The sequence below is a fragment of the Perca flavescens genome, chromosome 17 (genome assembly GCF_004354835.1).
Source record: "Perca flavescens isolate YP-PL-M2 chromosome 17, PFLA_1.0, whole genome shotgun sequence".
Lineage (NCBI taxonomy): Eukaryota > Metazoa > Chordata > Actinopteri > Perciformes > Percidae > Perca > Perca flavescens.
Window position 1 is genome coordinate 16031527 of NC_041347.1, and position 267318 is coordinate 16298844.

The window sequence follows — 267318 nt, forward strand, 5'->3', positions numbered from 1 at the left end:
CTCGCACATCCTGCACATCCAAGTCTGCTCAGCTTTTAAAGTCGCTACTGTGTCCTGCTGGACTGTGGACTTGGAGGACGAATGACGGGCGACTTCGCTGCTGGTGGACGGCTTGGCATAGATGACGGTGGCGAGCTCCTCAGGCACTTCCTGCTCAGTGAAGTAGGTGTGTCCGCTGTGAGCTTCTGACACGTGAGACAGGATATCTTCATACCGAGGCATTTCTACGTTGCACTTGCGGCAGTAGAAGAGGTAGTTGGATAGATGAGCTCCCCCATGAAAGCGACTCATATGCAGGCGCGTAATTGAGGACTCTCCCATGTGTTTGCCACACATGCCACACTGATGGAAAATTTGGTTTACAGCCAGGAGATGCTTACTGGCTGTAGACTCTTCCGAGAACTGTATACCACACTCGCAGAACCATGCTGTTACTGAGTTTCTGCTAGCGCTGCTAGTCGGTCTCCTCTGTTTGGCTGGAATTTCTTCATAATCCCTCCTCTTCTTGTTTCTTTTTTTAAAAGGTTCTTCAAGGCCAGTGGATTGTCTTGTCCTCTTTGCCTCTCTAGCATTCTGGGCGTGTTGAATTTCACTAAACCTGCAGTACTGAAGGAGGGCTTTCTCCATTGTTTGGTTGACCTCCACGTCATGCTGGGTCGATTCTTTGTGTCTCTCAATTTCAGCTTGGCTGTGGAAGATTTTACAGCAGAGGGAGCACTGCCCTTGCACTTGCAGCTGTTTCATTACCTGCACTACAGTTTTATCAGCCTTGGCCACCGCGCAACCCTGTCTGCAGTGAACACTTAAAATAAAAAAAATAAAAAAGGAAAAATCAGTTCCACAAAACATCTGAACAAAATCAGTGTCTGCTATATAACATGTAATACCAAAATATATTAATACATGCACAGGTACTGAATAAATCACAATTAAACTTACTTAAAGTGAGCTTGAGCTGCCTGATGTGAGATCAGTACTTTGTGACATAAAGAGCATCGGACATTGAACGTCACATCCTTGCATAAAGTGATGAGGCGATTCTTAACATATTGTGAGACAGGAACTGGCAGTGGTCCTCCTCTGGTTTCTTTCACAATAGGAGAAAAGTAAAAGGGACACGTAATCTTGCTTATATAATACCTCCGAAGTGTTTGTGAAATAGGCCTAAAATAACGACAGAGCTTTGACATTTGGATGTGAGGTTTGTAATGATGTATAGAAAATAAAAATGTTTAATGAACCTTACCATTCATGGCGAGTGACTCTGTGAAGTGGTTTTTGGCTGACATGTGCTGAAGACACTCATCTCGGAGGTTGAAGAGCATGTAGCAGGCAGGACAGGCAAAACACACAATCCGCTGAAAGGTCTGAGTGATGCTGTGACCATCAGCAGAAGATGAGGACACCTAGTGATCAAAATAACTATTATTCTACTGTAGATCAATAGTTATTAACTACTTATTCCACACACTAATTAATGAATCTTTCAAAGAGCATGAGTTTTTCATAGCAGTCAGAAAAGTAATTAAACCTTGGACTCGAGATGTTTTCTCCATGCTTCTTCAGTCTGAAAATATCGACCACAAGCAACACAGGCAAAGAGCTCAGATGGAAATCCTTTAAGATTGATGGTTGGGTCACAAGTGGAGTGATCAAACCTACACAACAGATATTTTATTGCAAAATATGCCATATTTGTACTCAGGGAAATGGTTCAAAAGGTATTACATCTACACTGAAATGAACAGAAAAGGATTACCTTTTTAAGTGGCCATCAAGAAGGGCCGTATTGTCAAAAACCCGACCGCAGTTGATCACTGGGCAAGTGTGTCTAGTTGAACTATTTCCAGGGAAAGAAACAGCTTTGTGTCTTCTTCCAAAACCACCACTGATCATTCCAGGTCGAACACCTAAATAAACACAAAAGGTAGAATATGATAAGTTGACAACTTCTCCAAGATGTAGTATCATCATGAAAAAGGGTGGTCTGTCATTGGCATGCCTCTATATCTTAAGACAAAATTACATTTCAAATCATCCCTGTGAAGTGGATCATTGCAGCAGCACAAAATAGTATACTGGTAGGAACATCAAACTGTACATGACAGAAGCATGCTTTTAAAGATGTTCTACTGGCCTGAATCAACTTCAACACTGACAGATTTAAAAGTGACAATGTCACTGATTATGCAACAGATTTCTGATCCAGATTAAAAATGTACCTGGCATCTTTAACCACATGTCCACGCAGTGCTTTGCTTCCTGATTAAATCCATTTGTAGAACTATAAGCCAGCCCCTGCTTTCCATGAGCTTTTTGTAAGTTTTGCTTCTCCTGAAAAAGAGACATAAAGAGATGAACGATAACAGAACATATTCTGCATCTTTGTAACACTTGCCTTATATGACAAATGTCAGTAAAAATCTACAGTACCGCTGTTGTTCAATCTAGTTGCCAGTTATTTGTTTTCTATGCATTCCGGCCACAAGGTGGCACTGTTGCTGCTGAAAGTGACCTTAATTGACCCCATATCAATTTCTACCCAGCATTTAATATTTAATTTACTCTTTCAATGAAAAAACAGTTTGGCTATAGAGTTGTTAATGAGTTTTTACCAGCACTGAATCTACATTCTATCTAAGGAAACAAGCACTTGTATTTGTTTTATAAATACAATATTGTTTATTGATAATATTGCAGCAGTAGCTCAGTCCGTGGGGGAACCGGAGGGAAACCAGTTCAAGTCCACATACGGACCAAGTACAGACTGGAGTGTGGACTGGTAGCTGGAGCAAGGCACCGAACCCCCAACTGCTCGGGGCACCTTTAATGGGCAGCCCCCTCAATCTGACATCTCTCCATTAGTGCATGTGTGTGTATTTCGGGCCTGTGTGTGTTGTGTAAAACACCAGAGTGAAGAAATATGATTTCCGCCTTGGGGATCAATAAAGTATGTCTTCTTCTTGTTCTTCTTCACTCTTTATGTATTTTTTGTAGTTGTAATGTGATCATATAATTTTGATTCAAGGTAGGGTAAGTAAGGTAAGTATGCATTACAACCTGTTTTGCCTGTTTATACCATTTTGTAATTTTGCTTTTGAATGCAAGATGAAGAAACCAACTGAAGACAATGGTCTGATATAGATAATAGCTTAATTACAATCTAACAAGCATAAAATGATAGCGGCTCACTTTATTTTGAAGCAAACTCACCTTGAACGCTCTACATTTATCGGATTTTTCCTTTTTCTCAAGGGCCACCTGGTGCGCTAGTCTTTCCAGTGTAGATGTAACACGCGCTTTGTGGCGGGTGATTTTATCTTCAATCTACATGAGAATAAAAGGCACAACAACTTTAGAAAACTTTAGACAGACACTATCTAATAATAATAATAAAAAAAAGGTCTATTCAGTAACTCACCATGTCTGTCAATGATGAACATCCCTCATCCTCACTTTCACTCAGCAGATCAATACATTCTGATACTGGTCTGACAGGGCCCTCCTGAAGCAAGTGCAAGACACCTTGTCATTTAATGTTATAAAACACACCTACATGTATAAGACTCAAAGAAGTCTGCAAACCCTGTACAATGTAAAAAGGGCTGTTTATTAATTTTTAACATGCCCATTAAAAAAAAGATGTGATCTACTATGTCTGAATCATGGATACAGTTATACAATATATGGAGCAGCAGCCTATATTGTTCAGTGAATATATTTATGAATTAAATAAAAGTGCAGTCTGGTTATCAGGCTAGATAAAGATGTTATTGCACAATTAGTCTTGTCAATGTCAAGAGACAGAATGTAAGCAAATGCTAGTTTTTAATCTTATCTTTGAACATACTGATTTTTTTTGTTAAAGTAAAGTGTGACTTACTGATACAAACTCCACTTCTTCCACGTCATCGTCCTCTGCTTGAGTTGGAGAAGACATTTATCTGAGGAAAAACTAAACATTTTTGACTTTTGAAGCTGCAGCTCGAACTTTGAACATGCACCTACGTGTCAGTAGGCACCAGTGGTGGAGTGTAACGAAGTACAAATACTTTGTTACTGTACTTAAGTACATTTTTCACATATCTGTACTTTACTTAAGTAGAATCAATAGTGCATACTTTTGAATTTTACTTTGTTACATTTTGCAGCAATGATAAGCACACTTTAATTAACCTAAAACTAACTTAATTAAAATGCCACAGCCCATACGGTTTTTTTTATTTATTGTTTGTTATTTCTTTATTATTGGAATATAGACATTGAGAGAATAAATCGTTATGCAAGTACTTTTAATACTTAAAGTACATTTAAAATGAGGTACTTTTTACTTTTACTTAAGTAGGGTTGTCATTGTGGTACTTAAAGTGAATATAGGTCTCTGGTTATTTGTACTTTTACTTAAGGACTGAGATTTAGTACTTCCTCCACCACTGGTAGGCACACCTCCAACTGTAGCTTTAACGTTAGACCTGATGACTTGAGACAAATCAAAATTAGGACATTAATCCATAAATTTACAGTTAAAAAAATAATAATACGCATATCAATTTACCGGTAAATTATGGTTTAATTAACCACGCACAACAGCATGAAATACGCCATTATCTTTAAGTTACTTACAACAGCATCGGGTCAACTGCTACTTAAGTACAGTTCTCATAACAGACATATGTTGCTAGTATTAGTAAGGTAAGGTTGCTCAATGAGCAAATATTAAAATCTTGTAAAAATACATCGTAGGCAAGTTGTTCTACTTGGCAACCGTTTAGGTGAGCACCACGTCGGTGAGGCTAGCGTGAAGTAACACGACTTACTCAGGTATACTTAAAGTCGACCATTGAGCGTGATTTCTTCCTTGCCCACCCACCACAGTGCTTTAGTGCTGCCACTGCTGGGTGAATACTACATTTCTACGGGCTATCTGCACCATGGATGTATTATGCACTTAAATCACAGTGTTGTTGCACTACAGCTCTCGGCCACCATTTGGCAGCACTGAGTGCCAAGCTGCTGAACAGCATCACTACAACCGTTGAGCGAGGAAGAAGTTACGCGCCAAAGCTAGCTGCACTCCATCGATTTAAGTCGTATTTCTGCAACTTACACACAGTTGACGTCGATGTGAAGTATACTAATCTGTCACTAAGAAGTTCGCCTGCCTTCTGATGTGTTTGCATTATCAACCATCTTCTGTTCAGCAACTTTATTAGCAGCGAAATCTTGAAATGGGTGCTTCCCTCTGACGTCAATCCAGGACAGTGCCAAACGTCCAGGCTCTGGGTAAGCTAACGTTAGCCATCTGACGTTTGCACTTAGCTAGCTAACTAATGCAAGGTAAACATGCTAAAGTTCGACTGTGGTTGGCGTTAGTGAAATATGGTTGAAATCAACAGATGAATGAAGCTGAGCACCACATTACCTACTGCTTTTTCGGTTTGCTCCTCAGTTGACAGAGTATTTGCTAGCTACTAACGTTCGCAAGCTAACGCTACAGCATCCCAAATCACAGAACGCAGCTACACAGTCTGCAACGTCACGTGTAACTGAAGCCCTCCTTTTCTACGCGGAGTGTGCCATACTGACGGGGTTACTGGTTGTTGAGACACAACCAACGCGAAAACAAACTCCGCCCGTCTGTTCTTACCTTGTCCGGGCCGAAATGTAACGCTGTCGCCAACTGTCCCTCTATTATTATTATTAGTTCTCAATAGCTAACTGTACTTAGGTTGTAACTATTCACAGTATACTGTATGTAAATTCTATGCAACAAAGATATGTGAACATGCTGGAGTAATAACTGTATGTGCACAAAAATAATGTTTTAATATATATTTTTATATAAATGCATTGTGATTATGTGGACATAAGGTTTATGTGGGTCAAAGACGTGGCATGTCAATTATGGTGTCCAAAGCATATTCATAATGCAAAAGATAAATATACATTTTAAAAAACTAAATTATACTACTCAACTCTCCCCTCTTTACTCACTTTTATAAGTATTTATTGCAAAAAAAAATGTGTCAAAAATAATAATAGGCGCATTAATTATCTACTTTGGCATAATTGTGTCGATGTTTGCAGTGATACCTACAAATATAGTAACAATCCTACCCATATTTAAAATGTTACTCAAGAAATACTTTTGTCCTTACTTTTGGATTTTCCTAATGTCCTTCCTGGGTAACAGACCTTAAAATCCATAAATTACCCATAATGCAATTGCATAGTCATGAAATATGATATTACATCATAAAGAAGATTTTGGAGGACCCCAAAACATCTGGAGAGTTTAGGAATTCTCTCTTAAAAAAGTTTTTATTTTGCTTTTTCGGTCGCTGGTGCACTGTCCAAAAATCATGTCTTTCTGGATAACGCTAATAAAACATATTTGATGTTTTGATATTTTAAAAATGCCTATTTCATGTGAAATATGTCATTAATGTTTTAAAGGCTAAGATATATTTTAGCTGAGTATGGAATGTTTGACAGAGTTTTGGTGGGAAAATCATGTTTTTGTCCTTCCTGGATACAGTTTGTCCTTCCTGGATAACGAAGATCTTCTGTTACCCAGGACATGTCCTCTGTTATCCAGATTGGACATGTTAATGAAAACAGTTTTTTTTTTATTAGTATTTATCACTTTTCAAGCATTGTGTTGATAATGTTAGATTATTTTAATACAATAATATGTATTTCTTTAATCTTTTATGCCATTTTTGCATTATGTCATTCCTGGTACGGTATGTCATCCTGAGTAACAATGACACAGTCAAGTAATTTAACACAGATTTTCATGGTATTACACGGTCATGTTTTCCTTTTTGTTGAGTATACAATAAAAATCTGATAACCTTTAATTTTTTTCATTTTGTTTTTTTGAACAGTGCATGTTTGGTTAGCTGTAACTATGGATATGCCTAAAAATGTATATGGTAAAAAGGTAGATATTTAAATATTACCCAGGAAGGACATTTTTCATGGAATAAATCACGATTCATCACAAAAAAATTAAACTGCATTTCTAAATTAAATTCCTGTTGTTGATGTATATAGAACACTCCAATAAAAATAGAAAGTGCTTCAGTTGGCATTTTTTGACACTTTCATTTATTTTCAAATTTGAAATCCTTATTTGTCTTTGACCCATGTAACGATAGACCTTAAACACAACATTCATGTCTATGAGTAAATATGTCTTCTTGGACTATGGGTGAAACTCTTATGAACATGGGAAGAACAACTCACAGAAATGACCAGGGTTCAAACCAGGACCTCTACAAGAAGCAATGCAGGCGAACAACAATGCTGCAGCCCCATGCAGGTCTCTAACTGCTTATGAAAAGGTGAGTACACCATAGCATTTATGCAAGCTTATATTTACATGTATTACAATACATATGATACTGTACGATTTCTTCAACAGAAGACATATACAATAAAATGTGTAAATGTGTTGCAAATAATAACAAATGTTAACATACTCAAAACTCACCGCACAGGGCAATTCATTGTGCAGGCATATAAGGTTACAAGGTTCATGTAGTTGCCATTTTACAACACAGGGTTGCACAATGAAATGTAAGTTGTAGCCCCTTAATGCTACACACCCACAGAACATGACACAAATTGAACATATACTCTATGTTGTCATGTATGATACTACCACATATTTACCACATATAAGTACACATGCTGACAAACCGAATCATTCATATTTTGTTGTACCCAATGTATCTTATGGGATTACCATACATTCATTATACTTAATAATGCATAAGTCAGCTTTAACTAATGTATGTGTATAGCAACATATGTTTTTTTTTTCGTCATGTATATATTGGCACACACAATGGTATTGTGGTATTTTTTTGTATGTGTGGCCATATGGCATATGACATACAGAAACAATATGGCTGTTGCATATTCTATAAACACATGTTAACTAATCATGCCAGTGTCTGGGCTTTTGGTTTTGTTTTAAAATTGTAAATAAAACTATTTTTTTCTCCCCTCACACTTTGCTTGCCCGAGTCTTTAATTGACTAATGAAACAACGCTGTAAATGATATCAGTTCATCCAAAAATTACATAACCCACCATTGTTGGATTATGATGAGAGTTAGTTCCAATTTTTCTGTCTAATCCTGATAGCACCTGCCTCATTTTAGGACCCATCACACAGGGTACATTTCAGTAAGCCTTTATGGCGAACTATACTTGAACTATATCAGACAGACATGTTGTATTACCAATAGAATATTGTAGTAACATTGTAGGTAGCCTATATCATAGGATAAAAATGCTAAATATGTTCCCTATAAACTATCACAGGACAGACAAGTCTGTATTAGTCTTTAATACTATATTGTTATTGGTATGACAGCATTATCCTGGCCAGTCGACTCTGCAGCAGATTACTGCGATGCTCAGCTGAATCTGCTGACTCTCCCTGCCCCTGTTAGAAAATAAATAAATAAAACTTACGTCTCTGCTGAGTCATTCATTGTACCTCACAATAATGATATGATATCAATAGTCTGGGCTGTGTACTGTGAACCTGTACGCTATACGCAGTTTGCTCTGCGATGCTTCACGTGTGTCAGTCAGTGTCTTTATTCCCATCTTAAGCTTCCAGCGACATATCGGCAGGAGAGGAGCCTGCTGTCTGAGAGGCTGCGGGATCTGTCCTACATCTCGCCTTATGATGATTGCTGCGGCGTTTTTGGTCCTGTTAAGGCCGTACAGCATTCAATGTGTGCTGCTGTTATTGTTGCTTTTACTTGGGACTATAGCGACAATTTTGTTTTTCTGCTGCTGGCATCGCAGGCTTCGTAATGGAAAACATCCAATAAAATCAGTGCTCTCCGGACGCACCAAGAGCCGCGGTGAGTAGCGCAGGCCAGCCGCATCTCCTCATCCTGACAGCTCATGTCTGTACACTGCATGTTCCTGATGTATTTAATAGTCTGTTTTATCTCTGTTAGCAAGCTGCAAACTCATATCTGCGGTATGGGTTGTATGAGAAACACACTAGCCTACTTTATTCGGCGTTAAAAAGTGTGAAGACACATAGGGTGTTATTAGTTTGTAGCCTAAACTATCTGGAATTATTGTTAATTAGAGAAATGTATATAGTTGATATCTGACGTGTCATACTTTTTTTTGTAAATGTTCATAATGTCTCTTAACATCTGTTCTCTGTCCTGTAGTTGGCCTCCGAACACATCATTTTCGATCAGAGGTAGGATGAACTTTTTAAATTATGGGGCTGATTCAGACCTCTGTAATATCTAACAGCTATGAGACATTACATGTGTGAAAGCCCTATATAACCAATGCTTCATTAGCTCTTCGAGAATAACATGACAAATGATTCACCCAAAAGCCCGTTTCTTTAGACTTTTGACAGAGCTGCATGACTATTTTAAGGACCATGATGTGCGCAATGCGCATGTGTTCTCAATAAATAATGAAGGTGATTGAGCTGTTTCATTCTTTAAGGAGGGTTGAAACTATGTAGCCTACAGTGTATTCTCAGGATAGGTTAAAACTGAGGTGTAATTGAGCCGATAAAACCCAGTCTGTTTTATGGTACATAGTATGTCATCGTGTTTGATTCCTAATGCGATCAAGTAGCTTCAGTCGCTCGGTTTCCGTTTTACGCACTTTGCTGTCAAAATAAAACTACGAACATTGCAGTCACCAAAATGCATTAAAACAACCTCAAATCACTGCCACCGCTAGCTTGCCATCTTAAAATAAAAATGTTACCTTATGTCAAAAGCTGTCTTATATAATTCCCGGGTTTCAGTAATTGATCATCCTGGCTTGAATTCAAAATAAAACTACAAAAAGGGTTTTCATTTCCTAGACTGATGCCTAAAAATAAACCTTTTAGATGGTTATGATTCTCTGTGGTTTTGAAAGTTGCAAAAGCTTCAAAAGCTTGCCTTCCTTTGCAGGTTATGTTATTGAGCTACAGGACACTGAATCCCCACTGGCTCAGTACTGTAGCTGGTAGGGATTCAGTATCATGTTCAAGGACAATTGCTGAACCATAATGTTGAAGAACAGTCTCCCTGATCATTTCCTTTAAAAAGTATGAATTCAAACAATAAACCCCTCCTAAAGAAAAACTAAGGGTCTATCGAAGAAGACAAAAGATACAAATTTCAAACGGATCCACTGAATGGTTTGCATTTTCCTTCTCCCTAAGGAATAGAAGTTGCTGAGTCATCTGTCTCTAACACTTCTGACTCTGAAATCTAGGTCATATACCACAACAGAGCCTCCCTATCTTAAGAAACCTGAATGGAATTACAATTATTATTCATATTATGATGAGAGCTTTTAATTTCTCTTGCTATGTCTGATGGAAATATAATCTGTTGCCAGCTTGACATTTTCTCATGTTTCCCAGGGCTTCAGGCACAGTCCACGTCATGCAAGAAGGAGCATACATGCTCGAGTGACAGAGGAAAAACCCAATCTGGTCGAGATTCCTGAGAGCGAACCCGATTCGTCGTCGACTCTAAGAAAACGCAAAGTGAAGAAGAGAGTCCTGCCAGAATTTTACCAGTCTGTACAAGTCACCCCCACACGCAAACCTGTAGGTACCCCCGCTTTAACTGTAACCATGATTAATACTGATACTGTTTTTTTGCTTGCTCCCCTTCACAGGGACATCGGTGTGCCTTTGAACCTGGTTTCATGGATTCAGTAGGGACACAGAGCAAGTGTTTGTCTTCAGGGTGCAAACCTTGCTCTTATAGGTCCTATGTCTTTTGTTATTGTGTTGTCACCTTGTATCCCTGTGTGTATATTTTAGTTATTGATCATAAGATTACAAATCTGGATCAAAGAACACATTGTCTGTAGTTGTAATAATAGCCAATCTCTTCCAACATGTGAAACCTACAGGGTTAACAAAAAAAGAAAATGGGGATCTCTAAAGTAATTTTAAGGGCCTGCATAAACGATTTAACGTTTCTCCAATAGTTTCTCCAAGGAAATACAAGTTTTGTGTTAAAGAATTTGTTGACCACCAAATTAAAATAAAACCTTAAATTAAAGGTGCCGTAGGTAGGATTGTGAAGTCCAGGACTTAGCCAAAAAATTTGAACATCGACAACTTCTCAGTCCCTCCCCCCTTTCCGCTTAGCCCAAAATGGTCTCCTAAGCCCCTCCCCCCACAAGGGAGAATTAATGTGTGCGCATGAGCAGTGATTGACACACAGTTAGACACCCCCCTGGCCCTGATTGGTGTATCTGAACAGGGAGCTGTGGGTTTTTGCAAATCACACTACAGGCTGTAGGTGGTGCCAGAGGAGCCAGATTTTTTTTATTTTAAATTAACTGCTTCATGTAGTTCTACTGGAACATAGGGTCAGTTTCATCAAATATGACAGAAAGTTAGTTTTATAAGGCTTACCTACTGCACCTTTAAGCCACCATACTCTAGAGTTTACATTAGCATATCATTTCTAAAGGTGTGGCAGCTTTCCGTTAAAAAAAGATGCGATAAATATCTCACATTAATAGATCACAGAGCATTAAAATCATTTAAAACTCATTAATATGCATTACTAGTTGGCCATTTGGTATTTACCTGAGTGAGTGTGCAAACATGTTATTGAATCAGCTCTGTATAAGATGTATTTTTACTGATTTTCAACTTATATTTTACATGATAATCCTCCATTTTAACAGATTCTATGATATCTGTTTATTTGCACTAGTTTGTAGTCATCTAAGGGACCAATCCATCGTCTGTTAACAAGTTACTATGTGGACATGGGTCCATAATGTGCTCTTGTATGGATCAACAGCTCAGCTCTTTGTTAACTTGCCACCATTTTATTTCTGCATCTTTATGTTTCCCTGTGAATATCTTCACTGCTTCCAAACAAGAGTGTGCTCATCATCCTTCAATACTTTTAGCAGTTTTAGAAAATGTAAGGTGAGGAGGGAGACAGTATAGCACCTGACCCACATTGATCCATTGCTTCCTGGAAGGGAACCTACAGCTATAGGAACAGAGAGCTAAAGAAACACAGGGCCTCAGCTGGAAACGTAAGGTTTAACCAAGTTGAACCCCTTTGGTCTGTTGGGCTTCCTTTATGCGCTGCTGCTCTAATCTGAGAATATTTTTCTGTATACAATTCTAATTTACTGTAGTACAAGACTTGACATGTCAATGATGTTTGAACTATGTTCATAGAAACGTATTGATCTGTCTGAAGCAGTTGCAACTCCTAGCTTCCGTTGTGTTACAATACTGTAGATACCTTTTTCCTATTGTCATTGTCAGAAAACAATACATACACTTGATTGACTTGAGTTATGTCAATATGTTACAGTTGCCTGTGATGCCTCTGAATCAAGCATTTTGTTGCCATGGGTAAAACAAAATCCACTTTTATTGATACATTTGGCATAAACAATCCTATGTTTGTCAGTATTGTTATTCAAATAATTAGTTTAACCACATTATTCAACACATATTAGTTCAACCAAAACAAGAATAGAAATTTGGAGGTTTAAGGAATCACGAGAGCACCAAGATGTGCTATAAGTCAGCAGACTTTAATATGTAATAGTCCTTCATAAACTAATGCAGGCCTAGATCAGCCCACATTAGCATGGGTAGCATACACTAAACTGCAAAATGAATAATCCACAATGTTTGCCTTGCCTTGATGGAACCATATTTGTGTTTTTAACTGAATGACCCTGACCAGTGTTAAAGAACTGCTGACAATTCTTCACATATTCTATTCACAGCAGGTCAACCGGTTGCAGTCCTGTTTTTATGTTATGTACACCACTAAAACAGAGTGTGCAACACTAATGAATCAGGTCATGAATGGAATATTTTATGAATGCGTCTGGATGTGTTATTTTAAATGTGACTTATTGAATAAGAACTGCACAAACAGAGAGAGAATGACTTTTGTACATTTCCTAATGGAGACGATAAGCCTAGTATGGAGTGATGGGAGGGAGTGCCTCTAATCTTACAACTATTCTTATCCCTGTATAGTTTGGCTCCTTATATGAAAAACAGACTCAGGACAACATACACTTATTCCTATAGCAGCCTAACTAATAATTATTTAATAATAGAGAGCATTAACTTTCTTCGAATCATGTCTTTTTTTCCCCTTTTAGTGGTAGGGATTATGAATAAGTAGAAAGCTGATAAAAAAATGGCAACACTAAGCTGCCTTTATAGCATTAACTTGTATCCTGATATAAAGTGATGCAACGATGAAAAGGCTGCTAATATTAACAGCGTGTTGCTTTTATCAGCTCTGACCCAGCACTGAGAACAGATTGTCACTACTACTGCTGTTTAAAAATAGAAATTATTTTCTGTACCCCTGTAGATACTGTCAGAAGATTTGAAGTTTATCATCCACATTTACATTTCATGTGCTAGCTCCAAGTTTAATTTTGAATAACACCAAGACAGTCCTGGCTGCAGGGTCATTTCTCAATGTTCACAAGTCATTACTGAATTCTTCAGCATCACAGCAGTCTGTGTTAGGTTGCATTTCCCCTTTACATCCTGTTGTATCATTAAACAAATGAAGTGTCATCATACAGGTATTTTGCGCCCCACCCATCTCCTCCATTAGGTTGTTTTTTTCTTTCATTTGTTCTGTTGCTCAATCTCAGGTGTGTCAGGGTGCAGCAGGACATTGCAACAGAAAGTCATTCATTTATAATTTTCTATATGAGAATAATGTTGCAGTCCTAGTCAGAATTAAAAGCCTGCAAAAATTCAAGGAAGAATAGCACACCATAGATGAGATGTACCAGATAATCCCTGCAATGAGGATGCATTTAAATGGTATAAAGAACTTTTTCTTTTAATTAGATTTTGGTTGAATTGGTTTAAATTTAAACCCGGTTAAACCTACTTAAACCAAGTCTAATCCTTTTTTGTGCTCCCATGGTCCTCTCCATCCTCTCAGGTAATTAGCTCAACATATTTGAACGCTTTCAGTGCACCCTCAGTGGTTAACGCCCTATCTACAGTGCAGGCAGTTATGTAAATGTATCCAAAGTCATTTCAGCACTCTACTTTCTGTGGATCTGTAGTGAAGCCCTTTTGCCATGAGAAACTGTGGTAGCCCTTGCCCTCTTATTACCCCCGATTTTGATGCAGCCTATTTGTAGCCACCCAGCACCTTTGTGCAGGGATGGCGCTCTAACACTACCGTCGCTCTTGGAGCTGCTACTGCTGTTTGATACCGGGTATGACGCGGAGACACATGCAGTCTGCTCTCCCATCACGGTCCAGCTCTGTCTCGACAGCACACAGCGCACCATCCGCTCAGCCCTCTGGAGATCTGACATCACCTCACATCCTTAAATGCGTAGATAAGGGACGAACTCGTGGCCGGAGCATCATTCAAAGGGCGTGGCACCTATTTGGAATTGACGAACAAAATGTGTGACAAGGGTGGAAAGCTAATAACGCGCAAATAGGATTGTTATTTTTTCCTTCCAGCTGACAGCTCTCCATGTATACAGTGGTAAGTCTTATTGTTGACCTGGCGGGGGAGCCAGATACTATTGATTTCACATTGCCTTTATTTGGCTCAATCTTTTATGGTTATGGGTTATTGCAAGCTGGTGGCGTCTTCACACTTAAGCCTACATTACGCACTTTGACCCGCGATGGTGAGAAATAATGTGATTTGTGGTGTTAGTCCTGTGCTGTGTTTTTTGGCTGTGTGTGTGTGTGTGTGTGTGTGTGTATGTGTGAAATCAAGACTAGCATTGTTCTTTTTCTTTATCCCCGTTTTCTTTTGTCTCAGAGCTCCAGTTCGGGGAACCCTTCCCTGCACTGCTCCATGTCATCCTCGGCGGATTTCTCAGACGAGGATGATTACAGTGTTAAATCTGGGTCGGCATCACCTGCACCCGGGGACACTTTACCCTGGAACCTGCCTCGACATGAGCGATCCAAGAGGAAAATTCAGGGAGGATCCGTGCTGGATCCGGCTGAGAGAGCCGTGCTCAGGATCGCAGGTGAGTGGCAGTTTCCTTGTTGTTATCAGTAATGTAACGAGAAAAACAATGAGCGAATGCTGCAATATAGCCAACGGTGCCTATGGGGCTGCATGAGCTTAGCGACTTGTTAAGGTGTAGCCTAGCTTCTCTTTAGCCTGCCTCTAGTTTTATTTATTTTATTTATTTATTAAGGTCTGGCTTTGGGGTACATGTATAGGTATTTTTTGGTTGGCTCCTATTCTGGATATGATGCTTTAAAATGAATCGTATGGGTGGTGCAATTTTTAAAAAGCGGCTATTTTTCTTTGATTTTCACAATTGGTATATATATATATATATATATATATATATATATATATATATATATATATATATATATATATATATATAATAAATTGGCCATATCTATCCTATAGCCTACTATTTTAATATGAAATAGGCCTATTTCAACAAAAGTTGATAACCTAATTAATAAAAATCACGTTGGAAGATAGACAGAAGAAATAGGTTATTCTGACGTAGACTTATGTTAGTTTCATGCTTGGGGGACTAAAGTTTTATAGCACTTACTTATTTTATAAATACTTTGATTGTCGCTGTAAAATCCCTGTTAGATATAGTCTACAGTGAATCACATTTCTGCTGTGGGTGAAGTTGGCACCTTACAGTGACATCGGTGACAGCTATAGCTGTATATAGGGCTATTGGCATCAAAGACACAAATATAGATTACTTTCTAAATCCGTCAATGTTTGGAGTCTTTGGCACCTTGGCAGGTGGACAACTATGAAAAGGATTGTGGTACAGACTACATGTTACGAGCCGGGTACAGTAGCCTAGGCTACGCCTGACTAGGAAAAGTGTCAATTGCCACACTGTAAAACATTAACAATTAATTCAGTCTGGTTTTGGCATCTTATTTTACCCAATGATGCCACTTCCTGTATATTGGGTTGGACTGGGGGAGATTTAGCCTACTGTGTTAAGAAAATACGATTTAAGTTTTATTCTAGTGTAGCCTACATTTAAGTTAAGACTCAGTTGCTCAATTTACATTTTAAGACAGATATTTTTTGCAGTGGAGCACGTCCGGCAGTCCTTCCTATCAATCTAGTGAACTCCGGAGAGGAAGTGTCGCCTATTGGTCAGAGCGCAGACAAGGGAGGGATGTAGGGCGTTTCCTTCAGCGCAACAACAGCGCCGGTCACTCTTGAGCACATACACACGCACACAAACACACACACACACACACACACACATACATACACATACATACACGCGCTGTGTCCCTGTCCGCCGCTGGTGTGTGTCCAGTTTGTGGAGCCTGGGTTATGGCTCAGTACGGACCGCAGGCTTATGGTCTCTCGGACGAACAGGAATACCTCCAAGCGTATGAGGATGTTTTGGGAAAATACAAAGGTAGGATCAATGCTGATTGGATCTTGTTCAGACTTTGGGACGATGAACATATTGCCTGATTGCTGCTTGACAGTTCAATGAATGTCAGCCTGCCCCCTCTCTCTCTCTCTGGTGACTGGCTGGTCTTAGTGTCTTTATCCCTGCAGTGGAAAAGTGGGAATATTTCCTGCATGACATCACAATTAGGTTGCATTTTAGTAGCTAAGACAAAGGATTTATTATGAGGGTTTTTTATGATCTCAGTTGATCATTAGATTAGAGGATTTTTTTTCTCTTGTTTAGCTGTTATATGGAAGTGTTTAGCTTGAAATAGCCTATGTCTGTCAAGCCAGATGATTACAGTATCTGCATCGTTTATTGTCAAATTGAAAGCTCAAAACAGACAAATCAGGTCTGTTGTTTGAGTAAATCCTACTTTCACAATGTAAATGATTTATTTTTTTAGGGTGAATATCATTGACTGAATATTGCTCAGCTGACCTATGTGGTGTCTCAAGGCAGACAGGACAATGACATAGCAGGGTGAGGCGTTAGCTCGTAGCTCATGTCACTCCATGTAGCTGCTCCTTTTTGGTCTATATATTTCATTAATTAGAGCGAATCCATCACACATCAGAGGTCTATGCTCTTCACTGTCTCTTTGACAGCTAAAGCTCGCTAACAAAATCACATGCACTCTGAGGCCAGGCCTTTGGAGATGTGGTGGAGCTGAATTCAAACTGACAGCAGTGGTTTTAACCCTTGTGTTTCCTCTCCACAAAAGAAACCCAAGTAAAACAATAAATAGCATATACAGTGCACTTTTGTACTGAATGCTCGCCCTCAGCGTGTTCTCTCTCTCAGCTGTTGAATATTTTAGCCAGCAGGGCCAGTCAGCTGTGGTATAAGGCTTACACTGACTGGACTCTAATATGATCATATGATGATGATGATGATGATGATGATGATGATGATGATGATGATCATTAGGAATCTGTGGCTGTTGTCTTTAGGCAGAGGAGTTGTGACACACTATGAGCTTCTATCACTAATTCTGCAAATAGGTTTTACATATTATATACTGATTATTGGGGGATATTTGACTCCCCTCCAGTTGTTGCATGAACGATGGACTTTTTAAAGAAGGGTAAGGCGTTTTTCGGTATTTTCTTGCTCATTTTACTAACGATTTATGGATGCGTTGTATAGCTTCACAAAGATGCTTATAATTTTTGTTTGTTGTCTCAATTTTATCATTTAGTCACATTTAAAACTGACTGAACTCATTTTCTTATCAATATTATTCTGCACATAAGCGTGTGGCTATTGAGTGATCCTGGCACAAACGTAAAATAAGCTGTTGGGCTAAGCTTTACTTCTAGCAAACTCATCTAAGACCCTGTTTCCTTCAGCTTTGTTCCTATCAGTCTCCTTTTAGCAGAAAAAAAAACATTCCAGCTTTGACTGCTGAAGCAGAAATAATTTATCAACATTAATTTATTAGTAGATCAGTTAGGGAGAGGGGATTCCAAATTCATAATTTCTTATAAATAAAGTTGTGGGCTGTCTGACAATGGTGGAGAGTGATGATTCACACGTTACAATTTTCAAAAATAAAATGTAATTTGTGAGAGGAAAGCTTTAGAAGGTTAGATCTTAGTTTGGAAAAGTTATTGTATGCAATACTGTAGTAAGCAGTGTATTTGAGTTTACAAGACTGATAAGGCCGTGTCAACAACTTTTACCTTCCTAAAACAATTTACTATCCAATGTTAATGTGTCTTTCCAGTCATGAAATTGGCTTAGAACTGTATTTATTGTTTTCATAAACAAGTTGGATTGCTTCTGCAAAATGGAGATATTTTTCTATATGGGCACTAGCTAAGTGCTGGAAAAATCACTGTTTTTACTGTGGCTTTAGTTTCATTTAGAGTTGTTGGGATCACCCAGAGCCCCGAGCTTCTGTCCATGTGATGCATAAAGAATTGCAGGAAGACATTTTCATAACAAAATCATCAACAGTAACCAAACAAACAACCAAACAAGCCAAACAGACCAGTAAACAGCCAGTGGGCCTGCTTTTAAAAAGGAAACAGAATCGTCTTTGTCTCACCAAATGAAGATGTTAGATTGGATATTTTTCATATTTAACTGTTGATGTTTTGGCAAATGTACTGTAACTTATTGTTATTATGTGCGCTGTTGAGTTTATCTTTATGTGGGTGCTTGTCACCTCTTGTTTGCCAGAGTCAACAAACACCTCTATCAGTTTCAGATAAAATGTAATAACTGGAGGAAAAAGATGTACAGGCTTCATAGTAGGGAGTGAGTGTGCTATGTGGTGTGTTATGGTGTGTGCCCTTGTTCATTACCAGTGGGGCCTTTGGTAAGCTCTTACTAATATAAATCAATTAAGAAAATCAAAGAAACGCTGTACAAAGTTCTGTACTGTGTTTGAAAGAAATGCGAGTTCAGAAATTTTGGTGACTAAGCATAATAATTACCATTGACTGGGAGCATGTATTTAGTTCTTATGACTCCAGCTGTAAGAATGCCACACTAATTAGGTATTAGAGTTAATAGTACACTTAACGGAGGATTTGCTGTGGATCGGGCTGAAATGCAAGCTTTACAAAAGACCATAAACTTGAGGAATGAGTTAAGGACTCTGTTTCTTGAACACATACAACAGTTAATGGCAGTGGCTGTGTGGGATCACACTGTTCCTGCCGAGCAGGCTCGGCAGGCCGTCAGCATGAAGTGGCCATAGAGTTTCCCAACAGTTGATCATTCTCTGACATCAGGGAAGATTTAATGGATTAGAAATTTGGTGGTTCAGTCAGCTCTTGTTGCAGTTCATTTTGTTTTTAAGTTGCCATATGGCGTAAATTGTTTAATCAGATTGAAAGTACGGTATATTTATAGAGTTAAATTCAAATAAGCATGGCTTGTTAATTGAGAACCCTGCAGATTTAAATTCAAGCTGGAGAAACTTTTTATTTACAGAAATTGTGACCGGCTTTTCCGTTGTCATGCACAGATGTTTTTCAAATCCTTGCCAAATAATTGTTTTCTCCACTTGTCTTAAAAAAGACACTATTTTAAAATAAAATAGACTAAATAGGGTAGGCTACTAGTTTAAGAATCAACTGTCAGATGACAGCCATATACAGCACAGAGTTGGTCTTTAGTAGCCCGGCTCTGTAAGTTGTGTGATATAGGAGGGTGTGGTCTGTCTCTGAATCATTGCAGTCTGCATTATGTCTCAATTTCTCATTACAAGAAGGATTTTTTGTAGATACATTAAAGAAACGTATGTTTATTAAAATCAACCTTCTTACACTTTTTACACATTATTTTGCCTTATCAAACACAGCGACGAGTGAGAGAGCATTGTGATTTTTTGCACAGTCACTGCCTTTGTCCATCCTCCTGGGCCTTGCCCAGCCCAACCCCTCTGCTCTATGTCGACAGCCCACTCATCACATTCAAATGGCCTAGTGGCCCACACACAGCAGGCTGCTACCATACAAAAGACACTTTGTTTTTATGGGAGCAGTATCCAAGTTCCAGAGACTTGTTCATGTGTCAAGTTGATGGTTTTGATGCTCCTTTTTTTGGCTTTTCATTGAACGTCAAGGAGCCACACTTTTTGAAAGTGTGACCCATCTAACTCAGCCCACAGATTAACATTCTGTACTGAATAATGGGAATGCACAGTTAGCCACTGTAGCCTCCAAAAACAGAGCACTAATCTACTAATTTATATTGTTCACAAACAATAGAAACATGCTTCATAGGTTTAAATTAAACTTAGTTTTAAAATCAGTTAATCATAGTCAAAAGAAAGAATACCCCAACATATTACATGTAGCACATACATTAAATGACTGCCAACCATAGATATAAAATTAGTGGATCATCACATCACAGATAGTAGCATCTGTGATGTCACCTATTGGTTTGTGAACTTCTGTTTAGAATTTTTACGATACGGGTTGTTTTTTTTTGTCATCCAGAGTTTTACCTGCTGATAAACGCGGACCTCTGGATACTGCTACCATTCATCTGCATGTAGGGTGGAACAGGAAATCAGCAAACATTCCTTAAGTTACCAGCTAATGCTAGCGGTAGCGCTAGCTAGCTAGCTAGCTTAGTTAGCTAGCTTAGTTAGCAGAACGCTGAATAAGGCATTTACAGGCGACCAAAATGTCCCAATTAACTGAAGTGAAAACACACGGTGAGAAGGTCAAAGTTCAAGATTAAAACACGGACAACACCCAAAAACAATTTCAAAGCCATTTTAATGTACACATATGCATTGCTAAGCCTCTGTCATGATTGACAGGTTGCCATGTAGCCACGCCCCTAAAGCATCCCCAAGTTTATCATCTATTTTAAAATAAATGGGACCATAATTTAGAAAATGAACATCATGCTGTATTGAAGAAGACTTGAAACTAGCGATTGAGGCCATAAACTTATTATGAAAATGTTTATCAAGTTAATAAATCAAGTGAGAAGTAGGGTCATTTTGCCATAGACCTCTATAGAAACTGACTCGTTTTTGTAACCGTGCGAGTCGCCCTCTAATGGAAATGAGATAGAATTCAGGTTTAAGGCACTTCCGCATTGGCTTCACTTTTCAAGCCCGGAAGCTTCGTCCATTATTATTATGTAGTCTATGCTGCTAACCAATTATTTTCTACTGTAATGAAACAATTTCTTAGTTAAAGCCAGTAGCATTTTATTTTTTTATTTCCATATTAGGAGATAAAAGGAGTAAAGGATTTGGCTTGGCTTATTATGTATTCCATAGCTGGACAATTGGAACTAACCTATTTAAACAAAAATACAGTAGTTCTGGTTTAGCTAAAATGTGAACAGATATGATTTAGATAGTATAATTGATCTCATTATCAAGGGTCATTTCACAGCTACTGCAGCCAGAACCCTTGTGCTAAGTGCTAATGGCTAATTAAGGGTATTCGATTTTTGGATCAGTGTCCAACTCCAGCTCAACTTGGTACTTCATCATTTCACATTAACATATAGCAGCTGCTTGTGGTTTCATTTTACAGGTTTCACCCACAGTAGATGTTTTCTCAGATCAGTATATCCGTTTAAATATCTGAAATGTATCTGGTTGTTTTGCTGTTATTGTCCATCAACTTGACAAGGTTTTATTTGGAAAACAAAATGTTAAAAAATAAAAACATTCTCCAGTAAATACACAGTACAATATATACTTATACTAAATCATATTTTTGTTGTGGCCAAGCCCCTCATTGATCTAATCAATAGACTTTATTTAAAATGGGCAGTGTAATCCGAAACAGCAGAGCTCTCAGAAAGCTTTTTACTGCTCCATCAGTTTTTAGCTACAGAAATATGTCTATGTTTATTTAATCTTTAATCCTGTATTAGTCCTAGATTTATCATTTAGAAATATACATGCACTGTCCTTCTGGAATACGTTTGATTTATATCCTTCACGTATTGTAATGAAATATAACTTAAATGCAGTCACATGCAGTTGCATTATATTTGTGTCTGAGTGCTCACTGTTGTATTTCTAAATGTTGTATTTATATGCTGTCATGGTGATGGGAAAACCAGCATGACTGAACCTCATTCCACAGCTTTGCCTAGCTCCTCTTACATGAGATCATCTTGTGTGTCTCTGTCCCAGCCATGACTCATACTCTGTAGCCTCTCCTCTCTCACTCCAGCAGCATCAGCCTTCTTTCCTGAATTCAGCAGATGCTGGGAAGCAATCCCATAGTCGCAGTAGGAAACAGATTTCTCCACTGTTTCATAAATGGCCAGGAAATAAGTACTTACATCTGTTTTTGTGTTGACTCTAAAATCTACCATTTTAAAACCATTGCTATACTCTCATGAATTGTCTTATATCAGTCGTGACTTGTAAAAAGAGATATAAGAGAGAGAGTGCAGTGTGAAGATGCAGGCCGCTGACAAAATTAATGGAAAAACCTGAATAAATGAGATTGCAAATGCTTCCATCACATACTATGGCCTTCATCGTCACCAATTCTAAACCCAGTTAACACCTATTGTAGATTTTGGACGGCTGTATTAAGACAGCGTTCTCCACTAATTTCATCAAAATACACACAATATCTTTCAGGCAAGTTGTTGATGTTGAATCACAGATTTTTTCCAATCCAAAATTTAATTTACACAGGATTACCTTTAAAGTGCCCATATTATGAAAAAATCACTTTTTCTGGGATTTGGGGTGTTCTTTTGTGTCTCTGGTGCTTCCACACACATACAAACTTTGAAAAAAATCCATCCATGCTGTTTTGAGTGAGATACGGTTTCTGAATGTGTCCTGCCTTCAGTCTCCTAGTGAGCTGTTCAAAATCGGCTCGGACTGTGACGTCACAGTCTGAAATGAGCTGGCTAACCACAACCGTTAGTTAGCGTTAGCATGCTAATGCTAGCGTTAGCATGCTAACGCTAGCATGATACGTCGTTCAATACAATGCCCTGCTGGCTAAAATATTCAATACAATAGCAAAGCACTGCTACAATACACACAAGTTCACCATAATCTACAAAAGAACTACTTACATGTGCGCCCTCATTTAGAAGTCTCCCAGCTAATCCTGCTTTGTAACTGACCAAAGTTGGAGAAACAGGCTTTCTTTTACTGTCTCTAGAGTTAGCTAGCTGACATGCTCTACATCTGAGCTACTGAGCATGTGCGAGTGCAATCAAAGATAGTACAGAAGAAGAAGATGAAAAGAGGTTTCACTCTGTAGCTAAAACAGAAACCAGGTGAAAAGAGGATCTGCAGCAGTGAGAGAGAGCTGTGTAGTACAACAAAAATATGGTGTTTTTTGAAAATTAAACCATGTAAACCTATTCTGGTACAACCTTAAAATACAGTTATGAACCTGAAAATGAGCATAATATGGGCGCTTTAAACATACAATATATAATTTTCTGCTGCTAAGGTTCTCTTAATCAAAACTGTGAATGTGAACACAGACTTTTGATGACATTGTGAAGTTGCTTGGGATCCATCTACGATGGATTAGCAAACTTTCTGTTATTGTTGTTAGCACCCAGTGCTGGGGTTTGTGCTGGCAGGGTTCGGGTTGCTGTCACTGGTACTGTTGTCTGCTCTCATCCCGACTGAAGTCTCTTAGCGCCGGGGAGTCAGGCAGATGATAGGGCTAGCTGGCTAATTTAGCACTAGATTAGTTGACTATCCAGACAGCAACCGTTACGTGGGAAATTTTAAATTGCTCATATTATGCTCATTTTCAGGCTCATTTCAGTTTACATGGTAACATTTTTGTTTTACTGCACATTGCTGCAGCTCCTCTTTTCACCCTATGTGTTGAGCTCTCTGTTTTACAGAGTGAGACATCTCACTTCTGTTCCTATCTTTGTTGGGAGTCGCACATGCGCAGTAGCTAGGTAAGTACTGCTAGCTTGTCAGTTGCAGAGCATAAGGTCGTGCCATGCTAGCAGCTAGGCGAGTATTATAACAAGTGTTACAAAGTGACGCACGTTCGTCAAGTAAGTAAAGGCTGGACTACAATAGAGCTGTTTGGAGCAGTTTGTGAGCAGTGTTTTCTCTGGAAGATGGTACAAAATAATTTTCATAATCATGATGCACACCCATATTGATAGCTGACTATGCAATTTGCTAAGATAGGGATAAAGGTTACAAGTACCTCTTGCTGATGTGAAATTAACTCTGCTGTTTGTCCCTCATCATGATCAGTCACGTCTAATGATGTAGGCCTACTCTTCTTCCTCAGTTTTTTTTTTACACGTAACATATAAGTGTATTAGCGCCCCCTGCTGTTGGCTGTTAATATTGCTTTATTAGACTTTTTTTGTGCCGACAGTTGGACGGTTCTGGACTTTTCCCGAACACACAGATTGTCAATCCGTCCCTGTTGCAAAGTGGCATGTAATTAATTAAAAAAGTATGCAGTGTGGCAGAAAAAATTATGTTTTACTGTTACTAAGTATAATTATTTTACATTGTATGATTTCCAATTTCTCTCGAACGTATAATCTGGTATTTCCTGTGTTTTGAAGGACGTTAGAGCAACTATTTTTTTTTTGTATTCAAGCTTTATTGAAAGACGTGGCTATACAGTAGGAAACAACATCTTCTGTACATCTTAAGAGTCTACGTTCATAAACGAGCCAGGGGGTTACTAAGTTAGAGCAACTAGAGGCGTTATTATGGAACCCACGCAACTTCGAGGCAAGGCCCGCCCTTCAATAGCATTCACACGCTACGATTGGCCAGGCGTCCATCTTCTTCGTAGGTCGGGACTTGCCTAGAAGTTATGTGGGATCCATAATAACGGCAACTAGAGGGGTCAAAGGTTATATGACGCCTTTGACAGGCGACCAAGCCATATGATCCGTGTCTTAATTAAAATGATAGATTTCTGGACATTGTTTGAAACATTTATGAAAATGTAAGTACACAACTAAAAATATATATAACATGATCATAGTTGTTTTTAGACATTTTAATGCAAAAATAGTACATATATCTTTAAGTCTTGATAAGGATTCTACATAATCTGAGAGTCTGGGGAGGAAAACATTTCCTCACATGCACAAATATTCACTCATATGTGGCACTTGCAGCTGTTGCACATATGCAGGCTTGTATCGGAGTGTTAGCGTGTATGTGTGGGTGTGTGTGTGAGTGTGGGGGGTGTGTGTGCTTGTAAGTTTTGTCCGTCCCATTAGCTGTCATTAATGTTTCCTCCTCTCCTTGACTTTGCTGAGTGCATTTGTAGTGATAGCTCTTGCATGAGGGCACTTTGCCAGCTTCACCTTCATGCTCCATTTGCTTTTTTATCAAGGGTGATACAATATTTCAACTTCATAAGTGAGGAAATTGAGTATTACATCTTAACAACCTGAAACCTAATGTTACAGATGTTATTGATTAAGAAGACTTTTTCTTAGTTTCTTCTTTGCTTTGTCTTAAGTCCAGAGACAAAAGACCGACTGGAAGGGCTGCTTAGAAGGTTTAGCAAGCTTTTTCGATTACTGAGCTGTTGTACTCACATATTTCAGATGCTGCCCTGCCCTTCTTGAGAAGACTGACTGTAGTATTCTCACTTTGAAAGAATGACAAAAATGCACCTGCAATTCTCTCCCCCTTATCATCCCACTAGTATTTTTGCTTACCACCTATCTGGATACTCTGTTCACAACATGCCTATTAAAAGGAAATGAAAGAATGTAGCCAGATTGAGCTGAGTCATCATTTCAGTGGGCCTCTGTGCATTTCAAACCCCTAATGTGTCATTTGACAAACGGTTGAATAATAACATTTTAGGTTGTTGTAAGTTGCAACAGACCATTTTAGCCATGATACCGACATTTTCATACCTCCTAAACATCTTAGCATTGTCCCTGCTGTGAGCATGTTAGCATGCTGATGTTAGCATATAGCTCCCGAACCTCACAGAGCTGCAGGCATGGCTGTAGGATTTAGTCGTATTTTATAAAATAATAAATAATGTGACTAAAGGGCTTATGACACAACAGAGCTTAGATAGAGACCTACTGAACAAATTACATTACTTTACATTACATAGCATTACATACATACTTTATGTTAGCAAAGAATGTGTTTTGTATGTTGTTTGTCTTATTGAAGCATTACGTGGGTCTTGAGTAACCTTGGGGTTGCGGCAAACCTTTGCTTTTTATATTGTCTCAATATAATATCAATTTAAGACTCACTTAAATGATGGTTTCAGTGATTCATGTCCTGTCAATGTATGCAATATCAGAACTTATTGTTATGTGTTGACTTCGATCAATGTAGACCTGCATTTCAAAATCCCCACTGCTATGCAACAGACAGCCTTGTACTCAAAACAAAGCCAAGGTACATATGCCTATGCTTTCTGTCTTGGTTGTAACATGAGACGCCCTATTTTAACGATCTAAGCGCACGGCGGGAAGCGCCAGGCGCAGGTGCAGTTAAGGCGTGTACAAATCCACTTTTGTTAGTTTAACGGTGGAAAAAAGGGTCCGTGCGTCAGGCGCATGGTTCAAAAGGGTTGTACTTAATGTCTTAATTAATCATAAGTGTGTTTTGGGCATAACATGCAATAAACCAATCAGAGTGTCATCTCCCATTCCCTTTAAAAGCCAGGCGTGTTTGTACCTTGGTGCATTGCTAATATGATGGCGGATTTGCTAAGCAGGAAGGAGAGATTTTCAGGAGAAGAAACTGATCTGCTTGTGCGTGAAGTGAAAGCGCGCAAGCAGATCATATATGGCAACAAGCATAGTGTGCGCACGCTGTGCACGAGCCTAGGCTCAAGATAGCAATACGCCAAGAATGCACCTGAACACACCTCCCTGTAAGATCAGCACGCCCATGGGCGCACAGATCGGCGCAGGTGCATTTGCTATTTAAACAACGTGGGCGCTGGATGGGAAATTGACAACTGCATCGTTCTTAAACTAGCAAAGACACTTGCGTCGGGCTTTGCGCCGAGCCGGGTGCAAGATAGGGAGATTTGAAATACAAGCTGTTTAGCAAGAATGTTTAACAAGTCCATGTCATAGGCTGGAAGGTCGAGGGCTTTTCAGTTTAGTCTTTAGGTCTGTTTTGATTTCCCTCCCATACGAGGTCAAGAGGATTACAGAGGCTGGATTTTGATTGCGAGGACTTTTTGACTCTGCTCAGCTCAGAATGTGGGGATATTTTAGGCATCCTGACGTAACAAGATGCCAAAGGGTGTCACCGGCCCCCTGTGCCAGGCAGTTTATCCGTTTTCCTGTTCAAAGAAGCTTGAGAAAATATAGTAATGAAAGTGTGAAATGCTGTAGACTGTTCTGCTGATGATTGCATGCATTTCCATCAGTCTGGTAGTGTGTAGTTGGAAGCAGTTTGGTAAATATCAGTCATACAGACCAGTGTCATGTCCTAAATCGCTGGTTTTAGAGAACGTAAAAATCAATACTGGCCAAACATATCCTCACACCTAAAACACTTTCCTTTTAGGATGGATAAATTACATTCACAAACCAGAAAATAAGACTCCAACCCCTTTCCAGGATTACATAAGAATCAACTGTACTACAAATTCAACTCTACTACAAGCATTTACTTCATCAGTCATATTTGTTGTATGTAAGGAAATGAAGGACGTCACCTAAGTGGCACAGATTATGTGGTCTGCAGTTGCATGGGCAGCATGGTTTAGGGTTGTTGCTATTTATAGCCATGCACATGTGCTGAGTTCTACAAATAAGTGTCTCGGAGCTCTATGCTGTTTGAATGCTGGGTTGGACTGTTGGCTAGCACTGTGTTCAGACTGTAGACAAAGTAGGCTACACACAGACCACAAAAACCTTAACCTTTATACAAAACTGGCTACTGTGTGTCAAGATTTCAGTGTTTGTTATGTCATTGTTAAAAGAAGCAATGCACTTGAGTGTGCTCATATACAGTTCTCTGTTAATTACAGAAAGACTGTACAGTAAATAACAATGACTACTTAAATACTACCAGTTTAACTTCCTATCATGGGGTACATTTTAAAGGCTTCAATTCAATTCAAAATTTTAGGCAGCCTCAAGGTTTTAAATGTCAAGAACTTCAAATGTAATATGAGAGAGACGTGGTTAGTCAGGCTTTCGTGACCCTTCAGAAGTCCCAAGCTGTTGGTTTACACATTTTTAAACTGTAATCTGAATTAAAAGTAAGATGCTGAATTTAAAGTAAGGATGTTAAAACATCATAAGAAAATGTGAGCATTATTCCTAAATACTTAAAGCATTATTGTGAAGTGCTCTCATGTATTGTATGTAGTTCTAGTTGTTGTCAGTTGTCACAATTTGGAGGCTCTTCCCGGTATAAGCAAACGTTTGCAATGAAATAAACATAATACATTTAGTGATGATGATGGGTTAATTTTAGAATTAGAAAAAAGTCACTGAGTATCAAACCAGAGCCAAACAAATTGGTGTTTAGTGACCATGTCTTTGCTCCAAGCTTTTTCAGAGACTTCTTGATACAGCAGCTTTAATATTGTATAAAAAACGTACCTTCAAACCGCGACTGATATAGCTGATAAAGTGTATGATCATATTGATCTGACATTATGTCATTGATATTATTACGGGGACAAGCTGCCTGATATCTGATCTTTACTCATATTTACTACTGCTTTCATGTTATGACCAAATAACTTTAACCCTTGTGTTGACTTTGGGTCAAATTGACCCATTTTCAATTTCTGTTTTATATCCGATACAAAATAAAATATGGGACATAGAAATAAGCGCTGAAAATGTGTAGAAGAAAAATTTTACAATTTCGAATGTTGGAAAAAGCAAAAACAAACTTTGAAAAAAAGGCGTCAAAAAAATAAGTGTTCTTTTCAAGGTTGACGGGAAGACAACACAAGTGTTTTAAAGTGTAATTTATTTTGGGCTGATATCAAACCAGAATTCATTGTCACTTTTTATTCTCATTAGATCCTCAAGGGGGCACCATACTATTAAACACACCCTCATTTTTTAGGAAGCACAGGTTAAGACATTACTTGTCTCATAGCATATTCAAACCTGCTCCCAAGTTCTGCTTCACAGTTTTCACACCACCTGACAGTGGCGGATGTTGTTCTGAGTCTATTAAGTGTGCGGGTTATCTGTAATCTGTGCAATATGTCAAGTACAGAAGTCTATTGCTGCTGACCACGTCTGATAGCTGGCTGATGATACTCTCATTCAGCTCCCGTCCTTTGCTTTCGGCTGGAGAGTTTCCTGGAATTCTCAGCCAATCTATATTAATGAGTTTCTCAGGACAGGTTCATATATTATTCAGCAAAGCTTAGATATGGGCATTTCAAACGAAATTAGTGTCCTATTGTAGGTCACACTGCTTTATTACTCTGTGATTTAGCTGTGACACAGAAAAAAACATCAGCAATGACAAAGCAGTACTGTCAGATTACTTTACTTTTTTGGATTCTTTTTTGATAAATGTTTTGTCAGACTCGGATGTGATATGTTGATGTGTTGCTTCCTTAATTTAATGTTTGGCTTTGTGTTAGGCCTTGATCTAGATGTGTAGACCATCATACAGAGTAATTGTCAGAGCAACCCATTTTCCAATTCTCAGCAGCTTTTACACATGCACTATTTTTAGATGAACTAAATGCAAGAATCTGTAGAGAGTACAGTCACAGGGTTCTTAAAATACCCCCCCTCCCTTTATTCTGGTAACTCTAAATCCTGCTATATTTTCTTCACACAGATTTTTGCTTCACTGGAATCCCACAACTTAAGACAGGACAGCTTTCTTTTCTATAACTTTCTTATGTTACTGGTATGCTCCGTATAATATATTTATTATTATTATTAATTTTTTTCAATTTGTCTGAAAGTTGAATATCTTCCATGGAGATTGCCTGTTGGTATTTTTGTGTTGTGTCATGAAGCGTGTTGATTGTTACTTGCCTGGATGTGTTCTAAGTTGTTTCTGCTGAGGTAAACATTGTGGTGAGTTTTGGCAGATGCTCAATAGATAGATGATTACTCGAAAACTTTTGCAAACTTGAAAATCGAGGTATATAGGTGTACATATTTCTCAAGATATATTGATATGAATTACTGAAGTATTTTCATGAATGAAATGATGGTACATTGCTCTTAAATTGCAGCTTGAATAAACTGTATCTTGCCACAGTAAGTTGGAACCATCCAGAAACCTTTTTTTCCCAACTTTCTTTAAAAGAAGCACAGTTCTTTTTCTGTGGTTTTGAGTCTCTGCTGCTAGATAAACACTCAGCTGGGTGGAAACTCAAAATAGTGAGTAGCCATGGAAAACCTGACAGGACTCGTTCTTGATGCTTGATGATAGAGGGAGTTGCGGCTTCCCTAGAGGCTGGTAGGCAGGCAGGCAGGAAGAAGGAGACTGTTACTGCTTCCTCAGACGCTTATCCACATGGCATCCGTCTACCTGAACCACGATCCTCTCGACAGCCCTCAGGAGCTAGTGCAGAGCATGAAGTACCTGCTGAAGGCTGAGAGGGAGCATAGAGCTCACCTGGTAACTCTAATGTGCTGCATGGGTCAGTATTTATCTTGCTGCTGCTTCTTCTTCTTGTCATTTCCTTGACAGGTTAGTCATGTCTGAGCTTGCTCATTACTTAGTTATTTATTAGTAGGTAAGCCTTGAGCAAAACTTCCTCTGTATTTGAGGATTATTAAAGGGAGGAGGTCATCAGTGTTGTTTGTCCTGTGGCCAATGTTCAGAAAAATACTTATCTTCCAGAGTGTTGCTGTCATTAGCAGCATAGTAAATGTGACTTAGCCGACAGATTGTAATGTAATTGATTGTACATGTGAGTTTTTTGGTGTGCACTGAGGTTGATTTAAAGGAGTTGTGTCAGGCAGCCGTGGAATAAGTCACAACTGTGGTCACTGGTGTGAATCTTGCTCTGCTATGACACTGGATAGAGGCCAATCTCAAGGAATAGTCCAGCATTAAAAATGCAAGTTCATAATGTTGACGCAAAAACATAAAAATGCAAATGTAGTTTTTATTTTTCTAATCCAAGCATAGTTTTTTTTTTTACCATTAGTATACTGTTAGAAATGTATTGATCTTGAGAAAATGTATATAACCCGTTTCCTTTTCCTTTTTAATTGCTTCCATTTGCGTCCTGGTTTCAGTTATGTCACTGGCTGCAGGAAGTCTGGTTGCTATGGTAATGGGAAGCAAAAAAACAATGTGGTCAATAGCATGCAGGAGAGTGATGTCATTTCAGCCTCTGGGAAATGACATCTTCTTAATAGCCACTTCTGGGACCTGCGGTCTTTAGATGTCCTTACTTTTCTGCATCACTTTCATTAAAACTATAAATCCAAAAATAACATTGCACATGAGTCTGTACAGCAGGAAGCACTTCAAAAATGAACTGCTAAATGCTTTAAAACGTAAGTAAAGAGAGTTAAAGTGCTGACCCACTAGTAAAGAACTGCTGTTTCCCCATATCTCTCTGTTCGTAGTTAACACTAAACATGAGAGGCCACATAACAGGCTTTTACAAAGCAAAATTGGCCTTGTCTAATGACAACCTTCTTCAAAAGAGATTTGTGTTGCCCCAACACCTCTATGGTGATTGCTGTAAAATGTCAAAATAATTCACAGGATGCATTTTTTTCTTTTTTCTTTCTCCAGATGAAAGAGACAGAGTGCAGAAGAAGACGTTTACAAAATGGATTAACCAGCATCTGCTGAAGGTAAGAACACATTTGTGATAGCGTCCTTTTTTTCTGTTACCATGTCATATTCAGAATTTCTGTATGTGAAAACTGATCTCATCCATTTGTGTCCCATGTTTTCCTATGGAAACTATATTCATTAATACAGAGGTGAAACCTAAATAATAGTTCAAATTCCAACTTTTCTTCCACCATGCGACAATCAGCAAACCATTTTCCTCTAACATAAACAATCCATTAGGGAAGAATTGGCAGTGATAACAATTACCACTCTCCATGTTGGGTTCCAACATGCTAACATTCCTGCCCAGATATTATTAAAGCTTGTTAAAAGTAATTTAGCATGGCATATGCTGTTGTTCTGCTGCAGCAACAGGTTGTCTTTTGTTGTTTGTCGCTTACTGTGGTGCTTCATGTGTGTGTGGAATTTAATAAAACACTTTAGCAGACAGACAAGCACTGGCAAGTCTCCTCTAATAGACCTTTGTACAAAATGCATCACTACCTGGTAATCATGCGTAATGTTATACTTTATAAAATCCATGTATCAGTGGTGCATTAATCACTGCTATTACCACAAATTACTTTGTCTGTGATGTAAAAGGCATAAACATGTAGTTATGTGATATATAAATTAAGGGGATTTCATTTATTAATTTACTTCACTATTATTGTGAGTGCATGAAAGTGCATGAAAAGCAATCCCACAGCGTGAACTGCTCAATGGTACTGATATACAGTAGATGCGTTAGTTGAGGCCATGAGTCCTGTAAATGGGATATCTTCCAGGGAGGGGGTAGCTTGCCAGATGGAAATGAGAAGCAGCAAATATGGCTAAGTAATAGAAACATTTTAAGACTCAGGAATTCCCAAACATAAATAAATCAGTCACCAAATGAGCAACGAAAGCAATGATAGAAGTTCGGTTATTTTTGTATAAGCTGACTCAGCAGAGACAGTTTTCAGAAAGTCCATTCTTGCAACTGCGTCACCACGTTTGTTGTAAAATGTGTTTTATGAAATGTGCTTAAACTGAAACTGAACCCCAAGTTGATTGAGTGGTTCTAAGAAAGAAACATCAGTGGTTGATCTGTAGTTAAGAATGTGAGAGACTTTCATGGTTGCTGGTATAACCCTCAAAGATCTCTTCTGCGGTCAGATATTTAAAAACGCCATGTACAGTAGTTGTATAGGTATATATTTGTTATAATGAACAGTCATCAATGAACAGTTGTGTTAATAACAATATTTATAAGAGTCATTATAGTATTTTATTTAGATTTTGTATCTCAAGCAAGGCTTGTATCTTCAAGTCTATGCAAGGTGACTTTCATATAATTTTGATATAAATAGAAGGTAGGAAATCAATCAAAGACTAATTGTATGCTTTGGAAAACAGGTGGCAGTCGCATGAAGCATATGAAACGTTTAGCCACGCTAGCAGTGTGTGTCCACCACTTTGGTCCTGACTGAAATATCTCAACAACTAACTGCTGCCTCTGGTGATGCCTATAGCCTCCAGACTTATATTACATGACACGATGCTGAAGGGTCAATTTAAGGGTCAATCCTTACTTGATGGGGATGGGGCTTCCTGTGAATCAGTGCTGATGATTGTCATGTGATGTTTTCAAACAGGAAGGGATTTATTATTTCCAATAAGAGAAATATTAGAAGGATGAACGCTGCATGCATACCAGCTGCTGGTCCTTAAGGAAATACCTGCAACAGCTCACACTGTTTAATGCAGGGCCGCATTATGTAAACTTTGTCACAACCGAAAGAAAAAGGAAATAATATATTATGTTTATGGTACTGCAGTAACACAGGACACATGCAGAGAGAAACACAAACGTGAGTATAAAAACAATATGCTCTGTACTGCAATTGTTTGAACCCGTTGAACTTGAGTTGATCGTTTAATTTGAATATTTGCATTTTACTTCAGGTTTGACAGTCAGATTCAGAAATCAGAGGTGCTGAGTAATAGTTGGGGACCTGCTTTGTTGACCCAATAACATAAGGGTGCAAGTCTATTTTGGCTCCACAGCTGTGGCTGCTATCTGGGATTACAGTGCTGAAAGCCCTGTGTGAAAGCAGGTCAGCGGGCAGCAGGGTGATTACAGAGGTGCGGTATTTAGGGCAGGAAGGAGAGATGGGCCTACAGGACGGAGAAAGACTCGCACCAGAGTTGTTAAGTGCCTCGCTCAAGTATTTAGATATGGTGTCACAATGATATCCTGTGTGTTTTTATTCTACATTTGTTTCAGTTTAGAGGGAACTGTTGTAATATGTGTAAAACAGGTTTCTTCTAAAACTAGGCTTAAACTGAAACTGAACCCCACTTTGATTGAGTGGTACGAGAAAGAAACATAAGAAGTGGTGTTTGATTTGTTGTTACGCCAGTTGTAAGAATGTGAGAGACTTTCATGGTTCCTGGTATAATCTTGTAGAAAAGATCTTCATCTTTTCTTTAGAAATTGAGATTATCATGGTTCAATAACTGCGCTCAGAGATTTTGAAAACACCATGTACAGTAGTTGTATAGCTATATTTGTTACAATAAACAGTCAATGAAAAATTGTGTTAATAACAATATTTGCTCACGTTTTTCTTTCTTTCTTATGTCGGTAGGTACGAAAGCATATAAATGACCTGTATGAAGACTTACGAGATGGACATAACCTGATCTCACTGCTGGAGGTTTTGTCTGGAGACACATTGGTAAGTTAACGTTTTTCTGTTGTTTTAATTTCCGTGGTCAGTGTTTCTAATATATATAGAGAGAAACAGAACTAAAAGAAACAAGGTTTGTCAGAATCACTGATCATCTTTTGGTATATGTGGACATGATCCTATTGAGTTGTTAGAACAATGTCCTTTGAGATCAGTCTTATGAAATCACAAAACATTCAGATTGTCATTAGACAATGAAAGTGAGCAATGTATTCCTCTTCCCGTAGAGCAATCTATCACACCTTTCCCTCCCTCCATCTGACTTACGTAACTGATGGTAGGAGGGAATCCTGGGATTTGAGGGTCTGTAATCAGATCAGCTGTGATTTTTACATCCACCGAAACTCACTCAATAAAGTAACTTTTTTTTTTAACTGTATGCAGGTTTTGAACATTTTACAACACTATTTTGTTTCCTTTTTTGTTTCTTTTTCCTTATCCATTCTGGGATATATATGAAACTGACTGATGTTGTGTTGTTCTATCAGATGTAAGATGTGGTACAGTATGCCTTGCTTTAAATATGTTTTCTTGGATACGCTGAGGGATGGGCAGCTTTGTGCCACAGTAGTAGTGTTCAAGTAGCAACATACTTGAGTGGGATATTAAATACGGTGATTACCAGCAAAAGTTGTTGTCTTTCAGTCAACAAAATGTTAGCAAGGAAAAGCTAGCAAGAAGGAAAACTAGCTCGGACTAACTAGGAAAACTAGTTCTTGGCCAAAGATAATCATCGTTATTAACAAAGTTTAACTTGCTAACTAGCCTTTCTAACGCACTAACTGCCAAAGTCTACCTTAATTCTTTATTTGGACCCTCCCCCCCATTCCCCAAGCAGGAGCTAACCATAACAATTAGGCTTGGCTGTAGGAATATTATGGTCAGTGACCTTAAAAGCTGCAGTAAAATCCAAGAGCACAGCCCTGAGCCGTTTTCTGTCATCTACTGTATATTAGAATAAGTAACATAAACTGCAAGCGTGGAATATCCCATCCAGGCTACATGGATACAGTATGTAGAAACGGCACCAATGTATCGGTCTGTACAAGAAATTAAAAGCAAATTCCTACAGACATTCCTGTGACATTCCTTTATTTAAATACCACAATTACATGAGCAGTTATTTAAACCTCTGTATGTAAAATCCCTGTTGGTTCTCTGCTGGTTGTGACTGTGTCCTGAACTCTTTGTACTCTTGACCTTTAGGGGACCAACATTGCTGCACTTCTGTGCATAAAAATTCACGTCCGGTCTTACTTAAAATGCCCTTTTGCAAATATTAATGCACAATAACTGCACCTCTCAGTAATAAAGTAATATTACAATGAGCAGTGTTTCTTTTGAGTGCAGGAAGCTGTGCAGTTATGGTGATTAAAACACAGCTGGAATGATTGTTCTGTCAAAACTTGAAGTTGATCGTCTCTAGGTGTGGAACACTTTTCAAATGCTAAGTAACCAAAACTTTTCACAAATATGAAAGTGTACTTGTACTGTGTTAATCCAGGTGCCCAATAGGTTACTTTGCATCTGTTAAAAAAAAGGATTGTGGAAAGTGTCATATATTTTATTTGTAGAAATAAACTAAATTGAAAGTACATTTTTATACACTGAAATACAACAATAGGTTCTTGATGGACCACATTGTTTTGCAAACTGTAATGCAAAATTGTCAGGTATACACTGTAATATTGTTAGCAATCAATGTCCATATTACATGTTATTTTAACCAAAAAAATAGTCATAATGTTCAGTCTTTGGTTTGTTGCCTTGTTCTATCAGTATGGGGTCTTTTTTTACTTTGTTCATGAGAAATCATAAGGGCATGAATTCTAAATAGTTCAGTATTATGTATGAGTCTAATCCCTCACATACAGAGCACATAGCTGCACAGTGTATGTAGCTGTAGTACTCTAGCCTAAGACGGGAGCTACTGCATGTTAACCAGCAGGCTATTTGCAGTATTATTTCATTTCTATGTTAACATGTCATTTTTTCATCTTATATTAAATTATGTTAATACAGTCTCTGTGCAGTCCTGAGCTCCATAATGTTATCATGCTGTGATTTCCCTTACTGTATATAAACTGCATGTATTCCTATGCAAGGAGCCCCAGCAGTTACTCCCTCCTTCACTGTGACTAACTTTCATCCTCTATAAGCTATCTATTTTCTGTTTACATCCTGTTTTCCTTCTACTTTCCCCCTCTTCTGTTCTCCACTCTATGATTGGTTTCTGTCCATTGTCTAACTTCCTTTTTATTTGGCCGCCGTGTGTGTCCATGTCTTCCTTTCTTTCCCATGTGTTGCCTTTTCGGTGATAAGCCAAGGGAGCGTGATTTTCTGAAGACATTGCGGTTGGTGAGTGGGACAGAAGCATGTGCAGTTGAGCAGCATGGAGACACGGTGGATGATGATGATAAGGGGGTACGTGTGGCTTGCCCCTCCACCCCTTTTTAACAAACTAATTCAGAGTTGTGTTGTGGCCAGTTAACAGGAGTGTAGAAACAATCCCACTGTATGATTTGTCTTTTTGTAGTCTTGCATAATTGCGCTAGGAGATATTGTAGTTCTTCTATATGCTTTCAGAGTATTGTTTCCTTTTCCCCAATTTAGCTAAATTTGTGATTTCTATGTTTCCTAATGCCACTTCTTCTGATCAGGAAATAATGTCAGAATCCTTGTATACATGACCAGATGATACTGATGATGCAGATAAATGTGCACATGATCTAAAGACCCAGGCATCGTCATGCTCAAATTTTCTTTTTGAGCATGCATCAACAATATATTTGGCACACTGACCTTGCAAAGGCATTAAAGAGATGCAATAAATTATTAAGGAAATTGCCCATAATGCTTGGGTCTTTATATCCATCTCATTAGCTTTGCCCATCATTGAGCCATACAATCAAAGTGCTCCAAACCTTCATGAGCATCAGGACATTTTTCATCTGCATGCTTTTGGGTATCTTAAAGCCTCAAGAGCTCTTCATAAGTGTATGAGATTCACAGAATGAAAGCTGTGGGAGATGGGTTTATTAAATATTGTTTGAGATGAGCGGGATTCCTCTCTCAGCTATCATTAACTTAGAAATATGGCTGAATGCAGCACTGGTCTTTTGCTGCTGCTGTTGCTGCTGCATCCTGGCTTCAATGCATTTTCCATTTCATTACCTCATGCTGTGGCCCTTTACTGTCAGCGTGTATTTGCCACAAGACATTGGATACTTGTTCGAACAATGCAGCATTCTGCTATCATTTTAAAGATTTACATTTAGTGTCTACAGCACAGCGAACCAAATGTATTACTGTGTTTTTTGTACACTTTAGCTGTGAGAGTGTGTTAACTAGCAGGCTTACTTGGTTTGTTATTACACGTTAACAGCAAAATTTCTAGAGATGCAAATGGTGGAATATGTTCTGTACATGCACAGATTTTGAGTGGGGCTGCAGAAATGTCTGCTCTTTTTTTTTGGGTAGAGCTTATTGTGCGTTCTTTGAAGTCTTTACCTCACCAGATCAGCGGGTAAGAACCTGGAAGCATGTCCTGTGTCCACCATGTTACTAATCATTGTTTAAATGTGTCCTCTGATATTGAGAAGAAGCTGATTGCCATGCATGGCCCCTCGTCCCTCTTTATGTCCACAGCCTCGGGAGAGAGGGAGGATGCGCTTCCACAGACTCCAGAATGTACAAATAGCACTGGATTATTTGAAGAGGCGGCAGGTAAGGATCAATCCAAGCTCTGAAACTCTTGTTCTGTCACACTTTCGATTGGAATACATTTGAGCCAACATTTTCATAAACCTTTAAAAGTTTAGACTGCAGGTCAAATAAATGTGTCTGCCTTTCCTGTCCTCAACAATTCATAGCAGTATTCAACTGAAAGTCCACATAATTAAATAGGAATTTTCATACTTTGAGGAAGCAATTATACAAAAGGTTACAGCTGAATAGCACACTAAAATAGAATAAAAGTAACTGTATTAGTTCATAGTGTATATTAGGAGTTGCATCATATTATGAGAGATTTGTTTACACGTTAACCCCTAAGGCAGGCAAATGCAAACAAAGGTACACGTCATTGAACTGGGAATGCAAGTGGCACACTGTGTCTGAATATCTGTGCTGAGACACAGTGCCACATTGTGTGGGACAGCCCCATTCAGTGGTGAATACCTAGACACTGCCTATTCTCCAACACTGTTGGACTCGTGGCATTTTCCATGTTCCTTGATGAAAATTCAGTTTCCACAAATAGTCATGGCAGCATTTAAGGAGCGCTGACTACAAATCCCATCAGTGGGGTTTTGAGAGCTTTGATTGCCCTCCCCTCCCCCACCACTCAGGATGTGATGAAGAACACAGCCTGGCTGAGCTGTAGCCAGATGTGACGTAAGGCTTGAGACAAAGGAATCATAGATGGTCACAAATGAGTTGTTCTGTTGTTTTAGCTGCTGTACATATCAGACACATTCATGCACCTTCTGTAATAAGTAAATGTTTATGGATCTAACTGTTCCAACTTCCTTAAATCTCCTCCTGCAGTTTATTGATTGCAATTATTACAGATGATCAGGCTGGCACTTGAGGGATAAATGAACTGCTCCATTAAAACAAGAATGTGGTTAGACTCTGATTTTCTCTATTAAGTTTTTTGCGAATTCATTAAATGCACATACTTTTTCACTCCGACATGATAAAACAGTCCTAGCAGGTTTATAGCATTTAATTAGTAGCAAGCATTCATTCTCTCTGTCATCTCAGACCCACAGTGTTCCCTGACATAATATAATGACTGTTGTGCCACCTTGTGGTGCTTGATAAAAGACAGACATATGAGTCAAAATAGAAAGAACGCAGTTACACTCATACTTTGTAATAATACACAAATAAATGTAAAGACCATAATGCCATATTGTAAAAATTCAAGAGCAGGGTTTGCACACTTTTGTAAATATGTGATATGTGAATGATGATGCGTTTCCTGCAATCAGGTCAAACTTGTAAACATCAGGAATGACGACATCACAGACGGCAACCCAAAACTGACCCTGGGATTGATATGGACCATTATTCTGCACTTTCAGGTCAGTGTTGTCATCTCATGGTTTGGTAATTATGATTTTGAATAGCCAAGAAAGTATGATTATTTATTACTCAGATACTGGATAATTACTTACTTTCATTTCCTTGTATTATACAGTATGTAAGTGATGAGTTCATACTACTAACAAGGTGTTAATTTAACACATGAACTTCAAAATAGCAATATTTCTTTCTCTGAAACATCTGATTTGACAGAAACTACCATGCAGATACTTTTGGTTTTACAGTAGGGCTATTTTTTATTTATTTATTTTTTTACAAAAAAGCCTATCTGAGATACCTTTGTCTTAGAGATTTACAGATATTTAAGTGCAACATGAATGCTGGCATGCTTTGGGATTGAGTTGCATAATAGCATGTCAAATGCCCTCCAGATTAATGCATTTAAAATGATTCTACTTTTGACCACAAGGTGTCGAAGCTGTGCAGCATAGATTATGCTGAATGATATTATTGCTGTCTTACTCACTGAGGATTACAGTGTAATATATGTTAGTGTTTACCTGGCTTACTTTAATTCATATTTGATTTAGCTTGAGTTGTAACAAGTCTATGTTTGAATGCAGCAGGAAATGGCTTGGAAATTTAAAACAATAGAAAAGTATTGTACTCTGTGTAGTTCGTTATTTCCCAGAGTCTACTTGGTTTACTGTTTTTGCAAGAAATCTGTGGCATTACTCTGTGAACATCTGTACACAAATCAGTACAACCAAGCTTTGCAGTTTGGAGAGTTGCGATGGTTTTCAAGATTGTGCTCTAGGCTGAGTTTATATTTCTCCCTGAATGTTCTGAAAAATGTTGAATGCCAAGAGAATCCAGGTGTCCACCGAAGTGTCTATCCAAACTCCAATAGCATGCAGAAATTCCATACTTTAACTACTTCTCACTCGCACTCTCGCTTCCCTTCTCTCCCTCTCTCGGACTGTCTTGCATTGGATTACTAATATCTTTGGCACATGCCACATTGACTGTGGCATGTTGGTTGGCATGTGGTTGGTTAGGGACAGTAATATTGTACTAGTCGTTCAAACTTGCAGCTTTGATCGAGATGGCATTCAGTTAGTATATTATGTTAGAACCAGAATGCATCTACCTGACCAACGCCCTCAATGAAATAATGGGGGATAAAGTAGGTAATATAATTTTGCCTGGACTTGCTGACAGGTTGCGTCGGAGATGATGCCAACACCTGCTGCTGTCAGTCTCACGCAAGCCCTTGAGCAGCAATGGGCCTGTTTCTTCTTGATTTAGGGGATAGCAGGGCAGAGAAAACGTTACACTTCAGTCACAGTATCCACCTTTGGCTTTATTATATAATCACAGCTGACAGCAGATTGGCATGTATGAACTGTTTTTATATTACATGCTTTTATATGACAGGCTCTGCCTGAAGTTCAGGGGTTGTTTTGCGGACATATTTTATGAGCTTTTCTTAGTGCTGCAGGCTAATTCTTTTATATATTAACTTATATAAACTAAGAGTACTGACAGGGTGTGTGCCATGTAATGTTTGACCTCAATCCTCTACCTTGCAGGTTCACTGTTTCAGTGCTGCAAGTTTTGTTATGGTGTTTCAGACTCTATTGTTTGATCATGTCTGTACAGATAAGTTGATTTCATCACACAACGCTGCCGCTATTCTTCACAGTGGTGACCACGTGGCATTTTGACCTGGGACATGGTGTTGAGTAAAATGTTTATTTTAGTATAGCTGGTGACATTGCACTGTAGTAAGGTATTTCTATGCCTGTTTATCTCCTTTGTTTGTCACCGTCTCTATGATGTCTACTGATCTGTACGCAAACAGAGTCATGATTCATTTATTTCATTCATTCACTGATGGGGGAAAAGAAGCCTGTACCAAGCAAGTATATAAATAATATTAAATGCTATAAACCATCATTTAAAAAAAAAAATTTTTTATTATCTGTTTATTTAACAGGGACCATACAAGCAAACATAGTTACAATACAAAGCCCATAACTGATGCGCAGCATATAGAGTTTATAGCTAGAGCTAATTCTCAACTCTTGTCCCTAGTTTTTAACATTTACAAACATAATCTATGTCAGGTGTAGCAGGGAGGAGTAGGGAATGGCGGACCCAAAATGCAGGGAGCAGGCAGGCATGCAGGAGAACGTTTGAAGAGGAGGATTTATTAATATAACACATACAAACCAAGGGAGTCCTGTTAACGGCAGTAGGAAAAAACCGATTCCAAAAACAAAGACAAAAGGTATCAAAAAACCAAGGGAATCCAAAAACAGGAATAACTGGGAGCGCTGACACTGGGGGACACAAAACACACAAAATGATCTGACACTGGACAAGGGGAACACAAAGACTAAATACAGAGGGTAATGAGATAACACAAGACAGGTGACACAAGGCTGGGAAACAGGTGAAACACATTAGGCTGGGCAAAGCAATCAAAAAGGAGGGAAACACAAGACAGGAAGTAAAGTGGACAAGACAGAAAACCAGAGACTTCAAAATAAAACAGGAAACTGAACAAAAGACAACACAGAAAACAGACTACCAAACTAAGACAACACCAAAACCATAACAATTTAATGCTGCAGTAATACCAGTATTTGGTGGTTTTACCATAAGCTGCCCATAAGTAGCAGTGTGAGTAATCAGTACACTGTAGTTTGAACTGTGTTTGCTGTCAGGTGACTTTGACCTTCAGGGTCCAAATATTGTAAGCTGACAGTAGCACCGTGTTATTTTTAGTTGAGCTGTGTGGTGGCATTATATTTATTTACCCTTTCACACACTACTTACTTCTCTTTTTGCCATTTCATAAAAGTATTGATTGATTCCCCTACAGTGAACCTTTCCCTCATGCTGTCAGGCAATGTTGTGCTGCAATGGTTTTTATGTGTTGAATCACTTCCTGGTCAGAGCATTTGCCCCCCTGTGAACTGCGGTGGTGGTGATCTGTTCAGATAATAGTGTTTGTTTAAACCATTGGATTTAAGCCCCACCTCTGGCTCCGCTATTGTACGTAGCTTGATTAATAGACAAAGTGAAAGCACTTTGTTGTCCAGCTCGGATTTGACTCTGCTTCTGCTGCTCTCTATGCTCTTCTGTTTTTCAAAGCCTTTCTGACTGGCTGGGACTCTGGTTCATGCTGCCAAACTTGCTGAGCCAAAATTTCTCACAGCATAATAGGTGGCCATCAGCTGGCATCCACTTGCAGTTTAAACCTTGTCCCCATCCGTCATTACAGACGCAAATATTAGGAAACCTAAGAGGCGTCTGTGACGTGCATGTTTACTGTGTAGACAAAGCAGACTAGTCGGCACAAAACAGGTCTGTCCACAAGTCTTCCATTCTTGCTCAGCTGAGAACTATAAGCACATGAGCCATGTCTGCGTATGCATTTATGGTGTTTGTGCTGGATTAGTGAAGCCCGATAAATGTTTCAAAGGTCAGAAAGGATTCCAGTGTCAGAGGAGAGACTCAAGAGTGAGCACGCAGGCAAGACAGAAATGCAGTGAGAGTGAGTGAAAGAGACAGAGAGAGAGAGAGAGAGAGAGAGAGAGAGAGACAGGCTGACCAGTTCTCAGCTGTGAGTCAACAAAAGGAAAAGTCAACTCTACTTTGAGTGAAGGGAGCTTTGTGTCGGGCTGCCGGCTTGTCTCTCACTGTTTATTGTGTGCTAGTTGCACAGCGTGAACTTGGCTTTCTGTCAATGGGATAGTGGCTCTTCAGATCAAGCGGAGCTCACCGGATACTTTGCCTGAAAACAGCTCACTGTCAATGGGTAAGAGACTGTATACGTGTCAGCCATGGGAAACATCTGTGGCTGTGTTCGAGGCCCTAAAGAGGAATGCTATGTGGATCCCAAGAAAGCTCCACTGAGCTTAGAATCTAAAGAACGCAAAGGGCGCCGCTATTTTCAGAGGAAGAAGAGGAAATCGGAAGACTTTCAGCCTGCTGGATCTCTCAGGAGTCCTGGAAGTGAGGCAACTGAGGCCATCTGCAGTAGTGCAGAGGCTCAAGATGGCCCAGATGGGAATGCAGAGGAGTCCCAAGCAGAGCTGGATAAACCATCCGAGGTGGAGACACATCTATCCAGGCAGGATAGCATCAGCACAGGCATCTATGTTGGAGAGGTACCAGTTTTCATCCTTAGAGATCCCTGTAATCAATCAACTACGAGGTTAGTTTACAGGTCGGGAAGGTTTTGCACAGAGCAGACAGATGATGAAAGAAGCAGGTCCATTGTAAAAGGAAAGCTTCGCTGTATTAACACAACATCCAGAGGCGTCTCAGCTAAGGATGGTCTGCTAGTGAAGAAGCTGCTGCAGCGCCAGTTAAGGAGGGCTGTTAGCTTTGGAGCAGTGGAGCACATGCTACGGACTCTGAGGGGTAATGACAGACCTGGGAGTGAGGAAACGTTTGCCAAGATTATATGGGGCTCTCAAGCACACAGGAGGAGGAGACGGAGGGCCTACACCTGCTCTGGTTACGTAGAACATCTTCCAGCTCCTGCCAAATGTATTTCCACCCAACACGAGGTAAACTTAGAGGGTGTTATATAAAACCATTATTGGTGTGATTAATAATAGATTAATAAGGGGTTTGATTGGAGTATAATGTAATGTTAAAATTGCAAGGCTTGTGTTGAAATCATGGAAGTTAAGCATTGCGGTGAAAATATATGCTTAATAATACACTTCTTTAGAGTATCACCAGTTCACTGTTAAACAAATGTTCTCATCATTACATCATTTTATAAGCCATCAGCATGGTCCATTGTGCAGGTAGAGCATTATGTCATCACTGTGGTGTCTTTTCTGTCTGTGTTCCCAGTCATTCTCATGAATCATACGTTATAGAATGTATTTACACCACAGGCACCACCTGTGCAGAAGATTATGCACTTTGGCTGCATAATTTTGCATAAGTTACCTGAAACCTGTGTTCAAATATTTATGCTGCGCATCTATATGTAGAGACAGGAGCAGTATGTTGACATAGATTTTTTGTTTGTTAAAGCCCAACCAATAGTTGACAGGTGTTATACAGCATCAAAAAATAGTAACTTAGATTTTAGAGCTTACTGTAAGATCCGTCAATCACTTTTGGAGTGATAGCAGGCTGTGTTTTTGTGTGTGTTTATTGGTGGGGCTTTGATTTTGTTGACTACATTCAGAACAAAAATTATGTCTTATTGTATTCATTATATTAATTAGTGCTCTCACTAGAACAGTTAGTTTTGTACAGTATATTAAAGTGATTACTGTTGTTAATAAGGAGGCTGAAGTGTGGCAACCCTGCTATTTGTCCCCTCTTCTTTATATTTTGAACAACAATGTCTGCCAGAGTTTGTATGAAAATTGGCACATTATAAAATCTGATGCAGTGATAGTGATAGTGAGAAGTCAGTCTTTTGCAGGATAACGAACAGGGTCATGGTGCTATTGTTTATTAGTTTGTATCATGGTGTCATTCTTTCATATGTATGTTAACAAAACAAAGGACATTATTGTTGATTTTAGGCAATCTCTCTCCCTCGTTCAAAATCAACTGTTATACAGCACTGTGAAATCACCCTGGTAGATAATTACAAATGTCCTGGGACAGTTATCGTTATTTTCTTGGAAAAATTAATTATTTTGATGCTTGTGGATCCTTGATGACTGTTGCAGTCTGAATCTGTTTTATCCTTTTGCATCATGGTGTGCTATGGAAACCACAGCATGTCCAGTAGAAAGAGACTCAACAGTCAGTAAAATTCAGCTCTTTGATATTTATTCTTAACACATTCTTAGGAAGACTGAGGCTATCCTGGCTTGTCCATATCATACTTTGTTCAGGAAGTTTGACTACAGACTAAAAAGACTAGATTAACCTTTGTTTCGGTGGCCGCAGGCCTGTTAAACTCCTGTCATACGCTTTCTTAAGTAGACTGTACACATGTTTCAGGCTTTGGAAGTTATAGCATCTGGATAGTCTTGTCTGTGGGGATTCTTCCATTTTTTCTTCAGGATGGTGCTATTTTGTGAATCTTGGTTTGGCTGTAGTATGTCACTACTGTTTCAGTCACCTGGCTGCAAATTCTCCCCTTGTGGAACAATGGTTGATTGATTGATTGATTGATTGAATCTACTTTGTGTTTCTCTGCTTGTTTTTTTTGTTTAAAGCATGTGTTGTGACATAACACTGTCTAGAAAATAGAAACAAACTTTTCGATATGTATCCCATGTGGCTTCCATAGCAAAAGGAATTACAGTATTGCTGACACATGGTGTTTCCATAAGTTTGGTTGTTTGGGATGCGTGTTACAGGAAAACAAAGTCTTCAAAGGCTTGAATCAACATTACTAAATGTGGTGTGAACTGTAGGTAGAAACTCTTGTTCAAATGTCATAAATGTGCTTTAAACCCAGTGCCAGCAACACTGTGGAACTCGACCTGTGAAGTGGCACTGTTTGTTTGAGGTCATCTTAATCTTCAGTACAACACCTTGTAAAACTATTAGGTAATTTATTCATATTTTTAACTTTATTTCACACTGACCTGCTGACATTTTCCATGTTTCAAGTACGAACAGAAACTATTATCTCATTTACACGTAATTCACACTTGTACAATAAGTACTATCTTTGTGAAGGTTAAAATGTTCAGTCTTTGTTGTCCTTGCTTAAGACCCATTACCATGCATTGGCTTTCAATTCAAGTTGAGCTTTGACACTTTGACCCTTTTCAACTGTTGATTATTTTGTATTGTGTATTGTTTGTATATACTATCTATTTAAATTTTTTTTTGTCCTTGTTAAGCACTTTGGTCAACTATGGTTGTCTTTTTAAATGTGATATATAAATAAAACTGAACTGAACTGAACATAAAGTTGTTAATTTAATGCAGTAGTATTTTTAAGGCTGTCGCTTGTGTTATCACATTTGATTGCATCATATGTCAAGGTGCTGCTCTGATTGTTGCCACTTGGTAATGGGGAACTAATCTCACAGGTTTATTATTCACAGGTTTGTGGATTAGATTTTCTGTGTGTGTGTGTGTTTCTGCACATTTAACGTCCTGGCATCCTGACAGATATCGGAGATCCATGTGACAGGAGAGTCCGAAGACATGACCGCCAAGGAGAGGCTACTGTTCTGGTCCAGGCAGATAACAGATGGCTATGTAGGTGTACGATGTGACAACTTCACAACCTCCTGGAGGGATGGGAGACTATTTAATGCCATCATTCATAAATACAGGTACTGTAACACTGAAGAAACTGCAGGCTATATAATGCATTTAGTGGGTTTAGTGGTCTTCTGTTCGCGTCCTCTTTCTTTTACTTGGTATACCTTGATTTTCTATGATTGTCTATCCTTCTCCCTATTGCAGGCCAGATCTGGTTGACATGAGCCGTGTGTCGACACAGGCCAACCGATCAAATTTAGAGCACGCATTTTGTGTAGCTGAACAGCTGGGGGTGGCCAGACTGCTGGACCCCGAGGGTGAGATCCATACCCACTGTCATGTTTGTTTAGATTTAGGAAACATTTTTACACCTTTTGTGCTATAAATCTCGTGAAGTGAAGCTTGGAGATTTTGGCTTGGGGAATAAGTCCTCTGAGCAAAGCTCATTGACATGTGTTACATTTGTGACCTTTTGGTTTCGACTTCCCTCATCAGACGTAGACGTTCAGTCACCCGATGAAAAATCTGTCATCACATACGTCTCGACACTGTATGATGCTTTCCCGAAAGTACCCGATGGTGTTGATGGAATCAGTCCTAATGTAAGTTGATGGCATCAGTTCACAAGTAACTCCACCCAAATCCAAGTGAAAGTGATAAAAAGTGCTTTATTTCTGATGATCCGTTTTCTTTGAATAGGATGTTGATATCAAATGGGTGGAGTACCAGAACATGATCAAATACCTCAGCCAGTGGATCAAACACAATGTGGCCATAATGTCAGATAGATCATTCCCCAACAACCCTGTGGAAATCAAGGTATTCAATATTTGAATCTTTATTAGCTTTATTTGCATACGTTGAGCTTTAGCTGTCTCATTTTACAGAGTGCTTAGATCCTGCATGTGCAGTAGGTGAAGGATAATTGTCTTCTTCAAATAGCCCACATGCAACGTCTTCCTGCTGTAACTGAGACTTAAAGTGATATTGATGGATATGAGAGAGCAGCGGCATCCATTTGCCGCAAGAAGTCGATACCTTTTAACAGTAAAGGCACTTTTATGCAGTTGTTTCAAAGACAAGGGGAGAGTACGGACAACTGCTTAGAGATCTATGTATAAACATTTTTAATATGATCTTTGCTTTCTTTTACAGGCACTTTATACACAGTATTTGCAGTTTAAAGAACACGAAATCCCGCTGAAAGAGAACGAGAAGACAAAAATCAAGAATCTCTATAAAATGCTTGAGGTATAGGCTACAAATCCAAAATAGAGGAACATTGCGTTGCTTTGATCACACATTGCAGTGTTTGTAGTGATGCGCACTGTAGTAATACCATATCTGTGTCTGTCCCTGACAGATGTGGATCGAGTTTGGACGTATTCAGTTACCCCAGGGTCATCACCCAAATGATGTGGAGAAGGAATGGGGTAAATTAATCGTTGCCATGCTAGAAAGGGAGAAGAGCCTGAGGCCTGAGGTGGAAAGGTATGTGCAGGCACTGAGCGTATTAATACTTCATGTCTCCTGGCTCAACATAATGTGATTTAAAGGTCTCTTCTTTATAACCTAATAGTTTGGGTTACTTGTCAGCCAAAGGTCACCACCATTTAACCAAGACACACAAAATGTGTGACTGTTTTAAGCAAAATACAAGTCCTACAAGCAAGGTAGATATAGATAGATAGATAGATAGATAGATAGATAGATAGATAGATAGATAGATAGATAGATAGATAGATAGATAGATAGATAGATAGATAGATAGATAGATAGATAGATAGATAGATAGATGGATGGATGGATGCTTTTTTAAATGAAAAGCTTTCCAAACACTGTATAGATGAAAGAGCAAATATGCTACATGAGTCAGCATAACATTTTCTGAGTTTGGTGTATTTGGTGCTATAGCATTATATTGAAAGCCTAATATAGGATTTATATCAACATATTCATGAGCTGTTATACACAATATATCTTGATCAGATTTACTGCAGCCAAAGTACACTGTTTGCATATGATAAGGTTGAGTTTTGTACCACTTTTAACAAAATAAGCACCAAACATAATAATCTTGTGTAATAGAATAGTCGTAAAAAAATGTCAGTCCAGGAACAAATTCATGACTGAGCTAGTACGTAGTTACATTAAAAAAGCAGAAACTTGCAAATTCTAAGAACACAAAGAGTTACTTCTTCCTTATGGCATGCTCAGTCAGGTTTCTGAGCTCTATCTGGTGTTCTGTTTCCATCAATGTTTGTTTGCAGAGTAGATCTTATTTCTATGGAAACAAAGACTTGGAAGTTCTCCATTGATAATAGTTTAAACAAGTTTACATCTCCATCCCTGCCTTCATTATCTGTAAACACAACATATTTACAGCATTAATTTTGGGTGTGGGGAAAACTAGCAGAAACAGCAATCACAGCAGTTTGGCAGGACTTTACAGTCGCAGTTCAAATAAAGGCGTACTGCCTCAACCTGCTCTTTAATATTTAGCCCCTGAGGGATGCGCAGTATTTCAGTGTGGGAGTCCCTTTACACGCTCAGCACCTGGCTGTGGGACTATAAATATGAGCACGTTGAAAGCCGCTCCGTCAGTTGGGTGTGTCATGGCTAGGTCGCGGCTGGGTTCCTTTCAGAGGGATGATTAGGATGAGAAATGTTACGGTAATTGTTTGATTGGCTGCAGTGATTTGCCATGTAAAGTAAGATGGCCTATTTTAGTGGGATCTCGTCTGTTAGCAACAGTAGCTTCACCAGTTTCGGCTCTGATGACACCACTCTTACTGAACCACTACAAATTAACAGCTCTGTCTTTCTCAATAACAACATTGTCTATGGATCCAGGTGAGATTACAGCTGTGCACTGTGAATATTTTTGTTTGTTTGTATTAAAGCGATAATAACTGTTGATCTTTTTGTTTTTGTAGGCTTGAGATGTTGCAGCAGATTGCCAACAGGGTCCAGCGGGACTGTGTTAACGGAGAGGACAAGCTGGCGTTGGCAAGAATTGCCCTGCAGTCTGTAAGTTATGTGCAATCTCTGTTTGGATCTGTTTGTAAGTTGTGATAAAATAGCACTGTGTGTACAGTCTTGAGTTTTGAGTCTCTTTTTTTCCTCTGCTCAGGATGCAAAACGCCTTGAGTCTGGTATTCAGTTCCTACATGAAGCTGAGATTGCTGGCTACCTTTTAGAGTGTGAGAATATCCTCAGACAACAAGTGGTGGACATCCAAATTCTTCTGGATGGGAAATTCCCCTTTGCAGATCAACTTGTCCAAAGGTACAGTGTATATCCTCCTGCAAAAATAACACACTGAATATTCTTATACATGAATACATCTCATATTGTTGTTCCTTTTTAAATACAGGGTGTCAAAACTCCGGGATGACCTTCTAGCCCTGAGAGCAGAGTGTTCTTCTGTGTACAGCAAAGGTCGTACCCTGACGACAGAACAAACCAAAATGATGATCTCGGGCATCACACAAAGCCTGAACTCTGGCTACTCTCAGAACTTCAACACAAGCCTCACACCAGCCCTTACTCCTGCACTCCCCCCAGGGGGGTTAGGTACCCCTGGGTCCACATTCACCTCTAGCCTTACACCGTGCCTGACCCCGTCCTTTACCCCTGCCTTGACCCCCGGTCTGCAGCCTGCTTCAGTCCACAGCTACATGGGTGGTGGCGGCATGGACCCAGGCAGCCTCAGGCATTTGAAACACATGCAGATCCGCAAACCCTTACTGAAATCCTCACTGGCAGACCCCAACATGACAGAAGAGGAGGTCAACATGAAATTTGTTCAGGACCTCCTGAGCTGGGTGGAGGAGATGCAGGTGAGTAGTCACCATGTTCAATTCAGTTTATTTATGAAAAGGGGACAGTGCAAATTAATAAAACACATTATTTTACATACAAAAATGCCAGAATTAGCCAAAATGCTATTTTTCATCTGTAGTCCCCTCTTCCTCGATGTTAAAAAAACATCAAGGTTTTTTCAGTTTGTTTATAATGTACTGTAGCTTTAACCGTTAAATAAGATACTGATTATTTGATTTTCTTTCTTTCTTTTCTGTATTAAAGTTGCAGCTGGATCGGTCGGAGTGGGGATCTGATTTGCCAAGTGTGGAAATGCATTTAGAGAACCACAAAAGTGTACACAGAGCCATTGAAGAATTTCAAATGAGTCTTAAAGATGCCAAACTGAGTGAGGTAAGCGTTTTGGTGCTTCTCTCTGTCTTGCTTATAATCTTAATAGGAACATCAGCACTCCTACATAAGCTGTAACCTAAATGTTAGTCAGAAATTGTTCTGCTGTTGCCTGCCATAACTCTTAGTGTCTGCAGAGGAAACTAAAAGAAACCAAAACATGTTTTTCTTTCTCAGATTCAGATGACAATCCCCCTGAAACTAACTTATTCAGACAAACTGAACAAACTAGAAAAGCAGTATGAAACGCTATTGGTAAGTGATCTGTTGAGATCAACAGCCATAAACTAAAATCTGTGCTGCTATAAATTGTGTATGTGCTTTTTTTGTAGTCTGAATTAATGGATGCCTGTTCCTTTCAGAGCTGTTCAAGAGAGAGACAAAGCCATCTGGAAAGCCTGCATGACTTTGTGTCAAAGGCAACTCAGGAGCTCATCTGGCTGAATGAGAAGGAGGAGGAGGAAGTTGCCTTTGACTGGAGTGATCGCAACGACAACATCTCCAAGAAAAGAGACTACCATGCTGTATGTTTTTTTTTTGTTTAAACAGTCTTTTAAATTAACTGAAATTTAATCTGTGAAATTTTATATGCAGAGAGAATAACATGGGCTTGTTCAGACAGTTCTTTTGGGTGTATAGGTTTGTCTACATTACAGCTGCTTTCATTAAATAGAACAATAATCTCAGTGGAGGGCTTTGTGTATTGTGGCCTGAATGGTCTGTGAGACTGGATATGGGAGTGTGTAAGAGGATGGAGTGACTGGGTCTTTGCCGCGGCTGGATGCCCGAGATACTCAGCTTAATGTCTTCATACAGGACCTAATGAGGGAGCTGGATGAAAAGGAGGAAGTGATCAAGTCTGTGCAGGACAAGGCAGAACGCCTTATGCTCAAAAACCACCCCGCCAGGCTCACTATTGAAGTAAGTCCCGTGTGGTTTTTCTTTTCTGCATACTCAGCTCTGCGGTCAGAATGGCAGTAGCGTCTCCACCCTGCATACTGCTCCCACAGTGATTAAAAGATTGTAAAGTATTTGTGTCTTGTAATTTTCTACCTATTATACCTGGATATATATCTTATTTCCAAGTTGTTTCTCTTCCAGGCTTACAGGGCTGCCATGCAGACGCAGTGGAGCTGGATTTTACAGCTCTGCTCATGTGTAGAACAGCATCTCAAGGAGAATGCTGTTTATTTTGAGGTATGCTGCCTTTTTTTTTTTTTTGGTCAGTACAGCAAAGTGCATGTCTTTGTCACATCTAATTTCTCGTTCTTTTCCCTCTTGCAGTTTTTCAGTGATGCCAAAGAGTCCATGGACTACCTTAAGAGCCTGCAAGATGCCATTCAAAGAAAATACAGCTGTGATCGAACAAGCAGCCTACACAGAATGGAGGATCTCATTCAGGAGTCCATGGTAAACTGATGAAAGATGTGTGAAGTGTGTGCTCATGCTGAGATAGTTGCAAGTAAAAAATAATGTAAACTTTTTTTTGTTATGGTGTGTCCATAGGATGAGAAAGAGCAGCTTCTTCAGTACCGCAGCTCTGTAGCTGGGTTAGTGGGCAGGGCCAAGAATATTGTGCAGCTCAGGCCCAGGAACCCTGAAAGCCCTGTGAGATCCTCCATCCCTGTCAAAGCCATCTGTGATTATCGTCAGATTGAGGTATACAGTGGTTCTCTACACCATATTACACCACTTTTAATCTTTATTACAAAGTAAGTATTTAGTAAATATATGTATGCTGTGTCTTTATCACAACTCTTTCAGATTACCATTTATAAAGAGGATGAGTGCGTATTGGCCAGTAACTCTCACCGGGCCAAGTGGAAAGTCATCAACCCAGCAGGGAATGAGGCCATGGTGCCCTCTGTGTGTTTCACTGTGCCTCCACCTAACAAAGAGGCTGTTGATATGGCTACCAGGTGAGACTCTAGGATGCTAGGCTTCGTTTTGTGTCGGAATTATGCTATATTTTAAAATAAAGTTTCTGAATGCATAAATGTTGGTGACCTGACTTTGGTGGGATAAATAATTTGTCTCTTGCTTTTCCTGCAGAATTGAGCAGATATACCAGAACGTCCTGGCACTGTGGCACCACTCCCACATCAACATGAAGAGTGTGGTGTCTTGGCATTATCTAATGGCTGATATACGAGCCATCCGCAACTGGAATGTTGCCTCAGTATGTTTGAATGATTATGTTTTATACATCCCAATTTTCAACACCAGCTGATGACCATTTATGATAATCAGGCTCAGTTTTGATGATCATTCTAGGAAATATGCAAAGTGCATGTTTGTCTCACTCCCACTTTTATTTCTCTGCAGATAAAGACCATGTTACAAGGTGAGCATCAGCAGGTCTTGAGCAACCTGCAGTCCCACTTCGACGAGTTCCTGGAGGACAGCGAGGAGTCCGAGGTATTCACAGTGGCAGACTGTGCTCAGCTAGAGAGAGACGTTGCGGCCTGCAAGGAGTACTACCAGGAGCTACTCAGATCTGCAGAAAGAGGTAAGGCCCAGATTCCCTTCTTGTCCCTCCCAACAAGGAGTTGGTGGTGTACATTGAACTCAACATGCGAGGGAAATACGTGGCTCTTTAAGCCTTTTAAGCCTTAAGTTAATGACTTTTGTTTTTTTACTGAATTAAGAAGAGTTTCTAAAGAGATGGTTAGCTTTGCTGTTAATCAAAAGCAAACACTGGTATGTTGGTAATGTGCAGTTATGGTTTGTGGAATTCCTGGAGAAAAAAATATATACAAAATAGCTATGTTATGTTGTGATGTTACATAGGAGACAAATATACGTTTATACAAAATTACACAAAAGCCCCCTCCCCTTTTTAAATAATAAGTTTTCATCTTATTAAAGCCATTTTCCTAATTTGTGTATGACTTCACCTTAGCAGTGTACAACATGTCATTGATTTAGCTGAATTGCAACAGGTCCTACCCAACCTTACACTGTGATAATGATGCCACCTAGAGGTGCTTTTGTGTCCTATCGCTTGATGTGTGTGAGACTTTATGCAGATTTAACATTTCCTTTGTTTTATCGTGGTATTGTGAACTTTTACAATTACTTTTTTTTTTTAAATACAACAAAACTGTCCTGTCACAGTTTAAAACTCAAAACATATTTTATGCTCTTACGTGATTATTTATTCTTCCCGGTAAACAGAGGAACACGAGGAGTCGGTGTACAATCATTACATCTCAGAAATCCGCAACTTCCGGATGCATCTGGAGGCCCACGAAGAACACCTGATCAGGCAACTCCGCACACCGCTGGAGAGAGACGACCTGGAGCAGAGTCTGCAGCGCATCACAGATCATGAGGTACACGTCTAGGTACCAATAATCATTCAACACATTCAAAAACTTACTTCTTTTTGAGTCCTGATTTTCTACCTGCCACTTTGTAGAAGAAGACAGCGGAGCTGAATAGACTGAAGGAGGACCTTGACGTGATGAAGGAGAAGTGTGAGCTGTTCCTCAGACAGGCTGCAGGTTCTCCTTCTGTGCCAACGCTTTCCTCTGAACTCACCGTCATCGTTCAAAGCATGAGCCAAGTGTACTCCATGTCTTCCATTTATATGGACAAGTAAGACACTCCCTTCATTGTCTAGAAGTAATCATGGTTTCAATATTTTACCCAGATAGATATTTGCCTTAAAAGTAGTTTAATGGAAGGCATGCTCCCTTTGTGTCGCAGACTGAAAACAGTGAGCTTAGTGGTGAGGCACAGCCAGAGTGCAGAGGCGCTAGTTAAGGCCTACGAATCCAAACTCTACGAGGAAGACGCTATGAACTCTGACGTCAAGTCCATTGAGACAGTCATTTCAACACTGAAGGTAATACAATTTTGAAATTTTATATTTCACCAACATTGGCAGCGTTTTTAGTTCATTTTGAGTAACCATTCCTCTTTTTGATTACAGCAATGGCGGACAGAGATTGACGAGAAGCAGGGGGTGTTCCATGACATGGAGGATGAGCTGCAGAAAGCCCGAGTCATCAGCGACCGCATGTTTAAGGCACACAACGAGCGTGACTTTGATCTGGACTGGCACAAGGAGAAAGCTGATCAGCTGAGCGAGAGATGGCAGAACATTCACTCCCAGATTGATAACAGGTTAGTGTTAATATTTCTTATAGTTTTTTTGTTGTTGCATTGCATCATAAGAAGTCTTTCACAACATTTCTGTGCAAGTATTATAAGTGTAAGTATTGCTCATTCACGTTAACTGTTCAATTTCAGGCTGCGGGACCTGGATGGTATTAGCAAATCTCTGAAACACTACAGAGACTCCTACAGCTGTCTGGATGAATGGGTTAGAGAAATGGAAGCAGCACAGCTAAAGGCCCAAGAAAACAAACCTGAAGATAGCAAGGCACTGGCTGAGCTGTTGAACAAACACAAGGTAGGACAAGAGTTAACGTCTTCTTCACTATAAGATAAATACAGTATGGATGTACTGTATATATGTATATATTTTAAATGGAATGTCTTTCAGGTCCTTGTTGCTGAAATTGAACAAAAACAGAGCAGAATTGATGAGTGTCAGAAGTACTCAGAGCAGTACTCATCTGCCATTAAGGTCAGCTAATGTATCTTACATTTTCTCATTGTCTCTCTGATATGAAATTAGCAGTTTGTGACATTCCCATTTCAGCTTTGTTGGGCAACGACCAAGATGTGATCCACACGTTGTAAACTTACACCTAAATCTCTTTTTAGGATTATGAACTTCAGCTGATGACTTTCAGAGCGATGGTTGACTCCCAACACAAATCCCCTCTCAAGAAACGGAGGATGCAGAGCTCTTCTGATGCCATTCAGCAGGAGGTAAAACTATTATTTAACTTTGGCAGGACAGGAACGGTGTGCTCTGTGTACATCTCAGTGACATACTTGTTTTTCTTAATTTTGCACAGTTTATGGATCTTCGAACCCGCTACACTGCTCTTGTGACTCTCATGACACAGTATGTGAAGTTTGCCAGTGAAACGCTGAAGAGAACTGAAGACGAGGAGGTGAGAGATCCATATTTTCAATACCTCCTGGCTTTCTACATTTGCAGTAGCTTATGCAGCATATTTTAGACTTTTTGGGGCTATTTGGACGCTTACACTTATAATGCCCGTTTAGCTTTACCTTCTTATCATTGCATGATTCCTAGGTCTTCTGTTTTGCATCAACATATTTCGCTGCCTCAGTAAGTAGGTAGCGAACCGTAAAATATTGCAGCAAACTGTATCACCTTCCTCCGAGGGTTGTTGTATTATCATATATATTCAGTTCATCACTAGTGAAGACATTTGCCTCATTGTGCAAAAGAAGCAAAGGAAATGTGGTGCATGTCTGCTTGTACAGTAACTCCTTATTGCTGGTGATGGTGACTTGCTAGGAGGAAAGAGCTTTTTCATTTTTTCTTATATCGCCTTTCTGTGGGAAAATAAAGCCTCTCCAGGAGTTTGTGTGGGTTTGTTGCATAGTTGCTTAGTTTTGTAAGTATTGGTAATGACAAAGATGCAGTGATCAAATCAGTAACGCTAGTAAGAATATCTTAAATAAATCTAACATCTTGTTGTTAAATATGATTTCTAACCCTCCACAATATTTCTGGCTAACTAAAAACCTATGCAAATTGCAAATTCCTGGAGAGAGTGTTTAATATGGCTGCAGCACTCTGGTAAGAAGATAAACTATCATGCAAGTTTTTTTACAATTTCTAAATAAACATGAAACAGTGGATGACTTATTTTGTTTGCATTATAGAACAGAAGGGCTTTTGAGAGAGCAGAGAATACAAAAAGGACAGAGAGCGTGGAGCACCAAAAAGCTGCAGGGGAAATAGAGATTAGTCAACTTAAGCAACGGGTCCAGAAACAGGAGGCTTTGCTGGTTGAAAGACAAGTACAGCTGGAAAAGTTGGAAGGAGAAGTAGCCACACAGCAGAAGACAATTGATGATCTAAGCTTTCAGAAATCACAGCTGGAGCATGACGTTAATCAGTATTGCACCAAGTTAGAAATAGCGGTAAAAGACAAAGCTGCCAGTGAGCAAGAATTAAGTAACACAAAACAGTTAATTGAGCAGTCAGAGGCCAAATGGTCTTTGGCTCAGAAGAACCTAGAGGACCTCTTAAAGAAACGTAATAATGGCCAAGATCTTAAGAAACAGAGCCCCAAACTTCAGAGGAAAATAAACATGGAGGAAAGTACTGAGGAACAGGTGCAAAGTCAAGTAAAGGGTAAAGAAAATGATCTGGCTCAGCAGCCTTTGTCATCTGACAGTCAGTCGACAGTCGAAAGTGAGCCTGAATCATCTGCAGTCAGACAAAATGACACAATGATGGGGGATGTCCTGGAGCAGAAGGTAGAGGAACTAGTCCTGATCCAGAAAAGAGCAGAAATGGCTGAGGAGAAAGCACAAAGTTATAAAAAGCTGTTGGATGACAGCAATAACCGACTGAAGAAACTTAAGATGGACATGGAAACTGAAAGGATCAACATGAGACAAAAATCAGAGGATCTCCAACAGGAAGCACAGAAGATGAAGAAATCAATCAATGGACTTCAAGAGGAAATCAGATCTCTCCAAAGAGCAAAATCCTCATTGGAACAGAACGCGTTTTTCCAAAGCACTGAAGTTGAAGGCCTTAAAGAGCAGTTGAAGATCACCCAAGCAGAACTGCATAAGAAAGGCTCCATGGAGCAGGAAAATATTCACAAGATTAACAACTTAGAAGAAGAGGTAGCTTCCAAGCAGGCAGTAGTAGATCAGCTGAAGTTTAAATGCAATGAGCTGACACGTATGAATGTCTCATCTGACAGTGATATTAGAGGTCTTCAGATCCAAACAGAGTCATTGGAAAAAGACAGATCATTTTCTGAACAGAAGATCAAGTCTTTAAAGAGTGAGATAGAGAGCTGGAAACAGCAGCTTCAAACAGCTAAGGAAGAAAACAACTTAATGAAGAGATCTGAGCAGGCGTCGCAGCTCAAATGTAAAAACCTCGAATCAGAACTTAAAAAAAGTTTATTAGTTGCTTCTCAGTTGCAGCAAAAGGTAGATGAGTTAAAACAGATAAATATGGAGATGGAAAAGAATCTGAAGAACTTGAGAGCTAAACTCGATCAGGTGACAATGGAACTTGAGAGCAAGGATCAGCAAATAAAAATATTCAAGTCTCAGGTGGAGGGCACCAAATCACAGGTTAGAATTATTGAGGAGGAACTAAATAAGAAATCTCAGACCTCCCATGAGCTTCAAATGAAACTTCAAGATTACAGTGAGGAGGTGAGGCAAATGACTGAACTGCAACAGAAAATCCAAACACTTAATTCAAAAAATGCCAAATGTGAGAAAGAAATAACAACTCTGAAATCAGAGCTGGAGTCAGTGTTTGCTGAGAAGAATTCTGCTAATCAAAAGATCCACCAGCAAAATGTTGAAATCAGTGATTTGGACGTGATGCTAAAGAACAGAAATGCAGAACTGCAAAAACAATCTGCAGAGTGTCAGAAACATCTCAATAAAGTCAAGGCATTAGAAGACGAGCTTTTCAAACATAAGCACAGTACTAAAGGGTTAACTAGCAGCTCAGAGAAAATGACAGAAAACCTAAAGCAGGAGATGTATGCTCTTCAAAACGACAAGAGAGCATCAGACAGAAATGTAGAGAACTTGAATTTTAAACTCTTAGAGCTCAGCTCTTCCCTACAAAGAACTAAAGATGAATTGATGAAAGAGACCAGAGAAAGAAAAGTCAAAGAATCCAAAATATTGCAGATGGAGAGCGAGCTTCAGAAAAATAAAGTGACAATGAAAGAAGTAATGTTGAGTTCTGACAAATCTCAGTTAAATCTACAACATGAAAACACTATCCTTAAGAAGGAGAAAGCTGAGGCGCTAAAGAAAAGCATTTCATTGGGATCTGAAGTCCGAATGCTGAAAGAAAAGCTGCAGCGCACCCAAACAGAGGTTGAACAAAAGCAAAATGAAAACTCTGTCCTTCAGCTGAGGTCCCAGAAGATGGAAGAACAACTTGAAAAGTGCAAGAAAATGCTAGAGGACTTGAAAAGTAAACTAGAACTTCAGAAAGAGGGCTATGAGAGGCAGTTGTTGCTAGTGCAGACTGAAATAGAGAAAAAACTTACTTTACTTCAAACTGAATTCTCAAGTGAAAGCGGGAGTTCAAAACAGCAGTCACATAGCGCAGAATTAGCAGAGATGCTAAACAAGTATTTCAAACAGGATGTCAGTCAGATAAAAACAGTGCATCAAACCACTGCACAAACAAAGCAACAATCGGACCAACAGCTGCAACTGCAGATCAAAATAGACAAACTGCAGCAAGAAAGAACACAGCTCGGACAAGACCTCTCAAATGCAAAATCACAAATAGCCCAACTTGAGGAAGACAGACTTAAACTGAACGCAAAAGTAAACGCTTTACAAAGCCTTTGCAATGAACAGTCAAATGAGTCAGCTAAGATAACAGACAGTGAGTGGAAACTGACACAGAAGGAAAATGAAGCGAGATCTCTTCAGGAACAAATAGAGTCGTACGTCAAAGAGGTGAAAAGTCTACAGGAAAAGCTGTTGACGCTCGGGGTCAGGACGAAGACTGATAACCAGAGGATAAACAAACAGGACATCATTGAAGCCAGTTACTATGCCAAAGACAACAAGGCTGCTTTGTTGAAGACCGAACATACAGTGAAGCAGAAGATGGTGCCCTCGTCTGAAAGTGCAAAATGCAACCTGGAGGACGAGATTCTCAAAATAAAAGTGTCCTCAGAGGTATGGATGAAGTTAGTTTAGCAATACTGCAGCACAATATTATTGATATAAGAATATATAAATGCAATACAGTTTCACGAATTGTTTATTTCTTGCTATTTATTACAGTATTTATTTAGCAATTGTAGTTATGTGTAACAGTGAACTGTAGTCCTCTGTAACTTAAAAGTTCTTCCAATGTCACATCTACAGATGGCAACAATGGAGAAAGAAAATATTCTTGAAGGACTGACACAAGTCAAACAAGATAAAATGGAGGTCACTCACAGCCAAAGCCTTTATGATTCACCAACAAAGAAAACCTTAAATCGCTCTACTTATCAAACTCTGACTCTCCCACAAAAGCACAGCACGCAAGATGTGACCTACAAGAGCCAAATCAAGCCTGATGAGCCCATGACTGTGACAACACATGGATACATGGCTCTGTGTGGACTAACAGACAAACGCCCAAATGAAACACATAGCATCGCTAAGACAAGCATGTATCAGATCAAAGAAACATGTGAAAGTGTAAACACATCAGACAGTGAGGAGAAACTGAGTGTGATATATTCAACTTCCCAAAAGCTCCCGGAACTCAAAGGCAGCCCAAGTATTCAAAACTTAATCAAGTTTAAACTCTTGGATGAAGAGGTTTTGCGTAGGTTTGAGATGGGTCTCATCACAATGGAAGAGGTGCAAGCATCGCTCGCTAAGTACACTGCTAAACCAACTGCTATTGCTGGAGTTTATGTGGAGTCAAGTAAGAAAAAGATATCCTTCCTAGAAGCGGCTGAGAAGGGCTTCTTAGCAAAGACGTACGCTCTTGAGTTCCTGGAGGCTCAGGCTGCAACAGGAAGCCTCACAGATCTGGCCACAGGGCAAACACACTCAGTTGTTGAGGCTTTAGAGAGAGGTATTATAGAGACAGGGCTGAAAGATAAACTGATGGAGGCTCAGAAAGCTGTTAGTGGCTACATCCATGCTGGCAAAAAGCTGTCTGTGTTTCAGGCAATGGAGGAAAGGATTCTCGATAGATACAAAGGCAAGAAGATCCTTGAGGTCCAGGTATCTACTGGAGGACTGGTCAACCCAGAGATTGGTGTCAGGGTGCCGGCTAGCATTGCTGTTGATCAGGGTCTTTTAAACAAGGAGACTCTACAGAGTCTGCATGATCCAGTCAGTAACCCCAAAGGTTTCCACAACCCTGACAGTGGACAGAAAGCATACTACTCTGAAATACTGAAGACATGCCTTTATGACACCGATGGTGGTGTGTTTCTCTTCCCATTTGGTGAGAAACATCTAACAAACACCTCTCCCACGAGTTCTCATAGAGTGTCTGTTGTCAGCACCAGCTGCGGCATCGAAATGTCCGCTTACGAAGCATTCAAGGGGAGACACATTGATAAGAGGATGTATCTGTTTCTGTCACAGCAGGAAAGTGAATGGCAGGAAAAGTCCATAGTTGACCCCAATGGAAGCCCTCTTCACATCATAACTGATGTCAAAAGTGGCCGACAACTTTGTCTAGAGTCCGCTCTAAGTCAGAGGTTTCTTGAAATATCTGAGCTTGAAAGCTATCGCATTGGGCTTCTTAGCATCTATGAGATTGCGGATATCATATTTTCAAGAATGGTTGTTGTGGAAGATGTTAACAGCCCCATTGCTGGTCTCTGGGACATCACTCAGAGTAAGAGGCTGTCAGTTCTTCAGGGTTTTCAACAGGGCTTTACTGATAGAACCACTGCTTTAAGGCTGTTGGAGGCCCAGGCCTGCACCGGAGGTATTTGCGACCCCTGTTCAGGGGAGAAAGTTACTCTCTCGGAGGCCCTCAAAAGAGGCCTTTTAGATGAGGCATTGAATCAGCAGCTCCAACAGTTTGAGCAGGCGTTTAATGGCATTGTTCACCCCAAGACCTTAAAGACTTTGTCCATCACCCAGGCTGTACAGGAAAATCTCATCCCAAAGGATGCCGGTTTTCGCTTTATCGAATTCCAGCTCCTGACTGGAGGATTGATAAACTCTGACACTCGTGATAGAGTCTCACTTGAAGAAGTCATTCAGAGTGGTCTTGTTGACAAAGTTACAGCCGCTGTACTCAAAGATGAGAGGTTCCACACTAAAAGCCTCACCTGTCCAAAGACCAAGAGAAGAATAACGTTCAGGGAGGCACTGGAAAGAAGTGTGTACGACTGCCACACGGGGTTAAGGTTACTGGATGCTACAAAAATTCATGGTTTTGGTGCCAAATCAACATTTCATTATGTTTGGGCGTATAAGTAATAAACATTTGTAAATATATGCTTGTCCATTGCATAAAAGCAGTATGCAAAAGTTACAAATAAGGTTTCTTTTGTGTTTGACTGTGAAGTTAGCTTGACTTCACTGTTGAATGTTCTTTTTTTGGTTTACACACACATTTAAATCCAGTGGTTGATACTACTGACAATGGTTCTTAAGCTTCGGTGTTTTTAGTCTGACTATGCATGTATTTTGAAAATGCCCCTCCCTTTTAGGATTCCCTCCTCTAGTGTTTTTTGTTTTTTGTAACAAAGTTAACAATCTTGTCAAAAACCAATTTGTTTCAATTGTAGAGATCTGTTGATGAGGAGAAGAGAGAGCATGGTGATAAAGTTAGCAAACTATTGCACTGGATGTCCAATGTGAAACAGACCCCGAACAATGATGGAAATGCCCTGAAAGATAGCAATGCCAACACAGATGCTTCTAGCACGCCCCAGGTAAATAATGTGTATTGTTTTTGGTGTTTTCTGGCGTGTCCTTTTTTAATATCCTGCCACATATTTGTTGTACATGAGAGAATGCTTTGCTTTAACGGGGAAGAGTATTTTTCTAATCAAAATGATATTGCAGCCTTTTTTGCTGTCACAGTGTATGATTTCAAATAAAAACACACTGTTTACTTTCTGATTCATGTAATCCATATGTTTTACACTATAGGTAGTGGTTGTAATTACTTTATCATATCCTCTGTACACAAAAGGATGGTTAATATTATGGATTTCCTAATATATTCGATTATTTCAATCACCCCCAACTGATATAATAACAACAAAAGTTGCACAAGCACTCACATTTCAGAACAACCTCAGTGACTAATAAATGACATCAGTCCAACAGGATATTGAAATATATAAACACCTTTCAGAGTTTTATCCCTGTGTTACAGGAAAAATGCATTATACACACGATCCAAAGCTGACATTATTCAAATGAAATTTAAAATAGGTAAATTTATTAGTTTGGTTTTGTGATCCTGAAGAGATGGGTTGTCTTTGATCGTTTGACAGAATTTATTCTATCCATATAATATAATAGAAATAGAATAGATAGATTCATTATTCGACTAGCATTGCAGTAATGTAAAATGTAGTAATATTAATGAAATGTTTGATTCTTATTATTAATTGGTTTTAGGATTTTAGTAGACAAAAATATGTCATTAAGGTTAATTAAATGAGAAATATTATTATTATTTAAATTGTTTTGTACATTATGTACACATAAATATAAATACAATTACAATGTAATAATGACAGCTTTGGACTTCCTGTTTTATTTTTTATTTTATTTTGTCAAGGGATGAAACAGTTCCTAAGAAACAGTTTCTGATATTCTGTCCCACCAAAAAAAAAAATGACCTCGAAAATAAATCTACTCCTTTTTTACACATTCTGAACATTTTAAATTTAACGTATATTTAACATATTTATTGCATAGCTGTTCAATTGAATTGCATTATTTTGTGCAGGCGTTAATATTTAATCTAGTCACCGGGGTGTACAGTATGTCTTCATTAATTATTTTTATTTTTATATAAGAATTGAAAAATGTAATTCAGTATTTTAAACAACTCCAGTGTGGGAGTATTTGTGTGCTTTGTGTCCCTAGGATCACCATATTGGTGACTGCAATAATATTTGAAAAGAGTAGTCCTACAAAAGTAAAGAGGAGCCATTGTACTGCATATAAAGCATTAATACGCCACTGTTTGATGTTCTAGGTGTCAGTCGAGGAAATGGTCACTAAGAAGGAACAAATTGCAGAAGCACTAAGGGCCACACAGATGATGCTGATCAAACACAGTGACAAGTAGGTCGAGCGACTGTGACCCAACTGCACAATACTTAGTCCACCGTTTACACTCTCAGCCTCATTCTTTGTGTTTTGTTTTACAGAATGACCGAAGAGGAAAGAGAAAAGGCCCAGGAGCAGCTGAAGGCGCTCAATCAGGCCTACAGTGAACTCTCCCAACATTGTTCAGATCAGACAACCTCTGCAGAAGAGGTTGGACACAAGGCTGTTTCTTCTATTTAGTGGTTTGGCTGTGTGTCTTATAATGTATTAGAAAACAGTGCCACCTGATGTTCAGCTGCATGACTAACCTTCTTCCTCTTCTCCCTAGTGTGAGCAGTTGTCTTTTGCATCTTTCTCTCTTTTTATTCTCTTAAATTAGGAACAGAAAACAAGATTTATTCAGTTGAAGCCCAAAAAAATCTGAGTATGCTGTGAACATGCTTAGTTGCGCCCGGCTTTGGTCTGACATTTCACCTTTATTAATGTGCTTGACTTAAGAAGTCAACAGGATAACAGATATGACACATAACCCTTTACCTACAGTATGTGATGTGACTAACAACCCTCTTTTTGCAAGATGGTGGATACTGCATTCCCAGATGCATGATAGCTTTAAATGTATTATCCATCGCTCTCCTGTTGCAACCCTGATGCAGTCTTGCACTTGTGCATATGGTGTTTTAACATGCCCATATTTGTCTGGTGGTGAGTATACATTTTGTCTTGCTTTTGAATACTTGAATTGCAAATTTGACTCATAATAGATAATACAGATTTTGATACTGAAAGCAGTTCTGTAATGTGTTAAATTTTCAATTTCTTTAGGATTTAAAACCCAGTGATGCAGGGTTTGGGACCAGATCCAGTAGTGGCCCAATCAATCGGATAACTGGGGTCACCCTCCCAGAGGCCCAAGCGGTAAACTCCAACCTTTTTCAGTCTGAGCCGCATGTTTGTCTAGACCCGGACGATGCTTTCAAACAAGATCTCGTTTATAAATCCACCCTGAACCACTTGCCAAAGTTCAACGAAGCAAGCAAGTGCATACATAGTTCACATGTTTCTTCTGTGTCACTCTCTGACATAGCAGCAGCTAGGGAAGGGGCCAAGTGTGAAGACCCGATCATCAAGATGATAGAGGTGAAGGAAGTCAGTGATGGATTGAAGGTGTGCTACACGGGGGACACACTGACCCTGGAGAGGGCTTTTCATTGTGGTTTGATACCTGCTTCTGTCTATGTAGAAATTCTGCAGAGGCAAAAGACCTGTCAGGATATAATGAATCCCAGAGCTGCTGAAGATGTGCCACTCTTAGAGCCTGTGCAGGAGGTTGAACCTTGTGAGGTCAGTAGACTGATATTGAAGTGCCTCAGCAGAAATAAATCACTGACTTCAGGGAGGGATATTAACACTTTGAGGTATTTTTGTGATGGTGTAAGTGATCAGGAGACCATGTCAGAGGATGGTATGGGTGATGGGCTAAAAGTGGATGCAGCCGTTCAGTGTGATTTGATGAGATCTAGCAGCACACTCATTGTGCTTGACAATCAGCAGCAGTTTATGGGACTTGTGTTGCCTTCTCATGGGGAAATCCAAACCGTGTCTACCTCATTCCAGTATGACCATCAAATCACCACTGATGAGTTTACCAGCACACTCTTAAGTAATCGGGAGAAAATAGCAGCTTTTTACATTCCAGAAAATTCAGAGGTGGTCGACATCGCCGCCGCCATTCAGAATGGTTTCATTGACATTTATACAGCAGAGGTTTTAAAATCCGTAGGGATTCCTGATGTGTTTCCTGATGTTGATCACCTTAATGAAAAGTTTTCATCTTGGCTTATGTACAGAAAACTCACGGTTGATGGATGCTATCATGCTGCAGATTGCTTAAAAGTTGATAACATCCCTACTCAAACAGAGGCAAAGCAGCTATTCATCTCCTACCTAATGTTGAACAGTTACATAGAGCCCGAATCCGGGCAGCGGGTCCTAATACTCGATAGACAGCTTAGTAAAATGGTCAACATTTTTCTTGACGATTCAATATTTTCTGAGAAAAATGTGACTTCTCTGACTTTAAATGTTGGTGATCTTCCAGAACAGATAGATTCAGACATACCACTGCACATAAATGAGGAAACGGAGGAGTTAATTAAAAACACACCACACACATTTGATCCTGGTGATTTCGTTTCCTCAGCCAATGGAAGAATTAGCTTTGATAAAAAAACATACGCAGATGAAGACGCTCTAAAACAGGAATTGTTAGTAGATGATGATGACACTGACATGGATACCACAGAGCCTGGTGTAGCGGAGGAAACCGTGTGTCAAAACAACACAAATTGGACCAAGTCAGACCAATTTCCAGATTGTGGAAATAGTTTCCAAATTGATGATGGAGGTGCTGACAGTGAAGGTCTTGATATTCCAGGGACCTCAGTTCTTCAAACGTTATGCTTTGTAAACAGAACAAATGTTGGCTCGCCGTCAAGGATGTTTGACTCTGAGGGTTTAGTAGAATCGTGCCGTCAGACACTACCATACTACGATGCTGAGTCACTTTGTAGTGATTCAGAAGGTGCGGATATTATCCAAGATGAGTTTTTATGCTCTCAGGACGTATTAGTTGACAAAGAGCAAGACTGTGCTACTCATCTCCTGAAAGCACAAATGGAGGAAGGAGACATTTTACATGTCACCTCTGGGAGGCGTTATGACCAGGAGGCAGCTCTCAGTCAGGGCCTAGTTGACCAGACGACAGTTTTGAAACTGCTTGACCTACGGTCAGATGAAAAAGCAAGTGTCGTAGGAGATGAGGATGACACAATGTCTGTTTTAAAACAGCCAGTGTCAGATGGATCCATATCCTCAAATACTGCTCTTCGTAATATGGAACAGCAGAGCCTGTCGAGGTCTGGTTGCACCGTTAGTATCAGTGAGTCTGGATTAGTTAAAGATGACTGTGTTGACTTCTACCCCGAAGACAGCAGTTACCCAGAGGAAAACTGCACTCACTCCATCCCTGATGATCATAATCGGCATTTAAATAATAATAACGAAGCTGGAAACACGCAGACTGAGAGGAAGGTTGCTGTCATGATGCTTGATCTGACTAATTACGAGGCTGATAACAAAGAGATAGAGAGTGAAAAAGGAGGTGCAGAGGTAGATTGTGAGACAACAGGAAATGTAGGAGAGCTGAGTAATTATCTCCATCATTCCCCTCTCTCAGTTAGTGGTCACGGGTCTCCGATGATCTCACCCGCCTCATGGAGTCAGGTTTCTTCAGAGTGTATTCATCACTTTGACAAATCGCCTTTACCGGCTGAAGGCAGTGACTCACAGGGTGTAATCAATAACCAACTGACAGATACGGCTGTTGTGATAGAAAAAGCTGCTCCAACTACCCAGTCACGTTCATCTAGTCTGAGTGACAGAACTGAAGAGCTCAGCACTGATCCAGAAAGCCAGACTCAATATGCCACTTATATTGATCCCTCTAAATTGGACAGCTCACCCATTGATAATGTTTTTTTCATCGCGGGATATGATGCCCAGGTGGAAAATAATACCGTTAGCGAGAGTGTATTATACATGTCTTCATCACACTGCAATGTGTTGTCTGAGGAAAGTAGAACGGAGAATGACACAAGCGCAGTTCAGTCACCTTTGGACGGCGAGCCAGCTCCGAGTATAGATTACTCATCGCCCAGAGATTTGGTTGAAAGTGCAGTCATCTCAGAGTCAAGGGGTAATGGTAACTATGACAACAACATCACAGAAGATGGCAGCAGAATCACATTACATCAGCAAGCAGCATTTCGTTCAGAAAGCGATTTTAGTGTTGGATCTGAGCCCAGCTGCTCTCAAACTGGTCAGAGTGTGCTTGTCGGGGAGAGATCTCCACAGTCACCCATTGTTTCCGATGAAGTCACCGCAGCAAATGCTATCAATCTTAAGTGTTTTGATGCAGAAGATTCAGAGCACTATACTCCAGCTGTTGAAACAGGACTGGCTGATGAAGATTTGTCAGGTTCACAGCACAGTGATGCAGAAGATGTTGAGTTGAGCACAGGCAGTCTTTCCCCAGAGAGGCAACATGAGGACATTTTCACAGGCATTGATATGGAACAGATCTCTGTGTCGAGAAATGTACAGACAGGAGAGACAAGTGATAAAGAAAACGCAGGTTTTTGTGGAAATGCTTCAGAACTTAACTTAGGACAGTCTGAAGCTGTAATGGGAGTAGGGTTAGGATTGTATATTCTACCAGAGGAAAAAAGGTTAGATGTGTGTTCTTCTGAGCATCCCCAGGTAGATACAGATTTCCTGTCAGACAGCTGTGTTACATCTGATGCTTCCTCTTCAGCTCCGTCAGTGTTTTCTAATGCTGTAAGGGCACATGTAGATGTAGAGGAGGAAATTATTACAAAGGGTGATTCGCAAAAGGCACAACCTCGAGACACTGAAAGCACTGTAGTTCAGAATGCTCCACAACCTTTAGACGAAGGTGGTTTTCACAAGAAAGACCCACCTCATGGACTTTTAGAGAGCAGTCATCCAGACCTTCTCATGGATTTACTGAAACAAAACGCCCTCAGATTTAACAACAAAGAAATAGAAAACTCAGAACAGATACTGCAGGAAGAGAAAGTCGGTGAAAAGACACAGCAGCCTGATGCTCCAAATATCCAGCTGCAACTGCTGCAGGTTCTCAAGACTGTTTCCTCAAGCCAAGACCTTTCAGTGCTTCAGGAAGTGATGGACACTCTAAACAGTGCCCTGGGGGGTGACTCCCTGCAGGGTGACTTTCTGGAGGAACGGCGCCACACACTGGAGAGCATCAAGGAGGAGAGCTCAGAGGGAGAAGATGAGGGCTCAGCAGAAGATGACTCGGGTGTCTGCCGCTCTGCTGCAGCCAGTCACCAACCGTCTCCTCAGTCGTGTGGCAGCTCAGACGCCTGCAAAGTTGAGAAGGTTAAAAATAAGGTACATTTCATGTTGTTTCAGTGATAAGCTTAACCCCTGCCTTCGTTTTTTGACCTAAGTACATCTGCTTCTCTTTTGTTTTGTGTTTTTTTTTCCTCAGTTGTTCACCATCCAGGATTATTTGGAGTGTGTTGGGAGACTGCAGGATCACGCTGATGTTTTGGAAGATGTCAGAAAAGACCTTTTAATCCAGGCACCCGTGGGGAACAACATGGAAGAACTGCAGATTCAAATAGAGGATTTTCAGGTTAGAAATTACCAATATCAAACAATATTATATGTTCATAAATGTTCACTTATGTATATAGATTTATGCATTAGCTCCTGACCAAATGTCCCTTTTTATCCAGTCTCTGGACTCCCAATTTTCTAGGCTGGCTAGTGTTTTAAAGGCAGATATGGAGAAAGCCAAACACCTCGTGAATTCTGCTGATGAGGATATTCCCATACAAATCCACCACGATTTAGCCTCGACATATCAGGATTTAGAGCCAAATTTTACTGCTGTTTCCCAAATGTGTGCAGAAAGGAGTCACTCCCTAATTCAAGCAATGGAAACTGGAAAGGTCAGTGTTCATTGCTAGTGATTAAAATACAATGATGTAACAGTTGCATCAACTATTGACTACGTATGTTTGATTTTAGGTACACTTGGAAATAACGTACCAGAAACATCTAGGTGATCTTGATGAACTCACGGGCCTCATCCGAAACAACTCAAAAATGTGTGACGTGGATCTTAACCCATGTGATGTGGACACACTGAAACATTTGATCAAACAGAACAGGGTATCTTTAAATATATGTAATTCAAAACATCCAATATTCACAGTAACTACAGAAACATACTCTGCATATTTCCATCTTTTCTTCCAGGACACGGAGAGCAGTCTGCTAAAAGAAGCCAGGATCAAGTTAGAGGATGTCACATTTGATATCCAGTGCTTTATTTCTGAGCACGCTCAGTTTCTGAGTCCAACTCAGAGCAGCTTCCTCCTCAAGTTCCTCAGCACCACTCAACGTGCGTTCAGGGATCAGACAGAGAGGCTTGGTACCCAGAGGAGTGCCTTAGATGTCCTACTGGACACCAGGGAGAGGGAGAACCAGGACAAGGTCTGCCTGTAGCTATACTACAAAATATCACAGATGTTTACCTAAAAAACAACAACTGTACATTTTTGGTGTACTTGATAATGAATGCTTACCTTGCATGTAGATTGGGCTGTATAAGCCATGTTACTGGTCAGATTTAAGCATAGGAATATATAGGTCAACTCTAACACATTGAATGAGCACATGCACAACTGTGAGAGCTAACAACAATGACGTGTTATTCAGACATTAAGAATTTCACATATGTGTTTTACATTATTGGTACACAATTTTTGATATTGGAATGAGATGCCTGAACCTCAGACTTCAGAACAAAAATGATTAATCAGTTCAAAAAACTATGTACAGATATTTAACTTTTTTTTTACTTTTTCCAAGTAATGAGTAACACACAATATCCCAGGGTTTTATGTGTTTACCATAGTATTTGACTGTTTTGTTGATAATTGTATTCTGAAGTGAATTATTGGCTTTTGTTTCCAGAATTCAGATTTGGGCGGTTCTACTGTGAATGCCTTAATTGTTTAGAAAATGTAACAACATTGCATGCTCACATGCTTGATCGCTCCTGCAGACTAACTCTGTGTGCTGGTTGTATCTTACAGGCCTTCAAGACACCAGTGAACAATTAACAGAAGACACAATGCACCTTCTCTGTTGGAACACTTTCACCCACAACAAACCCATTAACACACCGGACATAATGTGCTTATTACCATTGCAAGACCAAAGTGGCGAATGGCGAAATAGCATGTTTACAGCATACTAGATTTTTACACTATTATGATGAAGGAAAAGATTTGCATGTTAAATTTAAGTGCTTGAATATTTTCTCCTCTCTTGTTTTGCCATTTGTGTTCCCAGACCATAGGAACAAGCCTTTATGTGAACACTGTCGGGTTTTGGGGTTTGTTTTATATGAATGTTTTTGAATGTGGATATGTTTAATGGAAGCCTTTTGATGTCAAAGTAAGATATTTACTTGGTGTCTTTTTATTCTCGTTTGACAGTCTTTGTTGGAGAAACACAAGGAGTTTACAGAGAAGTTGGAGGAAGTGTGTGCTAATCTCACCCTGACAGAAAACCATCTGATCGGTCATCAGCAACAGGCTGAAAATGCTGAGTGTGTCACAGACCTGCAGCAGTACCAGCAGGAGCACCAGGTTTGAAATATGCTCTCTTTGCTTTTTGAGAAGCACAGTATGTGTCCAAGTTTTCATAAGTTATAATCGGTTTATTCCGTAACCCCACTATTCCTCCTTTCTGATCTCAAGGCCCTGCAAAAAGATGTATTGACAAACGCCAGTGCTTTGAATGAGGTCATCACAAGTACTAAAAAGTTTCTGGAGGAAAACCGGAGCAAGCTAATGCCAGATCAAATCGCCGTAATTGAGAGCAAGTTGGAAGAGGCCAAAAGCAGAGCCAAGCTCATCAACCAGCGGGCTGAGGAGTCCAGGAAAGATTTGGAGAAGGTTGTTACCACAGCCATAAAACAGGAGAGTGAAAAGGTCAGAGTTCAGATTACCTCCACATGTGTGCGTGTTAAATTATTACTTAACTAAATGGCAACGTATTCTATTGATTTTTCACTATTCAGTATTTTGTTAAATCCATTTGTCTTTTCAGGCAGCAGCTGTTGAGCGTCTTGAAGAAAGTAAGAACAAAATCGAAGGTCTCCTGGACTGGATATCCAACATAGGGAATGAAAACGAGAGCCGTCTGGATCAAACTGACCATATAAGTAAAGAGAATGGAAACCTGCCTAAAGAAACCTCGGCCACAGGACTGATAGGAGAGGATGACGATGCCAATGGAAACACTTTACAGACCACTGAAAAGGATTTTGGCACAGAGACCAGCGGCAAGAACAACGGCTCCTTTGACCTGGATAAGCAGTATGACAGGGTCAAGGTACAATTTGTTTGTTGCAAAAATGTAGAGAAAGAATTTTCTAAAGTTTGTTCCACAGCAGTTCATACTTACACGTGGGAGTGTTTACAGGCACAGACTTTGTTTCTCAACAGTGCACAAGTTAATTAAGATCCCAGGGCATTACTTGAGGCAGATGATCATGCTTATGCATCTGAAGTTGAAAGACACAAGTAGCAAAGACATTTTCAAAGTTCAGTGTTATAATCAATTTCTAAGTATGGTGAAATGGAAATTAAAATGGCAACAATTATAAAAGCTCCAAAATTTAATTTTATTAGAAAATTAAAGAGTTAACTACATCTTGGTTTTCTGAAAATAGTTTCTAATTAGAATATGATTTGCCATTAGAAAAGATGAAGGTGATAAGATGGGTTACATGGGTGAAAAAATAGATAAAAATTTAGTTTAATAGTATTTAACAGACTTGAAGTTTTAGATGAAGAGAAACAGCTGAAGCCAATAAAGCCAAAAAGTATGAAATATTAAAGAATTTCTTTTTTAGTATGAATCATGTTATATTGTTTAAGAAATGTAAATAAAGATATAATTGCAGCTGTATGTATTGGTATGGTGTCCTCAAGGCTTTATTGTTCTCACAGGCCCGTCATCAGGAGATTCTGTCCCAGCAGCAGGATCTGATCATGGCCACCCAGTCAGCTCAGGCTCTGCTCGACAAGCAGGCCAACGTGCTGTCTCCGGAGGAGAAGGAGAAGCTGCAGAAGAACATCCAGGAGCTGAAGGGGCGCTACCAGGCCTCGCTGACACAGGCTGAACAGCAGATGAAGCAGGTGCAGTGTGTCCAGGAGGAGCTGAAGAAGTTCCAGGGTGACTGTGAGGAGTTTGAGGGCTGGTTAGACCAGGCGGAGGGAGAGATAGAGGAGCTGGGCGCTCCTGCAAGCTCCCTCAATATCCTGAGCGATAAACACCAGCGACAGAAAAGCTTCTCAGAAGATGTGATTTCCCACAAAGGGGACCTTCGCTTCATCACCATGTCAGGACAGAAAGTGCTGGATGTGGCTAACGCCTGTGGACTGGCTAACTCTGCGGCTAAGAACGCTCTGCTGGATGTGGATACTTCAGGAACTTGTTCTGCTGTCAAGGACAAGTTGGCTTCAGCAGCCAGCAGATACAAAACACTACATTCACAGGTACTATGTCTGCAGTTGATCAAATGGATCTTGAGAGGTTGCATTGACTTATTCTTGCCACTAGGTGGGAGCATTTGTCTTCATTAAAAACTAAGGCGTCACACTATCTTCTGTAAGCACTGTGAAAAGGTCAGATGGAAAACTGCAACTTTCTCTGACACACACTGAACATTGTTCATTGTTATCTTCATGTTTTGAGCCTGTGTACTTAATTATGTGTTTATAATTAATTAATATCTTATCACACATACCGTATCATTTCATTTCCTTGGTTTCAGTGTAATCAGCTTGGCAACAACCTGAAAGATGTGGTTGACAAATACAAGAAATATGACGACTCGAGCGCCGGTCTTTTGAAGTGGCTGAACAGCTCAGAGGAGGAAGCGAGAAAGCAGCAATCAGAGGCCATAGCAGCTGACCCACAAACACTACAGAAACAGCTGGAGGAGACCAAGGCAAGAAAACGTGCAAGCCAGGGCTGTCAAGCTTTGGCCTCGTCTTGGTATCGAGTTCAAAGCTCAGATTTATCTCCAATTGTGGTCTTTTTTTTAACTTGTTATACATTTCTTTCATATTTCTGTGAGGCCTCTCTAATTTTTGAGGCTAACACAAGAGTCATAAGAAAAAAAAACTTTTGATCTTTCCTCCCATGTGATTTCATTTTGGTGAGTTGGAATTTTAACAGTTACAGTTCAAAAAGGCTGCAAAAAGATGTCTTTAAGATAAGATAAGATGAATCTAAGTGATCTTTAATGGATATTAGGATGTGAATAATCCAAGTAAAGAAATAAAGAATTCCTTTGTTAAGAAGTAACATGTGCAGAACTTGGAGCATTGGCAGGGTCATAAGGTCATGGCTCAGTAGACCTGCCTTACCATATACAGTGTTTCCACTGACTTTAGTGCAACATAGTTATTTTTAGCTCTGTGTTCAAATTCAAACCCACATGTGAATAGTTTAACTCTGGTTATTCAAAGCCTACATACTCCTACAGGAGGATAAGAAACGATGCTGTCTCTGTCAAAGCTTTTGGCAGCAGTTAGCTTGAACATTTCTCTGTAGGGAGGTAGTGGCTTACAGCATAGATATGCCCAGATAAGAGGCGCCTGTGGGCCAACCAAGGAACACTGTACTTTTGGCTTTGGTTACAAATCACTGCAAAGAATCCTAAGCCTTTCTGTATTGTAACAGCCAAGGCAGACAGGTACATCCAACCATATCTGTGGAATGACTCAATATTTATTATCCAGACGTGCTTGCACATCATTACTTTTTTATCTTTAATCCACCACACGGGTTAAATGCATAATCTGTACAGTACAGTACAAAAGTAAAAAAGGACATTTATTTTATGAGGATACAGTTTTATTTTCTCTGACCTCGTCTTACTTATTGATCCACAGGCCCTACAAAGTCAGATGTCAGGACATCAGACTGCTATTGATACACTACGCAAAGCAGCTGAGTCTTTGATAACATCTGAAGGAGACCTGCTGAGCAACTCGGACGATATCCAGGAGACAGTAGGTGAGGGAAAAATCCAAGTAGGGATCCAAATGTTGCACCCTCTACAGAATACAGAATATGAGACTTTATATGATTGTATGTGTTATCATTGACACTTAAATAGTGGAATTAGGATTCCAACCTTTAAATGTGCAAATTGAAAGATGCCAGATATTGAAATTACTCTGAAATGCTTGAGAAAAGTTCCAAATAAAGTATTTCAAGTACATAAATTTCATTGCCCTGCAACATGTTGCCTTGCAACTTGTTACTTGTAAGTAGGTAGGTTGTTAATCAAACAGACTCTCCAAAAATGTCATCATACCCCAAAGTGTCCACCCCTTTTCTAAAATTTCCAAAAGTTATGAGTTTGAAATATGGCTCTTGGAGTGTCTAATTTGTATTCCTTCTCTCCAATCATTAGGTTCTTGGCATACACTTAAAAAATGCTTTTACTCTACCAAAATCTTAGTGAATGTTATCCCTTGCCACACTTAACGCCTTAAGAAATTCATAAATTCCAAATACGTTTCTGCGTCCCTAACAATGAGAAACTGTTCAGTTTTAAACATAACCTGATTTGTTGACCTGCATTGTAGATGACATAGTTGAACGCTACGACAACCTGTCCAAGTCTGTGAGTGATCGAAATGAGAAACTGCAGATCACCCTGACTCGCTCAATGAGTGTGCAGGACGGTTTGGATGAGATGATGGGATGGATGGAGGGAGTGGAGGCCAGTGTAAAAGAGAAAGGACAAATTCCCCTGGATTCTGCATCCATTGGAGATATCCTCAGCAAAGAAGTAGTATGTATTCTTGTCATCATTTCAGCAGTCCAATAACTAGATATTGTATTATGTTGTGCTGTCAATGGTTAATTTTTTGTTTTTTTCCCAGCTATATTAACTTTATTTAGCCATTAAAACTGTTCCGTCCTGTATTTTTTAAGGCGTTAGAGCAGGACATAGCAAGTCGCCAGAGCAGCATCTCAACCATGAAAGCCAAGGTGAAGAAGTTTGTGGAGACGGCAGATCCCTCTGCTGCTGCACTTCTGCAATCTAAGATGGATGCTCTCTCCCAGCGTTTCTCTAACGCCTGTGACAAGCATAAGCAAAAGGTTTCCCAGCTGGAGCAGCTGAAGGAAAAGGTGGAACAGTTTGAGGAGGTCGCAGATAAAGTTCAGCAGTTTGTTGTGAAACGTTCACAAGATTTACACGACACAGACGGGCCAGGAAAAACCTTCAATGAACTTTACCAGCTAATGCAGGTAACTATACCGCTGACGCTGTTCATGACCATAAATGGATAACTTTTTTGTACACTTTCAGTAATGTTACATCTTCATCAAGACATTAGTTTATACGGCAAAGAATTACATTTATAATTTCACTGTAGAACACCAACGCTGAGATGGCTGAACATGCCAGTGATTTGGAGAAGCTGCAGACTCTGTCCATGGAGCTGTCTGAAATAAGCCCTGATGGAAACAAAGCCCAGATCCAGAGCAAGATGGACAATCTCTCAAATATTTTCAGCACCTTCAAAGACACTGTCAAAGAAAAGTAAGATGGGACAGGGGAGGGGAAAAATGTCTTTGTCTTTACACTTTTAACAAAAATAACATCCTTTTATATTGTTTGTATAATGTACAGATGGATGCGCGATATGACTGATTCTTGTCTATTACAGGGAAGAGGAGGTATCATCCTGTCAGGACCAGCTGGGAGAGTTCAGATCTGCAGCTAGCGCTCTCACCAAGTGGCTGGAGCAGACAAATGAGAAAGTACCTGCGGTTCAGCTAAGCAGCAGTGTGGAAAGTCTAGAGAAGGATCTGCAGATAGTCACTGTGAGTCAGAAAATAAATAAAAAGTCTACTATAGAGACAAGAGTTATTCCTGTATATATTTTGTCTAACTGAACTTTAAGTGCTGGAACAGAAGCAATTCATGTATCACTTTGCATCTGGCACAGTAGAAGAGTGTGTTTTGCAATAGATATATGTTAAGTGTGTTTTAATAGATTATAGTCCTGTCCTCCCTGTACTCTCCACCATCCTATTCTGCTTTCTCTGCCAACTAATGACAGATGGATGGTATGTGTTTACACAGGATAGATCTGTGAGTGAAACACCATGTTGTCCAGCAGAGAGACTATTTGATTCACAAGATGTTACAGAAAAGATCACAAAAGTAGATCCTGAAATAGCACAAAAAATAAAAAACCCACAGATGCGAAATCATCCATTGTTTTTGTTTATCCCGTTTCTCACTTGCATTTTGAAACATCAGCTTTTGCTTTTATGTGATATGATAACATGTATCTGTCTGATTAATCAGGGATTGTTAGATGAGTGGACATCCAAAGACCTTGCTGTCCAAGACCTGAACAGTAAAGGATCAGCACTATGCAGCCTCATGACTTTCCTCACATCTCCCGCCAAGACAAAGGCCCCTAACAAGTCAGGTAATCGTCAGCACACTTAACCTCACATGTTTGAATCAATCAGTGGAATGGGAAGCATGGTGTTTGGGTGCACTTCTGAGTACTGTATACTCCCTAACCATTAGAGACCATGGAAAGATCTTGTGCCAACAATCCTAGATAGTCTGCCTGCCCTTTACACAAGCTTTGTCTTATGTCTTTGCATCAGCTCTTACTAATGGTGGTGGTCCAGCGAGCCATTCCTACCTAACCAATAAAGGTAATCAAGTGTGTACAGTATGTGGATGCTGCTGTGTAAATACATTGTTTGTGGTGTGCTGTGTAGGTATTATGGCTGGTTTTCAAAACACTGCTATGGCTGTGGGGGCTCTATGTCAAACAAATAGCAACTTTTGAAGATCACTGTAACATTATGTTCAAATTATGAGTAATAAAGTTAAAGTAACTTAGACAGAGGGAGTTTGTTGCTTTTTTAATGTCCCAATTGAGCAATTAAGCCTCAGCCAAACTTCATAGGGAGTGAGTTATTTCATCATTTTTCATCAGTTCAGTTCATCAGTTGATAGCAAGTTAATCGACATTTAAGGGCCCAAACATTAATTTACACACAGAGGGAGGACAATTGATAAGATAAGAGCTACATTTATTGGTCCTCATGCAGTAACATGTTTGTATTCTTATCTATGACGCTCTTACTGTTTTCTGTGAGGCTAGTTGTCAAGCCAAAATACATAGCAATAAAATATAAACAAAAGGAAAAGGTCTTTATGCACATTATTATTTAAACTCCAGATTCATTCAAATTAGGCATTATAATTCTTAAGTCAAACATGCGGAGAAAATCAGACTGTGCGTGACTCATACGACTCGTATTGGTAAATGCACAAGTTCTCTTAAATCACTCGAATGTGCCACTCCAGAACAAACCTGTTTATATTAGTGGAATTCATCATTTATTGGGATAAGAGCCACTGATTTCCAAAAATGCTTCAATTCAATTTGCTGTGAGTGGGTGTTACTTAATTAACTCATATTCTGAACATACTGTACCATAAGGCTACTATATTAATGGTATCTCACTGGTATCATAACCTCATGATGATGATACTTTGCCTATAAACTCCTGGTAAGGAAACTTGATAGAATTCTTTTTGACGTCCACAGAGCTGATGTTAATTCAGCAGAACATGTCATTCGTCAAAGAAGGATACACAAGCCTCGGGGAAACGCTGGAGAGTCGGGCAGCAGAGCTGAGTAGTTTGGTGCAGGAACTGAAAGAGGCCCAAAAGGAGACAGACAACATGATGACATGGCTGAAGGACATGAAAAAGACTGCAGCATCCTGGAACAAAGCAACTACAGAGAAAGATTCAGTGAAAACACAGCTTGAACAGCAGAAGGTACAGAGAGTCTTGTTGTCGCTCAGCAAATGGTTTAATTATGTTCTCAAACTGCACACAGTCCTCACTGTTTGTTTTGCTTTGAATGAGATCACAGGATTCAAGCAGTTATGCATTGTTTTATTATCTCAGGCATTTGAGGATGACATGAAGCAAAAGCAGGAGCAGCTCCAGAAGCTAAGAGAGACGCTTCTCAACTTGATTAAGACTCATCCGAACTCCCCCGAGGCAGCAAAATGGAAGCAGATGTTGGCAGAAATAGGTATGCACCAAGGTGTTGTCTCCAGATGGCCCTAGGTAATTTATGTCACTGAAACTGTCAGAGGTTTGTTGGATCCCACTGATCTCATTACAGCACTGGTCTTTGAATAAAGGCTTTAACAAAATGACATATACATGTATGAGATGTTAGACCTGCTATATTACTAGTATTCATCTAGTCACATGCATACAGAAAGTGTCTCACTACCTGCTCTCTGCCACAGCAGTTAACTTAACACATTTGTAGTGCCAAGTCCTGCGCAGTGGGAGGATTGCTACGAGAACAGTGGGTAGAAAGGTGATGTTATGCTGACTAATGCAGACTGGTGTGAATGTTCTGCCCTCCTGCTCAGACGCTGCTTGGGCAGATATCAGCAGCTCTGTGGAGGAGAGGAAGCAGCACCTGGAGCAATCCAACAAAAACCTGGACATCTTCCAAACAACTGAGCTGCAGCTTGGTCAGTGGCTTTCAGAGAAAGAGCTGATGATGAGTGTCCTCGGACCCCTCTCGATAGACCCGAACATGCTTAAAATGCAGAAGCAACAAGTTCAGGTAAGCATGGTGCATGTTGTTGGGAATAACTTGAGGCTTATGCATCTCTAAAGAACCAGAATGTTATGTGGTTTTCTGAAGGAATGTTCATCTTGACTCATTTTTGCCAACCAGATCCTCCAGAATGAATTTAAGAGCCGAAAACCTCAATATGAGCAACTGGAGGAAGCTGCCTCTGCCATCCTGAGCTCCTCAAGCAACCAGGACCCCTCAAGTGGGAAGCTGGTGAGGGAGCAGCTCGCTGGCGTCACCCAGAAGTGGCAAGGCCTCACAGGAAAGCTGGACCAGCGAGACAGCCTCATCGACCAGGCCGTGGTAAAGACGGGGCAGTTTCAGAATTTACTGAGGAGTGTCAGTCAGACTGCCACTCAGCTGGAGAATCAACTCACCAACCATCAGGGCCACAGCACCCAGCCCGATGCTGTGAAGAAGCAATTGGAGGATGTCCATAACATCTCAGCACAGCTCAGAGATGAGAAGAAGAAGCTGAAGGAGGCTGAGGCCATCAACGCAGAGCTCACAGCGATGGTGACTGAGGACTATCTCAAAGCAGACTTGGTCAGGCAGCTGGAGAGTGTCAGCAAGCCTTTCAAACAGCTGGAAGAGAAAGCAGGTCTGCCTTTTAACCTAACCTAATAATGTAATTTTGTAATGTTTGGAAAGAAAGACAGATTCTATTTGTGTTAAGTCACACTAAAATATATATAGTCTATGACAACAACTTCCCAACAGGCTAAATTGTAGTAATCACAATCGCTCTTGTAAAGTATTCAAACTCTGGCTTTTTGTCAACAGTTTTTACTATCAATTTTATATTTGGCTTGTATCGTTTACCATGACTGTCCACTAAAGTATATCAGAAATGTGGAATAAAAAAGTCATATGCAACAATATTCCTAGCTACTTTTTGGTTCCAATTTTTGCACAAGAGGTGTTGCAGCCTTTAACTCACTAATTGCCACATTTCTCTGTTGTAGCAAAACGGATCGAGCAGCTCAACTCAACCTTTGCCAGCTCTCAGCAGTTCCATCAGACCTCCAAAGACTTCCAGTCATGGCTGGGTGAGAAGCTCCAGGAACAGTCTAAGCCCCAGCCCATCTCTGCCAAAGTGGACATCCTGCAGCAAACCCTTGAGGAGCACAGTAAACTCCAAAAGGCTCTCAGTGAACATGAGAAAGCTTATAACACAATCACCGGTGAAGGGGAGATGCTTCTGCAGAACACTGACGGTGCAGAAAAGTTGGCACTACAAGGGCAGCTGACTACGCTTTCTTCCAACTGGGAGGAGATGAAGAAGAGCTGTGTAGAGCACGCTGACAAACTTCAGACTGCTCTGCAAAAATCTCTGAAGTATCAGGAGCATGCAGAGAAGCTCAGCTCTTGGATCCAAGAGTGTGAAGCTAGTGAGGGCCGAGTTAAACTCACTGTTGATCCGATCGCTGTGGAGAGCTCAATTTCTCAGGTTAAAGCTCTCCAGAAGGATGTCGACAAGCACAGAGGGATGGTGGAGCAGCTCAACACGGCTGCAGATGGCCTTCTTGAGGTGGCCAACACAGACACTGAATCTATCAAAGAGGAGAAAGCTAGCATTGGCAAAAGAGTGGACAATATAGTGGAAAGTCTGCAGAGCAAAAGGGAGTCTCTGGAGAAGGTTTCACACACAGTTAAGGAATTTAATGATGCCTATAAAGAGGCAAAGGGTCAGCTTGAGGGGGCTAAGAAGCAGGTGGATGCCTATGAGTCACAGGGAGTGCAGGCACACAGCAACAAGAACCTGACCAACATGAAAGCCCAGCAGAAGAGTTTAGAGGGAGTGCAGAACCAAGTAGAGCACCTAAAGAACTTGGCCAAGGAGCTTGTGGTTGATGTCCCTGATGCTGATGGAGTGACAGACCTCTTACTGCAGGCTGACAGCGTGGAAAAAGACTATAGCACCCTTAACAAGAAACTAGAGAAGACGTGCCAAGTCATGGAGGGTAAACTGCAGGGTATTGGGCAGTTCCAAAACCGTATCCGTGAGATGTTTACCCGTTTCACAGACCTGGATGATGAACTGGACAGCATGGCTCCTGTGGATCTTGACTTGGGCACTCTTAAAGAACAGCAGGACAGCATTCAGAGCTTTGTGGCTAAACTGCAAGAGCTGATGGCCAACACAGCCAACGCTGGAGACAGCTGTAAGAAGATGCTAGAGAGTGAAACCTCACCCGACCTGTTAGGCCTGAAGAGAGATCTGGATGCTCTGAGTAAGCAGTGTGGAAAACTGTTGGACAGGGCTAAAGGCAGAGAGCTGCAGGTGCACAGCACTCTCACCAAACTGGAGGAGTTGTATGGTAAACTCCGCCAAGTGGAAGATAAACTTTGCAGTGCTGTGGGCAAGGAGGCATCGCAGGAGGCAGTCGGCATGGAGACAGATATCATCAACCAACAGCTGGAGGCCTTTAAGGTATGGTATCCTCAATTTAGCATGTATTTTGTTATTTAGGCTTAAACATGGAATTTCATTTAATTCAATAGGTTAAATAATGATAAGTGATTGTGTTGGATGATGGAATATTTGGTAATTCACAGCAGCAGTTACCCTTGTTTTTGTCTTTTTTGCCTAAACTTTATTTCCGATATAGATTAGGGCTGCAACTAATGATTATTTTAAACCAGGGTTCTTCAATGTTATTTAAGCCAAGGACCCCTTAACTGAAAGAGGGGTCCCCTACTACTAATATTGTAAAAAATGAAGTTGCATATTAAACTGGGCCTACAATGTGTACACACAAAGTGTAGGGCGGTCTAAAGCCTTTACATACCTTTTTAGTGCATAGTATACTACGCTATTGAAGTAATTGTCAACATGATTTTATAAATCATCTTTTAATGTTAACCATACGTGTGGCACAGTGAATCCTTGTTAGCTGTGGATGGATACTGTATCTAAGTGACTACCTGACCCATAGGCCAGTAAGCCTATCATCAGTGGGGATTTATATTTGCTAATAATATGTTCATGATTCATGTTAAGACATTTTGATTTTTGAAAAAACTTTCAAATTTTAACAATAATTTGGAGGCCCCCCTACTAGGGCTGCTGTCTCTTAGTCGATTAATCGACTAATCGGTCGTACAATTTTGAATGAGTGTTAATCGACTAAGAATTTCTTTAATCGAGCACAGCCCTACCCCCTACAGTAACTCTGAGGACCCCCTGTTGAAGATCTCTGTTTTAAACAATTGATAAATCTGCTGTTTATTTTCACAATTATCTTATTGGTCTTAGTCAACTTAGATTTCTTTAGTCGATTAGTGTCATGTTTAATGCTTTTTTCAAAAGTGTCATTGTGACCACGTAGTGTCGCTGACTCACTGCCACATAGCAATGATACACTCTTCTTAAAGTGAAACATGAAACTTCTGTGGGATAGTTGCTATACAGGTATGTACACATATCTTTGCTGTCAGGCGATTATGTTTTCCCACAGGTTGTTGCTTCTAGCAAAAGCGTATATTTGCTAATTTTCGTAGCAAACTGAATATCTTTTGGTCAGACAAAACAAGCTATTTAAATATGTCAAGCTGACATATGTCACTTTTTTTCAGGTAAAATGATTAACTGATTAATAAAGAAAATAATTAGCACATTATGGGACAGGGGGGAAAAAAGGGACTTGCAGCAGCCAGAAAAAAGCCTGAATATTTAAAAAGTATGCAGGTTTCAGTGGCTGAACATCCTTTTTAAAATCCTACTAGATCCTAACTGCTTATTTATCTCTCTATATCTCTTTCCATCTCCTCTCATGCATGCATATCAGGACAAAGAAGTTGGGATTGTTCAGCTCCTTACCGAGCCACTGTGGTGTAGACAATCCAGGAAACAAAAATAAATTCCTTTCATTATCTCCCCTATTCTCCTTTCTTCTCCTACCCCGGTCACTGGACATAAAAAGCACCTTCATGCACTTGGCAGAGCCGTCAGTGTTAAATTACCTGGGACCTGTGCCTCCCTCAGCATGGTTTTATGTTCAGTGGATCACTTGGTTGGCAATGCTTTATTGCTCTTCAAACTGAGAAAGACAAGCTTGGGACCTGCAGACATTAGTTTTTGAAAGAGATGCCACAGTAATTAAGAATATCTGCAGGGTCCACAGCAACCGTCCACAAGAAGAAAACAGAGGGCAAAGAGAGAAAAAAAAGGAAAAGTGTGTATCTATTTCAGAATAGTGTGATGTCATCAGAGTGGGAGCTGCCTGCTGGTCTAGGTTTTGTGAAGTAGAAAAGCTGGTGCGTATCACTTCCCCTCTCCATTCCCTTAGTCTGAAATAAAAGGAAAAAAAATGGAAAGTGAGTGATTGTGTCAGGATGCATAAGATGGCTTAGAAGTGAAGTCATATGGGCCATGCTGACATAAGGGAGAATTAGAAAAGGGGGGGGGGTCATGTGTCCACCAATCAACATGTGCCGGAGCGGCTCTCAGCACAAATGGAGTTGTGGCAGATGTTGTCTGAATAATGAGCGGGGGCGGGGCATGAAACCCTCTGCCAGGAGGGTGTCTGTCATTGCAAGGGAGCGATGAGAGAGAAAGGGCAGGCTTTTTTGTTTATCCAGGAGTACCAGCTCTCCTCAGAACTGCCCACAGCTTTTGGTAGAGCCTGCTGGATTTGCCTGTGGATATTTTCACTTTGCACTGAAGATTTTCCTTTAACTCGCATGGATGCTGCGAGGATTTCAGGGGAAAAGAAGCACTTTGGACCAGAGGAATAGGGATTAAGTTTTGGCAACGCACAGAGAAGAGCCTAGAGGAATATTTTTGGGATAGGTGACTGTATTGAATGACTGGATTTTCATTCCTACTACAGAATATGAAGCTGTTATACAGTCCTAGCATTTGTTTGAGATTTTTATATTGTTTGCCATATCTGTATTTCTAAAGCCTTTATTTTTTTTTAACAAGTTCAACTTAGTCCATTATATGTCCATCATTTTTAAAAGACATTTTAAATTGTGGATTTTATTAATATAGTATTTATTTGTTAACTCCTCATTTTAAAGAGGAGAAAAATGTTGATTTTGCACACAATTGCCCCTCATGTCAAGGGTTCAAATTGTGCTCCTTTTTAAATTACTCAGCGTGCACTAAAGCAACATATACCTCAAAGGATTTCACTACATCCTTAATGTTTGCTTTGTAGTGAGTATTGACAATTGTTTTAGCATGGGCAAACCGCTGAGCAGACCAGATTGCCTCAGACAAAACCCTTCCTGTGTGGGGAAGGGGGAGGAGGAGGACTTGAACATTGATGACTGCTATGTGCCCCAGAGGTCCATTTATGACACCGTCCGGCTCAATGAGCAGATAGACTCAGGCTCTAAAGGCAGCCTTTCATCCCGGCACTTCACAGGCACCTTACCTTACACTCACCGCACGTTAGACCTCAGCAGCATGTGTGGAAATGGAGCTCTCTCAACTTCCAGTTCATTTGAGTTCCGAACCCGCAAACCTGCCATGCTGGACGAACGTGTCGTCTTTGATAGGCTTAAGCTCAACGGGCACATAATCAGGGCTACTGATACAGTGCTGCCCAAGTCACGTCTCCAGGGAGGAGAGAAGAAGGATCATCCACATCATCGTCGTTCATGGCGGACTTTTGCCCCAACTAACATGGGCGAGTATGCGAGCCGCAGTGGGACCTTATGTTCTGGGAGTGTGGAGCGGCCGGGGTTGATCAATGGCAGGAAAGGGCAGAGTATGACTAGCTCACTGACATCTGAAGAGGACTCGGGTCTGTACAGCCCGACTGTGGAGAAGGAGCGACATGCTCATAGATCCCACAAAAGAGCAGGCCCCGGTACAAGGAGCCTTTCGTCTTCAGAGGCAATGCATATGTCCGGGGACCTGAGAACTGGGCGGTCGCTCAGCTCAGGGCAGGAGGAGTTCCCCTTCTCACCTGCGAGGGACAGCCGGTCTCTTTACCACAGCAGCAGCTTGGTCCAGGAGCTGCGACAAACAGAATCGGGTGTGGTGGATCTAAATGAAAAGGATACCCTCAGCAATGGAGAATACAAATACTCCACTGGGAGGTTCTCCTCAGGGTCAGCCTCCAGGTCTCAAAACGAAAAATCGGGATGGCGTTCCAGGACTTTAACAGACTATGATGAGCTTTCCACTGCTGAGCTGTTAGAGGATGTGTCATCTCAGGACGACTGTGAGTTGGTCAGTGTGGTGGTGACACAGCCTGAGACATATGGAAACTCTGTAACTCTACCCATAGACAGCCGCCAGCAAACCGAAGCGTGTACTGTGCAACAAAGGGCGTCCAAGTACAACATGGAGGAGCTGGAGGAGTTTCTGCAATCAGTGGAGGCCTGTCTGCCGAAAAGTTTAGAGACGTTCCAGCATGCAGGAGAGCAGGAGATAGAGGCCTTACTGAATGCCATCGCTGCATGTCCTGAAATGAACCCTATGGGTTATTTCTCCCCACAGGTACCCTACAAAAGCCTCTTCCTTCATTTCTGAGTTTTGTTCATAGCTGGTCCAGCAAATGTTTCACTATCATACGTCTCTTTGGATGAGTTTTTCCCAGTTGCTGGCTTGGTGTTTTACTTAAGTCTGATTACATGATGAGTGAAATAGGTTTTGCCCACTAGCTCAGCCTGTGACTGTGCACAGCTGTGTGTTAAATGTTAACTATGCTTTACTAGAAGCTGCTGCCTGGTTAGAGAGTTGTTTATGTCAGCTGGATTTTTAACACCAAACCTGAGGTGATGTCGTGGCAATCGTGTCTCTGGATTCGGGATGACTTCCTGGCATCATTTTGGACTTTTTGTCCCATAAAAACTAGATCTTTATCATCCTATTTCATTTATTCATGTATTATGGTTACATTTTTTATATGTTTCAGATTTACAGATGTTATGTGTTTGTGTGAAGCTCAGTAACACAAAATTATTTGAAGACAGTCGTGACAGGGAGCAACATTGTAATCAAACTCTTACTGTCAAAGAGGAATTATTTAGAATTGATTACAATTTTAATTTGGTCTAGGTTCCGAACAATGTAGTAAAAAAATGAATGCATTGTGAAATCTCTGGTCTTTACAATTGGAACAGAAATCCAGTCTGTTAAATGAACCTCCAAATAAAACCTATGGCATTGTAATGTGAGCACTTATGAAATATTTATTCTGATTTGTCTTTAGGCTTTCCAGAAAGAGGACATTGATCCGTTGCAGACTCAGCTTCAAGACATCAGCTCCCTTGGCCATGGTCTGATCCAAAACGCTGCCAAAGGTACCAGCACCAAGAAGCTTGAGGATGACCTGGAGGAAGTCAACACAAAGTGGAATACCCTCAATAAAAAGGTTTTGTTTTATACTACTGGTCCGACTGGTTGATCTTTGCTTTTGAATATTGGTGAAAGTATAAAGAGATATTGTCAGTGTAATGAGTCATCCGTTCTTACTATCTGTTATAGTCCTTTGATGAGTTACTGGGTGCAGTTTGAAGTTGGCTTTAAAACAGGTGACATCTATATTTACCATGTGGTCTGCAGATTGCTGAGCGTTCAGCCCAGCTGCACGAAGCCCTGTTGCATTGTGGGAGGTTTCAGGATGCTCTGGAGTCACTGCTCAGCTGGTTGACTGACACAGAAGAACTCGTGGCCAATCAAAAACCTCCATCTGCAGAGTTCAAAGTGGTCAAGGCACAGATACAAGAGCAGAAAGTAAGCCGGTTATCACGTGGTACCAACATATTAAAACACACTAACTGTTTAATCTTTCCACTTCAAGACACCATTTGTTTTATTTAATTGACATCCATTGTTAAACACGAGTGCGGTACACAAAGCTTTTAGTTTAATGGACACTTTATTTGTCCCTGTTAGATTTACTGTTTTTCACCATCAAGCAATGCTCACGGTCAGAACATGTTAAAGGCGCCTAATAACTCTCCTCCTTTGTTTGCCTTTGACAGCTCTTACAGAGACTGCTGGATGACAGAAAGCCAACAGTGGAGCTGATAAAAAAAGAGGGAGAGAAGGTTGCAGAACGGGCAGAGTCTGTGGATAAAGAGAAGCTCGCAAAAGAGATCGGATGCCTGGGGCAGAGGTGGGACACTCTGCTCAAGAAGGCTGAAAACAGGTCTGTATAAATCTGTAATGTTAAAAGTCCCTCTAAATGCAGTGCTTCAGTGTGCTTCAGAGTTAAAACTTGCTAATGAAAAGTTTTCCTGCGATATAAAGTGTTGTGATTTTTTATCCCTTAACTGAATTGGTGTTTTTGCCTGGATTTGGATCTGGGAATATTCAAAACCTATGAAGAATGTCAAACTCCTAAATTCTCATTTCCTTTCCTCCTACTGAAGCTTAAAGCAATAGTTCAATATTTCAGAAAAATGCACTTATTTGCCTTCTTGCAAAGAGTTAGATGAGAAGATTGTTACCACTCTGAGACATAAGAGTGGTATCGATCTACTCATCTGACTCTCAGCAAGAAATGAATAACTGTATGTCTAGAAATGTCCATACATTTGTCACTTTGAGTTTGTCCATTACTGTACTTTGCTCATAATCCACTGTTGTTACTATCTACGTCAGGCACAAGCAATTGGAGAGCATCTTAGTGATCACTCAGCAGTTCCACGAGACCCTAGAGCCCCTGAGCGAATGGCTGGCCGGTACAGAGAAACACCTAACCAACTCTGAACCCATCGGCACTGAGACGTCTAAACTGGAAGATCAGATCTCTCAGCATAAGGTAATATCCATAATTTTACTTAATAACCATATGTTTTGGGATTTGTATGACCCAATCAATTATGTTCATCTGAATTGAGTTTCATTTATTTTGCTTGTTACTTTTAAGTTTGTGCATTTCATTATTTCCCATTCCGTTTGTCATTCATTTCAGTTTTTATATTTTTGTTTTATGTGTGTGTTGTTTGTGTCACATGTCCTTGGTTTTATTTCCCATTCCCTGTGGTCAGGCCTTAGAGGAGGAGATTATGAATCACAGTAAAGACCTGTTACAGGCCGTCAGTCTGGGTCACATGCTCAAAACTGTGAGCTCAGTCGAGGAAAAGGAGTTTGTTCAATCCAAACTGGACGCCACCCAGGCCAGTTACATAGAGCTCCAGGAGCGATGCAGGAGAAAAGCTGAGATGCTGCAACAGGCTCTGGCTAACGCCCAGGTGTTTGGAGAGGACGAAGTGGCCCTCATGAACTGGCTCAACGAGGTACACGCGAGGCTGAGCGAAGTGTCTGTGGAGGACTACAAAATAGATGTTCTTGAAAAGCAGCTGGCAGAACAACGGGTATACACTCCTCCTCAGGCCACACATTATGTTGTCCTTTCATTTCAGTTGCATTATTCACGTTTCAGTTGATTTAAGTGATTTGTGGGCCATGCATTGTTTACAGTGGGAAGTTTGTTTTCACTCTCAATGACTTTCTAAGGTTGTGGTTTCCTTTTAGGCACTACAAAGTGATATTGAGTTGAGGAAGAAGAATGTTGACCAAGCCATCTCTAATGGGATGGAGCTTCTGAAGCAAACAACAGGCATGTCTGACTTTATGACTTTCCTATCACAGTTCATACAGTTAAGCAAACAATTCTGTCTCTGTAATACAGATCAGATAAGGTTTCTGGTCTTATTTTCGGAGCAGTTTAACAGTAGACAAAGTGGTTTTTTTTAGGAATCGTAAATGACAAAATTAGTTAAAATCTAATTTTCGGAAAGCACTGGTAGTGTCGTCTCTGCCAGCTTATTTTAAGAAATATTTCAACATTTTATGAAGTTATTTGCTTTTTTGCTACGAATTAGAAAGAAGATATCACCACCAGTCTTCTCTTATCCAGCATTCCCAAAATGGCAGTGTATTCTTTTACCTATCAGAATTGTGTATGTAATTTGTTTTTAACATGCATTCTTTCTTTGAAATATGTGGCTTTAAACACAATTTTGTTATTAAAACATCAGAATTTGTGCAGGATGCTGCTTACATGACTCTTCTGCTCTCTGTGTTCAGCCAAGCTAGCAGCACACTGTACTTCCTTACACTAAAGCAGAAATATGAAACTCCTTCAATATATAATATTTTACCATCTATTTATAGGTGATGAGGTGGTTGTTATCCAAGGCAAACTGGACGGAATAAAAACAAAGTACGCTGAGATCAACTCTTTGAGTGACAGCGGTTTAAAGACATTGGAGCGGGTTTGGAGTCTCTCTACTAAGCTGCAGCATGCCCATGAGGACCTGAGCTCGTGGCTCGAGAAAGTAGAAGCTGAGGTCAGCGCTTTTGCTGATCAGGATCCAGTGGGCGAGCAGCTCATTCATGCACAAAGCAGGCAGAAGGTAAGAGTTTCTGCAATAAAAGTTTAAGAACGAAATTAATTCCAAATGTGATCTTTAACATACAATACCTCTAACACTCAGGGAGCCGCTTTACAAAAACACATCTGTATATTCACTATGCTTAAGTTGGTGTTCTGTCATGTAATCTTGTCCAGGCGTTGTTGAAGGAAAGTAAAGACCAAAAACCTGTGATGGACAAGCTGAATGAGTTAAGTAGCTCTCTCTTGGATCTGATCCCCTGGCACGCTCGTGAGGGTCTGGACAAGCTGGTGACTGAGGATAATGAGCGGTACAGAGCCGTCTGCGACACCGTCAGCCAGCAGGTCGACCAGATCAACGCTGATATACTCAAGTCACAGCAGGTAAACCAGAGAAACTGATTAACAGCTTTTTTTCATTCGTTTTCTCTTTCAGTTTTTTTGTTTTCATTTAATTGTCATCTTCTACTTTAATTTCCATATTTAATTAGGAGTTGAAACGTTTTCCGCAATGGAAAATGTCAGTGATTTTTTTGTTTCCAGTTTGAACAGGCTGCAGACGCTGAACTCTCCTGGCTGACTGAAGCTGAGAGGAAGTTGCTGTCGATGGGCGAGATCAGGCTGGAGAAGGACCAAACCACAGCCCAGCTCCAAGCACAGAAGGTCAGTGTGCGTGCGTGCGTGCGTGCGTGCGTGCGTGCGTGCGTGCGTGCGTGCGTGCGTGCGTGCGTGTGCGCGTGTGTGTGTGTGTGTGTGTGTGTGTGTGTGTGTATTGACACAGGCCTTCCTTTGAACAAAGTACAGTAAACGCAGCGGTTTTGTTTTGTAAAGCCAAACTCACTCTACCGGTTTTCCAGATCTTCTCCATGGACATTATGAGGCACAAAGATGCTGTGGACGATATTGTGAAAACAGGAAAGGCCATCATGAACACCAAAAACCCAGAAGAGAAAGAAATCTTGGAGGTGAAAAGAATTAATTTATAATTTGAAAGAAGTATTCATTAAGATGATGTACATAAGTTAATGGATGTTCTTGGTTTTCAATCAGGCCAGGACCCAGACACTCTTGGATCAGTACGGCATTGTCAGTCAGCTGAACTCGGAGCGCTATCTGCAGCTGGAACGAGCCCAGTCTCTGGCCAGTCAGTTCTGGGAGACCTGTGAGGAGATGTGGCCGTGGCTTCAGGAAACCTTGGGCGCCTTCAGCCAGCTGCCTCCACCCTCCATCGAGTATGAAACACTCAGGCAGCAGCAAGAGGAGCTGAGGGTAAGAAGCCAAGAGAGGCAGATGTTCAGTACAACACTTTTATTTAAGCAATGAAAAACTTAATGTGTCATATCCTTTTCCAGCAAATGCGTGAGCTGATTGCCGAGCACAAGCCCCACATCGACAAGATGAATAAGACCGGACCTCAGTTACTTGAAATCAGCCCGGTGGAGGGCGTGCCCATCAGAGAGAAGTACACAGCTACAGACCAACTTTACACCAAACTCAAGGCTGATGTCAAGCAGAGAGCTGCTACTCTGGATGAGGCCATCTCCAAATCCACCCAGGTGAGGAGCAGTTGTTCCCATTTTACATATTCAATTTGATGTCATAACAAAGTTTCAAGAAATTGCCGCTCACAGTGTTTCCATGGGCCCTGTCCATCCATCCAACATTTTAAAGAAATTCCATGTTTAAATGTTAACAATCTGCCATTAAACTAACATTTTCTAATGTAATAAAGCCACTTTGCTATGTCTGAAAAATAAATAACTATAATATTGGCTTCAAATAGAGTCCATAAGTAGTTATAACATAGTAGCTTTTTACATGATGACCATGTTTTACCATCTAAAGCTTTATGAATCATGATCATTTTGTATGAGGGCTGCAACAAATTAATATTTTTAATTAATCTCATTCATTGATTACTCATTGCAGTAGTATTTTCTTGATTTATCAATTGATTCTATGAAATTTCAGAAAATAGTGGACAATTTCCATCACAGTTTTCCAAAACTCAGGTTGACGTCCTCAAATATCTTGTTTTGTTAATCCAACGCTCCACTCGTCACACATTTTTTTGTTTTACAAATAATCTCAGTTTTCAATTACAGAGAACTTGTCTTGTTGTTTATAACATACAGTAAAAATACTAAAATGAAATAAACAATAAAGCAAAGTACTGCAACAGTCAAGAACATAAATATATACTAAATAGTACATTAAATATATAAAAGACTATAACAAATATGTACAAATATGTACATATATTGTTTTACAGGATTGTTTCTTGTTATAGTACAGTGTCTTTCTCTAACACGAGCTAAACATGTTCCCAGCTTTCTTTACTGATATTACTATATGAAGTATAAAAACAAACTAAGGTGTTTCCTCTCCTCGTTCTACACCAGTTCCATGATAAAATTGACCCGATGCTGGAATCCCTGGAACGGATCGCTGAACGCCTGCGGCAGCCTCCGTCCATCTCAGTGGAGGTTGACAAGATCAGAGAGCAGATTACTGAAAATAAATCTGTCTCTGTGGATTTGGAGAAGCTTCAGCCCTCTTATGAGACACTGAGGCAGCGAGGCGAGGAGATGATTGCACGATCTGTAGGAGCAGACAAGGACATGTCTGCCAAAGGTATGATACATATTATATTATCTTATTTTTTTAATTTAATTGTATTCCCTTTCTTTTTTATTTAATTGAATCCAGTTAGAAGGATTACACCATAATATGGCTGTGGGATAATTATAAGAGCCAATTAGACAAATAGCATAACAAAGGAAAAATATCAGAGGCATACTAAACAAAATCACTGGCTAAACCTTTAGTTCTTCCCCTATCAAAACATGTGCAATCATTCTTAAAATCCTTGGCCGAAAATCAAAGTTCAGACGTTTTTGTTTGATGGATTCCTAAAGCTTTCCTCCAGGTGTGGCTTTAATGGGAATGCTGTTCTTGTTTTAGGTACAAAGCAAGACCAAGAGACCAAGCAGTTCCTCATTAAAACCTGTGAATGTGCGAGATGTTTTCCCACACAGCTGATGAATACAGCACACACAGCTGATGAATACATGCTGATATTTGTGGTCTTCTGTTTGTATTCCACATTTTACGTTGTTAAATGATTTATTGTATATTAATTTTATTTATTTTTTTACCCCCTCAAGTTGTACAAGACAAACTGGACCAGATGGTGTTTCTCTGGAACGACATCCAGGCCTTACTGGAGGAGCGGGAGGCGAAGCTGCTGGATGTGATGGACCTGGCAGACAAGTTCTGGTGTGACCACTGCGCTCTCATCGTCACCATCAAAGACAGCCAGGACCTGCTAAGAGAGCTGGAGGAGCCCGGAGTCGATCCTTCGGTCGTCAAACAACAGCAGGAGTTTGTCGAGGTAGACAGATGCCCAAAATTAAATTATTAAATCAACCAGTGGGTAATTAAGACTTAAGGAGCCTTTCTTTGTTTTAACGGCGGCCTTTTGTTTCTACAGGGATTTAAGGAGGAGATTGATGGGCTGCAGGAAGAGCTTGATGTGGTTCAAATCCAGGGTGCAGAGCTTATGACTGCCTGCGGGGAACCTGATAAACCTGTGATAAAGAAAAGTATTGATGAGGTAATAGATAACATTTAAAACTATCTTTACAAAGACATAGTTTTTTCTATTTTAATTGCTGGTACTCTGGAGTTTCCATATGGCTTGTGGTGAAGTACTCGTGTTATTTTTTCCAGGTGAATTCAGCATGGGAAAATCTTAATAAGACTTGGAAGGAGAGAGTAGAGAGGCTGGAAGAAGCCATGCAGGCTGCTGTGCAGTTCCAGGATGGCCTGCAGGTACTTTGATCATAGCTTCATTGTATTTGAAAGGAATAATCTGAAGTAATTCTCTGAATGTAGTGTGACACAGCAATATGTTTTCAAAGCTTCTGAAACCTACCCCAAATCCTAATGTTACTGATGCAACAGACTTTTTTCATTAGTTGATTTTTGTTTGTCTTTATTGTATAACTTATTCTAAAATTAAATTGTTCATGGAGACATGTACATGCATTTAAAGTTAAACACAACGTTTAAGGCACTCAAATGAAACCACAGATTGCAGGGCTTTTTTATTGCACACGATTGAAGTGATACAACATTTTATGAGGGACCTATTCATTTGGAAACAATAAACACCAACCACAGTGCTGCACTAAATTCGGCTCAAACTTGAACTAGTGTATAAAGATCTTTTCATGGTAGGAAAGTAGGAGTCCTCTTCACGGCTGATTTCATTTTACCAACTTTAAGGATCACACTTCATAAGATGATAGTATTTAAGTTTAATGCTTGTTTTTCATTTTTTTGTGTTTTTATGTGTTTACCTAATATGTCAATTACATAGACCAACCGTGAGATTTAGTGCATAACATGGCACTAGATGCGAAACATGACTCCCTGTGCACTAAGCTTTGTTTCCTCTGAGTAACAATGGTTACCCACCTTGTACGCAGGGCATGTTTGACTGGGTGGATATTCTGGAGAGCAAACTGGATTCAATGTCACCTGTAGGCACAGACCTGGAAACTGTCAAGCAGCAGATGGTAGAACTCAAGGTAAAGTGTTGTATTTGCAACAGCAGGACTATTCTTATAATTCACTTATGCTCTTATTAATGTACGTCTTTAACTTTACTGCAGTGCTACAAAGGCTCTGTAATATAACAGCTGTGTTTATGTTCAGTGCTTGATTCATATAACCTGTCCCAGTTGGTACAAAAGCTCTGTAAAAGCAGCTTCATAAAGTAGTCACATTGTCTTGGATGTAAAATAAGACAAATCTTGTGCTGAAAAGGCAGAGTCAGTAGGTCCAGATGTATTGCCCACAATGCTTTGTACTTGTGTTGACTGATTGGGTTGTACCACTGTATGTGCTGTATGTATCAGGAGTTCAAAGGAGAGGCGTACCAGCTGCAGATCGAGATGGAGCGCCTGAACCACCAGGCAGGCCTCCTGCTGAAAAAGGTGACGGAGGAGGCCGATCGCAGCGCCATCCAGGAACCAATGTCTGAGCTCAAGATGCTCTGGGAAAACCTGGATGAGAAGATCATCAGCCGACAGGTCAGAAAAGGGAAACATGTAGAGGGAAAGCTTCATTCACACTTTTCAATTTGGCAGTATGCTTTTAAGTATGTAATAACTCTCTATGAATTTAAATAGTTCCTTATGGACTATAAAAAAGACTCAACAATGGATCAAACAGGCTGTGGAATATTATGTGTGCTATGCATGTCAAGTGCTTTCACACGCTGCAATATCTAATGGTTTCATCTGTCCTTAATCCAGCACAAACTGGAGGGAGGCCTTCTGGCACTGGGCCAGTTCCAGCACGCACTGGACGAGGTTCTGGCCTGGATGAGCCACACCGAGGAGCTGCTCAATGACCAGAGGAAGGCTGGAGGAGACCCCAAAGCTGTCGAGATAGAGCTTGCCAAGCATCATGTACGACAAAAGTAGTTTTTTTTTCTCCATGCAAATTCAAATATGTAAGGTACCTTTAAATAACCATGGGTTTAGCAAATGAGCTTTAGAAAAAGAACAAGGAGGCAGTAGATTCATCATCCTGAATTGTTGTACTTTTACCCATGCAGACTTAGTTTTGTGCATCAGATCCATCCACCCAACATCACGCCATTTCTGGCTGCTTTAACTCTACAGGTTCTCCAGAATGATGTGTTGGCTCATAAGGCGACAGTTGAGACGGTCAATAAGGCCGGTAATGATCTGGTGGAGTCCAGCGCTGGTGAGGAAGCTTCCGGTCTGCAGAGCAAACTGGAGAACCTGAACCAGCGGTGGAAAGCCATCCTGGAGAAGTCGGGGCAGAGGAAGCAACAGCTAGAGAGCGCTCTGCTTCAGGTACTGTATGAAAAATTATTTTCATCACAATGTAGAAGGCTCTCCCAGGGGAGCAAGTAAGTTATGTCAAAGTCATAAATTATTTTGGAGGGGTGAGCTCCATCACTGCCCCCCCTCCTCATTCCTTTTCTATTCATAACTCTGACCTTTAGCAGGGTACTATGATGTGAGGGGGGATATGAGGAACAGAAATATGTCCTGGATTTAGATTTTTATTCACATTTCTTTTTGAAAAGTTCCCTTAAAAGACATAATCCATCCCAGGTTTAGAGTATTCATATTTAAAAAAAAAAGTGCCAAAAAAATCCAATCAAAGATTTCATTTGGAACCCAGTTAACTTACAACATTTTAACAGCAACACTTATTTGTGTGATTTGTGATCAACAGCTTTATTTTGTTACATTTCAGGCTTTTTAATTTATACTGCTGAATACCAAAGACACTTTTGGTTACTAAATGAATGAATTAATAACTCTGACATCGTCCTCTCTGAGCAATAGGTTGCTAACAATGAGTGTGTGTGAGACACCTTTTGTCCTGACTCAGGTTGTATTGTGTTGTAGGCCCAAGGTTTCCATGGTGAGATAGAAGATATGCAGCAATGGCTGAAAGACACGGAACGTCAGCTGTTGGCATCAAAGGCTGTGGGAGGCTTACCAGACACGGCCCGGGAGCAGCTTAACACCCATCTGGTATGTATTTAACAATATGAAAGGCTGTATACAGATGGCAGGCTAGTAAGGAGACAGCGATGTCTTTTCTGTGTTTTATCTGAAGTGTGAAAATTAAGTGACATTGCAAAATACACTACTTGCACCCCCCTGCAGAAGAAGACAAAAAGCCTTTTAAAGCGTTTCAAATTGATTCAGCCATGTCTGACTATAATGAATTTAGGAATGTCTCCCTTTTTTGTTTTCCTTTTCTCTAATGGAGAAACCCGAGACATTTTCACAACAAACTCTGCCTGAAGAAGCATTAGTATTGACATTTTATGGAACCAAAAACAGAGGGATCACTCGTGGGAACATGCCTCTGAGAGTCTAATTCTTCACCATTTTTAGAGTGGATTTAAACTAACATAAAAATGAAGTGCACTAACAAATTTATCACACATACTTCAGACTCATATTGTTATTCCAAACTAAAGCAGAGCTGTAATGTGGTCTATTTGACGAAAGCACCGCTCCCCTCATGTCATTGTGTCTTGTTATCTTGCAGGAGTTGTGTTCTGCCTTCGAGGTAAAGGAGGAGCTGTACCAGGAGCTGATGAACAAGGGTCACCAGCTGCTCGCCATAACACCCGAGGGTCCAGACAGCAACACGGAGCAGGACCTCGCCAACCTGAAGGACAAATGGGAAGCCGTGCAGGGGAAGGTTGTGGAGAGAAAGGTATGCAGCTAAGAGTTGTGGTGAGGACGGTAGACTTACACTGCTCTCGGCTTGATGATTCACAACTTCAGCTTTAGGTCCCAGTGAGAGATCGCTGACATACACTTGAGCCATGCCTGTAAGCCTCTAATCCCAGTGCCGATAATGAATGGTGTAAGGACGGCGTGCTGGCAGTGACACACAGGATGTGGTTACACTGTAGATCACAGCAGGTGAGTTACTGTCTGAGTCAGCGTGGAACAACTGCGGTCTTCTCACTGTTGCCACAGTGAACACTTGACAAGTGCATAAAATAAATAAATGAGCTAAGCTAATATGTGAGCCAAAATAGAGACTCATCAATTACTATGTTGTTCTTTCAGAAATCTTATTTATATGTTATTCCGTTGTGACAACATTTTATTCACTTTTGTTGCTACAATAAATAAACATCATCATTTCAACATATCAACATGGCAAAAAAGATCAATCTTCTCTCCCTCACCACTCTCACTCCAGATATGGAGCTTCTCATTCGGGCTGCTTGAGAGTTTGCTGTACCATTTTGCTTTTGCTTCCTATTTACTTTGGTCCTGTTCCCAGGAATTCAAAGTCTGGTAAATCTTAGAGCCGCAGAGAGTTTCAGCTGCTGGCCAAACTCTCTCAAGCAATGTGACACTTAAGAGAAAAGAGTTTATTCAAATAATAGAATAAGTAGTGACTATTAAACCGCAAGTCTTTATTTAACAAGACTCTCAACATGACCCACAGTATATGAGAGAAACACGGTATTACCCATAACTCTCATCAGGTCTGTAATGTCATTAACACAGCATTGATGATGCTGTAGCAAATGGATGTTTTCCAACAATGAAGTCACTGTGGATGTTTCTCTCATTCAATTAAAAGCTCATCATTCCATTTCTGCTTCCCCATCAGCCTCTCCAGAGATGTTAACTTCTTCCGTTTAAACAGAGGTCATGTTCGGCACAATTGAAGTGTAATTGTTTTTTCCCGTTCTCTTGATCTAGTGTTATGGCAACCAAGCGGTTTGTTTTTTCAGCAGCAGGGTCCAGGTTATAATAGTGCTCTGTTTAGAGAGAATTATTTTTTTTAGAGATTATTTCCATCACTGTGCATGATGGAGCCTAATGATGTGTTGTGTCTACAGGTGAAACTAGAAGAAGCCTTGACGCTGGCCACGGATTTCCACAACTCTCTGCAGGACTTCATCAACTGGCTCACCCAAGCAGAGCAGACGCTGAACATGGTTTCCCCTGCCTCCCTCATACTGGACACCATCATGTTTCAGATTGATGAGCATAAGGTAATGTTTGTGCAGAGAGGAGGGTTACACTGCCTCTGAAGTCAAATAAAAGTGCTAATGACATGATTGCTTTTTTTTCTGAAGCTAAGTGGGAGCATTTTTAAGCAGTTCTCGGCTTTTATCCAGCTGCTATGATAGTGCGTCATTTCTTTAGCCAGTGAAAAAGAATAAGTTATATCAGTGTCATATATAAAATAGCACTTATGTTAACTAAATCATCATTCAGCTTTGCCATCAAGCCAACATTGACTTAATGACTCCATCTGTTTCATCATTCAGAACAAAGCTCATTAGCACACATGAATAACATTACCTCCTCTGTTCAACTGCCTTTTGATATTATAACACCTGACCTAAACCTCTCTCCTCTCTGGGCTGTGCAGATGTTTGTGACAGAGGTGAACTCTCACAGGGAACACATCATTGAACTGGACAAGACAGGAACCCATTTGAAGTACTTCAGCCAGAAACAGGATGTGGTCCTGATCAAGAACCTGCTGCTCAGCGTGCAAGGCCGCTGGGAGAAGCTGGTGCAGCGGTCTGTTGAGCGAGGTCGTCTGCTGGATGACGCCAGGAAGAGGGCCAAACAGGTATGGACTAAATGGACTTTGTTTCACTTCTGTAAGGACTTTTTTTTATTGTCATTGGAAAGCTCTGGAAATAGTATATCAAGCATGTTTCTTATTCTGTCTTCAGCTTATTACAGCACATTCGTTAGTGTGGGCCTTTTTCTGTTCCTTGGGCCTGAAAAGCTAATCATCTGAACATGTAACAGGACTCGGCCATAAATCAAGTGAAATCATACCTTTTTCAAAATGCTTTATTTGTTTCTTTATCCTTCATTAGTTCCATGAAACTTGGAATAAACTGATGGAATGGTTGGACGAATCTGAGAAGACTCTGGATTCAGAAGTGGAAATTGCCAACGATCCAGACAAAATCAAGACACAGCTGGCGCAGCACAAGGTGTCTGAGCATTGTCTTGTCACGCTTTACTGGGGAAAAGAATGAAAGTTAAAATAGCCAGGCACCTTTGGCAGCAGAGTGTCATTTATTTAACAGAAACAGCATCTGCATCCAAACCATTTTCTTTTTTTTACAAGTCAGAATAATGAGACCGTTTAAGTGCCATGTTTAATGTGCGATATATGAGTGTTGGAAGCAAACGATTCCAACAGCAAAAGCTATTTATGGGAATCACAGGATCTACAGAATGCGTTAGTAATGCTTGTGTTTGCAATACAGACTACCCAGTCCCCTCTGTTTGTCTCTGCAGTGTTATGTGGGGATATTGTGCTAATCCTATCATAATCCTGGGATGGACCAAATGTAACAGGAGTGATCTTGCTTTTGGATAATCTCTGTGGAGCAGTGGCTCTTGAGTTTTAACCCCTTTTTTTGTTTCCCTCACAGAATACTGTCTCCTTTATCACAAAACACACACAGACATATTAGGATACTATCTGACATGCCAACAGTAGCAGGAAAGACAATGTTCACTCTAACCCTGTGCATCTAAATCATAAGACTTAAAACAATCCACTAAAATTGACTGTTGTCTGCTTGTTCATTTTCTAAATACAGTAAAAAAGAAGAAAAATAAATCCTTAATTGTTTTGGAGGTTGGAGCTTTTTGATGACAGTGTTTCTCATACACAGGAGTTCCAAAAAGCTGTGGGCAGCAAACACTCCGTGTACGATACCACCACTCGAACAGGGCGGGCCTTGAAAGACAAGACCTCCCTTCGGGATGATAATCAGAAATTGGACGACATGCTGAGTGAACTGAGGGACAAATGGGACACCGTTTGTGGCAAATCGGTAGAAAGGTAAGGATACATCTTCCCAAATCTTTTGCTGTATTCGACCCCATCAACTACTAGTCAAACTATTTGCAGTAAGATTTTTCATTTACTATTAATGATTCGTGCTCTCACGCAGACAAAACAAGCTCGAGGAGGCCCTGTTGTTCTCCGGCCAGTTTACAGACGCTCTCCAGGCTCTCATTGACTGGCTGTACAGAGTGGAACCTCAACTGGCTGAGGACCAGCCCGTACACGGAGACATAGACCTGGTTCTCAACCTGATAGACAACCACAAGGTAGGAAACAACACCAGACCACATCTAGGGCTGCTCTAGCCTGACAAGCCAAACCCACATCAAGATGTTGGGTCTGGGAACTCACCATTGGCAGCGCTCAATCCGAGGGGCGGGATAAACGGTTGGCTTTCAAATTCCCTCTGCACGCAATAGGATAGCGCTACAACCAGGCACAGCAACGAAGAAGGTAGCAGAGCTAGTTGATAGATTAAACTTTAAACTTTTGCTGTATCCGGTCGGCAAAACTTCCTTTTTTAAGAATGACTTCAGTGCCGTGTTTTGTTCTTTTCTCAAAGAAAAGCTTAACGCCAAGTCTTCCAGAAGACAGCTGTTCCCAGCAGCAGCAGCCATAAGCCCGCCCACCAACTCTATACAAGATGTGATTGGCCTGACCAGAGTTTGGTTTTTCCAGCTCGCAAGCCAACAGAGAGTGCCTAGACCACCCTGGCTGCAAATTAAATTTGCTGCCTCTAGGGTGCATCAAGATTTCTAGGCTAGGGCTGCTCGGTTATGGAAAAAAACCATAATGACAATTATTTTTGGTCAATATTGAAATCACGATTATTTAACAAGATTACTCATTGACTATTGGAAAGATATTGCATTTATTTACGTTAATCAACAGTGAAAACACCTTGAACTGTGAAATTTCCCTTTAAACTTTTTTTTTTCATTCAGAACACAAGACAAAATAAGAGTTTACATGCAAAAAGTAATTCGCAAAATAATTTCTTTTCTCGACATTGTTTTTGTGATCGCTAGGAGTCGAAATCAAAATAGCGATCAAAGTTTGATTAATTGCACTGCCCTAACCACATCACAGCATGACCCAAAAGCTTGTGTTGATCTGCTGGCTGAACGTCATAAAAAGTCTTCAGTTGCAGCATCGAAACCCAACTTCAAAAGCATAAAGGTTTTCACTGCTGTATTAACACCACCCTTTCCTTTCATCACTGATTGTTTCTCATCACAAAAGACAACAAAGGACACTTAAACCACGCCAGGGTTGGACTTTAAATTCAAACAACAAAAGGGCTAGCATTGCAGTACCTTTTCATTGAGAGTCTCTGTTCTGTAAAGTTTTCTGTCTAGCAAAGATGTCTGGAAAACTGATGTTATGTTTGGACACTCCCAATCTTAGTATTAATAATAACTGCACTACATCAGCAGCAGAAGTCATTCTTTTTCTGTTGCACCAGCAGCTGTGACTCTGTTGAAGTGCAATATTGTAATCCACAATTTCCCTCTGTACTTTTACAATGAAATTATAAATGAAATGAATTACGCAAATCTTGAACTAGTCAGTAAGTTGTATGTGGATTCATGTTGCTTGACTGTGTCCTTCTCTGATTGGTCGCTGCAGGTTTTCCAAAAGGAGTTAGGAAAGAGGACAGTGAGCGTTCAGGCCCTCAAACGTTCAGCCAAGGAGCTGATTGAGAGCAGTCACGATGACTCGTCCTGGGTCAAAGTTCAGATGCAGGAGCTGGGAACTCGCTGGGAGACGGTGTGCAACCTCTCAGTGTCCAAACAGGCCCGTCTGGAGCAGGCCCTGTGTCAGGTTGGTACTGTGGAGCCCCTACTGTCCAGTCGTTAGATACCAGGTAAACTGACTCTATGAGCATGACTGATCTGTATCCTCTGGCTGCAGGCTGAGGAGTTTCACTCGACTGTTCATATCCTGCTGGAGTGGCTGGCTGAGGCAGAGCAGAGTTTGCGTTTCCATGGCAGCCTGCCTGATGATGAGGAGGCTCTGCAGGCGCTTATCGAACAACACAAGGCAAGCAATGCAAATATTTATATAGTTTTATCTGAAGCAGAATTTTAGGTTTATATTAAAATTTTACATTTTGACAGTTTTGGTTGTTTTAATAAATAAATGTAACATGCTGGCATAAATATTTTGTCTTTTGCTTGAGTAAACTTAAAGTCTTAAAGTTAAGACCCTAATTCTGTAATTGGAACAAGAAGATGCCATGTCATCTTTCATGCAAAAAATGCTAAGATATTTATCTTAGTTATGATTCCATTTTAATAAAATAGCTCTGCCTTGCTTGCATTTTAAAACAACTTCATGAGCAGTGCTTCCCTTTTATGTTTGCTGAAGAGAATCCACTTGTAAATCTTCTTCGTTCCCATTTGCTATTTTTAAGGAGTTCATGAAGAAACTGGAGGAAAAGCGAGTGGCTCTAAATAAAGCAACCAGTCTGGGGGAAGCCATTCTGGTCATCTGCCATCCAGACTCTATCACTACCATCAAACACTGGAACACCATCATTAAAGCCCGGCTCGAAGAGGTCAGTTCACAGCTGCATGCATGCCTTTCATACCCACAGGTATGATGGAGCACAATTACACAATCTGGCTGCTTCAAGCAACAATAGACTTCCTCCAGATTTTTGCAAAAAATTACTAAATTCACATTTTGTGGTGTGTGTCTCATCACACAAAAGGAATTGCTCTGTGTCTGTTCAATATGAGTAATGTGTGTAATGTTACTGTTACAGGTGCAGGCTTGGGCAAGGCAGCACCAGCAGCGGCTGGCCACGGCCCTCACTGAGTTGTTAGCCACTCGGGAGCTCCTGGAGAATCTGCTGACTTGGCTACAGTGGGCTGAGACCAACCTCAACGATAAGGACAAAGAGCAGCTGCCGCAGGAGATCGAGGAGGTCAAAAGCCTCATAGCAGAACACCAGGTAAAGTGAAGCTACATATAAAAATAACTAGCATAGTTTTTCAGTTACTTAGATTTTTCACAGTACTGTAGTTGACTGCAAGTGTACATGAACCAAACACTTTTCCCTGCAGGCCTTCATGGAGGAAATGACCAGGAAGCAACCAGATGTTGACAAAATCACTAAGACACACAAAAGGAAGCCTGCTGTGGAGCCCCCAGTCCAGTCTCACATCCCTGTGCTCGACAAAGCAAGAAGTGGAAGTATGTATCCCACAAATACCCCCACATAGAGCATGACCTGAGCCATCTGGCCCAGTGTTTAGTCACTGCAGGGAGATGCAACATCCTTATCATGTCCATTTTAGCACCTGGAATGATGTCATTGATAATGCATTCCTCCTGTTTCCATTGTGAGAGCACAGTCACTATGAAAGTTTATGTCTTTCCCTTGCAGGAAAACGTTCTCCTACACAAACGATGTATGCGTCAGCAACACAACCTCCCATTGAAACCAAGAACCCGCGGGTTAACCTGCTGGTCACTAAGTGGCAGCACGTGTGGCTGCTGGCTTTGGACCGAAGGAGGAAACTCAATGACGCCTTGGACAGACTGGATGAGGTAATCAAGTTCAGGTTTTAAACAGACCCGCGCTCAGTATGATTGCAAGCAGTTTGGTTTCTGCAAAGTTGTGCTCATATCACCCTTTGTCGCTTCTGTGCAGTTGAAGGAATTTGCCAACTTTGACTTTGATGTGTGGCGGAAGCGCTACATGCGCTGGATGAACCATAAAAAGTCCCGTGTCATGGACTTCTTCCGCCGCATTGACAAAGATCAAGATGGCAAGGTGACCCGACAGGAGTTCATAGAGGGCATCCTCTCTTCCAGTAAGTGTCCAATTTACAAACTCACAACTGAACAGCATGTATACCAGCCAGCCAAATGCTCATTTTGTACCACTTTAATGGCTCTTCTATAGAATTCCCCACCAGTCGTCTGGAGATGAGTGCTGTGGCAGACATATTTGACAGAGACGGGGACGGATACATTGACTACTATGAGTTTGTGGCAGCTCTTCATCCAAACAAGGACGCTTACAAACCGCTGACAGACGCTGACAAAATTGAAGATGAGGTGATATGAACTCTCATGCCCAGAATTTCTAAATGTAAACCTAGAGATGTGTTTAGGGACTTACGCTTCAATTAAATGTTCTCTGTTTGTAGGTGACACGACAAGTAGCAAAATGCAAATGTACAAAACGATTCCAAGTGGAGCAAATTGGTGCAAACAAATACCGGGTAAGCAGATTTTAACTAAACATTTTCTCAAGAGCAAATGTTTCAACAAATACAAACAATTATTGTGAAATGTTTTAAATACCAGTAGCTTGGTTTCACCGAAGAGTAAGTGCTGCATTAAAAGGCCAATGCATGGTAAAAACTCTAACCTTTCTACATTTTGTTTTTTATTGTTCCTCACATCACCAGTTCTACCTTGGAAACCAGGTACATATGAAAGTCCTCTTCTGTTTTTTTTCCCCTCTGTTCTGTGCCTTATCAAGCCTTATGTGCTTTTTCATTTACCATGTTTGTTTTCTAATTAACACTCTCAGCCCAGATTCCTGGCTGGTGTTTACAGACTGAAACTCAGAAGTAGAAATAAACATCTATGGCCATAATTTAATCCATAAGGAACACTGGCCTAAAATGTGTTTTCAGTCTAATATAACACTTTTATTTGAAATAACTAATGAATGAAGCATTAAAGGCCCTATGTGTTTTAAGTTTTCGGTGATTAGAGCATTTTTCAGATTATTCTGATGACGTTAGTTTTTGTTTTGTTGAAAAATAAGACAAACCAGGTGAAAATTAGGATAGTAAATATTTATATATCTACTTTTGAGTTTCAGAAAATACAATATTATAAGCCAATACCATTTCAGGCCATATTTTTTATTAGTCCACAGGCATTAATTCATCTGCTGGGCAGTTTGGAAAATAATGCTTTCTGTGTGCTTGCCTTTGGCGCTTCAGTATCATGGGAATGATTTACCTCAACATTGGCTGACATACTTTTGTGCAACTGACACTGTTTATTAATTTATTTTCATAGTTGGGCAACCTTGATGATTTCAATGAATACTATGCTTTTCATTTTACCTCCTGAGTTAATATGTCTTGACAAATTGCATGTTGCAATCTAGGATTACTGATATGTGATCATGTGCCACATGCTTCCTGTAGATTGTTTGGATTAAGATTAATATTTGGGGGGTGTTAGTAAGAGGGGATAGGGCGGGGCATTAGTGTTGGTTTGTGAACTAGTTTGTATTGATGTGTCGCACAACAATGAATTGAAATAATTCTTTCGACAGTTTGGTCTGGTTCACTGCTTACATGACTCCTTAATCGGCGATGAGACAATAGCAAACAGGGAAAATCTAAATCTTACCCCCCACCTACACGTTGCAGTTTTGGAAAGCTGTATTCTGGTAAATAGTTATTTTTAAGATGTTTCTTGTGCCTTTTTTTCCTCCAGATCACCATCACATTTAATGTATTTGATCACTTATATCACCAGTGGCATTTAATCATTATAATAATCATTCAAGTGGAAGATAATTTACTGAAGAGACTTCATGAGATAATAGGCACTTAGCCGAGGCTCATCATTGTTTGCTCATGTCTGCGTGTCACACTGTGGTGGATTAGACTGAAATGATTTGAACCATTCTTCATGTCCTAGCTGCATTGGGTCTGCATCAGTGTCAGTGCATCCTGAGCATTTAAGTCGTAGTTGTAGAAAGCGCAACAAAGTGCTGGATTGCAGGAGATTGCTGTTTGTCCGCTTGATCATGATGTGGAGTGGTTTTTGACAGAAAGCATGCGGCTGTGATTGTCCTGTGTGAATTATGTCTTTGTGCTAATGCTCATGGTCATATCCAACTGGCAGACTTCTGTCTATCACCTCATAAAGCCTGCACCATCACATCCATAATAACGTGCTCAGTGTTCTCATGTTTGTCATGTGTGGTTGGTATGATGAAGGCACAGTATTTTACACTTTAGTGCCTCCTGGTGGTAAAATAATGTGCCTTCAGTTAATGTGTTTTTTTCACAGGCTCCACATGCAGTAACTGCAGCAAACTGAAGCCAGACACTGTCGGACTCAAGTCAGACATTACAACCAGAAACCACACGTTAACTAAAATTATTCAAATTTTATAAATGAATAAAAAGTCCACTGCTGTATCAGTTAAGTGTGCAAAGCTGTAAAGTTTGTGTAACTGCTGTATATAAAATACAGGAGCTCAAATTCAATTTGCTATAAACTGTAACAGATATCGATGTAGAGCCTGACTGATAGTGATTTGGGCTGATTTGGCTATTTTGGATTTGAAAATGATTATATGATAGTGAAATATCAGCCAATTTGTCTAAAAATGTTGAAGTCAACTAAAGGCACCGTTTCTAAGTTACCAGAAGTACTTTTTTTGCCTTTTTTTTATTATAACCCAAAATGATATACACATATACCAATATACAATATCTGTAATAAGCCAGAATTAGCTAATAATTTTACCTCAAATGAGTCCGGCTCAACATCAAATGATTGTACGTGTGAGGAAATGTTAGGTAACTGAACATAACAGTTAGTTAAGCATGAACTCATTTAGAATGAATGGACTCCTATAGTAATTTAGGAACATTACATTTGGATTACACTACCAGAGGAAACCAGTTGGATCAGCCTTTGTGTAATTTGTGTCACTGAGAATGAAAACTGAAAATGTACTTTTTTACATCATAGTCCTGTTTGTGTAAATGTGTGCAACATGGAAATCAGTGCTGAACTGGACAAAAAGCATATTTGGTGGCTGTTTGATTTTTGCATGGAACATTTTGATTGAAGTTGTCTAATTCCACACAAAAAATGAATTGGAATAAATGTGATTATCCGAGCCCGTCTGGTTTCCAGTGTTGCACAGCTTCGCCTGCAGTGAGAGAGTGTTCACAGAGGTCAGTGTTTTCACACATCCCCTCTCTGTTTAACTTCCGTAGTTTGGAGACTCTCAGCAGCTTCGTCTAGTACGTATTTTACGCAGCACTGTGATGGTGCGGGTGGGCGGAGGCTGGATGGCTCTGGATGAGTTCCTGGTGAAGAACGACCCGTGTCGAGGTGAGTTCAAAAGTTCCCCACGAGAAGTCACAAAGCACGGCTGATTGATTAAATACTGAAACGTGTACACATCCAATTCTGTCTAGAATTGCGAACATGTTACACTTTGGGTTATTAATCCTTTTAAAAAAATGTCTTTAGGAAGGTGAACATTGCTAAGGTCTCCAATTGTCCAATTGATGCTTTACAAACACCATTCTATTGCTGTGCGCTACAGCTTTATCGAGCGTTACTATTGATTAAGATTATTATTTTAAAGATTATTTTATGAATATTTTAATAGATACAGAGTAAAACTACAGTTTGAACCATTACAGCCACAATGTGTGGTAAATGATCATGTTAATGTGAACTGATTTGAAATCATTACAACCTGATAAGGGTGAGGATTACATACATATACCGTACATTATTTAGGATTAAAGTCAGATAATCCATTTCTCAGTTAGAAACAGTGATATTCCTTTCACCAAAATGACATGGTGTTTCATTAGTTAATATATTATTTCAGAATAACCAACTGTAAAGGAATTAGTATGTTCTTGGGTTCCAGATCCATCCAAGGCTTTGGAGAGTATAAGAGTCTAAACCATGGTTTGAATATAAGTGAAAGTAACCACTGTGACGGTCTTTTCTTTTTGTACTGATTTATAGTATACTTTGGAATCATGTTAGTAGTTATTTACTTTCTTCTGTTGTCTGTTAACTGAGCTCTAAAAAATTAAAATAACAGGAAAAACTGAGTGAAATAACACAGAAAGACTCAAATTATCTCTTAGAAAATGTATTTTTTTAATTTGTGGGCTGATTTTTTTATTTTTTATTTTGTTAGGCATGAACATTGAAAGTAAGAACAGTTATTTATAGCTACAAATTATAGGGCCAAGTCGCAATACAATTTCTGATTGCCCACCTAAGAGATGTATATCAGTATGAACTCATCCTCTCTGTGCCCACGTCTCGTGCAAAAGCTTTATGTACTCTGCTTGTTTCTGCTGTCTTCTGTATTAATGATGAATCTCTGTATTTCCTGCTGAACCTTCCTCCTGCTGAACATGATATCATTTCTTCTAGTTCATCACCACGGGAGCAAAATGTTGCGCTCGGAATCAAACTCTTCAATTACTCAGTCTCCTATAGGTTGGCAAATCTCACAATATCTCACCTTGTTCCATGAACCCACCAGTGGTATGTGTGTCTGCACATCCGAGTGTGTGCTGCTTGTGTTGGTCTCGGTGTGTTGGTCTACCATAGCTGTGTGTGAGCGCTCATCGTGAATGGCATTCTCACAAACTGTCTCCACTCACTATCAACTGTCATTCAACTCCGGTTGGTTTTCATGCATGCAGTTGTTTTGTGTGCTGTCACTTTCTCTAAAGGCACTATTTTGGGACTTGTTGCACCAGATGAGCTTTTGACTCTCTCAGCATGTAGCGAGCGGTTCTCAGCCGCGCTTCATTTGCAGTTCTCAGGTTTGCTTGACAATCAAACAAACAAAAACCCTGTGAGAGGTTCAAGAGATGCTTAGCTGAATACAGTATATTACCTGTAAATATACAGTAAAACTGAACTAGCATTGTCATTGGGGAGAATGATGAAGATGTCTCGATATAACACACACAACAACAACACTGTAACAGTATTCACCTCACTGTTTACTTTGTTTGACAGTGTGGCTTAGTGATTAAATCTGCTTGTAAGCCGGTTTGTTTTTCACACAACTGGTGCAAGGTCTGCAAGGTTTATTCTGCGTAGTTTATGATTTCTTGGTTTTTGTTATTTTTCTCATTTGGGCTGTTTTGGTGTGGGAGTGTTTGGGCACACTTTGATTTGTTTGAATCCTTTCACCATTTGTTTAGCAGTCCAAGCAAACAAAGAAGTGCTGCTGGTTGAGAAACAAAATGTGTATCCCACTGCTGTTGCAGCAGTATGGATGAGAAGTGAAACAGCATGAGTCTTGTGTTTTCATTGTTTATTCAGTATTCAAATCACAACTTTTATTTATTCATTTTAAATATTCTGCTTTATTTAAAGTCCCATCCTGGTAACACTTTATGTTATATATTTCCCAGTCATTTATTTAGAAGTTTCCTGGAAATAACTATGTGATGTGGTGCTAAATGCGAAAACAGTGACAGTGTTACATTTTTACATTTCCAATTCATTAATAATAATTATTTTTTAGTGTAGCCTACAAAGACTATTAGTTGCAAAATGGAGTTTTGTGAAATTTCTCCACAGCCAAGCAAACAATTCAGCATGTATGAAGTATACAGTGTATAATAATAATAATAATTGATATTTGCTTGGGTGTAAATGGAGCAGTTCTTTCAAAAAAATGTCTAGTTTACCTAAAATTAGTACCAAACTCCATAGTTATTTCTAGGAAATTAGGGACTTAAAGTGGAAAATAAAGTGTTAAGTCACATCATCATAAAACACCAATCAAAGAAATACTAAATAAAATAATCCCAGTTGTATTTATGCAATATGGCTCATTTGGAGTGTGGTTTCTTAGCTAAAGGCAGGACCAACATGGAGCTGCGAGAGAAGTTCATCCTCCCGGAGGGAACCACTCAGGTGATGGCGAGCTTCCGCTACAGAGGTCGGAGATCTCGGCCGTCATCCAGAGGAGCTTCTCCCAACAGATCCACCTCCAGTCAGAGCTGTGCGGTCCCATCGAACCCAGTAGTGACCAGTACACCCAAGGTGAGAGGCTCCACTCTGCTGGGAGAGCCAGTTCTCTGGTTGTCTGTCACTGTCGATTGATCACTCCCCGCCATGATTTTCCTCTCATTTATCGGACTTCATTTATTCAGTTTACATTATTTGATCACATTCTTGTTTATTTTTTGTGTGTTTCTTCCATCTAGTGTTTCTGGTAGTTTGATTTGTGAATCCATATCTGTTTTTTTTTTTCATTTGCCATTGTTCCCCAGACTCCCCAACACATAACCCGCAATTATGATAAGCCCTGGCTTACAAACAGCAAACCCTCCACTCCTCTTAAATCATCAGACTCCTTTGGGAGCCAAGGGTCATCCTCAGAGGTATAGTCATATGGTTTAGTCGTATACAGCACATGATGTGGGACGCTTCAGAGTTATGACCCAACTGAAATCCACTGCATGATTATCAAAACCGAGACAAATATATATATATATATATATATATATATATATATATATATATATATATATATATATATATATACATATATATTATATGTTACCAGTAAGCCTCAATAGAGCTCCTAGTTGGTGTATTTGTTAGTGGTATATATTTCTGATTTAGCTGATTTCCAGTTTTATTCTGCAGACTTTAGTTGGGTCTATAAACTCTAACTTCTTTGATTACTAATGGGCTATATTTCATTCTTGCTTGACAAAAATATCTGTCTCTTTAATGCCACTATACTATGAACTACTTTATATGTAATCTATGCATGTGTTTAATGACTTTCTAACAACAGGTGTAACATATAATCCAAATACTAACTGCTTCCAAAATACATTTCCAAGTTGTTGCAAAAATAAGGATTTTGAAAGGATTTTTTTTTGGTCAAATTTCAAACTAACTCAACAACGATCGTAGTGCTTTCTGATAAAACTTGTTGTGTACTTCAGTTAATATGGACTGCTTTCTAAAACACTGTCATTGTACTGTGCAGTTAACTCCCATTGATTACAAGTATAAGTAATTCAAGTTCTTTCCTTTGCAGAGTACACCAGTTCAAGGCAGTAAATTACGTCTTCCTGGGTACTTGTCAGGCAAGGGATTTCAGTCTGCTGAGGAGGGAACCTTGATCAGCGCTGCTGTACTGAAAGCTCGAGCACAGACGATAGGTGGTGAGTAGAGAGCAACTTCAGTGTCTCTTTTCATCATATTTTAAAGATAATGTTTTTGTCTGTTGTTTGGGGCAGACTCGCAGCTCCTTAAAAGTGTGTGAATTAAAGGAATGAAAACCTGATGAAGAACAAACCATTTTTATATGTTTAAATAAAACATGTTGAGATTGCCAAAAACCTTTTCAGGGGTCTAAGGAGTGATTTCTAGTCTGTACTGTAGAAGATGATGGGTCAAGCATCTGAGATGTCACCCACAGGTCACTGAAGGTGTTGGAAAAATCACAAAACAGTATTGGATAAAAGACTAGAAATTCAATGATAGTGACTGCAAATCCATGTCTTACTTTACCCAGAAGGCAACACATTAGCCTCAGACAGCTAGCATTTGTTTTGATAACTAGCTTGTTAGCAATAAACTGAAATTACTAACGGCAGTTAGAAATTGAGTATATATTGATAGTCATCCATAAAGGGCAGCTAAAAGATGCTAATCTGTACCTGTACTTAGAGCTGTCCACTTGTGATTCGATCACTCGGGTCTTACTTTAACCCTGGAGTTGTCTTTTTGATTTTCTAGGTCAAAATTGAAGTATTTTTGGTCACGTTTTCGTCTGTTGTTTTCTGTGCCTTTTGACACTTTTGTGGGGGTTTTCCCCCACGTTTTTGAAAATTTTTGCACCCTCGCGATGTCTTCTCGTCAACCAAGCAACTTTTTGTTTTTTTGGGTCAAAATTTTAAATTAAAACTTGTTTCCCAACTGTTTTTCGACATTTTTGTCACTTTTTTCAACATTCTTTTATAAAAAAAAAAAACTCTTCAAATGCTATAAATTTGAATAAAAAACTCTTAATTCAAGTAGTGAACTGATCATTTGTTTTACTTGTGAAGAGTAATAGTTGTACGGAACCATCCACATTATTATAATTTTTTCAATTTGGTTGAAAGAAAACCAACATTTCTGATATAGAAGCTTTTTGAAAATGAGTCAAATTTACCCCGAGGACAACAGGAGGGTTTATACCAGGTCAAACGGAGCTAGCAGTTAAACTGCTACTGTGAAAGTAGCAGTTGCTACTAGCTACAGAATGTTCACACTGACACTGACTTTACTGTTGAGGCTCATCCTTAGTAGTTCATTAATCATTATCCTTGATTTGATCTTTCTAGAGCCGAGAAAGAATTCCAGCCGACCTGGAAGTAAAGCTGGAAGCAGAGGGAGCAGTCGCAGAGGAAGTGACGCCTCTGACTTTGACATCTCAGACATCCAGTCTGTGTGCTCAGACGCATCTGAGACAGTCGGTGACTCAAGCCGAGCGACGCCGCGCTCAGCGTCCCGTCAACGCGGAGGAAAACCCTCCAAGATCCCCACTCCTCAGAGAAGAACCACTCCCACAAGCAAACTGGCCAAGGGATCCAAGCGATAGTCAGTGGCCTTGAAAACAAACAACCCAGGAGCTAGTTGCACCCTAAACACGTAACGGACACTGGAGATATCTAACTTAAAAGACTGTGTTGAGTGTTATTTAAATTGTTGCGAAGATGTAAAATATTCTGTTGAGAGGCAATATGGTTTAATATTATGTGAGAATGGAATGTTAATGGCCTTGTGTATTTGTTTTTAATGTATTTTATTTTTGTGAAACATGTCAAATTGTTTTTATCGTATTTTATTTTATTGATGCAAAAAACCTGTAGAGGTTTGACAAACACTAGAAAACCTGGGAATGACTACATTGTAAGGTTAGCTTACCTTTCTAAACACACTAATGAAGAGCAACACGCGGGATAGCGCTCTGAGAGTTACTGAATGTACTGTAATTTGTTTGCTGATGTTTGGAGTAGATGGTGCATTATCGTACCATTTGAGACACTGCAATTATCTATTTAAGTGCTATCATATACTGCCAACATGCATTTAAAGGGCAATGCAATATACTACAATAAACCCCAGTAAGCACTGCAGAAACCTTTGAAAAACACTATTTAAGGCAAGTTGCAAAAACCTCGTAATAATGAAGCTTTTAGGTCCTGTTTGTTTGTGAGCAGCTGCAGTCCCTCTTTTGTTTGACCACTTCACAGCAGTGTGTGTATGTTGACCTTAAAGAGGTGCCTCTCCATGTAGACATTCTCTTATGCATCCATGTCAATGTATGGTTAATTTCGGTAGAGCTGAAATTGTCACTGTAACAATACTTTGTAATAAACCTGCTTGCAGAAAGCCACCCACAACAACTGGTATAGACCACAGAATCCTCTCTGCTTTGCTGGTTGTAGCTCATTTTATTAGCTTAGCTAGCAGCTAGTCTGTCCGTCGGTCAGTCGGTCCATCACCTCGCTTTAGACTGAAATATCTTAACAACTATTGGATGGATTGCCGTGAAATTTCATACAGACATCCATGGCTCCCAAATAATTAATCCTACTGACTTTGATGACCCCCTGATCTTTCCACTAGCGCCACCATGAGGTTGACATTTTGGGATTTTAGTGAAAAATCTCGATTTGGATGGATTACCATGGAAATGCTACAGATATTTAAGTATCCCTTGAGGATGAATCCTAATTGTGATCCCTTGATTTTTCCTCTAGCGCCATCATCAGGTCAAACTCTTAACATCCAGTAAAATATCTCAAATATCTCTACTACTACTAGATTTTACACCCTACTGATCCCAGAACGTTTCATATCATGCCATCAATGGGTCGAAACTTCTACTTTTTCTTCAATGACCAAAAGACCAATTAGCAAATGTGAAGCATGCATGCTGACTAAGATGGTGAATATAGTAAACATATGCTAAACATCAACATGTTTGCATTGTCATTGTGAACATGTTAGCATGCCGAACTCTGGTTTTATTTTCTCCTCATCGCTGTCCCTCGCTCTATGTCTTTGTCTCCCATATCTCTTTCTTTCATGCTGCTGAACTGAAGTAATTTAATGGGTTGCCATGGTGCTTCATACAGGTTTAATTAAATCAGTAGCTCCTGTTTCTTGTGTCCATATATTGAAGCAGTTATCTATTGTATATTTGTGCTATTCCGTAGTCTTTTTTTTTTTCTTCCCACAGTGTCCCTATAGCCTGGTTGTTAGATGCAGCGTGGAGGTTTAGATCGAAGGTGTGGTCTACTCTGGGTGGAATGTTTGCAAAGCATCTTGTGTTTAGCTGTGACATACTACATCGTTCTCTCAGTGAGACTCTGCTGACGGCAAAACACTGTCTTGAATGAACATAAATTTACAACACAAAAGTCTTTTTTTTTCTAACTGTGCCAGTGGATGCGTAAGGAGACGTACAAACGCTCTGCACAGGAAAGTACACAGTACTTGTTTTAGGAGCTGCATTGAACAAAACTTTGCTAAAGTGTAGGCTTCTTCTTCAACTTTACTTATTTTCTTCTTTCAATAGCTACATATAGGCCCTGGTATGTTCACCTACATCTCCTTAATGTGATGATGACTCAGTTTACCGGACTTGTAGTGACTGTAGGTGTAACTGGCCTATGAGAAGAGGCAGATCCCCCGGGGACCAAAGGTGGAGTGGAGCTCAGGGGTCAGGCTCCTCTGAGACCCAGAGCTTCTAGTTTGAATGGTCCTCCTGTTCAGCTCAACACTGGGCCTGGGATGGCACTTTAGAGCGGGATATATCCTCACACCAGGAACTGGAAAAGACCAATCTGCAGGAGCTTTCTTTTCCAGGATAATGTGAGTAATGACAACATTCTCTTTCATTCATTTTTCTTAATTTCTTTAATACATTTATATATAAATTGGGGTTGTATATGATGGTAAATCAAAAAGAAAGACAATGTGGTTTGATCAGCTGTGTATGTTATCTAGTGATTAGTGTAATTGTTCTTTAATTTGGTAAAACTTGAGAATGTTTGCATAGGCAAATCAATTTGGTGAAACAACTTTTGATATTTATTTTTCTAGGAAGTACAAATGCATTACATATTTGATATTTAAAAAGACATGAAACGGACGATTTTACCAGTTTTGATTTGATATACCATTTGTTTAGGCCAAGAAATGTAGCATTACAGTTTGTTTTTTTACTCTTTCTATATCTTTAACATTTATGCATTGAAATGTATAGTTTTGGAACTAATTATAGTGTACCCTTGTATATCGGTTAATCTGATTTATTAAATTACTGATTCATTGAATTCCTCTACTGCAGGCACTTATAGCCCCTGACATCAAACATTTGAAAATGCCATCGTACAAAGAAATGCTGGTGTTTGCAGCACTCTTCGCCTTCCTGGGACTGACCCAATGTCAAAAGCTGCCAAGTAAGTTTTAATTTCTTTTCATACATATTTAATGACTACAGCATATGTATGCACTGCATAAAAATAACACTAACACTGGATCAGCACGCACACAATATGGTTCTGTATAGTTGGACTCGTTATACAGTATGTGCTGTTGCTGTCTTTTCTCTCCTGTAACAGAGGTTTCTAATCTCAGGGAGGCATTTTCCTGTTAAATAAACTTATCATATAACACATTATTGACAATAACCACATTATCTGATGTGGCTATAGTTTTCCAGGTTGAACAGCTGTAGTGCTGCAGCATGACCAGCAGATGTCAGGGTTTGTCAGTTCATAGTCCATTGTTTGCCTTCACAGCAGTCTTTCAGCCCAGTATCGTATTTCCTACTCCCATTGCCTATGTGGACACTAAGAGGTGGGGTTAAGCTGAACATTTGAAACCCCGAGTCTCCACTGAGTCTCCCTGTTACCATAAATAAATTAGTTAGCACAATGTTTTTTTTTCTAACTATGGTGTCCTACCCACAGATACAACAGTCAGAAATAGTATGAGCAAAACTGAGCAATAATAATTCCAGTAGTAATCTATTTTCATTTTCTATTTTGTCTTGCTGGACTGTGATACATGGCAGTGAAATGTGTTCAATGATTTTAGACAGCAGGTGATTTCAACATCAATGGGGAACTTGTTAACAAGTAGCAGGTATCAGGTTTTTGTTTTATAGTAGGGATTTTTCAGTTATTTTCTACATGAGTCATAACATTTGTAATCAGAATCTTTCACCAACTTTCACCCACATGTTTTAGCCTCACAGGAGACACCACAGCCATGCTGATCTCATTCAAACTGCAGTACAAAGCGTCCAGTGTTTAGAATTCAGTAGCCAAATCCAGCCATGAAAGAAAATAAACAGCCTTGTCCTTAATGGGTTTCATAAATTACCTCATTGCACCTGTGAAGAGATTGTAGAGCATTATTAATGACAATGAGTAATGCAACTCTTTAAAAATGAGAAAATCTGTGATATCAGCGCTGATGTAAAATGTAGAAGTTGTCCAGCACCCTTTGATGCTAATTCATCGTGATGTCAAACTAAGCTCAGTGTTTGTGCTGTGAGGTTTCGATCTGCTCGAGGAGTTTCGTGTGCCTGAGTCGAGAGGAGTGAGGAGAGTGGAGGGCTCTCAACCTGAGGCCTTGGCCTACCGCGTCAACCCCTCCATCCATCTACGGAGGACCATGAGGTACAGTACTAGGCTGCCTGAGCCCAGGTCATTTCAATGAAGCTGTAAAACTGATTAAAGAGAAAAAAATTTGTTTCTCTGCAGTAGTTTAACTTCTCACCTGGCTGAAGTGATATAGACGTGTGGTGTGTCAGTACACCGTGACATCGCTGCTGGGTGTGGTTACAGGTGCAACAAAGCACTCCCCACCCTCTGTGCTGCTGTCAGAGGTGAAAAAGACTTGAAACTTTCAAGCAGAGTAGCAGCAAAACAATATTTTTTTTAGCCTGGTGTTAAGTTACTTTATAAAGCTAATATCCACATAGCATTCTGCCGTGCCTCAAAGAGCTGCTGGCATGGCTGTAGACTCTTTTCGTTGTTTTTCTTTGAACTTTTACACCCTTACAATGGATGCAGCAGGTTTGTGGGTTTGTATGAGGTACTTAACCATAGTCAGTGTATTACTACCTACACTAGATGGTGGTCGGCACGCCCCCCATGTTTGGAGAAACAGGCACGGAAGCTAAGCAATGTACTGCTGGACTGGGGCAGCAGCAAAACTAACCGATCGTGGCAGCAGTAGACCAGCAACTCCCGGTTCTGCCAGGTAAAATCAAAGGAGTCTGGTGGCTTTGAAGAAAGCATAGACGGATATAATGGCTTCTGTTCCTTGTAGGAAAGGGCTGTTTGATGGCAAGGAAAAGTGGTGAAAATATTCTAAATATTGCGTACACTTAAACTATTTTTTTTTTTTTTAAGGTAGCTAAAATACATTATGCTTGTTTTAAAATGTGTTTTGCTGTGTGGCTCCATCTACAGCAGTACATTGCTTAGCTTCCGTGCCCCCTCCTGCCTGCTTCTCCAAACTGAGGATGTGCCAACCACCATTTATGTAATACACTGACTATGGATCAGTACCTCATACAACCCCACTTCAAAAAATCCGAACTATCACTTTAAGTGAACACGTGCTTTGTTCAAATTAAGGAAACAAAGATGCTGTCTGCTAAATATTGAAAACAAATTTCAAACAAAGTTTTCAAAGAAATGTGTCATATGCTGAAATGGATTTTAAAATCCAAAAAGCTCTGTTTCAACTTATTCATGTTTTTATAAAATGAAACCCTCATGTTCCTACTAAAAAGCCCTTAATTGTTGTTGTGTGAGGAAAGTCCCCTCTCTCTGATGTTTCCCAGCTCTCTAAACCTCACTCTCTTTCCATAGCGATGTGTATCCAGATGGACTTCCCTCTGACTACTCCGTCATCGCAACGTTTAAGGTGACCAAAGACACGGCCAAGAAATCCTGGGACCTGTGGCAGGTAAGCGACCCCAAGGGACGAGAGCAAGTCGGCCTGCGTTTCCAGGGGGATACACGCTCTTTAGACTTCTTCTACACCAGCCCCCATGGGAGCCAGATGCTGAGGACCTTCCATGGTGTGGAAAAGTTGTTTGATGGAGAGTGGCACAAGTTGGCGCTGAGTGTGAAGGGCAGCCAGGTGAAGCTGCTGATAGACTGTGAAGAGGTCAGTGTGGAGTCCATTGATGAGCCAAGGCCAGTCATCCACCGAGGGTACACCTCCATTGTCAAGCGGGCTGCTGGAGATCGCTCTGTGTCTGTACGTTCACAGCTTGGATTTATATATACATATATATACTATATCTAAAGTAATATTTCAACTTCCTTTGATTTGAGATACAACTTTAATTTCTCATATTATCCCCTGTCTCTTTCAAGGTTGACCTCCAGCAGATGGAGGTGTCCTGTGACCCAGAGCAGGCTTATTCAGAGGGCTGCTGTGAGCTCTCCAGTGTTGTGAGTCAGCTCTCATTCAACATTCAACTCCCCCCTCTGTTGGAGCTGTGTTCAACAAATGTGTTGTTTTAATACCGTTGTCTCGCTTTTCTGTCCATGGCAGTGTGGAGGGTACGCAGAGATCGGCCTAACCGCTGGAAGAGCGTCTTGCAAATGTGTGCACGGACAACCCGGCATTCAGGGATCTCCAGGGCCAAAGGTTAATGTACCTAAAAATTGAACTGAACAGGCTGATAAGACAAGCTGAATCTGTGTTGACATATTTTTTTATTCTTCTGCAGGGTCACAGAGGTCTTCCAGGAGAAGCCGGAGACCAAGGAAGACAAGGAAACTGGGTAAAATATATTTATTATATGTCTCTCAGTCACGCAAATATCAACCCTTTTGTTGGCTGAATGGTGTTTATTTGGTGTATTCTTAGCATTAGCAGCATCCTCTTCCTCTAGCTGTACAATACAGAGTTAAACTGAATTGTGGGTGAGTGACATTGTAAAACTTTTATTCATGAGACAGCAGCGAAGCTGTGGAAAATGGCAATAGAAGTACAACTGAGACTGAAACAGGATGGAAACAGATCTGGAAGCAGGAGCGCTTAGCGATAGTAAACATAGAGGCTCCTTTTATAGTTTTTAAACTCATGTCCGCTTTGCTAAAGATTTAGGAGGAAGCCAAGATAAACACAAACCAATACGGATGTGACAATAAATTTGTTTTTGTCGTTCTGAAATAGTCATTTGCATCTTAAAACACAGGTACTGCCTGTTTAGAATATAGGTTTTAACTCAAACTGGCAAGAGATCACAAGACTGCTAATGGTTTTGCGTTTCCATTTGGAAGACACTGAGCCAAATGTAATGAACCCCCCCCCCACACACACACACACACACACACACACACACACACACACACACACACACACACACACACACACACACACACAGAAAAATCTGTCAGTTGAGCAATAACCATACCCTCCAATTTGTCTCTTAAATGTTTTTTTCTTGTGGATAAGGCTGATTAATTCACCACAGGAAGACCAGATTGTGAAAGGTTTGAGAAAATGATAATGAACACACTGTTCTGGTGCAGGAGTTACACATGTGTCAATGAATGAACAAATACACTCACGTTTGTATTCTTCAGGGAGGCGCAGACGTGATTATTTCCACTTTAATACATTTATGACTTCTTAATCTCTTTCATGCCTAGCAGCCAGTCTAATGTTGGAGCAGATCTGAGAGTCTTTTAAAGAGTCCAGAGAACATGTGTTTCAAGGAGGATTCTTTTTTATACAGTATGTGATTGTTTGGCATTTAACATGCCCGTTGCATTCAAGGAAATCCCCTATGCTGTCTGAGCAAACACATGTATGCCTTCAGAGCACATTTCCAGAGCTGTACATGCTACATATTCACGTCCTGAGTTGCAGCTGTAGCTCATCTGGGAGTAAACATCTGACTCTTGTGTAACTCGTTAGAGTTTTGACCTCCTGCCAACTTGTGAATCACAGCGCCCCAACACGTTTATCTCCTCCCCTGCTGGCATTCAAGGAGGGCATTTCCTGGCACAGCTATATGAACTGTCCATCTCAGGTGGTGGGTGGTCCTTTGCTCGTCTGACCTATACCGCCTTAGAAACTTAGAAACGTCGTAAAGTTCACGGTTGTGCTTCTCGCCAAACTGTCGGCCATCTCTGAGGTTAACCTTCGCCCGGCTGACTCTGCTTGAAGTTAGGTGAAGTGATCAAATAAACTGACAACACAAAGTCATCCTGGAACTTGTTTAATCTGTTTGTTGACTCAGTGAAATACAGCCAATTGGAAAACACTTTTCCTTCTACTGCTGCGGAAATCAGCATCTGTGCAAACAATACTGGTCCTTCTTGTTGTATTTATGACTGATGTTTCCTAAATCCTGCTGAAGATGCTTGTGAATATTTTCCACAAATGTGAGTGTGCCTGAAACCAATAGCATGTTCACGTTTCAAAGATTCTCTCCACTGAAAAATGGGTTTTTCTTATGTTTATGTTGTCTAAAATGTATTACCTTGACTACACTGACCTGTATCTGTGCAAAGTTTGTCACCAGAGAGGTGTACTCACATACATCTACTGAAGGGGGAGATGTCTGTGCGCGTCCCTAAATTCTGAGATACGAAACATACAAGCTAGATTTGGTACATTACAGATTTGAAAGCCAATCGCTGTCTAATGTGTCGGAGAGCTCTGGACTGCGTCCTGTCTGAACAGCCCAGTTGGTTAACATGGGCGTCGAAAAGAAGCAGGCAGCGCTTGGAGGAGCTTCCGCCTCTTTTCTGAACGTGACGTTCAAATATATGGCTGAGTCTCTCCAATGTTTCTAGCCATCATGTTGCTCACTGCACGTTAACGGGTCAACCTAGTGCAAGTAGCATTGGTGGGGAGAAGAGTAGATATGCTTTCAGACCCTTTTCAGAGTTTTGGAAAACCATTGTACACAAAATATTAATCACAGCGTTAAAACATGTCCTCATTTTGTTGAATGGTTTTTTTACGGCTTACGTTAAAAGAAAGGTTTTGGGGAATACGCTCGCCTACTGTAACTCTCGGCAGGAAAAGAGACGATCGATACCACTCTCATATCTGTGCTGGCTACAGCCCGAAGATTATTAGCTTAGCTTAGCATAAAAACTGGAAGCAGAGAGATACAGCTAGCCAGTCATGTTTCACACTCTGGTTTTGTACAGATCAAACAAACACGTTTTTATGACAGCTTTAGAGGTGCTGGCACGCAGATTTTTTTAAAATCTCCGGACAGAGCTAAGCTAGCTGTTTTCCCCTTTTCCCGGCCTTTGAGCTAAGCTATTTTTTTCCTGGCTGGAGCTTTGCATTTAAAGGAATAATGAAAACATTTTAGAAATTGGCTTTCTCATTTTTTTTTGGGAGGATTAGATGAGAAGATTTACACCACTCTCATAACTGTCTGTTGAATATAAAGCTACAGCCAGCAGCTTAGCTTAGCACAGAGACTGTCGACAGGGAATTAGCTAGCCTCTGTACAAACACAAATGCAGCTCTTTCACCAATTTCACCAACTCTGGCCATGTGGCCATTAAAGTAAATTGAAGTAAAAAATAAAATGAATAAAAAAGCCTACCAGCAGCTCTAAAGCTTACAAATTAACACATTATATTTCATTTATTAATTTCATTCAAAAACTGAACTGTATACACAGGTTTACAGGGGTTATGTGCTGAACTGTTTCTTGCCCAGGTATTGAGTTTTTTTTTTTATATATTACACTTCAGTTTTATGCTAAGCTAATCTCTCCTGGTCTGAGCTTCATATTTACCATACACACATAAGAGTGCTTCTCTCATCTCTTTGTTCATAGTCTGTCTTGCCACCGTAACTGCAAAAAGAAAAAAAAACATTACATTTTTGAGTGTTTAACTAAGAAGCAGTTTTTGTCTGATGCATCAAAGTACAGTATGTAACGTTTACATTTACACTCTATTTCTCAAGCTGGTTGATTAATTAACAAATAGCTGCAGACTTGTTGTGATTTGAGTCAAATTTGTCTTGTAGGGGATCCGGGGAAACACAGGAGACTACGGCAACATTGGCGAGACAGGCCCAAAGGTAGGATCTGCCTTAATACGCTCCTTAGGTAACACTTCAGTTTGGCTCGTTCTCTAAACGCATTAATGAAACCACAAACGTATCCTCAGGGTGAAGAAGGAATCAAAGGCGAGAAAGGAATGAGAGGACTCTGGGGCCAAGTGGTAATTTATCACACTCAGAATTATAATTTTGTCTACCCTGAAATGTTACAAATCTGTATTAATGACATGTTGTGTTAACAGGGAGACAGAGGCCCTAAGGGGCTGAAAGGATTAAGAGGGGCAGCAGGCTTCAAGGTAAACCTCTACGCTAGGTTCAGGCTTTATTTGGACCTGTTTAATTAGGCAGCCAGCTAATGAAGTTACATACCTTTCATTAGATTTCTGTGCAGTTTGCTGTTAAAGTTGTACAACTTTATAGATAACCTTTAATGTTGACATTGTGACTAATTAAAGGGAGTACGTGGACCACCTGGAGACATCGGAGAGACTGGGAAATTAGGAGAAGTTGTGAGTTAACCTTTCAGACACAATGATACTTTAAGCCATTTTGCAATGTAATTATTGTATTACTAACATTTTGGCCTCCTTGAAGGGTGCTAAAGGCGAAAAAGGATATGAAGGGATTCCCGGATTTCAAGGAGTAAAGGTATTGATATTTCCTTCCTTTTTCTGTCTTTTTTTAATCTAGATATTGCGATTTAATTCCATCATGCTTTTATTTATTAGGGAGAAAAAGGGACCACTGGTGTTGCAGGGCGTGCTGGGCCCAGAGGAAACCAGGTGGGTTGTTATAGGATAGGATTCCATGTTCCCTAATCCATAATGAGACACTCCTAATTCTTTGTCCGCTACCTTCAAAATCCCTTCATGTGAGCGCTGAGAGCCAGAGAATATTTTTTATGTGGTCAAACACTGGAATATAGCTATGTTTTTGGCTTATGTGCCCTCTCCATAAACAACATTAGTTCATGTTGGCTGGATTTTGGCTGAGGTCTGAACTGTATCAACATAAGCTGGTGAGTCACTGGAAGAAGAGCCTCAACCGCAAAGATAACCTCTTGTTGTATATGAAGGAAGGCTCCCTGGTTCACCATGTTGCTTACTGAAGGAAATCTGTTGCATATGTATAACTTATGCTTCAAATGATGTTTTGACAGGGTATTGTGGGAGATCCTGGAGAGAGGGGAGCTCCTGGAGAGAAGGGGAAACCTGTATGTATCACACATTAATCACAATGACATGAAAATGGTGTGTCCCTTTTGTTCAATAATACAGCAGTATACAACCATCACAAATATTTCAAAATGCTTTATTTTGATAAATGTGTCTGATTTTGTCTGAACTTGTGAAAACTAGGGGATCCATGGACCTGTGGGCAGAGCTGGCACCATCGGACCAAAGGTGATTGACTGCTGATACACCTGAGTGCTCACTAACACAATCCCAAAATCATTTGTCTGTTTTATAATAATGATATTGTTTCCCTAGGGCATTATTGGAGATCCGGGCCTTACAGGCAGAGATGGTGATGTCGGAATAGAGGTATTATATTCTGCTGATAATCTTACTGATGATGAGTTCCAAAGCAGTGCGTTGTTTTATTATAAGTGCTATCTAATCCTCACAGGCTTATCAAGGAGCACAAGGTCTCAGTGGAAAACTCGGACGAAGTGGAGCAAAGGTAACTCGCTGATCTTGTTTGTTTTTGTGAATATATTTACAATTGAGTTGCTGAATTGATTTGTCTTGGTTTGTGTCTTTTACAGGGAGAGAAAGGCACCCTTGGGCCAGCAGGAGAAATGGGTCCCCAAGGCCGAACTGTAAGTCTCTTTTTCAGAAAACAAGCACATCATACATTTTGTAGGTAAAGTAGTTTGCCATTTTAAAGAAAAAGGACAAAGAATAAAGCAGTCCCTTAGGTCGGTTTAATAAATGTTTTATTCCCGAGGGCCCAAGAGGTTACAAGGGTTCTGCGGGGAAGCCAGGAAGACCTGGATTTATCGGACCACCGGGACCTACTGTAAGTGCTCCGGTGAATTTTCTGAACTCTTCCAAACACTAGTTCATTTTCCTCAGGACATTAAACCATGTCATCTCTTGACAGGGACACGTGGGTGTGCCTGGAAAACCAGGCTCCAAGGTAAATACATCCTCCTCCATTACCCATTAGAAATTAAAAATGACAGCATACTCACAATTGAATGCCACAATTAGTTACTGAAAGAATATTTACTGGTTCATCAGCTGATTGTAATCGTACACTTCAGGATCTGTAGCTGTTTTCTGGGAAACAAAGAATCAGACTGTTAAAAGCTGTATGGTGTCCTGACTGGGACCCTAAAATTACTTCAAGAATCACTGTGTTTATTTGGCAGATGCTCTAGTTTACCAGCGAATGAAAGATCTATCTATCAAGCTTCTAAATACTGTTGATTTTTAATTTGCCGTGCGCAGGGTGACACGGGAATACAGGGAATCCAAGGAGTTAAAGGTGCACAGGTACTGCCTTTAATATTTTATCCTCTCTTTTCATCATTACATCCACTTTGTGGTTTTTTTGTGGTGACCCCTAACATTAACATAAACGTTTTTTTTCTTTAAGGGGGAAAAAGGCATTAAGGGCCCAAAAGGAAAGGTGAGCTGTGACTCTGTTGTTAGAGCTTCATTGACAAATATTATTCTTTTTCTAACACATACGAGCACTTAAAAGTCTTGGTACACCCTGTTTACTTGCCCTGAATGAAAAGGTATTGGCCAAGTAATGTATTCATTACAATCCTCTGATTTAATTTAAAAATAATTTGTAACATGGCTGTGATGAGGTGGGTCACTAAATAGGGCAGTCGACATGTAAGTGTGTGTTCCCTAATACTAAGATACTACTGCCAGCCTATCACAATGTTATGCTACATTCATCACATTCTCTGTTCGCAAACTGAATAGTCTGAGAAACCACTGTATAGAGCGTAGACATTCACGTGCATAGCTCAAAATGTGTACAGATAACACGCCATTTGGTTTAAGGAAAGTGGCGTGTATGTTGACGCAAAGTCATTATGCCATGTTGGAAAAATCTTATATCAATCCATCAAATAACATTCCAGACAAATGTTGTGCATCTGTAGAAGTGATGAGTGTAGTCACACCCACAATTGCACCAAAATGAATATTGCACATTTCTCATGTGTTCTCTACCAAATTCGAATTGTTTTACATGGAAATGTACAGATGCATCTCTGTATTTTTCATTTTCTTCTTCCTTTCACATTTTTTAAAATAACTACTACTGATATTTACATTCACCACTGAGATTATGTTAATTGTTTTCCTAACTGTCTATGTGACTCTGTTGGTTTCCATGTTTTATTATTACTATTTCTAACATAATAAGCATTTTAAGCTGTTTTTAAGCTGCTTTCGATAAGTTTCTGTTCATGCAGAACTGATTTCTCATTGTATTGTGATGGATGCACTGGCTCTAGGTTGGAGACAGGGGTGAGCAGGGTCCTCAGGGAGGACGGGGGAAACGCGGTCCGGCTGGCCCACCTGGAAGTTCGGGCCCTGTCGGAGTCAAGGGGGTTCGGGGTGAAGGAGGACCAGATGGTTTTCAGGGGCCCCCGGGTCCACCAGTAAGTAAAATACACGCCTCTGAATTTTTTTGGCTGATACGACAAACATTACAGAGCTACAGTTATAGTAGTACAGCTCTTCGGTCTCTACTATAATTCACACTTCATCTATCTGTGAAAGATGGCACAGAAACAGCAGAGTAATCATTTGCAACAGCAGTTACACTGACTGACACACACACACACACACACACACACACACACACACACACACACACACACACACACACACACACAATGTTTGCTAACAGCTTTGCTGTCAAAAACACATTTAAGGAGTTTCACATTAGCCTGTAGTTTTAAGTGACTTACAGCAAGGGTTTCATTTAGTGTGGCTATAAATCCATAATGAGCCTAAGGAAATATTGTTGGCTTCATTTCTTTATTGCATTTCCTCTGATAGGCAGCCATTGCTTCAGCATGCCCCGTCCTGTAATATTCCTTATTACATGTCCCACAGTTGGGTCCCTTCCAGTGATGGATGTGGTAATGATTTGTTACACAGGGCCCGACCCTGCCTGCTCAGCATGTGATCGAGGTTTGTAAGAAAGTGGTCCTGGAGCAGATGTCCACCTTTGCCAACTCAGTGAAGAGGACGTGTGCTGCAGTGTGTCCTTTGTACGGGGACGTGCCCATGGGTGCCCCTGGTCCCCCTGGACCGAAAGGACCCCCCGGACCTCCTGTGAGTTTTACAGTTTGGGTGTTAATTGTTTATTAAAAGTGAATCAGCCTGCACAGATAGACAAGCATTGCTTTAAGTATCACCTCCTCTTCTTAGGACCTTTAGGTGAGACACACTGCCGGAGGGCAGTGCACTCTCCAGTCATTGTTCACTTTTGTCTTCCTGGCTGAGTAAAATGCAAACACATTGCAAGGGTCTGGACTGGACTAAGAGAGCTGAAGTATTTGGCAGAAAAGCTTGGAATGAAGACATTACGATTTTCCACGTCTCCATGAGGACAAATAAGGAGTCACAGACTAGACATGTCTGTGTTGAATGGTTTTTGGAGAGTGTCAAGGCTGTCGTTGGATTGGAAAGCCTTTTCCACATTATTACACAGTGTAGAACCGGTTGGTGTTCCACAACTTCTTTAATCACTCAGGCTGATGAATGCTCTTGAGGCCATGAGTATACAAAAAAATATTCCACTATATTAGATTGTGGCCTGTAAGCCTCATGTTGTGGTGTTTAATGCCAAACCAAGAACAGTGATGTACTAGTACTGTACAATGTTTTCCCAACAAAGTATTATATAATCAGCCAAACAAATCTCAGTTTTTGAGCTGGTCAGAGGTCAATGGAACCTTCATTTGTGACTTGAAAAGAGCACCTGAGAAGAATAAGACACATTGCAAGGTTTTCACTGAAAACACAAAAGATTAACAATGTATTTTTCTATTGATCATGTTGTCAGGGTGACTCTGGTAATGATGGTGTTGATGGAGAAGTGGGCCAACCGGGATTCTACGGAGAAGCCGGGGAACTGGGCCGAAAAGGAGAAACAGGTGTGAAAAACAAACCTGACAGATTGTATTCATGAATATGATGAACACCAAAACTGTAATTCACCAGTGCTTGTTTTAGGAAGGAAGAACTAGTGTTGGAAAAAGAATTGAGATCCTTTACTTTAACCTGCATTAATTGATTGTTCTGGCTACTTAGGGGCAGGACAACAAGCTGTAAACACATCACTAACATATTATGACCTTATCAAGTTAGGCAAACACTTGCTTCTTTACACATCCAATAGCCATAAACCAACATTACTATTTATTTGGTTGTTTTTCTGGCTACCTTATGAATGTATGTCTAAAATTCACTCTTCACACACCTCAATTTTTGATAAGAGGGCTAGTCAAGTCAGACTCAAGCCCTTTAAAATTTTACGTTAGCATTGTGCATGACTAAATGTACTTCTTCTTTCCACCCCTGGAAAGAACAGACTCGACTTCCTTTCATCATAAACCGCACTGTACGAATCTGCCGAATCAAATACTGTAAAACTGGTGGGCTAACGTGGACATTCTCTGCTCTAATTTATGGTTAGAGGCCTGAGCATGATGTCACACTCATGCTACATTCCCGTGCCAGGCCAATGAAATCGAAGAATATTTACAAGGTGTTTTTAACGTTTATTTAACAATGATCTCAGTAACACATATGGTCTTTAATCAACATGTCGGCCGTGTTCTTGAGTGGAGCTCACTCCTGGGGGAATGGCATTTTGGCCTGTCTGCTGTCAAGACCAATGTGTGTGTGTGTGTGTGTGTGTGTGTGTGTGTGTGTGTGTGTGTGTGTGCGTGCAGGTGACAGAGGAGAGCAAGGGGATAAAGGACCCAAGGGTTATGGTCTACCTGGCTACTTTGGAGACCAAGGAACAAAAGGTAAATTAATCTTCCAATACTTTATATTGTTTGATGACTTGAGTATAATGAGGCATTGATATCTGTCCACATCTGGGCCTGTGCGTCATTTTACAAACTAGATTCAGCTGAGTCTGCACTTCAGATCTCAGGAAAGGGGAGAGGAATTGTGTTCCTGTAAGAAAAGTGTGATATTTATATAAAAGAAAGTTATTTTTCTCTATAAATACTCTGTAACTGGGAATCTGTGAAAAAGTCTTAGTCAGCTAACTGAGCAGACAGAGAGGCCTGAAGACTAAACAACATTTTTGCCTTGATCGCAGGTCAGCGTGGACGTCTTGGTAGAGCCTTTAATGGCCAGCCAGGGAAGCAGGGTGAGAGGGGACATGTGGGCCGGCCTGGACTCAGGGGCCATGCAGGTCTCAGAGGACCTCCAGGTGTTTGTGTCACCTCTGGGTGTGCTCAGCTGAACTCCACCAGCGGGACACCGCGGCCAGCAACAAGGAGGTTGAGGAATCGCCCGTAGAGGGAAAAAAGAGGCTATGTGGACGGTGAATTGAAAATTGAGCTTAAAGGAGGAAAACATGGTACTGGACTGTTTTTGTTAATATGTGTTTGTTCAAATAAATTTAAATTTTCATGTAAATATGCATCCCAACTGAAACGTGAACTGAACTTCTGGGAACATTTTGATCTACAAAGTTACCAAAGACAACATGTGATTTGAAGGAGAGTGGTAACAAAATATTTGTATAAAAAGACCGTCTTCATTTGATAGTTTTATTTAATCTGATTTCACAAGTCTGAGTTGTCTTTAAACATCTGTTCTTTATAATAAAAATCAAAAAATTGATGTCTTTTAGACCATTGTGTGAAAGGATTAGTTTTATCTGTCATGGAATATGAAAGCTATAGTTTTGGAGACAAGGCAGCAAAAACAACAACAACTAAAAACATGGTAATGTTTGAACAACATAAATATAATTTAAGTAATACTCTATATAATGAATAGAGAGAATGTAGCCCTTTTCACACTGCATTCTCTTAACCCAGGGCCTGGGTCTGACCCTGGGTTAAAGCTATGGTGCGTAGTTTCTGTCCCCCATGAGGAATTCTAAGTAATGACAACACCACTGTCAGCAAGTCCACATGACACAAGCCTTCCATAATCGCGCAACACCAGCCCTCCTCCTCACAGTTGCTTGTAGCCAAGGAGGACACGGAGGATTAAAAAAACATGATGGACCCTTCAGAAGACAACTAGAGTTTCTGTGCGCGAAAGTCGCCGGATGACACCATTTTCTGAACATGGCAATACTGGGAAATACAGAGAGAGCTTTGTGGAGCTGATAGTCTATAGAATAGTCTTTAGCTTTGTATCAACACATTTGACAATGGCTTGAATGTAACAGACGTTAATATAAAAAAGTTAATCTTAACATTCTAGAATGTACGTTGTTGCTTGCTGTTAACCATATCAGTCTATGCTGTGAACGTACATGGGGAAACCCCTCAAACTGGGGGCTAACCCGGCTCCACAGCAGGGCCATTAAGCCCTAGGCGAAAATCGGTGTTAGCCCACTTGGAATGTGCCAGGATTGTGCCAGTGTAAACGCTTTCTCAGCCCGGGGCCAGACGCGGCGTCAGCCGATTTTGCCGGGGCTTCAGCCCCGAATGTTTTGAGTGTAGTCCCTAATGTATTTTGAAAAGTTGACTGACAAATATGAAACCGGACAATAGCCTATGTAAACCCCAAAAATCATAAGTTGCCTTATTTCATTGTGCTTTGGCTTTGCACATACTGAAGCAGACCTGTGCGTGGCTTTAGTGTCCACTCTCTCTGTAAAAATAGAGATGAGCAGCATGGCTTCCGTGGTCTGTGCAGCTTCAGGTTTACAAAAGACACGCTCTGCTGTGGGCATTCTGCGGCAGATGTGATGCGTTTGTGCTCTGTGTATTTCTGCTGTAGTTTCAGTTTTCCACCTCTGATGCAAAGCAGCGTACAGCCACTTCCCTAGCTTAACTTTGTCATTCAGAGACAGACCAGAGTCTCAAACGGGGCTCTGAGTCTGTCAGAAGGTCTGACATCTACCATATCAGCAGAGCAATCACGTAATGCACAGCAGACTATGGTGCAGGTAGATTATTTTCTGAAATATAGTGACTGTATTATTGTAATACACTATTATCACTTTATTTTTCTTTAAAATATCACAACTCCTCCAAATCACAGAGAACACATATATTTTGAATGTGCACAAAGTTTTGAACATGAGCAGAAATCTTGCTCAAACACATCTGAAATATTACAGTCCAGGGGTTTATTAATTCATTAAAATTAATGAATGTATCATTGAGGTGAATAATTGTCATGTGCACATTTAAGGAGGTTTCTTCCCCAACAAAGGACGCAAAAGAGGAGGGAAGAGTAAATTATGCCTAGGCTACATGTGTGATGACTCAGATATAATTAGAAAAGTTGATCTACAGGAGAATAAAAAGTTAAAAGCAATACAGAAAACCTGAGAGCCTTACTGCAAAATATCCCATTATCTTTTTATTTTTTGAATTGTCCCCTATATTTCCCTTTACATAAAGATATTTTCAGCATAAATTGATTCAGAAAAAGGTAGAAATGAGTGCATAAAAATTCGCCAGAATGCAGGAAATTAAGTTTTTACGCTAAAATAATTTCTGGGGGAGGACCCCTAGAACACCCCGCATCGCAAGTTGCCACACAGATCTGGAAACAAAACCTTGGCCTTTGGGTTGCCAGGCCAGTTATGATTAGGCCAAATGTTGGTGCTATCTAAATAACATCTACAAACTGGGTAGCTAAAATGAACATACACCAGCTATTAACAAGCTGGGCAAGCCATTTGCTGTTTTGCATTGCATTAAGTTTATTAAAATGGGTCCAGTCTAAGCCCCGAACTTCCTCAAGTCCTAGAAACGCCCCTGCCTGGGGCTAACAGCTCCCTTAGCCTGGGCCAAAGTGTAGTATGAAAAGGGCTTTTGTTTTCCCCCAAGTCATGAGAAGTTAGCTAATAATTTAAAACTCAAGAAGCGTGCAGCTCAGAGTTGACTGTTGCATCCGGCTTCTGCACCGTGAGGCAATTTTACCATATGGTCACATTCTGTATACAGTATCACATGATCATGTGATGTTTCCATTCACAATCATCACCATTGGAATGGCTGTAAAACCCTGAATACATTTTGTCACAAAGCTCCGAAATTACTCTTCGTATTATTAGAATTGAACTCATCTGGTGCAATAAAATGTAAAATGTCTAGAGCAGCTTTGTCGGTACATTTTGTTCATACCATTCATGTGGAAAGCTACATAGCTAGTTAGTCAGCTGGCTTGGTCAGAAAAAAAAGCCTCTAAGGCTCATGTTCTTTAAAAAAAGAAACTCTAACTGAATAGGGTGGTATCTTAGAACACAACATTGAGTTATCCTAATACATTCATGTTTTGGTACTGTAGTAATGTAAGGATACACTCCCCAATTTTTTATAAAACTCACTGTTGTGATCATGGGTATAAATAAGGACTGGTGTCAAAATAGAATCAGGGAATAAGTAAGGGTTAATGCCCGACGAGGTGTCTATTGTCAGGTATTAATGGACGACGGCGAGGCGTGAACTGTCCGACGCGCCTCCCGCTTTTACCATGGTCACTTGCCAAATAACATATTTTTAAAAATGTTGTTCATATTTACATTTGTTTTACAATCGAAATCTAAAGTTTATCCAAGTTACGCCTGAGGGTTACCTGGAACAATCAATCCCATCTTATAAGGTTCTTATGCAATGCAAACATTGTTCACTCCTCCAGGAAATAGAAAAGACCTGCCTCCCTTAGCAACGGGAGATATTTATAGTCTGCTCAGCTCGTAGAACCCTTCAGCTTAGCTACGAGCCAGAAAGCTAACGCTATGCTAGCAAGATCCAAAGTCAATAACATTGTATACAGTTGGCAATCAGTACAAATAATTTGACAGTATGTTGAACAACAATAAAAGCTAGCTATCCAGCCATGTCATTGTCCCCAAAACAATATAACAACTTTTACAAACAATTTTATCCGCGATGTGTAACATTACTGTCGGCTGCAGCCTGAACAGTGAACGGGATGTGAGATAACGTTATTCGCTGTGAAACAAAGTCAGTTCAGAGGGGCAGTATAACTTACTTGTTGAAAATAACAGATCCACATTTCCTTTTTGTTTTAATGTAGCGCATTCATTTAGAACAGTAAACTTTCAGTTTCACCGGAACTCCTTTAATAGGTGTCCTACATCACTTTTTTATGGACACCCTGCAGCCAATCAGAATCTAGTATTCACCCAGACCATGGTATAACAAAGCTGTAATTTCTCTGCATTTCCACAAGTGGAAGGTTTATAAATTCTACCTGTAATGATTTCTGGTCACAATATAAGTGCTTGCAAATCAAAATTTTATGTTTCATTGGACTGAAGGATTACACATGCTGCCAACAGAAAACTTAATGGCCAACAACCTGCGCTTACTCTTTTTTTGAGACATTGGTGTAGCAATGACAACAAACAATGACACAAACAGCAATGTTTCCCACATGGTGGCTCTGCAGACACTGTTGTAGCGCTGTTGCTTCACAGCAAAACCAAGCTGGTTTGATTCCTGCCCTGTGTCGACTTTCCAGCTACAAAACCTGCTCGTCAAGTGGAATGGAGACTAAAATGCTTGAGGTGCCGTGTCTGTCTATCTGTATTAGCCATGTAATGGACTCACGCCCTGTCCTGGGCATTTCCCTGTGTTGTGATCAATGTATGCTGAGAGAAAAAGAACTTGAGGAGAACAACAATGATTGAGTGTTTTCCACAGCTCCAATCTAACGGAGAAACAATTGTAAAGGGAGAAACTCACAGGGAGCTCTGCATGTGGCTCTTCTCAGTGTCTTTCCTGGCTGACATTTGTTTCCTCTGAGAAGTCCATCGACTGCAGATCGTCATCCTCCTCCACTCCCTCTGCGACTGCAGCATCATGTGTGCCATGCTGCTCTGGATGCTATGGCCACCTCTGTCATGGAAACTATTACTAATCCACGATTATCCTCTGATTTTGCTTTCTGGGCTCAACCACTTGCTTCAGACATGCTCACTATTTATCTCTCTGCGGCAAACCATACAAGTGATCAAGATAAATACAGCTTAATGCATGTGAACTGATTAAAACGACCCAGGACGGCTGAGCTTCAAAGTGATGGAACAGAATCAGAGGTTATTAAAGAGAGAGGTTTTATGTTATCCTTAGGCAGTTCTTTAAAAGGTTTCAGAGCAACTGCCAGACCTGTAAATGTTAGTTGATGTAAGCAATAAGCCAAATGTGTTATTGTGTTTTGTAGAAGTGACAGCGAGCAGAGTACTAATGCTATTAGGCCCAACTGCAGATTTCATTAAATATCCTTACCCGTTTTTAACATATTGGCAGAATAAGATGCTGCTCTGTGGGTGGATGACATAAACCTTTTCTGGTTAATTTAATTCTTTATTATTTTAATGTACAATTTTCTCATTTGCACAAACCAATTGCATATTTGTTTCAAGCATTTGATAAATGTATCTTATTAGCAGACTTCAAACTGATTTCTCAGTTATTATGCTGAAGTTTTGTACAAAACTCTTATGATCATGTGGGGGAAAATAGTTAAATGGCCTTTATTCCTTTTGTTTGAGGCTGTGGGGCCGTATCAGTTATCAGTTAGGAGCAGTTATTAACATCTAATGAATAGCCAAATAGAAAAGAGGCTTTTAACTGGTTTCATGCCTCTTTGATCCGTCTTTTTCCCACATGATTAACTAAAGACAAATTTGTTATCAAAAATAAGTTAATATGTTTGTAGTCATCAGTTGTGTGGCAACACCATATCTATGAACAGGGGTCAGTATGTTTTGCGCTGATTTTACTGTACGCACCAACCTTATAAATGTGCTCAATTTACATTGCTTGTAATGCTTTGATTTCCTGTTGTTGTTTTCAGTGTGTCCTGTTCTTCTGGCATGGGCCTAATCTAGCCAAACAAATGTATTATTAAATGTTAGCACTGTCACATTTCATTCCACATATGGCCACAGTCCACAGTCATATTGATCGATGCATAGGCCTCAGAAGACAACTGAAGTGGCTTCTTGTAGGAAAATAAGCTCAGAGACTTTCTGCCCCCGGGGTTTTCTTCATGCTGATTACAAACCAGAGACCAGTACATAGAGACAGAAGATTAGTCAGCATTGGAAAGTCTACTCTCACCAGCAGGTTGGCCACTCCCAGGCTCCAAACACCAACTCAGTATTTGCCTGTGTGATCCACCAGAGTGTGCTGAGGCTCAGGGTCAACAAGGCCGTCATCAGGAAACTATCGCTGCTCAATCTCAGCATGAGATGACATCTGATGACATCTTTGTGTACCCTCTAGGCAGTAGTAGAAAACGATGTTCTCTCTAAGTGAAAGTAGAAATATCCAATTTAAAAACACTGTAAGTAAAATTCCTGCATTTAAAAACAAAAGTATAAACGTATTAGTGACAAAATCGAATTAAAGTATTAAAACAAAAGTGCTTTTTGTGGAGAACGGCCCCCTTCAGCTGTGTTATATTGTTACATATTTTATAGTATTGGATTATTATTATTATTATTATTATTATTATTATTATTATTATTATTATTATTATTATGTAAGGAGCAAGTTAATGCTGTAGCTGGTCAGTATTTTATAACAATGCATGATTTTATAAGATGACGATGTGTATTGTGTATAAAATATTAAAAGTACAAAATCTCCTCATAATAATATTATCAATCATCATATGATAGACAATCATATGAGAACATCAATCTTATATACTCTTCTGTACTGCACTATAGTTAGCAACAAATCTTTCTTTTCATTTAAAACTGAATAAAATGTTGTTGTACAATAGAGAGTTCAGTACAAGATCAGGCTTTTTGGAGCCTTTAAGAGAGCCTGCAAAGACTGAGGCTGCTCTGTGTTGATGCAGAGCAGGCTGACACTGAGTACAAACATGATACGACTTGTTGGATTGGATCAAACCGAGATCTGCCTGCTCTACACATAGCAGATTCACTTCTGCATTTCTAACGACTTCCAGCTGTTTGTGCAGAAAAAGCACTGCAGTAGTTTTTCACACCTTATTCTATGCTGACTTGTAAGAACCTAATTTGCTGTCCATTTGGGTGATGAAGTGGAATTCAAAAAGGAGTAGTATAATGCATTGCTGAGCACTTGAGGCACCATGAACAGTACAGTATACAGTATGTGTCTCAGTATAATAAGACTTGTAGGCTGATCTGGTACTTGTCCCGCATCCAGAAAACTCCATGTTCTCTGGTTATGCCCCTAGCAACACGCGATCCAAACCCTCAACACTTGGAAGGAGGCTGTGCTCATTACTCTTATTTTCCTTTTGGACTGTCAGAGATGGGCTGTCTGCTTCACTATTTCATGCTCTCCTTATCTGCTTCTCTTTCCACCCATGGTAATTGATGGTGGCTGTAGGCCAGTAAAAGTCCGGAGTGAGGATGGGGTGGGTGGGGGGCGGGTGGAGAGGAAGAAGGACAGAAACAGAGGAGACAGAGAGAGCTGCTGGAAAGGGCAGGCGTTCATTCAGCAGAGAAACATGTGCACTTCTCTCTAAATCCAGTTTGTGTAAAACCAGGGCTGTGAACAGTATTGATCACTGGCTCTCAATGAGAGGATTAACAGGAATTCACACAAGGGCTTGGACACTTACCGGTAACTTTGCGCTTACTTTGTGTAATTTTTGTGAGGCAACTTATTGTATTTCTAAGTTTTAGAATTTTCAGTTTTGCAGTTAGAAGTTTATGCAGTGTAGAGTGTTTATGCACAAAGATGCAACTGTCATATTCATTTTACCAGTAGAAAGTAGAGTATTAGAATCTATAGATGCAATTTTGGGTCATTAAAGTGAACCTGTTGGGCGGATTTTAGTGTATTTAATTTATTTTCAGTATGCCGTGTGTTATGATGTGTTCAGAATAGTAACTGTCAACTTTTGCTTTTGTGTCCTCAAGTCTGTGCAGCCGCAGTTGCATATTGAAGACATTAAGCTCAGTTATCAGTCCCTTGTTTGTGCTACTGTCATGCAAAGAATGAATGGAATCAGCTCAATATTTTTTTTTCCTGGCCATTTCACTTCTCGTAAAAAAAGGATTTTTCTTTCATATTCCTTGGATCTGTGCAAGCATAGTGCACGGCGTGTACTGTACAGTTTTTACAGATGGAGAATTGCATGTATATGAAGAACAATAATATTTATGAGAAGAGTAGAAGATATCTGAAAGCATCTGAGAGTGGACAGTGATAACACTCCTATGGGCTGGCATTTTACAAGAAATGATTTCACATTTTGGATTAGTTGAACAGATTCTATGGAGAACAACTGATAGGGCTTGGCTTTCCGTTGTTGCCTGAAGAATTTGGCAGCAATAAATCCCCCTGAAGTTGGCAACTGTTCAGCATGAACAGCAGTTGTTGTTTCTGGAATGGAACAACTTCCTTTTGCCAACTTTACAGCAGATAAGAATAACTTCAGCAGTTTAAGTGGAGTTAAAACATGCAGTTACATGAAGTACAGGTACAAAACATTTATTTTTTTCAGAGTTCAATAATTCAAACATTTTATTATGGGTTCTGCTAAATGAAAGATGTCAAATTTGAAGGGAAGTATAATTTGTTAAGCACACAATTTGTGGTCTGATCGTGTCTTCAAAATCTGTGTGACTCAATGTCGCCCACCCTGAACAAGTGAAATGTTATCTGGTGAGATGGGAGAAAGCATTTGTTCAGCAGCTTCCTGAACAGCATTTCCAGCTGGAACTAAACTGCGAATAACCTAAGTCTCACAGAAATATTTTTAAGTTTGCAAAGTATTGCAACAAACAACTGGCTCAACCTAGAAAGAATTCCATGTGATAGTTATATTTACAGCCATGAAGTTTTTTAAACTTTTTGATTTGCTTAATATGTATACCAGCATTACAATTCTGCCATTCAATCACCAAAACTTGGAGCTAGAAAGTGTCTGCGCTGCCGCAGTAACATCAGAGATAAATGGAGTTTGGTACTAACCTGCAACACAAGTGCACCTGGTAATTCTGCTACATTATGCATGCATTACAACTCTTCGCATTATAGCATAGCACGCGTAATGGTGCGTTTTTATTCCTGGGTGAAGGTTGCTTCCCTTCATCATGACTACATGTGTTTGGTCACAGTCCACAGCTGGAATTTCACTGTCTGTTGGTGTAAATGAATTCCATGTGGCTCAAGCAGAGGTGTAGAAACACTCCGTTTGGGGAAAGTCAGTCGAGGGGAAAGTCATCCTGGCTGGACCCTGCCTATGAGGGGGTTTTCCAACAACCTCCTCCAGCTCTCTAGTGGGGAAAAATTCTGAAGCAAACGGCTTGCACAAGTATGGCAGCTTAACGCCTCCTTCAACTGTATTACTTCAACTCTGAGTTTACATGGTGGAAAAATGCAGTCATGTTAAAGAGTGTGACCCCTCTTTGGCTGGGCAGGAATAAAAGCATTTGGGAGGCCAAGGGTAATGTCCTAGCCACAGTTTTGTTGACCTTTACGTGTCACAATCAGAAATAGCTATGAATAAGGTGAAAAGTCTGGGGCTTCCTATCAAATTCCTTCCACAAGTCCCGCTTCTTCTACAGTATGCACCATATCTGCTCTTCATTTGCAACTGCCTCCTTTAAGGATGTCAGCAGTTTTTTTCTTTCATGGGTTGGAAATGATCATTTGATAGAGCAGCCACAGAAACAACCCATGATAAAATGTCTACCCTCTGCTCACATGCACAATGTAAACAACTCTTTTCATTGTTTCACCGAGTTCTTTATTAATATCCCATTTCATCTCTAATTCCATGAGCATGAACATAACCATCATTATACTCTCCTATAATGCTACATGTTTTTAGTGTTCACCTGTTACTGAAATAAACTTACAAAGTACAGTAAATAGCACGTATTTAAAATGCCATTGTTATGTATCTGACATTAACCAATGTGAAAGGACAAACACTGCATTTTGTCACTTGTTGCACTTGCCTTGACATTCCTTCATTCAAATCTCAGTGGAATTTGTTTGCCATTTCGGAGTTGCTGCCAAGGCATAACCAAGACTGTTGTCACCAGAAACATAACAGATTTGCTTTTTTTTTTAAATGGCTTAAAATGTGAACAGTGAAATGTTAAGGTCAGCATGCTAACATGCTTACAATGACAATGTCAACATGCTGATGTTTAGCAGGCATAATGTTTACCATGTTCACCATTGTAGTTTGGCATATTAGCATGCTAATGTTTGCATTAAATCATGCAATTATTAGCATTTATACATCTGAGGCTGATGGGAATGTTATTAGTTTTGCGGGTATTTGGTCAAAAACAAAAGTATTGGACAAAAAGCTGGCTCTAGATGAAAAATCAGAGGATCACTAAAGACATTGGGATACACAGGGCTCTTCTCATGTTTCTATTTTGTGCCTCATCATGTCCTCTCTCCTTAAGTCACATGAGGGTCTGGTGAGTCCACACAGCAATCCGGGATGGGAGAAAAACATGTTCTCGTTTATTAGCATTTCTTTAAACCAACTATCGTCTTGGGCGGTTCTAAGCGCCAAGCAGAGTCACAGTGCCGCTGCAAAATAGCCTCAGGAAGGAAGCTTCATCCACCTGCCTGTGACCCAAATATTGATCTCAGCATGCCATCTTGAAGTATGTCTCAATTCCTAAAATGCATCTTGAGGAGAGACAAGCAAGGAAAGAGGAGGCTTGCCGGATGAACTGTGAGCGAGGATACACAGGTGTCTTTTTGGCACCAGCGACGTACAAAAGAGGCGTGACACACAGCTGGAATATACAAACTGCGCTACACATCATATTCAAAGCATGGATGTCTAATTTTGTTAAATACCTGTTGCCTCGACTCCTCTCTCCTTGTGCCTCTTCTTTGCCTCCTCTGCTCACATTTCAGCTGGGAGGGACCAACAAGGGAGGAGAGAAGGCAAGGGAAAAAAATTGAAAATGTACAAAGAACTTCTCATTTCACAGAAAAAACATAATCACAATTACCCCAAATCTTAATCTAAAAAAACAAACTGCTAGTGTAGGGTGGTACAGTGGTTAGCACTGAACCCAGTGGCCAGCTTGGGTCTTCTCTGTGGAGTTTGCATGTTCTCCCTGTGGTATCGTGGGAGAAGGGCACAGAGAAGGCCCAAGCCGTGTTAGTGTGGGATTTCCCGGGGTTCTCCAGCTTCTTCCCACAGTCCAAAGACATGCAGGTTAGATTAATCGTCTCAACTTTAAATTTCCCTTGGGTATAATTGTGAGCCCTGTGATAGTCTCCCCCAGCTTGGAAAGTCTCCAGCTCCCTGCAACCCTGTAAGGGATAAGTGGTTACAGATAATGGATAGATGGACTGCTAGTGTATTTCTTTTCTACTGATGGGGGCTCCAGATAAGGAAAACCTTCACATGGGTTATTTTTGAGTGCATTGTTGGGTATGAGAAGTTACTGTTAAGCTATGCTAGATAGATCAGGTACCATCTAGATAGTTTACATGAGGTTCTTTAGAATACCATCATTTTATCTGACAATCACATAACACAGAGGTTATATTGGGACATCAGCTATATTTGGACATCTTTGTTTTGAGTCCCTGGTGTGTAGGAGAAGCATTCCAACAGTCAGCTCTCAGCCGTACAACAAGGATGTTACTGTGCAGGTGTAGAGTTGGGAGCCTTTAGGGCTGGGCTAGTCTCTTATTGTCAGACCTTCCTCCACAGCGCTGCGGAGGAGGGTCTGGCGAGTCCACACAGCAATCCGGAATGGTTTATTGGCATTTCTTTAAACCAATCACAATTGCCTTGGGTTGTGCTAAGCGCTGAGAGGAGCCACGGTGCCGCTGCAAAATAGCATTGGGAAGGAACTTGTTTTGGTAGAACATGTACGTTCAAAGGTTGTTTCAGTTGTGCAACTGAAAATTCAGATTGGACAGATAGTCTAGCTAGCTGTCTGGATTTACCCTGCAGAGATCTGAGGAGCAGTAATAGTCCTCATTAATCGACCGGAGTTTAAAATTACAACACAAAGAAAGTGGAAGGTAACGGGACAACCAAAACCGGACATCCGAAAAGAGTGACATTCGGCGGAATTTCTGGCAGAGAGCAATCCCGGAAGTGGAACGTCGTAGATATTGACTAGGGCTGGGCAAATGCAGCAAGATCATTACAGATTGAGTCAGTAATTCTGACAGTGGCTGTGGCTGAAAGGTAGAGCAGGTCGGCCCTGTGGCTGTCCACTGTTCCTAATGCTTAGGATGGGTTAAATGCAAAGATTAAATTTCACTACATTGTACTGTATGATTTCAATTGTGAAGAAAAATAAAGTTACTTCTTATTCAAGTAAAGAATGGTTGTAGGGCAAAACACCAAGGGGAGGAAGGCTGTTTTAGCAGAGCTGACACAGTGGATAAATTAGGAAAATATAAAAGTAGAGCTGGAGGGAGTTGAAAGGTGTTGAAGCAAACCAAAAGAGATTAATCATATGTACAAATTGTTTCACTAATATCCCAACATGTCTTATGTTCAGACTTGCCAATGTTTTTGAAACATTTTGCCTGGGTTTAAAATAATGTTACTCCAAGAATGACACGCCTAGTGACATAGGCTACTGTGGTTCAACAGAACATGACAGTAACTGGTTAAAATTACTTCATCCACTGATGGGAAGGAAGGTATTACAATTGGTTTTATCCATGAGCGAGGAAAATTCTAGGATTGAAGCTTTTCTGGGCTGGCGTGTTGTATTTAAGCCAAGGGTGGGCAGAAGCTGGCAAATGGCAGCAGATTTGAGGAAACAGCTGATAATCCCACAGGAAACAGTGAGCACTGGTTTAAGGGCAGTTGTGGTCAGAGGTTCAGTGAATTGTTTATTAAGTAAAGCTGACATGTGAGGATGTGGTGGATGAGGCTTGAAAGGAAAATGCTTAGGTGTACTGAGGCTGTGCAGCAGGATTGGAGAGATAAAGTGTGCCGCATGGAGGTTGGATGCAGAGCTTAGAGTACAACTGTGTAGTGCAAGTAAGTGAATTAGGGATTTGTAGGTAGTACAGCAGTGTCTGTGCCAGCAGTGGGAGGTAGGAAGTGATTATAACTTAGGAAAAAGCAAACATGGGTTGATGGGATTTGCACTTGATAGCCCCTGTGACAGCTGCCTGCAGCTGTTTTCAGCAGTAGCTCTGACAAACCCACTGTACACTACATGCCCAGCACCAAACAGCAGACAGTTAGCGACTAGCTGGTGAACATATTGGAGCATTTAGCAGCTAAAGAGCCAGATATTTTTCTCAGGCGTTGGTAGAGACCAAAAACAGAGCTAAAAAGAGAGTGAATATTGGACTAACACTCCCCAGGTAGATAGTAACATGACTCCAAATGAGTACTAATGTTGGATATGTAAATAAGCAACTGTTTGCTAACAAGTTTGCCATATCAACTTTAAAAGGTGGTAATATGTCAATGTTGTTGCACTGCCCCCAAGTGGCCAACGAATCAAAGAATGCAGTTTTGTGTAATAAGAAATACACATATGCTGCTGGACCTGTGGATTAAACCATAAATAGATTATTTTGTTCTGTCTCAGATTATTTGTGGAACATCTTTCTCCATTATTTTGACATTTGGCAGCCATTTCTTCCACTCTGTTATTTTCTACCATTCGTATATAGATTTTAATTACCACAAACAATGAATGGACTGTCCTGTCTATTGTGTGCTTGACTTGGGCCTTGACCTAAGTGTAATGCATACAGTATTGCTTACACCAAGTCAGCTTGTATGTGCATATTCCTCTTGCTTATTCACTTATAAATGCTTATTCTGCAAAATGCACAGCTCAGTTGATGTGAATAAAGACCTGTCCAATTCCTGCTGTAAAACTGTTGAGTCACAAAACCTAACCAATAACAACAAGTAACATTAAAGTAATTGTAGAAAATGTTTGAAAATGTAAGAAATGATTACAGTGTGAATGTGTCTTGATGCCGTGCTTGAGTCATAGACATTCATACAAAGCTAAATCTTCATCCAACCCTTAAAGCTTTAGTGCATAATTTTTTGGATATTAATGAACGTCCGTTTCATTCAAGCCACTGCCAAATCAGTTGACACAAAGCTAATTAAGACTATCAGCTCCACACAACTCTCTGTATTTCTCAGTATGGCTATGTTTAGAAAATGGTGTCATCCGACGACTTTTGCATGCAGAAAATCGAGTGAAGATAATTCAAATTTTTTTAATCCTCCGTGTTCTCCTTTGTTACAAGCAATTGTGTGGAGGAGGGGTGGGGGTGGTGCGTGTTTACGGAAGGCTTGTACCATGTGGATGCGGCGACAGTTTTGTTGTCATTACTTGAAATTCCTGAAGGTTGATGAATTATCCAGAGAGATAACATTGCCTCAATGCACAAATACTGCTAACTTGCATGTGTATACAACGCTTGAATCATTTATTGTTTGAATTAATTAATATTTTGCAGAGCCTGGCAACATCCTTGTCAAGTAACTCAAAGTATCACACAACCTTTATAATCACTCACTGTGAGTGTGCAACTGCAGGTAGTGGGATAGTTTTGTGTTTAAATCTGTGGAGAGAGGGATGAGCCAGAATAAATGGCAGCCAAACATCTCAATAATGGAAAAACAATAATCTGAGACATTATGTCTGTCAAGGCAAGAATAACACAAGGACCACATGTCACAAATGCTTGCATTGTCCTTTTTCTTTTCCCTTCAATACAAAGCATGTTTTCCCTTTCCCTGTAGGTGCAAAATTGGAACTTGATACTGCTGCATAATGGGTTACAAAGCGACATCCATGCATTGTGTCTTAAGATGCCTGTGCTTCATGCTTCTCCATTTGTTTAGTGCAGCTCAAGATGAAGACTTAAGAAGTAAGAGTGCTTCTGTCTTCATTTCCTCACACTTTGTTATGCTTGTTGTCCATACATTAGAAAAAAAATTAATCAAATGCATAAAACTGGAAAAGCTGGTTTCATGTACTGTGATAGATGTTATTTCATGTATTCCATCAAGCTAGATAGGATTTGTTGAAACCATTATTTTACACTGCTGATTGTTCATTTCCTGTCTGCTTCAGGTTGTAGGACCGCACCATGCGATTTGGTCTTTATTCTAGATGGCTCGTGGAGTGTTGAAGATGTCAATTTTGAAATAGTAAAGCGTTGGCTTGTCAACATAACAACAAGCTTCAACATTGGACAGAAGTTTACCCAGGTTGGAGTCGTCCAGTACAGCGATGACCCCGTTTTAGAAATACCTCTGGGGAAGCACTCCTCTACCAAAGACCTCATCAAAGCGATGGAGTCCATTGAGTACATGGGGGGAAACACAAGGACAGGGACAGCCATTAAATTTGCTACAGACAAACTGTTTGGACTGTCTGAGCGCGGCCCATCAGGCGTTTCCAGAATTGCTGTTGTCCTCACAGATGGGAAGTCTCAAGATGAGGTTTTGAAAGCGGCGGAGGCAGCAAGGAAAAAAGGAGTAATTCTGTTTGCAATTGGTGTTGGGTCAGAGACAGAAGCGACCGAGTTGAATGACATTGCAAACAAGCCATTTTCAACATACGTCTTCTCTGTTGAGGACTACAAAGGTATTTCCAGGATCATACAGATCATACGACAGAAACTTTGTGAAGGTAAGCAACTGCTGATCAGTGCTGTTCCATTCAAATATTATCAGGTTACTTTTATAACAGCATTAGTGGTATCTCTTTACCTCAGACTACTCCATTTGTCCCTCTGCCTCTTGTCCTCTCCATTATTCTCTACTTGTCCCTATGTTTGTCTATTTTCCTATTTTACTGTGTTTGTCTGTTGCAGAGACTGTTTGTCCAGCAAGAATTCCCGTAGACTCCCGTGACGAGAAGGGTTTTGATATTCTGTTACATTTAAATTTGGCTAAAAAAGCAAAAAAGACACAAGGGGCATATTACGGCACTAAGGCCTACGAAGTGACACCTCGTGTTGACTTAAGTGAAGCTACACGGTAATCTCCTTGCTTTTATTCTTTCTTCATCACAACCAGTATATTCACAAGTTGACTAACTTTTACATTTGGTCATCTAGGAACCTTTTTCCTGATGGCCTGCCTCCATCATATGTTTTTGTGGCCACACTGAGGTATAAAGGATCAGTGGCAATAGAGGAGTGGGACGTGTGGAGAATACAGACACGTGATGGGAAACCTCAGATGGCGGTGACTCTAAATGGTGTGAAGCGCACCGTCATGTTCACCACAACCAGCGAGTCAGCAAGTGGAACTCAAACGGTCACATTTTCACAACATACAGCAGAGGTATAGCAACACTGTATTATTTCTTTAAAATAGTCCTACTAAAGAGTACTACACAGTTGCATAATGTATTCTGTGGCTGTGTTTGCGCATTCTTATTTTATCTGTCTCTTGTGTGTCCCCCAATGTTTTGAAAACATGCTGATTCTCAGCATGAATGCTTTTAGCTCATACTGTATGATACAGTTAATCAGTGGTATTGAAATTGTATTATTCTGTTCATTATTAAATATTATAAAACAACCCTTTTGAATCAATGCACCTCGAAGGTTTAAACATTTTCTTTCAACCACACACAATACCTGTTATGTAACCAATCAATCCTAATCCTTCTACTGTATTCACACATCCAGACAGCTTGCATAAGCTCGTAGAGCTTCAGAAGCCTATTCAACCTTTACAAAAGTAGAAGCTGTACATTATTAGCAGATTGTGTCCTTAACTTGCCCTTGAGAAAGTAGGACTAATTGAACTCTTTTGTAGACCAAATAACTGTGACGTCAATCTAACACAACAATCAAAGACAAATAGCACTTGATTTGGGTAATAACGTTTTAGATGAATGAGATGAGAGTATATCTAGTTGTTACTTGTCCCCATTTACTCAGCGCTGTTAAATTGTATGTCTGTTCTACCCCAAAGTTATTGTAAACTAACATTGACACCCAATTGACTATCTTTGCTGTAGTTTATTCAAAAGCTGCAAAAGCACACAGTCTTCACTTTAAGATGCCACAATATTTTGAATAAAAGCTTTATAGCCATGACTACTTTGTATTGTTGAGGTTTTAACACATCAAACTGCCCCGTTTAGTGACTGAGCTCCTTCCGCTTCCTGCTCTGGACAACAGTTGTACACACCAATGTACACACTCCCTCCAGGTTTTTGTAATGTCTTTATCAGCACACTGCCAGCCCTGTATTAATGACCTTTTCCTCTTCTTTTTCTATGACAAAAGAAGCTGTTTGATGAGAAATGGCACCAGCTGCGGCTGCTGGTTACAGAGGAGGATGTTACTCTTTACGTTGATGACCTGGAAATTGAAACCCTATCCTTGGAGCCCCCTGTTGGTATTTTCATCAATGGAAAAACCCAAGTTGGAAAATATGTCAGAAAGGAAACAACAGTGCCAGTAAGTTTATTAACATCAACAACCTTGTTTGCATGAAATACATGTTTGGTTCCCAGAAAAGTAATCCGGGAGTACGTCTACTAAAGAGGAAACAAGTTTCTTAATGAGTAGTTGAGCAAACACAGCACTGATATACAGTATATTTTAAGCATCACACAGTTTATTGGTGCCTCCTGAGAGACATGCTTAAGTTTGCGGATAATAAATCTTTGGCAAAATTGAGCCTTTTTCTCCACATGGTCTTATTAATCTGTTTTATTTGTCTCAATTGACACATTTTGTGCCAAAAATGCTGCATTAGTAATAAATCATAATTGTGCTGTGTTGTAATTTACTCAGCAGAAGGCTATATAGTTAGGGCTTTCAATGCAAATACATAATATAATATAACATTTTAATGTCATGATAACGCTATGGAAAAGAAGGATAACTGCACAATATGTCCTTTTATTCTAAATGTTAATATGATGTAACACTTTTTAATGTGAAACAATACAAATGGACCTTTTCAAATACCTCAGACACATATGTGAGCAATTAGGCAGGTTTGACAATATTGCATTTGTGGCCTAAATGAGGGACAATTAAAAAAAATACATGTAATGTAAAATAATGTAAATAATGCAGCCATTGTTTTTATTTACTAAAATCCTCAGTACAACTGTAGATTATAATGTACAGTATATAAAGAAAAATATGACTTAATCATTAACAGGATTACATACAGTACCATAAGAAATAATAGGAGAAAGTGCAGAAAATCCTTTGTTCAAACATAAAAAAGGAAAGAACATATCATTCATTCATTACTTTTACATTTTCTATGCTAGCCAGTATGTTGACACATAACTGTGGATATTAACATGAGCTACAGCTTGGCGGTGTTTGTTGTTGTGTGTACTGATCCATTGTTATATGGATCATGCAGTTTTAAGCCATTTAACAGAGTGAATGCACTAATGTGAGTATCACTTCTGGATAAACAGACTTGTAATTGGAAACAGATGTTTGTAATTGGACCCTTTAAAAGTAGCCTGCCACAATGCAATTTTTAAACAACATTACATTAGCAGGAACCGACAGACCACACAAGACATTCTTATCATGTTTAAACCTTTTATCATAAACAAAATGGAAATGAAATGAATCATATATCAGGATCATCTTTCTGCTCACATGGTAACTGAAGTGAAACTGTCTATGGGACTTTCTGGAGCCATTTTACCACCAACATTAACAAAATACCAAATAATGGAAGGAATAGTGTAACGTCGCTGCAGAATGCTTCCAACACTGGGGGAGGTCTGGCAACATGTAGCTGCTCTGTGCCCAGTAAGGGCAATTCAACAGTTGTACAATAGCAATTTCGATTCATTAGTAGCAAAGCAGTGATAAAACCAAAACTAAACGTCGCAAAATTACCCCCATGTTTGTTTTGTTAGCTTGTTTGGAGTCTCCAGCAGTGGAGGTTGTGTTTTTAACAAGAGTTTTTTCTCTTTTTAAATCTAGTTTGAAATCCAGAAACTTCGCATTTACTGTGACCCCGAGCAGAATAGCCGAGAGACTGCATGTGAAATACCTGGAGTTGTAAGTACAAGAGTCTGATTGGCTCTGAACTTGTTTTTTTTGTCCAAAAGCAACAAAGATAACTTCTTCTCACCTACTTCTCACCTTGTCCAACTACATCTGTTTCTGCTCTGAAACGCACAATTTCCCCATTAGTTAGCTCCACACGTCATACTGCATGGCATAAAATGATTTTATTTGCTTTATAAGTCATCAGCACAGTGTATTATAGTATTGTGTAGTAGTAGTAAGTAGTGTAAACTCAGCTTATTCATTTCAAGACACATCTGTTTATGTATGCATAAAACGATTTGTTGGAGTGGGACCCGTAACTCAGCTTCAAACATTTTTTTTTTTATTGTCTGCTGGCTCTAACTGCGTTTGTGAAGCAGTTGCCCATTGTTATGTTGGCTTCCAAATTGCTATAACCACAAAACCAGAGCCAAATTACTGTTTTTAATGGGAGGATGTGGGTTGAAAACATCAAAAGAGACAGGATGAGTAGCCTAAAATTACAAATTCTTGCCAAGTGTACCAGTGCTTCGCCCCCCTCTCTGTGTGCTTTTTATTTGCTTATTTGCAATGGAATCCCAAAGTTCAGTTATCAATTTCCTTTTGATGGCTGACATTTGATTAAAAAAAAAAGATGGCTTTTGAACACACCAGGTAGGGTAAGCTTTTGTGATGTAAATGGTTAATATACAAAGATTGAATGAATAATGAGTTTTCAGGTTTCAGCCTTGGATTTTGTGACTTTTACAAACATTAGAACATTAATTAGTAGATCACTCATTTTCTAAATATCCAAGCAACAGTCAAAAACTCGTAGATATTCAATTTACAATCGTAAAAGACTAAGGAAACCAACAATTATTCACCTTTAAGAAGCGGGAACCAAATAATTGTGGCATTTCTTATTATAAAAATGACCCCAAATGATTAACTGGTTATTAAAATTGTTGCTGATAATTTTCTGTCTGTCGACAACTTAATTGAGTGACTTATAATTGCAGCTCTAATATGTATAATTCTGTATGTTTGGTTTGGTTCATTACAGTGTGCCAACAGTCCTGATTACACTGAGCCAACTCAAGAACCTTGTGTTTGTCCTCCTGGACCCCCTGGACTTCCAGGAATAAAGGTTGGTTATTTAAAAAAAGGCCTCTTTATATTATCTTTCATTATTTGTCTTGTGTAATTTAGATTTTTTAATATACAGCACATACCGTGCCTGCAGAAATGAATGCAAAAAACATGCACATACAGTACCTCTGTATGCTGCAAGATATCAGAGAACATAGCTCAGCCTTGTCCAGCTCCTCAGTGTTCAGACAGTTGCTTAAATATTTACTTTAAACAGTGGTATTCTGTTCAGATTAAATAAGATAACAATATTTAATCTTTAACAATGTTGGTTTATGTGTAACCTCAGGAGTGACAAAGAGACCTAATGATGGAGCACAAACTTTCTCTTCCTCACAGCTTAGCCTTGAGGGAATGTTTGCTGAATTCCCAGTTGATGTTTAAATGCTGCTCTCTGTGTCGGATAATTACGTGATGAACACATGAGGTTGCACTTTACCAATAGGTCAAATCCAACTACAGTCGTTACAGTCTGCGAACACAGATTTCCTTCTTGCCATTAACAGTGCTGTGTGGGAGGTTTTACCACTTTTATCCTTTACAGTAAACACACAGTTACCTGCTGAAAACAAATTATGGACGCACCAAATAGCCTCTTTTCTCCAGTTAGGCAAATTGCGGCTTGCCATTGTGAGGAAAGTTATGGTTAGCCTTGTAAGATCCTAATGTGCTGTTTGCTTGAAGCAAACCAGACTGCTGTTTAAGATAAACACAGGTTAGAATGGAAAATTACCAAAATAGGAAATAAAACCTACATGTTCCCTTTTATTGATCACGGGGTACCAACCAAATAATAGCAGCCACGGTCATAAAAGCCTTTACACACGGACCTCAGAGAGATATTACATTAGCAACAAGACTCTTGGTTAATAAAACCTACTTGGGTTCAGGCATGTTTGTGTTTATAATGTCACAGCAAAGCTTTTACTACATTTACTAATAGATCCAAAATGCTGGGACCGTTGCAGGCTTGCAGATGTTCCTTATAACCCCACATAGTGTTCAAGAGCATCTTACATTACATAACTAACTCAGCATGGTTTAAAAAGATAAATTAAATCAACGCCAGAGAAAGCATATCGTTACCAGAGATGTTTCCACATGGATTTGTTTATGCTGCTTTAAGGTTGCACGATAGATAAAGACATGCAAAGAATTTGCTTTAGTGCTTTACATTATTAAATGACCGTATTCTTTCTTTAGGGAGAAGTAGGAAACACTGGCAAACCTGGTCTGCCTGGGCCTGCTGGTGCTGATGGTAAGCCTGTGAGTACTACATAGTTCAATATACAAACATACAGATCATAACCACCAACAACACTGTCACAGCAGCATCCACGTCTGAGAAAATACCAAAACCAATTGAGTTAATGTACCCATTAAGGCATGACAGTTTCTGCTTGTTAGTTCTATGTGGTCAGGACTGCTTCAGTAGTAAATATACTTATTTACTTATTATTCCAATGGCTAAATAAAAAAACATCTCTGATTATTATTATTATTATACCACTGGTGGTAGCACAGTGGTGATTTTGTGTGATGAAAGCCATCCAAAAGTTAACCACGTGTTCTACGGCATGCCTAGAATCATGCACACAGTTGAGGTGGGTTCAAATGTTAAACCAAATGTGTGCATCTCTCGTCTTTTTTTTATTTTATTTTTATTTTAAGGGTATCCCTGGCATTAGAGGAAGTCCAGGGCTGCCAGGTCCAACAGGAGTTGAGGTAAAGCAAATCTCACTTAATTTACCGTTAAATCCAGCATCAAGACTAGAGAATTTAAAGCTGCTTTCCTTTGTTTCTGTCAGGGTCCACGTGGGTCAGATGGGTACAAAGGCGAGCAAGGGAGGCCGGGTGTTTCGGTAGGAAGGTCAAAAAGCACATTTGTGGCACAATCGGTTTTATTATCATGCTGTTGCACTAATTTGTGACCACTGAGAACCACTTTTGTAACACAAGTCTGTTCTTTCAGGGTGAGAGGGGTGTGCCTGGATTACCAGGATCGCCTGGACTACCAGGAGAGAAGGTGGAGATGTTAATTATTCAAATGTGGTGATTTCTGCTTGATAACACGCTATCCAGATGTTGTCCAATATTATTTATCTAAAAGATTGTAAAGTGAGTAAAATTGCTGAGAGAAAAAAAAAAGATTTCCGTGGAAAAAACAAGCGACCGTTAAAAAGTACAAAACACACACTACATTTTCAAGGTAAATCTTCTTTTTATAAGATCAAATGTAGGATTAACAGGAAATCCCTGCTAGACACATTAACTTGAAGCGTTTAAACATCGTTGCATCAATCACTCTAGAAACCACATGTTATGAATATAAAGCCAGATCCCCAGGGAGAGTAAAAAGTACAACTTCTATACTGTGGGTCAAGAGCGCTTTGCAGAGATAGTACGAGCGAGGACCATCATAGATGTTTTAAATGAGTTCATATGTCCTGAATTTTGCTCTGCCCTCAGCTTAGAAAGCTCAAACACTTATTTTTAGAGAGACAGTAGACATCAATAGAGAGTAACAAAACAGAGCACACCCCCACAGAGCGGGCTATATGTCTTACATGGCTATCAGTTAAAAGTTAAACCTTGTAATTCAGTGCGACCAACTTTGCTTCAGTGCAATACTTTTACAATATGGCCTTATATTGTACAGGAGAAAGCGTGAATGTGAATGAATCTTCTTTTATCAGATAAAACCTGACAGCTAAACCTCTTTAGCGTTCAAGGATTTAGGGTGGGACTCTCCAAGCCTCAACACCCCTTCAAAGTATCAGGATGTTAAGAAATCAATACACTATCTTCAGGCAGACTAGCCCACAGTGAGTGGTGCCTCAGCTGAATAACTGCCTCTCCCACCGTTCAGTCACACAGATTACAAACCATACATGCAGTTAATGCTGCGTGATACAATAATCCACTCTTCAAAGGAATCTGCCGATAATCTTTGAATAAACACAGCGTCAAACAAAAGCAAGCAGTGCCCAAATGATCCAGCAGTTTGTGTTTATTGGGTGCTATGAAGGCCTCAACTACAGTAGACTCAGCAGACTCGAGCACAAGCCTGACAGTTCTGCAGCTTTATCCAGAACTTGTTTATGTGTATCTAAACAACATTTTGCGTTGAGCATTATTTTCAGGGACAATGAGGTAATGCATCCTCTCTAGATTGCATCACCTCTGTCATTTCATCCTACCTTGTAATCAATGTGACCACAGGGGGTTCCTGCTAGTTGGCTGAACTTAGAGAACAATTCATGCAGTTAATAATATTTCGAAAACTGTCGCAGCTGTCTGCAGACAGACATGTCTGCACCTGGAGCGAAACCTCCCATACCATCTGTCCCATTATTACAGTTTCCCTCACAGATCCAGCACGTATCAAATTAAGTTTTTATAAGTGCTTGGACTGTCTTCTCAGTGTTCTTTGATTAGGTGAAATACTTTGTTGGCCACACACACAAAAAGGAGAACACAATGGGGGACTGCACTGCTTTAGATCAGGTGGATTTACTGTATCTTTTTTATCCTATTTCCAGTAACGCTTACAGGATGAAAGTATCATGACTTTTACTGGTCTGTCAAAGTGCTCTTTTAAAATCCCATAATAAAACATCTAATTAGTGTAATGATCTGAGGCATCATGAATGATGAGATGAGCATCTAAAGGGAGTGCACTGCAGGTGATTTTCCATAATTTCTTACAAAGAAAGACAGAAAAGCTCTTGTCAAATAGATTCTACAAATAGGAAAAAAAATGGGCAGTACTGTAGATAATAAAGTAAATATTTTTCTAACACTATATCTATGTATAAAACAATATACAAAAAGTTTAGATGCCTATCGCTCCTACGAATTTCTGTCAGGGCCGAGTAAAAACGCTCCAAAAGTTTTGGCCTACTAAATACCCTTAATGTCTGGGTCAAGAGGTGTTATTCACTCCAGGAAAGCTAAAGACTCTCCATGCACCACAGAACAAACAATTCTAACCAAGTTAGAAGGGAATCCTCATCTTGTTAAGTAGGCTATAAGATTTATTTTGGATATAAAACACATTTACATATACCTTTCCAAATTGTTCCCATATTGTAAGACCACCCAAGGGTGTAGTCTCATTTTCCTGGCATAGGATCTAGAAAACGGAAACCTAAGATGTCTGCTAAATTAAGTCAGAAGTATATAATTCAAGGACACAAGAGGAGGAAGGATTGTTAGCCATTTTGCCAAAAAGTGGCTGTGTTTGTGTATTCTCAGTCTTGTTCATGACCACAGTCATTCATCACCTTTGAAGGAACATTTTATTGCTAATTATGTGGCCATCCAGTCTGTGCTAATGATCTCTGTAGTTCATTAACACATTCCTTTGGACATACATCTGTGTTCCTAATAGGAAACCCACAGCTCTGCTTGGGGAGGGAGCGAAAGCTCCTTATCGCATCTCTCCTGTACACCTGAGATGCAAACCAGTCACTGTTTACACTACCTATGCTAGCAGCTGCTCATGTTTTATGCTCCATGTTGTCACACAAAGTGTTACTGCCAACACAATCCAACAAAACAGCCAAATGTACTGCCACATAAAGACAAATAAAGCACACACACTACCAGTTGGCTTCCATGATTGCACCTTTACTGCCCTGGCTGCAGCATTTCATAAATACATTTGTCATAGCTTGTTTTGCTTTGACAGAACTGTAGTTATGGCCACACCTGGAGTGATTTTTGATATTTTTTGATACCAATGGAACATGAACACATGTTCCTGGGACCTGTAATTCAGCTCAAACTGAAAGAAAGAAACTGTCAACACTTTGACTCAAATCTATTTTTATGTACAAAATATTTGTGGAAATGAAGCAACAATAAAAATGCTCCCTGATCCTGCCAGTGATATCTATGTATTTTGGTATTTATGCTGTACAGTAATTTGTTCCCCTGTGAGTTGATTAGCATATTATTGAATGATGGAATGCAAAATCGGAGAAAAATAATATGTATTTCCAAATGCTGTTGCTTGTTTTAATTCAGAAAATGTGAAAATGCTGTGACGCATCATTCCAATTTTTGGCACCATTCAACAGATACATGACTAACGTCAAGTTTTAGGTCAGCCAGTGCAATTTTAAAAATGCCACAATGACGCAGTGAAACACGTCACTTCCTTAAGTGACAGGCCAAATAGTTGCTAAATTCATTGTCTATCCCAGAAAAACAAGATCCCTTCTGACTAATGTCAAACACTGACTGCATATTTGTGACCATGTAGAATGGGTCTATAAAGAGCTGCTGTCCCACACTGTTAAACTTGTGCCTCCTGATCTGACTGACGAAGATCTGTTAAAGTGTTTTCCCTCTATTACAAACATGGATGATCCTGTTAAACGAGTGGCAGATTTGTCACCGTCTGAAGGTTTAGATAAACCAGGCCATTTTAGGCCATGGAAGGTTTATTTTTGATTATGTCACGGCTAATGATCATTTCAAATCTTTTAACTTTCCTCAGGGTTCAATAGGATCCACAGGAATTGCAGGGTTACCCGGAAAAGCTGGTCAAGTGGTAAGGGTGCAGACAGTCCTCATGGCTACTGAAAATGATACAGGAAATATAACAATCTTAACTGGATGGCATGATGTTTTCAGGGAGAAAAAGGAAGTGTGGGACCTCCTGGGCCACCGGGTTATCCAGGAGACCCTGTATGTATAAAACAATTCAGAATCGAATCCAGAGCTCATGTGCCATTATAATCGTGTGTAAAAATCCTTTTCTGTGGTTTCAGGGCCTACCTGGGAGAGATGGAAAGGTTGGACTTCCGGGAAGACCTGGTCAAAAGGTCAGTTCGTTTTGACAGTGCAGAACAGTATGTCACAAAGTTCATTCAGGGATTAGGAGAATAATAGAGGCATGAGGTTGGATAAGTGTGCACATTCTTAAAAGACTTTGCTGTTCCCAAGAGTTGTGTTGTTGACGTTTGGCTACCATGGAAATGTAGTCATAGGTGTCTCCCTTCTCTCTTCCCAAACCCCATTTGACAACTTTTGTACACATCAAAGTTTATATAGATACCTATTTAATAAATCCAAAAATAACATGTCAAATTATAAGGCAATGTGTATGATGATGTGTCAATGTAATGTTTGTGTTTCTCCATTATATTAAGGGAGAAGCTGGAGAGGGTGGTATTCCTGGTGTTGATGGAAGAGAAGGCCATCCTGTGAGTTGTAAACAAAGATATTACTCATTATGCATATTTGGTATTTTGTAGGTTGTTTGAGTTCTTGCATCTCTACTCGAACTTCTAGAAGTTGAGGATTTGATGCAAATTGTGCATGAATGAAATGTACAGTCATATTGTGTTAAGATTGCAAGGAATTGAAGGGGAGATTTATGTATGTGGTACTTTACATTACAGTTTACAAATTGTAGCTGACATGAAATTATACTGTGAGTAACGGAAGATTAAAATAAATACTGTACAAGACCTGAGTTTATGGATCACACAGATTTGCATGCATAACATGTTTTACTGTAGTAAGACTGCAGTGTGTTAACATAGTGTCAGCAGTACAGAGAGTACCTCTGCCATTAAATTAGGGGTATTCCCCCTGTAGTTCATCCCAGGATAACCCCTTTATGTAACAAGTGGGCTCAGGCTATAATCAAAGACAGTGAAAGTTACTGAGTGAAGGAATTCTGTGGTGCTCTAGCAAATCTGTTTTAGGAAGAAAGTGTTTCAACTGGGAAGCCACCCCACTGATCATGATTATAAGTGTTGTCCAACAGTTTGTGATTGGTCTACAAAAAATGAGTCAGTTGCTCCACAAGGCTGTAAGCCATTTTCCCCCCACCAGAACAATAGAGTTAGCGATGTATCCAAGAAGACAGGATTTGTGCTGTACTTCCTCAAGTTAAAACAAGATGAAATTAGTGCTTCAGTGTCGGCCCCAAGACGGGGATTTCTCCACCTATAGGTAGAGTGTAAGTGTCTGGGTGGCTCTATTTATATTTCTATCTCTCTGCCTGCCTGTCAAATCTATACACTAAGAACATATGTTACTCAAACTGCAGTCTGAGGCAACCACTAAGCATCTGCAAGCATTTATCTCAGAAGAAAATAACCTTCAAAACAAAAAACTAAAGAGGCATTCCAGGGTAGTTTTGCTGCATGTGTTGAGCCACATACACTTTCAATTTATTTAACCATTTACTTATAAAGCTGGATCAGCGTTCCTTCTTTTTCCTATGTGCAATTTAAATAGCAACTACTTTTTCTATTATTGCATTCATCAGCAAATAAAACATTTGCACAGTTCAATTGTAGCACTTAGGATCCATCTAAAGATTGTACACTTTGTATTAAAACCTCTGACAGTGCTGTGCTACTGCATAGAGCAAGGCAGTTTTAAGAAGAAAATGAAATGAGATATTCTTTCAAAAAGCCAAAAAATACGTTTTTTCCTGTGTATAACTAGCCAACTGTAAAATGGGTAGTGTAACATTTTGGTAGACATTACTTGTCACCATGTCAGTTCAATCAGTTTCTTTTCATTGAGCAATTGGCTAAAATTGTTACTGACCCAATGACGTAATGATTTCACTTTGAAGGATAGCCTGAACCTGTAGCCTTTCATGCTGCCTTTAATATCAGTTCAGAAGCATGCATATGAAAACATGCAGTTTTATTAAAAAAGGATAGACAATTTTTCTTTTTTAGCATATTGAATATATTGATCAGCAATACAGTATAATATGTTTCCTTGTTCCCAGGGTATGCCTGGATTGCCAGGAATTGCAGGCCTGAATGGACAAAAGGTGAGCTCCTGTTCCTAATGTATTTGTATGTGCAAAATAAACAGATCAATGCTTTTGCATCATTCTTTGTGATAATGTTTGACTAACATGATTTTCATTTCAGGGGGAAGCTGGTTTGCCTGGGTCTAGGGGCTTCACAGGACCCACTGGACCACCTGTAAGTTGACAGCTGTTGTACTATATGTGTGTAGGTGCAGTGAACACCAAAGTGTTAATATTGAATCTGAAAAATTACCAAAACACTTTCTTCACTCTCCTGCAGGGTGAGATGGGTTTACCCGGTGCACCTGGTTTAAAAGGACCAATTGGAAACAAGGTAATCATGTATGCCTCAAATCCCCTTTGAGCTTCTGCGAACAGTGTTGTCATGCAAAGCTACAATGAAGCTAGCAGAAATAATCACTGACTTTTATCTTACCGACAGTCAACAAAAATGGTTTAATAAAGTATTTAAAATGGATAAACTGTGCACTAAATAAAATGTGAGTTTATCCCCCTCTGCATCCCTGCGGCTGAAAAGTCAATACTGCAGACCAACCACACAAGCTGGCATTAGCAGGCGACATGCTGCAGGCCAAGCCATGTCGTGATTTAAATTGAGTTCAAGCCTAATGAAGAACAGTTAAACATACATTACAATACCAAGACCTATACAATCCAGCCTATACATCATGCATTGCAGTGCACATAATTTAGATAAGGTTAAATCATTGAAGCTTTCTAACCAACGAGTTCATTGAAATGCATAGAAAGCTGCTTGGGTCAGCAGCATTGCATGTTTTGTTTGGTCACAGTTTTTTTTTAAACTATACTTGCACAAGTAATGATCTCTTGGCCACACCGGCAGTGCTAAATTCAGCGATGATCTGGCCCTACTGCTTTAGTCAGTGGAATTTAAGTGGAAATGTAAGCAGTCTGGGCTTGTCTGGTCTGGACGCTCTGTCTCCTAATCACTTTTCATTAGCTGATCTGCCTTAAACAAGCCAATGTGTATTGGTAAATGGCAAGTGAAAAGCTAGTTTATGGGCAGGCAATACTTTGATTTTATGGCTGAACTTCAGACTGCAATTGCCAAGGCTTGTTCAACTGGAAAAGAAAGCACACAATTAGACATAATTAAACGTCAAGCTGAAAAACGAAACCTTGTTGAAAGTAAGCTATAACTATTGCACACATCAATGAAAATTAATTATGATTATGATAAGGAAGTGAAAATACCAACTGCAGTCCAGTCAGTGATATGATGTGGTTTGGATGTTATTTCATTGTATGTTTTCTGTAATATAAGACATGTTTTATTTCTTAATCAAGGGGAATAAGGGTGAAAATGGAAGTCCAGGTATACAAGGAACACCAGGGCCTGTGGTATGTTCCCATTTAAATAATATAATAGGAACCAGGTGGCTTTATGTCTGATTGAAAATGCTGTAATAATTCAGTGAAGCAATAAAGCTGCTAGTGAATAATCCTGTGTTTATCCACAATAAAAATAAAGGTGTTCAATTTTTAATGATTGGTGTTAAATTTCTTTAAACACTATAAAAGGGGAGTGCAGGAGAAGCAGGAAGACCAGGTGAGCCGGGGCACCAGGGCATTCCAGGCCTGAACGGCAGCAAGGTATTGCTACTACATATTTTTCTGTCATTCACTGTCATTCCTCCCCATTTCATTGAGTTGAAATCTCTTCAGATATATGATTTATGACAATGACAATTCATAATTTGTAGTTGTTTATAGGTCAGGGTTAAAGCTATGGTGCGTAGCCCCCATGAGGAATTCTAAGTAATGACAACAAACCTGTCGGTGTGTCCACATGATACAAGCCTTTTGTGACCGTGCACGCCCCTAGGTCAAACATAAAATGTATTGATTTTTTCCCAGATATATCAGATCACATAACCTCAACAGACTTACATCACAATCAGTTTTTTTTTTGTTTTTCTCTTCTGGACATTTGTACAAAAATAAGCCAGATGTGAGTCTTCACTGTAAAAGGATGTATATTTTTTTTTCTGTAAATCATTTGGAATTTACTTTTACTAAATGTACCATAAAGTTATAATCCATGTCTTTATTTTTTCATCAGGGACAAAGAGGAAATCCAGGTGAAAGAGGAGAGACGGTAAGATACAAGACAAAATTACATTAGTTAAGCAGATTGTACTATGATCGTGTTTACCTCTGTGATACTATGCTAAAATAATAACTCAAATTGAGAGCTTTGAATAAACGTGAGTGTAGCTAATCACCACTGGGTGTCAGATTAAAACTGGTCCAAAATAAATTGATCTGTTATATCAAACTCAGTGTGAAACTTATCCAACAATTGTTGGAAGGTTGTTTTCAACAGTGTAGGCAGTCTACACTGTAAGTAGTGTACGTCTATTAGTTGAGGAATATATAGTCTTTAATTCATTTCACATATACATATATTTCAAGAATCCAGTGGAACTAAAGCCCCATTTATCACATATCGATTACGGGTTTGGAAAACAATCATGTGTCCGGATATTTGCTGTTGTACTGACTTCCAGCATGGTTTTCTCCATTACGCTAAACTGGATCAATTTCATGTCATGACAACAAACTCAACACTGGAAATGAAACAAGGAAGTGTAATCATAGTGTTGCATTTAAAACATATTATCACCCATGATTACTACGACAAAACAATAATTTCAGATGCTTTCGTGACGTTAATCTAATGATTTCCTCACCAGGGAATGAGGGGTGAAAAAGGAGAGCAGGGTCGGACAGGGGAACACGTGAGTTCTTTGATCAGCTTTCTGTGATGCAGACTTTCAACAAATGGACACAAGTAATGCAAAAATGCACAATAAAATCACTAAGATATTTTACTGAATGTATTTAAATTCTTGTATTATATATGTATATAATGTGCAAATTAATATAAAACAACAAAAACTTTTTTATTACTTCCCTCAAGAATGGTCCATGTCTGTTTCTCTTTTACATAGCAAGATAGCTCAGAAACTGTAACTGAGTTTTAAATGTGGATAGCGCCACCATGTGGCCATTTGTTAAGCATTTTAAATCTTTAAAAACTGTGGGGTTCAGCAACATTATTTTTTTCATGGAATTAGGAGTAATAAGAAGTTTGTGCAATACATATTTCATCTATCCATATAGGCCAGACCCACGTTTGTGTACAGTAAGTTTATTTTATAAATTTTTTACCATTCCTTATCCAAACCATGTTTGGTATACATAACATATTTGTATGACCCTGTTAGACTGATCCTTCCTTGTTAAAATCTTGAAGGCATGGCCTAATTTAAATCAATTTCTGAAGGCATGCAGGCAAACTCCAAATTTTAGATGATATCAAAATGATACTGCAGAATGTGATGCTATTTAGCCTATAGGTGGTGCTACGACAGCTTGACACCCACTCAGTGATCCTAAGTCTGACTTGCTTCACATTTTTAAACCAACATTTAAACCATAATATTTAGGCATTCTCCAAATATCCACAAAGTGATTTGGCCTGTCTCCTGAGCATTTTAATGTTAATAGAAGCGGATTTCTGTTATTACAGTATAACACACTTTGAGGATCGTGAGGAGGTTTGTGCTCTCTGAGTGATTTCTAGTTTTAAATGACTTATCCTGACTTTCACTGACAGGGCTCCACTGGTCCAATGGGACTAAAAGGAGAGGTATGTTAAGCTGAATGCTTCAATGACTGTACCTCTATCCAACCTGAATTGTTGTGTGTATTACTAACCCTGGGGTGGTATTTTTGCCAGAAAGGGACAGCAGGGGATTCGGGGCACAGAGGTCAAGAAGGTCAAATGGGACGACCCGGACAGCCGGGTCAGTCAGGCCCACCTGGCCCCCAAGGGCTGCAGGGGGACAGCGGTCCACCTGGACCACCTGGACCTGAAGGAAGATCTGTATGTGTGCTACACATTGTGCTAACTTTACTGTTGATAATGGTTATTATGATGTTGTACTGTATCTGATATTGACTAACATAATAGATTGCACAGATCTATATCATCTATCCCTTTTTATTCCAGGCAAGTCAAATGTCAGACAATCACATTCGCCAAATCTGCAGAGAAATTCTTCAGTGTGAGTATTAATATAGACAGATGATGTGTTTCTGTGTGTTTACATCACACGTCTGACACATTTTTATTGTCAAATATCCTAGCTGAGCTGCCTTTATTGTTGCTGAGCAACCAGCAGAGTAGCTGTACCAGATGTCAAAGCCAGCCTGGATCTCCTGGTCCTCCAGGTCCAACTGGGCTCCAGGGACTCAGGGGACTTCCTGGACTTAGTGGCTCCAGGGGACAGCCAGGCCACCCTGGTCGACCAGGGCACCCTGGTATTGATGGGATGAAAGGTAAAACCTACAGTCTACAGTATGTTATTAAAGCTGTTTTGCAGGATGTTCCAACAGGTACACTTGTGTTTGCAGGAGAACCGGGTTTCAAGGGTGAGAAGGGAAGCCCTGGTCGAACCACCATTGGAGACCAAGGGCCACCAGGGCCTCCAGGTAAAAAATGTGGCTAATTTGGAATGGAAGCTAATTTGCTGGGATACTTAAAAAATATTTAATCCACTGTGTACATTTCCTTTGGACCGATCATGGCTTATCTCCACAGGTCCAATGGGTCCCCAGGGTTACAGTAAGCCAGGTCATCCAGGTAAGCCTGGATCCCCTGGTCTTAACGGAGCAGAGGGTAAAAGTGGTAATCCTGGCATCCCTGGTGAGCCTGGGGTGTGTGATCCATCCATGTGCTACGGTAGCATGATGAGGCGGGATCCTTACAGCAAAGGGCCAAACTATTGATGTAATGCAGCGTCACTGCAGGCACCAGTCTGGAGCTGATGTGGAACAAACCGCCATTCTCAGGAAGATCTCATCTTTACAGTTTCTCTCTGTCGTGGAAACAAAACGGACCTCCTCTTAAACCTTTGATCTCAGACATTCAGCAGAACTAGATCCTATCACATTTTCTCTGTTGGTATTTTGTATTGTTATTCACGTCTTTAACATGCTTTGAGGTTTTAATGGTGTTATAAAAATACTATATTAATTAATAATTTGCTCCATTTTATACCTCTCTTCTGAGCAGCTTGAACTCATGTGCTTCATGTATGTCTAGATCTCATGTCTCTGGATCAGTGTGGCTGGTGCATTTTCTCATTTGCCCCCTGGTGTTGCTTCATTGCATGTCACTCTCTAAATTCTCACTGCACATTGGATGGGTGCTAGATCTTCCATTTAAAAAAACACACAACTTCTAAGATCTATAAATTCCATGTTCAGTGAATTATTTCACTATAAATTATGTGTGAAATTGGCATGTTTCAGCACAAGACTGTGATTCCCTGTAGCTGATTATAAGCTGCTGTAAGCCTGTGTTCCCCAAAGCATTCAGCCTGACTGTTAAGCACTAAACTCTTTATGAAAATCAGCTTTACAGCAGCTAATATTGTGTATCACCCAAGATAAATGAATACTTCCCCCATATCACAATACCCATTAGTTTACATGTCATTTTATTCCAATTATTATTATTCAAAGTTTCACCATCAAAGAGCATGATGACATTTTAATTTCAAATTCGATGTTGTTTATGTTCCTGAGGCTTACCTTTCATTACTGTAGCAGGTATTTTATTGTTATTTATAAAAGAGTCATAACTGTGTATTTCAGCAGTGGCGTGTCCTAAACAGCTTTTGTAATTTTATTATTTTGTGTTAAGGTGACTTTTGTATGAATGTTTGTTTTTTTACTAGAATTAAAACATCTTAATGATTTGTGAACTTAGCTTGGGCCATGCTTTGGCTTTATTCCAGGACTCCATCACATTATGATCTCTAGTTCTCTCAGAATTTACTTTAAACTTTTTTTCTTTTGTTGTGTTTAGTGTATATGTCGGTGGTGTAGTCTATGTGATACGCAGGTATACGCAGTATACCTACTAAGAAATCTCCAGGATTTCCATATACCCACTTAAAGGAACACGCCGACTTATTGGGAATTTAGCTTATTCACCATAACCCCCAGAGTTAGACAAGGCCATACATACCCTTCTCATCTCCGTGCGTGCTGTAACGCTGTCTGACTCCAGCAGCATCAGGCCAGCACAGAACCTGCAGGTGACTGGTTCCAGTAATCCTACTGCTCCGAATAAGTGACAAAATAACTCCAACATGTTCCTATTTACATGTTGTGATTTGTAGAGTCACAGCGTGTACAAAAAACAACGTAACATGAGACACAGCCATCTTCTAATTGTAAACAAACCGGGAACTATATTCTCAGGCGGAAGAATATAGTACTTGGGCGGAGTGATATGCAAGCCTGTCTGAGAATATAGTTCCCGGTTTGTTTACTGTTAGAAGATGGCTGTGTCTCATGTTACGTTGTTTTTTGTACACGCTGTGACTCTACAAATCACAACATGTAAGTAGGAACATGTTGGCGTTATTTTGTTACTTTTGTCACAATTCGGAGCAGTAGGCTAGTTGGAACCAGTTACCTGCAGGATCTGTGCTGGGCTAAGCTAATGCTTGAACCGTCAGACAGCGTTACAGCACTCACGGAGATGAGAAGGGTATGTATGGACTTGTTTAACTCTGGGGGTTACGGTGAATAAGCTAAATTCCCAATAAGTTGGCGTGTTCCTTTAAAAATGTGCAATTATATGCAACAACATAGTTTTATGACAGAACTTTCACTTCAGATATTTGTATTCACAAATACGGGGTAGAGTAATGTGACAGCAAACATCGACACGCTGAGTGCAGTGCGTAATGTGTGCGTAGTGACCGGGCCCAAATGCTCCGCCTACACTAACGTGAGTATCCTCCCTTCACTGCACATTTAAGACAAATATAAGTAGCCTATTTTATTTTGTCCTTGTTGCTTTGGGGTCAACTTTTGTGATCCAGGCTCAGGTCCCTGACGTGAAAGCCCCCTTACTGCTTTATATTCCATTTTATTTTTGATATGTTTTGAAGTTCATCTGTGTTTTCCTTCTCATAGGATAAATAAAGGTTTTTCCACCATAAATTGGTGCATAAAAGTGTATCAGAATGCAGGAAATTAAGTTTTTGACGCTCAAAATAACCCTGGGGGAGGACACCCAGACCCCACACCCAGACCCCACACTTTGATATGCCCTCCCCCCATCCCAAAGGCCCATTCGGAGCCAGGAAAAAATATTTATATATATATATATATATATATATATATATATATATATATATATATATATATATATATATATATATATATATACATGTTGTACAGTATACCCACTACAATATATTAGACTACACCACTGGTGCATGTTTATAATTTTACATCAGCATCAAAAAGGATGAGGTGTGGAACAAAAAAAGAGTCATCACCTGGAACCACCTCTATGGACACACAGGCAATCGGAAACTTGGATACAAGTCCATCTACAAAGCTTCTGGCGGTGTGTGTGTGTGTGTGTGTGTGTGTGTGGAGAGACTTCAGCACTAGATGGCGCTATGTAGTAACATCCCAGCATGTCCAGGAGTTACTTCACCTAAAAGGGGCGCTTCCTTTTTTCATTTTGGATAGCAGCCACCCATCACATGAAAACCTCTGAGTATTTATGTTTTTAATTATCCCAGCAAACTTATTTCAACACGCTGTTTACTTAATGCTCCTCTGAGAACGGAGCTTTCTAGGCTCTTGGCTTTAAATTAATTTTTCTATACTACTCTTTGGGGTAAGATATTTCTTTTCATAATGAAGATAGATATTATGGTAGACTGTAGGACCTGCAGTGAGTCTGAGTTTCTTAATACAATTTGCAGTATAGTTATCAGTCTTTGTGTTATTTTCATCTCTTCCCTGATCTGTTCTATAGACAGTAGCTACAATCATATTTCCCATAGTCTATAGGAACTATGGTTGTACTGTAGTAGAAAGAGTATGCTACAGCACATTACAAGACGAGCCACTTGTTTGTTCATGAATTTAATAGAATAATATTTTACAGCATGTTTTAGCCAATGGCGTATTAAAACAGGATCCTTGTTGTTGGCGGTGCAGCTGGAGCGCTCTCCCATAAACACGCGGACTTCAATAAGTTGAGGTGATTAAAAGGCTCTGTCATTATTCTTTCACTCGTTAACACGGGCTCTCGGATTTCAAGTGTCTCCTTTTACACTCCTGAGCCGCCACATTCATCATGGGACTGGGCTGAAGTTTTATTGCTGCCGCGAGAGGTGGATGCAAAAACAAAAGTTGAGTGTGGGATGGACTCAAAGGGCAACTAGCCCCAATACCCCTCTCAGGGGGGAGGGAAAAAAGAAAAAGAAAAATGCGAGTCGGGGCATGAGTCGAGCTCTTTTCTATTCATTTTTGACACAGTTCAACACATTTCATCCACTGGAAACTCCGGGTTATCCCTAGACGTTATGGGCGTACCTACGTGTTTCTGCATCACAGAGGAGTAAGGTGAGGGACGGGGTCACAGCTCCATAAATACTTGGTGTGGCAGAGGCTTTGGATGGACCCTGGAGGAGTAAATGCTGCTGGAGGAAGCTCGCGTACAGGAGAGGAGCGGCGACTTTTCTGCAAGCTGATACCTCATTTGTAGAAGGGCTGAATGGTAAAAAGCCTCCTCAGTTACCACCGTGAAAGTTGTGGTGCCTCTGCCTAATATGGCAAGTCTATGAGTCCGTATTGGCAGAGATTGTTTTATATTTCTCACAGAGTGCGATGTAGTTCAACTTCACACCCCACAGTGAACTATTTGTCAAGATGACAGCGCTTTCACCTCTGAACCGTGCTGTACTTGGACTTGCATGGAGCTGCTTGAGTTTTCTGTCCTGCGCCCATTGCGGGTTAAGTGACAACCATGTGCACTCCAGTTTTATTTACAGGAGGTTGCGCAATCACGAACGCAGGGAGATCCAGAGAGAGATCCTCTCCATCCTGGGCTTGCCTCACCGTCCGAGGCCCTTCTCTCCCGGGAAGCAGGCGTCCTCGGCGCCGCTGTTCATGCTCGACCTGTACAACGCCATGTCCGTGGAGGAGGAGGAGGGGGTGCAGCCGGGCACAGTGAAGAGCTTCAGTGCCAAGGCTCAAGGGCACTCCAGGAAAGGTTACTACAGCCCCCAGCATGTCGCCGGGTACTCCCGTGTGGCACAGCCTTACCGAGCGGCCCCTCTGTTAGGCCACAGCCCCGCACTCACCACAGCGCACGACACCAACTTTCTCAATGATGCCGACATGGTTATGAGTTTTGTCAATTTAGGTAAGTGGCATTAAAGTGGCTTAATTTCTCATCAGGTTTCCTTAAATCAATATTAAGTAATTAAACGAAATTAGCCTGCAGGGCAAGATCTCCAAGTTTTAAATCATCTCCAACTCACATTTCTCTTTATCTCCTTTCCCTCCACTGTTAATAATAATGATTTTTACCTGGATGCACTTCATCTGTGTACTAAGCGAAAAGCCTGATATTTTGTACATTTAGTGCAATTTCTGTTAAATCCATGCAGACAACGACCTAGAAAATACTGCAGCATTAAAGCCTTCATCCATGTAATGCAAGAGTCTATTTCAATTAATTCATATAATTATTGGCCTGTCTGCTATGTTGTTATCATCACATGCAGTTTTGTCAAAATAATTTGACACGTGTAGATTTTGTTTAAATAATCTGAGATGTTGTACGTTAACTCTATAAAACTCTTATTTAAGTTTTACAGTTGTAGATTTCTTCTCACTCAATATAGTTATAGTAATATAGTTTTTTTTTTTATCTAAATGCAAATAAGTATATTTTCAGACATCAGTCAGTTCGCTTGCTTTAGTCTTGTGTGAAATAGTCAGCATTTAACAGAATTAGGCCCAACATTTTGACCTTTTACCAATTTGTGCTGCTTTGTATTAAAAAGAAGCAGATCTCTATAATGATTGTGTTTGTTCAGTAGCAGTGACCCTTAACCCAGCAGTTCAGAGCACCTTATCAGATGACTGTCTGACACTGAGAAAATTGGTCTAAATGATTTCCTGTTGTTAAAAGGGGAGTGATATTGACTGATGCCTTCATTTCTTGAGCTGCTGTCACTAAGAGAAAGCAGTAGCTCTATTCTTCATATTTGTGTTATTTGGATCATTTATTGTTCTCTAATGTGAATTAAAATATTAAGTATACCGCATGGAAAGTTACTCAAAAATGAAATATGACGCAGCATTGCAGAATCCCAAATGAAAGATAACCATAATTAATATTAAAATAATGTTAAGGATTTTATTTTCTTAAATATAGAGCAAAACATGTACAAGTGAATTTGTAGCGTTACTTGGAAGTATAATCCCTCACCTTGGCCTGAGCCCATCTGTTTCCACTTACCACTATACCAGGGCATGTACACTGTCAGCCTTGAAAGCTCTGCTCTCGTTCTGGGGACTGTCAGTGAAGTGTTCAATGGGGCTCTGTCTTTATTACAGTACACTCAAATATAGCTACTGACCTCAACTGTTTTAGAAACGTCTATGTGACATTTCATGCAGTTTAATATGCTTACTGTATCCATTCGAACTTTCAGTGTATGAATAAGAAGTCAAAAAATCCATACACGGACATGAGATTGTATGCCAGAGGAAGATGAAACACACCAGTCATTTATAAATCTTGTTCTTAAAATATGGATACTGTCCTGGTAGAACAACCTGAATCCAATTAATATGTGACGCATCAACAATGCGCACGGCTCTAACTTACCAGGGAGTGAAGTCAATATTATTTAATCTTTATTTTAAGGTTAAATGCTCCATGCTCTCAGTGGCACCTCTGCTTCAGATTACTGCCTGTGGCTAATATAATGGAACACGCTCACTGGGTAAAAGTCAGACCTGACCTCTGACCTGTTTGTGCAAAGTAACCGCAGGCGTTCCCTCTCAATAAAATATCAGGGAAATGCACTACATGATATCACCAAGGATATCAGAAAATCCACTAATCTCAGCCACATGCCTCTTTTCTGCTACTAGGCAGGGGTGTGAGACCTTTAGCGGACACTTTTTTAGTGGCATCAAAGTATCTTTTGTCAGCATGTTACACTAAGGCTCTTTGATTAACAAAGTCAGTGCATATCTTTTTTTTATTTCCATGCAGCAAAATATAAAAATATTAATACATCATATAAGTTTTTAATTTTCAAAAATGACAAGCCTAAAAAAATATCTTATGTTACTCATTATAGTAGAACTATTTCGTTTTAAAGGTTAAGGGTCATTAAACATTGTATGAAACCTACAGGAGGTCAGTATGAGGTCAGAAATGAGGTCAGAGTAGACGCTCACATGACGTTGAAGAATCCTGTCTGGTCTTTTCTCTCACTTGAGGAGCAGACGAAAGTGTCTTTAATTGAAATCAGCCTGTTTTTCTTAACTGACAGCCCATTCATCATGGCCAGAGAATGCAGTTAGGCACACAGTAGAGGGCCTGTCTGGGAACTGCTACCTGTATTCAGTTGACTGATTTAATGAACTGGAAAGTGCTTTTGTTGCTAGTCAAAATGTTTGGATTGGACCTGGAATGTAAAAGAAGATGTGATAAATTACTCTTTTTCTGTGCGTTACTGCTGGCATATTTTTTCCTTAGAGCAACACATGCGGCGGTTTAGGAGTTAAAGCCATATTTTTTGATCAGTGTGAGCTTTGCTGCCAATAAAAATGAAATTCATCATAAAACATTTGCTTTTCCAGTGGAAAAAGATAAAGATTTCTCTCACCAACGAAGACACTACAAGGAGTTCCGTTTTGATCTGACTCAGATCCCGGACGGAGAGGCGGTGACTGCTGCAGAGTTTCGGATCTATAAGGACCGCAGTCATGCTCGCTACGACAATGTTACTCTGATGGTTACCATATATCAAGTCATCAAGGAATACCAAAACAAGTAAGTACCTAATCAACCAAATACAAACATTAAAGGCAGTGATGGAAGTAGATTTACTTTAGTACTGTACAATGTTGAGCTACTTGCACTTTACTTAAGTATTTACATAATTTACACTTATACCCCAAACAATTATTCATCGTCATATTGTATTTTTTACTACAGTTTATTTAACATTTATGTGACGGTACAGTATATTTTACATACAAAATATATAACCAGCATCCAAAAAATTATGCATTATTATAGATTAAACTACCAACAATATATAAAGTAGTTCAAATTAGCTCTACGTCCACCAGCTAAAACATTAAAAATGCTGCTTTCTAATCAGAGATTATAGTCCATTAACCCTCTGACAGGGCCCTGAGGAGCACTTTTACCCCATGCAGTTATCTTGATTCACAGTTAAAAAGGGAAATAGTCAAACAGCTATTGTCTTGTACTGTTAAAACTTTCCACTCGCACAGAACGCCCTTCTATCTCAACTCTGCTCTCTTTCATTCGCACCATGTCTGCCTTACAAATATAGTTCTCGGATAAAGAGAACTCCATTAGCAAGTTGGCCACTTATGAAGCTTGGAAGGTCCATCAGTTATCACTCGTCTTGTGTTGCCTCCCAAGCTGGCCGCGTCCCAGATGAAACCATGAGGGCCCACAATAGGGGGGGAAGGGGCTCCCTCGGGTGCTCCCGTGGTCACTGTTATGCCCACCACCTGCCTGTCTTAACAATATTCCGGAAGTTTAAACCATGACATAGCTGAATACACAAGGGTGTACTTAAAAGTGGGCCCACATTTGCTTGCCAAAAATGTGTGTGGGTGATTGAAGGGGAGATATGGCCCTCCTGGGCTTTGAAAAGGTCCAAGTCAATGGACTCTGCCATCTTAAAGGGGAAGACTGCTTAGTCTAAGTTTTCACACACGTTTTCATGGGGAATAGTGTGTTTGAGTTAGTTTTCACAAAGAAGAACAATTATTTCCCAGTGCAAGAAATATTAGAAACAATATTAGAGTATGTGATCTTAATGAACATCGGAAGCGATTTATATCATATGTGTAGTTTGTAAGTTTGTTTTCAACATATCAGTCAGAATGTTAATACTGTATACACAAAGTGATCACTGCCAATGGGTTTCGGTTGGTTATTTCTAAAAAAATAAAAATCCACTTGTGTACCAACTTACAGTATGGTTACCGTAAGTTAGTAGTTAGTGGGTTTAGGTACCAAATTAAAACCGCTTTGTTAGAGAATCCTACTGGGTTTTTAATAATAATATAGTGACCATGTACAGTAATAGCAATTTCCCCAGTTTAAATTCAGCCAGGGACCCTCTCCCCTCACTTCCTGTCAACAGTACTTCATCTACTAATCACTTTGTTAGGGTTAAGTAAAGGTTGCAGTAAATGTTAAATACAGTAAACTATTACTCACTACTAGTATGAGATTGAACTTCAGATGATGGGGTTAAAGGTACCCTGTAAAGTTTTTCTTCTAAACAAAGTAATGTGTATATTCACTCTTTCTTGCCTAAACACATCGTGGGGGTCTAATGAACGTGGTGAATGCATTTACTTTCTTTTATAACATTTGCAAAGTCGATTTTTGTTTTTTGAAACAGTTTACATCCATGTTTGCTTGCTAGCAGTTTTCTTCTTCAGTGCCGTTGTTGGCGCATTGCAAAATATTTTGGTACTTTATTGCCACTAACTGTCGATCGGGGGAAACCATCGTCCTTGAGCTCATGAACGAAACAAAACGAGGACCTCTTAAAAACATATTGATTCATATACTAGTAATCAAAACCTCCACAGGGTACCTTTAAAGTCAGTCAACTACGCACCGCGCTGACCTCTTTTCACTCCACTATATCAACGTCACTCTATGTCTTGCACTACTACTACTGCTGCATTTGCTGCACTGAACTTTCCAACTGAACATAAATTGCTGATGGAGAATAGTGGCACATGAATATTATTTGCAGGACAGGCTTTTCTAAAAAAAGAGAAGTTACCTCTATCCCTGATCCATTCACTTTAACTCACTCTCTGTGGAACAGTACATCCAGTAATCACAGATGAAGGGGCAGGATAAGCATTTTCCTCTTGGATATGGCTATGGGAGTAGTGAATACTTAGCTACACAAACTAAATTATCACAGGATATGAGCTTAATACTGTACATTTCAAAGAGGAAGTTCACCAGTATGTCACTCATAAAGATTGACCTTGTGGAATTCCACATGAGGTTTAGTTTTATTACACCTGTAATAAACACATGAATAATTTCTGAACTATTGGGGCCACATGGAAAATCTTGGTTCTCTCCGACCAGCACAATGTAACCACAAAAAACTGAACAGGCGCTGCTTTATCCGATCTGCCACTTGAAAGGAATCTAATGCAAATTGGAAACGGGGCATTTTCAACTTTGGGTTTATGGATGCCTTATGTCAGGCTCATGTTAAAAATAAACGAGGGCTGATATCCATAACTCCTGAAATGTCTTGCCCATCAAATAGCTGAAATCTTGGCACGTTATACCACACAACTCTGCAGTTTATTACAAGCCATAGCTTCTTCGACAATAATAGAGCTGCTTTCTTTTTATCTCCAGTACAAAGCTGGCATACAAAAATGACCAAATTACTCTTACACGCCAAATCTCCAGTTTTTAATATACTGAAAGCCTTTTTTTAGAGAAGAATGTTTGGTTTCAAAAGGATGAAGAAATTAAGAATCTAAAAACAGCCACTCCGATTGTTGGCTTCTGCTACAGTATCTGGGCTAAAGCATCCATTTGTGATCAGTCAGTGATACCTCGTTTATCAGTTTCAGTTTAATAAGACCTCTTGGACCCAGTTTAAATGCTGTCAAAGAAGCATATGGTTTCCTTTTTGTGTGTCATAAAGCTATGCAACATTAAGGTGCACAGACAATTTTTATTTGTTTGAGAGCTTACTCAACTTACTGTAGCAAGTCATTTTTTACAAATTTTGTAATTTGTTTATAATGCAGCAGTAAAGTGACCACATTCTTTTCACTGGCACCTTTCCACAATGCAGAAGTAATAATCTTGAAAACCAACATACCCACAGAGACTAAAAATTAGACAATAAATGATACATTTGAAATAAATAGAAGACATACTGTATGCTGTTTTTGTTGTGTAATAGCAGTTGCTGCTTGCATATTACATACTGTACTGGCTGTTTGTGTGTGCATCATTTTAACTGCTGTTTATTTAATGCAGATGTTCGTTTCATTGTTTTTTATTACCTTCAGAGATGCAGAGACGTTCTTGCTTGACTCCAAAAAGGTCCAGGCATCCGATGGGGGTTGGCTAGTGTTTGACATCACAGCCACCAGTAACCACTGGGTGATGAACCCACAGCAGAACTTGGGCCTGCAGCTCTGTCTGGAGACTATAGATGGCAAGTGAAGTTCAGTTGTTCTTTCTATGAATTTGTTCCTTTACTTTAACACATTCTTGGAAAACGTTCAGGAAGATAAGGAGGTTTAAGACACAATGTCTGCATTTGATTTTTTTTTTTTACTCATTGACCTCAGGACAAATGTGACTTGTTTATTTGACAATATGTGGATTTCCACCAATAAATGGCCCTGAATGCACAAAACAGACCAATGGCTTGACATTTTATTTGTATAGATACTGGATTTACCTTGAAAGCAGTCATAAAATGATACAAAATCCTATCATTCTTTACTTTTGAAAGTTTTATTTACCTCCTGCTTTTTTTAAAGGCCGAAGTATCAACACAAAATCTGCTGGAATCATTGGGAGGAACGGGCCCCAGTCCAAACAGCCTTTCCTGGTTGCTTTCTTCAAGGCCAGTGGGGTGTTGCTTCGCTCTGTCAGAGCTGCTGGTGGGAAGAAAAAGAACCACAATCGCAATAAATCTACTAATCAACAAGAAGCATCTAGGGCACCAAAAACTGGAGGTCTGTGCACTTTTATTATGTAATTAAGATGCTACAGTAGTTTTTATCACTTATCTTATCCTATACACATCTGATCTCTCAATGAGATACATTTAATGAAATCCTTTTGCCCTGCTTCACATCGTTCCATCAGACTGTCCATGCCTTAGTCAGACTAACCAACTTGATTTCCAGCAGCATGATATCCCTATAATTACTGGGCCAGACTGCACAGTGATAACACCTGGAAGTCAAAACTTAATGGAACAACCATTGGTTTTCAATTGTATAACATTAACAGGAAACATTTCCAATTTATCACAAGGGACGATCTTGTGTACTTCCAAAAGTCTACATTCATGGACTGCATTCTAGTGCATTTGTCCAGAAGCTTTATAGACAGTGTTGTGCTAACCTTCCTACAGTAAGAACAGAAAAATATATAAACATTCAATGCTTTCTTTTATGATTATTACCCTTTATTTTTTTCAGATTACAACACAAGTGAACAGAAGCAAGCATGCAAGAAGCATGAACTTTATGTCAGTTTTCGAGATTTGGGCTGGCAGGTAAGACAAAATGATTTCACATCTCAAAACATTTATAAAACTATCAAGTAACACAATGAACAATGCATTTTGATTGTCATAAATAAAGGAAGGTCTTTTTTTGTAAAGGATTGGATCATTGCACCTGAGGGCTATGCTGCTTTTTACTGTGATGGTGAATGCTCTTTTCCACTCAACGCACACATGAATGCAACAAATCATGCAATTGTGCAAACCCTGGTTAGTATTCTTTAGAGTGCATTCCATGTGTGTATTGCAATAAAAATAATAATAATGTTCTCAGCAGGTATAATTCATTTGAAACTCACTGCTGTTGCACCTCTACTTTATGCTCTCATTTATAGGTCCATTTAATGTTTCCTGACAATGTGCCAAAGCCATGCTGTGCCCCGACCAAGCTCAACGCAATATCAGTGCTTTACTTTGATGACAGCTCAAACGTAATCCTCAAGAAATACAGAAATATGGTAGTTAGGTCTTGTGGTTGCCATTAGTGGCCGGGCTAACTTTAATTTATGCTATCTGGTATGGGAATCGCTGGAAAACACATCTGCTGCAGGTGTGACGTGATGTACAGTATTATGTATATAAAGTTGTATTATCTAATTTATTTTCTTTTTTTTTAAAATAGCACTGAATATTGTGATATTTAAATGATTAGGACAAAATGTTGATTTTACTTTACGTCAGTTATCAGTTAACTTTTGTGTCCATTGGCATATACTCCCTCTTAGTAACATCTGTATAACTTTTATGAGTTAACTATTCACTGGAGTCATCATGATACATGAGATCACTTCCCCTTCTACTTGTTTTTCCCCTTTTACAATATGCTTGCCTTGCCTTGCTTTACATGCTCACTGAGCTAGAATTATACATGTTTGTCAGTATATAATGTGCTTTTCTTCAACGCACATTTTTTTCTCTTCGTTTGTCTCCATTATGGACCCACAATTGATGATGCTCTGAGCAATAATATCACAATTCCTACAGGCTGTTGGAAATTGTGTTTATCAAATTGGATCACTTGAAGAAAAAAAATAGTGAGTGTTCTCTAATAAACCCAACTGCACAAAGCTATTTTCAAGCTGCCACTGTCTTTCAGCAATGATACTGTTTCACCCTTCCAAGCCAGCTTTTTTTTCATAAGAGTGTGTGTGTGTTCACAGAAGGGGGTTATGTCAGTCTGGAATGAAATTCTTATAAAGTAATGTTTACTTCTGAATGCTTTACAAATTAGGTCATTTTTCAAACAATGTTTATGTAAATGTCTTCCTCTGTGGACTAGCTGCAAACATCTTGCTCGGGGAAAGTATATCTTATTGTAGAGTGTTGTGTATTTTAATAAATGTAACACTTGAAAACTCTTATTTTTTGCTCGCCCTTTACTTGACCTTGCAGCTTTTCTTGCTCCATTTATCACCCTAAACTATATGCAGAAATGCATCCCCCCCCCCTCCAGCTGCAAGTCTTCCAGCCTTTTCAAATTCAAGTTGTCCTTTTGTATTTCTGTTTAGAGTTCTCCGGATGTTTTACACACTGTTGCCAGACTACCATCTCAGATTTATAAATGTTTGACAAGTATGATATAAACTAGGGGTCCACCCACAGAGCCTTTCGACATGCTTTTGGGGAGTGCTAATGCTAGGGGTACAGCGCTAGCAGTAAAACAGTGCTGTGACCTCCAAAGACAGCCCAAATGGGTATCATGAGGCTGCCAGCAGAGAAAGGTATATCATTTTGTAAGCAATCCCATCCTGATTATGGGGAAAGTTACCATCCATCACATGACTTATGTGATCTGTATGGCACACCTCTGCTTGCTTGCATTTCCTACACTTATGTTTTGGATGTTGCCATCTGCTCAGAGCTAAGATTCACTCCTGAAAAAACAAAGAGGTGACCATAAACTAAACTTAGCAAGTGTTGTGGCATTCACCTCCTCATTCAGGATAAGCATAATTTCCAGAAAAATGCGAGCAAATGTGCTATTTCCAGAGAAGTACTCTGGTTAGGCAGGGATTTTCAATGGTCTTGGAAATCTAGGGATTAGGTTATGGATTAATATTTGTTTACACAACTGTGTTGACCTTCACTGAACACAGGATATGTACTGTTGCACTTTTCTCCCCCTACCCTCCCAATTCTATAAAAAAAAAAATCTCTGACATGGCAGAACATTGAGTGACTGTATTTCACTTAATTAAAAGCAGTGGCTGGCCTGCCCAGATGTTATGTGGGCTCCATCTAAAAGGAGTGTTGACATTCAGTGAATAGAGGAGGCCACCTGCTAACTTAACTCTTGGCTTGAGGGGTGATTTGCATTCCTGCGGCCTGTTGCCTGGCATGATTACTCCTAGCACTTCACAATCCCATCGACTGTTTAATATCATGGATTCTTTCCAATTCAGCTACATTTCTTCCTTTTCTGTAACGCGGGAGCGGCTATGAATGAGCTCCTATTTAAGGTCTCCAAAACTACACAGCCCTCTCGACAGCAAACCTTCTGACCACATTAAAGGAAAGGGTAACAATTGCCATACTCAGTGCAGATTAATACAGTGGCCCCTTCTCCTCTGAGACCCTTGTGGTCCAAAACAGGGTGTAGTGAGTCAGAGGTGCCTTGACATTCATCAGATCAGCACTTCCACTTCTGAAACATGCTGGAAAAAGGTCACAACCCATCACAGTTTACTTTTCATGAAGGGTTTCTTGTGAATTTTTCATAAATCATGCTCTCCAGTTTATAGTATTTGTCACAACAAACTGTTGGCTTGACATAAACACATTTACATCATGCCAAGATGTGTTTTCAGGTGCTGATATTAAGATTTTTTTTCTACCACAAACATGTTTATTCTCTTAACCTGATTGAGAAAACAGACGTGTCTATGTGAGCAGCTGTTAGGAAAATGTTCTTTTGTTCAGCAAATTTGAAATATTTATTGAGGAAAGATCATCTTGAAGCTCTAAGAAAGGTCAGAGCTGTCTGTCTGTCAAAAGTCTCAAATGCTTGATAATTTAGGTAATTTCTTTTTTATGTCGAGGAAATATGTCAACAAATACTGCAGAACAAAAAGCTGATGTTAACAAGCTGCTGATCTTAGACCACCGACAGAGGAGTTCGTGCTAGAGGCATCTCAGAGATGTCCTCACAGATTAAATCACAGAGGCTGCAATATTTTGTAGTCTGTTTTCTTTTTCCAATAACGGTTAGAGCCCACTTTTTGTTGAGTCGTCATTCTAAGATTCTAAGAGAAAGGGGAAAGTATCTTTACCTCATTATGTATGGGAAAACTCAACTTCGTATTTTGAACATAGTGCATTTATCTATGCCAATGGCTCCTAACCCTCTTTAAGGCTTTCCAACCTTGTAAAACACTTCCCATAATGATTTATTTATAGTGTATTTAAAGTGTTTTGAGTAGTTATTCATTTTGTAAACAAGTCTTCTGAATGAGAACATTTGTATTTGAAATGAAAATCAAATGTGGTCAGTAGTCCATGAAAGAAAAGCTGGATTTTACACAAACATTCTCATAAACTAAACATTTGTTCACAGTCTTAATAGAGTTTAATATGCCAGTTACTGTAAAGGCGCACTTCTAGTTAAATGTTATATGTCATTAATGTGCTTGATTAGTGGTACAGTTGGCTCTAATGCAGGCAGGTCAGATGATTGACATGATGCTTATTTTTATCACATTTTGGTCAATCTAATACAACTACAAAACATAATAGTTATTGTTCATTTGGTTTAGTATATCCATGTTTCTTCGATTTACCCTGTGTTAACCAGAGGTCTTTTTCTTTCTGAGGCTCAAAGTTTATTTTGAAAGTGTCATCTTGCAGTCCATCCACAAGGCAAGTGAAATTGTATCTAATAAAAATGTTGTGCAGTTTACCTAATTCATCTCTCCACATATGGTTCTCCTTATTTGTGTTCTGTGGGTGGGCTTTGACTTCCATACAGCTCAATCAGTCGCTCTTGAAAAGGGAGACCATATGGGTCGCATTTTTACATGTTGTTTGGTATGACAAGGCTGCAGAAGGACCAGCAAGGAATGTGTCCTGACAGAGGGCAACGCAGAAACACTGCTATGTTTGCTTGTTATTCACATATGCACATTAGCTTCCCCAGCCAGAGAAGAGAGGGGTTTTGGGATCTCAGAGTTACAACAGACTGTTTGTGAAGTCAACTGTCACTTCCCATTACCACTAGAGGTGGCACCTGTGCATTTAAACCCTTTCAATATTTTGAAATCTTGTATTTTTAGCCTGGAATGCTACTAACACATGCATTAAAATATAAATGTTAATACAGTTTACCAGTGCTTTTCTGATATGATTGCATAAATGAACTAGAATCATGAATTAAAACCCTCTTTCCACTTTGTGTGACTCTATAAAATGTATTTACACCCAGTTTTTAAAGTAAATCTCAGTTGCTTTCCATTTTCTTTTTTTCTATTACATGCAGCTTTTACTGTATGAAACATGTTTTCCTTGTGCATCCAGAAAAAACATGTTAGTCTGTTAAGATTCTTTTGTGGGTTTGTCTCAGTGGAATTAAAAGCTACTGACATGATATGCTAACAATGTCTGCCTTCTTTTTTATGTGCAAGTTAGTTATGTCCTCCTGTCACCCATCTATTGTAAATGTATGGCAGAGAACACATACAATAAAAAAGGTTGAAAGGAGAAACACAAACCAAAGCAGATGCACGGGATATTAACCAGTTTCTGAGGCCAAGGATGTCTATCCTGTACTAATCGTGCTGATTTACTGTATCTCAGAGCTTTCAAACTAATGTTTAAAATGTTGCAAAAACAGGGTACATCAGAAGAACCTGGGCATATCTGGGCACAATTATGAACTAAGGAAAGAAAGAAAGAAAGAAAGAAAGAACCAAAGAAAGACAGAAAAATCATCTATAAATGTAAACCCTTTCTATTAAAACCTGCTGCTCTATGGTTTTCAACAGTAAAAACAATCCAAAAAGCCCATTTTTGACCGAGTCTTTAAATGTAAGAAAATGATTCTGAGTTAATCAGTGTCCCTGTAGTAGCCAAGCAAACTAAAGGTATCTAGTGTTTGTACTGTAGATTGTTGTACTTTGCTTAGCAGCACTGCACTGTCACTTTGTCTTGGTGACCTCTCTGCAGATGATTAAAGTAAGACAATAGCACATCTTCACTATTATATCAGCAAACATCTTTATTCAATAGCTCTTGGACAGTACCTGAAAGCCTCTTAAGTTATGCATGTCTAAACATTCATAAATTCTTTGGTTTTGTAGGGACTTTAATTGGGTACATGTCTCACACAAGTGACTCATGAGTTCAGAATCAAGAATGAATATTTAACCCAAATTTCTTTTAGCTGTTTTCTGTCTTAACTGCATATTACACAACATGGTGCAGGAGAAGGACAGAGAAAGAACAGGGAGGATGACACACACTGTGTTTGGTGTTGTCAGCCATACAAGTTTTCACTCAACATAAAGTCTGGGTGACTTTTTACAGTCAACAGCCTGTTACAGTACAGGGTCAAGTCCTGCCCGGTGTTTGGTGTTTTAAGCCCCCAATGTCGCCTTCCAGGCAGTGCGGCAATGGTCATGTTTAGGATTAAGGTTATGGTTAGCTGCCTGGAAGGCGACGTTGGAGGCTTAAAACACCATCGAGCGCCCTGTCCTTATTATCAGTCTGCTATTTTCTATGGCTATATCAAACCTCTGTATTTTTTTGGCACCAACTAAAATAAATTCATAGCATCAAGTATTGAAAGAGAGTATCAAATGTCTGGTCAGATTCAAAATCTTGTTGACTACAACAATTTTTCAAATCTGACACTATTTTATCTAGACAAATTGTGTTGCTGCTTGTTGACAAGAGAGCAAGATAGAAATTGAAAAAAATTAGTTTTGTAGAAAATATGTTATGCCTCAAAAAAGTAAGGTACAGTATCTAAAAAACATGTAGGTATCTGTACCGAAAGTATAGGTATCATATTGACACTAGTATTACTAGTTAGTATACTAGTAATTCGAACGATCCTCAGCCCTACATCAAGATGCTTGTGACTTTACCAGGTTGATGTTTATCTGTCCTGTCATCGTCTCGCACAATGATAAAAATAATGTACAAAATATGCTACTGTGCCAATTTAGAAAGCAAATAGAGATGTCAACAGCCATCACTTAACCCGGTTCATGTGTATTCTGGCTGTTGTAAATTTTGCTGTGAAATTCAATTTCTCCCACCAAGGATACGGCTACACTGAAGGAAATCTCTGTACTTTATGACCCAGTCGGAGCAGTAATCCAGCCATGAAGTCCTCTGTGGTACAATATAAAAATCTGCACAATAAATATGTGGCTGCTTAGAAACATCCGCTCGAATGTATCTTTGACAAAGTGGTGTGAACTAGTGCCTTTGTGACGAAAAAACTGAAGATTGTAGCATGTCCGAATAAATGAATGATATGGTTAGATTGCAGCCAATTGATTGGTGAGGATTTAAGTTGTTTTGCTCACACTCCTTATTAAATCTTGACTAACGTTTATCATTGTGAACAGGCGGGTCCCACAGCTTTACTTTCAGCTGTATTTTACACATCAATACTTGAAAGTCATGATCATATGTGGACACAACACACAGGTCAGTGGCTTTTGTGACTGAAAGCCACAGGGCGCTCTGTGGTGTGATTACTGTGAGGATAATCTTTAACACACATGCTGTCTCTTAGGGGAGCTGTGGAAAGTTGGCTCAGAGTGGCCAGCCTTCCTGAAGAAACTGTAAGGTAGGCTGCTATTTTTATCAAGGCTTTACATTTTATTTAAAAAAAAAAAGGGTTTGTGGTCATTTTTTCTCTTGGTACATAGTCAAATATAATGGAAATGAGATGGGGTGGGAATGCCTTTCATTCCACAAGAGCAAGATGTTTTATATATGTTCATTCTTTGCTTTTTGTACAGCATTTTTTTTTAATACATGATTCAGGTTTAATAATACACCATCAAGTGGTCTGTTTCTGTAGGACTGGATGTAATTATTCTAACTATATATCCAACAAACCCTTCCATCTTCTCTGGGTATGAAAGACATTTCTATAATTTATATGTCATGACTATTGCTTTCAGGGTGATCATCGTGTGCTATTCGCTCGGCATCAGGACTCTCTTGTTGTTACAGTTCAGTTAAATCCATGATGTAGAAATTGAAGACGGATGGAGGATGAAAATTGATTTAATCTGGTTCCTGTTTTCCTTTTCCCACTTTGTTTTCAGTGTATATCTGAGAGCTTAAAACCTCTTTCATGCCCTGCCGAAACCTGTACTCTATAAAGAACTGTTTTTCACATCTGTTTCTTTCCTAGTACAAAAAAGAGAATAGTCTCTTTCTTTTATAGGCAACTTTTTCCAGTTCAGAAACACGTTGTGACATTTGCACTGTTTGATTTTTATTTAATATTTTGAGGCATTCATCATGTGCTTGGTCTCCAAAATCCTCATGTGTAAAATATATTGTTCTCAGGAGACAGCTTACAAACTAGCGCGGAGACATCCTTTTTCCTGTTAAGGCGTATCTGTTTGCCTAATCTACACAAACGTAAGAGTATTGTCCCTTTACAAAGTTTAACCTAGTAGAAAATAACTTTTTAAGTTTGTGCAGTTGTTTCTATTTGTTAGTAGCTTGATAATTAGACTAAATTGCCATTTATTTCACTTCATTATTCTACTCTATTTTCTCTGAACAAAGCAAGCATGGGGGCAGTGATTTCTGAGATCTGGAACTAGACTAATTTGTTAATGCTGTTGTGATACAAAAATCCTCCATTAGATTTGATTGCCAAATCCTCCACCCTGTTTACACTCTAAAAAATCTAATGCTACAACTCATAGATGATTTTGTGAGTAAGACCCAGTAATTTTGTAAGTAACATGTTATTCTTATACCATATAAATGTATGTATTACAAAAAAAGGTTATAATCGACGTTTCACAAACATATCAGTGTTGAAACTATGCCCAACTTACAGTATATTTCTTATAAAAAGGGTTATTTTTCCTGTTCACAGATGTCATATGTTATATAGTATTTTTCTTAAAATGTTAAATCGTCCTCCACTTACATACCATCTTTGACTTTAAAGTTTCCACTCACCTGCATTACATTGACTCCTAAAAGCAGGAAAGCCCCTGAAGGCCAGTTCTTTAAAGTGACCCTCTGCAGCTGGTATTTGTCAAGATAAACCGTAGCTGCCGAGTTTCCTTGAAAGTAGAAATGTTAAAAGGCCAGTTAGGGTTAATTGGTTGATGCAGTTATCACTGATTGAAAATGAGCCATTGAGAAAGCAACTTTTCTCTGAAAAGTCATAATTTTTCTGAATCGTTACATTATATTTAGCTTAGTTCCCCAACATATTTATTTAAAATTTCCTACATACAGTAGACATACTCAACACTGTGAACTATGGTAGCAGATTTATTATAGAAATAATTTGCACTAACTTTACTTAGTTAAAGGCCAACAAACCACTGAAACCATTGAATTATTTCAAACAAATGAATAATTATTTTCAGGCAAATATAGCTACAAAAGAAACATTTTTTGGCAGAAATAATGACCAGCATTGATTTGGTTTACCTAATGTAAAAAGCTCTAAAAAAATGTTTTAAAAGTTCATGTGTGTGACACTAAGTTTTGTGTTGTTCAAAATTCAACTATGAATGTATACTGCACTGTTTTTCTGTGTCTAAAAGGACCACAAATAAATGATTAGAGGCATTAAGAAAGAAATGTAGGGGGTGGCAACTGATAGACATCAACCTTGAAGTCTGTTACAAAAAAGGCTTTTTCAGGGCTGATCATATGAGTTCCCCCAGAGAGAGAGGTAGAGGTCTCTCATCACAGAGCAGTTTAGCGTCGTGAGATGGTTGAATGCTAGGACTTCATTAAGTCCCTCTATTGTTAACATCTGGGTTTGGAAGAATGGCTCTTTCTCTGGTAAATGTTGCCCTGGCTTAACAAGGGATTTTATTACACCATGCAGTTGACATTGGCAGCAGTGGCATGTCTGGCAATGGAAACCCTTCAACTGTTCAGGTCACAAGAGATCAATCAAAGCAGCCTGTTTCCCTGAAGCCTACAATTCTCAATAGAACAGGTAGTTGAATGTGTATCTAACGTTGTTGAATCAATATTTAAAACAAACTGTAAGACTTTTTAGCAAATACTGGTTAAAATGCTTTAACTATTAAGAAAGCACTCAGGTCTTAGCCCATTTATCATTTGGAGCCGATTTGCAGTTGTACAAACTCTTCTTTCCTTGTTGTATATTTTTTTTATGCCCTGCACCTGCCTTCCCCTTTTTGGACGCACGCATTCTTTCTTCTTCCAAAATCTTTCCTCGAAATGCTTCCACAAGAATTCCCAGTTTAAAGTGCAGCACTAATCTCCCATATCGCTCCATTTGCCACTTTGCTTCACACCATTTCCTCTCTCTCAGTCTCCATCCCGCACCCCCCCATCCCCCTCTGTTTTGATCCCCTCCCTGGTAGGGATGTGGCTGCCATGGCAACTGCTGAATCATCCTTCACCCTCTGCAGCCGTCCTCTAATTCCATCTCCTAATGCAGCTAGGCCCTCTGTTTTCTAGGCTTGCATTAGTATATTGATCTGACGCTTCAATTTGCTATATTAGTTGCAGCAGTCTGTGAAGGTTAGTCTCTGAAGACACGGAGGTGCAGCAGGGCTGAACAGCAGCCATTCGGATGGGTAACGTACCCACTACAGTGAAGCACTGCTTGAGCTATGAGCAAATTATCCAGGACTATCCATGGCTGAAACGCTGGCTGCTCGAGGAGAAGGTGGGCGTTGTTTTTTCTTGTTTCAAATCGGCCGCACATGCTCTGCCACATGACTCTATCATGACAGAGAGGATGCAGAGTAGCAGCCACTGATGACGTGCATGCAGCATGCTGCTTATGTAACGGTCCTCTTCAATGGAAATTTTGCTCTACTACTCTTTATATATTACTGTATTTTTAAGGATGCATCTCTCTAAATAAGAATGGTGAATTGTCTTCATCTCTCTGAATTGACTGTATGTGACAAAAGATGCAGGCTATGCTTCTGTTTCTTATGTGTTGTGTGCCTCAACATTATTATTTCATAACAAGAATAATGTTTGTTTATTTCAAGTAGACAAATAGGCTGCCCATAGTGGTTCTTTACATTCAAATACTACTCACTGATCACATATTAAGCTTTTATTTAATAATAAATAGATTTTATTTTCCATTGAAAAGCACTCAAGAAACATGTAACACATATGTAGTTTAGCTAATTGCTTTGGTTTTATGGCCTGCACATTTATTGAATAACCCCTGTAGGCTTCGTTTTTAGTTACCTTTAAAAATAAGAGTAACGTTAGAAATCCAACAGTTGTAAAAATACTGCATTACAAGTAAAATATTACTCCAAAGCACAAGTAGCCTATTAAATACAGAAGTAAAAGTATTGTATTAATGAGGCTACAGTAAGCAGCATGTACTTTTTATATTTGGTGGAGTTAATTCAAAACTGCAGTATATTGGTAGTTAAATCTATGATGACAATATATCATATCCTCCTGAGACCCAGCCCATTGACTTATGTCCACTGTAGTGGACATTTGAGTTTCATTCCTCTCCTTGGAATCGTTTGTGCAAGTCTCTTAATTCCTGCTGTACTGTACAGAGGACATCCTGGGCTTTTCAGTGATGTGTTATTTGATTGGCTGGGAGGCCGGGAACCGCCTCTTTCTTTCAATCCAAAATGGACAGCATAGGAACAAGTACATTTTATGGAAAGATAAGAGATGAGTCAAATATTATTATTTATTTTATGATAATCATATATTTTCTTGTTCATTAAGGTGTTAGGAATCATATATTGAGTTCTGATAGAAACTACATTATGTATCTTTTGAAAAATTGGCATTTTATGAATGTCAATTATAGTGGACATCAGGACTATCTTCATGTAAATAATGACTCCACATCTACCAAATTTGTCTTTTTTCATACTCAAATGATCCTGTTGTCCACTACAGTGGACATTCTTTAAATAAATAAAAATAAAAAAATTTAAATTGTAAGATATTTTTTTAACCTTAAACAGGTAGGCCTATGGAATCACAAAATAATCTGATTAGGAAAAACAAAATTTTCCTCGGTTCTCAGGAGGTTATTTTATAAATACATGATATTGTGGATTAAAAAGTACACAATTTCCCTTTGAAATTAAGTAAAAGTTTAAGTTGCATACACTGGAACTACTCAAATAACGTTAACAACATCCAAGTAGCCTAATGTTACCTCAACATAGCCAGCTTAGTTAAGTAACGTTACAGTAACGTCAGAGAAAGCTTAACTGTAACGTTACGTGTGAACTAGCTAGCTAGCTTAGCTAGCTCAGCTAACGGCTCAGCACAGTACCTATGTTAGTGGATTACGTTAGCTAGCTAGCTGGCTACTTAGTGAAGACAGTTTAGTGTCTAGCTTAAAACACAGATATTTCTCTCAGAAGTTGGCGGAAATTAAAACGGAGGCACATGAACCGTGAATATTGGACTTACATTTGTCAGGTAGACAGAAAAAAGACTCCAAATGAGTGCTAATGATGCTCCATGTCTGCTGGAATGAACTGTTTGCTAACACGTTAGCCGTTAGCCATAACACCTGAATGAGCTAGCTAACTGCCATATTTTAGTTTGTTTTGTTTCTCTACTCCCCAGTGGACAAAATCCATGACAAAAATCGATTAGATAACGTTAGATAAGCAGTAAATGTCACTCAGTTTAAGAAGATAGCTAAAGCTTTATAAATTCTATAACCTTTAATCTCTGTTTAGAGAACATATATTATATGTTCTATAATATGTACTGTATATAATGTATTATAGTTTACATTTTATATGATATAATATTTAACTAAACAAGGAAATTATGAGGTTCAGACTTCTTTTTAAAGTCACTGGTTCAGACCTATGGTTCAGACCAGAAAAATACCTAGATCCTCAGGATATCTTTTGTGGTTTGTGTGGAGTTACCCTTACCTTCTTTCCCAGTCTTTCTTTTATGAGACATGTCCTGGGTTTGCATATTAATGTCATGAGAGGCTTCTGTTTTGTTTCTTAGGTTTCAGACAGTGGTTCATGTTAGAAATAACATGTCCTGGAGCATCCCATGCCAAAAGGATTACTTACTGCTTGTGTTCAGTGTACTTCTTCTTATTTGCATCTCTCTTTGATATTTTTCCAGACCAATACAGGACATGAGTTTCCAGAGTTTGTTAAAATAGTTGAAGTTGGGCCGAGAGATGGACTTCAAAATGAAAAGGTATTCACTGTTATTTCTGTCATGAATCTCATTTATATTTATAAATAAGCACCGTTGTTTTGTACATGATCACCCCTGGAAACCCCCTTTTTATACATAAAACAATCTATAACATATGGGTTGTGTGCCATAATTGCCAGGAGCATATGTTTCACATTTTCTTTGCAATTGAATAAGAAAGATGACACAGCTTCTGGCTTAGTTTACTGTGCTTAGCATGTCACTGCTTTATCATTTCCTTATTGTTTGCCTGTAGTTTTACAGATTGCCCTGGATGCAGGGATAATTTTATTTACCACAATGTGTTATTATGAGATATTTGTGTATTATGAGAGATCTTAAAAATATTCAGCAAGTGCAAGATTCAGCATGTGAATATAGATGTGATTGGCAAGCAGCGTAGCAAAAGAAAGAAAAACAATCTGCCAGATATCTGCTTGTTTTACCTCCCATATTGAATCATATCCAGAAAGAGCAGTTTCAGTTTCATTGTTCCCCAGGAAATTGTTCCGACAGGGGTGAAAATCCAGCTGATAGACATGCTCTCAGGAACAGGCCTGCCTGTGATCGAGGCCACCAGCTTTGTCTCTTCAAAGTGGGTACCGCAGGTAATAACTCTTCTTTGTGCACAGCAAAAGAGTGCTGAGTGATTTATTAGGCTCTCTTTCTTGTCTGCATACTACTACTGAAGAAAATCTGCTTCTCCAGTATGCTTGTTGGACCCACCGATGCTTTTGGAAAGAATATTTTAAGATATTCTTCATATAGTCACCCTCTCATTCCCTGTCATAAATTGGACCACTATTTACTTCCTGAAAAAGAGCAAACATGAACATGTCCAATTTTATTTACTGAGAGTCCTTTAAGAGATATCTGCTGCCTACAAGCATTTGAAAACATTTGTGCAGGATGATGTATTCGCAGATGATGTTAAAGGTTTATTTTTTTTATTTTTTCCCCCCCACCCCTTTTCATTTAGATGGCTGACCACACTGATGTACTCAGAGGAATCCAGAGAGCACCTCATGTTCGGTACCCTGTTTTGACACCTAACATGCAAGGTTTCCAGGATGCTGTAAGCATTAATTTTCAATTCAGCATTATGATCTATGATACAAACCATGGCTATTTACCCATGCTTCTCAATTAAAGTTAACTGTTGGCACTACATTAGTTTTTCCCCAGATAATTCCTGCACTTGCGTAAGTGTGACTTCTCAAAACAGTTTTACAAGTTCATTTTTCTCTCCTGTTTTAAGGTTGCAGCTGGTGCTACTGAAGTGGCGGTGTTTGGGTCAGCGTCTGAAACCTTCAGTAAAAAAAATATTAACTGCTCTATTGATGAAAGCATGGTGAGGTTTAAGGAAGTCATTAACACTGCCAAAGAGCGACAGATCCCGGTCCGTGGGTTAGTATTCTGGATAATAATTGTCCTTTACAATGAGTGAAAAAACATACTGTATCTAACCTTTTACTCACTTTGTGATTGTTTTTTTTTACTCCACTTGAAAACACAGTTGAAAATACTGCAGTTTTTATATGAAGAAGAAAACACACAATTTAGTAATGATACAGTAGCTTTATAGCAAACATCCAGATGTACACCAGGTTATATCTAAGCATTAGTGAACCACAGATACAGATGGAAATTAATGCAAACCAAAAAGGGTAAATTACTGAATATAGTCCCAATTGTATTGAATGTTTTTTTAGATTATATGCATCTGTCCCCCAGATTAACCCATCAAAACAACACTGGATTACTGTAAACACTGTCACTTTCCAAGTGCCAAATACTGTTCAGTAGTTACCAAATGGCATCAAATCAAGATCTGGATTACCACCAAAATCTACTCACCAATCTGTTCACCACATTTCATGTAACTCTCATCTGTACGCCTTTAAAATATCTCAGGGACAAACAGATGAACAGCCGAAATGACAAAAAACATCAAAATCTTTTATCCTCACTTAAAGAGCTCTTCCTTTTAACAAGAGCAGGCAACAGTGACACAGTGAAACAGAAACCATAATGAAGCTATAGCATAAGTTCAGTCAGGAAGACTATACCTTTCCATGCTTAGGCCTCCTGTAGTTTTATTTCTTATGCATCTGCATTCAATCCTCTCACGCATGCTCATTCATTATTCCTTGCTGTCCTGTCTGGGGTTGTCTGTTCTCATCAGCTGATTACATCAGCTGATCTTATCTATCCAATAGTTCACCGACACACCTAAATTGTTAGCCTATCTTCCTACTGCTGCCTCTGTTTAAATATGATTTTCTCTCTGCCTTTAGTACATTTACGCTGCTGTTATGCGTGTAGTACATTCGTGGCTGTTACGCTATTTAAATCTGTTCTCTCTGTTGCTGTCAGCTGTCATTTCAGTGCAAATTGTCGCAAATGCCAAATTGCCCCTCCACCTCCCCATCACCGCCTGTCTTCACAGATTCATCATCTCCATCAGAATCATCAGCTGCCACCACCATCAGTGTCTGGACTCCATGGGGGGATTTATCTTGCTGCTGATCAGGGCAGACGACCCCACAGTTACAAATCTCCCTGTAGAGTCTAAGTCAAAAGACATTCTGCCATGACTTAATTATGACATATAATCTGTTTTATTATTTGCTTTACTTCATTCACTTGTCTCTCCTGATTAAAATACCAAAGTAATCAGCCGGTTGAAGTTCTCCATGTTACAGTAAATTGCTGCTACATCCACAGCAGTTAGTTTTTTTATAGTTCTTTCATCAAATGTTACATAAACACATAACATTTTTACAAATGTCCTCTTTCAGATATGTTTCTTGTGCCCTTGGATGCCCCCACGAGGGATACATTGAACCTTCCAAAGTCTCTGAGGTGAGATAAACCTTTTACATTCTTCTTATACTTTTTTAACCTTTACTGAAACATTCACTTGAGAAAATATTAATGAAATGTTATCACATCATCGCAAATTAGCAAACATTTACAAAATACAGGTTCTAGACATATACTGAAAGAATCTATTTGTTAAGGTCAGCTCTTGTACTGATTTCCTGTTAATGAGAGCATTTAGCAATATTTTCACTATTCTTAAGGTGGCAAAGAGTTTATACGAGTTGGGCTGCTATGAGATTTCCTTGGGGGATACTATCGGTGTTGGTACTCCAGGTTCCATGTTTAAGATGCTGCAGAGTGTGATGAAGGAGGTGCCCACCAACGCTCTAGCAGTTCACTGCCATGACACTTATGGGCAAGCACTGCCCAACATCCTTACTGCACTTCAGGTAAGAACTCATAATAATGTATAGAATGAAGAGTCATCTCAAAACTACTACTACTACTGACAATAATGCTTTATTATGTTATGGTCATTATTATTACTATAATTATTATAACCAATAGTAGAAGAAGTAGTGTATTTTGGTAGTATTGCAGTAGTAAAAGTAGTAATAAAAAACTCTTAATATTTCACTTAAAACTTGCAAACAAGGACTTACTTTTACTGTTTTGACAACAAAAATAAGACATTAGCCAAACTATATACATTGCCTTTTTATTGAATTTTGCAAAGCTGTACAAACTTATTCAACGTTGACCCCTGTACCTTCGTAGTTGTTTTATTATGCAACGGATGATTGTAAAAACCAAGATTAACAATTTATTTAAAACTTCAAGGATACACCCCTGAGCGATCTCATTCTAAAGAGGGCCCTAGACATAAAAGACGTAAACATTAACAATGAAAGCAAAAGAGAAAAACACGGGTAAAGATAATTAAATAAAATAAATTGTGGTAAAAGTTTACAAGGTGCTGCTCTCTCTGCTTAACTCTGAGTAAGAATCGCTCAAGGCACCTGGCATTTCTGGAAGTTCTTAAAATAAATTAGAATTCTGGGAAACGCAGAGGAAGGAGCTTGAAAATGCTCAAAACCTGGCAGACATCAAACAGCCGTCTTTGAAAATAAAAGTAAAGGAGAGACCTGACATCTCTGCAAATTTGGTGAAGTAATGTCACTATAGGATCTCTGAAAAAGGAGAAAAATTCTCAGGTGACATGAGCTCTGATAATTCTGGGAGGACAAGCATGAGTCCCGCCTCTTTTATGAAAAGAAAAGTATGAAAATATCCGGATCTTTGTGTGAGGGATGTGAAAAGTGACAGTACTTTCTCTTGCAGAAGTCTGCAGAGGGCTTACAAAAACTGCCATGATTAGAATACGAGGCCCATACCTCAGAGTTGTCCACTGTACTGCCCAAGCACAAGACAGTGATGCATCCATCCTCTTGATCCACACATCCTCTCATGTTGAATTGTTACTTTCTGCAATGGCTTGACAAGCATTCTCTGGGCACCTTCTCGTTCACATGCACATCTTTCTCCTCATGATGAATATGAACACTCTCGTGGAGAGCCGTAGGACGATTATGGATAAATGCCCAGCCTTTGCATAAATCAATGTTCTCACTCATGATGACGTGAAGAGGAGCAACCAGATGTGGAAGCAAAGTCGAGGTGGTGATTCTTGTTCCAGGATATCTTTCAACTTCCTTAAGTAACTGCCAACATTGTAGAGATCACAAGTCCTTTCTGAGGCCTTAAATCATTATTCCTGCTGGGGATAATCTTATGTAAAGAGGCTCCCAATCCATCTCTTTTGACAAATTCGGGGCAGGAGTTACGGGAGTAGGAGTCAACGACAGCATCTTTTCTTCATTTTTACAAAGCGCAAATGATAGAATCATGCAAAAGGAAGTGAAATTGTCATCAAAATGTTTAATTAGCATTCTGTCCATTTAAGGTTGTTTGAAATCATATCAAAATCAAGTATTTAAGAGCTTACATCTTAAACAAATATTGAAACTATGAGTATGAAGTTTCCAAACGCTGTCCAAGTGTTTATGAAACTGACTGTAAACTTGAATCTGCCCTGAGCTTTAATGACAATGTGTCAGTTTACGACATTATGAATGTATCCTCTGTTTTGGGGAGTATTGAGACGGCACAAAACAAATGTGTAGGTTACAATGGGAGACACAGAAAAGCAGGAACCATCAGTCAACAAGGAAGAGGGGCATTAAGAAACATGATCTAATCCTCCCCACAAAGCAAGATGATTCACAAACTGCCCACTGAAGAAAAAATCCCAGAATCTTAATGAATATAAGATATTTCCAGTGGGCCCTTCCATCACATTGCACATGTATTGTAGTGAAGAAGAAGAAGAAAAAAAAGTAATTGACTATTACAGTAATATACAGTCCTCTGTTTCCATACAGGTCACAAACATGTAATTAGGTTGTAAATCCATGTGGTAGAGCTCTCTGTGTTTTTTTTCCAGCGCTTTTGCCCGTAGCGAGTTTAAAACTTACATAAATCCAGACATAAAACAAGGTAATGCAGATATGGCTGTATCAGTTCTCTGGAGCACATTGTCACTGCAGAAGACGAAGCTCATTGGGGGCTGGGTGGGTCAACAGATGTGAGGGGGTCAGCACAAAGGCTCACCTATTCAGTGTCTATTGGACAAAGCAACTGAGAGCTAGGTGGATAGAAGGGCCCTGGGGGGCTCCTAACTCATCTGTCGCTTGGCTGTTGAACTCTCTGACAATGCTGTGCTTAAAGGCCAGTGGAAAATGATCCTTTTATTCGCTCGCTGCTGAGCACGTGATAAATAGTGCCGCAGCTGCAGGCCCAACTCAACCCAAGAAACTTTGATAACACTTGTAAATATCTGGTCTGCAAAAGCTAATTATTAGGCTTATGACTTTTAGTTTGCGTAAATTACTGCATAATTAATGTGGTAATGTCATTAATTGTTTTGAGACCTGGAAACTTTTAATTAACAAGAGTTAAGCTCCCACCAAAGACAAAACAACTCAATATTAATACTAATAAATACAATAATTACAGTTGTTACCACATATGTAGCTGGTATTTTTCACATAGTACAAACATTCATTTCATGATATTATGATTATTATATTTGTTTGCGTGCTTACTGTATGTACCGTATCATATATAAATCAGTATTTACTTTAATAACATTATTGATGAGAATTATTAAGAATGAATACATGGCAGTTCATAGTATTATAACTTGAGATAGCAGATACTTGCCTTGTAACTGGTGTGTAAAAGAGAAGATTAACTGAGTTTACAGATGACAAATATTTACTGCACCAGAACATTTTTTAATATAACCTTAAAAACATGATTCATAGTAAACAATGTCAGCACACAAATCACAGTAAAGCCTTTAGGAAGAAGTGGAAGAATGGAAGAAATAACGGTTTGTTTAAGGCCTACTCTAATATCGATGCTCTTCTCTTGATTATCTATACAGTGCTAAAGTGTGCTGAAGAAAAGCTCAACAATGTCTCTGTGTAAAGTCGCAAATATTTTTAAAGTAAGCCTTTGATTTTGAATGGCAGAGTGAAAAAGCGCAGAGGGACGGTTAAATTTCTCTGTTGATCATATTTAGAATGATTCATCACAGCTGCCCCGTGGCCACAGAAAATAATAGCAGCCAAGTATGTTTTGCCTACCCATAAACAAGATGGAAATGAAAGATTTGATCATAGTTTTTCATTACTGTGTGCCAGAAGTCCACACCACCAACTGGGAAAGAAACAAATTCCCCCAGCGCTGTCAGCCCTGAGTCACCTCTTTTGTTCTTGATAAAGACATTCCTCAGTCTTTGTACCTTTTTTTTTTTTCTCAGGAGGTCTGGGGGGGCTTTGTTAGAAACCTACTCCTGGCAGGTCACACAATGACAACGTATGTACTTATATTTCACAGGCTTGGCAAGGAAAATTATTTATTCTTACCCGCAATTTTGGTGTATTGTGTACAGCTGCAGCTGGGGAGTACAGTATAACCTGTTTGTGCTCACAGTCACACTTGAGCTCTCCGCTAACAATAACATTCATCTTCAGTATTTTCTTTTGTCTCTGGCCATGAGGCACTGTTAGACCATTATGGGCTGTGTGAGGTCACCAACTTTGTTTAAGGAACACTCAAAGATCTCCTGGAAGTGTTTGATACTTTCACTACAACTTTATGTTGTATTTCCCTACATTATCATTGTCAGATGTTGTCCACTTTATTCATTCATATATCTGGAACAACACAAATTAATTTACATTAATATGATGTAGATGTGTCAGAAGTCTAATTTCCATCTGCAGCTCCCGGGTAGGTTGATGTAATACATTAAAAGAAAATATTCATTTGACATTTAGGACCTTATAATAACCGTAATATTTGTTTTATGGATTGTCTGTCAATTTTATTTTTCGGTCTTCGTGGCTGCTCCGACCAAACTAATTTCCTTCTTTTGGGTGTAACAAAGTTAAATATGGTTTGATTTGATAGTGTTCTTTACCTGTTACTGACCACATAGCTTCCACCTGAACATAAAGACATAAAATTGAATCATTTTAAAACACTAGGATCTTAGATTAGGATCAGAATTTGTTCTATATTATTTTTGTCATGGTTAATGGTTGTTCTGCATTAATGGAGCCCAGTAATCCATGAAGAGGTTGATATAGAAGGTTAATGAGGTGATTATATAGTTCAGAATGTTTTATGCTCAAATAAATCATGAACCAAAAATGTAATTTATTTATTCTTTATATGTTTGTTTTGTCTATCTCCTAGCTGCCCCTTAATATCCAGTGGCAAGCTTATTTATGCGTTCCTGGAAAGAGGCGATATATGTGTCAACAGTGGATCTGTGATGGTTTCTTTCAGCTTCCCAGTTTATGTAGCAGTGGGTAAAGCATCACTGCTTCATATCCTTCAGTGAATGCACGCTCTCTCTTTCTCTCTCTCTGACGCAGTTATAAAACCAAAATGGGAGCATGTCCATCTTCAGCCTCGTCCACTCATAGTATAGAATGTCAACAAGTTTATCCCAAAGCATGCAAGTTTGAAAATGCTCTGTCTTTACCCAGGAATGTATTGTTTTTATATGGCCACAGCTCACTGAATATGGCTTTTTAACACTGGGTGCACATCTGGTTTCTGGGCAGTGTGAACCTAACTGAGCATTGGCAAGCTTGAGCTGCTGACCACCAATTCCTGCGCGATTAGTGTCCAGAGGAACAGGGCACGCTGCTGAAGGGTCCGTTTTGTTCCTCTCCGAAACAGTATGCGAAGGACCCCTGGCCTTACACGGTTAGCAGCTGAAAGCGAGAGGATTGGCATGCTAGATTACAACTCTCTGTTTATACTACAAAAAATCTGCCTAGTACAATATCCTGCTCTGGCTTTATCCAAGGTCTGGAAATCTTGTGCACTGCACACACCGGAGTAGATCTCCTCCTCCTTCTACCCCACCTCCTCCTCTTCCTTTGCCAACACAAACAGCAATTACGGCTGGCTCAGACGGGCCCTGAAAGAAGTAGGTTCTTGTCTGGAGGAAAAGCAGCCAATTAGCAGCATTGTTCAAAAAAAGCCAATAGAGATTCTTTTAATTTAGCTCGCTTGGTTTGGCTCAATGGGGTGAAAGTACTTCATGACCCAATGCCACTGAAAGGATCAGCATGTTCATTTTGCCTCAATGTGGGTTCCTCTGACATCTGGCTCTGCCAAGGAAGCTGGAAAACATCTTTAATATTCTCATGACGATCCCAGGGACATGTGGAAAACATCCCGAGACCTTAGTCCGTAATCACAGAAAAACTGAAGGTCTGGCCTTGTAATTTTTTTCAGTGTGAAAACAAGGGTTACACTTGGGGTTGGGTTATATACTTAAATTTCCTAAGCCGTTCAACAAAAGTATTTGAAATTCAGAAAAAACAACTGAAACGCATCATTATTTTTCATATAGAGGACACTAGGAATTGTTGGCAGTAAGAAAGAACAACAAGCATTTCCCACAAAATATAACAATTAAGTTGATTGTAAGCAGCCAAACACATAACACAGTAAACGGCCTTAAAAGTAATCTCTTGCAGGCACCATCAATAAAATAATTTATGGCATTAATGATTATATGTAGCAAATGCACGTTTGTGTAGTAATGAATTCCTGTATTGTTGGCACTGTGTAAAAGGACACCGTCCAGCCGAGGAAAAAAAATGTCTTCTCAATGTGGCAAGAAAGTGAATCCCCATGATTAAGGGCAGAGTAGTGCTGTAAAACATGAGTAACCCAAAGAATCAGAAACATATGAAATATTCTGTTCAGCATTTATAATGTTCCTCTCGTACGAACAGGGCCATAATTATGTGGTACAAGTGGTTTAAGCTGACAAAGAGGATGACTAAGCCATACGGTGGGACATTCTGTGCCCACTCATCCTCAGGACATAAGCCCACAGTTCTCCTAAACAGCTGTAAAACACGACCGCAGCCCTGGCAAGGTGCGCTGCAGCGGGCAGAACAATCCAACAGAACAAGGATCTTTGTTCCTGGATTTGAACCTGAGGTGAAGCTTGTGTGGAGGCGCTGAATGTCTCTGTTGTGTGTCCTTTGCAGATGGGGGTCTGTGTGGTGGATTCTGCAGTAGCTGGCCTGGGAGGTTGCCCATACGCTCAGGGTTCATCTGGCAATGTTTCAACAGAGGATGTTCTCTACATGCTCCATGGCATGGGCATTGAAACTGTAAGTGTGTCTTCACAGTGCACTTTGTATTTTATGTGCCTATAATCCCAACAGATCAACCAAACTCAACAATCTTTTGAACTCATTTACATAAGCAGATTGCTCTGCAAATATACGGCTCTGTAAATGTTTATTTATAATATCCGTGGTTTTACACAACTTGCACAAGCCCACAGTGTTGCATGCCCAGTCTCAGTGACAATTTATTTAACAATCCCTACCCCTGCTGGAGGGATATGTTTACTGCACTTTAGTTTTCTATCAGCTGTTGCACACTTTCCATTAAATTCATGCCTGCCGTTGACACTTTGTTCATCTTAAAACAAAATCTCCTTGTAGACATTGCATTTTAACTACTGTCTCCAGCATTCTGGGATGGGAAAACAAAGTGCTCTGTTTATTGGAATTTCTTTAAACCAATCACAATCGTCTTGGGCTCTGCTAAGCGCCGGACGGAGCAACGGCGCCTCTGCAAAATAGCCTCTGGAAGGAACTTGTTTTGGTGGAACGTGTACGTTCAAAGTTGTTTTAGTCGTGCAACAGAAAACTCAGATTGGACAGATAGTCTAGCTAGGTGTCTGGATTTACCCTGCAGAGATCTGAGGAGCAGTTAACCATAGTCCTCATAAATCCACCAGAGTTTAGAATGCCAACACAAAGAAAGCAGAAGTCGACAGACATCCGGCCTAAAAAGAGGGACATCCGGCTGAATATCCGGCGGCACCTGAACAATCCCGGAAATTAAACATCGATATAGACTACATTTAACCTGATACTACAATATTTTTCTTTGCAGGGTGTGAACCTTGCCAAAGTTATAGAGGCTGGTGACTTCATCTGCAATGCTTTACATCGCGAGACAAACTCCAAGGTTGCCAAGGCAAGAGGCAGAACACTGTGATGTGTTTCTGTGAGGGAAAATATATAAATATTTGACTCTGCTCCCTTTAAAGTGCTTCCCCTTTTGTTGCTGCCTTCAGATTTGTTGCCTATGCTTTTGTAGTTGATCCTCCTGTCAGAGGTGTCTCATCCAAATAATCTAAAGAAAAAAAGGACAACATTGTGTTTTGTGTTCCAGAAATCAAGTTTTGAGTTTAGTTCCCTACCTTTCAGTTCATTTCCACATTTTGGAGTCTATTACTAGAAGGAAGAAGGGTCATTATCAAATCAATTTAATCATCTAATTTGTTTTGGTTGGCTTATTTTTTGCTGTGCATGGTGGGGCATTACAAAAGGAGAGTATTCATTTGTGAGAAATGTCAAGATTGATGAATTGATAAGTTATGAATACATAATGGACTTTTTAAAAGCTGAATTATTCACCTCTGTTTCAAAACTTTCTAGTATTTATTTGGCTCAGAAAAGTCACTTTGACTTTGTAGCTTAGTGGCCTTATAAATAAATAAACAGAATAAGAATTGAGTCTGTTTTGACAACTTGCTGAACTTCAAAACACCACAGATGTTTAACTTTAATGAACAGAGATGACAAACAGCGAAAGGAAAAAGCTCCTTCCTGCTTTTTAAAAATGAATCTCTTTATGCACTTTACTCCTCCTTTTCCTACCCGAATCAGATCTTCTATGAATAGCAGCTGAAAACACAACTCCTCTCGAACTAACACAAAAATAACAAGTTAAAAGCTGCCTCCGAAGGATTTTTGCTCTCAGGTTTGCCAAAGATCATTTAAGAAGTGCTCCTTGATCGTTTTTTTTTTCCATTAAAAAAACTTTTACCATGACATAAGCTACGTGTCTGTGTGAGTGTCAAATGTTTTCTCCTGCCTGTTTACATCTTACTGTGCTATCTGTAAAACATAATAAAATTAAAAATGTAATGAGACACTAAATTTGAATGATATTTTATGGCATAGAATGAATGGCGTAGATATTGTATTTGAGAAAAATTATCATTATGAGTTAATTGCCCTTTGTCCGGAAAGCAACTTGACTCTAATAAACAGATGTGGGAGAGAACTGGTATATTTGCATAAAATGTAGTAATTGCCTAGCCAAAATTGTCAATCTTCATCATTTATATGCAAACAATTATGCATTCCAGTGCAGTCACACATGCTCAGTTTTGGGAAAACAGCTGCTTGTAGACGAAGGGAAATCAGGTGGCAACAATCCAATAATGAGCAAGCTTGTGAGTCAAACCAGGGAACAATGAAGTCCCAAAGTCTTACAGGATGAATCATTTGAAAGACAAAATGCAGTTTTACTGGTATTGTGTGAAACTTACCATCATTTTCTACAATAACTTCTCAGTTGCTGCTAATGTACTAGTGATTCAGCATGGTGTCATTTAATCAAAGTGTGTTTACTTTCTGCTGGGAAGGTTGTTTAAAAGTCCATGTGCTGGTCTTTTTTAGAGCATGGGGATTAGCATTTAGACACACAATTTTTCACAGTGGGGGTTTGATTTTGACTTGGAAATTAGGAAATCTATTTCCTCTCCACTGATCTCTAAACACATTACTGCATGTGTGTTGACCCCTTGGCTAAAGCTGATAAAAAAGGAAGGATTTCCATAAATCAAGCAACTCAATGTTGGTTGCCTGACTCATATTAAACCTACAGTCAGTTGGTACCTTTGCACTTTAGGTATACAGATATGTAACTTTACAATGTATACTGTATAAAGCTGAATTTGACTGTCGCCTGTGCTAAACTTAAAGCATTTAAAGCAGTATTTATATATGCATTGAGTCACGCTAGCAGCTCAATGAGGCTGTTCTTTGAGCTAAATGCTAACATCAACAAGCTAACATAGTCACAGTGACAATGCTAACATGCTGATTCAGCCAGCATAATGTTTACCATGTTCATCATTTTAGTTTAGTACATTAGCATGCTAACATTTGGTAAGTAGCACTGAGCAGAAAGTACAAATGAGCCTGATGGTGATGATGTGTGTTACCATTTTTGCAGGTTTGGTCATAAACCAAAGTAGCCTACTGGAAAACTTTAAAAAAAAATGACCTCATGATGGTGCAATGTGAAAAGTCAGGAGATCACCAAGTTATTGCAATGTTTGCACCAAACTTTGTGTCAATCCATCCAGTAGATTTTGAAATATTTGAATAAGTGAAAACTTTGACTTTTGGCAGGGCTACATAAAAAGTCAGGGGATCACCAAAGTTAGATTCATCTTCTGGGAACCATACCACATTTCAATCCATTTTGTGTTGAGATATGTCAGTTTGGACAGTTTACAGTACCGACTGAATGGCACTGCCATCCACAGAGCAACTCTGCATTCAGTTGTTTGAATATGGTGAAAGAATTCCCTAACTCTCCAAGTATAACACTTGGTTAAGACAAGTTAGGGTGGGACAAGCCAAACACTACAATATTTCTGCCTTCCAGCCAAAAGCCCAAGAAATAAAAGTGGACACACTAGCTGCCAGCAGCAGCAGCAGCCATTATACAACTCCAATTGATGCAGGATAATGGTGAGAGTGCATGCCGCACACACAAGCTTGCAGGCACTTAGACAAACGTTTTTTGCAAACAATACCCAACCTCTCAGAACATCATGCTGTGAGAAGAAAACCAGCAAAGGTCTCAGCACCTTCAAAAACCCTCCCAGGAAACTCTTATGTGAGCAGAAGCACAAAGCACTGAATGACTTTTGAAAGAGAGATGGGAATTCCTGAGAGAAGAGCAGGTTCACCTTCTTGGACCAGAGGTCAACCCGAAGAGAGATGGTGAAAAAGGTTGTTCATTCATCACCAGGATACCAAAAATCCTTAAATAAGGTTGTTCGGAACACAACAATTACTCTCACAAAACAAGGAGGGTTTGATGGAAAACAGATGAATAAGATGAAAAAAAAACTAGAAGAAGGCAAATCCCTGCCCAGCCCCCTTCACGTCAATCTAACATGTCCTCTCCTATATTTACATCCACATCTTCATGGTTGACTCAGTGTTCAGCACTGCGGTTTTACTGCAGGAATGTTCTGGTTTCAAACCAGCGGGGGTCTTTCTGTGTTCAGCAGCATGTGTTTGCATGTGGTTGTGTTTACTTACAGTACAGTCACGATCTCTCCCATGTCCGTGTGGGTTTCCTTCCTTCCTCCCACAGTCCAGACGTATTGAACAGGTGAAACATTGAATCTAAACAGTCTGTAGCTGAAGCTTGTCCAGCTTCACTTCTCTTCTCCTAAATAGTGTTATAGCTCATTAGTGTAGAAGTCAAAACGTTCTTACAATATAATTATATTATGCTGTTTATTACTGTGATTTCACCAGTGCCTGATTCAGTCCTTTCCCTTCATTTATTCATTATAATAGTTGTGCACAACATATTATCTTGTGCAAACAAGAAAAGGCAGGTACATGTACGGATTTACCTACAGTATGTACCTTTGGAGTATAATAATTACAGTAAACTAGCCAATTATTATCATCTTCAGGAGCCTGGTTGGCTGAAACGTTTTTACAGCAGAATGAGAATAAACCCAAAGTTATATTATTTAGTCCAAAGCATAAAACCTATCTGGTTTATTTTGTCTTGTCAAGTAGTTTAATCAGTCAGTCCTGCATTATTTCCTGACTCTTAACAATTTTCTGTGTTTGACCTGGAGAAAGAAACAGGCTCTGTCTATTGACTCTGTATTGATTGATATTCTTTCTAACTTCATCTTTAAAAAACACTCTTACTTTTTGGCTTTTGACTGTGCCATACATGTTCTTCTTAAGCCTTACTGTAAGTAATCTGCTGTTTGTGACATATGTTTTGATTTAGTTTTTGAATAAAATGTTATTAGCAACAAATTATCTCATTCACTTCAATTCAATTTTATTTATAGTATGAAATCAGATAGAGTAGGTCTAGACCACCCTCTATAATTTACAAAGACCCAACAATTCCAGTTATTCCCCCGAGAGCACGCATTTAGTGCGACAGTGGCGAGGAAAAACTCCCTTTTAGGGAGAAACCTTGGGGGGTGAGAAAAACTTCCTTTTGGGGAGAAACCTCGGACAGACCCAGGCTCTTGGTGGGTCACAATAAAGATAATGGAACTATGACTAGAAATAGTAGTTGTAGTAGTTCACGGCATAGCAGGGCGTTACAGGGTGTAGCAGGGCACTGCAGGGCATAGCAGGACGTAGCAGGGCGTAGCACAGCACTGCAGAGTGTAGCAGGGTGTAGCAGGGTGCGGAGCAAGACCACGGCGACAGCTGCAACCATGATTTAGGTGCCACCCTAATCCAAGGAAATCTGCTGGACAACAAAGCATAAGGACTCCGGGGAATAAACTCCCCAGAGCTAAATTAGTAACAAGCATTTCTGGGACATGGATACACAAAGATGGAAAGAGAGAGGAGAGAGGAGCTCAGTGTGTCAAAGGAAGTCCACCGGCAGTCTAAACAGTCTATAACAGCATAATTAAGAGCTGGTGCAAGGCAAACTTGAGTGAGTTCTATAAGGGTTGGTTATTTCAAAACAAGCGACGAATATGTCTATTTGGAAATCAATACCTCCTCTAGCGAATAGCCTACAGGAAAAACGCCACTCTTGCAGAGGGTGCTTTAGTTTTATGCCCACACCTGAAGGAGATGCAACAGATCCCATCTGTGCTCTGTATCTGTACTTATCCATAACCATTGCATGGGGCTTTGACTCAATTGAGGCCATAAAATGTTTGTGTGAGCTTTTGCACCCAAATGACGCCTAGACTAGAGCATTGCTAGGAAACCTAACTTTGTCATTGCAGGTGCATTGCTCAGGATCCAAGGAAACACAGTGTTGAGTATGAATCTATGGATGAGCGGAGGCCAAGCAATCAGCCTGTTCCAAACAGGCACATTTTAAATGGGCACTGCCCTAGTTCCTTTAGAAGCTGCTTTTTGACCATGTATCAAAACACCTCACCTCAGAAATGATACAGCATTTTGAACACACTGAGACTTCAAGGTGCTCAGAGTGAAGTTTATTATCAGATACAGTTATTTGGGATAAATAATCATCAGTAATGTCGACATACAGTAATGACTTAGTGGTTAAAGGCAAATAATAAAACAGCTAGAACAGCATGGTAAGATCATCACTTCACTGTAATGCAGCCTTTAAAAGCAGAAAGACAACACTCCATGTTACAATTAGCAAATCTAAGGCAATATCTAGTCTCCTATCACAAAATCCATATATTGCCCAGTTCTTCTTCAAACAGATTTTCTGTAATAAAGCACTGCAATTCAGACGTATCACTCTAATAGCAGCATTGTCATATGTTACCAAGACCAGTGTATGAAATATATCATTACTCATTACTCAATGCTGCCCAGAGGTGTCAAGTAACGAAGTACAAATACTTCGTTACCTTACTTAAGTAGAAATTTTGGGTATCTATACTTTACTGGAGTAATTATTTTACAGCAGACTTTTTACTTCTACTCCTTACATTTACACGCAATTATCTGTACTTTCATTCCAGCTTGTCAAAAACACACACAAAAAAAAAAAACTATCCAGAAAAATTGCGCCATCCAGAGAGAGTGAATTTGATTGTGGTTGGATGAGAAGTATAAACATATACCATTCCGACACCCTATTGGTTTGTACGCGATCCATTGCACCTGCACAGACCCTTTGCTAATACGGCACCATTTAATTTAATTTTGACCCTGTGGCCTTAGCAATACACTAGCCGTTCTTTAATGTCGCCTTGTGCTCTTTTTTTTTTTTTTTTTTTTTTAGATCAACTTTTTATTGTTTTATATTTTTGAACATACAGAACAGACAAATACAATTGAACAAGGTGCTTCCTCTTTTTGTGGAGGTGGGGTAGTGCACTATAGGCCCCTGTGGGGCGGGCTAAGCTTTTGTCCTTAATGGCATTTTTTTCCCCTTACATTACTTTTACTTTTATACTTTAAGTAGTTTTGAAACCAGTACTTTTACACTTTTACTTGAGTAAAAAGCTTGAGTTGATACATAGTATGTATACTTCTACTTGAGTAATGAATGTGAATACTTTTGACCCCTCTGATGCTGCCATAATGAAGTATATGCGGATAATTCTTGATATATATTCTTATCAACATTGTGGGAAAAAACACATCTACAATCTTTTTTATTTAAAAAGGAACAACATTGGAAATTTGAAAAAGTATCATTTTCAAGACAAACATTTAACAGATGAATAAACATCAGGGAATAACACAATTGCTGTTCTGCGGATGGTGAAATTTTGTTTTGTCTCTTCTCAACATCCTACAAGACAAAAGAAATAACAGTAAACATTCACATGGTGTCTTATCATTAGAAATCAGAGACACTTGACATATGTTAATGTTAATGTACTTACCATATTTTAATGACAACAGCCAGAGGCATTAATGTAACAACTCCAACAAGTGGCACAGTTGCAAAAGAATACAGTAGATAATCTGAGAAGACAAAATATTCAACATTCAATTTATTAAGAACTGTCACAGAGAGGAGGAGGAAGAGTCATGACCAAAAAAGTCATAAAAAAAATTAAGGTTGGTTACAATAAAGGGCCTTTAATTCATTTGTATAGATTTATTGGATTTTATTTTACCAGTATCACAATCAGTTTAAAGTGCTGAATTTCAAATATGAATTTACCATGTGACCATGTATGAACTTGCTCAGATTCATCAATTTCAGGAGGTTTAGTAGGACCACTGCTGCTTTTCCAAGATTTAACTGAAATACATATGAAAATGCATTTAAATGTTTCCAATTAACAGATGTAACTATAAATTGCCTGTTTTGTAAATCAAAATCCCACTCACTGAAGCGTGATCTATTATGAAACACATCATGAATCATGTTGCACGTCAGTAGATCATTATTGCGCGTTCCCTCGCATGCACAAGGATAGTGAAGTGCTGTGCCCAAAGTGGCCAAGAAGGCAATTTTACATTCAGGATCTGCACCAAGGATGAGAGCTGAATCCATCTGTGTGATACATTCATCATTTTGGAGGTCACTGTGGCTGCATTGTGCTTCTTCAGGGCTCCAGCATTTGGCTCGGAAAGTTTTTAACAGGTCTCTGGTAAATCAGAGAAAAACATGTTTAGGGTGCAGTCTCTGGGTGCTTTGCTTTAGTGTTCAGGGAAAATGCAAAACAAAGAGTTCAAGTTTATTTAACACATACACACACACACACACACACACACACACACACACACACACACACACACACACATATTTATAGATATACATAGATGTGGTGGAAATAAAACAAGATTTAAATAGATATAAGTTTAAACACAAATCAATTAATACTTAGGAACGAGCCTCTCCAACTGCACCAAGATTGTGATGCAACAATTGCCTGTGGACATTTCATCTTAATTAGATGCAAATTGGAGATGTGCTTAAAAACATGTCGGCTGTGACAACACTGAGCCACTAATGGGATGGATTTACATGAAATATAGTACAAATGTGTGTTTCCCAAATGATAAATCCTAATGACCCCGACTTTTCCTCTAGCACCACCATAAGTTTAGTAGTAATAAGTAATAGTAGTTTATAGAATTTAGTAGTAATAGAAATTCGGTACAGACATTCATGTCTCATAACTGTGGTCAACCCTAGACTTTTCATCTAGCGCCATCATCAGGTCAACATTTTAATCTGTCCAATACTTTGGTTTATGACATTCCCATTAGGTTCAGCTGTACCATGTGTTTATTGCTAATACCAACTATTAAGATGGTGTAGAGCAGGGGTCATCAACTACATTTTTTCAAGGGCCAGAATTTTTCTAAGCAGACACTCTGGGGGCCGGACTTTGAAATAAAATTAATTTATACCTAATACGCCTATTCTTGTTAGAAATTTTCACTTTCTTACTGAATTAATGCTATATATATATATTTTTTACATGTATTAGTGTGAGCAAACTCCTAAAAAACATGGAAACTCCATAATGATAACTGGCTCATTAACTACAAAATGATCTCAGACTAGGAGGCAGTTCACTGAGGAGTGATGGTTAAAGTTTGTGATTATGGAAACATTATTGTAGTATGCAGCGTCCTGATTGGTGGAAATGCTTGCAAAAAGAAATGGCTGTTGGCAGGTAAACATGTAACTGCCAAAAGCCCAGCTTTAATGATGAATGACTGATAAGCAGGCTGTGCACTCGCCATGTATGCCTCATTTGCAATGAAAGATGCTGTTGCAAAATAATACAACCAGCATCATCATCATCAAGAATAAAGAATTCGAACATAACAATCGCGTCATTCACGTGCATATGCTGATGTTAACATTTAGCTCAAAGTACAGCATCATTTATTTCATAATATAATACATATAATGACTTCATGATCATCCTCATCAAGTCATTTCTTTTTCAGTATTTCTGCAGTGCCAGACATAGCTCTGACAGAATAACAACATACCTGCAGTGACTGTCCTCAACACACTGGTTAACTGTATCCTGGCAGATTCTGGTCTGCGGTCCACATGTGCCTGTATGCAGAGCAGTTTTCATATCCAGACAGCTCTGATCTAAAGCCTCACACTCACACATGACCAGCATCTCTGCGACATTGTGCGGCATGCTGCCGTAGAACTGCTGAGTCACTTGCTGACAGAGGTCGCGGTCGCACTGTTGTTCCGTGCATGCCCTAAGGACAGGTGCTAGGTACCTGTTGCAAACTGGATCACTGACACAAACTGCCATTTGGTCCAAGCACGATGCAGAACCATTGTGTACTGGAAAAAAGACATGCAGTGGTTGTGTTTTACAGAAACATCCCTTTTATCTTGATTGAATTCAGTAGTCCTAAATCATTTTATCTTTTAATTGAGGGAAATATTTACCATAGCCTATTAAACTACTTGACTGCCAGTCCATCACTGTGCTCCTCCTCCTCTGAGCTTCTGTAACAAGAATTGGAAACATGATCAGCTGTTCTCCAACAAATGCCTTCTGACTTTTGTTCAATCAGTAGCACAATAGTGTTCAATCTTGCAGTACATCAGATCGCCTTCGGTAAATAAAAATGCAATTTCACCTCTAAATGCTTATCTATGAGACTACTGAGAATACTGCACCTGGCTTTTGGTGGCATTGTATGGCCAGCGCTTGTATAGAGTCACAAAGCTCCTCTTCCCAGGCACACACACACCCGTGCAGAGAGGGAAATTGGTCCAGTACAGTCTGGAAGGTCAAGTTACAGACCTCTGAGCCTTTTATTTGGCACCCTTCATCTTGATTTACACAAACACAAGAGGGAGGTAAAAAAAAACAGGATTTTCCATAAGCGAGCAGGGTCTTGTTTGTGCAACAGGTGTTTCCTATGTGCCTGCTGCTCGGATTGGCTCTCTTGTGATGGTTGGATGGTTATATGCAGACAACATAAAGTTCACTATCATCATACAGGATTCCAATGTCAAAACAGATTATATTTAAAAGGCGTGTGATAGCCTATTCATTATAGTTTATTTATTTAGTATTACAAACTTTACTCTAGGCTATTGCCTCAGTTAAAACATTTAAGCCATACTCCAAGAATTCAATTAAGTAGCCTCATGCCCTGAGCCTTCTGAGGAAATGAAATCATTACTTTTATAATGCCATTAGAAAACATAATGATAACACCATGTTCCAATACGTCCTGCAGCAGAAATGGAAAATTTGAAATGTGTTATTTTTACCCTCACAGATGCTGCCGTAAAATGCCTCTTCACTCCACTTGCATAGATTTGACATGCAGGTGTCCACAGCAGCCAAACAGTCAGAAGGTGGAGATGAAATGCTGAAGCTGGATATCTGAGGTATCACAGCTCCTATAATATAAGCACATTACAATCATTTATTTATGAATGTGAATATATTGCATTATATTCATCTACACACAATTTTGATATATTTAGTATTTGTCTTAAGCTGATATAGAGAAGGTATGTTTAATACAAATACATATGCAAGTTTAACATCACTGATTGAAGACACACTTTGGTTGCTTGTACATGCATTACATGCAGCTCTGCTTTAAAGCCTTAGTTTTAGTTAGATTCCCTCTCAACACGCAGCAATGTTAAAATGAATTCAATAACAAGTTATTTTATAGATGGTTGACTCACCAAGAATGACTGCAACTGCCAGATGCATCAGTTGCATGATAGCTGTTGGAAAGCTGTTAGTGGACAACTGAAGCCGTCCTGCATCTGATCTGTGCCTCTCGTTGGTACTTGCTGGTAGCTGGGAAACACCACCCACAGTCAACAGGATGTAACACATTTACTGGAAGCTGCACCTTGCACCATGTAATGAAATGACACACGCAATTCAAGAACAAAACAGAACAAAACAAATCTTTCATGATTCTCTTTTCATCTTCTCTAGCATCTGGTCACCCCCTTCTTACTGTCTATTTTTTGTTATGAGTGTTTTTGTGTGAGATTAAACTAAAGGATAAGAGACAGCAGAAGATAAACAATTTAGTTCAATATATACTTTATTGTTAAAAGATGTGCAGGAATACAGATACTGTGAGGAATAAACAACTAATAAATGCATGTTAAAAGCTCACTAGAAACATCAAGTCAGGGAACTATAAAAAACAAGCTCAGGCAATGTGTGGACAAGGACTATCACAATTTTAAATAACACTAGTACCAGACACTTTAGAGGTATAAACACCAAGTCAGAAAAGAAACTCATTAAATGTGTTTGCACACCATTCTGTTAGGGATTTGGAATTACTTATTCAACTGCATTTGACTGTAAAACCAAAATCCATGTCATATCATGCCATGAATACACTGAATTCATTTAGCTTTCATCAACAAATATAAACCCCTTCACAGATGTAATCATTTATAAAGATACAAAAACAGCAAACTAATGTATAGAGTAACTTTTAGAAAAGAAAGAGACACAAGGAAGTTCCATTTACAGAAATGCAAAATCATCACAAAGCATTGACATACAGTAGGGGTGAAATGTTACTACTTACTGAAATCCACTACCAAAATGTACATTTCAATTACATTATGCAAAAATTTTGGACATTTGGACAGGAGACAGGAATGATGTGGACATTTGGACAGGAGAGGAGGATTTTGTAAACTGTTCCAGTGTGGACCAGGATGGACTGAGGAAGAGGAGTAAATGCGAGTGCATTGTTGTGCTGTTTGCCACAGTGATATCTTTGATGTGCAAAGATCTCACATTCAAGCCAAGAATAAAAACAATCAACAAACAATTAATATGGAATTAAAACTACCAACAGTTACTAATATGCTGTCTTCAGCAAATGCCCCAAATGAAGCATTTGTAGCAGTTTGACCAGTCTCACTTGTTTTCAGCAACAACAACTACTGAGTCTTAAGGCCAATTTATGCTTCTGTGTTAAATCAACACCGTGGGGATGTACGTAGGTGATACGGACCCTACACCGGACCCTATGCTGTGGCCTGACGTTGCGGCGACGCAGACCTACTCATTTCCGGGTTCTCCTCTGTAAACAACATGAAATCAAGACTAGGGTTAACTTTTCCTGCTAGAGCTTTCCGACCATGGTCAGAAAGCACAGGGGACACACTTTGTTTCTCTCACTATGACTCTAGAGTTGCTACTCGCTCCGATGCTAATTATGTCACTCTCTCACTTGCTCTACCACACACTGCCCAAGCATACATACATGACGGCCCTGGTATTCAATTTTTCTTTTCTGCCATTTTCAGGCCTTTTATTTGATAGGACAGGTTAGAAATGTAAGGGGAGATAAAGGGGGAATGACATGCAGCAAAGGGCCGCAGGTCAGAACTGAACCTGCGGCCGCTGGGGTGAGGACTAGGCCTGTGTATATGGGTGTGCGGTCCTGGGCTCCAAAGCTGTCAGTAAAGGTGACTGACAGAAGCATTTCAGTGCATTTCAAAAGGGACATTTTGAATGGACCATTTTATTTTGGTCCACCAGGACGCATTCCAAGACATTCATGCAGGTATCATGTTGAATATTCAGAAGTCTGATAAATGACTTTGATGTTTGACCTGACATGATTTCCATAGTGCACAGAATCATACATTCAAGCCCATGTACACTGAAGACTGACTGACTGAAGATGGACATCTGTTCATGAGGGAGACAGACTACACATCTGATGAATTATAAGACTTATTCTCTATAACACCTTCTCTTCTGTTGTATAACCAGTAAACCAATAAATACATATAAATAAATACTCTGTAATACATATTTTGGCTTCTGAAAGTCATGCAGTCAAAATACTCACAATACAATACAAATATCCATGTGCAATTAAATCAATATAACTTAACCCATATAAACAAAATACATAAGGTATGAGGTATTAAATACTAAACATTCAAAAAGTGTCCTTAGAAAGTTTCAGTGAATTACAAGTGATTGCCATGTCCCACTGTGTTCTGGAAGTGAGAAGGTCTTCAGAAATCAGTGGTCAGTTCTCCAAAGCTCCTAATTTGTGTAATTGTGAAACCAAACATGAAACAATAATTTTGAAACATTATCTTCCTTTGTTTTTATAACCAAGTTTAAACATTTTAATGCCTACCTTAATGATGAGTGTGCCAGAAAAACTCCCCACCTGGATTATAAGACTGACACGATCTGATCTGATATGCGTGACACATTGTCCATGTTGTTGACTTGAGTTGACAGGGACTTCCGGCTGTCTGTGCGTGCTCTGGGCCTCGTTCTCTGGGCTAGATTCTGACCTTGGCAAGAAAAGGCTGCTTTGAACTCCCCACGGAACTTCCCTGGTGACAAACAAAAAAAAACAGAAAATCCACCCAGAAACCATTCAGTTTGAACCTTTTATATGCCAAAAACAGCATTTTTTAGTTTCATAAGGGTAATGAACAGGGTTCAAAATTAGCACCATCTACTAGCCAAATACTGGTAAAATATGCAATTAGCTGGTAGATTTGCTTTACTCACCAGCCAAAAAAACAATATCACTCTATTGAGTGGCTAGTAAAAATTTAACATTCACTAATTGTTTGGCTGGTGGATGAAAAAGTTAATTTTGAACCCTGCTAATGAACTAACAGCTGAGATGCATTTATTACCCCAGTCATTATAAGGGTAATACAATACCTAAAACAGTTGATTAATGTAAGATTTTTTGTGATAAATACAACTTCATCTTAGATTAATATTTGTATATGCACAACATATTATCAGATGAGGAATTTGAACCAGTGAGCTGTATTGTTGTGGCAAAACTGTCCACTGGATGGCAGTAATAAACCCACACAACTGATCTAAAGTGATGAGGCAGGTTACAGACTTACCGCTAAGGAAATTGTAGATGATGGGATTTGCTGCACTGTTAGCATATATGAGCCAATGTGAGAAAGTGAACCATGCATACACTGTCTCTCTGTCATCTGTTTTCTTGAACGTCCCAAAGACTCTGCAGGTAAAGTATGCCATGTATCAGTTAAAGATTCATTTTGGATGATTTTAATGCTATACTGTCACAGTATTTTAAATCAGGATAACAAGCAACAATTCAGTACTTATACTCTATCAGTCATTATTAAACATGAAACTACTAAGGTGAGCTTCAAATGTAGAAAAAGAAATGCAAACTGTGAGCCTTGGTTTATCACAGCATCTGTATTTGAATGGCTTTTCATCTTTGAAGCAGCACAGATAGATATATATAGAAATATATTTTTTACCTTTTCATGACATTGAGCACGCTGATTGGTAGGTAGCACAAGGCGAAAACAAAGAGCACCACCATCAGCATGCGAGCTGCCTTGCGTCGGGCTCGCACTTGTTTGATCTCAGCACAAACCGTGCTGGTCCTGACCCTCACGGGCTCTCCCAGCCCTGGAGTCGGAGCTGAGCACTGGATGGACCACCACTTCCTCTGCCTTACTGATGTGCTCCCAGGAAGCTGTTAATAAAACATGTGCATACATCAGGCATCCTAAACTTGGCTTTGTAAGAGCTGATGTATCACTTTAAAAAAAAAAAAAAAGCGCTGGAATACAAACCTGTTGACACCACAGTTTGTGACATATCTGGATATACGCCAGGACCATGAGACATAAAGGTGCAAAATATGTGACAATGAAAAAACAGGTGTGGTACACCTTTGGGTAGATCTCAGCTGTTGAAAGAATAAAAAAAAATAAAACATCATCATAATTTGATTGAAATCTGTCTGGATAGTGACCGTTAGCTAAGACTTGCCCCCTCAGTTACTGTTGCTATGTCAATCCTTCCGTTCTCTAGCACAGCTCATGTACAACATGGCAGATTTATCACTCAAATTAAGCAGTCATTTTCCAAACAATGGGGCTTTGACTTCACATAAAGGTAATCAAGACCAGGCCTCATTTCTAGCCGACTGTGGATTTTGTCTGCAGAAAGACAATATAAAAAACATGATAATTGCCAAGAAAAAAATCATCCTGTAGAGCCTACATCCTATTTTATGTCTAATTTTTTCTACAGCTGTCTTCATCATTCTGAAACCAGATCACAACAAATGTTGAGGATGATTCATTTCTGCTACCTAAAGAGAAGCAAAAATGGATGTTACTATTTTTAAGTTGCATAACATACATTAGGTAGAGTAGGAATTTGGTGTAAACAGCATTGCTAATCTTGAAACCGATTTTTGTGATATTATGCTGGAGTAGAGTTTACAGAATGAATCTTTAGTTGACAAATCTACTATATTTGAATCAATCCACCTGTCCTGCTGTACTCAGGAATCTCATGTACAGATGTATGTGTAGTCTAACTGAGTCATTTAACAGCATCATTGCAACACTAGTGAACCCTGCATTGAGTGTGGTTAGGTTCACTTCGAGATTGTGGAACCACTGGCGTTTTACTCTATATGCTAAAATCTGAACACCTTTTTTGTGTATTGTGGAATTCTGACTGTTGTAGTCATTTCTTATTGTATGTGTTTTATCTTGTATTTGTTTGTCTTTTGCTATGTTTTGTATTGTGCTATGGACCATTTTTTTATGTGTGTCCTGAATAAAGAATATGATAATGATGATGAATCCCACAATAATATGGGCTTGTCTAATTGCAGTACACTTAAAAAGCCATACATCCTATCATTCTAGAGGTCATAATAGGTCATTTTATACAGCAGAGTTCAGGTTTCCACAAATGCCTCACTACAATGAAATGGCTATATATGGGCAATAACATCATCACACATGAATACAAATGGGCTCATTAAATCCACAAGAGTCTCTACTGTCCAGTCATACCAAGCGTATTTCCAAGACTGTTTAGTGACCCCAGTATACAGAGATAAACAAATACACCATGTGAAAATCACACATTAATACTGCATGGGGAAAACTGGAGCGTTTTTGTCCCAAACTGCATGGGATTAACATCAAGTGGGCATGTCTGTAAAGGGGAGACCCGTGGGCACCCATAGAAGCCAATTTTTATTCCGATATCTTGAGGTGAGAGGTCAAGGGGCCCCTTTGACAATGGCCATGAATTTCCTAACCTGACCTAATTTTAGAGAGGACAAGGTTGGTACCCACTGATTCCTTAGGTCATTTAGTTTCATTTGATACCAGTATCTTCACTCTAGCTTTACCCTCTAAAGGACAGTAAAATCAGCCTAAAAGGATTCACGTTTTTTAAGAAAATATTCGAGCCTGGAGAACCAGAAATCAATTATTAGACTCAATAGAAGTAGCAATTCCTTAATATGATTGCTCTGAAATGTCCTTGAAGCATTTCCGACAGGACATGACATGACAGAAAGAAGGCTTTTAAATGCGGAAAAATTAATGTCAAATTCACATTGTCAAAGCCAATCAAATAAAGTATAGGCTGTGCTATTAACACCATTTCATTCATATCACAGTTTGATTTTAAGTGTTTTAAGGGTCAATGCATTATTTGATAGAAATGATTGTAGCTACCAGGTAATGCATTTTAGATAAGTCATAGTTAAATGTTTGAAATTCACACTGTCAAGCCAAAATGGTTTACATCTGCTAATGATAACCTCATTTGAGAATGAGAAACTGAAGAGATTGATGCATTATTCTGCAGAGCTAATTGTGTAGCTGCCAATAATGCATCCAACCATGTGTAACCATGGTTCAGACTAAGAATGTTTTCAGTTAACAAGATATTAAGGTGTCAACAGACAAAAGACACTAAATCCTCTGGGGTTATAACGAAACACCTGAAGGCTTTTTCCGCATTCATCAATGTTGTAGGTGGTAGTTAATGATTTATATCTCATGTGTCTTTTTATTTCAGAGGCAGTATTTGACAGTCTTTAGAAGTGCATGACAGAGCTGTGAAGCTGTGTTTAACTAAAAAGGTAAAGATGCCAGCAAGTCTGACAGTTGGTTTATCTGAGACGCCACATAATAAAAACTGTGAGCAGCAAAATTGTCAGTGCTATTATACACAAATTGTTTTAGATGTAACACTCACAACAACAAACAAAGGAGGAGATTCCAATAATCCATCCACCCAACTCTTAGTAAGAACACTTACTCATAACAAATAGTGATAGCTATTGACTGGTGTTACCAGTATAAATTTTACATATTTTTTATTTGATTTACTTTGACTTGACAGAGTGAATTTGACACCCGGCATTCTTTTTTTGTTTCCTCTAAAAGCTCCATTCTTGAAGTTTATATCTGTCTGCTTAAAAACACAAAAAAGAACACTAAAGTGTTCGCCCTCAGAAATAAGCCTATTGAGATATTAATCAAGGAAACTTTGGATGTTTGAGTTAATATAAACAGCCAATAATGCTACTAATGTTACTCAGGTACAAGATAACTGGGTATGCTAAAATTTGCAACTTATATTAGAACAGATACACAAACTGTTTAATCCATTCCTTACACAATTGGTCTTGTGTTTTAGGTTTTGGAGAGGTGGTAAAAATACTGCTCTTCACACTCTTTTGGCACTAAGTATTGCTCTTACTGTATGACAGCCCCATTCACACCATTTCAGCCTGTGAAGAAATCCAAAGCGTGACAGGCCTGCTCTGCCGAATCTTCTGTTACAAGTGTCGGTTATTTTCTAAATACACTAAATTGCTGCTTTGAGGTATTTCTAAAGGGTACAGTTCCAATTAATGTAGTTCCAAAGTACTTCTTCCATTAACCTGTTCCTGTCAATAAAGTAAGCAATCAGTGTTTAATAGCTTTCAAATCAATAGCTTGCTCAAATTATTGTAACCTAATGAAGGTGAAATGATTGAAATGCTGTTACTCTTTGCAAGATTCTCCTCCTTCGGGGGCTTTAAGAGACTTATCTTAGCAAAGTCATCCTACTTTATTAGTCCTTGTAAACCCTGTGAACGGTGCTCTGCTCTCAGAATGTTGCCATTTGATAATAAAGTATCAAATGGCAGCTAAATGGCATCAGACACGAAACCTGATTGTAGAACACCAAATATATATATATATATCTATATATAAATATATATAATAACAAGAGAAATTGTGACTGAAAGTTGTCCTTTTAGTCTTTTATTTAGGTCTCAGTATAACCTGTGCATCTGGCAGACATTTGGCACGTTTTCATGTGTTAAAGAGGGATTTGCGAAAACTAACCTCCCCAATGTTCATCACACACTGTGAACAGGCTGGTCATGTTTGTTAGTTCAGGCAGCAGGCTGCTGCACTCCATCACAATAGCTTGAGGGATCATGATGATGCACGACACAACCCAGATGACAACAATACTCTTGCGAGCCCGCTTCGCTGTGCTCTTAAACATCAGCGGGTGGCAGATAGCATACCAACGGTCTTGGGCAATACAACTCAGTGTCAGGACTGACACAGAAACAGAGATGGTCTGGAAGAAAGAAGAAAGACCAGTTAGATGGAGAAAAAACTATTTATTTTACTATTTCAGGACTTCAAAGTCAGAAATCAGAAAATAGACCTTTGGCTTCTTATTTGATGGCTTGCAACTGTGACATACAGTAGGAGACATTCACCTGAATTTGATTGCAAAGTTTGGTTATGGACAAGTAAACATTAATTAAAACATTATTTCAAAAGTTGTAGTTATGGGGATTTGCTCTTAATCTTCGTACTTGGCAATAAGCAAGTATTTAGCCAACAGCCCTCTAATAGAACTGTCAGCTGTTTTTCTTTTTCCGTGATCCACCGGCACTGTAAAGTCCCAGAGCGAGTCTGCAGGGTTGGGGGGTCACAGACAATGTTCTTTGTCTTCTTCCTGAATCTGAATTACACACCTGCCTCGCTCTTAAGGAGACTTTGGGGAAGGCATAGTTGTAGCAGATGAAGCAAGATTTCAATTATGGACCTGTGGAATTAGACTATAATGCATGAAAAACTTCCTATTTTGAAGACGCTCTCATTCCATTTAAGCGTATTGCAGATGGTTGTCTCCAGTGAGTCCTACTGGTTCACAGCAGCGGCATAAAATTATTGTGGGAGATAAAGCTGTGGGTTCTGGTGGGTTCATGTCCTGTGGGAAATAAATGCTCCGCTCCCTCAATTTGAAATGTTTAGCTTAAGTATGCCAGCAGTGAACTAAATCACCTTTGCTGACTAATTTCCTTTATTTAAAAGGTCTAAAAGTGAGAAAAGAAATCCTTGCCTTGTAAAAATAGAAACCACAGGGAGTGGATCATGTTCTTCCAGCATGAACAATAGTTTGGTATTAAGTTACCCATAGATAGAGATGTTATGATATCAGTCTAGGGTCTTTAGAGAAGTGGACAGGGCCAGACGGACACGTCACATGAGGGGGCTTGTTGGTTGATCTGAACCCCTCTTAGGTAGGAAAGCATGCACTCATCCAGGCCAGTTTAGGACTCGCTCTCACGTTAAATGTATCACACAGGGAGAGAAGACAATAACATTAATGTTAGGCGCTAGGTTAGCCTTTAGTAGCTGTGTTTCTTTGTTAATACGAGCCCAGGTTAGCTTAGAATTGTGACAGAGATCATAGATGAGTTTAATTCTGTTATAGTTTAAAATATAGGCCCTCTTCTGCATAATGCTTTGTGTATGGCTTTTGTTGAACCGTGCAGTGAACCCATCCAGTGTATTGCAGACCTTCAATACAAACTAAGCCTAAGCAGCTTTAAGCTTTCATTCAAGTCTTCCAATATGTTTTTCTTGTGCTGCCTTGAGCCAATTCATATTGTTTACTACAATATTTGATTAACTGTAAATACAAACTGAAGATTTAAACTGTGTTGCTGCAGTTTCAACAAGTCAACATTCATTCATGACACAGTTTCCTCAACCGCTTTTATAATTTCTTTCAGGAATCAATTATGTCATTGGGTGTACAACATTCTTTACTGCAGATGGAGATAGCAGAACAGTTTCATTCTTTGAGATGATCCCCCTGAGGCAATATACCACTGCAGCACAGAAAACCTAGCAAAATGTCATATGAAACGTAGGGGGAACTGAAGTAATTCCCAATTGGGAATACATCGGGGACAAAAAGATCATCATTGATTTATAAAAGCAGTATGAGATGGCCCTTTCCAAATACTGTAGCAGCAGTAGCAAAGCACACAGCAGCAAGCACAGTAAATGTGACCACGAAGGGCTTCAGATAGGTCGCTAATTCAGTACCATGAGGTGTAAGGTGTGAGGTGTGACTTGGTAAGCCATCAGCCAGCCCAGCAGACCAATTTGTCCCATGTCTGGAATAAATTCAGTGTCTGTAACCCCTGTGGTTTAAAGTTGCATCCATCCAGCATATGATGTTCATCACACCGTACTTTGGTTGAGGTAATCACTTTGATACCGGTGTGTGTATTGAATACAGCGGGATATATGCAGGATCGTGTAAAATTTTTCCATTTTTGGTCCACTCTCTCAATACTGATGTACTGTATACAGTACTGTATACAGTACATCAATGTGGCCTGCAGTGTACTATGAAATGGATGGTTCTTTTTGGCCGATGTGTTGACACAGTGGAGGCTGATGCTGCAATGGAATTTAAAAAGCAAAAGACTTGCCCAAGGCATTGAATCACCATGGAATAACATCAAAGGCCCCATGAGATGTGAAAAAGGTATCCTCATAAATACAGACAGAAAATTGTAAGAATAATAGAAAGAGGTCTTTTTCCTCACCTTTCATAAAGAATTAAGCAGAGCATTCAAAAATGGCCAGCATGTCTCTCTCTCTCTCTCTCTCTCTCTCTCTCTCTCTCTCTCTCTGGTAGCCATTTGTTTGCTTTGTTGCTTTGAAACATTCATTCAGCCATGCACATGTCTACATTACTGATATCCAATAGTGCTTTATTTATACACTCTCATATTCATAAACATGTCTTTATGGTTCAGATCAGGTCAAGATTTCAAATATCCTGTTTGAAAAAGTTGATCTCTTACCTGCAGATAAGGCACAATTTTGCAAAGAGTCTTTCCAAAGAACCACGTCTCGGTGATGTCTACCACGAGACTCGCAGGCAGGCAGATGATGGTAACCAAGACATCGGCAAAGGAGAGATTTACTATAAAGTAGTTGGTCACGGTGCGCATGTGACGGTTTTTCAACACTGCAAAGCAAACTGAAAATGATGCACAATCAAAGACCACCCAATAAAGGCTCATATTTATCACATGAGTGCAGGTATTTAATGTTGATCACCAACTGTCTTGACGGAATGTTGTCAATGACAGAATTTTAATTAAAAATCAAGGTTATTGTTTGTTATTGTTGTTTATGTCTTTGTTCCTGTTGGCAAAATATGAATCAATCAGAAATTTGCATGACATTTAAATGTGAATGTGTTAGTGTGACATTGCATGCTGAGACTGTCATAGTACAGTGTTCTCTCATTTGGCAAGGTGAATTATCAACATTGTTCAGCTGCTTTACATGTCTCATGGTAACTACATCTAATCCAGTGTCCAGAATTGGCAGATAAACATATTGGTTTTAAAGTCACATCATTTTCTATATACAGTATCATCAGACCATTGTCTTGATGCAATATATAATATGCAACAAATGTAATCATTACAAATAAACAACAGTTCCTTTGATTTTTAAAATAAACTCCATAATGAAATAGCAAAACATAAAGTTAAACCTTTTTGCATTATTGTGTCTTTTAAAGAGACAGTGCCTTGAATATTAGCTGCCTAATTTCTCACTGTTGCTTTGCCTGGTGAAGCACAGCTTGTTAGTACATTTAAAAGTTATATACAGTGAATTTAAAAAGAAGATTAAGGAACATTACCATTCATGTAACATTATTCAAGCAATTAAACAATTTCTCCACATTTTTTAACATTACATGCAGTATAATCTGTATCTACTGCTTTATGGTTTGACCTTTGCAGCACATAAAATGTAAAATGTTTATGTACTGTGTATCATTTATTAAAAAATAACATATTTGGTACGTGCTTGTCTGCCCATCACACATTTGTTGTTTGTAGTCTATAGTTAGTCTGTCCTGTCATACTGTCTATTTGGTAAAAAAAAAAAAATCTAAATGTCCAGCGTAGCAGTTAATCATGTATTGCTTTTGGAATATATGAAGCATCAATAATTAATAATTGTTTCCGACCCTCCATGCTCTAAAAAGAGACTACAGAACTACAACAAAGTACGACAGTCAGACAGGTTGTAAGCGAGAGAGAAAAAAGTAACTGTTTGTAAAAGCATTTTGCCTTCCTTTGTTTGGCAGTGTGTTCTGTAATTTCTTAAGACAGCAAAGTAGCCTACATCACTTTCTTTTAACTGCAAAAACTATATTGTGAACATGAGTACATAATGTATAAACATAGCATGCAACTGGGGCACAGCTGTCTTGATTCTTGAGTAATTCATATTCATTCATACATGGTGTAACCTGTCTGCAATACGAATGTGTAAAATGACAGAGAGAATTTGGATGGTGGGTGGGAAAAGTTTCTCTACACCAAAAAGTATGCATGCTTCTAAAAAGTATTTTTATTTGAATTATTTTAAGTGGTTTTGCTATAAAAAGTTGACTCAGAGACCAATGTGTACTGTTAATAGACAGATAGAAGAGGCCTTCTTTGGGTAAATAAGCCTTCTACCTATAATTCAGTTTTCTACCACTCCTGTACATGTATGCTGCATGATTTATGCATCAGATAATATCCATTGTCTAATATGAATCTGCTACCTGACTGTCAGTGGACTCTTTAGTCAGCTTCTCTGTATTTTTCTGTGCACTTTAGATTAATTGGTGTTGATTGACTGGTGTCAGATTTACGTGTTTGAAGTGTTTTCTTATGTTCACTATTTATTTTTTAAGCCCCACATGTGATATAATCACTTTAAAATGCAGACATGATACTGCAGCAGATTATACAAGAAAAATAATAATACGCTGTGACTGTAACTAAACACAATGTCAAAGATAGGATGCATTCAAATGAAATTATTTTTTTAAGCATATCTGATCAGCTGGGGATATCAGAAGCTGCTACAATAACAATAAAGATGTAAAGTTACTAAAACCAAAAGAGTAATATTCATAACATCTCCTTCAGTATAAATAAACATTCTGGCTGCATGCTCTTCTTTTGTGCATCAACAGTTACGGTAAGCTACTGAAGTTGGATGTTTTTTTTTCTGCTGGGAGAAAGACATGAGTAAGCTCCTTTTCATCCACCGTGTCTCGGTTACAGCTCCCCATGCTGCTACAGGAACCAAGCTGCTACAGGCGCTATCACCAAAACACAGACACACCTAGACCACATCTCATCTTTAAAACCGCACATGAAAGAACACATTATCATTAATCCCTGGAGGATGGTTGGATCCACATTAATGCAAGCTAAGGCACTATTGGGACTATTATGTACTGTATTTTGTGAAAAATATTGGAATAAAAAGTAGGAAAAAGTAACTTTCATAAATACACATGTGAATATCTGCAAGAAAAACAAAAAATATGAATGAGACAGTGCTACAACTTGAAAGTTCCTACCTAAAAATGTTTGGTTTACATAGCCATAATTTACTGTCTGTGTCCCTGCTTTAAAGTTTAACCACAAAACTTGTGTAATCATGTTTTTATCATCTTAGAAACATTTCAAAAATATGATCCATCGCAACTTTAAAGACACAGAGACCATTTGATATGCCTTGATCTCATCACGCCTGAATTATTGCGACAACCTCTTTACTTGCTTGAACTAAAAATCTATGAATTGACTCCAGATTGTATAAAAGTCAGCTGCCAGGCTTTTAACCAGAACCAAGAGACGTGATTCATGCCACTCCCGTTTTAGCCTCTTTACACTGGCTCCCAGTATGTTTTAGATTTTCAAAGATTTTACTGATCACTTTTAAGGCTCTTCATTCCTCACCAGAGGTGTCAATTCCAGGTCCAGAAAGTAAAAGTCCTGCCATGTGTTTATTCCACCAATGAACTCAGCCAGCTGATTTCACTACTATTTTTTGTTTTTCTTGCAGATATTCACATGTGTATTTATGAAAGTTACTTTTTCCTACTTTTTATTCCAATATTTTTCACAAAATACAGTACATAATAGTCCCAATAGTGCCTTAGCTTGCATTAATTAACTCTTATATTTTAGATTCTTCAAAGTAGCCACCCTTTCAGCTTTTTTATTAATAAGGGAAAAAAGTCCACTAATTAACCCTGACAAAGCACACCTGTGAAGTGAAAACCATTTCAGGTGACTACCTCATGAAGTTCATTGAGAGAACACCAAGGGTTTGCAGCGCTATAAAAAAAAAGCAAAGGGTGGCTACTTTGAGGAATCTAAAATATAAGACATGTTTTCAGTTATTTCACACTTTTTTGTTAAGTACATAATTCCATATGTCTTCATTCATAGTTTTGATGCCTTCAGTGAGAACGATAGTTACGTTATTGTAACTCCAGATTCTATGAGTATAGGCGTAGCCCTCTAAGGCTACGCTATTGGGTTTATCCCTTTGCGCATGCGCAGTCGTGAAGATTTTCTTTCCCGCCCTTGCATACAGTACGGGTATGTAGCCGGTCCGGCAGACTGTGGGGCAGAGGCAAACATTGCTGGAAGTCGTGCGGATCAAGGGTGTTGACGGATTGCCGTCTGTCTGCCCAGCTGCCATCCCCTTCCCCGCTAGCCTGACAAACCAGAAAAGCTTCCGCCCGCCGGTTAAGCTCTTTAGATGGCAGGCAGGCGCAGAACTGGCAGGAGGTGTCGGGGGCGAGAGCCGGGCCCGCGTGAGCGGCACCGAGGCAGGTCTCGCAGCGGGGATGGAGGTCCGGCGGCGGGATGTTGGAGCAGAGGCAAACACCGCTGGAAGTCGAGTTTGTCTTCATACTGCTAGCTTGAAGAAAAAGTGGGAGATGAACAATGGGTCCGCTCTGTACATATACAGTATCTGCGGACGTAGTTGAAGCCCGTACTGTACGCAAGGGCGGGAAAGAAAATCTTCACGACTGAAGGGATGCGCGAAGGGATAAACCCAATAGCGTAGCCTTAGAGAGCGAAGCCTATACAAAATAGAATCTACAATGTAAATAGTCATGAAAATAAAGAAACACATTGAATGAGAAGGTGTGTCCAAACTTTTGGCCTGTACTGTATATATATACTGTATATATATATATATATATATATATATATATATATATATATATATATATATATATATATATATATAATATTATGTTTTATTATGTCAATGACCACAATTTAGAGTCAATTAAGCCTGCTTTTCTAATAGGCCTGTCTGTAATAACTTGTGAGTGAACTCTTTCTAAAGTTGTTTCTGCAGTCGATTGCACAAGAACGTCTTCCTATTTCCACATCTCATTAATAACCTTTGTAGAAGCAACATAAGGGCAAGACATCTTATACAGCATACACAAGAAAAATACAGTTTTTTCTTCCTGTAAAGTCCAAAGTGTTTTATCCTGAACTCTGTGTGCACAAAAGGTTTTTTGGTTTGTTTTGTTTTCGCCTATAATCAACTTGCAGGTCTGCCAAGCTAACTACCGCAAAATCAGCAGTGAAGTGTGTCGATATCTGAGTGTTTTGTTTCACCATCACCAACCACTGCTCTTTCTGCTGCCAAACACTCAAACAAAACAGAGCTGAGGCCCGTCAATACCTGTCAAAACACCTGTCAAAACACCTGTCAAAACACCTCTTCTTTTTAGTCCTCTACCTCTGCCATAATGGATGATTCGAGGATCCTCAATGATTAGTCTTTGTCTTTGTCCTGCCTATTGTTGGCCCCTTTAATCAATCCTTTCTCAATTAGGTTAGTTAGGTCCTGACACAGCATCCTGTTTCAAATCAGGTCAAACCATTATAGGAGGAATATTTCAATTTTAAAGCCATTTGATTTCAGGTCAAGGACAAGCAGAGTGCAAAGAGTGCACACCCAAAAACTATAAGCACATTCTGGTCTGACTTTGTTGTTTTTTTAATTTGAAAAGCCTAATAAATATTTCTATCTAAATCTAAATATTATTCTATTAAAATAATTTGCAGCACCTGGTACAGCGATCGGTACAATTGGTACAATTGTCCAGGACCATCATTGAGCAATAATTGACTGACAATATATCTTACTGCATATCAATGTGTAAACAAACTCTGAAAAAGTAGTAAAAAAAACGGCCAATACCAATTCCTGACATAAGTCATTAATCAAAGTTTCTGACAAATGTTTCACCAGTATTAACCAAAACATTTGTCCACAATGTATCTCACCTTTTCTCATCTCGTTTTTCTAAGAAGAGACAATTTTATTTGGAATAAAAATCACTCTGTTTTGGACAACCAGGCTAACAGTTAAATATGTTAATTTAGGTCAATTTGTGGATAATTATCAATCAAAATGTGGATAATTATCAATTAAAAATGATAGATTCTGCACACCACAGTGCTGCTGCCATTACAGCTCCGTTATGCAGTGTTTTTGATGGTCAAATTAAATCCCTGAAACATGAACAGGTTGCTTGTTGTACTCTGTGTAACACCAAGGACCATGCTGGAAATAAGTATTTTACTTTAGCATGTTATCCTTTGGATTACTGTTTTATCGTCTTGATCAATCAATCAATCAATCAATCAATTGTTCAGCACATTTAACTGAGGAACTTGGGTTAAACAACTACATATTGCTTCCATGTACTTTTATATCTGTTTTTGTAATATTTTCACATTTTTCAGTGTTACTGAATAACACTGAATTCCAGTAACACCAGTATATTATTGCTTATATTTATTATGTATCATAGTTTTAATAATACTTTTAGTTTTCTTCATGAGTACACAGCTGTTAGGAGTTAATTTCTTTACTATACCCATTTAGGGTAGGTTACTTTACATTTTTGAAAATGTTATTATCTGGGCCTTATTTCCTATTTTTTTTAATATCAATTTGTTGTATTATATTTTATTCATTTGATTGATTATTTCACTATTCTGCTTTTTTGGTAAAAAACGTTTCGTATTATATATTAAGCTCATTTCAACTCAGGAATCCAGATTTTTTTCTCATATTATATGTTCTGCTCACTCCACTCTTGATATTTCCATGTTGGATGTAATTGGCTGTTTGTTACAAACTCTTTCTTGTTCATGTGAACATGATAATCTGCCTTGTGTGACTGGTTATTCCAAATCATGTTAGGTTTAGTGAAGCTAGATAACAAGCTGATAGCTTGCTTGTGTCGTTATAGGATATAGGAATGACTTTCTTTAGTTATGTTTTACACACCAGGTTTTGCTTCAATCATAAATACTCAAATGTCTTTCTATACGGAGATTTGCCTTTCAAAATAACAAAATAATATATTTACAAAATAATATTATTATACATCAGTCATGTTTACTAGCACACATTAGCATGCAAAAGTGGTTCATTTGGGAATCAGTTATTATTTTAAAATGCTGTTTCATTCAAATCCTCACTAAGCGAGCCAGATCTAAGATGTTGGCACACACACACAAAGAATGATCTGGTCTGTATCTAATGAACTGATCACTATTTAGTAAATAATTGGCTTTTAATCCACTTAAGACTTTTGTAGATCTGCTGTGGCCCACAGCAACAGTTATGTGCACCTACAACAAAGATATAACCCCTCTTTGATCTCCTGTTATTGTGGTCATAATTAAATGAATGCAGTACTAAACCCAAAGGCATGCATCTGATGCTGTGCTGCTGGCTGAACGAGGTGTCCGTCTATAGAGCCTGTAACAAAAAGCAGTTTTAGTGGTATACCATGAACTGAAAAATAAATAATTCACTTTTGTTTGTCTCTTTGTTAGGGGCTCACCAGAGGTGCAGATACCAGTAGCTTTTGCAGCCCTGACACATTCAAGACACTGTGGGTTATTGGCAAAAGCCTCCAACTGGCATGTGATTGGCCACCTTTGGTGCCCACCTACTAGAATCTTAACATATAGGTAATTAGTTTGATAATAAATTGACCTGAATTAAAAATGTTTTGCCACTTGGGGCCAGCACAAACAAGCAGTAGATACAACATTGACATATTATCAAGTTACAACGTTGATATGGTAAACATGTTAGCAATTGTCTATTTAAACATCCAACAGACACCAAGTGACATTAGTATTCATTTGGAGTCATGTTTGTGTCTACCTGATGAATGTAAGTCATAGTAATAGTGTGATTTCATTTCAGTGATAATGCTGCTGCAAACTTATGGGGGTGAGGGAGCATCCCTCCCTCCAAATGCTCTTTGAGAAAATCTATAGTTAAACAGAATACAAACTACTCCCATCAGGTAGACATTATAGGGTTCCAAATAATTACAGGAGAATCTCTTAGACTCAGGATATAAGGAGAGTGTGATATGAGGGGCTTGTTGCACATATTTTAATGTATGTCTGTGCTATGCACTTTACGTCTGTTACCACTTTATAATGGTATGTACTTTTTGTGTGGCAGCCTTTATGTGCAAGACAAATTTGCCTACAAATAAAGTAATTTTGAGTCTTAAAGCTACTTTGTGTAAGAATTACCCATTAGCAGCAGCTGTGAGTTGAAAACGTGAAAGGCGGAGCAGTATAGCCTGTATGTCCCTTACCGGCTAACGTATTTCAAGATGGCGCATCATTATGGAGCGTCTACCCCAGTTCATGCAAACGCAAATGTAAAATTCCAAGCTAATAGGAATACTTGAAATTGATGGTGGTGGTCAATATTCATGAAAAAGGACAAGTTTGTGAAGGGCAATACAGATTTTGATAATGAATAACTAAAAACGTTACACACTGGGCCTTTAAATCAAAAATCAATAGAAAACAAAGTCTGGGGCACAAATTTACAAAGAAATGGAAGCTAAGATGTTTTTATAGACCTTGATGCTACGTTTACACGTGGACGGCTATTTTCATAAACGGACGTTTCAACCTCCCGTTTTCAGAAAAGTGTTCGTTTATATGTACCCGTGTATATATGCCGTCAATGCAGTCAAGAGCATGCCAGACCTGTAGGTGGCAGTGTAACGAGAAGCTCAAGCCCACGTTAGCCAATCAGAATCCCGACAATAGCAACAACAGCAACCAATCACGTCCTCCTTCTCTCTTTCGGCTGCCTAAACCTCCGTTTGTCTCTGTTTACATGCAAACGTGCAAACAAAGTTTTCCAAGATCTCCACTTTGGACGGAGTTTTTAGAAATAATCGTTTTTCTGTGATAAAAACAGGGTTTTCGTGTAAATGAGAGGCCAAACCGCAGGAAAATATCTGCGTCTTCCCTTCGTATAAACGGGGCTTGAGTGTGCTATTTACAAATGTTTTTATTGTGCTTTCTCATTTAATGGAGACAACTGTAATGAGAACCTGTCAGCTGTGGCTCTGACACTTATGGCCCGGCTGATGAAGCATGCCAGGACTCGCCCAATATCCCCTGCAGTTGTTGGACAAACCATTGCAAATTTCACTGTAAAATAAAAATAGGAGTTAGATTGCCGGAGAATCTCTGCATGTATAATATATGAAGTTAGGCATATTTAGGTTGTCTTTTTATGTGGGCGAAAGAAGACAAACTGGTGTGTTTGCTGCTCATTTGTGGTGTTCACATCTTTCAATTTTATAAAATACAGTACAAGCCTGGTGCAATGTGTGCTTTAAGGGCCAAATGAAGAATGTGTCACCTGCTGACCTTACAAAGTCAATATGAAATGTTGAATGATTAGTTTTGTGATCAATATTAGTGTCTGATTACTGCAACCCCAACATTGTCTGCATGTCTTGTTACGGCACTACTCATGAATGGACTGGTGTTCTTTATAAAATATAATTTTTTTCCTAGTTTTATTTGGACTGGGTGTGTCATCCAAAGTTTGCTTAACTCTGAATAATGGGACTAAATTATGCACAAGCAATTACATTTTGGTTAGAAGGAATGAGCATTGTTTAATCAACGTGTCATGTACTCAAATAAAACTTAAAAATTGGTCCGGTTTGGTTTGCAGGGACAGCAATTATGACCAAAATGTGTTTTTGATTTTTTTTAAATGTTCCAGTGGAGAAATAATAGCTTCAGATAAACAAAGAGGGAGGACGAATCCTACAGTGAGATGAACAGCAGGCATTCGCACAAAACACCATTAGGAGTTGAGATTGAGATGGATCAAACTGAGCAGCTTGTGACATTGGAGCTTTTGCTGGGCACTACCAGTGGACTCCCTCACTGGTACAAAAAAAAATCTTCCAAATAAATTGCCCCCATATGAAGCAGTGGCAATAAAAGTCAGAGAAGCAGCTGCAAGGTCACTTTGAGTCCCCTTTAAGTTAAATTCTAATTGCTCCTGCTCACAACAATTTCCTCATATTCTGAGTCTGCATTGATCAAGTGTCAATGGATTTCTCAAATACGCATGAAAACTATGAACGGCAACGAAACAGCCCTATGGATGGATAACAGATGAATGACAGTATTGTGAATTAAGACGTCAATCTGTGTGTGCAAAAGACTAAGACGTCAATCTGTGTGTGCAAAAGACTTTTTTACCTCATTCTTGCATTGAGAGCAAAGTATTCCCGCTCACAATGTAAAACAATGATATAATGTACACAATCTGTATTTTTAAACACACTGTGGGGGTCCAATTCTGAACATGTCGATCTGCATTGAGAGACGCGCTCGGACTATTATCCTTCTCCATCAGCAGCTGCGATTCCACTGAACATCAAAAGACAAACTGGAGTATTTTATATTTTGAATCACTGTGGCAAAGCTTTCTTTTCCTTATAGCAATATGCTCATTCACGTTCTCAAGAAGTTGTCCTACTTTTGCCGGGCTAATTAGCCTACGCATGAATGGAAAAAGACAACAACAAAAAAATGACAATAGGCCTATATCAAAACTTACCCAGCGAGTTTCCAATGAGTGAGACGAAGAACACAATAATGTAAGCCACAATGAGAACCCATTCATACTGCTTGGGGTGTAAGTACTCTCTCCAGATGTATCTCAGAAGTTCGTCCTCATCCACAGGGTGCAGATGTAACTCCGTGCTGTTGGCCACATGTGCCGAGGATAAACAATCCTCGCAATCCAAATTCCCAGTGATCCCAGACATCCTCCGAGGTGTTTATGTGGCGCTTGTATTCCTGCCGTTAGTCTGCACTGACCTCAGGTTGTAGAGCAGCACACTGCCACTGTAGTGCGATAACAGTGCGCTTCACAGCAGACCTGTCAGTGTGACGCTGATTTCTCCTCCGTCTCCATACACCAACACAGCGGATTGTTGGGAGCAGCTATGAGCTACGTCAATAACCCACTATATAATTCCCAAGAAATGGGATGGGAAAGCCTTGATGGAGCAGAGAGATTATAGGGGTAAAATTCTGTTTCGTGCCGGTCCTGGTTGTGTGTGCTTACTTGTTATTTTCTGGTATGAATATTAAACAATTTCCCCCACTGGGGATGTGTCCCTTGTAAAAACTGCGTTTATGGCACATTATAATTTCGGTATTTTATGCAAAAGTTCTCTCCAGATTATTATTAGTTTTGATGTTAAATTCAACCTTAGATTTAGCTAAGAATCACATTTGCCTTTGATGGACATGTTAATGTAAGCAAAGTACCTTGACTGGATAACGAGCTGAAGCAGCTTTGTCTGTTTTATATTCAGGGCAGAACTTTATTCGGAGCCTTTTAATGAGCAATGGATGCTCTAAGGATGACTTGAGACAATCTCCTAAACTTGCTTTATCAATTTGCAAGAGCTGTCAACCCTGCCTGCCTGAACACAACAGTGCACTTTATTAAAATGAATTGGCTAAATTCCCCCAAAATGGGGGCAAAATGTTGTGATATCAACAAACTCGTATAATGACAGTAAAAGTGTATACCAAATTATGGAGAAAATATGAGTTTAAAATGAAAAATTAAACAAACTAAATGAGGTAAATTAATATTGTTTTTTTAATGTCATTAAGAGTCCCATCTTTGGTGCGTTCACTGTCTCAAGCTGAGGAATTCTGCAATGCAATTGGTACAAAGTAGCAGGTATCTGCTCACAACACCCCAATGTATTCCAGGGTCTTGTTTGATGGAGAGAAAATTTGTTTTCCTGGGCTTGTTGAGGCAGCAAATTCTGATGTTAATGATGACAGTGAGAAAAGAGGCCTCAGATGATGAAAGTGGTGTAAGAATTTTAAGTATTTGTTCGTCCATGCATGGTGTCATCTTTTGTTGTGCCGATGCGATGTCCACACACTGTGATATTCACTAACAAAGACCACAGCAATAAAGAAATAGGTTTAGAAAATGTGATGTAGGTAGGAGGGCTTAAGGTTTCGGAGAGAGGGATGAAGGTTGATGAGATAAGGGATGGAGGGAGAAATCTGGGTGGTGGACGGAAGGACGATTGATGGTAGACCAGTGTCGCTGAAGGCAGGAAGACAGGAAGACAGGAGGGAACTGTGAGTGGAGCCGTCTCTTGGTGCACTTAGATTATAACAGTGCCCCCAGTTGTTCCTGTATTTAAACAAAGAGAGAGAAGGAAAAAATGAAAGAGAAAGGAGGGTTTGGGGATGCAAAAACTGAGTAACAGGGGAAGGGGATCAAGGTAAATTAATATGAAACTAAATGGTACTTAACGTGGCAAGTGGTGGGATGTTAGTTGGGTTGCCACCCAGGGGAATATCACCCCCAGGAAATGTTTCTGAAGATTTAATCACCTTGAAACTCAAAGATCACACAGGTTCAAAATCACTTGGAATTTGATTCCAAAAACAGATATAACATTGTTAAAACAGCAGAAAGGTAAGTCAACTGTAACATACAACACAAGCACAGCAATCAGTTAGCTCAATATATTGCACAATATCCTATAGACACAAGGACACAAGAACCAGGGCTGGGGGCTTACAGAAATGTCGTGTTGAGGGGAGGTGTGGTGGTGGAGGGAGGTACCCTTAGTCTGGATCAACATAAGTACATTTCCAGGAGAAAGCCTGACATCTGGCGTGTGGCTCACACCTTCCACTCTCTGCATATTGCCCTTCTCAAACTCTGTTCGCTACAGGAAACAACAACAAACTTCCAGCTAGCAAGCTAAACGCTGAAAATGGCAAGTTTTGAAGAAAATTTGGATCGTGCAATAAAGTAAAGTTTTAAAAAGAATATGTTTACGCCATTGACTATCTAACTGGGACATTTCAGGATCAATTGGATGAAGTACATGCGGCAATACACTGGTAAGAGGAAATGGCGTTTGACCATGTATCCAGCTAATTTAAATAGCTCACATTGTGTGAACAGTTAACATAATTTAATTGTTTATGTGGCATATTCTTTTGCGGGGTGTAAATGTTCCAGCAGAAAAAGTTGCTTCCCCGAGATTTTGCAGACCCATTGTTGCTGCGTCCAGAACAAGACGATTTTTATTAGTTTAAAGAAATGCAAACAACCCAGAGCGTTTTTTTTCACCTATCCTAGAATGAATCTGTGGTGTAGTCAGACCTTACTCCACAGCTCTGTGGAGATAGGTCTGGCAATGTGAGACTAGGGTACATTGCCCCCATCTAAATGACACCCTGAGCACACTACAGTAAGGGAGTGAAGGGACACTCATTCACATTACCCTCTTATCTCTCTCTCTTTCTTTCTCCCTCTCTCTCTCCCTCTCTCCTCTCTCTCCCTCTCTCTCTTTCTCTAGCTGTCATTGAAGACAGATTGAAGACAGTACTTCATTTGAGCCCAAGGACTACATCCCATCCAAATTCCCATAATTTCCAATAATTCCCATGAAAGTTTCCAAATTGGAATGTTCCATGGAAAGTTTCCCGAAAATTTAGCAGAAAATTTCCGCCCCTTTGCAACCCTACTCACAACAACAACAAAAACCAGAACTGCTCAGAAACAGTCCTCCAGCAAAACAAAGATGTCAACCACAAAGAGACCAACCTCCCTTCAGACAGCTCCCAGCAGGACTGGAGACAAAATTATTTCTGTTTGTTCTTCAACTAAAAGTATGAAGATTTGCAATCATGCTGTGAAAGCATAATAAACCAGTACCTGGCCTGTAGACCCGTTAGCAATTTGGTGTTGGGGGAATTTCTCACTTGAACTGAGTTAGTGGGTCCCTAGACATGAAAAATCACAGAGGTGCTCATCCGCCATAGTGCCTGAATTGTGCAATGGTCAAATCAAATATGGCCGCCATTGACTATGATGAAAATCTATCTTTTTTGTTTCTTAATGTTTATACACATGTAATACCTCTATTTTGACTAATTGTGTTATGTGGAATTCATTTCTGATATTGTTATGACCATAGTGGGTGATATTTCACCTTAAAAGGTCATGGTCAAGGTAATTTTCCTATTCTGAAGACCTTGGCCAAAACTTGTCTTAACTAGCATTAAGGATCATCTTGTCACTGAAATGTCAATGTCAACATAATTTTTCAATAACTAGATTAAGATTTTTTTTCTTTATAGTATATATATATACATTTTTATTGTATTTTTTTCCACAATGATTTGTTTTAATTATAACAAGACATGAAGAGAAGAAACGTAACAATCATAAACATCCCCTTTGAACTTGTGTTTTAATTGGGTGTTAGTACAATGATATCAAATAAAACTATGTAGCAATAAAAGTGATATAAATTACATCATACCAAATTAACTAAAAGTGCACCATATAGTCTGATTTCTCTCAAAGTATACTGTATGTGTGCATGCATGTTAGTGGGATAGTTTTTTTCAGGATGATTTTTCCATGGCAGAATACATTGCATACGGTGCATGAAACTCCAGCAGCATGACAGCCACATCAGCGATTGTCACACTTGCCTGCACACTTACGTACTTTAAGCAGACTTGGTGGTAAGGGCTTTAGACATTTTGATTTGTGAGTGTGCCAAAGTTGCACCTTCCATCCATGTTCCGTTGGCTCTCGTCTTGCTTTGGGGTCCTTGGCTGTTGCAAACAAGTGGTATGCCGTATGAACCAGAAAAGCCCCTCGTTGGATGTGGCCTCTGATCCCACTACTTGTGGGAGGGAGAGCATCAATTCCAGCACTTCCACTGGTGTAGATTTCTAACCTGAAGTCATCAAATGTCTTAGCTGTTGTAGCTGACTTGGCCCCAGCCCAGATACGCACCAAGTACTTCTCAGCAATTGCTGCATCTTGCTCAGTCAAGGTGTCTGCCTTTCCAAAGTTGGCTAAGTATTGGACTGGGTCAGAAGCCATAGCAGCATGTTTTGTCCCCACTTTGCTCTTACAGTCATCTCCAGTCAGGATATGTGCTTTAATCACTGTCTTTGACAGTGATGGTCCAAGACAAGACACTGCTTAATGGAGTGGAAGCATTCGCCGCCTCTCACCAGTGCCATACTGCTTCCAGATCTCCTTCATCCCGAGTTCTTGGAAGTATGGGCTGTAGTGGAGAAGCAATGCAAAGGTGTCTGTGTCATTGGAGACTATGACAACTCTCTTGCACTGCTTCACACTAACAGTCCACTCAACATGCAGCAACCTGGCATCAGCCTCCTCAATCCAGTTGAAGAGGTCTGGGATCTCTTCACCACTAGCTGCCTTTGCTGGTAGCACCTCATCATCAAACAACAGAGCTGACAATGACAGTAGCATTGCCACTGGCTCGATTGCACACCATGTCCTGAGCTAACAGTTGAAGATTCCGCTTGTTCTCCTCAGATGCCCAGAACTTGTCAAGTTGCTGAGGGATGGGTGTGTGTCTGTTCATGCCAATGATGTTGATGCCTGCTGTTGAGTCTGCATGCCGCATGCGCTCCCCTTCGTTCAGGGACAACTTGATGTAGGAATCTAGTACAAGATGGATCTAGTACATGATGGCATTGATGACAGCACCTAAAGTAGGGAATTGTGCTAGAGGCATCTGTCGCATCTTCGACATGAAGTCTACCACAACATGAGTGGCATAAGTAGACTCAGGACTCCATTGGGTGAGATCAAGTCGAGGCTCAATCTCATTAACAAATTTTGACTTTATTATTTGTGTGACACACAAAATGAAGGGGCTCTCACAATGACGGGTCACTTTAAATGCTTATTTCACTTATTTACAGTGCATGGTTGACATTGATACCACAGTCAATCAGTGACTGAATGAGAAGACCAGATCCAATTTTTAGTTCCTATTGATTCCTTTATCTTGGTGTTCATCTTCATTCGAACACCTGACAGTATTGAGTTGTTTTTATAAGTGTTACCAATCAATCACAATCAGGGCCCGATCTGAAACGCCAGTATGAAACGCAAAACGCAAGTAGCTTTGTGGGCGGATCTCGGGCGCTGTTGCTATTATGCCGGCGAGATAAATGAGTCTTGCGCCCGACACAAATCTAAAATGGGTTGGTCTGAAGTAGCTAGGTGTGGTTTGGGCGTAACGTGAAAATAACCAATCATAACGTCATCTCACATTCCCTTTAAGAGCAGGCGCGCTTGTTCCATGGCAGATTGCTATTATGACGGCGGATTTGCCTGGCGCACGCCAGCGGGAGCTGTCCGAGATGCGGCAAAGTAATAAATGCCCATCTTGTCCGGGTGGCGATGTTGTTGCGGCCTCTCGGGCACATCTCCTCATGTCTGGAGAGGATTGCTGCAGCCATGGAGCGTGGGCCTCCAAACGCACCACCTGCACCTGTTGTGCCCCTTCCTCCTCCCCCAACTCCATCTCCGTCCACCCGCTCCACCAGGAGCGCATCGTGCATTACTCCCGGACCAGATTCTGCCGGAGTGTCCAATCCCACCGTAGCTCAACATCACGTCTCCTTAAGTCCTCTAATATTTCCTCATTTATGTCATCAACACATCCATGATTCATGGAAATGTTGTGTAAAACACAACAAGCCACAAAGAATGCTGCGACTTTTTGAGGACTGTACTGTAAGGTTCCTCCTGATCTATCCAAACACCTGAAGCGCATTTTCAGTAATATTTTTCTTTGTAATTATGTATGGTTTGCAAAAATGGGAACTACTGCGTCCGTTTAGATGAGAGAAGTGTATGCGCGTTGTGCCCACGCTACATTATGGCCAAGCATGCGCCCCTAAAATAGCATCTGAATAACGCGCCACTGACTTTAAACCAGGTTTTTCCTGGTCACTGGCGGAATTGTGTTTTGAAACTGCAAAATAGCACCAGATAACGTTTGCGCCTGAACACGCCTCCTCTCTTCGCTGAACCGCCCCCGGGAGCGCAAATACATTCCCTAATTTACCGACGTGCGTCTGTGGAGGGAAAAGTCCGCCGTGCGTCGGGTGCAAAATAGGAATGATACATGCATCGGTGTACAAAGGCAATTGCGCTAATTACAAGATAGGGCCCTCAGTCTATTATCTATGTAGCACTGGTTTGTCAGTAATGAGCACTCCAGACTAAACCTCTTTCATGGCAAGGTTTTTATTTTTAATTTAGTGTTTCAGATGAATATTATCAGGACAAAGTCCCAATTTTCCAGGTTTATTAACCTTCCTAAAGCCCAGCTAATTAATTTCCTTTTGTGCTTTCTGGGGCTTTGTGTTGGCTGTGGCTCATCATCTATCTACAAACCGGGACACCTCTGTTTGTGTGTGTGTGCTTGTGTGTGTGTGTGTGTGTGTGTGTGTGTGTGTGTGTGTGTGTGTGTGTGTGTGTGTGTGTGTTTGCGTGTGTGTGTGTGTGTACAGTATGTATGTCTCTGCGTCTGTCTTTGAAATATCCTATGAACCGTTCATCCAATCTACTTCACACTTGCTTTCCTGGGTACCCAATGAACTTGGGGTTTGGATTTTGGAGCAATTTGGACATCATTGGATATCGGTTATTAACTTAAATTTAAAAACTAAATGGACGAACAATAAAGGTTGAGCAAAAAATTTAGCGGGGGGGGGGGGGGAGCTTTACCGGCTTTGACTCCAGTACACTTTTTCCTGCTTCCAACGTTACATGATTGCTGGATTTACCAAACTACATTTTCTTCACTTTCCTGGAGTAAAGCAGCTAGCATACAAGAACATCACAACTGTACGTTTGCCTCTCTAACTTTCACCACTTAGAACTTATGTTACTACCTTGGTTTAAAACAAGCTAATCATATTACCAGGCCACCTGATGTTAATTAACTTTACGCCTATAACCATAGGCGGCACTAGGCTATTTTTAGGGGTGCTGAAGCACCCCTAAAAATCATCTCAGCACCCCTGAAAATAAAGTCCTTATCATTGTGATTCTGTGAAATTGTTTAGTGCTCAAACCTTATTACTTTTGCAAACCAGATTTTAGTGATGGAATAGGATAAATGACGACAGGCTCAGCTCAGTTGTAGCCTCAAGTCAACAGCCTATCTGCGATTCCTTGAACAAGGATGCCTCAGTCAGCCTAGTGTTCAGTCTGTGCAGATAACTTTGGAGAATTCGATCGTCAGAGTATGGCTACTTTCAACCACTGAAAAGGTATGGCTAATGGAGTGAAAATTAAATCTAATTGAATGAACATGTTAAGTAGGCTACAGGTGTAGTATTTTAATTTAGTTGCGCAACTTAGACAAAATTGCTAACTGTAGGCATGTGTAGCTTAGGAGTAGCTAGCCTACAACGACATATTTACATATGCCGTAACGGCTTGAGCACCGCTAAAAATAGCATATAGCGCCGCCTATGCTGCCGTTACCACCCTACCAGACACTTTCTTATTTTTAACTGTCAATGCCAATGAAAAATTAACAATTCGACCTGACGGATCATCAGACTCATTCAAATCAGAACTGAAACACTGGAACAACAAACCCTGACCCACAGTCTGTTTCCCCATAGATGGATATACGTTTCTTTTTTTAAAGAAAACAGCCAGGTTCAGGTGAGAAAGTATAAGATAAGCCTTTAACATCATCCCACTGCACTGAACAGCAACCCCATATTCACATATGTTATAAATAGCTGAATGTATAACCTAGCCTCCTATAACCTAGTATAGCCTACACAATACATTCTCTGTTGATTAGTTGATTCCATTTACCTTCTGGTTGACAGCACAAAGGAGTGAGGATAATAGAGAGGGTGAAGGGCAGAGAGAGCAAGATGAACAAGGTGAGAAAATGGCTAGGTAGCCTATAAGACATAAGGTAGCCTATATATATATATATATATATATATATATATATATATATATATATATATATATATATATATATATATATATACATGTATATACAGTAGTCCTGGCAAGGACTACTGTACAGTAGTCCTACTATATATATATATATATATATATATATATATATATATATATATATATATATATATATATAGTAGGACTACTGTGTTTTGTTTTCTCTTTTATTTGAAGATTATTTTCTAGTTGATTACAAAATGTCTTGTATGTGATTGTCAGTGATATGGCGGAGGGAGGGAGATAGATAGAGATAGATACATTATATTTACATATGCATTTCATGGAGGACTAGGCTCTTAAGAAAAAGAGATGTTGGATTTTCCCCATCTGGTTCAGAGGCATTATTAGATTAGATTATTCATCATTTAGCTGTATAACCATATCAGTTTCTATCAATTGTGTAAATGAAAAAGTTGAAAATTAACAGCAGAAAAAAACATGAATAATCCTGTCTAAAAATATGTTAAGGCTTATTTTACCAGTTCAAGGTATGTGCATGGGTGTAGCTCAAAATTCTGGGTCCTGTAGAAAGGCATTTTCTATGGGCCCCTCCCTGCATCCACAGCTAGCATCTTTTTGGGCCCTCCTCACATGAGGGCCCTGGGTACTCAGTCCCCTTTTTCCCCCCAGTCCGACACCCCTAGGTATGTGTGCTGCAATAATCATGCTTTGTAGCTTCCATCTTTTTTCACAGCAGATGCCTTGAATCTGTTGATAGTTTGTCTATTTCTTTCCCCAAAATTCACCAGAAGTCATGATTTGAGGGTTTTAAAGGGATAGCTTAACTGCTATCAACTTTTCATTAGTGGCTGAGCCCCCCCAAAGGTCAGATCCTAGAATCGCCCCTGCCTATAACGTACATCTCCCTCACACAAACCGAAAACCTTGCCAATATATTTATTACAGCCAATCGATTACTACAATCACAATGAACTACTCGACAGTGTAACAGACTTCAACACAACACCGAATTCTTTCATGTTTTTAACAGTCTTTCCCCTAGGTTGACTGCAGCTATTTTTTAACACAAGCGGATAGCTGAAAGGAACATCACGACTGTTGTGTGGAATAAGGTTGGTGAAAAAAAGGCCCTACGCTTTTCAGTGTCTATTTTTTCAATAAGAGAAAACTCAACAAAAAGCCATTTGTCAACACTAAATATCAAACAAAAGCCAGACACTATATAGTATTAAGTTGCTGTGAGGTGTAGCCTACATTCACCACTTCTAACCAGAGGCAGAATATAAAGTAATCTCAGAGATACTGTCATTCCTTCACAGCGCTGTGCAATGCGAGAAAATCTCAGAGCTGAACTGGGCAGATACAGCACATTTTATCAGACTCACCCCAGGTTAATTATATATACTGCTAACTAAATACCTACGCAAATCAAATCCCCTACTTCACTGTTAACTGTCAAGCCACTAAACCTGTATGGAAATGAACACCTCTGCTGAAATGTTAAATTTGTTAACGATCATACGACAGGACACAACACCGTGTCTCTCTCTCTCTCTTTCTCTCTCTGCGCACACACACACATACACACACACACACAGTCCGGTCTTGGTGATTGATGAACGCAGATATGTGCTGTTTAGTTCTCATAACGGGCCGGGTGGGTGCGCACTGCCATGAGTCCATGACTCCACATTTTCATTGTGATATTTTATGATTACATTCTGAAAATGCAATGTTCTCTGTCAGGTAAATCAGTAAGTTAGTAGTAGGGCATACAGGGGAGTTGCATATGAAGTGGTTTGGAGTCCTTCTGTGTAATGTTTTACACACACACACACACACACACACACACACACAGACAGTGGTGGTTTGGGGTCCTTCTGTAAGTAATTTTGGGGCACAATTTGGTTTTGGAGAATTCTACAAGCAGCAATACCACAGGCCAAGCAATCGGCCCGTTCCAAACAGGCACGTTTTAAACGGGCACTGTACTGTACTGTACTAATATAATGAATATCACATGAAACTTGAAACACCAAGGATCCACTTCTTCCTGTTTTTCCCATTGCTCAATATGCCCAGCTAAAGTAACATGACTATGATGAGATAACGCAAATGACTCAGCACTGAGTTTAAAGCGTTCTGCCTTTGGGTCTCTTCTTCACAAAGCATAATCATGATGGAGCATTGAAAGATGATCACAAATAAGCAGCAATATATTTCTATTTTCAGTTAGAAAAATGCCTTCCGGCTCTAAATCCTAAATCAGCTCACATAAAGCAAAGACATGAGCCTCTATGAGACTCATTATCAACAATAAAGTAATCCACCAAAGCTTTCCATTTAATGGAAACTGAAGAATATAACTTTACTAACTTTAACTTTACTTAACTTTAATTTTTACTTAGCATCCTTTTGATTCCTGCTATTATTTCTTCATATTTATTGGAATATAAAAGTCTAGAGTGAACAATATTGACATCAATTATCAATGCTTGCCAGGACAATTATCAAGATCTCCACACAAAGTGTCTTTGCATTTAAAACAACACATATCTGAAAGGAATGACAGGAAATGGCTCTTTGTAAAAACAGTACCCAGAAACCTGGAGCTGCAGCATTCTGCAGGCTTCATGCTATGAAAATTGTGAAATCACATCACCGTTCAGGTTTTTGATTTCTTTTCTTTAGCACAATTACACATTGACTGCATATTTTGTCATTTGGCCACTGTCAGGGAGGAGGCACTGCCTCCCACACAGGAGTTAATAGCGAAGAGATTATAAAGTAACTTGCCGTATGTGATTGTTCTGGGTGGATGTAGGTTATAGTCTTTCAGTATTTGTCACTTGTCTGGAACAACTCTAAGCTCTGTTTGAACTATGCTTCATTGATTTTTCAGCATTATCTGCTGGGCTCATCACAGTAAACTTAATCACACTGCAGGCTCTGACACAAAACTGTACGTGTCTCTGACTAAACTTAAACCTGTGCCTGCAGGACTTTAGTTCCATTATTTTAATCTTACAGTTGCTCATTTCAGTTTCACATCAGCCTGTTTACCCTTATCAGTATGCAGACCATGCCTATGTGCATATCAGTCCCACGTTATGTATCTGTAAAATCTATTAATAATGAAGGTATTAATGCCTAATGAAACATAGAGCTATCCAGAAATTATACAGTCACAAGTCCAACAATCCAACATACATACTGTATGTACTGTGTCTAAAATGTGAAAATGTGTTTGTATGCACATTTTTTACCTAACTATCATGCTTATATTCATGTCATGTTGGTTATATTTATCAAACATTTTCTGAACAGCCATGATTCCGGCAGTTGTATCACTACTGTATGTGTGTGTTAAAGTTGGTGGAGACAGGAACAACTGGATAACCTATAAGCAGGAGGTAAAGCTATGGAGCACAGCCCAATGTAGTCTGACTCACAACTCCAACTGACAGTGACTGTTTGAAGAAAATTATTTTGCCACACCTACTGTATGGTCATTGTACATGCTTCTTTTGTGTGACGCACCATTTTGTAAATTTGTAAAAAGGACTCTGTGGGGCTGCAACTGTAATATAAGACAAATGTGCAAAATATCATAGAGATTGTAGAATGTCAGTAAGTTTAAGGAGTATATATATAGAATATTTTTGTGGAATATGTTAATGAAAGGAATTGGTGCTAAGAAACACGGTTTGAGGATAGACAGCTCAGTATGTATTGGTTAACATCTAAAACTGTCTCACTATTGTTTGTCCTTATGAAATAATCTCCACTGCATACCGCCTGCCAAATTTTCCAAAACGTATAGTGGTCAGAAGACAGGGACTGTTCCACTCTGTGGTCAGAAGATAGGGACTGTTCCACTCTGTTATCAGGGGACAGCAATGCAATCACATTTATTCACCTCAGCAGAGAAGGATCCACTGGAGGTGAGCAGCATTTCAACGAGTCTGGAATGCCAGCAGCATCAAGTTCAGTAACAGGAGGTGGAGGATGTGCCTTAGGTGTATGCAAAAAGTTCACTCTTCCATGTTGTACTGAGCTCAAAGCTGCCATCAAAGCGAGAGCATCTGTAGCTGACAGAGTGGAGGCAGAGGAGAACATCTTGTTGCTGCATTGCATCACATATTATTGTTGTTGGTGAATATATTGCTAATGTTTTTCTTCTTGCTCTAAGATGGATATGAGAGAAGAGGGATAGCATTCATTATTAGGGTATGTTTTAATATGATTGGATAGGATAAGGACCCATCTGCATATGGGTTTGCAGAAGTCTGCTACACAATTTTGTCACTCAATCAGACCCGTTCAGCTGACGTTGATACATATTTCATCACTTCCTGTCTGTGCTTCAATGTGTAGTTGTTGTGTTGAATTGTGTTTCACCATCAAACACGTTTTCTAAAACAGCACTATTCATGGTTTGGAAGACAGCTAAGGAAGCTAAGTTACTATTACTGACAGCAGATTGATTTTGTTAAAAAATAGATTTGAATATTTTTCTGTGCTTTTTGCAAGGTGGAAAGAGATTGAAGTTCTATATTGTATCTGACAAAACATAATAGAATAGGATGGGACAGAAGGGATAGGAAAGGACGGGATGAATAATCCTGTATCCATCCCCAAGCAATACGTAGATCAACAAATCAGATACACAAATCAGTTTAAGTATATAACTATGATGAAGAACACACAATGTACTATGTACTGCACAAAAATGAATAGAGATGCAGGTGCTTTCCACCGTCATAATTTATGATATAATGGACTGCAGGTGATGTGCATTTCACTGCAAATGACATTTTTATAATAAGAGATTTTTCTGGAGTTTGCACTGACTTGTTTTTTATTCGATTGTTCAAGATGCATCCAGATAAATTCCAGTTTTCCCTTTTGTAAATTAATTTCAAACATAAAATTCCCTTAGAAATAAGTGCCCCTATATTTTTTAATTATAATGGATGGATAATAACATTTTCTATTATTAAGTTTCAGGCACAAAAGTTAATCTTTAGAAAAAGGAATCTAGAACAAAACATACTATTTCAATCTCCAAGTCGTATGATAAAAATGTAATAGAGACACAGGAGAGAAAAACTGGATTTGACAAACTGTTAAGGCTGAACTCTACGAGTAAATGAACACATCATATACATGATTCATCAGACCGAAAGAAACACATGAATCATTATCCATCATTTCATCAGCGTTTTATCAGCATCATGAAGAGAAAGTACACTAAAAGATCTGTATTTAAAAATATCCACTCAATTCCCACAAATATCACTGAGGCAAAACACAGAGAACCAATGTGGGACTGGCTGGGAAGCAACAATTAAAATTACTATTTTAAATACAGCTGAATACTCAGTCGTAATACTAAATAACTAACTGTAAAGAATGAATATTTATGAATCAAAAAGATAAATTCCTCAATAGATACACAAATCTGTCACTTTGAGTAAAGTATGAAATATGGAATACTTGAATCATCCCTGAGTGGCCACTGAGTATGTGTACTGCATTTTTTATTGGGCTTATAGTGCACATTGAGTTTTCCCTTAAAGAACACTGTTCATAGAATTTAACAAACCTTGGATGGATGACATCTTTGGAAAATGATTGGTGTCCACTTTATCCTGTTGGGTCCATTGTGCAAAATTATTGCAACCCCCATTCATAAAACCTCTGTCTGACATTCATATGATTTTCATCATGTAGGTTAGCTTGTATGCTGATGGCAATCGCAATGCTTTTACAATAATCCTCTGAGTATAGTAACAACAGCACTATGTCATGTGCACATAACAGTTGCAGCAATACATTCTACCAATGTCTGACATTTCGACAAAACTACAACTTAAGATCTGCAACATTTGTTGTTTAAAAATATTGCTTCAGTTTGACGTGGATGACAGACGTAAAGACAGCTTTTACGATTTTGTTATATAAAGGTTTGTATTCATATAAAACATATTCTCCTGTCAATGGTATTCAGTTCATCTGTGCACAATAACATAAGAAGGGGTAAAAATGTAAACATTTTTTGCAAAAAAAACATTTTCAAAAGTAACCAGAAATATACTATAGTATATATATATATATATATATATATATATATATATATATATATATATATATATATATATATATATATATATATATATTATACTAAAATATAAACATTATGAGTCAAATGTGCATTGGTAATAAGTGACCTACAGTATGTAAACTACTTGTTCTTGTGGATCAGATTTCCCATTCTTTGAATGAATTTCTCCAGCTTATTGTCATGGTGGCTTCGTGCAGACCGGGTGAGGTTGTTTTCAATAGCTGCCTCACCTTTAGGAAGGCCTTTGGTTTTCTCCTGAGAGTGTGCGTTACCAAAGCCCTGTGCAGACTCCATAGAGCGTTTCTTCTCAAATGAGCAGAAAGGCTCAAATCTGCTGTAAAGGCGATTCTCTGTGCCTCGATCTTTGCTCCAGCTCCCTGAGTCAAGGCCGGGCCTTGTGCTTTTTTCGAAAATGCTGGGTTTCTTCTGTGTGCTGGGTTTAGGGAGAGGGGCTTGGAGTGGAGTTTGGGGCTTTGAAGATTTTAGATGGTCGTCCTCTATTTTCTTCCTCTGTTTCTCAGAGGAGGACCTAACAGCGCTGGTTGTGCTTTGGTGAAGTTTTCCTCCATATGATATCCTCTCCTCATCCTCAGCTGTTATGGTGTCTGTGCTGCAGTCTGACTTCAGACTTGGTGTTTCCATGGTTCCTATTGATTCCTCTTTTTTCTCTGGTATGTTCAGTAAGGATTTTATTTTCTTGGAACTCTGCTTTAGGAAATGCTGGGAGCCCATGCTGTTGGATTTAGCTGTTAAATCCTTTCTATCTACATCCAGGCCTGCTGTGGACACAGTCCTGGATGGGGGCTCCTGCCAAGTGGGATTAGGTCTACCAGGGCTCCTTGTGCCTGTGCTACTCTTGACATCGTAATGAGAAACAGATCTCTGATCCTCTTTCAGATTTGACCTGTATCCTCCATTGAGTGCATTGATCCCTGTTGTGCTTCTAGTCCCTTGCATCCTTGGGAAAGCTCCATGCATGTGATCTGATGATTCATGCATGTACTCAGTGTTTGATCTTGGATCTGCAACGCTATGCCTTTTGTGCCAACTGTCTGTTAGCATGTCTGGGTTTGTGATTATGTCTCCACCTTTAGCTCTGCCTAAGCTAGCATATACAGAATGGTGGATGTTTCTACCTGGGCCATAGCTTGAATTATTCCAATTGTCATCCAAAAACTGCGAAGCTTGTCTCTTTACCATGAAATCTTCATTACCTATTCTATTTTCAGCTCCTGCTGTTGGATTCCAATGCCTAGATGAATAGTGAAAAGGAGTGTTTGGTGCTGCTGAGGAGTTAACACCAGTTGAGGAGTTGTTAATGTGTCTGTTTGGGTCCATATGCTCTGGTATGGGGGACCTGAAAACAAGGGAAGACCTCATCCTTCCGTGCATGAATGAGTTAGCTTTGTCCTGTGGTTCAAACTGGTCTAAATAGTCACAAGAGTCTCCAAATGGGACGTCAGGGTTTTTGAGGTAAGACTCAATCCTCCATGTGCGCATGAACGACTTGGACGTATTCTCTAGTGTTGGCATGCTTTGCTGCATGGACAGAATCTGTTTATCCTTGCCATTGTAAGATTGACGTATGTTTTGACCTCTGTGTATCTGTGGCACTTGTAAGTAATTATCCGTGGGGTAGTTGTTTGTTCCGTTTCCTGTTTCTCGAGAGATATTCCAGTTGCTCGCTCTGGGCCTGATGTTCTGCGGCATATATCCATCTTCCCTTTCCCCAGCATAGCTGTGCCTTTTCAAGAAGTTTATCATCTCTGTAGACTGATATTGGGGCATCTTGTTCTGAACGCCGATCCCATTCTCAATCAAGGGCACAAACCTGTTAGGTTCCTCTTCAAAGAGCTTCTCCTCAAGGTCTCTCACGCCTAGTTTCCTCTCACAGGTCTTCCGATAGACTGTGTCCAGCGTGTGCCTCAAATGGTCCCTGCGCTCAATTTTTTGGTCGGAATGATATTCTGGCAAAATCGTTTTTCCGTGTGGCTCGTTGTGTTGGAACAAACCCTCTGGGGGGCAGAGTTCAGCTGGCACAGTCGACCGGGCGTAGAGTGTTCGAAACTCCTCGTCGTAGGACTTCACCAGGTGGCCTGTGATGACCTGCACCATGCTCAGATTGATCTTCTCAAATGACCATGCATAGCTGCGAACAAACACGAAAAAAGATTATTTATTAATTTAATGTTGGGGAAAAAAGACTGATTTGTGAACCCTCAAAATGCTGCTTGTGCGTTTAACTTCTTATCTAGATGCAGCAAAAAGCTACAGACAAAAAGCACACCCACACTTATATAAAGGTTCCACTTCCAGTCTGAGAAAGATTCTTTTTAAACAGCTGTTTTGTGTTGGCACATTTTCTAGAAAGTTTTGGTCATCTTTAGGGCTGGACCCGAATATTCGAATATTCATTCGGTGGGTTGGTATTCGATTTGAAAATTTGATATTCGAATATTCATTTTATTTAATTATTTTTTTTATTTTGGTTTATTTATTTTCTGCATTTATCTCTCGTTTACACTCCAGTCCAGTTGGTGGCGGTAATGCACATTTAAGTTGGTTTGCCAACCGCCAATAAACTACAAAGAAGAAGAATATACTTACACAATGACGGCCACTTCGAGCATTTAGCAAGCTGGGCAGAGAAGCTAGCGGTGATAAAAAGTGCGGAAATGGAAAACTGTTTAGCGTTTTTCCGTTGTTATTCGGCCAGAAACTTCAACATTGTGAGGCGAAGAGATCGTTTTGGAATATAAAGCTTGGATATTACATTTCCTTGGACTCTTGGGGATTTATGAAAATCAAGTTTTGGTCAAAATACCACTTTGTTGCTGAAAGGACAACGACAACAGGTATGCATGCACTCTTGGCTGCGCAGATTACGGCTGAATTGTTTTATTTTCTGTTACTTTGTAACAGTTGTGTACATGGCTGTATATTTTAAAGATTTAATGCTTTAAAGTTATAAAAACGCTCAGAGTGGAAGTTTTATCGAGGTTACAGCGACGCCCCAGTCACAAAGTGTCCCGTTGACGGGACGGTGATCCGGGCGGTTAAAAGTTTATTAATTCTGAACGCGTCTGGCCTGTCTATCTATATCGCACCAAATACGACACTGCACTCCCTTGTGAAGTCGTTTGGATTAAAGGTTCTCAAAATAATCAAAATGCAAACAACAGACAGACACAGAGATTCCTGCCATTATTAGAGATAATATGTTCAGCCCCCTCTCTCCGAAGCTTCGAATATTCGATGCTCATTACTAGCGAAGCTTCGAAGCTCAAAAAATGGTATTCGGACCAGCCCTAGTCATCTTATTCAAAAGGCATTAACAAGAAATGATGACAGCAATTTTGTAGGGCGTGTCAGTAAATGCAGTGCTTTGCTTGATGAAGCATTTAGTTTATGCCTCAGTAGTCTTAACCACTGCAGTTTTATTTACCTGTATGAGCCATAAATTGCCGTCTGGCAGTCGACTAAAAGAAACTTCTGCTCCATTGTCCCATGAAATTTAGCTCCTGATCGACAGAGATAATCCTGACCCTTCACAGTGCGCACCCTCATGTTCTGCAGTCAAAGCAGTGAAAGGAACATGTTAGAAAAGATTTATGTGGTTAAATCTTACAGCAGAAGGTAAGAAGTATGTCAATCATCAAAAAAAAAGATCTGAGGTGAACAGATGTAACTGTGCAGATTAATCTGACAAATTGAAATGTATGGCATCAAGTCCCTCAGTTGTCGTTGCTGGCATGTGATGTGCACTTGATGGGAACTCAAAGGGTGTGTTTGAATCTTTATAATCGCTTCCACAGAAAAATAATGATGACTCTGCCCAAACAAGCTGGAGAAACCAGCTTTGAAATTAAACTGATGTCCTAGGCTATTAAAAAAGATTCTAATCAACATTTGCACCTTTGTATGCATGTGAATTTACATTCCCTCAACAGTGTCCTCTCTGGTTAAAGGAATTGTTAAACATTTTGGGAAATGTTCTTATTTGATTTCTTCCTGAGAGTTAGATGAGAAGATCAATACCTCTCTTAAAACATGAGAGTGGTATCAATCTTCTCATCTAACTCTCAGCAAGGAAGTGAATAAGTGCATTTCCTAGAGGTCAAACTATATTTTCTAGCCAACAACCACAGAAACAAAGAATGTGTAATTACTTTTCAAAATGTAGGCTTGCTCTAATAAAGTTAGTTAAAATTCAGAGAATCAAATGGATGTTTTAAATCATATAGTTACTCTGAGTTGTTGAATTTTGATGTCTTGATTTTCGGCCATTGTGAGGAAACTTTTCAAATGGAAATCATCCAAAAGCACGTAGACTGGGACTCCTCTTATAGAGGCGTCGACAGCTTCTTTGAATATATCTACATCAGTGAACGTGTCCATCACGATGGCAATGACCTGCGTGGACAAAGTGAATCCGGATCAGTTCAACGTCCCAAAGACCAGAGATCATGAAACCAGTTTACACGCTATACCTGTGAATGAAGAGCACACTCACAGTCCTCATTTATAAACTAATAATATAAATATATACAGTCTGACACCTAGAAACAGATAAAACCTCAAAGTGATGCTAAAACTAAAATTGTTTTATCATAAACAGAGGCAGACTAAGCATATGCAGTGAAGGTAACCAATATAATTTTACTGAGATCGATACAGAAGAAGGAATGAATGCAGGGAAAACATTTTTCTATCTGTACAGAAACAGGAGTATTGGAGGACCAGGTTAAAGGTTTTTCTCTCTCATTTCACTTTGAACAAACTGCAATTACAGTTCATCTAGGAATTTCATCATGATAAAGTGCAATTTGAAAAATATTGAATATTATGAAGCAGCAACAGGTTTCTGTCTCTCAGATGAACCATGAGAAGTGGTAGTCATCATTCGTAACCATGCATGCAACATCCAAAATATGCATACATTTAAATAAATATTATTCAACTTTCAAAAAGAGAGAGACAATCAAGCTGTTGCGTCCCATGACATGTTTAATTTGGATTACTTTACACTGCACTGGTTGTAATTATGGGGGAAAGAGAGAAAAGGCTTTCATTAGCTTTTCTTTGAGCTGATATGTTGTATTCTCCACCCATCCCTGTCAGTCTTCTGCTGTGTAAGTTACTTTAATTAAGACCCAGTGCCGCACTAACACGGTCCACTAACCACAATATTGAGCTAAATAACTAGTTTATGATTAACTGTGTAATGAATATGATGCTATAATGTAGTGCTAGTGCTGAATATGGTTGCCTTTTTTATGACTGTGAGTTGCAAAACCAGATATTGACCTTGACAACCCCAGCAGAGCAACAAAAGTCTGTGGACGTGATGTCCTGAGGGGATAAGGTGCTTACATACTTTATCACAAAATACACACAGTGGGAAAAATGTACATTATGTCTGAGACAATTTGCAGCTCTGTGACAAAGCTATATCAGTCTGAACACCACACATCAGTGCTTTTTTGGGGTTCTGTCTCAGCGCATTGTTGCAGGTACATAGATTTGATTACCTGTCTCGCATCCTGAACTTGCTTCCGGATCACCTCTTTGATTGTGGGGTTGTTTTGTCTGGGTGGATGAAAAAGCAGATCTATATTTGTCTGCAGTATTTCATGCATGACCTCCGGCCACCCCAACTCCAAATTTGGCGTGTCCACATCCGAGTGCATGGGCCAGTACGTCCCTGAGGATGATTGGTTGTCCGGTGGACCATTGATTTCCTCTGCATGGTTTTGAAGTGGGAGCTGTTCTACATTTTCAGTGATGAAGAGGATCTCTTTCTCTGAGAGGAAGCTTCCCATACGTTCTTCTTTGAGGAACTCCTGGTAACTGTCTCTGCCGCCGCTCGCCAGGCGATCAATCGCCAGGCGATATGATTCCCTATAGTGGGGTTGGATGTAATCCGGATGGATCTCTGATTTCAATTCTCCCCTCAGGGAGGACAGCAGCGAAAACTCTGGAGACTCCATCGCTCCAGAACGTTTTAGTACCTGAAAGATAGATAATAGAAATCAATGACAGGATGTCAGGATCAGAGAACAAACATTGCAGCAGTGGAACATGCTGAAAGACTCTTGTTAAGCATAATCAGGCAAAGTAAAGTGTAAAGTAGTAATACATGGAAAGGTTATACCACAGTGTAAATATTATAATAATAATTAAGGAAAGTGATTTTCATTGGTGTTACAATAAGGTGAACACATTTCTGAGAAACAAAGCAGGAGCTGATTAATGAATAGCTAACTGGCACTGAATCACAGACTTTAAAGTAGATAGAGATGGGTAACTTGAGAACAGAATGCACAAATACTCTGTTAATGAACCATTGTCTCGTGTTCAGCTATCTGCACAAACTCTGAATAAACCAATTGATTTAAAGTAATACATACTTGTTAAGCTTGATTAATTCCTTAATTGTTTCTCAGTAGTTAAACAAGAGCGTATTGTAAAAGATACAGTGTTTGTTTACATTGGGATTGTGTGTACCACAGTAGTAAAGAGGCCTATATTTTCCAATATGTTGAATTCAAAAACACAGCAATACATACTCAATATTTCCATCTATTCTTTAACAGTATTACACAAGACATGACTTTCCTGTTATTTCTATGGTTTATGGTAAATGAGATTTGCTTCCAACAAGCCACATCATGAAAACTGACTCATCATTTACAGACACTGAACCTGTTTGTTCTTTTAGTACGCCTCCAAATTAAGTTACCATTTAATAATTAATAAAATCTCTCAATGAAAATTTAGCAAAAGCTTGCAAAAAAACTTTATTTTTTAAATTTACCTCATACGGGATAAAAACCTGTTTTAGGTTAATGTCATTTTATTTAAAACACCTTGAAATGATATGATGATGACATAAATCAAACCTCACTGGATGAAAGCACAGAAATAAGTGACATTTTAAAGATGCAAGCATTTCACTTTAGTATGTCATCTGTCATGTCTTATATATCTGAATGTCAAGAGAACAGAGAAGCAAGATAAATCTGTGATTTATAGCAGCTGTATGGCTGAGAGCCTGACATGGGGAAGTTTGTGTTAACTTTTACTTTCAGATGCCGGTATTATGTACGCGTGAAGCCGTCTCTGTTTTTCCATGTAGGCTCTTTTATAGACCCTGCTGCGGTGCTTATACAATCATATATCTGTTTTCAGTTTTGCATGTCAAAGATCCTTTGAAGTAAGCATTAACTCTGCTGTATCTTATTTAAATAGATATGCCAAACATAAAAAAAACATTGAACAGCTGTTATAATTAAATCATTACATATACTGCACATCACAACTTTGTACAAACAGCATAATCACTTACAAACCTCCCACTGTTCAGTGGAAAACTAAGGTGCTTAATATTCTTACAGAGACGCTGCTTCTTGCTATACGCTAGTCACAACTACATTATCTTATGCTCAGCAACAACAACTTACATTTGGATTGTGAACTTTGTTAAAATCCTCTTGACTGCTCCGTGAGTATCCTTCTCAGATTTATGTATGTTCAGCTTATGTTCGATATTTGGAGAAACTGCCTGCTGGACGAAACAAAGACAAGGAGGTGTCTCAACATGATAAGCAGTCTGCAGACACAGGGTGTGGATTCCAGTTTTGACATGCAAATGGTTGGTTGGATACTTGCTCACATGCAGCCATAAACCTGTTTGAGACATTTAGCCACTCCCCTACTCTCTTCAGGTACAAAGTTCACTCTGACGAAAATCAAGATAATGACAAAGAGGCTTTGATGAATACCTCAGGGTTAGTGGCACTGGACCTCAGCAAAATGATTTGTCTAGTGCTGTGAAGTTTACACATACTGACACAATAATGCGTGATTTTGCTTCAACATTTACTTGCTTTGTATTTTTTGACCTGCATCAGGTGACAAAAAAAAAAATTGCAATTTCTTAATGGGAAAATGCCCACAAACATAAATAAACTTAACTAAACCATTGATCATTATTCACTTTGATCATACTTCAGATGTTGCTGAAATATCAGGGGTGGACCTATCCAGACTGTGGTGGGGACACAGCTGGTCTTGCGACTGTCAGCAAAAAAGCACTTCTAATGTCCTTGTAAATGCAGGAAGGATCCAGACATTTAGTATGAAGCAATATTAGAGATTTTGTGAGCTTTCTTCATTTTCCTTATTTTGTAAAATCTTGCTTATAGGAGGACTGATTAAGACACAATTATAGATTCATATTGGTGACATTTGGCATTCTTCGTCCTGTCTGGTCAGCTTTTACTAAGTCACTTGAGAAACTGGCTCATGATGTAACATCTGCATTCTTACAAGGAAGAGCTGCAATCACCAACACCATTTCACAAGAGCATACAACAAGTATTCCCTTGAAGGCTAAAAAACGTGAATGAATCTTCAAGTCATGTTTTTTTGTATTTATGAATATCTCTTTTGTATTTATTATACAAAAATTATGAGTTTTTTTAGGAAAGCAAAAATTATTAATTTTGCAAAACACAAGAGAAATAATAATACCATTATTAATGAAGAGCTTTCCAAACAAAGTTAGCAAGCGCTTTACATACAATAAAAAAGACAATAAATAAAGAAAATATTATGATAAAAACAATGGTCTGAAATAGTTTTTAAAAGTTCCTTAAAAAAGACGGCAATGTGTTTTTTTCCCTGATCTCCACCCGCAGGTCATTCCACAACTGAGGGGCTCAAACATAAAAGGCCCGGTCACCTTTAGTTTTTTTGCCAGAGGATCTCAGGTTGCAGTGAGGCTCGTAGTGGGGCAGGAGGTCAGCTATATATCTTGGAGCTAACCGCCTACAAGCGTTAAAAGTGATCATTAAAATTTTAAAAATCCACAGGCGAAATGGGAGCCAATGAAGTGATTTCTAAACCAGTGATGTGTTCTCTCCTGTTGGACGTGGCTATGAGTCTGACTACAAAGTTTTGAATTAGCACCTCTAGTTTATTGAGTTTTGTTGTTTGATGAAATTAAAGCATGAATTACTGTTTCTACTGTAAGTTCTTGGCAGATAAAAATGACTTGATTTTTAATTGTTTTCTTAATTGTAAAAAACATGATTGGACAACAGAATTGATATGCTAGTCGAAGTGGAGGTGGTCTATTTAATGGACATGTAAGTCACAATGTGTCACATTTACACTCTGAACCATGAATATTTACAGTACATATTGTGTGTTCATGGCGTCATGATTATATTCATATTGTAAACACTGCTGACACTCAGACTGTGATACCACTGTGTGGAGGCAATAATACCTTTTTATTCTTTTGTGAAAACTCCTGTCTTTCAGAGAACCCTTCTAAAAAGCACAATTCAATGGACTGGTTTTCCAGTTCTTTTCATTCAGGAAATACACAAAAGAAAGTTTACTTTAAAAAACTTTAAAAAGTTAACCTTCAACACTAAATGTTGTTCCCATGCTACAATTCATTAAAGCAGGACTCAAACAAGATTAACTGAAAAAAATGATATTTAACTGAAAAAATGATATTGAAATGTTTTTAGTTTTTTTTATTGAAAAAAATACTTAGATTTTAGTGGGATCCATTTGCAAGATCATAATGATCTCAAGGTAAAATTCTTCAGGTTGAAAAAACTAACATTTGCTATATTGAAAATACAAAATTGAGAACAGCACGTGATAAATTATTCAAGTGATTATTACTGGAGGTGGGTTTTATATTAGCCGAAAGGTTTTTCATTTAAAGTGCCCATGTGTGAGAGTTTTTCTCAATTCACTCTTAAAATCAAATATTACCGCTTCAAAAGTGTTCAGACACCAACAATGCCCGTAAGGCACCACTGTGACAGGAATAATGTTTTAACTTTCCAGAGGTGGAGAAAATTTAGCTTTTGGATTTCATCCAGCTTCAGAGTATCTCCGCAGTCAGCCCCAAAGCATTTCTCAGGTCAGTCCAGGTTTGAATGTAAAGTATCCTTAAGCTCTACATAACATTTGGCTGAATGACACTAGTCCTTGGGTTTTTATGAGCAACTTGCACAATCAACCTATATGGTCGTTTTCTGGGTGAGGACATGCTGAAAGAAATAGTTTGATGTTTTGGGAAATATGCTTATGCGCTTTTTTTGCCTAGATTAAGATAAAAACAACTCATTACTGCATTAGCTGAATATGAAGCTACAGCTAACAGCCACATAGCTTAGCTTAGGATAAACACTGGAAACCAGGAGTAACAATATAATATAACAATAACAAAATATACTCTAAAACTCATTAAATAACATGTTATATTGTTTAATTTGTACAAAAATGTCAAGCTATTCCTTCAAGCCAACAACAATTATACAGTGTGTGATTATGTAAGTATGTAATGAATATGAAGACACTATTATTTTCTTAATATTGAAACACCTCTGGTGGTTCCACTGTGGCTTCACCTGAAAAGACCCATGAAGAACAAGATATCTGTGCCATTGTTTAGTTGTGTCTTGCATCTGGGTGTGTGTGGAGATAAAGTAACCTATGCATTAAGTCACAGGGAGTTTTCTTTACCTGAAGCAGCCTCCATGTGAGTCATCTTTTGTGAGACTCAATCCCTGCTCCTTGCTGTCGTCATGATCAGTTCCCCAGGCGGTTCTTGGCTCATGCTGGCAAGTCTGAGCAAGTGTTGGGTGTCATTCAGTCGTTGCTTCACATTAGCACGACTATGACCATTGAGTGAATACAAAATACTAAGAAGACGGATCAGTCTCAAAGGCATTTAATAATCGTTTACCAGTTTATAAGTTCTTTTTGTGTCTGACTGTAAAAACAAATATTTTGAATAGTTTTCTTTTGAGAAAAATCCAACAGAGACTGAGCAACACACTGATTGGACACAAAATTATAATTATAATTTCACAGTTGTATTTATACCTTCATTTTGCATAATTTAAATCAGTAATCCACATAATGATGATGATAATGTTTAAAATGTAAGTGGCATGATAGCATGTTCATATAAATGGTGACATCAAAGTTGTCGGTTGATTTGAATTACAGGTTTCACTCTATATGCTGGATCTTGATGTCTCCGCTGAGGCGCATGATGTCATACGAACCTGTTCGTGAGAATGCGTTGTTTAAACACAGGAAGGCTAGTTGTACAACCACATGGTTGATAACAGCTTGTTTGGTGGTTTATATTATGAAGTCAGTCAGCCTGTAGAACAAGGAAGTAATAAATTTGGGGAGGCTGCAGCAATCAAATTCTACTGCCATGCAAACATACAGCTACTTGCTACTTCCAAAATAAATGTAAGAAATACAAGCAATTAGAGGTCAGGTGCAGGTAAGCTGCCTTACAAAGGCAAAACACAGGCAATATAGTCGGTAAAATGTATTAGTTAATTATAACTTGTATCTAAATTTCTGACATCTGTTTTACTATATAAAAATATTATAGAAATATGTGATTTCTGAGAATGGCTTTTTTAAATTTGCAGTGACTGAAAATCGATCGTAAAAACTATATAGCAACCAGACAGGTAAAGTACAGTAATGTAAGGTACCTGCTTTTTTTGCTTCCGCCAGCTTCTTTTGAGACAAAATGTGTCTTCTGGCTGTAGCAACAGCCACAAATGCCAAGAATAAAAAACAACACACCTTTGACGTTCTATGTGTGTCGCGTTAAGTCACAGCAGTTTCCTGCGGTGCTCGCCTCATGCATGAGGCGGTACTAAATCTGCAATGGAAAATGGAGGACGGGGCACTGCGGCCAAGTCGAGCCGAGCAGAGCTGGTACTAGCAGTGGGTAAGCGCCATAAGAGGGCTATATCAAAGCTAGCTTGGGAGATAGCCTTAGCTAAAACTAAAGCTAGGTTTAGGTATTGATTTTTCCTATAGTCGTTATCAGTAAATATCTATTTTGATGAACTGACATTTTGGTTATTCAACATAAGATAGGCAGCAGCTAAATCACTTCATAATCTATATCCTCGACGTTCCACTTCCAGGATCCCATCCCCGAATGCTATGTGGAGTAGCCAGACCCTCCTTCAGCGTGGTTTGGAGGAGGGTCTGGCAAAGCGAGACTAATCACTTAAATCACAAAAAAATGCCATTATATGACAATTCTGCGAAATAAAACTCTCTTTCATGCAGCATATTTTCACTTAAGAACATTTTGGATTTAAAAATAATTACATCCAACTTTCAGTGCAATATCTGTTCATATTATTTTGCTCTGTGTTACTGTCTCAGGTAGCCACGCCGCCGTCAGCCTCTCCAGGAGTAGAATAAAGGTTGTGACTACAGATAAAGATTGAGATTAGGAAAAACATCCTATTTTTGGTTTTGCCTCAGTCGGAATGGTGCTTTCAAACAGTGTTACCAGCTCTCGCTGTCACACTGTTCTCCAGCTGGCAACACTTGTTAGATCCTCAAAGCACCCCACTGACACTCTAGATGTCAGAGAGCAAGTCCGTCTTTATGTGGCTGTGCTAACAGCTGCAGCTTTTCTTTGTTTCATGTACTACTCTCATCTAAGGCTTAATCCAAATAATTCTCTAACTCTGGTGTGTATATACCTCTAAATACACTGCAAGCTCTTAAAGCAAGATCATGAGAAACTGTCCTTTGAAAGAGAGAGTGGCAGATGTTGGGTAAATAATTTAATTAAATAAAACAATAGCCCAATTTGCCTTTTATTGATTATTATTATTATTGATGCCTTTTTGCAATCTTGATCAATTCACACCTGTCTGACACTTTTTCTCTTTATTTTATTTGGAGGTAATGAGGGAGATAAACAATAAAGGAACATTGTGCACATAATGCAGTAGAACTTGAAATAATATAGGCAGCAATAACAAAAAACTATACATTCAATCTTGAATATTGTTACTAGACTCTTAATAATCTTCCAAAGATTAGATTGATTCTTTGACTTACTGATAACTTCATTCGTGTGGAAACAAATTAAAGAGAACAGACTTCAGTATCGTATACGTATGTCTTACTAATCCATAATTATGACTTTGTATCATGTAATTATAAGATCTTTATCTTGTAATCAAGGGAAAACACCTTTTAATTGTATTTTCTTTTATGAGGACATGGGGGTTTTGTACTTAATTTTTAGTGGGAAAAATCCAAATTAAATAAAGGATGTAAGTGATATGTTTACAGAAGTCTCTATGTTTGGGTTTCCATGTGTTTTTATGGATGATACATACATACAGTGGAAATGATTTGATCAAATTAAGAAATATCTCATTTCCTATCTCTCTGTTAATATAGTTATGGACAAAATGAAAATTCAACAACCCATTGTTCATTTTCATTTTTATGTTTGATACTCATATATATATTGTATATTACATAATGAAAACCCATCAATGTCCAGGATCTACCCTTCGGCCAAAAAAGACAGCTATATCACCTAATTAGAATAAAGTCCAGTTTGTTCCTACAGCGCTAAAAAGTGCGCCCATATACTGTAGAGCTGAGTGTAAAAGATTGTATTGCCTCTTTCTATACAAAGACACGAAATAATCAACATTGCTTGTATTTCAACACTTCTTAAAAGATATTAACAAAAATGCACTATTCAATGCTCTGTTAAAAGTCAATTCTCTTTTCAACAAAATTAAAGACATAGGTTTATTTTTCCCCAATCCCAAATTGTCTCCCTTCTTGTTCCAAGTTGCACAAAAACATCATTGACCCACGGATGTGAGGTGAAAATACCCAAATCAACTTTGAAGTGAGTTCCACTCACCATTTCATACTGATGCTACATTCCAGGACACTGTAAAGAGTCAAGATGATAATTTCTGCATTCATTTAGCACTGATTATATCAGGACCAGTGTTGGTCATCTTACTTTAAAAAAGTAATTAGTTACAGTTACAAATTACTTCTCCCAAAAAGTAATTCAGTTAGTACCTCAGTTACCACATTGTAAAAGTAATTAGTTACTCAGCAAAGTAACTGACGTTATTTTTTATGTTCTATAACGCTATTACATTCTATAACATCTTCAAATATGTTTATATTAACTGATTGAAGAATAAAAACACTATATACAGTATTTTAGAACATTTGGTATTTAGGATAGCTCTGAATGACTCAGACTCCACAGTGGACAGGGGTAGAATGTTTTCAACAACATACCTTGCAATCAATGTGTTCAGCTCGGCCTTGGTCACCTGTTAATGACCCGAAAAATCGAGCGTTGCTTGTTTTAACAGAGTGGCTCCGTCTCCTTTGCTGGAGCTCACGCTAACTGCATTTGGGCTTGGGGTTGGGTTAGCAGCAGCAACAAGTGTCGTGTTAGCATGTGTTGATGTGAGATGCTTCATAAGATTTGAGTTGCTTGAGGCAGACGTGGATAAAGTCTTTTTTCCTGGGCATAGCGTGCATGTTACATAAACATTCTTGCCTTTAATTTCAATTAGCGAGAAGTAGTGCCGGTAATTCCAGTTTGAGAACGCTACCTTTGAATTTCCCTGGCTCGTCGCCATTGTTGCTGTCTTGTGTTTAGTGGTAGTCAGAGCGTGCAGTGAGACAGCATGAGCAGGGCATCCGCCCACCCAGCCAATCATCATCGCATTTGCAACAGCGTCATCATTCCTTCCCTCCAGTGAGACAGCGTGAGCAGGGTATCCGCCCACCCAGCCAATCATCATCGCATTTGCAACAGCGTCATCATTCCCCCCCGCTGTCTCCAGGCAGCTGGTGTGTAGCCAAAGCCTGACACCTTCACCTCGCGCTTCATTCAACCAAATTGTAGTAACGCGCCACTTTACATTCTCAGTAACGATAACGGCATTGCAACAATGGGAAAAGTAATTAATTAGATTACTCCGTTACTGAAAAAATAACGCCATTAGTAACACCGTTATACTTAAACGTCGTTATTCCCAACACTGATCAGGACCTATAGACAAACCAAAGAAAGTTGTCTCCCCTTAAATTCTTGAAATAATTATAATGAGAACAATACGAATATTTGGTTGAACACAATTAAAGCCAACAATAATTACTCTCTTGTAATATTCAGGCAGCATTTAGCATGTTAGAGTATTTCCAGTAAGATCCCCACACTTATAGTAGCCTGGCTCCGCCCTACTACGTACTTCCGCTCAATTTTCATTTTCCTTCACTACTCCGTCTGGGTTTGCAGTATAGAGAGCCAAAGTCCCGCCCTTCTACTTCCGGTCTATGGGACCTTAATTCGGAAAAAATATGAACGAGAGTCAATGGAGAGATAATAATTATTTTTTTATTCCAGTCTCAGTTTATTGTTAAACTGTTGAAGTATAAGACTGTAAAAATACGTAATTAGAAAGACTACACATTTCAATGTCTCATGGATGACGTCTCGCTGAAGCTACGATGTGTGTGTGTATCGTACCAGGGCTGTAACGTTACTCAAATGAGCAGAGGATCTCGCTTGTTCTTTTGCTTATCTGCTGAAAACACTTCACTGGATAAAACACAGCAGTTAAGATAACGTTACATATGTTGTTTAACAGAGCTAAGCTAGCTAGCTAGCGAGCAAGTTGAGCATCAAGCTAGATAAGGTAGATTGTGTGAGATGGGAGATGTAGTCTACTGAGCGGTTTCACACAAAACTAAACCTACTGAGACTTTCTTCTGTTGAAAAATTATCTTTTAAATTGACAAACATCATATTTGTAATCCATGGCTCAATTCAAACGGGATAAAAAAATAATTTGCTTCTCCCCGTTCACTACCGTTCATATTTTTTCTGAGTTAAGGTCCCATGAGGTCCACCGGAAGGGGCGTGACTTCGGCTCTCTATATTCTTGGGTTTTCTCCCATAGATATATATATATATATATATAGGCCTTTCTATATCTTTCTATTTCTAAGGCCTTTATATATAAATCTATGTTTTCTCCAATCAGCGAACAGAGGGACTGGCTGAAAACAATGACGTTGAAGACGTGTGCCAGAAAGATGCGAGCGAAGCCATTTGGTCCGTTGTGGCAGCAACGCTGAATATCGAAGAAGTTAAAGCCCGAGCAAGAACAATATTTGCTGAGTTTTGTTGGTGGCCATGATGTTGTGGCCCTCCTCCCCACGGGGTTTGGGAAAAGTTTGATTTTCAAATGAAATGTACGAGAGTCTGGTAGGACCAGGCTACACTTATAGTACATAAAACATGCTTTTGGTTTGGGTTTTTGTGTTTGAACATGGGTATATATTTTTCACAATTTGTGGCTGTCATTCTGTCTGGACCAAATGAAATACTATTGCTATTTAGGACAAGTGTTTTGATGAAGTGATACTAACCCCGTACAAGCCTGTGATTGAATGCTGGATCGGTGAAGGTTGGGAATAATGCATTAGAGTATCATGCTGTCAGGAGATGCTGTCACACTGCGTCCTGTGATGATGTGCTGTAGGGAGTAGGGACATGTGGAACCATAAAGCTCAAGCAGCATCCAATGAAATACATCATGGATCATTTAAAATATGTTATGTTTAGGGGGTTTACTGACACTTCTGAGTTAATATGCACTAATTGGCATTGCATTACTTAGTTGTGGTCACATTCTTTGTTTTTAAAACATATTTGACACATTGAAAAAAAAGGAACATGATTAAAGGTCCAATATGTAATATTTGTACTGTAATAAATCCAAAAATGACACCAATGCCTTATCAGATATTAAGGAAACATGTTAAACTGAAATACTATCTTTTCTGACAACAATGCTAATTTCAGTATTTTTTCTTTTTGAAATTTACATTCCGTGACGGAATTTATGTTTATGTTTTGATGTGTGTGTTGTTATCAACGGCCCAGTTTAACAGGCAGGCCGGGTTGCCAGATATACCTGTAAAAACGTAAACCCAGCGCGCTACAGCTGTAACAGTAGTACAGCCATGAAAGCAGCAAACAAACGAACAGGATCAACGGAGATAGATTCTACATGACATAAAAAAAAGAAAACAGCATGTTTCTAACAGTTGCGTGACCAGAGACGTAACAACCCCCTGGTAAATATTGGAGATGTATTTGAAAGATGGAGACAGCTTAGAGCCCAAAAGGACGCAGAGTTGGCTTATTTTCTCCTGAACGGGTAAGCATTAGCTCCACGCTAATTTATCACAGCTACTAGGGATGGGCATTTTTTGTCATTTCAACATTTGTGTACTCACATTGAATTATATAGCTAGAGTAACCGAGTTGGTTACTCCCAAAAACAATTGAGACATAGCCAGTGAAGTGATCCCGACTGGTCCTGGCTAACGCCGCCATGCTAACCCTGCTAACTGTTAACGTTACCGGGCAGCCCATGGCTGTTTACAGCGTGTAGCCTCTTCAGCGGCTGGAGCCGACAACTGTGAGTTATTTTAAGCCACGAGAGGGGGGCTGTAAATCGGAAAGAGGGGACTATAAGTTTGCAGTGTGTTTAGCGATTGTTGCCGTAATTCTAAGCCAATGAAGTGTGTTCCGTCGGCAAGGTAGTGGTATTTTTAGCGTTTCGTATTGTAATTCTAAGCCGAGGAAGTGTGCCTGACTGGCGTGTGGAGAGGACAGTGAGGTTGTTGTGTTTTTAGCGGTTCATACTGTAATTTTAAGCCAAAAAAGTGTGTCTGTTAGTTGGTTACAGAGCTCCACGTGAGCACGGGCTTTTATGACTGTCAATATAGCCAGCATCTAACGTTAGCTACTCGGCTGTGCTGTGGAGTAATGTCTGGCTATTCGAGACTAGCATCTAACGTTAGCTACTTGGCTGTGCTGTGGAGTAATGTCTGGCTATGTGAGACTAGCATCTAACGTTAGCTACTCGGCTGTGCTGTGGAGTAGTGTCTGGCTATGTGAGACTAGCATCTAACGTTAGCTACTCGGCTGTGCTGTGGAGTAATGTCTGGCTATGTGAGAAAAGCGTCCAGCTACATTGTTGTGAATGCTGCGGTCTCAGCCTGGCAACCCCCGTGAACTTCGAGTCTGGGCAGGAGGGGGCGGGGGAGACGACTCTCCAGTATTTTGAATTGGTAGTGCAGTAACTATTTTAACCGCTAGCTGCCAGTATTACACACAATATTACATATTGCACCTTTAACTAACATTATACATTCAAGAGAGGTGACAACTGATAAACCCCTATCCCTAACAGTGATTGTTCAAAAATTGCTTTACATCGGTAACTATGGACGGCCTGTCAAGCCTTTGATTTGTGTGGTGCATGAAGCTTTGATAAAAGTGATACTCAGCATCTAAAGAGTTTGAAAAGTGGTGTAGTTTTTTATTGTCTTTTCAAAACCAAAACCCAATAACAAAAGGATTAAACAATGTGTTTATCTGCTCTAACATGCCAAAATGTCTATTGTGAAAAACCAACGAACACAAATATTAATTATGCTATATTTAACCTTTTCATACACTAATAAAACTAATTTAGATAACCAGATAAGCAAATTACTTGCATGTTTTTTTTATAGATTTGAGCAAAGATGTTAATTCAATCTGGCATTAAGATGTTTCCACATGAACACAGTTAATGTTTTTTTAAAGCGGTGACAAGTGGGTGCAGACTAAACATAATTGCAGCATACAATGCAGTTGTGGATACTTTGTGGGAAGAATTTGTATCTACTGCCCTTGAGCTGCACACTAACAAGTGCTCAAATATATAATGCACTGTATACGCATGTAAAGTCTGATGCAATTCAATACAATAGACATGCAATGAACACAATCTTGGTGACGATTCTGTATTATGGTCATGATTTGGGTTGCTTTAATACACAAATCCATAAAGTTCATGTGTTTGAATTCCATTGAAAGTCTGCAGAAACTCTCCCTCCTTTTACTTGATGATCCTTTTTATAAAATACAGGATTCGTCATCTGCACCAGACAGCTCCATTAATAACCCAGAAATACTAAAGAACACTTGAGAAAAGTAGTCGCAGTAGTTTGCATAACCCACGCCAGCAGATACCTGAGGATACAGCGTCTGATCCATTTAACTCCTTTGTAAAACCTGAAACTACCGACTTCAAATTAAGGGTACTGGGGAAATGAAATATAAATCCAATAAAAGCTCAAGTGCACTTTACTTTTAAATGAAAAATTCCACTTACCAAAAAAAAACAAACATATTATTTAATGCCGATAGGATGTGAGAACATCCGAAATATAACAAAATACAACAACTTTTATTAGATTCCAGATTAAACATACAGTATTTTTCTCATTATCAAAATTGTTTCTGCCTCCCAGATACAGAGAGATGAACCCGATGAAAATATTTCCTACACAACTGCGTTAAAGAACGAAGCTCAGTATATCTCTGTGATGTTTGAAATGTTGCTATTGTGTTTGGTGTGAGACTGTGGGAATCCAGACGTCAGGTGGGTAAGTAGAAGGTACTGGAAGAAGAAACAGGTGTGTTCCTGGCTGGGACTCAAGTAATAAAAGGCTAGATTGAGATGTAGTAGGGGTTCTTTGTCAGGCTGCTCATGTAGGAGGAGATAAGGAAATCCAGGTTTAACACAGTTATGGTAATTAAAGTATAAGAGGAAAGCTGAGGGAATAACAGAGTAGCTGAGGATCCTAAAGGCTGGACACGTTTTCTCCTGAGGGGTTTGTAAGTATACACTGGGCCACAGAGATAAAACACTTAAACAATAAAAACTGTTAGTCATCCTGAGTCCTGTGTATGGTTAGGTTTAGGCAACAGAAGCACTTTAGTTAATATTAGGGAAAGATTAAAAAGACTCTCCTGTTCAAATCAGAGTTGACCTCTTTATTATTTAATCAAGACCATGATCTTTCCCCAACTACATGCCCTAAGTGTCTAAACATAGCCATAAATTAAATCATTGCTACAAGTAGTTAAAAAGAAAAAGGTTGTCAGTGAACATTTCACTGATACATTCAGCATTAACAGATCATTCCATTAGCAATGTTTCCTCATCATGTTTCCTTCGAAACGTATTTGCTGTAACAAATCAGTATTATATTCTCTATAAGAGACATATTACCCCAACTTGCACAACTCACACAACACGTATAGTATGTGTCTAAAACCAACATTTTGTGGTGCATTTTGGTTTGTAGTTGTCATTCCTTATTTATCTCTCCTCCCCTCCTGGTGCACCACTGTGCTGCCTCCCCAGTGTCAGTATCTCAAGATGACATGCTGATAAATGTAGTCTATTTATTTATCTATTTATTTATTGTCAATAAAACAGTGTGTAATATTGCTTGAAAGGCCTGAATATTTAAAAGGTGAATGTACCTGTAAAGGTTGTCAGACATTGTTAGAGGTTGCTGTCTCCAGGCTACACTATTTTCAGTTGGACAATTACAGTATGTAATATTCAATATAAAAGATTCCTAAGAATGATATACAAATCACTGTGTCCTCGTTTTGGTTATAAATCAATATGTAAACCTGAAATCAACTAAATTGGATTAAATGAATCTGTTTATCATTAAGGCAATTAAGGTGATGTTCACATACCAACCTGTGAGTGTTCATGCTTCCAGTCTACATTTCAACCACATGTGCTGTAATTTCACTGCAGACATTGAGGCAGTCATGATGCTGTATAACAAACGAGCTGAGCTGAGTTTGTTCACAGTGTTATCTTATTCAATATTTCATACAAGATATTGACTGTGTGAGTACTGTGTGTATCAACAGAATGTTGCTTTAACGAGGTATCTGCCCACACCTTTTTAATTATTGCTACAATATTTATTTTGTGGCTGTGTGAGCACTTGGGTACACATTTTGTTTCCGTTTTTATTCTATTTAGTTTTACTGAACTCTAGAAAGAGTTCCTTGTGCATCATCTGAACTGAACATTGACACTACAACAGGTTTATAAATAAATGTAGATTTTAAAGTTGTCCAAGGTCTTAGCTAAAAATCTGAGATGGTTTGCGATGTGCGTTAGTCAAATTAAAATCATAGTATTGTCATAGTTGTCATCATGCCAACACCACCTGGACTCAGGTTTGTGCAGCCTTGCCCCTTCTTGGCAAAACTTTGAGTTCAAATATAATAATGAATCACTCAACAGGAATATGGGCTCAGTTTAGAGGACATTTTGTGCAGCAAGGAACTTCCACCCTCTCACCCATGAAGTCAAATCACATTGTTCATTCCCTCCTGTTCAGACCCTGCTCTATGGTTTAAAGTAGAGATCAGTTCAGTCCATAATGTACAGTATTTATAGAAGAAATATTTACATCTTTCTCTTAATTATCCCAAATCTACAATTTAAGAACCATTTCTGAAATGTCAGTCCTGAGTATGGGGATGTATGTATGTCTCAAGTTGTGGTCCTGAACTCAACAAAAATAAAAACTCAATAAAATGTTATACTCTCAAGGTCTGAACGCTCCTTTAGTGGTCTGATCAATGAAGCAATGCAAAGTGCCAGCATCTATTCAAAGAAAATTGCATTTATTAGTCACATTCATGAGCAATGTTCCTCATCTCGTAATATCAAAGTCATGATATAATTACCACACCCACAGAAATAAAGGCATTACACATCAGCCTGTAAGGACTTGTTATGATGCCCCAATTAGAATGCTTTAATTATTACAGTGGGGATTTAATTTTTTACTTCATTGGTAAACTATACTTACTATATCGAATGGCTCTGTGTGTGCAATCTAAACTACTGAAACAAATAGACCAGTGACCGTGCTTGCAAAAGGGTGAACCGCACCTCCTGAGATAAAACAAAACAAAAACAGTTCTCATTCATAGATCAAACCACTCCTGGACTGGGGTTGAGTGTGAGGACATTTTCAAAGCCTCTGCACTAAAGTCTGCAATTGGACCTTAGAGCATTGACATACAGTATTTCATGTTTTGAACACAAAGTGGAAAGACAAGCTTGCTGGTTTATCTGGTTTGGATTGTTTTGTGTGCTCTGGTGCCAGTGTGTCTCGTTCTCAGCTAACTTAAGCACGGTGAGAGCTGTGTTGTAACACCACCCTGCTATGGCTCAGTATTCACCGTCAGTGTGTGTGTTACTTGATGGATAGGCTACTAGAGCAGCAGACAGACCACTTTATTGCGCTGTTGCACTGAATTTCTTGTGACAAGTCTTTTCTTTGTGCAAGACATTAAATCGTTGGCTTCACACTTCAAGTTTGAGTCAAGGCCAAAAAAGTTTGTTACAGTAGCCGTTGGATTTAAGTCAATCAGGCTGGTTTTGGAAACTTCTGTACACTGCACCACCAGGCCAAAGTGAATCTTTCCCTCTGCATTACTACAGTGGCATTGGTGAATTTTAATGGCTTTGTGCAGAATGCTATCTCAGCTTGTTTTTTCATTCATCTGTTTTCACAATATTTCCTGCACTATTTTCTTCTTGTTTGTCGGCAGGACACTGATACTGTATCCTCCTATCTGGCTGTCTGCTGCACATCTCGACAGCTTTGTAAAATCTTAACAATCTATTGCTATCACCTGTAATCAGGGGTATGTTGTGTCTGGATGTTTGCCTTTCTCTGCTTCTCTACATTCACTCTAAGTGTGTGCTGGTCTATTGGATATTTCCACACATACGTATTTGATCTTTATTCTTCCTGCCACCAGCAGTGTCTTGACAACTGTTACTATTGGATGTATTGCCATGAAATTTGGTATGGATATCCATGCTGCTCAGAGGATGAATCCTAGTAACTTTAGTGATCCTTCTAGTGCCATCATGAGGTTTACATTTCCAGTTTTAAAGGTCCCATGACATGGTGCTCTTTGGATGCTTTTCTATAGACCTTAGTGGTCCCCTAATACTGTATCTGAAGTCTCTTTCCCATAGAGCCAGTCCCACAATAAGCTTTCCTTAGGATGTGCCATTTCTGTGTCTTTAGCTATTGAGAAGGAGAGAGGGGGGTCAAGGTGGAGGGTGGGGGTGTGGCCTTGACCAACTGCCACTTTGCTCGCTTTCTCATGGGTGGGCCAAATTCTCTGGGCGGGCAAAACAGAGAAAGGGGAGGTAACCTTGCTCCTTATGACCTCCTTGCTCCAAAGACCTGTAAAACTAATAACATTTCCATCAGCCTTGCATGTCATTGTGAACATGTTAGCATTCTAAAATGTTCTAGTTATTACTAAACACAAAGTAAATCTGAGGCTAATGGGTACAATTTAATTACATTTGTTTTGTATTGGAGTCCCTGCTGTTTCAGTGTTTTAAAAATTCATAGTAAATATGTTCATAAACTCTTAACTTCACAAGAGCAGCCTAATCCATTTATTGTTCCAGTGCATTACAGAGATTGTCTGACCAAGCACCCACACAAATGAAAGACTATAAGCACCACATGGGTCCTCACACTCCACAAGGGAAATGTTCCGTTTGGCTGCTGTGCTTTCTGTTCAAACACTATCAACACAAAAACATCCTCCATCCACGAAGAGGATAACAAACAAAAATAGAACAAGGTTTAAATCATACAGTCTATGGTTTAAATGCAATGCCATGTGGGATCTTAGGTTGCCTACTGCAGACAACATACATATTCAGGAGTTCTTTCAGTAACAAACAATGATGTCTGTATTCAAGGATGAAACAGTTTTAACAGTTTTCTGTCAGCCTAAAGCAAGAATTGGTCATTCTTGTACAGTTAAACCTTTTCTTTTATGAACGCTAAAACATATTTTAGGGACAATTACAAAAAACTTGCACACTATCAATTCAGTATAATTGCTTTTTTAATGTTCTGAAATAAAATGTTCAAAATCATGTTCTCAAAGGGTTTCTGCTTCGAGGCCATCCAATAAATGATCTCCTTGGGTTGTTGTTCTGGCTTGCCCACTAAGATTTTCTCACAGATTGGAGGAGCAGGTTATCGATTGTTGCCCATCCGTCATGCTTGTGATGGCAGCTGACTGGCACAGCTGAGAGGAAGCTTGACATCTGAGTACTTCAAACCAACTGATCTCAGCTCTATTAGCTGCAGCCACAGTTTGCAGTATGTTACATCAAAGTGGCCACAGAAACACTCACTCATCTCATCATGGAATTGAAATCTGAACTCACTTTGGTTGTTGTCCAGTCTCCAGAGATTCAGCTCTCTTGTACATAGATCACAAGGGAGCAAAGTGGGTGTTAGGCTGACTCCGCTGGTGGAGGATTGGGGCTCGGGGATTCTTTTTGACCTTCCTGAGTCTGACTCTCTGTGCCCCAGGGACAGATGAAACCAGTAATCAAAGTTCACATAAATCCACAACCCCTGCTGCGTCTCATATCAAGCTTGAAATACAACATGTTATTTCATATTTAAACCTCAGGGTACACTGATGTCAGTACATGTCAAATAATGTTGTGATCTTTAGCCTTCATTGGATAGAGTATTTGAATTATTCTGGTCCCAAAACAAGGCTTATATTGAATCAAACACACATGCACAAATACAGAAAGGGAGACTTCATTATATATAGTGGGGATAGTAGATAACTAGATAACACATAGTAAAAAAACATGTATTGTTAAATTACTAATAATGTGTTGAATGATGAATTAGTAGTTATTTAGCATTGAGTGATCATTGTATGACATCAAGTGGGAGTAAAATACATGTGAGCATGGTCAATAAATTACCATTTAGTTACCCTAAATTACAGATTGTTGCTGACCGCAGATTTGATTGTTCTTTTTTTTGACCATTTTGTTTTATTTAAGTGCAACTTAAAGAAAAACACAAGATTCACTCTCCTAATTATGACCATGTGGTTGTTTCCATAGTGTAAAATGTACAAGTCAGAAAATGCTGTATGAATAATTTACCTTCTTTCTTAGTAACCATTTTATTTTCAGTCATTTAAGACTTGTTTATAAAACACTGACTGATCCGGGTCTTATAAAAAAAAGTACAATGTCAACCTTGGTTAGTGGTTAAAAATGATTACAATAATTGAGTTGATTTACACAATTGTCTTTTGTGTCTTTGCTGTGAACATTTCCACAGTCTCCAAGGGCAACAAGACGAATGTGTCCTTCTTATAGCCTTTGTTTTATATGCACGGTCTTCCGCTTATGTGCTGATGAGTCATGTTGATTTAATCTGTAGTGTAGTAGTGAGAATTATAAAGTCAAATGATAACATTTTAATATTGTCCACAGAAGAAACCGTTACTACAGCCAAACTAGAATGACAGAGAGGTGAAAATGCTGACAAAAACTTGAAAGTCAAAGTAGATCTGATAAACAGGAGAGAGCAGCGTGAAACTCTGAGGCTGAGAGCACTACAGCAGAAGAGACAATAAATTATATTCTCCACAACCCCTCACACTTCAATACTTTTATAAAGTCTGTCATGTTGTGAGAAAAGAGTTATGGAGCGTCAATTTGACTACGCACTTATGATGTACTTTGATGCTAAGTGTGTTGTGTGTTTCCAAGGGCATGGGGGAAAAGACAAAAATAAAGTAGTGAAATCTGATTGGCCCCATGTACTCGTTGCCCTGGATACAAACATCCCAATATTGCTGTCCTGGAAAGTCTGAAACTTGAGTGCCAGATCCTTTACTGTGATCTGGACACTCTCTGGAGGACGGAAGCTTTAATGCAAGAAAAGCTTGTTAGGTGTTAAAGTATCCCGGTTTACAGTTTAAACGTACGGTCCTTCATTTAAACACGTGGTGAAAGTAATGAATTAAAACAAAACTACTTGGTTAGGTTTAGAAAAAGATCATTGTTTGTGTTCAAGTCATTTGTTACGTAACTTAAGCGGCATACGTAAGTTAAGTATGTCAAAAGTTGACTTACGGTTCCAGACAGGACACAAACAGAAAGTCACGAGTTTGTTTGAACCATCCCCATCCACCTGACCCCCTCCCTACGAGGATTTGATTAGAAACGTATTAGTGATATGAAACAAACAAACGGAATCCAGGTTAAATTACGCTCCCTTAAAACATAATTGAAAATGCAGTTTAGTTTAGTTGTGTGGAACGTAATTTTTAGGAGAGAAGGTGATTGAATCAACCATCTGTCTATCACGTCCGCCGTTGTTTTGAACCACCGTCACACCTAAACCCCGCCTGTAGCAGCCAGTAGCCTCTCACCCAACACTGATTGGTTAGCTAGGCTGGTTGTTCAGACACAAACATATTACTTGTAGCCTAGTCTATATCCTTGACGTTTCACTTCCGGGATTGCACCGGTGCTGCAGGAAATTCCACCGGTGCATGTATTTTCCATTTCCTTCTGGTTTCTTTGTGTTGGAATTTTAAATTCGGTGGATTCATGAGGACTATTGTTAACTGCTCCTCAGCTCTCTGCAGGGTAAATTGAGACAGCTAGCTAGGCTATCTGTCCAATCTGAGTTTTCTCACGCACGACTATTTTGCAGCGGCTCTGTGCGGACCTTAGCGCATGACGATTCTGATTGGTTTAAAGAAATGCCATTAGCACGTTTTCCTTCCATCCCCGAATGCTATGTGGAGTAGCCAGACCCTCCTTCAATGCACTTTGGAGGAGGGTCTGACAAAGCAAGACTCCTTGTAGCCTGACAAGAAGGATTTTCGAAGAAGGATCTCATGATATCGCAAGAATCCATCTACCATGCAAGGTAAAACCAAATCAGACCTAAATTAAAAACTGCTCAAAAATTAAAATGCAAAACTCAAGGTCATGGCTACCATTCAAGATATTTTTATAACACTGCTTCAACATTCTTGATTTTGATTGTGGGCACATGTTTGCAGTTGGACTTCTGTATCACTGTGAGCTCCACAGCAGGCAGTGGAGGCTGCGAGTGCATCAATCATCAGTGCCGTTTAAACTCTTGCTTCTCCAAGAGCCCCTTTGAAGTTGTCTAGGCTTTTCTTTGAGGATTTCTAATCAAGTGTAGGAACATCCATCCATTAGTTACACCCACATATTCTTTTAGAAGGTCGCGAGGGTGCCAATCCCAGCTAAGGCGCAGTACACCCTGGACAGGTTCAAGTTCAAGCTTATTTTCATGTGCGTTTAAAAGTACAAAGTACAGAGAGAATGCAATGAAATGTGTTTTGCCCCGGCTCTCTCTTCTCATACAAAACAATTAACATAATTTGAATAGAATATAAAAAAGTTAACCTGAATACATAGTACAATCTAATATGTTGTAGCAAGCTAAAAACTATTGTAGCCATCACTGAAATAGAGAAGGATAAAAACATAATCAAATAAATAAATCCACAGCCACTACATCACTGAGTGCCGCTGTTCATAAGTCTCACTGACTGAGTGTAAAAACTGTCTC

General features: G+C 39.4%; 8 protein-coding genes and 1 long non-coding RNA gene across 20 annotated transcripts in view; 5 read left to right on the top strand and 4 right to left on the bottom strand.

Annotated features, from left to right (window-relative positions):
• znf451 (zinc finger protein 451) overlaps nt 1-5606 on the bottom strand; it is a 10113-nt gene extending 4507 nt beyond the window's left edge. The window contains exons 1-10 of one of the 4 annotated variants that reach the window (XM_028603658.1): nt 5427-5606; nt 3884-3944; nt 3422-3505; nt 3214-3327; nt 2223-2334; nt 1760-1910; nt 1532-1658; nt 1247-1406; nt 940-1087; nt 1-802 (exon numbers count right to left, since the gene is read on the bottom strand). The exon at nt 1-802 is cut by the window's left edge and continues 688 nt beyond it. In XM_028603658.1, coding sequence (XP_028459459.1) covers nt 1-802; nt 940-1087; nt 1247-1406; nt 1532-1658; nt 1760-1910; nt 2223-2334; nt 3214-3327; nt 3422-3505; nt 3884-3940 — 1755 coding nt within the window. In that variant the 5' untranslated portion in view covers nt 3941-3944; nt 5427-5606. Of the gene's footprint in view, nt 803-939; nt 1088-1246; nt 1407-1531; nt 1659-1759; nt 1911-2222; nt 2335-3213; nt 3328-3421; nt 3506-3883; nt 3956-5422 lie in introns of all 4 variants that reach the window. The other 3 variants (XM_028603660.1, XM_028603657.1, XM_028603656.1) reach the window with 3 other exon arrangements.
• A 3104-nt stretch (nt 5607-8710) lies between these two features.
• dst (dystonin) lies at nt 8711-113118 on the top strand. Of its 2 annotated transcripts, XM_028603345.1 has the most exons (102): nt 8711-8891; nt 9216-9247; nt 10427-10615; nt 14835-15048; nt 31661-31722; nt 34339-34428; nt 38089-38166; nt 39438-39530; nt 46618-46784; nt 46918-47030; nt 47209-47315; nt 47413-47532; nt 47869-47964; nt 48077-48204; nt 49650-49743; nt 49847-50001; nt 50090-50555; nt 50803-50931; nt 51106-51183; nt 51291-51452; nt 51745-51849; nt 52030-52125; nt 52213-52338; nt 52435-52587; nt 52693-52847; nt 52981-53107; nt 53254-53437; nt 54106-54263; nt 54350-54528; nt 54640-54778; nt 54866-55059; nt 55186-55348; nt 55442-55525; nt 55666-55773; nt 55863-55961; nt 62316-62462; nt 63746-63834; nt 63921-64029; nt 64645-68814; nt 68915-69061; nt 69165-69380; nt 69460-69603; nt 69691-69927; nt 70938-71090; nt 71202-71435; nt 71554-71838; nt 72459-73007; nt 73286-73462; nt 74412-74535; nt 75114-75322; nt 75466-75783; nt 75912-76078; nt 76206-76362; nt 76853-76979; nt 77167-77217; nt 78123-78358; nt 78491-78620; nt 78973-79172; nt 79287-79785; nt 80150-81618; nt 86360-86521; nt 86713-86883; nt 87135-87301; nt 87757-87916; nt 88146-88472; nt 88633-88717; nt 89275-89516; nt 89672-89878; nt 90038-90157; nt 90352-90459; nt 90545-90763; nt 90847-91050; nt 91897-92128; nt 92662-92888; nt 92988-93110; nt 93227-93328; nt 93988-94089; nt 94420-94593; nt 94819-94974; nt 95191-95388; nt 95953-96081; nt 96608-96778; nt 97929-98084; nt 98468-98674; nt 98931-99050; nt 99744-99913; nt 100026-100185; nt 101549-101743; nt 101834-101962; nt 102336-102479; nt 102690-102878; nt 102991-103120; nt 103314-103477; nt 103581-103743; nt 103836-103990; nt 104083-104157; nt 104347-104364; nt 106921-107038; nt 109557-109747; nt 109978-110088; nt 110760-110886; nt 112054-113118. In XM_028603345.1, exons 1-102 carry the CDS (start codon nt 8711-8713, stop codon nt 112308-112310), a joined length of 21933 nt encoding a protein of 7310 aa, XP_028459146.1. In that variant the 3' UTR covers nt 112311-113118. The 2 variants fall into 2 exon arrangements, with proteins under 2 accessions (XP_028459146.1, XP_028459145.1); XM_028603344.1 differs by lacking the exons at nt 8711-8891; nt 9216-9247; nt 10427-10615; nt 14835-15048 and adding an exon at nt 16264-16449.
• A 673-nt stretch (nt 113119-113791) lies between these two features.
• zmp:0000000760 (collagen alpha-1(IX) chain) lies at nt 113792-128652 on the top strand. 2 transcript variants are annotated; one of them, XM_028603361.1, is made up of 27 exons: nt 113792-114592; nt 115071-115182; nt 116286-116409; nt 117613-118006; nt 118126-118203; nt 118307-118402; nt 118485-118538; nt 121769-121822; nt 121912-121965; nt 122047-122100; nt 122260-122313; nt 122399-122452; nt 122533-122586; nt 122964-123017; nt 123163-123207; nt 123295-123348; nt 123434-123487; nt 123573-123626; nt 123755-123826; nt 123911-123946; nt 124261-124305; nt 124409-124441; nt 125289-125435; nt 125941-126117; nt 126851-126941; nt 127743-127820; nt 128123-128652. In XM_028603361.1, exons 2-27 carry the CDS (start codon nt 115104-115106, stop codon nt 128323-128325), a joined length of 2292 nt encoding a protein of 763 aa, XP_028459162.1. In that variant the 5' UTR covers nt 113792-114592; nt 115071-115103; the 3' UTR covers nt 128326-128652. The 2 variants fall into 2 exon arrangements, with proteins under 2 accessions (XP_028459162.1, XP_028459164.1); XM_028603363.1 differs by having other exon boundaries at nt 118126-118200.
• A 6785-nt stretch (nt 128653-135437) lies between these two features.
• Nucleotides 135438-161733, top strand: col21a1 (collagen, type XXI, alpha 1). Of its 4 annotated transcripts, none has more exons than XM_028603346.1 (29): nt 135438-135596; nt 142723-142850; nt 143057-143617; nt 143802-143967; nt 144048-144276; nt 145233-145406; nt 146916-146993; nt 148030-148113; nt 149319-149381; nt 149787-149840; nt 149924-149977; nt 150088-150141; nt 153622-153675; nt 153759-153812; nt 153896-153949; nt 154277-154330; nt 155884-155928; nt 156032-156085; nt 156191-156244; nt 157240-157293; nt 157474-157545; nt 158015-158050; nt 158649-158693; nt 159575-159607; nt 159698-159844; nt 159971-160025; nt 160108-160299; nt 160375-160452; nt 160562-161733. In XM_028603346.1, exons 2-29 carry the CDS (start codon nt 142754-142756, stop codon nt 160747-160749), a joined length of 2883 nt encoding a protein of 960 aa, XP_028459147.1. In that variant the 5' UTR covers nt 135438-135596; nt 142723-142753; the 3' UTR covers nt 160750-161733. The 4 variants fall into 4 exon arrangements, with proteins under 4 accessions (XP_028459147.1, XP_028459148.1, XP_028459149.1 ...); XM_028603347.1 differs by having other exon boundaries at nt 145236-145406; XM_028603348.1 differs by lacking the exon at nt 142723-142850.
• A 2319-nt stretch (nt 161734-164052) lies between these two features.
• Nucleotides 164053-173691, top strand: bmp5 (bone morphogenetic protein 5). Its single transcript, XM_028603375.1, has 7 exons — nt 164053-165208; nt 167671-167863; nt 171148-171296; nt 171628-171825; nt 172297-172373; nt 172482-172592; nt 172718-173691. The coding sequence occupies exons 1-7, from the start codon at nt 164713-164715 to the stop codon at nt 172865-172867; spliced, it is 1374 nt and encodes a 457-aa protein (XP_028459176.1). The 5' UTR covers nt 164053-164712; the 3' UTR covers nt 172868-173691.
• On the bottom strand, nt 168114-184729 carry LOC114572015 (uncharacterized). 3 transcript variants are annotated; one of them, XR_003694723.1, is made up of 5 exons: nt 184475-184729; nt 180540-180646; nt 171610-171747; nt 171142-171287; nt 168114-168587 (listed from the first exon to the last, which is right to left on the bottom strand). It is a non-coding gene; the product is annotated as an uncharacterized LOC114572015 (long non-coding RNA). The 3 variants fall into 3 exon arrangements; XR_003694724.1 differs by lacking the exon at nt 184475-184729 and adding an exon at nt 183996-184241 and having other exon boundaries at nt 168114-168583; XR_003694722.1 differs by lacking the exon at nt 184475-184729 and adding an exon at nt 183996-184241.
• hmgcll1 (3-hydroxymethyl-3-methylglutaryl-CoA lyase like 1) lies at nt 183526-196151 on the top strand. 2 transcript variants are annotated; one of them, XM_028603381.1, is made up of 9 exons: nt 183526-184004; nt 184680-184757; nt 185258-185365; nt 185737-185832; nt 186016-186164; nt 187559-187622; nt 187844-188032; nt 194234-194359; nt 195156-196151. In XM_028603381.1, exons 1-9 carry the CDS (start codon nt 183972-183974, stop codon nt 195258-195260), a joined length of 948 nt encoding a protein of 315 aa, XP_028459182.1. In that variant the 5' UTR covers nt 183526-183971; the 3' UTR covers nt 195261-196151. The 2 variants fall into 2 exon arrangements, with proteins under 2 accessions (XP_028459182.1, XP_028459183.1); XM_028603382.1 differs by lacking the exons at nt 183526-184004; nt 184680-184757 and having other exon boundaries at nt 185273-185352.
• A 5369-nt stretch (nt 196152-201520) lies between these two features.
• Nucleotides 201521-226038, bottom strand: LOC114572529 (orexin receptor type 2-like). The gene is made up of 16 exons (XM_028604201.1): nt 225699-226038; nt 215726-215904; nt 212943-213186; nt 209358-209473; nt 209037-209257; nt 208644-208765; nt 207955-208106; nt 205446-205563; nt 205017-205148; nt 204414-204569; nt 204180-204239; nt 203756-204071; nt 202133-202392; nt 201963-202043; nt 201679-201760; nt 201521-201584 (listed from the first exon to the last, which is right to left on the bottom strand). The coding sequence occupies exons 1-16, from the start codon at nt 225907-225909 to the stop codon at nt 201521-201523; spliced, it is 2514 nt and encodes an 837-aa protein (XP_028460002.1). The 5' UTR covers nt 225910-226038.
• Nucleotides 226039-240189: 14151 nt separating this feature from the next.
• Nucleotides 240190-246059, bottom strand: fam83b (family with sequence similarity 83 member B). Its single transcript, XM_028603350.1, has 4 exons — nt 245601-246059; nt 244318-244482; nt 243515-243639; nt 240190-242218 (listed from the first exon to the last, which is right to left on the bottom strand). Exons 1-4 carry the CDS (start codon nt 246057-246059, stop codon nt 240190-240192), a joined length of 2778 nt encoding a protein of 925 aa, XP_028459151.1.
• Nucleotides 246060-267318: the final 21259 nt, after the last annotated feature.

What these genes read in the sequence shown, in the direction of transcription:
- dst (XM_028603345.1), top strand. Translation starts at nt 8,711, where the DNA reads ATGATTGCTGCGGCGTTTTTGGTCCTGTTAAGGCCGTACAGCATTCAA. An exon ending in ATTATTTGAAGAGGCGGCAG is followed by an intron (nt 38,167 to 39,437) that starts GTAAGGATCAAT and finishes TCCTGCAATCAG; the next exon opens with GTCAAACTTGTAAACATCAG. An exon ending in AGACAACCTCTGCAGAAGAG is followed by an intron (nt 64,030 to 64,644) that starts GTTGGACACAAG and finishes CAATTTCTTTAG; the next exon opens with GATTTAAAACCCAGTGATGC.
- zmp:0000000760 (XM_028603361.1), top strand. Translation starts at nt 115,104, where the DNA reads ATGCCATCGTACAAAGAAATGCTGGTGTTTGCAGCACTCTTCGCCTTC. An exon ending in CTGGAGAGAAGGGGAAACCT is followed by an intron (nt 123,018 to 123,162) that starts GTATGTATCACA and finishes TGTGAAAACTAG; the next exon opens with GGGATCCATGGACCTGTGGG. An exon ending in AAGGACCCCCCGGACCTCCT is followed by an intron (nt 126,118 to 126,850) that starts GTGAGTTTTACA and finishes TCATGTTGTCAG; the next exon opens with GGTGACTCTGGTAATGATGG.
- col21a1 (XM_028603346.1), top strand. Translation starts at nt 142,754, where the DNA reads ATGGGTTACAAAGCGACATCCATGCATTGTGTCTTAAGATGCCTGTGC. An exon ending in CATGTGAAATACCTGGAGTT is followed by an intron (nt 146,994 to 148,029) that starts GTAAGTACAAGA and finishes GGTTCATTACAG; the next exon opens with TGTGCCAACAGTCCTGATTA. An exon ending in CTGGACTTCCAGGAATAAAG is followed by an intron (nt 148,114 to 149,318) that starts GTTGGTTATTTA and finishes TTCTTTCTTTAG; the next exon opens with GGAGAAGTAGGAAACACTGG.
- bmp5 (XM_028603375.1), top strand. Translation starts at nt 164,713, where the DNA reads ATGACAGCGCTTTCACCTCTGAACCGTGCTGTACTTGGACTTGCATGG. An exon ending in ATCAAGGAATACCAAAACAA is followed by an intron (nt 167,864 to 171,147) that starts GTAAGTACCTAA and finishes TATTACCTTCAG; the next exon opens with AGATGCAGAGACGTTCTTGC. An exon ending in TTCGAGATTTGGGCTGGCAG is followed by an intron (nt 172,374 to 172,481) that starts GTAAGACAAAAT and finishes TTTTTTGTAAAG; the next exon opens with GATTGGATCATTGCACCTGA.
- hmgcll1 (XM_028603381.1), top strand. Translation starts at nt 183,972, where the DNA reads ATGAACCGTGAATATTGGACTTACATTTGTCAG. An exon ending in CGACAGATCCCGGTCCGTGG is followed by an intron (nt 186,165 to 187,558) that starts GTTAGTATTCTG and finishes GTCCTCTTTCAG; the next exon opens with ATATGTTTCTTGTGCCCTTG. An exon ending in ATGGCATGGGCATTGAAACT is followed by an intron (nt 194,360 to 195,155) that starts GTAAGTGTGTCT and finishes TTTTCTTTGCAG; the next exon opens with GGTGTGAACCTTGCCAAAGT.
- LOC114572529 (XM_028604201.1), bottom strand. Translation starts at nt 225,909, where the DNA reads ATGTCTGGGATCACTGGGAATTTGGATTGCGAGGATTGTTTATCCTCG. An exon ending in TTACGGCAGCATCTGTGAGG is followed by an intron (nt 204,570 to 205,016) that starts GTAAAAATAACA and finishes GTGTAAATCAAG; the next exon opens with ATGAAGGGTGCCAAATAAAA. An exon ending in AAGTAGTTTAATAGGCTATG is followed by an intron (nt 204,072 to 204,179) that starts GTAAATATTTCC and finishes TCTTTTTTCCAG; the next exon opens with TACACAATGGTTCTGCATCG.
- fam83b (XM_028603350.1), bottom strand. Translation starts at nt 246,059, where the DNA reads ATGGAGTCTCCAGAGTTTTCGCTGCTGTCCTCCCTGAGGGGAGAATTG. An exon ending in AAGTTCAGGATGCGAGACAG is followed by an intron (nt 244,483 to 245,600) that starts GTAATCAAATCT and finishes TTGTCCACGCAG; the next exon opens with GTCATTGCCATCGTGATGGA. An exon ending in TCAAAATTCAACAACTCAGA is followed by an intron (nt 243,640 to 244,317) that starts GTAACTATATGA and finishes CTTTGACTGCAG; the next exon opens with AACATGAGGGTGCGCACTGT.